The sequence below is a fragment of the Leguminivora glycinivorella genome, chromosome 4 (genome assembly GCF_023078275.1).
Source record: "Leguminivora glycinivorella isolate SPB_JAAS2020 chromosome 4, LegGlyc_1.1, whole genome shotgun sequence".
Taxonomy (NCBI): domain Eukaryota; kingdom Metazoa; phylum Arthropoda; class Insecta; order Lepidoptera; family Tortricidae; genus Leguminivora; species Leguminivora glycinivorella.
Genome location: NC_062974.1, coordinates 20360693 through 20575018, shown reverse-complemented (window position 1 = coordinate 20575018; position 214326 = coordinate 20360693). Strand labels below are relative to the sequence as shown.

Sequence of the window (214326 nt, the reverse complement as noted above, 5' to 3'; positions counted from 1 at the left end):
GAAGGTAAGATTATTGCCAAGATACTGAGAAGAAAGGTCCTGCCCTTGAGACAAGTTTAAGACCGGCTCAGGTATCGCGATAGCGATACCTTAATTTGTGAATCTTGATAAGACGTGGTACTTATTAACTAGACCTATGTAACTCCGTATAGACGGATAAAGTCTAAGAAAAAAACACGTGCCTTAAAGCCCTAGAGAAAAAGGTACGGTGGCCTTAGATAGCGTTACACCGTTGGGAAACGCTCGGCTAGATGGCGCTCAATCGCTAATACAGTGGAAACTGGATAAGTGGAACCTGGGTAAGTAGAAAACCTACCCAGAGTTCTCGGTCCCAGTCCCTCAGGACCGAATTACCTCTATAAGTGGAATCCATTTTTTGTAAATTTCTTATTTTTACCTCTGCAACTGGAAGCAGTCGTCTCCGAAACCTCTATGATGTGGAAAAGCTTGGCGTTATAAATTTTGTTTTTAATAAACCGCCACAAGGAGGGTAACTTATTTCGTTAACATTATGGTTTGTGTTTAAACTATATATTTTGTATGAGATCACACATCGTTCAGTTTAGTTTTAGCTGCGGTGCGGTGCTGCTTATGTGCTGTCAGATAAGCAATGCCTAAGCACACAATCAAGTATTTATCTCTTGGGGATAAATTAAAAAACAATCGGATTTTGTCATTAAAGTACAATCGGTATATTGATTTATTTAACCATACTGGTTTCTCTTGCATAAATAAATATTAGGAGTGATTTTGTATATAAGTTACTTCATAACAAAGGAAAGATATTGTTTTTGTATAACAGTATTGTGGGTTATTTACACTACCTATTGCTTTTGGAAGTCAGGATCACAAACCTATTTTTTGTTAATTTATATCTACATGCATATTAAATAAAAGATACATATTTATTTGACCTCTATAAGCGACATTACTAGCACCGACAACCTCTAAGCGAGAGCCTCTGTAAGTGAGAAAACGTTTTATTTGAACCTGGTTAAGTGGAAAACTGGATAAATGGAAAACCTGGATAAGCGAAACTAAACAGCCGGTCCACTTGCGATTCCTACGACGATCCAGGCAAAGCTCGTATGCCATGTGGAACAGGTATGTTATGTGTAAACAAATAATCTTAATCCATAATAAACTTGTCTAATCTAATGTTAGGAAGTTTCAAGGTTAAGCATGTTAAACCTTAGTGAAATTTATAAACAGACAGTATACAGATAAACAGTATTGTTAAATTAAATTCTTCCATAATTAGATAAGTCTAGCTAAATATTTTCACCACACCAACTGGTAAAGGCATTCTTTGCTATTCGAAAACAGATAGCAAAATTGCATTTTATCCACAAGAGGGCAAAGTAATTTCATGCAAATTTTAACCCGATGTCTTAATATGTCTGCTAGATTTTACCCTATAAATGATGATTTTGAATCAAAAAATATTGAATAAATTGATGAATTTGATTTATTTTGATGTTTTATAGTCAGTATTTTGTTCGTGTTGGTGTGGTGAAAAATTTTGTGTTTCACTCGGTGGCAAAGTTTGTTTAACCTTCGTGCCTTGATACCCTCGCAACGCTCAAGATTCCACTTTTGAACCACTCGCTACGCTCGCGGTTCAATATTGGAATCTTTCGCTTGCTCAGGTATCAATATTGGCACGTGCGGTTAAACAACTACTTTGCCCCCTTGTAAAACAAATAACTATTTCTTTTATTTGACTTAATGTGTATTTTAATCTGACTGAATTGTATAGGGATCTTTCTTTTGCATTATATAGATTATAATTATCAAGAGGTAGGTGATTTTCTCCTAAGAACACATGAACACATCTCACAGCATAAAGCAAAGAAATGTCTGCGGCATCTTTAATACAAAGCCTCAAGGGCCTATTTTAGAAATAACCTGGCTAATAAGTTGTATGTAGCGCTTCGTTTCAACATGTAAATTCTCTGTAAATCAATTTCATGTTCTCCTAATTGTTTCTTTACCAGCGCTAATCTAGCTTTAAATTAGTATAGGAGGCACATCTGTGCTTTCCCCGCTCCCTCCCGAAGTCTCGACAGCAACCACCCGCACGGTATCGGATGTCTTTTGTTTCCCGGCACCACTCAAGCACGCCCGCCGACCGAGCAACCAACCTATCCAAGTAAGCCTCCATTCAAAGGGAAATGGCAATGAATGTAAAGGCTTTAAGACATTAAGTGGCTGTAAGATCAGCACTGTATTGAAAGGCAATTGGAAGCTTATGAGTGCAAAGAAAATGGAAGTATTTTTTGCATTGTGTAATTTTTTAGATTTAATTAGATAGCTGCGTAAATACGGATCGAATTGATTCGTCTAAAGAAGCAAGAAGTTAATAAGAAGTTTGAGAATTCTATTAAGGTTAAGGTTACGTCAAATTCGTGTAACTGACGGTTGTATTGTATAGTTAACGCAGAGCTGAATTTCCCTTACTAACATTCCTGTTTTCTGCAAAGACCTATCAAATATTCACACGTGTACTTATTGCGCAGTAACTTGTCTGTGTGAAGCTACCTATTTAATTATTTCATTCTTTGCTATGACAGTTAACTTTTAATAGTAGCTACATAATGTAGTTGGAAATCCCACAATTTATCGTCGAAATTTAGGCTTCGGGTCGGAGTGTGACAGGCGCAGTGCATTGCGATTATTACAGCCATTCTGTTGCCACAGGGTGCAGCGGCCATCCCTCGAGCACCCTACCCTGTACCCGAAATTGAAAATGGGGTTGTGATTCATTTCTCATGCCCGACGCTTGCAAAGCTCCCAAATTTATTATATTCACGCAGTTTTGAACAAATGGGACAATTCACTTGCATCTGTTCCATGCAAAAAATGGCACCGGCATCGGCATTCAGTCGCTTCAGTCGTGAAATCATGAAACGTGAGTGAGTGTTCATAATTTATATGTTATAAAAGCATGATAGGTATGTTTTTGTTTAGGTAAAAAGAAGTTGGAAATTATAAGTTGCAATGTCCATAACGTCAAAAATCCTTCAGTCCATGAATCTACGTAGACCGACAAAAAGTTTCAGTAAGCTAAAAAATGTTATTTCTAGGTGCTATTTTCTTTTTCAGTTTTCTTCCAAGAAGCATGACGTGGCCTTTTCAAAGTAAATCCCAAAACATTTGGCAACCGATGTTAGTGTCAAATTCAGGAGTGTTCTTCAGCCCGTGTCGACACAAACCACCTGCGCGGGAGGGCACGACTTCCGTGTTTGATGTAATTTTGCGATACAGCTTGTAGGTATGGGAATACATTATACACACGTAGCTGCCGGTGGCTTAGGTAGGTATGTTAGTAGCATTGAGGTGCGATGACTAACGCTCCTAACCGTGCGATATGCGCGCTGTTTCGCTCCACAATCACAATACGAAGCCATTTCTAAATTCAAACTTAACGCTTTCCCACTTGTTGAAAGACCATTTGGAGTTGGGACGTAGAGAATACAAAGTTTACGTTATTTTTTTTTATATTATACTGATTATGTTTTCATTCAGTTGACTGAACGTTCCCGAAGGAACAGAAGCCGCAAAATAAATAAAGGCACTCACAAATCCATATCCCCGACTTTTACTGGTTTGCCGATCTGTGATAACGACAGCCTCCTCGATGTCTCCATAGACCGCGAAGTGTTCCCTCAAGCTCTTGTCCGTGGTGTGGTAGGGCAGCCCCCCGACGAAGAGTTTCGTCCAGGTGGTGTCCTTCTGGCCGGGGAGCGCGCCCAACGCCAGCAGCCCCTCCGGCTCGGCAGGCAGCGCGCCCGCCATGAGCATTCCTTGAACTGCCTCCGTCGCGACGGCCACGGTCACTGGGTGCACTAACACTGCGCGCGGCGCTGGGACTCGGTCTCGGTAACCGGTGGCTGGTAAACTTGCTTGTAAACACTGTGCCGGGCGCGAGCGTGCGTGGTGGAGGTCGGGCGCGGACTGGTGGACGCACGTGGCGCTCGGCACTAATTTTAGCCCCCGCGGCTCCCCTCCCGCCACCAGATGCGCCGGCACCGCGCCACATGCGTGGCGTGCCCTACTGCCTGCTACCCTCCGTAATGCTAATGATATGCCTCGTTATCATTTAGGTATTTTGGATTTTTAACAATATGACAAAAAATAGAACATAAGCCTTCCTAGCTACCTACTTCATTTTAACTAAGATTAGGTACGACATCGACAGATTTTCCTTCGAAGGTGTTCTATAAAAAAGTCAGCGTCTAATGGGACACAATATTTATGGTTAGGGTGATTACTTAATTATTTTCTGATCCCATTTAATTGTCACAGTTTCCACATTTACGGAAAGCACGAAGGCCAGGAAGAGAAATTTCGCTCTACAATTGCTCTACCTCTACATTATTCACGAATTACGACATGTGTAGGTACTTAGTTACGTTTGAAGTTTACCGTACTTCCCGTACATTAGAACTACCCTACAATTAGAAAATTAGAAGAGCGTAGATTGTTAAGCATGTAAGTAGGAAATGAAATTGATACTTAATTATGTACACCTATTTTTACAAGTCCCACTAAAAGTCCGATAAGTCATTAATTTGTGATAAATTGTTCCTCTGTAGACGGTAAAAAACTAGCCTTTCTAGGAACTCATCGCCGCGTGTTGCTACCGAGAGTTCCCTAACTATAAACAAGACTGACCTCCTTCAATGTTTGGTTTGGAATAGAACACCATACCAGACTGGTATCAAAGGGTCTAATTCACTACGATAACGTCGATAACAATTCATGTGAGTAATTTCACTACTTATACCTACGGTTTCATCTGGCACTGTCAACTTTTTTTCCAACTTCAGGGTCGAAGTAGGTATCCCAAGATCCCCCAAACGGTAGTTTTCGTCAAAATGTTACCTAGCAATGTTAATTGTTGACCTTGCAACGTTAAGGCGAATTGTCACTGCGGTGTCACTGCTTATTACAATGCAATAAGGTGAAAAAGTGGATACATCTCTTTGTAGTCGACTGTACCTATTTTATTTTACTGGCTTGTTCGATGTTTAGACCTTGTACTCGTCTATCGTACAAAATATCCATACATTTAAAAACAACAAGAGATTCACAATGATTGTCACAAAAACTCAGTGACAAGATTTTGGTGATATGCATCTACGCTGGGAGCATACCTACATCCTAATAGGTACATCCCTCTACAGTGCCTATGGGTATCTTCTTTTTAACCGTCGCCTCATATCTCTCAAGAAGGACGGTTATCAAGTCGTCTGTATGTTTTTTTTTTTTTTTTTTTTTTTATGTTTGTTCCTCGATATCTCCGTCGTTACTGGACCGATTTTGAAAATTTTTTTTTTGATTGAATGTATATGCATACAGATTGGTCCCATTTTTCTCAGAACCCAGTTCTGATGATGGGATCCTGGAGAAATCGAGGAACTCCTCGAATCTGAAAGGCATACATATGGTGATTTTTGTGTTTTTAAAGGAACAGCATGCATTTAGGTACGGAACAGTGACATTTGGTGCAGTGGAACTGCTGATGATGGCCAGAACGGAACTCTTCAAATCTGAACGGCACGCTTATAGTGACTTTGGTATTTTTATAAGAACAGCATGCACTTTCGTCCAGAACAGTGACATTTGGTGCAGTGGAATTGCTGATGATGGTCAGAACCGAACTCCTCAAATCTGAACGGCACGCTTATAGTGACTTTGGTATTTTTATAAGAACAGCATGCACTTTATAAACAGCATTTGGTGCAGTGGAACTGCTTGATGGCGAACCAAACTCCTCAAATCTGAACAGTGACATTTTTTATAAGAACAGCATACGCTTACGTCTAGAACAGTGACATTTGGTACAGTGGAACTGCTGATGGTCAGAACCGAACTCCTCAAATCTGAACGGCACGCTTATAGTGACTTTGGTATTTTTATAAGAACAGCATGCACTTACGTCCAGAACAGTGACATTTGGTGCAGTGGAACTGCTGATGATAGTCAGAACCGTACTCCTCAAATCTGAACGGCACACTCATAAGTGACTTTGGTATTTTTGTAAGAAAAGCATGCATTTAAGTTCAGAACAGTGACATTTATTTAGTTATGTTTGTTAAGCATATTGAGTTTTCAAGTCAAAGTTTGTCAAGCTTCGATTTCTTATAATATAATCGGATTCATGAGGAATTGAGGAAACTCCTCAAACCTTAACGTTATACGTATATTCATTTGTGTTGCCATCTAATAATTAAAGCATTAAAAGCAGTTTTAAAAAATACCTACACATTTCTACATAATCCAACATTCGCAAGTAGCTTTCACCAGAAACCCAAAGGCGGCGGTTTTTTTAACCGTCGCCTCATATCTCTCAAGAAGGACGGTTATCAAGTCGTCTGTATGTTTTTTTTATGTTTGTTCCTCGATATCTCCGTCGTTACTGGACCGATTTTGAAAATTTTTTTTTGATTGAATGTATATGCATACAGATTGGTCCCATTTTTCTCAGAACCCAGTTCTGATGATGGGATCCTGGAGAAATCGAGGGAACTCCTCGAATCTGAAAGGCATACATATGGTGATTTTTGTGTTTTTAAAGGAACAGCATGCATTTAGGTACGGAACAGTGACATTTGGTGCAGTGGAACTGCTGATGATGGCCAGAACGGAACTCTTCAAATCTGAACGGCACGCTTATAGTGACTTTGGTATTTTTATAAGAACAGCATGCACTTTCGTCCAGAACAGTGACATTTGGTGCAGTGGAATTGCTGATGATGGTCAGAACCGAACTCCTCAAATCTGAACGGCACGCTTATAGTGACTTTGGTATTTTTATAAGAACAGCATGCACTTTCGTCCAGAACAGTGACATTTGGTGCAGTGGAACTGCTGATGATGGCCAGAACGCAACTCCTCAAATCTGAACGGCACGCTTATAGTGACTTTGCCATTTTTATAAGAACAGCATGCGCTTACGTCTAGAACAGTGACATTTGGTACAGTGGAACTGCTGATGATGGTCAGAACCGAACTCCTCAAATCTGAACGGCACGCTTATAGTGACTTTGGTATTTTTATAAGAACAGCATGCACTTACGTCCAGAACAGTGACATTTGGTGCAGTGGAACTGCTGATGATAGTCAGAACCGAACTCCTCAAATCTGAACGGCACACTCATAGTGACTTTGGTATTTTTGTAAGAAAAGCATGCATTTAAGTTCAGAACAGTGACATTTATTTAGTTATGTTTGTTAAGCATATTGAGTTTTCAAGTCAAAGTTTGTCAAGCTTCGATTTCTTATAATATAATCGGATTCATGAGGAATTGAGGAAACTCCTCAAACCTTAACGTTATACGTATATTCATTTGTGTTGCCATCTAATAATTAAAGCATTAAAAGCAGTTTTAAAAAATACTTACACATTTCTACATAATCCAACATTCGCAAGTAACTTTCACCAGAACCCGAAAGGCGACGGTTTTTTTTCTTAAAAATTATCATAAATAATTTTTAAGAAAAATAAACCGCCTTCCTTTGGGGTTTTGGTGATAAATACTTTCAAATGTTGGATTATGTTATCAATTCGTCTGTATATTTTTTAATGTTTGTTATTCGATATCTCCGTCATTTCTGAACCAATTTTGAAATTTGGATGATTCTGAAGTACTTACAGATGATAATGATTATCAAAACGGAACTCTAACCAGGGGCGGCTCACTCTTCATCAGCAGTTCCACTGCACCAAATGTCACTGTTCTGGACGTAAGTGCATGCTGTTCTTATAAAAATACCAAAGTCACTATAAGTGTGCCGTTCAGATTTGAGGAGTTCCGTTCTGACCATCATCAGCAGTTCCACTGCACCAAATGTCACTGTTCTGGACGTAAGTGCATGCTGTTCTTATAAAATACCAAAGTCACTATAAGTGTGCCGTTCAGATTTGAGGAGTTCCATTCTGACCATCATCAGGAGTTCCACTGCACCAAATGTCACTGTTCCGTACGTAAATGCATGCTGTTCCTTTAAAAACATAAAAATCACCATATGTATGCCTTTCAGATTTGAGGAGTTCCCTCGATTTCTCCAGGATCCCATCATCAGAACTGGGTTCTGAGAAAAATGGGACCAATCTGTATGCATATACATTATACATTCAATCAAAAAAAAAAATTTCAAAATCGGTCCAGTAACGACAGAGATATCGAGGAACAAACATTAAAAAAAATAAAAAAAAAAATAAAAACAGACATACAGACGACTTGATAACCCCTTCCTTTGAGATTTGGAAGGCGGTTAAAAATAAAAATAAAAAAACAAAAAAATACAGACGAATTGAGAACCCTTTCCTTTGAGATTTGGAAGGCGGTTAAAAATAGCAACATTGTAGTGACGTCCCTTTCAAATCGATAATGTGTGAGAAAACGAGACGACACTACAATGTTGATATTTTTTAATTTCTACTTTTTTTGCTGTAGTCTGTAATCAATCTAATCAAAGCTTAATATAAATTCCTGAATAACAGAGGCATGCGAAGCTATGCGTTTGGCAGTATCGTTACAGCAATCCCACACTGGTAGTTATAAATATAATATAACATTTATAACAGCCCAGTGTCAAGGCGCACCATAAAGCCGAATGTATCTATTATCAACGTAGTTTTGTTTGAATAACTTTTAGTATCAACTTACCCACCATGTAGACTGAAATGATCACAAGTGCACGTATCTAAGTGTATCGAGTCGGATCGGATGTCGGCACTCGGCAGGAAGCGAGTTGTGGGAAGCATATTGTCTGTGGTATTGTCCTGTGTCGCTTCCTCCGCCGTACGAGAACGCTGACAATCGGTTTCTTCCGCTCGCCTGAAATCGAATAGGAAAACAATAGTACGCACTGCTATAAAAAATAATTTCGTTACTGAGAAAGTCCCTGCAAAACAATTTGGCCCTACCTAGATAAAGCCTAAATAAAGGTACAGTCAAGCGCAAACATATGTATTGCAAAATCGTCTCATAAATATGGTACTCCGCTCTTTCTTACACCGGACCGGACTAAGATGCCATGGGACATATTTTTGAGTACGATATTTCTACACTTGACTGTACTGGAAATAACCTAATGCGCGAAATTAAAAAAATTCTAGTGGAAATCAGATCCTTACATTTATTTCAGTTTGCTGTATTTTTTTACTGACAAGGTATTTTAGCACATGTTTGACTATGAACAAAATCATAATGACCCTTTTCTATGTTCTCAAAATATTTTTAATTAGAAAAAATATATTTCATGAGAAATTAAACAATTTATATAGGGCTCTATTTTCGTCCTAGTTGTATAGATAAGAGATCTTGTTTACGCTATAGTTCAGTCAAAATTTGGATAGGTGTTGACTAAATTACCATTTAGGTAGCAGTAAAAATAAGTGACGATAAATTACATCAGTGAAGTCATCTTTTAAAGCAATATTTTTAGCTCCGTCCACGGATGACCTTACGAAGTCAATACAAATAAAGATACAAAAGCATCAGCTGTTGCTCCCGTTTCCTAAGACGAGCAAACAATCCCTTAGAGTCCTCTCTCACCGGATCAGCTGTTCCTGCCTTTCATACTGGCAGCTGCGGGACTGATCTCCAAAAAAATGTAGTCAATCACACACTCGCGAAGGCAGAGTTCCGTAACAAGCCCTGAAGGAAATAAAATCCGTACACGTATGATAGTAGGTACGTACTTGTACTTCTTTTCGCCATATTGAAATTGTTTGAATCAAAATACACAGTAGGTATACAACTATACAGGGTTACTTCAAATAAGTAATACAAAATACTAGATTTGGGCTCAGTTAATGCCAAATAGCACTTAATATTAACTTCGTTGTGAAAATAACTGTAAGTATCGGAAAATTGAAAGATTTTTTTTATCATTGCACATCACTAGAATCACAAGATAGATTTGGATGTTGACCTGTCAATTATGAAACATTTGTATGTGTAAGTAAACAATTTAAATGTAGTGTATTTATTATTTATTTATCTCAAACAATCAATTATTCCTACAAAAATTGATCAACTTTTACTATGGGACCAACTCTGAAATAAAGATGACTCTCCCATTGAAAATATATTTTCTTTCTTTGATTATAACTCTCCATAAAAAAAAACAACTTGCATACCTAATGAAAGCGCTCTGAGTACTAAGCACCTAAAGCGATTATTATGTCATGCAATATTGCATACAATCATGAGTCGTTTAGCGTTCGACTAACACAGGGCAGATAGGTCTAGAATTATAACCTCAGCCTGAAACCGTTTGTGGTCATCGTGACATGTATACACGACAGTGAAACTGCAGGTTTCTGTTAGCAAGGTAAATAACTATAAGGCAAGGCTACAATAAGGTAAATCCAAAAAGCAAAGATATTATAGAATGCAGATCTATAGTGCACCTGAAATTTTAAGTTCAATCACAGAGTTCAATGTACAAGAACACTACCTTAAAAATATTTAGATTTTGCATTAGTACCTATGCTAGGATACCCTATAAGTATATCTATTGTGACTTGTGACATTAGAGCACAGCCTATCCTCAATTTATTATACTAATTTATAATACAAGGCTAAATCATATATGTAATCATTTATTTCCTAATACGATCCAATGATCCAATGCTTAAAAAACTATTTTGGGACTTGTACTGTGGTGCAATTTGGTTTCAGTGATCTCGAGCTGATTGCTTGAGTTTCAGAAGAAAACATATTTTTTTTTTAGTATCTACGTGATTCGGAAGGACGATAGGCACTGGTCCCACCGCGAGCTAGTAAGCTATGAGCTATCGGCTATTGGCTTCGTGCGAAGTGCATGGAGGGTAAGCAAAGCGATCGCAGTGCTTGCGGTGGTCAAAATCGACACTGATTGTGGTTGTCATCTATCAAAACTAATAAAATATAATACAATGTGTAATGTTTGATATAGGGCATCAATGTTGTTTCGTTGTTAATTGTAAAAATAATGGCATAAATAGTCGTTGCACGTTCTATGCGTTTCTTAGAGCACACTGGATTGGATCAAAGAACTAAATGGATAGCTACGGTGAAAAGAAAACGTAAGTGACATGTCAAAACAAAACATAATAAATTATATTTAAGCTTTGTTTACCCAATATTGTTCAATACGCTGTTAGTATTTTTCCTACCGTAAAAGATTATGCTTAAAGATTCAGGCCTAGCCTGGGAATAAACCCGTGTCGGATATTTCTGCGGCCGCGGACATGACTAGGTACTTACGTTTAGATTTGTTTTATATGGCATTAACGGGACGGAGGTTTAGCGAATACCATATCACTAGCTCGAAGAACTTGTACCATTACTCCTATGTTCTTCAAGATTCCTTATATGCCCTGCCAGCACCAATTTATTGACTCTTTCTGTAGTCTGTGGTTGGAAGTTTATACCGTGAGTAATGCTTTGGAAACTGATTTTGGTATTATATCCATGTCTTTATAATCTATCTACCTAAATTACACTTGAAATAGTAGCTCTTGTTATTCGATTTACTTAAAATTAACGAAAAATCGTTAAAATATAAATAATATAATGTTTGTTTACATGTCATTTTTTGACATTTTCCACTTCAAGTTCACATGGTAGTGGGCGTAATTGTCGTGCACGTAGCCAATAAAAACGAACAAAAGATAAGCACCCCCGTGCAAATAAAAGAGACACGGCGTTGTTTATAGTTACTCGCCCAGTGAGCTATCAAAATCGCCGTGTCTCTTTTATTAGCACGGGGGTGCTATCTTTGTTCGTTTTTATTGGCTACGTGCACGACAATTTTTATAGCCGATAGCTCATAGCTTACTAGCTCGCGATGGGACCAGTGCCTTAGGTTGAATGGGACAAGTCGGAATGGCCATTTTTGGCATGTCAAGGAACATGTTAAGATCACCATCTTCAACCCTGCGATACACTTTATATTGTAAATCCTAATTATAAGGACTTTGCTACACCCCATCGGGGTCCATGTGAAACTTTTTATACATATTGTAACACCCGCGGCTGGCATGCCAATCATGAGCATTGCAGGCCTAAAAGTTAATTTTTGGTGTTTTATGACACCTACGGAACCTCACTAGCCTCCGACCGTACCTGGCCGGGTTCAACGCTCGCGGGCATTGTAGCGCGTGCGCACGCGACAGCTGCGCGCACCCTCCACCCATGCACATGGCAGATTTCATAGCGGACCGTATCGATTCATACCTAGGGTGCGCGGGCCGCGGCACTATCATAGTTCCGCCACTTCCACGAAGAAATAATTATGCTGACTAAACGCAACTATGGGAACAAATCAAATTATTTACTGGTGGTGTCCGTAATTTTTTCTGTAACATATGACATTATTTAGATTTTTAATGATAACTCAGATTTGGTAGATTTTATACCTAAGTAAGGTGCGTATCATTGACGAAGAAATGTGCTGACTGCTGACCAAATTGAAATAATTCACTTGGGTGTTTTTGTTTGTCAATAAAGGTGTAAGAGGCTGGGCTACTCTTAAATCCAATAAGATAATGGGCAAAGTTTGTCATTACGATGATGATGTCGTAATTTAATTGTAGGGCCGATTACAATATCTCTGTTTCTCCCTAATGTTGGCTGATTAAGAATGCCTTATGGCATTAAGTCCCTCGTTTGCATTGCGAGTTTCGAGGTTCTCTTTTGCAGAATACAGGTTACAACATAAATAAATACAATTATCATACGAGTATGATACGAGTACATAATATAATATATTAGGAGTTCACACAGCATGTTGCGTTCATTTATATTCATTACTAGTTACATAGTTAGTTAGAAAACGACAAATTTGTTATATAATGACAAGTCTATTTTATTGTGAAATCGTTATTTGAGAAATCATAAATATATACCTACAATTTAATCGTCCAATATCAATCCCAATGTAGCCTCTACGTCGTAGCGCGTAGCAGTTCGTCACTAACAGGCGTAGCACTGGGTAACCCGTACAAATTGCATACAAAATATCAAACAATAGATGACAACTGAAAATAAATTGTTCGTGAATGAATAAAAATATTTAACATTTATGTAAATTAACGAAAGTATGGAAAAGCGCCATCTATGAAATATTTTAACAATTATTTTAAATTTTATTTTAGCGCTATCTTGTGGAGATTACGAAAACTACTGAGCTACGTAGACAGCGTAGACATCTAACAACCTTAGCTTCAAGTTGCATTAGTAACTTTGTAGTTTTAGGTGTATCACCTAGATGGCGTTGTAATTAAAATGAAATTGGTATGCTACTTTATTCATAGATGGCTCAGTATAACACAAACCAGCTTTGGTCTTAGAAAAGGCGCGATAACTTTTTCTATTGTCGAAAATAGTAGAAAATAAAAAGTTTTTTTTCACATGCTTGCCCTCGTCAATTGGAAATCGAGGGAATTAGACCATTCTCGTGTAAGTAGGACCACGGAATCTCATAGCTGCCCCCGCTATCAAAATACACCCTGTATATTAAAAATGTTCTTATTAAAAGAAAAAAAAAATGTTATTTAAATAATTACGAAGACCATAAGAGTAGGTTAGGGCAAACGACGTCACATCTCAAAATAACGGATGAACCCATCAAATGTGTGTGTGTGTGTGTGTGTTACCTAAGTGTGAACCATTTCATTCTGACCTCATAGTTGAACAAATGTGCCAACGACGACATTATCATGTATAGCCGCCATCAGATATATAGGAGCGCCCGAGATGCTCACAGATATCTGAGCACGCCTCTATTGCCTAGTCCTTATTCTCGTTAGAGGCATGTTCCTTCGGATATTTTTGAGGACCTCGCGTGTTCTTGTGTATCTGATGGCGACTGTACCAACCCTCAAAATACAAGAAAGTAGGTTCTCTCTAAAAAAAACCTCGGCAGGAGCTCATTCAACAGTGCAGGTACATGGGAAAAAATATTCAGAAACTGCATAGAACTTTTGCGAATTAGGTACCTTACCGTGTCTCTTTGTTGAATGACTTTGATGACATGATGACTAAGTAATATGACATTTGGCGTTAACAAAGAGGATCGAGTATTACAGAGAATGACTGTCAAAGTAAAATGTGTAATCACAGTGCATAGACTACCATCTCTCGACACAAGCTTAAAACTTTTGAACCTCAGTTTTGACAATTGGCCCGTGATTGGCCCTATTCTTAGCTTGATATGTTTTAAAATGTCAAATATTAATATGAGCGCCATCTAGCCGAGCGTACCCCAAAGGTGTATCGCCATCTAGCTCACCGTACCTTTTTCTGTATGGTTTTGGGGTACGTTTTTTCTTAGACTTTATCGGTCTTTACGAAGTTATATAGGTCTTTGGCGTTAATCATCCGTGACGTCATTTATTCGTACTTCATCTATTCACCCGTTATTTTGAGAGATGACGCCTTTTGCGTCACCTACCCTACTCTTTACGGTGTTTGTTTTTTATTAGTAAAAATATTGATTATGGTGTGTAATATGTTCAAATACAAACATAGAAATATAGGCCGTGGCACTGCCTTCCGTTATACATATTACCATATACATACATGGTTACGAAATTAGCGAAGCAACACTAGTCTGCTTTGAACTAGATAACTATTCTAGCTAACAACTACCTACTACTACTACCTAGTCATTTCATTTCACGCCTAGGGCTCTGCCAACGTTCTTCTAGACACATTACAGTTACCTATCATTATTTACATCATATCCTAGCCTCCTCAGCCGTATTAAATCTCGTCATCATTACGCATTATCTATCTACCCACGTTTCCTACAGTCAGCATCGTCGTCATCACCACAAGCTTCCACCGGTCTGCTCGTTCATCACCTCCATTCCAGTATATCATGAACTCTAAATCTATAACAGCTACATGTTTCCGGGAGGTCACAGTTCCAGTCCCACCACTATACTGAATTGGTTAGTATCTGATGATGCGATTAGTACGCACTGAATAACAACTACTGTTTATTCACATAGTGACTCATCGCTCATCGTTTATATTTTTTCAAGGCTCAGATTCCACAAAGTAGGTACTGTAAGTAGCTATTATTTTTAGGGTTCCGTAGTCAACTAGGAACCCTTATAGTTTCGCCATGTCTGTCTGTCCGTCCGTCCGTCCGTCCGCGGATAATCTCAGTAACCGTTATCACTAGAAAGCTGAAATTTGGTACCAATATGTATATCAATCACGCCAACAAAGTGCAAAAATAAAAAATGAAAAAAAAATGTTTTATTAGGGTACTCCCCCTACATGTAAAGTGGGGGCTGATATTTTTTTCATTCCAACCCCAACGTGTGATATATTGTTGGATAGGTATTTAAAAATGAATAAGGGTTTACTAAGACCGTTTTTTGATAATATTAATATTTTCGGAAATAATCGCTCCTAAAGGAAAAAAAAGTGCGTCCCCCCCCCCTCTAACTTTTGAACCATATGTGTAAAAAATATGAAAAAAATCACAAAAGTAGAACTTTATAAAGACTTTCTAGGAAAATTGTTTTGAACTTGACAGGTTTAGTAGTTTTTGAGAAAAATACGGAACACGGAACCCTACACTGAGCGTGGCCCGATACGCTCTTGGCCGGTTTTTTAATACTACGTCGATGGTAAACAAACATACGGTCCGCCAGATGGAACAGTCAACGTAGCCAATAAACGCTTTGCAAAGTTGAAACTCCAAATCTTAATACACCCATATAACCATAATCGGTCGCCGTTCCTACGCAAATCCTCCTATTTTGTGTACACACAGGTCTTCGGGTCTCAATGCTTAGTCGCAGTACGGTCGACGTTTAGTCACGGCGACCCAAATGGGGACGATTGGTAACAGGCACAAATGGTCACAGAAGTGACAGAAGTGTGCACTACGCGTGCACACATTGTTACCGTTTGGCGACTACTTTCCCTAAATCATTCGTTCATTTCATTCTTTTCAAATGGCGACTGTCAGAGACGTCAAAGTAAAAAATAAATAAAATCATTTGACATTAAAATGTAATGGCGTAAGAATTTGTTAAAGATAAATATTGTTTGCATTTGTAATATAATGTGGGCTAATTACCATGGCCAATTAAATTGCTCGAGTGATTTCATAAAATAAGTCTAAATTTATCAACGCGCCATCAATTTACCTCAGTTTAACCAGTAATAATATTATTGACTACTCGGTGTTTGCGTATAATGTATATTGATTGGTGAAGTTTTAGTGCTCCGGTGCATATACTATACTGAAATAATAAAAATAATGCCTAGAAAACCAATAAAGTTGTTAAAATATGGATTAAGACGGTAATATTCCATGTAAAAAACAGTCGCCAAACGGTCACCAAACGGTCGACAAATGGTCGCAAAATGGTCGCAGCGTACACGCGTGACCGAAAGCAGTAAATATTTATTATATTTTCAAAATGGCTTCTTGTATTAATTTTTTCCAGGTATCCTCAAACTTTATAAACAATTAAATATGCCGTCGTACTCAGTTGCCCTCACTAAAGAAGATTAAAAAAAAATTGTAACGTGCGTACCGAGCTGCTGGGTTGTAAAGGATCGGGGATCATATTATTATGGTCTTCTATAGAGCAACTAGTATTTTGCGGCATTTCACAATTGACACTTGTTGAAGTAGTCTTCATTAATATTAGGTACTATCAACATTCATTTCAGCGATCTGTACTTCTTTTGTCAAGATTTTTGTATAGATAAGTGTCTACAAATTTGTAATGTTAAAGAGACATAAATAAAACGTAGTAGAGTAAATAATGTGTTTTTTTTGTAACCTAAACAAAATACTTGTAGATACGAGTGCGGAAAAGAGGAAAATCGATACGAGTAGCGATAAATTAATACACGAACGAAGGGAGTGTTTTAAATCGACACGAGTTGTGAATGTCCTTTTCGCACGTGTATCGTACGACGATTTTCAGTACCTAAATCTAAGCTAAGAGTTTCGACCAGACAAGAAATGAATCATTGCTTGATTTGCTCGCACTACTACGTTAAAAAAACCGGCCAAGTGCGAGTCGGGCTCGCGCACAAAGGGTTCCGTAGCAGCAAACCAAAATTACAGTTAAATCAACCTATCTCAAAAACTATAAGAGATACTTTGATCAAACCAAAAATCGTTGAAAGAGTTAATTAGCATGCATCACCTCTATTTTTTTTAGAATTTTATACCCCGTAGTTATAAAAATAGAGGGGGGGGGACATACTTTTTACGACTTTGAGAGCTGATATCTCAAAAACCGTTCACTTTAAGAAAAATGTTTTTTAGAAAACTTTATATCATTTTAAAAGACCTTTCCATTGATACCCCACACGGGTATGTACATCGAAAAAAAAATTTTCATCCCTCAGTTACATGTATGGGGGCCCCACCCCCAATTCTTTTTTTTACTATTTAGTGTCATAATTTTGTAGCGGTTCATACAACACATATTCCCATCAAATTTCATCACTGTAGTACTTATAGTTTCCGAGTAAATCGGCTGTGACAGACGGACAGACGGACAGACGGACAGACGGACAGACGGACAGACGGACATGACGAAACTATAAGGGTTCCGTTTTTGCCATTTTGGCTACGGAACCCTAAAAAGCAGCATCTGTACTGAAAAAAACTATCATTGCGCAATAGAAATTAGATTAATATCACAGTAAACACTCTATTTCATTTGATTCCTACTTTTATTGTGTAAAGCAACACTACACTTCATTTTTAACCCCTGACGCAAAAACGAAGGGGTGTTATAAGTTTGACGTGTCTGTCTGTCTGTCTGTCCGTCTGTCTATCTGTCTGTCTGTCTGTTTGTCTGTCTGTGTGTGTGTCTGTCTATGGCATCGTAGCTCCCGAACGGATGAACCGTTTTTGATTTAGTTTTTTTTGTCTGAAAGCTGAGTTAGTCGGGAGTGTTCTTAGCCATGTTTCATGAAAATCGGTCAACTATGTCGCGGTCGGGGGTTTTTTCAAAATTTTAATTTTTATCAATAAGAATTAAAAATTATATATTTAATATATTAAATAACTATAAAGTGCTTATCTATTTGTATTATCATTTTGCACTTTTCTTAACTTTCCCACATTTCTATAAAATGTCGAAGAGTGCTTAAATGGTCGTCGTCGTTTATTATTATTTAATTCGCTCATATTTAAATGATTCAAAGCAACCAGTCCACAACTTCACAAGACAGTTTGAGAAACCTTCGTATTTCAGATTGCATGCGCAAGTTATAAAACGGAAAATGTAAACACTGCTCTCAAACAGTTACTTACTATAGTTTTATATGTAAAGTATTCTAAGACCTTTTACCTGTTAGAATGCTAGATCTTAATATGTGGTTCTTAAGTGGGATAAAGAAGAAAAGCGACATCGGAATTGCGGCATTTATGACCTAAAATAAATGCTGTCACAAAGAAATCCTGCATTGCAGTGGCGTATCACAGTGGGTGTACTTGTATCGATCGAAAATCCTTTCAGATTTGTATTGTTTTGATTGCTATTAAGTTGGCTAATTACATAGGCCAAGAGGCTGAGGTCGCATCTTCCGTCGCAAATCGTGACTCAGAACTCCAATAAATTAAACCAATGAGCAATTACATACGTGACTAATATTCAGTCTATTTTAGGTACCTACCTACAATATGAAGAATGCAACTTAATATATCCGTGACTTAACACAAATGTTATCTTTTCTTGTCAAGGAAAATAACGCCTCATGACATGACATAGGTAATTAATACGCGGGCAAGATCTAAATAACCAACAACTCAACTCTTAAATATTATGTATATAAGAAAATGCCTACCTAATTACTGGTTCTAAAAATGGTCTTCACTTCTACGAGTGGATAATTATGATGTTTGGTAACTTTAGTAACATTGCCATTTTTCTGAGATGATAATGCAATCCACCCATAACAGGCATACTTTATGAACGTACTAACTATCTAGCTATGTCATACACAATGTGTAACACAATAAGGACATAGGTGGAGCCATCTACCTTGGCCTTGTTAACTGATGAAGGTCAAACATGTTTGCGTCTGTTAAAATAAACATACAATCTATTAATGGCTTAAGCTTTGGTTAGGTATACTTTCCTCTTAATTTTTAATGTACCTAGGTGTGATATGACGTCACTGAGCCAAAGTAGAAGATACTTGACATGAAAATATATGTCGATTTACCTACTTAATTAGGATAAAAACAATTCAACTTTGTCAATGACGAGCTACTTAGTACTTACGAGTTCAATAAAAAAACCGGCTTTAGCTACCAAAGGTAACAAGTTGATCTCGCTATGCATTAAAGAGTGAGCTCAAGGACAGTATGTTTTTACTTTGTTTTTGTTTAACGTGGAGTATGACATCATCTGAAGTTACGTGGACGCCGGCGTCTCGGTCGCGGCTGGACGCCGCTGCGGCCCCGCCAGTCAGTTTTGAAATAGCACTCGCGACGCACCAACGTTCGTGCGTTTCAACTTAAACAGATCAACATGTCTAACATTATGGGTGAGTACTTTTACCAGATGCAACCTTTCATTTAACAATTATATCAAAAGTTTATTTACCATTTTATAATTAGATACCTACTATTTTTTTGTGTCCAAAAAATTGTTGTTTACATAGTGTGACAGATAGTTGTTTAGGTAAATTGACGCCGAATGACATTGTACGATTCTATAGATTCAGCCCGGTAGCATCGCTTGTTTTTCATTAAATTATGATTGAAGCCGGCACCGCAAATATTTAACAACCGGCTTTATTCTGGCGCAAGGCCAGGCTCCGGGCGTGGTTTGCGGCACACTAAATTCGTGGAATCAATACAATTAGATTTGTTACCTAGCCCGATCTAGAATCTAGAAAATCTTTTTTTTCTAGGACATTTATTTATATTAGGTAGTCCAAGGAACCAGATGAGCAATGTTTTGAAATAGCTCCCACACACTTCAAATTTCGATTATCGTTAAAATTAGGAGTTGCTCCCACCAGTGTCTGCTTAAGTATTCCGAAATGATAGATTGTTTGTATTAGTCGGTCGATCCATACGATACGACGTTGTACTTATAATGAATTGTTCATTATACATGCTCAGTATATAATTAAATTGCCGTACAAAAAACCTAGCAAAATGTAAATAGTATTTGCTGGACCGTGTGTGGGACGCTGCACTTCGCAAAGTATTTTCAGTCGTCACGTAAATATTTCGCATTCCGCATGTCAGCTAAAAAAAATACGCTCAATTAGCCGGTTTTTATCCACGCTCCGCAACATTGTTGATACCTATAGACACACTTTACAAGTTGATAGCAAGATGAGATCACCAACGACCTATTCGCTCGTTATTGACGATTGTCGGAGGCTGGGATGACATCGGTTTGCGCCTAGCTCAATTTACCAACGTGGTTGAGGAATTGACTGTAAATAGATCCGCCCCTTTATTTTCTCATGGTTCCTTTAATGCGTCCTGCCGCGGTAGTTACTTGAACCGCGGCTTGTACGATTTATTCACCTACCTACCTGATTGAGACAAAACCGTAGGTACTTATGATGTCACCGATGACACACAGAGAAGTCAGAAAATAATTAAAATCTTTAATTATACATATAATGACGTTCATTCCATCGAACAGTGTTATTTTACATACAACATACAATCACGCCTGTTTCCCATAAAGGGGTAGGCAGAGCACATGAAACTGCTAAAGTTACAGTGCTACTCTTGGCAAATAAGGGGTTGAAAGAAAACGAAACTGTGACATTGCAGTGACAGGTTGCCAGCCTCTCGCCTACGCCACAATTTACCCCACATCCCACAGTCGCCTTCTACGACACCCACGGGAAGAAAGGGGGTGGTGAAATTCTTAACCCGTCACCACACGGGGTGTTATTTTAATACTATTTTTACCGAGTGGGTAGATATTTGCATACCAGTGCAATAATATTAAGACAATAACATTAGCGTTAATAATTTTGTTCCTCTGCTAATGTAGAGGTCAAATATAATTGCTCGTATTAACCATGCATCGCATCAGTAATGTCCTAAGTAGGTACCTAAATATGCCGTCATCTGAACTTTTAAACCAACCCTGTTCTTAAGAAAACTTCTACAAACATTCCAAATTCCAATGGCACCTAGTATATCTAGACCCAGCACCTTCGTTACGCTTATCGATTGCTCCATATTTCGTACAAGCACCCTGATACGACGCCGAGATTTTATTGGATGACATCATCGTCTGACCTCTCACGCGACTAAACGACCACCTAGCCGTTCTCGCTTAAGGAATACTTATTGCCGAATTATTTAAACATAGGTATTTTACATTTATAATTAGTCAGCACGGAAAATCAATAAAACTGTTTACTTATAAAGCTCAAGTTTGAATGCGTATGGAGCCACTCGCCCGCATACCATACTGTATAAACACAGAACTTAATTTAGATAGAAGAAACAAATTCATATTATTTGTATAGGGGCCGAGCGTGTCAAATTTTGTACTGAAGTTGATTCTTGCCTGTAATTTTAAATATGTCTCAGGCTCTTGATTGTTCATAATTTTTGTGTTGTTGCAATTGAATATCACGTAACGAGGCATTTTTTATGTTTTGGTTGACTTCAACTTACAAAAATTGACGCCCGAAAGCTGCAAGCTGCGAGTAAAGACGGACAACTCAGTGGATTTCACTGAGTTCATTTGACACGCTAAGCAGATACGTTTGCTTGATCTATGGTATATATTACATCTGTGTGTATAAATAACTATTAGGTACATGCCCACTTACTAAATTTAGAATTCTGTTGCCGAGCCGATCGGGCCCTGAATGGCAGCGAATAACCAAATAAGAGAGAAAAGTCAGCATGCCTACGCTTCTAGAATATCATTAGCACTATTCGACGTGCGTTGCTTTTATTAGGAATGCATTTTGGTTCGAGATTGCAAGGCACATTCTTGAATGCTTACGGAGTCAGTACTTACCTACCTATATTTCATATTTAACGACGTTGACATAATAGGTGCTAATACCAACATAGTATTTAACTTACTATTAGTACCTCGATCTTAATTTGTTGCAAATGTTGCAATGAGGTTTACAAATAGGTACATTACATACCTAGTCAGTAAGTAGCTAGGTTAGAGTCTCATTTTCAGGCGGTCTAGCACAACTGGCACTCTCGCCCGCGAGTCCATACTTGAAGTTGCGCTTGATGTATGGACTCGCGCACGACAACGCAAGTTGTGCTAAACCGTCTGGTTGGCTGGGCAAATCTTGACACCAGTTCCTTATTATTTGTGTTGTGTTCAGGCCCATTGTCTGGATCCAGTCCAGCAGTATTTTTGTTCTGCTACTGGTATTTATTATTTACGTGATGCGTTTCAGATGTGGCGACGGAGGACAACCTCCAGTACCAGTTCTTCCCGGTGTCGAGCGGCTCCGTGCAGTTCAAAGTGCGCGCGCCCAACGACGCCCACATCGCGCTCACCACCAACCCACAGGAGTCAGACCCTATGTATGAGGTGCGTAATGTATAAGTACTTCCTTCATCACAATAAGTATTATCATTCACAAGTCACGACTACGACTTCCTCGTAATTCTAAACTCCTGGCATTATTCATTGGTAAATCGCATAGATTAAGGGCCTTATCACACTTGCGATTTACAAGCGAGGCGAAAGCGAAGCAAGCGCGCAGCGAGTTCGTCGCGAGGCCGTTACCAATTCGCAGCGAGTGCGTCGCGACTTCGCCGCGAGCGCGCAACGATTTCGTAGCGAGTTCGCCGCGTCTAGATATAAAAATTCATTTCTACCCACTTTAGTTTAATCCTATCATTTGTAGTAGTTTATTATCTACGAGTGTGACGGACAGTAACAATAATGGCGGAACAATCAAACACTGTTGGAATCGATATCGAGGCATTTATAAAATTTAAAAATTTTTTGATTAGTTCACAAAACAGCACATAATAGTCGCTCTCTTGCAGTCGATTACAAAAATGGATCCTCCCAAACACGCCGTTTCTGCTTTAGTTTTCGTTTCTTACTTTTCGAAGCAATAAAGCCGCGTCGTCGGAATCCAAATCTCAAGACGCAGATCACATTCAGCGAATACGCAGCGTATTCGTTACGCGCTTACGACGCACTCGCTGCGAATTAGTCGTCTCGCTAAATTTTTTTTATAATTCGGTATAATGAATTTGTTACCTCGATACACACACACTCTCCGTCGTTATCAAGTCGTCTGTATTTTTTTTTTTTTTTAATGTTTGTTCCTCGATATCTCCGTCGTTACTAGACCGATTTTGAAAAATTTTTTTTTGATTGAATGTATTTTTTTTTTGATTGAATGTATATGCATACAGATTGGTCCCATTTTTCTCAGAACCCAGTTCTGATGATGGGATCCTGGAGAAATCGAGGGAACTCCTCAAATCTGAAAGGCATACATATGGTGATTTTTGTGTTTTTAAAGGAACAGCATGCATTTACGTACGGAACAGTGACATTTGGTGCAGTGGAACTCCTGATGATGGTCAGAATGGAACTCCTCAAATCTGAACGGCACACTTATAGTGACTTTGGTATTTTTATAAGAACAGCATGCACTTACGTCCAGAACAGTGATATTTGGTGCAGTGGAATTGCTGATGATGGTCAGAACGGAACTCCTCAAATCTGAACGGCACACTTATAGTGACTTTGGTATTTTTATAAGAACAGCATGCACTTACGTCCAGAACAGTGACATTTGGTGCAGTGGAACTGCTGATGAAGAGTGAGCCGCCCCTGGTTAGAGTTCCGTTCTGATAATCATTCTCATCTGTAAGTAAGTACAGAATCATCCAGATTTCAAAATTGGTTCAGAAATGACGGAGATATCGAATAACAAACATTAAAAAATATACAGACGAATTGATAACATAATCCAACATTTGAAAGTATTTATCACCAGAACCCCAAAGAAAGGCGGTTTTTTTTCTTAAAAAAATTGCTATTAATCTGTTTAATTGACTTTAAGAAAAAGGTGTGCAACTTGAAGTTCATAAATTTATGTGTCTTTTCAGGTCTTCATCGGAGGATGGGGCAACACAAAGAGCGTGATCAGAAGAAACAGGACCAAACCAGAAAAGGCTGAAGCCGACACACCCGGAATCTTAAACGCGGGTGAATTCCGCGGATTCTGGGTCCGCTGGGACAGCGGCATCATCTCGGCCGGGCGTGAGGGCGAGGCCATCCCCTTCGTGTCGTGGCAGGACCCCGAGCCCTTCGTCATCGGCTTCGTCGGCGTCTGCACCGGCTGGGGCGCCACCGGCACCTGGAAGATCGAAGGTATGACAACACCCACTAGTCCCAGCACAACTGTGGACGAAATGTACCCAACGACTCTAAATTTACTCTTTTATCCGCGCAGAATCGCCAGAATTCGATACTCCGGACCAGTTAGAATATAAATTCGGCCCGGTGGCTTGCGGAAGCTTGGAGTTCGATTACCGCGGGCCCCACAACGCACACATTTGTCTAACCAGCGCGCCGATGGAGGCCGACCCCATGTACGAAATAATGCTCGGCGGTTGGGAGAACACGCAGTCGGTCATTAGGTACTGCAGGCAGAAGCCAGACAAGGTAGCGTAGAACCGGTTGTCGGTCATTGTTTGTTTTCGATGTGGATTTGTGCCACTATACCTAAACGGTAATCGTCCGTAGGTGACCGTCCCGACGCCGGGGTTGATGAATCCTAACGAGTTTAAGAAGTTCTTGATCGAGTGGCGTTGCGGGCGCCTGATGGTGCGCGACGGGCAGACGGGCGGCGTGCTGCTGGAATGGCAGGACCCCTCGCCCTTCCCCATCGTGCACTTCGGCGTGCGCACGGGCTGGGGCGCACGCGGCCAGTGGCGCATCAAGCACTACTCCGCGCCCGGCGGGCAACGTTGAGTCTCCTCTTCCAAATTGACGCTTTGATGTTCAATAGATGCACGATACAAAATTATTAACGCTCGATGGATGTTTAGTTGATTGGCTGACATAATAATGTATCTATTTGTAATCTAACTACTAAATTAAATTATACGTTATAAAGGGACTAGTGACTTTCGTTGTGACATCGGTGCATTGGAGTGATGAATTGATTTGTGTGGTACGTTGGGTACATTTTGACAGTTACTATTTGTAGCTTTCTTCCGGTCTTTTGTTCTTCGCTTTTGAATGTTTTTGTTAACAGCGGATTCTTTCTATCTTGCTCAACTCATTGTGTTAATCAGCATATTAATAGTAAGTAACCCACCCATACAAACACAGAATGCACCAAAAACCAACGTATTCGTCTGTGTCTTAATACGTTCATAGGTCAATGAAATTGAAATTTTACTTGCCTCATGCATGGTTTAGTTATGAAAACATATGTAATTTAACTTTAGAGCCGAATGAAATTAATTTTTTGTCGAATTTTACGGACAAATAATGCAGTAGCCATCGATAATTAGTTGCTAGATTTGATTTGCAGTTCTTTAACCTTTCATACCGTAGTCAAGGTAGAGAAAAGTAGCTAGTAGCTTAACAATAATGAAGTTACTGATTCAATATCTAATTATTAAATTATCATTTTATATTAATAGTCTATCCTTAACCTCATTTTAGAATAACATGTAGGTAGAATCACGAATGTTTGGCAATCTATCACCATTACAATATTCACAAACCACTAACATCTAAACTAAACGTCACATGCAAGCAAATTTGTTTGGTTATAGTAGCTAATATTACTAACAGAATCCCATGTCCGATAAGCTAGTCGTGCGGTAAAGTCAGCTAGTTATACTTTTACTGTCCTTTCAGCAAGACAGTTGATTACCATTTCACGAGTCCCCGTATTAGTCTACTACAGGGTCTTTCCTGATCTTAGACTGCTTTATCAATCGACCCGCTGCTGGCATGTTGATCAGCCTCAGCCTTACAGCACACAAAACTACAACTTTTGAATTTGTGCAGTGCCTCCATCGGCGCCGCAAGCGGCAGCTCTGTACGCGTCCCCACCAGGGTACCCGGGCGGCGCGGGCTACCCGGCCGTGAGCCCGGCGGCGGCGGCGGCGGGCGGGCAGTGGCTGGACGCGGCGGGCGGCCAGGTGCCCCCCGGCGCGGTGGTGGGGGGGCAGGACGTGTCGGGCGAGCCCATGTACGTGGCGCGCGCGCAGCACGAGGGCGCCACGCTGCCCGGCAAGCTGGTGGCCAGCCACGGCCGCGCGTACGTGCCGTGGGGAGGGATTGAGAACGGGAAGGACGAGTACCAGGTTGGTTTTAGTTACTTTTGTATCTTCCTTGATACCTATATAACCTTAAGTTTTTTTTATTATTATTGATAAATGGGCTTACTCTTGGCCACAGACTAGCCAAAGGCAAAGACGTGGCCTACGATGGAGTGAGCTGGCCCAGAAGATGCCTTGTTCACTCTTTTGGTTGAAGGTTGCCGGGTTATATTATGACCTCGGAAACATAGCCGCCGGCAAGGAATTCGATCTTTGGCAGCGCGCATAGGAAAAGAAGAAGCAAAGCGCTTCGTGTGGGAATTCGCGGAATATCTACCAACTCTACCAAGTACTTATAAAAACACACTAGACCGAGGCGAAATATCATACACCTATCGTTGAATAATAAATAAAATAATAAGAAATATGACTGAGAATATATTGACTGAGGCCCACGGTAAGCTCAAGAAGGCTTGTGTTGAGGGTACTCAGACAACGATATATACCTACCTATAATAAAACGGCTGATATTTTTCTACATTATAAGTTATCTATTTTATTTATAGATTATAAGCTCGCTTGGATATTTCTGGCAGCAATATTGCTGACAGCACTGAAATACAGCGACATCTTTACAACTGACACAATATCAAATACATAGTTACTTATCTTCAAAAATTTCCTTCTGGGTCTGTTACACGACATAAATATATCGTTTTAATGTTGCCTTCAGGTGCTAGTGGGCGGTTTCAACAACTGGGTGCCGTCCAGCGGGTCAGCCATCCCGCCCGGCGCGTTCCAAGCTGGTCAGTCTGAAGACGGTGAGCCGCTGTACGTCGGCCGCGTTCGTCACGAGGGCAGCCTGACTATCGGCAAGGTAATATAACCAGTACCTAACTAACAGTTTTGCAGTTATAACAATTCAATACCTCGGGTGTACAGTCGCCGGCATTAATATCGCACAAACAAGGCCGCAAAAATATTTGACACAATCTTTTTTCTACATCCATACTAATATTATAAATAGGAAAGTGTGTGTCTGTTTGTTTGTCAGTCTTTCACGGCAAAACGGAGCGACGATTTGACGTGATTTTTTAAGATGAGATAGGTAGTTGAACGGATGGAGAGTGACATAGGCTACTTTTTGTCTCTTTCTAACCTCCCACTTCCCTGAAATGGGGGTGGAAGCACAGTATAATAAAGAGTACTATCGTACAGTATGGCCACTCCCGCTCCCCGCTGAAAGTGCCACCCACCCCCTCTCGGTTACCTCACAGTTACCGTCTGTCAAAAACGCGAATAGTCGACCTGTCGTATCTCACTCATACAAGCATAGCACGCGTTCACCTACACGAGCTTAGAATGTGTGCTAGGAACGCGCCTCTTTCATATATTTGATCGCCAGTGTCCGAGGTGTGGTGGAAGTTTGTGTGGAGCATTCCGCAATTTTCGAATTTAACGCGAGAGAAGCCGCGCGCAAAAGCTAGTATCGCATAAGAGCGTGTCAGATATTTTGCGGCCTTCTTTTTGTCGATATTATATTGCTGGTGACCGTACTTACGCTTTCTTAAAATCGAAGTATCGTGGCCTCTTTTGAATATCTCACTCGGCAACCAAGTTTTCACTAGAACCCACAGAATTACACTGATGTAGATTGTAGGTATTGTTGTTTAAAATTAACTTCGTACTTTCATATTACTTATTAATATTTTTTTTATAAATTTCATAACATTAATATTCTTACCTCAGGTCCAGCAGTCGCACGGCACCTGCTACATCTCCTTCGCCGGCCAGGAGCTCGGCTTCCCAGACTACGAGATCCTCATGGCTTAAATATTAAGGTCGAAAATAAGTTGAGTGTCTGCCAGCTACACACTATTTTCACAATGAAACGTCCCACTGAACTACAATAAAATTTCGACTTAAAGTGTCTCTAAAATGTCCAAAAACAGAAGACATACTTCCGATATTATAATTCGTAATTTAAAATTTGTGGTCAGAATCCACAGGACGATTCGAAATTCAAAATTTGTGATGCTTGATTTCACGCTGGCGTGTTCTTTGGTGCTCGAGTCAATGAGTTGTAGACAGTTCCACGCTATGACTATGTTTATTGCACTGCATAATATTGTAGTTATTATTGTAATCATGTTTTTACATGTTTAAAATTATATTTTTATTAAATTATTTTAAATTTACACTTCGTTTTCTTTTAACCTAAATTAAATTTAAATAAGTAAAAAGGTACATTTTAAAACATTAAAACCAACTCATTATAAGAATTATGTGACATGATTTTGCTCTACGGAGAAACGAGAGGCAATGCTGCTCGAGCTCTCAATTTGTACCGGGAGCGGAATCCTAACCGGAGGCATCCTGCGAACGGCCGCGTCATTGTGAACGCTGTGAAACGTGTGCGGGACGACCTGCCCATATCCGGCAGAGTGCAGCCGCCACAAGGGCCTGGTGCAGCATTTAACGTCAGACTGGCACTGGAACGACGGATTCTTCAGCACTTCCGTGAACGTCCAACTACCAGCACAAGGAGAGCGGGTCTGTTATTTGGTGTCAATAATAGTATTGTTTACAAAGTTTTAAAAAAGAATAAGAAGCATCCATACAAATTTTTAAAAGTGCAGGCTTTGTTGCAGCGAGATTACTTAGCGCGGCAAGTTTATTGTGAGTGGTTCATGGAACAGTGCCATGGGGACAGACGCGATATAACATTCGCACAAAATGTTATCTGGATCGATGAATCAACGTTTACTAATGGAATCTAGAAAATACCCATTATTGGAGTACGAACAACCCCCGTTTAATGAGACAGACAGCTCACCAATATCGGTTCTCTGTGAAAGTCTGGGCAGCTGTACACGGAAATACGATAATTGGTCCGGTATTCATCGATGGTAATTTAAATACGGTCCGTTTTTTAGACTTGATAAATGGCACTTTGTTACAGTATTACAACAATCTGCCGGAGGAAATAAGAAACGCAACATGGTTCCAACTCGATGGAGCCCCTGCTCATTCCACTGTGGCAATCCGTGAAAAGTTGTCTGAATTATTTGGAGATCGATGGATCGGACGATTCGGACCTAAGCGATGGCCACCGAGGTCGCCGGATTTAACTTGTCTGGACTTCTTTTTATCGGGAGCTATCAAAAACGACGTGTATTCTGCCGAAGTGGATAATGAAGAAATGTTAAAAGATCGAATTATTCAGGCATTTAACACCATACGGCAACGTGATCTAAATGTAGTTCATCGAAATACATTATTAAGGTACGAAGCATGCATACAAGCACATGGCCAGCATATCGAGAACATTTTAAATTAAGTAAGTGGCTAGTAGGCAATTAATTATTAAGGATTCTGACAAGAAGCCATAGAATTTTAGTTATTTTTTGTTTTCTTTAACTATTTCATTATACGTGCATAAAACCAAAAATTATTCAATTATTGCATTTTTATTAAGTGTAAGTAATCGATGTAAATACTCCAACTTCTTTTGACAAGTGCCATTGATTCACAGTCCGAAAGAGAAGTCAATGTGTCGCACTAGTGGCAATCTTGACATTTGAATTACTTTTGAATTCGTCATTACTTGGTTAATGAAAACGAAACACAGCTATTTACTTGACCTCTCTATCGGCCTTAATTTGTGACTAAGGTTCTCCTATACACCTTTGTGGGTTTGACATACCTACCACGCACTCCCGAATGCAAACTTTTTGATTGCAATGAGCGTTTTTAATTTTTGCCATACCATAACCAAAGCCCGTTTTTCATGCTGTAACCTTTTTGGCCTAAATCACAGAACACAGAACTCTTAAGTGCCGTAAATGTTGGAACCTCTTTGGCTTATCTAAGAATAGTGACAAGACGTGACGTTCAACCGTGTTATGATTGAGAATGTCAAGTTATCGAGTCTAAAGTCTGGGCAATATTACAAATTACTATGGTGTGAATTGCGTTTACGTTATTGTACGACAAACCTTAATTACGCTGAAACCAGAGAAAATCAAGTCGAGGGTTACGACAAATAACATACGACGGTTATCATCATCCATCAGCTAGGACCTATTATTGTAAACAATGTGTAACCAATATGCAATGTCCATCATGAATCATTACTTTATGAGAACAACTAAAAGAACACAAACACAGAACACAACAATAAAAATGTAAGCCACGCATAGCTTGGACTCAATAAACATTTTGATTTTTTATTGTGGTTAATTATTTTACCTAGATAGGTAGTTTACGTTTGCAAAGTATTAATAAATGCAATTAGTGAGATCAGGATCATATTGAATTAGTTAAGTACTTACTAAAAACAGGACTAAGATGTAAGCACCTTCAAAATGTCCTTTTCAAACTACGTGAAAGTATTTTACAGCTAGTATAGGACCACTTCATTTTTCAGGATCTTCAAAAGGCACTGAAAATAAATTAAACAGACTGTAGTGGATAATATTGGTATAGAAAATAATAGGGGCTATGTATTTAATTTTAATTGAATTTTGTTAATAAAAATGAAAAAAATGAAAATGAAATATTTATTTTTCAAGTAGGCATATTACAATGCGCATATGAACGTCAAATAAAGCTACGCTGGCTCTAACCCTACGCCTCAGCCTCGAGAAGATTTCAGTTTTAATAAAATTCACACAAAAGTTAACAGTATTGCACCAAAGCACTTAATTTTGCATGAGGCAACTATTGAGTCACTTATGTTGATGTTGATGTTTTATGTGTATGAGAACAGTAAGTGTAGCTATGAAAAAAAAAGATCCAATTCTACTATTTTTTTGGGTTTTGCCAAACTGTAAAAAACCAAATATATTGCTAAGGCAATACAGACTTTGAGAAGTGATTAACAATTTGAATGGCCCTTAAATGTAAAAAGAGCATGAGCATAAAGCTCCCCTTGGTCTTGTCCTAAGGACGTTAAGGACACTCTCACAGATTATTCACACCCTATTAATAATCAGGGCCCGTAATTTTCATGCCGATGACATCAATTTGACGTCACGCTGCATAGAGAATGATTCAATTAGTTTTAACGTAGGTAACTAATAATTAATCATTATTCATTGATCAATTTACAAACAACTTCAAAAGTAAGCTATTCATACGTGGAATAATTAATACCTACTTGATATTACGTGAAACGAAAAGGAAACGTTTTGTTTTTATAATTTATTGAAATATGTTAACAAAACTATTTAATAAAATGTATGTTTAATAATTTTTAAGAAAAAAAAAACCGCCTTCCTTTGGGGTTCTGGTGATAAATACTTTCAAATGTTGGATTATGTTATCAATTCGTCTGTATATTTTTTAATGTTTGTTATTCGATATCTCCGTCATTTCTGAACCAATTTTGAAATCTGGATGATTCTGAAGTACTTACAGATGAGAATGATTATCAGAACGGAACTCTAACCAGGGGCGGCTCACTCTTCATCAGCAGTTCCACTGCACCAAATGTCACTGTTCTGGACGTAAGTGCATGCTGTTCTTATAAAAATACCAAAGTCACTATAAGTGTGCCGTTCAGATTTGAGGAGTTCCGTTCTGACCATCATCAGCAATTCCACTGCACCAAATATCACTGTTCTGGACGTAAGTGCATGCTGTTCTTATAAAAATACCAAAGTCACTATAAGTGTGCCGTTCAGATTTGAGGAGTTCCATTCTGACCATCATCAGGAGTTCCACTGCACCAAATGTCACTGTTCCGTACGTAAATGCATGCTGTTCCTTTAAAAACACAAAAATCACCATATGTATGACTTTCAGATTTGAGGAGTTCCCTCGATTTCTCCAGGATCCCATCATCAGAACTGGGTTCTGAGAAAAATGGGACCAATCTGTATGCATATACATTCAATCAAAAAAAAAAATTTCAAAATCGGTCTAGTAACAACGGAGATATCGAGGAACAAACATTAAAAAAAATAAAAAAAAAACATACAGACGACTTGATAACCCCTTCCTTTGAGATTTGGAAGGCGGTCAAAAAGTAAACAAAATTTAATTTCCGTTTCACGTATCGAGTAGGTATTAATCATTTCACGTATGAATAGATTAGTTTTGAAGTCATGATTAAAATGATTGATGAATAATGATTAATTATTAAATAAAAAACTCTTGATTCTTGAATCATCCTATATGCAGCGTGACGTCAACTTTATGTCATCGGCATGAAAGTTACGGGCCCTGATAATAATACTTAGTGCGCTTTCACATTATCCGATGCGATATCGGATGTAGGACCGATATCCCATATATTTGAGCGGCCATCTTTGATTTTTGCCTTTAAAACCCTTCCTACACCCGATATCGGATAATGTGAAAACGCACTTACGGCTCAGCCACATTGGTCTAAGCGCGACAGCGGTGAGCGGCAGCCATAAGTACGAATGAAAAATCTCATCGCTGTGTCTCGCTCCAATGTATGACCACCGCTCACCGCTGTCGTGATCAGACCAATATCGTGGCTGAGCCGTTAGAGTAAGCAAATAATTAAGACCAACTATACTTCGAAAAACAATGTTTTAAATACTTACACATTCTCCTCGTCAGTTTCGTTAGAGTAATCTGAGTCCGGCACATCATATTCCTCAATATCCGGCTGCACATACGACACTCTGTCTGACAGGAATATTTTGTTAACACATCTGTCATTCTCTTTCGGAGACACCAAAATCTCGAACTTTTTCACGGATATCTCTCTGCCTCCGTACGGTATGTAGCACACTTTGTGTGATGGGGCTACTTTGCCCGGGATCAGGTGTCCTTCATGCACCGCGCGCCCGATATACAGTCTCTCAAGGTTGTCTTCAGAATAGCCGGCAATGAACGCGCCTACTGGTATCTTGTCGTCACAAGTGGGGACCCAGGACCCGTCGAAACCACATAGTAGCTGTAAAAAGATGAATCAGGTATAATAAGACAATTAGAATTTGTAACATTTGGACACCTTAGACAGATCAACCCAGACCCAAACTAAGCAAAGCTATGGGTGGTGGTAGGCGACGATAAGTATGTTAAATTGAACAAAACGCTTTATTCTGTCAAAGAATATAAAGAATAAAATATGTACAATTAATTGTTTTCATTTTAAATAAAATATATGTAACTTTGATTGACATTATATACCTAGGAGGTCCTAGCCGAATATAGTTATACTCGTAGTTATTTGTCACTTTTGATATATGATAGGTATTTTGTTGTATATCTTATATATTTTTTATTTTTTCCTGTATACTTAATTTTACTACTGACATCGAATGATTTAGATTTTAGACCATTATTATTATAATTTGCTTTATTTATTTTGCTTCTTAGGTTAAGCTTTTTATAATATGGATATAAAAGTAAAATACAAAAACACATACAAAACAATATAAAAAATATATAAACACATTATAAAAAACCTAACCTAGGGTGCCGCCAGCAGCAGGGCAGGGCCCAAGCTGCCGGTGGTTAGGGCCGCAGAGAGAGGAACCGTCGGACTATCCGCGCCGTGTCCAAGATCACCGCCTTCTGCATCTGGCCCTTGATCCAGCCACCTAGCGAGAGTCTCTTAAGATGTTGGTCGAGACTCTTCGCTATGAGACCGTTCGCTGAAACGACTATCGAAACAATGATCGTTAATTCAACATCCCACATGGCGGTTATCTCGTGAGCCAAGTCTAGGTACTTACTGGACTTGTCCTTCTCGGCTTTCACGAGATTCTCATCATGGGGGATGGTGATGTCAACGAGCACTGCCCGGCGTTGCAGTCGATCTATTATCACAATGTCAGGCTTATTGGCTACAATAGTCCTGTCAGTGATAATAGATCGATCCCAATAGAGCGTGGCACGACCATTTTCAAGAACTGGCGCAGGTAAGTACTTGTAGTACGGTACTTCGCGGTCCACAAGGCCGTATTGAAGAGCAAGTTGCTGGTGAATAATCCTGGCTACGAAATTATGTCTGTGCAAGTACTCGCCGTTAGCAAGATGAGAACAACCGGAAATGATATGCCTGAGTGACTCTCCGGGACGGCGGCATGCCCGACAAATGTCGACCGTACCGTCCTTCAGGATATATTTCCGGTAGTTGTTCGTCATCATAACTTCGTCCGCAATGGCACAGGCAAAACCCTCGGTTTCTCCGAAGAGGTCCCCGAATCGTAACCAGTTCACCGATGCGAGCAGGCCTTGTAGAACCGCCCGTGTAGCTGCTTGCTCTCCCTTTATTATAATTTATTATTATTTTGACATTGTGTAACGATAACGACGATCTTTTTGTAAATTCATTTTATTTTATTCTGACATGTAAAATTCAATGTACATTTTCAATGAGAAATAAATTAATCTAATCTAATCTAAATACATACATATTGAAAGGGATTTATGAATTTGAGTAATAAATAAAGTGTGCGGGATAGCCATACATTTATCACATACAACAACAATCTTAACTTGAGATAAAGAAGCAAAATTAAATTAGACTTCATCATTGTTACTTCTCATATTTCTTAGAGCCACCTACCATATATTCTGATTATATTAACTCCAGTACCCAAAGGTTGTCTGGAAGAGATCGTTCTTAAGCCTTAAGACTGCCTGTTGTTACCTCTGTTTAATTTGTTTTTGTTTCTTGTGCATTACTTGTAAACTATGTGAGGTGTGCAATAAAGAGTATTGTATTGTATTGTTATGAGATTAACAATGAACAATCATCTATGTAAAAATTACCTCAATATCAGCTTTCTCATGTGCCTGTCCTCCCCAAGGTATATAAGCCTTGCCTATGGACCGCACATACTTGCCAGGGGTCAATGAACCCCTGTGCTTGGCTCGGGCAATGAACATGTTCTCCGTCTCAAACCCACCCACAAGCATATCTTCAGGCAGATCATGTCCTGGCTGATATGAGACCCAGTGAAGCTCACCACCCGTTATGGGTTTGAATTTGGTCTTTTCTAATGATGGTGGTACTGAAACATAAAAAAAAATTGGAAAACAAATCTATAATAATATAAAAACTATTCTTACCCATATGATAGAACAGTCAATAAAAAGGACCTAATATCAGGTAAGATAAAATTAAAAGAAACACATGGGCAAAAAAACACATCACTTCCCTGGGAATCCTGATCCTCCAACTCCTCAGGAGTCTGAATGAACATGCAAAAATATGTGCAATGCATGTGCACAAAAATTACAGGTCCCATTTGTAATTTAAAAAAAAGGTTGGTTGCAATTACTTTGAAACCTCCAGTGCACTGGATTTCTCTGCTCAACAACAGAGAATGTGACATACTTCATGTCCTTCACATCAGTGATACAGGACACAATGGGGTCAGAGAATCCGTCTCTGCCGAGGCGCACAGAGCCGTTGGCCCAGGTCAGCCAGAAACTGTGGTACTCATCACCACTTAGAACGCCAGGTGTGCTTGCTGACTCACAGTGACGACTGCTCATCTTCTTGATGTAACATCGCTGATTTTCCCCCAAAACGATCTGTAGAGATTACAAGGAATTATGGATAAAATTTTTAGAAATTTAAATCCTTAATTGTTATTAAATTATCATCATATCAGGCCAAAGACATCCAATTGGTAATATTGAGAGTATTAGTTAGGTTGACTTGCAGAAATTACATTTGAACAATGTGACATATTGAAAACCCCTGTCTAGCCCTTAATATGTGGATATAGGAAATAATTGTCAATTATAATACCATAGACTTTAACTGGAAACACTGTAATATTAAAAGAATTAAGTGAATAAATAAGACAAGTATAAATGATTATTTTACCCAAAAATCGCAGTTGTTGGCCGGTTTGCGTGACAACCCTAGGGCAGCATTGCCTGTTGCTTTAACTTCAAATGCCAGGGCATTACTTGTGACTTTGTAGAATGCATTAAGATGTTTCGGCCAAGTAGTGATTTCTAAACAATATTGTTTTTATTAGGATAAATAAACAGTAAACACAATTTTAACTAATTATCCTTGTAAAAAATATAACTTACCCACTAAATCACCCATTTATTCAATAAATAAACACGTCAAAGAACAGTATCACTGGTAAAATGAATAAAAGTTTATTAACGTTTACTTTACCGACTTTTAAACACACGGCGCAAATGATTGGGAATATTGTACAAGAACCGACGTTACAAGAAAAAATATTACTCCTTGGGACCTAGAACATTAACAATAAACAAAAAGCAGAAATTCAATTTCAATATATTATTTTACTGATGTGATTTGTATGAAATGAACTCTGTGACTTTTGAGTCTCTGTTTATGTCATGTAGCAGTGACAGTGACAGTGACAACTAGTGAAGTACCTTTTAATAAAACTCTCTTCAGTATCGATATCTGACCCTTTTCCACAACTTACCTTGTCGCGTATGGACTCGCGCGCGACAAGGCAAGATGTGCTAGAGGGGCTGTTGCATGTTCTAATGACGGTAATTGCACACGATGCATGGAACTGATCATTTGTTTATCTTTGTTATCCCTTATGAATCTGTAATAAGTAAGATGTCAGAGTAAGGCTGTCTCTGTCTTGGACGCATGTAGTAACGACAGAGACAAAAAATGTCGCCGTGCAACTGTCGCCTCCGTGTGCGCCCAGGGTGAGTGACGTCCCATTTTCATACTCGTATTCATTTTCATGAGACGACACACACGACAATATTGCCACTTTTGACGTGATAACGTCTAATAACTCGTTACTACGGGCAGCATGCACGAAAAAGATGACGTCATTGTCCCGTTTCCCAAGAGAGCGAAAGCGCCATCTATTGGCGCGCGTAGGAACTAAGCGGCTGATCGATGCGCTCGGTATGGTTGTAGCGTGTGGCCTGAGTAAAGCACCACAGCTGCGACAGATGGCGCGCCCGTGGTCGTTCGGTGTAGTCGCGCTGTGGTGTAACCACTGTACCTACCTACCTCTATTAAATACATGTATATAACATTAAATAATCATCATAATATTTACTTATATACATAACTACTAAATACCATTAATACTATAATATCTATCACACTAAACATAAATAATAAACACAAATACTTATATAAAAACATCCACTTTTAGCACGTTCTTCTTCGTTATCAGACATTATGATTGACTTACGGTTTCCGTAGGTTGTTATGGAAATTCACCAGAAGAAAGCTGCGGTAATTGTCCAAACGTCGGGTCACCAGTGTGGGTGATGTAGCGGGGTTCTTTCTTCAATCAAACCACAAAATGTTCTCTCTAAAAAGTCTATTTGAACAGAAAATGTCACAAGTCAACAACACAGCACAATAGATAATTCAGAACGTGATAAACAATCAATTCGCGTAAGTGTGGATCGGGCGCCGGTGAGGCGCAGAGCAAGCAGCGTGGAGTCGGCGTCGCGGCGGACGAAGGAGATTCAATAGAGTAGCTAGGATAATGTATGAATATTGTAAGTACAGATATGGTTTATGATTTAAGTATTGATATTGATTTTAGTAAGTTTATTTATGTTAATATTGCATGTGAATTTTTAATGTAACGCTCTGTCTTGCGTGAGCGACGGGCGACGCGACGCGACGCGACGCGATGCGACGCGATGCGACGGCGATGGCTCAAGGTCATCGCGTATCCATCGCGCGAAACTTCGGCACTAGCATTTGGTGATTAGAATCACAAGATTCGCCGTCTTTCACAATGTGCAAATGGTCTAGCGGGTTTGACTTCTAGGTGGAATCGTTTGCGCCGTGAGTGTCGTGAGTTCGAATCTCGGCTCAGGCATTCTTTTTGCATTTCTATTTACTTTTTTTCTTTTATGTTCTACTAGCTTTTGCCCGCGGCTTCTCTTGAAAGACGGACAAACAAACAGACACACACACACTTTCCAGTTTAATCAGTATGGATTATTTGATTTTGTTTACCTACTTATTTCTTTCTCTAAGATTCTACTTTCTTATTTTTTTTTAAGAACTCCGGGTTTTATACTAACAAGGAAAGTTTTAAGTAGCACACAATAATACTGCATTTTGTTTTTATTAACATAATGTTTATTTTAATCCATACAAATATTATAAACGGGAAAGTGTGTGTGTGTCTATTTATTTGTCCGTCCTTCACGGTAAAACTGAGCGACGAATTAACGTATACTATTTACTTATAACCAAAGAGGATCGAGTATTAGTTATATAGGTCTTTGCTTATAACGAATGCTATTTACTTAATGTTGAAATGAAAAAATGTCATACAGTGTAACCCAGTATTTTTTAATGCTGCCATCTAGTGTCGACTGGCATAACCACTACACTAAGAGCCCTTATTCCTTAGAGCGTTCATCAATTTCGTGAAATAGCCATTGATAGATGGCGTTGGCGCTCGGTACGCGAGCCACCGGTAACGCAACACACAGGCAAGAATGATCTTGATAGTTTTGAATTTAATTGCTAGTAACAATTCTTTTGGTTTCATGTGTTAACTTTTTTGTAAAGTTTACAAGAGATAAGAATATATTATTATTATATGGTACCTACTAATTGTAAGTAACTTAAAATAAACAGTTTCAAAGAGCTGAGCTGTGTGCAAAAAATTACATGTGTTATTGGCCCGGCTAATGAGATCAAACATGGTCGAGTTACGATAAGTAGAATAGCAGTTCTATTATTCATTTCCTGACTCGATCATGTGACCTTGGACATCATCGAGATCGACGCTGCTCATCAGCCCAAATGTAATAAACCCAAATATAGTGGAGTTATTATGAGTAAAATAGCAGTTTTGTTGACCATATCCTGACTCCAACATGAAAACCAGAACCTCATCCTGGGGGCCGGTTTTTGAATCTCACATATGGGATTTGTCACTAAAATACCGGTTAAAAACAGTGAATTGCTTAGTATTTTCAGTGACAATTTTCTAAATTCGAACGCGTGAGACTCAAAAATCGGTCCCCTGGTCCCGAAATATAATAATAATTCAAACTCTCATCAGATTTCAAGTAAAATTTCTTGGATAAAATTGCATGTGTAAAAATCAGGCGGACCGTATGCCTGTTTGCCACCAACAGGATCAAGATTTGTTTAGTCGCAGTACCTATACAGCACTTCTCAGAACTATCTAGCTGCTTACGCTTACGAGAGCACGGTGCGCCGGACTATCGAACGTAGATCCACTGTCTATGAGCGCTGGGCGCAGACTGAACAGGGTGGCTAGCCGAATGGCACAATCGCTCACGAAACGCTCACGAAACGAAGCGCTAGTAGATATCTATCTCTATCGCGCTTGCGTATTGGCGCGACAGAGCCAGCGGCGTATCGCTTTCGTTTGGCGTCGGAGAAATGCCATTCGGCTACGGGGCCTGAGCAGTGAGCGGGCCCGTGTCAGCAGTGTATTTTATTCGAATTTTATGTGCTTTAAAATAGTACATAAACGATACAAGTGCGTAAAAAGGAAGTTCGAAACGAGTGGCGATAAATTAAAACACGACCGAAGGGAGTGTTTTAAATCGACACGAGTTACGAATTTCCTTTTCGCACGTGTATCGTACGACATTTTTCAGTACAGATGGGCCTCCGAAGTTTCGACCTGGCATATAATGAACCACTTCTCGCACTAGTGCGTAAAAAAACACCATCTGTACTGAAATAGTACATTACGATACAAGTGCGTAAAAAAGGAAGTTCGAAACGAGTGGCGATAAATTAAAACACGACCGAAGGGAGTGTTTTAAATCGACACGAGTTAGGAATTTCCTTTTCGCACGTGTATCGTACGACGTTTTTCAGTACAGATGAGCCTCTGAAGTTTCGACCTGGCATAAAATGAACCACTTCTCGCACTAGTGCGTAAACTGTACTGAAAAATATCTATCGACACAAAGGTACCTATGTCTTATATGTATGTTTTTTTTTTATATGGCAACAAGAAGTTCTGGTTTAGGATAATATTATTATTTAAGAGTTACAATAAATGCAGGAATCGCAGGAATTACAATGAACGCCCCTTAAAGAGTAGTCTAATTATATTTTTTTTGTATGGGTACCTGTCCTTGTTAGTATAAAAGCTGGAGTTATTAAAAATAAAATAAAAAAAATAAGAATGTAGATTCTTACAGAAAGAAAAAAGTAAACAATCAAATAATAGAAAATAAAAGAAACAAAAATAAAACTGCAAAAGCACGCCTCAGCTGAGGTTCGAACTCACACCGCTGGCGCGGCGTCCAGACGTCGAAACCGCTAGGCTACGAGCCCGTTGTAATAACTAGTTAATTTTGTGATCCTATTCACCAAAGTCAAGTGCTAGTACATATATCGTAGAATCGTCCCACGATAAGTTTGCAACGATTTTCACACCCTCGCCAGTGCAGATGTTATTTTAAACGTCAAACTTTGATGAAATTATGACGTTTACTTAACCCTTGCAGAGGCGGGGCTATTAAAATCTATGCAGACTTATCGTGGGACGATTCTAAGGTCATCGCACTAGTGTTTCATATTTTTAGTTCACACTTAAATTTTAATATTTTACGCAGACAATCTCGTATCACCGTGCACATAATCAAAGGCTCTCAATACAAGTTACAAAAGTTGTAATTTCCTTACTTTTTAGGCACATTACTCCTTTGGTCAACTTATGTTAATTTGAATATTTTGAATTTTTATTATAAGAAAATATAAAGAATGAAATGTGAGACTAGTAATCAATCGTTATTTCTCTAGTCCGACCTCTCTACGTATTGAATTTGCTTCTAAAAATCAAATAGCTTGATCGCGCGCCCATCGCCATCGCATCGCGTCGCATCGCCATCGCGGGCCGTCGCGGGCCGTCGCTTACGCAAGACACTCCCATATGAACACAGCGGTTTGATCGCATCGCGTCGCATCGCGTCGCTTAACATTCGCATGTTCATCGCTAGTTCGTCGCGTCGCATCGCCGTCGCGTTCCGTCGCCCACCTAAGACAAGTCCATAGAGATAGAAGGTTTGATTTCGTCGCATCGCATCGCATCGCGTCGCCGTCGCGGGTTCGTCGCTCACGCAAGACGCGGCGTAAAAGTGGATGTTTTTATATAAGTATTTGTGTTTATTATTTATGTTTAGTGTGATAGATATTATAGTATTAATGGTATTTAGTAGTTATGTAGTAGGTATGTATATAAGTAAATATTATGATGATTATTTAATGTTATATACATATATGTATTTAATTATTATACATATATACATGTATTTAATTATTAAGACGCCACGAGTATTTTTTGACTCAATTAAACACCGTTGCATACAATACTTTTTCGGCGGCGCCCCGCGGCCCTCTCTATCTCTTAAAGGCTTCCTAACAATGCTTTAAGAGCTATATCGTATGCGTGGGTGCGCGGGGCGCCGGGCGGGGCCGGGCATCTTTTATGTAGGGGTTTAAAGATTTATGCACGACACTGTAAATCAGGTAAATGGCGAATAACACTACGAGAGTAGAAAAAATAAAAAGAAAATTGAAGCGCGGAGGTGGCGGGGGGCGACATCTATTGGCGCGCGTAGGAACTAAGCGGCTGATCGATGCGCTCGGTATGGTTGTAACGGCGCGGGGTGCGCGCTGCGCGCGAGCGTGTGGCCTGAGTAAAGCACCGCAGCTGCGACAGATGGCGCGCCCGTGGTCGTTCGGTGTTATTCTCGTTACAAAATTAATTATTTTAATTTATACGACTTTTTGACAGAACATATCCCGTCTGAACTCATCATAGATTTAGAATTATTAAACTAGATTGTGTAGTTAGGTCAAAAAGTGTTTCCACGTGTGTTAAGTTCGAAACGAGTGGCGATAAATTAAAACACGACCTACGAATTTCCTTTTCGCACGTGTATCGTACTTCGGAGGGCCATCTGTACTGAAAAACGTCGTTCGATACACGTGCGAAAAGGAAATTCGTAACTCGTGTCGGTTTACCTACATATAGAACACGTTTAAATAAGGATGTTTTGTTATATAAACTTTTTCTTTTCCATTAATATTTACTGAGATATTAGGGTTCTAAGATTAGTAAATGGCACTAGCACTTTAATAAAATTAACGCGTGTCTCGCAAACGGTCTAGGATACAAAATGACAGGTTCGTTAGGTATCTTCAAACGGCCGAAGGCCAAACTGCACAGAATAGGAGCCCCGCGTAAGCGGTGCTCCGTCGATATCGCTTTCTGTCTCTGGTGCCTTAGTAATGCTACGGGAAAATTTTGCAACTTTGCACCACTCTAACTCCTAAATGAGTAAGTTTTTAAAAAAACTTTAATTTATAAAAGATGCTTATTTTAATGCATTCTTTCAAATAAAAATAAAAAAAACGTGAAAAAAGTCCCAGAATCGGGCCCCTTTTGCTATACTCTGACCGCCCCTGTCTATACTACTGTAATGTTTGACGTTATCACGTTAAACTACCGTCCGTAAACCGACTTTACTGACAACCAATTTTTAATTTCTACTCTTTTTTGCCAGACTGTACCTACACCTTTATACAATTTAGGATTATGATTAATATAGGTATAAAGATTTTGAAATTGTGATAACTGTAATAGTACATTACGATACAAGTACGAAAAAAAGGAAGTTCGATACGAGTGGCAATAAAACACGAAAGAATCCCGTATTTTAAATCGACACGAGTTAAGAATTTCCTTTTCGCACGTGTATCGTACGACGTTTTTCAGTACAGATGGCCATCCGAAGTTTCGACCTGAAATATAATGAACCACTTCTCGCACTAGTGAGTAAAAAAAACACCATCTGTACTGAAAGAACGCTTTTCCGCTTCTTCTTCGCTTTCCGGAGTCCGCTGGATGCGGGTGGTGCAGGACAGGTCATTGTGGTAATTTTTAGGCTGATATGATGATGATGATGATGTAAAGCGCTTTTGTAGGAATCCGATTAAAACAAAAATATTTTGATAAGGTAAGTTTTTTTTTTTAAATAAAGTATACACTTTGCGCTTACAAATACTTACAATATATATGATGAAGGTACTTAAGTAGGTACATACCTATGATAAATTTATTAAACTACCTATTTACAATAGGAAATACAGAAACTTTATTCACTTAACACTTGCTTAGCAGTTAGCACCCAGTTAATCGTTAGTCATGAAACTCATAAATGACGCTTAGATCGTCACTAAATTGTTAGTAGCGATAATAAATTCAACCGTATCTTGTTTTGTCCTCCTTAGGCCCACTTGCACCAACCAGTTAACTCAGGGTTAGTGGGCTGTCATCTGTCAAATCAAATTCCATATAAAATGGGCCACTTGCACCAACGAAAATGGAGAGTTAACCCACCATTTTATATGGAATTTGACAATTGACAGCCCACTAACACAGAATTCAGTGGTTGGTGCAAGTGGCCCTAATTATTTTATATTTTATTACTTATCTAATTTAATTGTAAGTAGTTTGAAATTTTACATTAGGTATTAGGTGACTGAGAGGTCCATGTTCAAAGACAAAATAATTGTTTCGGGATCTCACGAGATTCAATCTGTAGGTATAACGTTACTTTACTAATAATTTAGGCTACCACAAGTTGGCTCTAGGAACACTGTGTTAGGTATTGTGCGCCATTTGAGCCATTTTGACGTGATAACGTCTAATAACTCGTTACTACGGGCAGCATGCACGAAAAAGATGACGTCATTGTCCCGTTCCTCAAGACCACCAAGCAAGAGCAAGTGGTTTGTGTATGGACGGTTGGGGTATAAGCAAAAGGGGCCCGATTTTAGAACTTAGAAAATTATTGTTAAAAATTTTCATTTATTATTTTTGAGTGTTTGTAATTTAAAAACATGAAAAATTGCATTAAAATAAGCATCTTTTATAGAATGAAGTTGCTTGAAAAACCTACTTATTTAGGAGTTATAGCAGCGTACGAAGTTGCGAATTTTCCCATAGTATTTACTAAGGCGCCAGAGACAGAAAATTTACGATGATTTTTTTTACCAATATAACCTATGTTAATAGTGATAAATCATATAGAACACGTTTAAATAAGGATGTTTTGTTATATAAACTTTTTCTTTTCCATTAATATTTACTGAGATATTAGGGTTCTAAGATTAGTAAATGGCACTAGCACTTTAATAAAATTAACGCGTGTCTCGCAAACGGTCTAGGATACAAAATGACGACTTTTATATAGGTATAGGTTAGGTTCGTTATATTTTATTCGTTCGTATGCTCCCCTCATCTGTATTCCCGGGCAAATACAATCTGGGTGAATTCAAGTCAAGAGTGAATAGGCTGTTACTGAACCAGTGAGCTACAACCTCGGCCTTGTCGTCACTTTCCATCAGGTGCGACTAAGGTCAATCACTGGCCAGTTTATAATTAAAAAAAAAAAAAAAAAAAAAAAAAAATCTCTCTTGGTCGACGTGACACACAAAGGCCCACTATAGGTTCGTTAGGTATCTTCAAACGGCCGAAGGCCAAACTGCACAGAATAGGAGCCCCGCGTAAGCGTAAGCGGGGCTCCGTCGTCGATATCGCTTTCTGTCTCTGGCGCCTTAGTAATGCTACGGGAAAATTTTGCAACTTTGCACCACTGTAACTCCTAAATCAGTAGGTTTTTAAAAAACTTTAATTTATAAAAGATGCTTATTTTAATGCATTCTTTCAAATAAGAACAAACAAACGTGAAAAAAGTCCCAGAATCGGGCCCCTTTTGCTATACTCTGACCATGTCTATACTACTGTAATGTTTGACGTTATCACGTTAAACTACCGTCCGTAAACCGACTTTACAGACAACCAATTTTTTTTTTTTCAAAGTTGTCCACCCTACTTTTTTAGGATTTGTAATTTTTTATGTGGTACCCATTCTGTTAGATACCATTTTTTCATACATTTTGTATGGCAGTGGGCGGTAACGGAATGGAAGGTTTGAAAAATGTATAGAAATCTTTTGGGACATTTTTTTTCTCCTATCAGGATCGAAAGACCTCGCGATTCTGAGTATGAATCGCGTAAAAAAATACCCATGTTACCAAAAAAGTCGGGTGGACAACTTTGAAAAAAAATGGCCCATTTAGGGTTCTAGTTGCTAAATTAGCAATTCCGTAGTTTAAGTATTGAAAACATATCTACTTCTAGGACCATAAATGGTTCAACAATCGTAGTTCGGGATGGTACTTAGTACTTATAAGTTACATTTTCTCATGCTAATTCATTCTCAAATGGAAAGTATGAGTAGAATGACACATTTAATGTCTTTCCCGTAGATTTCGTTGGCGGCGGCGGAGGCGCCTCCAACGGAACAGCCAGCGCATACCTCTCATCCAGTTACGGCAGAGATAGCGAATCCCACAACCGAACCTACTGAAATATTTACACATTAGGCAAAATCATTGTTGGAACCTCCCTATTAACTATTATTCACATGGTGACATAATCTTTATATACCTACATTCCAGCTATCTGATAGTCCAAATCCAAATACTCTATCGTGGGGCGTCTGGAGGTCATCGTGAGTATGCTTGTATATACTAGGGCTTTCGATATCCGTTCTACAACCCTACCCAAGCGCGTATCCAGCTTCGCGCCCATGGGATGGGGGGGGGGGTCACGTGGTAAAGGCCCGGGGCCCCAGGGGGGGTCACGTGGTCTATTTGTATGGCCAACTTAGGCTCCAGCCAGACCCGCGCATGACCCTACCCGTGTATCCGTGGTGATCTAAGCCCCTGCGGTGGCGCTAGGCGTCCAAAGTGGGTACACAAACCTGTCAAAGCCCGTGGTAGGGTGGTCGGCAAAGATCTGGGTATGTCTCCGACAAAAACTTATGTGTCTTATATCTTTCATTCTTAATGAGACTGATTTAAATTGTTCACTTTATTAAGAAACACGTCCCATCGACAACACGTTTAGCTGTACATTTGTAATCCTTATTACAAGAGCATAAAGTAATAGTGTTACGATCATACCTATACGACGAGAACGGATCGGACCCCGTGTGTTATTAGAATCTGTGGAACTGGACACGCGGGTAACACGAGTACCCGGAATTGTATTACCCGTTCCAAACGGGCCGCAAATTCGGATTAGTGTAACACGAGAACGGGGGACGGAGCCGGGTTTACGAAACCCGGATGAGACTGCGAACCAAAATATCGAAATGTTTTGATAGTAAAATCTCATATAAAGAAAATACGACACTTTAATGATAAATATAACACAACGGTACAAATGAAATAAAATTTAAAGGTATAACAAAAAACAATAACAAAGATGACACTTTATCGAACTGTAGGTAATAAATCTTAAATTTAAGTGTGAATTCTTATAAATCTTATAATATGTAATACTTAATGATTATTTTTACACCTTGGTACCTACAGTGACTTCCTGAGTTTGATACGTATGCAACTTGCAAGCTCTAATTCTAATACACAATCATTAAAATGTATTAGAATATGTAAACTCGGTCTTCGGGTTCAACTCCATCCACGCTAAAAATAGAAAAGCATGACCAAAACTCAAGTAACTTGTAAAAGGTGGTGTTAAGCCCCGTTCACACTGGTGTTTTGATTTAGGAATACATTTTATTGCGGAGTAAAAAAATGAACGAGGGAAAAAGAATTTTTAATTATTGGCGAAAATTAATACCTACCTACAACCACAAAATCCAAATATCACGTGACACGCTTACATAATTTATGTAGGCAATAATGTTTAAAATAAATAAATATTAAATAACATATTCATATATTATAAGTTTATTTCATTATTTCCTATATGTAAATTCTTAATAAATATTTATTTTCCTTACTTTAAATTGTCTCTAAAAGTTCTGAAACAAACTACCAACCTTTATTTGCACCAGTGAAAATAAGGCTTGGTTTGCGTAAAAAGATAAAAGCATGATACAAAATATACTGCGCAATAAAATAGCTGTTGAATTCCATTAAATTGCTCGGGTACAAAACGAACTTGTACAAAAAATGTTTTTTCTTGATGCCTGAATCCCACTAATAAGTGGTCAAAGACTGGCATAATTGAAATTCAACAACTACTTATCAAAATATAAATATCAAATATTTGCACTTACAACGGCTCTTCATCTGTATCATTAGATACATCTGAATCTGCAACATCGTAATCTTCCATATCAGGTTGCCAACATCTGTCTGACACGAAAACTTTATTGACACATCTTTCGTTCTCAGTTGGGACAACTAGAACTTCATATTTCTTGAAGCCCACTTCTCTGCCTTGGTAGGGGACGTAGCACACTCGATGTGAGGGTTGTACTTTCCCTGGGATGAGGTGCCCCTCAAGCTCTACCCTACCGATGTAGAGTCTTTCAAGAGCATCTTCTGAATGGCCTGCGACAAATGCTCCTACGGGTATTTTATCTTCTACAGCTGGTTTCCAAACTCCATCAAAACCGCACAGAACCTGTAAAAGGGTAAGGTCAGTTTCCATTCAAATTAGGAACATGAGGACAGAAAATGGTTGCTAGAGTACCTCAAACTCCTCTTTCTCATTTGCTTGTCCTCCCCAAGATACATATGCTTTTTTAGAAGAGGATACGAACTTCCCGGGTGTCAGGGAGCCCCGGTGCTTGGCCCGGGCAACGTACAGCCTTTCTCTCTCGAAGCCCGCTACAAGAGGCTCTGCAGGGAGCTCCTGCTCCGGTTCGTATGTCACCCAATGAAGGTCACAGCCTGTTATTTCTCGGTTATTCAGTTTCTCTGCTTGTGGTGGTACTAGAATAGGAAAAAGTAATGCTTCTATCAGACTTACAAACATAAATTTTAATTAATGACAGAAACAATTTTTACTTAAACACAAGACTAAACATTCAAACCTAAATATTAGTTAATAATGTTTTCAGCATCATCAGTATGACATAGTATAAAACCAAGTTGCTTCTTGCTGTCTGTCTATCCCTATATATGGTTAGATCCTTCTGTGACTAAAAATACTGTAATAAGAATGCTGGAAAGGTCTACATAAGAGATGCCTTTAGCATGTTACTGAAAGCCTATCACAAACCAAGTTTGATGTGTTGCCCCTCTGGCACACCACACCTGTATATTGCCATATAAGTTTAAGGCATAATATGTATAGTCATGGTCTAGGATGTGTGTCAAGTGCACAGACCAACCCCTATAGACATCTATTACAAGACGACTCGCGGTGGCCAGCCTTCCTAGTATTTGCACTGATATAAGCGCGGGCGCTCGCCGTGCCCGATCAGTATCGACCAAGTAACAGACCCGAAAGCAGCGCGTGTTTTTCGCACAAAAAAATTGGAAAAGGGTATTTTGATGCCTTAAAGATGTCCACCTGTAGTGTGAAATGGTGTGGAAAGGTAACAAGAAGCTCAAATTTAAAAACAGACGGCATTACATTCCACAAATAAGTCATATTTATAATTTATTCAGAGCCGGCATAGGTCAACTTACATTGGCCACTTACGCGTCAGTAGAGGGACAGTCATACTTCTGTCCCTTTTCATCTGGCGCGACTGCCCGCCGTCCTTGAAACGGCCAATCACAGCGCGCTTAACACATTCCCCGCCCGCTCCTCGCACCCCAAACACTGGTGACTCGTATCGCGAACCAAATATACAAGACTGCCACTCTATAGGAGGTTCTCTGTGGTCAAGTGTGATAGAGCTGCACTTTGGTGGCGGATAATTGTAGCAATAATCATAATTAAGAAATAAAATACTGTTTTTAAATTACATTACACTCACTTTCAAACCGCCAGTGCACTGGGTTCCTCTGCTCCACCACTGAGAATGTGACATACTTAATATCATTAATATCATTGGCACAAGTGACTATGGTATCAGAAAAGCCGTCCCTCCCGAGACGCACAGTGCCATTGGCCCAGGTCAACCAGAACTTGCGGTATTCCTCCCCGCTGAGAATTCCAGGGGTGTGTGCTACCTCTCTGCGAGGGCTGTCATGCTTCTTGATCCAGCATTGCTGCCTTTCTCCCATTATAATCTGAAAAATTTAGTTATCATATAGACTTTTATATTTAGGTAGGTCATACTAACTAATTCATATAATTATGTATAGCTAAGACAGTATTATAATAATAATAACCATTTTATTCCTTGTATCATATGTGGTGCCACGGCATACTGAATTACCAACATAAATTTTATAAAGTGAGAATAACAACTCAATCCAACACAAGGAACGGGTTAATATAAAACTAATCAAATTCAATTGAAGCAAATAGATCAACTAATCTGTATTTTTATTATAAATCTGAATAAACATAAAAAACTAAAACATGAATAAATGTTATACTACCCAAAATTCACAGTCATTTGCTGGTTTCCTTGACAGTCCTATTGCAGCGTTCCCATTAGCCATCACTTCAAAGGCGAGGGCATTACTTGTGATCTTGTAAAACGCATTGAGGTGCTTGGGCCATGTTGTTATTTCTAAAACATAATATAAATGCTTATTTAACATAATAATTTTACTATGAAGTCATCATATAATACTATCAATGGTTCCAGGAATAAATGTGGCATGTTAATTTGTTATGCACACATGAAATTGATGTTATTATGTGTATTTTGTCTTGCCTGTGTCCACGAATAAATGTTTATTCTATTCCATTCTTAATACCGAGTATTTTAATAAAACTTACCTATTAAGTCTCCCATGATCGAATGAAATCAAGATAATATCCACGTAAATAAGAACAAGTAAAATCTGTAAATATCAATAGTATGAGTTTCATAAGCCGGTAGTACAAAGTCTCTCGCTGAAATTTGATTTCTTACTTACAATATTATTAACATGAATTATGTACAATAAAAACAATTATACATAGATTTTAATTATTTCAATTTGTTTGGCAATAATATACGTGAATCATTCAAAGAAAATCTGAGTCATATGGGGAAACCAAATAAAAGTCTAAATAACAATATTACAATACGGTATGACACTGACATTGACATTATTGACACATTCATTATTTACTCTGGCAACACACGGAATAAACCATGACGGAATGAAAGAGAAGCAGTCATATGTAAAGCTACCGACTAGAAAGAGATAGATAACAATCGATTACTCGTAATCGGAAATCGCAATGAAATCGAAAACTAAAAGAGTTTAACTGGATAAGAGATAACGCCTTAAAAACGTCAAATATATTTATTTTTATGGGAAATCCGGGAAATCGAAAGTCCATGGAAAGTCCCAAAAACGAAGATAATAAACTACTTGTTTTTGTAAAAGGAAAATATACAAAGTGCAGATAAAGCAATATGAAATAAATGCAGTTCGCTTACTGCAGCCGTCACTGATAAAATATAATCAAGTGTTGGACAGCAGACATGGATTTAGATTGTAAGTACCTGTCTGCTCGTTTGCCTCCTATCCCATAAAAAAAAAAAAAAAAAAAAAAAAAAAAGTTACTAATTAATAAGTATGTTACCAAAACCTTAAACAGATGAATTTGCACCTTCTTGTACCTACTATAGTTTTGTGATACTGAGCTACTTATATGCTTTTGTATGTCAATATTTTTTATTTTGTTATTTCAGCACCTTACATAGAGAATATAGAGATTTGCAAAGCAAATAGTGGAGCAATTAGATTTCAAGTCAAGTCTACTTCAGAACCCGCACACCTTTTTTTATCTGGTATAAATCCTCCGCACCGCAATCATTTTAAAGTAAGATGTAATTTTTAATTATTATGTGAATACCTACAGGATTACTTTGATGTGATTAAACCACATGCAATAATTCTGTCTATGCTGTCTTAGGCCCCAGGCATTGTAGTAAATACTAGCCACAGCTTTCTTAACACCCATCATATAGGTAGATTGCCATATTGCTGCTGCCCAGTGCCTATGTTTTATGGCAAACCTGCTACAAGAGACAGGTGGTACATTTAACTTAATTTTACAGATAACTTTATCTCAAGAATCCAGAATTGGAAACCTGGAACCTGTTAATATGTAGGATCACAGCGGTCAAATACATAGTCCGAATAGCTTTTGATTTGACACTTTGTTGACAGATCGCTGGTTCGCTCTCTTACTCTAATGACACCGTCTTGTAAGCATCTTTCCGATAGTTCCGATATTTAATAAGTGTAATCTGTGTGCATCCGTTACTAATATTGTTGGATCTTGTCGTTATTTAATGAATTAAATAACGTGCATCATCAGAATCTCCATCTGTGTTTATTTTATGATAAACTTCCACCTCGCATACCTATCTGCTCCAATAGGTTATGCCGCCCAGTTAGCACGCCGCCATTTGCATCACAGCTAAGAAGATATTCGAAGCGTGTTTCAGAATATGTCTGATGACGAACGAAGAAGCCCTGCAAGGCGAGATGATGCTCCCGCAGTACCTGTACGGATTGCCACGCCGCCTCCGTCGCAGCCCGGGCCTTCAAGTGGTCACGGGATTTCTGCCACCGGCGGTCATCAAGTTGAAAAGCTTAGTGGTCATGAGAATTTTAACTCGTGGAAATTTGTTATGAGGAATATCCTCATTATTGAGGGACTTTGGAGATGCGTCCTTGGAGAGGACCATGACCCCACGCGTGACGAGCGAGCACTTGCACGTATATGTTTGTCTGTTGCGTCGACCTGCCACCAGTATGTACAGAACGCCAAAACTAGTAAGGAAGCTTGGACTAATCTAGTAAAAGTGTTTGAAGACTCTGGTCTGGCGAGGAAAGTGTTGTTATTAAGGAAGCTGCACCGGATGGAGCTTAGCACCTATAATTCGATGACCGAATACACCCAGGAGACAATGTCACTAGTGCAGCAGCTCGCCGACATAAACAAGATAATAGAAGACTGTGAGGTCGCGGAAATTCTACTCTCCGGGCTACCAAAAGATTATGAAACCTTGGTAACTAATCTCGAAACTGTCAGTATGACGTCCAGTCTCAGTAGCGAGATCGTAAGGACTAGACTTTTGCAGGAAGAGGCTAGAAGAGCCGTTACTAGTCCCAGCAATGGAGCGGCCTTCATGTCTAAGCCGGTTTCCAACTCAAGACGTTGTTCTTACTGCGGCAAGATTGGACATCTTAAGAAGTTCTGTTTTAAGCTGAAGAGGAAGAAGAAAGAAGATCAGGCAGCCTCTAAGGGACTGCTTGCCTCTGCCTTCGCAGCATCTACCAGTGACTTTCTGATTGACTCGGGCTGCAGCCAGACTATGGTGCAAAACAGTGACCTGGTCTCTTCCATGAAGCCGATTAATAGTGATGTCATCATAGCGAACAACTCTAAATTGAAATGTGTTGGATCAGGAAGCCTTGAACTTAAATTTAACAATAACATAGAAGAAACTTTGAAACTTGATAATGTATTGTTGGTTCCGGATCTTTCTGCTAATTTGCTTTCGGTGAGTTGTCTTGTTAACCAGGGGTATAATCTAGTTTTTACAAGGGAGGGTTGTCTGATTTTTAATGCTCTTTCTCTACAAATCTCTGGCAAACCAATTTATAAAGTTAATTGTAAGAATGGAATTTATAGATTGCCCCTAAATATCTCCCCGTGGTGCACTCTTCTTCTCTCTTGCATAGGCAAAAGGCTCAGAGTGCTAAACCGATTGAGGTGTCAGCTGCAGAATGGCACAGGAAATTGGGCCACTTAGGTACGTCTGGAATGTTATCTTTGAGAAATGGGATGACATGCGGTGTATGTTTTCAGGATGCGGGACTGAAGGAGCTGAAGGACTGTGCTACCTGCCTCAAAGGAAAGATGGCGGGCCTGCCATACCCTTCGGCAACTACTCACCGTGCCAGTCAAGCACTGCAGCTCATCCACTCTGATGTTCTGGGACCACTGCCTGTGGAGAGTTGGGGCGGCTCTCGCTATGTCGTCACATTCACTGACGATTGTACGAGAGTGACCCATGCCTACGCTATCAAAAGAAAAAATGAGGTACTTACATCTTTTATAAATTATAAAAATCTTGTTGAAAAACAATATGGTCTGCCAATTAAAACCTTACGTTCAGATGGGGGTGGGGAGTATTGCAGCCATGCTTTTACTGATTTTCTCACAAAACATGGGATTGTTCACCAAACTACTGTTCCATATTCTGCTCCGCAGAATGGCGTTTCTGAACGCTTAAATCGTAGTTTATTAGATAAAGTCAGATGCATGCTTTTTGAATCTGGTCTAGATAACCGTTTCTGGGCTGAGGCACTGATGACAGCAGTCTACCTAAAAAATAGGTCGCCTACATCAGCGCTCTCTGGCCATACACCATTAGAAAAGCTGACTGGAGTTAAACCTAACCTCCGTCATTTGCATACTTTTGGCTGCATTGCATATGCTTTATTACCTAAACATAAAAGGACAAAATTAGATCCTAAATGTAAAATGTATATTTTTGTGGGATACAGTGAAACATCAAAAGGTTACAGGCTTGCAGACCCACTTGACCCCAGAAAGGTTATCATTTGTAGAAATGTAGCATTTATAGAGAGTAAATTTTATACCAAAGACATGAATAATTTAAATTTTATTATTAATGATTTTAATAATCAATTTATACACTATGAAATTTTAAATGATGATAATGAAATTGATGTCAATAATTTTAATTCATCTGACAAATCAATTGAATCTAGTCAAATAAAAAATAATAGTATCAAACCTAGTCAGTCTTTGTGTGAGCAAAATGTAACCGTCACGCCTTTGTTTTCAGGAGATGACGAGCACTACTGCACTGGGAGTGAACATGACACCTCCGGGTCTCCTGACGAGGACTCGCCGCGGCAGCCTTTGATGTCAGCTGACATTGAGTCGCCGCCGCAAAGCGCTACGCCACCGTCGAGGGGGGTGACACATTCAGGGGAAGAGAATGTCTCTATTCCCGTGTCGCCAGTGTCTTCACTACGTCCGGCTCGTAGTACTCGTAATAAGTTACCAACTAGGTATGAAGATTATGATCTTAATTTTTCTCTCCTAACACAAGATGGCGCTGGGTTGCATGCGGATCCTCTAAAATATGAGGAAGCCATCTCTAGCTCTGACTGTCTCCACTGGCAGACAGCTATGAAAAGTGAATATGACTCACTTATTGCAAACAAGGTATGGAAATTAGTTGATCGCCCTAAAAATGAAAATGTAGTCAAATGTAAATGGGTTTTTAAACGTAAATTTGATGCATCTGGTAAATTTGAAAAATATAAAGCTAGATTGGTTGCCAGAGGTTTCACACAAGTTTTGGGGGTCGATTACAATGATACTTTCTCGCCTGTTGTTATGCATAGTACATTAAGAATGTTGTTTTCATTAGCAGCTGAGTTGAATTTAAATATTAATCATGTTGATGTCACTACGGCATTTTTGCATGGTGAGCTGCAAGAAACCATATATATGGAGCAGCCTCCGGGTTTCAATGATGGTAATAAAAATAAAGTTTGTCTATTGTTAAAGGGAATATACGGCCTTAAGCAGGCAAGCAGGATTTGGAATTTAACAGTACATGATTTGTTATGTAAAAATGGTTTTAAGCAAAGTGATTGTGAACCATGTATTTACACCAAAATGTCAGGTAAATCTATGACTATTTTGGCACTTTATGTTGATGATTTCTATATTTTCAGTAACAATGCTAATGATAATCAAGAAATATTATCTTTGCTTGAAACTCATTTCAATATAAAGAACCTGGGGACACTTACCAGCTGTTTAGGCTTGAATATATGTATTAACAGAACTGAGCATTATATAAAGGTTGATCAGGCTGATTATGTAAAGAAATTACTAGTAAAGTTTGGCATGCAAAATTGCAAACCAGCCTCTACGCCTATGGCTACAAATTGTAAATTAAAAAAGGCTGATGAGTGTCTAGATGATAATACTTATAGATATAGAGAGCTATTAGGGTGTCTTATGTATCTAAGTGTGTGTACTAGACCAGACATTGCATTTTCTTGTAGCCAGCTGAGTCAATTTAGTCATGCGTACGATAAGTCTCATTGGCAGGCAGCTAAACGTGTTCTGAGGTACTTGGCAGGGACCATAAATTATAGTCTATATTTTTATAGGTCTGGTAATTTAGATTTGACTGCTTTCTCAGATGCTGACTTTGCTAACAATATTGTCGATCGCAGGTCATACACAGGTTTCGTTGTTAAGCTGGGCAATAATGTCATTTGCTGGCAGGCACGAAAACAGAGATGTATTGCTCTTAGCACGGCCGAGGCTGAATACCTTTCTATTGGAGATGTATGTAAAGAACTTTGTTTCATAAAGAACTTACTTACAGAGCTTTTGAATGTAAATTTTAATATTACTCTATATAACGACAATCAAAGTGCTCATAGAATTGTAGAGTCTAAAGAATTTTGTCATAAGCGTACCAAGCACATTGATTTGCGTTATCACTTTGTCAAAGATTTAGTACAGAAAGGGTTTTTAACTGTTAAATACATGCCAACGGAAGACATGATAGCCGATGTGCTCACAAAGCCTCTAAGTGCTGAGAAACATAGGAAATTTGTAGAAAAATTGTGTTTAAAAATATAAACATGTTTGTATGTGTTTTATTAAACTAGCATGTAGAGATAGAGACTGAATCTGTTTGTATACATTATACTAAGCATGTAGAGCATGTAGAGTTTGCTTTTGTTTCTTGTTTAGCCTGTTATCCTAAGGGGAAGTGTTAATATGTAGGATCACAGCGGTCAAATACATAGTCCGAATAGCTTTTGATTTGACACTTTGTTGACAGATCGCTGGTTCGCTCTCTTACTCTAATGACACCGTCTTGTAAGCATCTTTCCGATAGTTCCGATATTTAATAAGTGTAATCTGTGTGCATCCGTTACTAATATTGTTGGATCTTGTCGTTATTTAATGAATTAAATAACGTGCATCATCAGAATCTCCATCTGTGTTTATTTTATGATAAACTTCCACCTCGCATACCTATCTGCTCCAATAGAACCTGGATATGAGGACACTGCCTCAGCTGAAACTACATTCATTAATTTTATAGACCAGTTCCAAGAGTTCTGGCTGACTTGGTTTAATAGCAACATTTGTTTGGGATTTGGTGACAACCCGGAGCCATTCCTTACATATAAAAATGAAAATGATGAAAAAGAAATGATTGGATATATTAAATTTGTTAAGAGATCTGATTTCACAGAGTGGAGATATGAAAGTATGATTACAAAATATATGTGACAAGAGTTGATGGCTTGCTAAGTTCTAAGACACAAAAGCTTTCATTGCTATTTTGGTTTTGTTTTCAATTTTGGTATTTTTATTTTTTATATTTAGAAAAGGTTATTGTTATATTTTGCACTATTATGACATGTAATTCCTACTAATACCTACTAAATATAAATAGTACACTTACACTGTATTATATTTATCAGCTATAAACCAAAAATGTATAGGTAGCTTTGTTAGGACTTCTTATTTGAATACAATAAATTTCAAATCATACATGTATTTCTTCATTTCAGAATCTCCTATCATATCAAAATCATTACAACCGAAGAAGTTACAGAGTGGAGGATTACGATGGGTGACCCTCATTGACCATGAGTTGCCACCGGATGCTCTAATCGCGGGTTTTGAGAAAGAGCCTCTGTATATAGCATGTGCAATGCATCAGTATTCTATGTGTCCGGGAACGTATGTACCGTCAAAAAGGAAAGCTTTTGTACCATGGGGCGGTAGGGCACATGCAAAGGATGACTTTCAGGTGATCATTTTATACAACAACGAAAAAAAAGTAAAAATTAAAACAGACGATAAGTGACAACATTGTAACAACTCTTTTTCCCTAGTTCCCCCGGACCGGGTGGCACGCGTAAAATCATTTCCCCAAAATAAAAACAGGCTGTAAAAAGGGTATATAAAATAAAGCAGCTATCATATCTTATTAAATTATTATTCCATTCCAGGTACTCTGCGGCTACAATGCTACTTGGATAAAAACTGGATCAAACAAGATACCCCAAAACGCTTTTGTTGGCGGTAGATCCGAAGTCCGACAAGAGCCCCTTTACATCGGAAGGGCTGTGCACGAAGACAACCTTATCAGCGGAAAAATACACGTCATATACAATACCTGCTACATACCCTACAAGGGCAAGGAGATTGAAATATACGACCAATTTGAAGTATTAGTGTTGCCAGACCAAAATTATCGTGGCATCTTGGGGGTCCCCGAATTAGATATGTGAAATATTTTTTTTATACTTTTTGATTGTACTTAAGTATGTTGTATTTTTTACTTTTATATGTATAAATGTTATATACCTTATTTATAATTTTAATGTAATAAAAATATTTTAAGCATAATAAAATGTTTGTCTTTGTTTTTTGTAGTGTTTTAAAAAATATAGCCTGTCAAACAACTTTGTCCGTGAAAAACGGCGCAATTTTTAAATGTTTATCTTCGATAACCTTCCGTGGAGCTTCCGTGCATACATTTTATTGCCGCTTTTTCTATTGAAGAAATCGAATAACAGACTATAACGTCCAAACTTTACTTATCCATTTTCATTTGTTAGTCGTATACCTCGAAATCAAAAAATCCTTGTAGCTTTTCACCTATTCGCGTTTTGCCGCGATCTCAAAATTTCTGAACAATATTTTTTTCTTGTAGTATGATTTTTGGTCGCCAATTACAATCCATCCATACTATATACTATATATACTATTATACTATACTATACTATATACTATATATACTATATATACTATATACTATATATACTATATACTATCCATCCATATCCATCCATCCATCCATACTAATATTATAAATGCGAAAGTAACTCTGTCTGTCTGTCTGTTACGCTTTCCCGCTTAAACCACGCAACCAATTTTGATGAAATTTGGAACAGACAATCTTTAGACCCTGAGACAGAACATAGGCTACTTTTTATTTCGAAAAAAAGGGATGAAGGGGTTGAAAAAGAGGTTGAAAGTTTGTATGGGATTTCTTAATTTTAAATGATAAAACCATGAAACTTTATATTTTAGCACTTGATAAGAAATCATTAAACATATATTTAAAGTCACATACAGGTCGAACGCGATTAATTAACATTATTTTTACCTTTAAAATAAACATGGTGGGAAATAAACATTATCTAAAAGCGGGTAGATTATATTTATTTGTCTACCCCGAACATTTATATAAATTAATATCGGGTAGTTTTGTGTTGTTTACATCTCCGGTGACATTTTTGCTGGGACGTCAGTCTTCCGCGACCACGGCCAGTGCAACCTGGCCGAAACGTTGGGAAAAAAGGTAAAAATAATGTTAATAAAATTAATCGCGTTCGACCTGTATGTGACTTTAAATATGTGTACAAAGCGCGAGAACTTAAAGTGTTATATCATTAAACATCTTGATAAGGGATAGGGATAGGGATAGCGATAGGGATAGCGATAGGGAAAGCGATAGGGACAGCGATAGGGATAGCGATAGGGATAGCGATAAGGATATCGATAGGGATAGCGATAGCGATAGCGTTAGCGATAGCGATACGGGTACGGATACGGATACGGATAATATGGGTATCGTTAGAGGGATACGGATAATCGGTCGGCGGTCTCTTACAATCAATGTGCTCTAAGACGATCGTTGTTTGCTTGCTTGAAGATTACGTTTGCGATAAGGATAAGCAAAATGTAAAAAATTGTAAGGGATAATAGAAAAAAGTACTTTTTACCCACCGATCATAGTGTCGAAATACGGGCTATGTGGGATGTTTATAAAGGTTTCCCCAGCGTATATAGAATTACCTACGCTGTGGTCGATGTGTAATATTTCTACAATCATTGCAAGCAAAAGTATTATGTGCAATCGAAATAATCGCAGATAAATATACCTACAGAGAAACCTACGGTCCCTACGGATCCAAATGAAAATCTTAATGAATACTTTTATTACGCGGGCGAAGCCGCGGGTAAAAGCTAGTTGTGTATAAAATTCATAGTATATTTATTATCCTGCCTTTTTTCACTGTAGTCGCTTTTCACCTCAATAGATATTTGTTTGTAATGCGTTATTAGATATTGTGATATTTCCTTTTTTTTAGCACTTTAGTTTTGTTTTGCAAATGCATTTCGCATTTGTAGGTTTTCTCCTGGTTATATAACCTCGTTGTGCATATCACTGATATTACTAATAAAATATTATATTACTAATGCAAATGTTGATGTTGATATATGACCATTTGACAACGTATTATATCCCAGTGATATAGCCTTTTTTTTAAACCATTAATACAATAGTATGAGACCCAGGTAAAATGCGACTAAAAATATTTGCGGCTAACTGAATAGGCTATTAGTGATAAACGCTACATTAAAATCTGCTACTGTTGTAAAAATCTATTGAAAATATATGCGAGTAACAAAATATACTATCGATATTACACGCTACAACAAAATACGCTATCGCGGCAAAACGCGAATAGGTGAAAAGCTACAAGGATTTTTTGATTTCGAGTTATACGACTAACAAATGTCCATTTTCTAGAGTTAAGTCCAGACGGGAAAATTCTTTTTTAATTTAATTAAATTGTTTGGGTGGTGTCAATTCACCTTTTTCTCTTTTCTGAAACTGTCTGTCTGGAACTCTGGATAGCCCACAACCTGAAAATAATTAGAACACAATGTTAACGTATCGTTACATGACGAAACTATACACTATGAGAGAGGGTTGTCCTCAGGGTTTGTAGTTTAAAAGAAACTAAGATTAACACAAACAGATTGTTTATTCACACGAACATTAGGTTCATACACTGAGTTTTATACTTAATCTTAGAACAGAACAGTAAAACAAGGTACAATCGAGAATGCGAGGTGAGCGTGATGCGCGACAAAACCGAACAGAACTCGCCATCTTGGACGCGAGAGCGGGACGACCGCTCCGCGCTAATCGCTAGAGCGAGACGAAAACTTTTACGCGGCTCCCGGTTATTGTGCATAGCGCGCCGGGAGTATTCCGCGCGAGGCGCGCGCGGGCAATTTAAAAACAGTAACGGTCTCGAAGCTATAGGTATAGGTACAAAACAATTCAACCATTTTTCAGTGTCACATGCAGGAATCTCATTACTACGCGACCGATCGAATTTGTAGCAATTTCGAACTGGGCCATTTTCGACCTTATTACTGCACGGAATACGGTTCATATTGCTGCATGTGTCATTAATATCAGAATAGGCATCTTGTGATCTATTTTTAGACGCGACATTGCACGAATTAAATTCGACACTATAAAAGCTAAGATCACTTGTATCACTGTTGGGACGCACATTTGCACTATTCACCGTGTTATTATTTGATGCGGACTCACCTGAGTTCATAAGCTTACGGCACTGATCTTTGGAGTGTCCGAATCTACGGCAGTACGCACAAACGGGTCGCTGCTTCTTGGCGTTCGCGTCGGCGGTGACTGCTGCGGCGCCGGCCCCTTGCGCAACCGGCGGTCCTGTCGGCGCCGGCGTCGGCGGCGGCGGTTGCGCGGGCGCGACCGATTGCGGCGCCCGGGGCGGCGCGGTCGCGGCCGGCCTGCCGCCGGTGTGAGGCGTACCTGCACGCAGCGAGGCTGAAGCGGGAAGGGGAGTACGTTGGCCCGCGATCGGCACGCGGCCTGAAGACTGCGGCGGCGCCTGCTTTTTCTCCCCCTCGTCAAACGAGTCTTCTACGCTTCGTGCACGGTGGAGCAAATCTTTAAAAGTGGCTATGTCTTCTCTGCGTAGCCTCTTCCTTATTCTGCTATTGAGGAGACCATAGCACATGTCAATCTGTGCTTTCTCGGAAATGTCCCCTTCGGGAAGGCGCGCGAACAGTGCACGGATTCGTGCCACAAATATGTCAGTATTCTCTGTTTTCTGTGGCGATGAAAATATTTCTAGGTATATGCGGTGAGGCGGGCGGCGGTCGCCGTAGGCACTAATGAGATTATCCTGTGCTTGCTTCCATGACGATATTTTGCTCTTTACGCCCTGCCACCACGTTGCTGCCTCCGCTTTAAAAAGGTACGCCAGGCCGCGCAGGATGTTAGCCTCTGATACCTGGGCGCACTCGGTGTAGGCATCTATGGTATGAAAGAGGGTTGTCCTCAGGGTTTGTAGTTTAGAAAGAAACTAAGATTAACACAAACACAGATTGTTTATTCGCACGAACATTAGGTTCATACACTGAGTTTTATACTTAAACTTAGAACAGAACAATAAAACAAGATACAGTCGAGAATACGAGGTGGTATTCGTGTGGCGCATCAGCGCCACAAGACAGAACAGAACTCGCCATTTTGGGCACGAGAGCGGGACGACCGCTCCGCGCTAATCGCTAGAGCGAGACGAAACCTTTTACTCGGCTCCCGGTTATTAAGCATAGCGCGCCGGGAGTATTCCGCACGTGGCGCTCGCGGGCAATTTAAAAACAGTAACGGTCTCGGCTGCGCGGTTTGCTATAACACTATAATAACTTCTCAGACACGTCCAACTTGTTAGTAGAAAAGAGCTCAAAATTTAAATTTGCCGCGTTTTTCCTTCATCATGATCACTGTGTCAGAGTATAATTACCTTTTCAAAAAGGTTTTCATATTCATGTAAGCTGGCTAGAAAAACCATGGCTTCAAAAAATAAGAAAGCAGCATTCTTCTCCAAGTGTCATTCTGAAAAATGCAAGCTGCGGTGTTACCCAACTGTTTTAAGAATAATTAAAGTTACGTTTAAAACGTAACAGGACTGTTTCCAAATTTAGGTAACATTCAAGTTACTGGAGCGTTAATATGGGTTGTAAGTATTTTGTTATTATTTTGTCGATTTAATTAGTAGTTCTCTTTCAATCACATAGACGGACATATTTCAAGTATAGACTTCAGATTTTACAACTGGTTGTGCCCTGGTTTTGATACGACCTTCAGGATAGCGGACTCTGCTACAAGCGAAATGAAGTGAAAGTCATGCGTGGGATTCCCGCTGATAATTAAGTAACATCTTAAGTCGTTTCAGAACTATATCCATTTATTTAACTAGAATTCTCGTTTATCGATGAATCATCTTTTTGAGCCACAAAGTAGTTAAGTAGGTACAATGATGTGTAGGTATAGTCAGTATCGAATATATATATACCTACTGTGTCAGCGCGCCAAATATATCGTAACATACCTTTGTTGCCATATAAAAATATAAACGGGTTCCAGTAGATTATGGCGTTTTTGCTGTGTGGCACAGTAGGTGAGAATGCAACAATCACGTCACACATATCTCATGATTCCTGGTTCATTTCCGTATTGCAGCCAAGTACCCGCCTTACCCGCCCTACAATGTCAGCGCCGCACCGCCCTCGGTGGCCGAGGCAATCGTGGCTGGCCGCAGCATTAGTGTGCAGCACAAATCCGTGGTCCGTCCGCCGGCGCACCCGTTGCCGAAGCCTGCTAAACCAAAGTAAGTTAACTATCACTCTTAATATAGCTCCTTGTGTACGTAATTCATCCCATCCCACCTAGACCGTATTGAACCGAAGTAAACTCGATCTCCGTCGGTAAGGCCAACGTCGCTGGCTGCATCATCAGCGTGCAGCACAAATCCGTGTTCCGTCTGCCAAAACCTGCTAGACCAAAGTAACTACCACTGCTATCACTCCTGTTGTATATCCCATGCATGTAAACTGTATTGAAGTCAAGTACCCTCATCCGTTTTACGATGCCAATAAAGCCCTTGTGCTGGTCCTAACCCGCCTAATAATACAGCAGGTACAATTTATAGTCTGATGATATACCGGGGTATCAGCGTTGACCTCACACCTACTTAGTTACTAGACAAAAATCCGATGTCCTGTCACAAGTTCTCAGCGAACTTACTGTGGTTCCACATGCCGGTCCCAAGTAACACTGTCGGATTTGCGAAATGACTACTTTCCAGCAGAGCCAATCAAAGTTTTGCAAACAGGTTTTTGCTCTATAAAATTGTCAAATTATGATATTAAGTTATAAAATTTAGGAATAGTTACTATTTTTAGATACTCTTAAGATGTGCATAAGTAAAAATAAGAAAATACTTGAGGAAACCTCAGAAATAGTACAACCGACATTCTTGCCAGGAGATTATTAAACGATTTTGTCGGATGTGTCACATACTACTTTTTTGTTTGGACATGGTTCATATAAAATGGTCGTATGTGTCACTAATGCCTTTTTTAGGGTTCCGTACCAAAAAGGTACAAACAGGAACCCTTATGGTGCGACTCTGTCCGTCTGTCTGTCCGTCTGTCACATTCCTAAATATCTCGAGAACTACTAATGCTATCAACTTGAAATTTGGAATAGTTATGAACATTGTAAACCTCTACAAATAGAAAGTATAATTTTTTTTAATTTATGAATTTTAATTGTAGAAAATGGCCAAAATGAATGGGGGGCAAACTGTAAATTTCAAGTTACTAGATCAAGTGGGATATCGTTAGAAAGAGCGCAAATTGAACGTAAATAAACTATTTTTTATCATTTTTTTGTTGTGGAAAAAAAAAAGAATTTTGAAGGAAAATGTAAAAAAAATACCGTTCCCCCCCCCTTATCTCCGAAGTTTACCAACTAAAAATTATGAAAATTTTAGGAAACATTGGTTTTATGCTAAATATTACAGAAAAAATATAATCGTGTTTGTATCTTGGAAACTTTTTTTTTAATTCACAAAAAACTTTTCATATTTTTACTTTCATGTTACCCACCCTTGCGAATGTATATCGTACTTCAAATTAATACGAGATGTTACGTAAACCGTCTTCTTTCCAATAAAGTGAAAACTGTTTAAATCGGTTAACATTATAAAGAATTATCCCTGAAAAACCAACATAGTATACAGGTCGCGCAAATTAGTTAGCGAATTCACGAAAAGATGGCGCTATACACAATAATGCTCATTAGTACCTATACTTTTGTCTTCTAGTCAAGTCATTAGAGTTATATGAAAACGTGAGATTATTTTAACTAGGTAGTTTAAAAGAAAGTTTGTACGGGACCCTCGGTGGGCGAGTCCGACTCGCACTTGGCCGGTTTTTTATTGGACAATAGGTAATAATATGGGTCGCATGTGTCATTTACGACTAAATTACCTGTGTTGTGCATTTTCTTCTATAGTGGTGAAATACGACAGCTAGATGTTGTGGTTTGTGTTTAGAGTGTGTGAGCTCGCGAAGTCGGCGGTTATCCATACAATATTGTGGGTAGTGGCACAAACGACCGCGTCGCCCTACCCGCGCTCCCGCTAACATTGTTACAACGCGACATCCGACATTGTAAACTAGACGCTGTGTAAGATACGACGTTCTTGTGACATATTATTTCGGAAAATAGAGAGAAATGTAAAATTCTGAAAATGTCATATTATAAATTTGGATGTTTTAAGATCATTAATGCAATAAAATGAAAATGACGATTTTTGTAGATCCGACAGTGTTACTTGGGACCGTCGTATTATGATTATAGTTTTAGCAGAAACTTCGCTATGGTACTTTTATTGATGTTTTTCCAACGTTTTAGAGCACCGAAAGTGACCGATGTGAAGATAGCCCGGCGCGCCATGAAGGCGCACGCCCGTTGTCTCCGCCGGCACGGTGCTGTGCTGACAGATCGTCTCGAGAGACTGGCCAAGCCGCGCCGCCGCAACGTCATCTATCTGTGGCGAGAACATGCGGACTTACTGCCGCCAGAGACAGTAAGTTTGAGATGTGGATACGTCTTCAATACGCGATTCATTCACGATGGTTAATCACTCTTACGCGACCAGCATCAATTAGGTACCAGCAAAGCATCCAGTGCCTTCCGGTTTTTCACGTAGAGATATACTACGTTATTGGAGCTTAACATATCGAGAAATCTTGGATCATCTTACGCGAATGATCGGATTGAATATACTTATTAGGTATTTAAATAATGTTAGTGTCTCAAGTCATGAAAATTTTGTTATTACTATTACTTACTAATACAGCTAATACTATTAGTCTCCTCTACAGACAATTTACTCAACCCAACTGCTACCTGTCTCACACTGTTCCATATTACCTATATCTTATTTTATGTAAGAATTTGTGTTACATCCTAACAGATAGAGCGGTTTCGAGCCATGCTCAACGCTGACGAGCCGTTCAAACCCGACCAGGCGTATGAATACTTTGTCAATTGCCGCAAAGCTAAGAAGAAGAATGCGTAAGTAAACACATCAATAGTGTTAGGTTAGGTTAGGTCTTCGTCGTCTACAAAATGTGTGATTCGCAATATAAGATGGATTATTGAGAAACAGTTTACCTATTTACCCTATGTGGTGTTCTTACGTTCTTATAACGTGTAATGTTTTGTACAAAATTGTACGAAGATATTATTACATTACTACAACATATTATAGGTACATTACTTTCGACTGAATCCATTATTTTATTAAGTAGATATGTATTATGAATAATGTAGTTCTTCGTCTAATCTTGTATGCTTGTCGATTAGCAATAAAATGTGTATAATACTTATTTGAACTTAATCAGGTTATTCAAGTAATGTTTTTGATCCGCCAGGGCTCACTGCAGCCTGTTAAAGAAGGACACGCACACTGTGGTAACTGACAAGCGCTTCTTGTGGGCGCGCAATGCGACGGTGGCGTTCGCGCGCGGCATCCAGCAGAGGTTGTCACGGCCCGGGCGGTACACGCTGGCTGACGGGTAAAGTTCAAGTTAATCCTCACAGGCTTCAGACTTGCTAAGAGAGACAGACACGTACACGGACCAATGTGTGCATGTCTCTCCTCTCCTCGCTTTTTCTGGGCGTATAATTCGACGGTGGCGTTCACGCGCGGCATCCAGCGGAGGCTGTCACTGTCACAACCCGGGCGGTGGCGTTCGCGTGTGGCATCCAGAAGAGATTGTCACGGCCCGGGCGATACACACAGGCTGGCAGTGACTGATGGGTAAAGTTGTTCCAGTTGATCCTCAAAGGTTGCAGACTGGCTAAGAGAGACAGACAGACAGAACCAATGTGTGCGTGTCTCTCCTCTCCACGCTTTTGCTGGGCGTGTAATTCGACGGTGGCGTTCACGCGCGGCATCCAGCGGAGGTGCACTGTCACGACCCGGGCGGTACACGCTGGCTGATGGGTACCAAAGGCTGTTAAAGATAAGCACTCCCGTGTACCTAAATAAAAGAGACACGGCGACATTGATAGTTCACCGCTGGGCTAGTAACTATAAAGTTCGCCGTGTCTCTTATTTACACAGGAGTGCTTATCTTTTGTTAGTTTTTATAGCCGATAGCTCATAGCTTGCTAGCTCGCGGTGGGACCAGTGCCTCAGCCTGTTAAAGGGGGGCGACACTCGCATAGAAGATTGTTCTGATTCGAATGGTGTTAACGATTGGTACTTTTTGCTCTTCATGGTAAGACGGATTAGCAATAATAGCAATAACATTCAGTCTTGCAGGTTTTTCCGATAAGAATTTACGTAAAATATAAACAGTCCTATACTTGATTTTAATATAGTTCTCACCTTCAGGATGCTGCGCCTCTCCAATGTGATTTTGGGCGAAACATGTGGGTACATGAAAATCTCGAGGACCCTAAAGCATCTCGATAAGGTAATGAACGATGCATCCATCTATGGATGAGAGGAGATTAACTAAAAAAAGCAAAATTTCGGGGATGATGAAGTACTCGAAAGCGTGTATGAGAAATGTCCGATAATCGGTAATGAACGCTTTTCTGGGAAACAGGCGTTTGTATGTGTACCTATCCATCTTCCTAGTTATAATAAAAATATTACATTCTTACATTGTATATCTGCAGATTGCGGTTTGGATTGATGAGATACTATCAGAATCTGATGATCGAATGTTAATGATGGACTACGATGAGGACGAAGGTTAGTTTAGACAGACAGAACGGAAATTGGTACATATCTGTAATGAGAATATGAAGAAACTGAAGTATGAGTATACATATTACGCATAGTCAAAAATAGTAATGATAATACATATTTAAACTGTAGGTAATTGAGTCTTTCAATGGTGCGTATGCGTATTGTATATGCACAATACTTTTAATCCCATAGATGTAGTGCATGTATCGGGATTCTTAATCTGAAGTCTAAAACCATTGTTGTTACGAGCATAAGAAAAGGTACGTTGTATAGATACTTAAAGTTGAGACAATTGTTCAACAACGTCACGATACATCACAGATATAAGAAAAACTCTGATGATTTGGTCCCAAATTTAATGGTCCGAGAAAAGTGAATTGCAACGTTTTATATATTTTCTGAACAATTGTCTACAATACCTACCTAATATTTCTAAGTACTTGCTTCTACATGCTCTCACTTTTCCCGGACCGGCTGCTAAACTTTGCGGTACGTATAGATAGTTACGTCCAATGTATTTCATTTAAAGAAGTGGAAAGGAGCATGATGATAGGATCTGTGGGCTCCCCGTCGACCTCTGCAGCCGCGTCGGGTTCAGTTGTGGGAGCGGGATCGTCTACCACGATTGCTGAGCCGACCGGCTCTGCGGGGGCGTCGAGTCCACCACCTGCCGCGGCCCCAGGAGCCGCGAGTCCACCCCCGCCTGCCGAGGCCGCAGGGGCCGCAAGCCCACCCTCTGCACCCGCCGGGACTACAACCCCACCACCTACCGTGGACGCAGGGACCGGAAGTCCTCCTCCAGCACCTGCCCCAGGGGCTGCAAGTCCACCACCACCGCCAGCCGGCAGTGCGGAGCAAAAATAAGGTACATTACTTATCCTGGTGGTCCAGCATAGCTTGCGTTCCGCGCGCGAGTCCATACATCTAACGCGACTTGATGCATGGAAACGAGTCCGAGAGCGCAAGTTGTGCTAAACCGCCAGGTAAAGGGGTTACCATTCCCCATAGAAACCACTAGAATGCAACTGCTGTTTCTGTTACTTATTACTAAAAAGTTGATTTGAACCTCGTTACATTTGGTAAATCATTAATGTACTGTTAAAGAATAGTAAAGGTCCTAAAATACTCCCCTGCCGGACTCCGACACTATTAAGTTTAGTGGACGATTAATTTATCAGTATAACTGTTTTGTTAGAAATAATTTGTAGGATCTCGGCTCCCATGAGCCGTGGCAAATGCCGGGATAACGTAAGGAGGATGAATGAATTTGTAGGATCTCCACAAACTCTATCATGTATCTCTATAACTTATCTCTGAGCCAGTAATTAACAGTGATAAATCTCAAAGTAAATGTGAATAATTCAATCAATTACCTACATTTTGAATCGCGCTTCTTCTTGAATACAGTATAGTTATTTGTTATACAAGGGGGCAAAGTTGTATTTTAACGCAGAGTGTAGATTTGAAAAACGAGCAAGTGATAGGATTCTATAGTTGAACCACGAGCGAAGCGAGTGGTTCGAGAATAGAATCCTGAACTTAGCGAGTTTTTCAATGCACGAGAAGTAAAATACATTTTCTCAAACATGGTATGAAATATTGATGTTATGTGCCTTATAATTGGCAGCGAAGTATGACGTTGCAGGTGCGGCTAGGACAATTGATAGATAATGGAATTTCATACAAACCTTGCAGGCCAAGGCCGGCAAAGTCTTCTTTTTAGGGTTCCGTAGCCAAAATGGCAAAAACGGAACCCTTATAGTTTCGTCATGTCCGTCTGTCCGTCTGTCCGTCTGTCCGTCTGTCCGTCTGTCACAGCCGATTTACTCGGAAACTATAAGTACTACAGTGATGAAATTTGATGGGAATATGTGTTGTATGAACCGCTACAAAATTATGACACTAAATAGTAAAAAAAAATTGGGGGTGGGGCCCCCATACATGTAACTGAGGGATGAAAATTTTTTTTTCGATGTACATACCCGTGTGGGGTATCAATGGAAAGGTCTTTTAAAATGATATAAAGTTTTCTAAAAAACATTTTTCTTAAAGTGAACGGTTTTTGAGATATCAGCTCTCAAAGTCGTAAAAAGTATGTCCCCCCCCTCTATTTTTATAACTACGGGGTATAAAATTCTAAAAAAAATAGAGGTGATGCATGCTAATTAACTCTTTCAACGATTTTTGGTTTGATCAAAGTATCTCTTATAGTTTTTGAGATAGGTTGATTTAACTGTAATTTTGGTTAAGTTATTGGTTTATTATATTTGCTGCTACGGAACCCTTTGTGCGCGAGCCCGACTCGCACTTGGCCGGTTTTTTAATTTCCAAACACAGATAATTGTGACATAACATCCAGGTATTTAGCCAATTAAAAAAAAACTATAAGGGGCTTTATAGACGTGCCGACTGCAACTGGTACGGGTCCTAGACAATATTTGATTTTGGGTGCGTTTTCATACAAAAAAAAATTTTTTCGTTTTTTTTTTTAATTTTTTTTTAATTTTTTGTTCTTTTATAGGCGTATACGGGGTACTAAAGGGGAACGAAAATTCGATTATTTTTGCGCTACGACGCACCGTTTAGGAGATAAAGCCATCCAAAGTTACTATTTTCAGTAGACTTTATTTATTTCATACCATGTTTGAGAAAAGCACTATACATACCTCGGCGGGAAATGGGGTTGCCCGCCTCAGACCTATCCGGTCTATATGTCTTCGGCCGGCAACCCCATTTGTCCCGGCCTCTGTAGTAATGTACTATTGCACCCGTGTGTAACACAAAACATTTCCCCTCACTATAGCGAGGAAACTACAACGCAAAAAATGCGTTTCTCACTGCTTCCAGTAGTTACACAGGTGGTAAATCATCTTCATTACTAGATTCACCTACTGTTATCAATTTTAAAGCAGTTAATTTGACTATATTCAAGGTCAAATTACTTTACCCACTAGTGGATAAAATGCGTTTTTACCCGCATGCATTAAAGTATAAAACAAGTGTTTCCGAGCTAGAGAGGGGAAAACATTTATAACTGGTCCACAAGCTCACGTTTTCCGAAATATTAGCTTAAGCTATATTGTCATATAAGCTTAAACTAACTTCAGCTTGGAAGGACAATAATTAACGCGTATTTTTGAGTAGGTACCTTCCCTGTCGCAAGATCGATGTCGATTACAAATAAAACTCACTTGTTTCAGACATTCTGTTCCCGGGCAGATGGTCTTCGGGCGGCGGCGGCGGCGACGATTTTGCTGATGATTTTCTCAACATGATGGGCGAAGTAAGTTTTGTAAAGCTTACTATTTTTTTTTTTGCCATGGGAAGCATGAATAATAGGGAACTTGACTGTACTTAAAATAAAATATTTTATACCATGCACGAAATAAAGTATCAGATCAGATAAATATAAGAAAAACATGGATAGAAGTTAGTTTCAAATTCAATTTCTATTTAATAAGTCAGGTAGAAATATATAAAGTAACTGAGTTTACCGTGACGTCACTAAATTCGATTTCATATTAATTCCATATTAGCAAGACGTTGAAATTCGTTTTGACAGTTCTTAAAAAGAGGCTGATTTGACTAGGAGGCAAGTAGCCTATTCTGATGGTAATAGCAGACCATAATATAAAATGAATAAGATTATATGATCACGATCAGGATTCGCTATGAATACCAAAAGGTGGATATTGGAGACGTACAGACAACTTTCATGAAGCGGACTTAAATACATATAATAATTGGTTCGTTGTGTTAAGAGTTTACGACCATAAAGATCGCTGATTCCGATTGTTATATGCGTGTTTGCGTAATTAAGACACTGTTGCGTGAAGGGTCGTCACAGTCATGATAAAATCAGTTCAAATCCATCAAATTGTCAAATTAGAATCTGCCTCCTCTATGAGCTACGTGGTTATGGTAGTTACGTAGCATATCATCGTAGCTCGTTCGTTCGTTGCACCGATCTTTTTTAGGGTTTCGTACCAAAAAGGTACAAAAGGAACACTTATGGTGCCGCTCTGTCCGTCTGTATGTCTGTCTGTCTGTCCGTCTGTCACATTCCTTCCTAATATCTCGAGAACTACATATGCCATTGATATGAGATTTGGAATAGGTATGATCATTGTTAACCTCTACAAATTGAAAGTATTTTTTTTATTAATATTTATGGGGTATCGTTAGAATCGTGATGAGTGGCGGAAGAAAGGGGAGGCCTTTGCCCAGAAGTGGGACACAATTATAGGCTAGGAAAAAAAAATCGTTAGAAAGAGCTTAAACTGTACATATCAAAACTATTTAATATATTTTTTTGTTGCGAAAAAAAAAATGTGTTTTGCAGGAAAATGTAAAAAAAATACCGCCCCTCCCCCCCTTATCTCCGAAGTTTAACTGAACTATTTTTTTTCACCATGGCTATTATAGTAAATATTGCAGGAAAAATAAAATGATACACGTATCTTTAAAACTTTTTTTTAATTTATAATAAACCTATCAAATTTACATTTTCAATTTAGCCACCCTTGCTTGTGTAGGTACCTTCCTTTTGTACCTTTTTCTACTCGTCGACTGTAATCTGTCAATTAGGATACCACAGACTAAACTATAAGTGCTAACTTTTCAGTGATGGATACTCTATGGCAGTTCCGACTCAACTATAATAATCTCATTATAGTTGACTTTAGTTAACTATAATAATTTCAAAAATAGAACTTCATACAATTTCTATACTAATTTGCGATGCCTGGCAATTTTTTCTGTATCTGAAACACATTTTTTTTTAATCTGTCGCGTTATCGGCCAATCAGAGACGGTTATTACAAACAATTGGTTGCTAGGTAATTCGATGTTGATACAACGGTGAATGACGCTATTAACATTAATTTTAACTTGCATGAATGATGATATTTCTGTCCATTGATGATGAAGATGATGACTCATAGAAAAAGTGTTGTATACAATAGTGATATAATTAAGCTTTTCATTCTCGTACCTTACTATTAGGCCACTCAGCAAGCTTCGTGGCCTAAACATGGTACTCGACTGAAAAGCTTTGTATTATATCACGATTGTATAAAATACTATTTTGGTACGGAACCCTAAAAAAGATCGGTGCAACGAACGAACGAGCTACGATGATATGCTACGTAACTATCATAACTACGTAGCTCGTAGAGGAGGCCGATTCTAATTTGACAATTTAATGGATTTGAACTGATTTTATCATGACTGTGACCCAGAGTCTATTCAACCAGAGTTTTCCCAACCCAAACCAAGTTTTCAGGATATTATATGTCTATGAGTAGATGTAATTTTTAAATACAGATATACATTTAACTGCTTCTAATATATTTCATATTTTAATAGGAAATTTGGCATCATATGTCAACGGAAATGAAAATGTGCGCCAATAACGCTAGCTTAGAAACAGTCCTAAAAATACATGTCAACGACAGACCAGAACCAACCGCTCCTACTTGAAGCAACCATAATTATTATACTTGAATAAATTAGACTACGAAAGGATACATACGTACAACTTCGGCACTGACACTTACTAAAATATTTATTTACGTAAAATAAAAAAAAATAGTAAATGAAACTATGTTTGTTTATTTTTCCAACAAACTCCTGAGTACAAGTGAACACGAAGGTAAATTACTTTGATAAATATTTATTTAAGTAAAGTAAAAATCAATCTTCATTTTCCATTCGGTATAGTCTGCGATATTTACTTGAAATTTAGTAGGATCTTAACGTAACCAGTGGCCGCATCATGGCCGTGTTTTGTCACTTGTCATATCATGCGTCACTTTCGCACTTACATACTGGTCAGAACGTGACAGACATGGTGACAAATGATACACAACAGTCCATCTGGGCCCTGCTGGTGTCTGCTTGGTAAACAAAGCCAGATATTTTAAAATACTATTGTTTCTCATTCGTGTTCATTTGTACGAGAATGGAGAATGAAGAATGACTTTTCTTAATGTCGTGATGTAATGTTATGATAACGTATATACATTATTAATTGCGTTTTTATGTCTTTCAGACCAGTCTTCTAAGAGGACGTAAGTACCTACTAAATAATGAATATTTTTACGAAGATTCTGGTAGTAGAATTATAGAAGTACATTCGTAAATTAATTAGGTACCTAACTAGAAAATATAAATGTAACAAACAGATAATATTTTTTTATGTTTTACAAATTAGTATTTACGTAGGTATATTTTTGCAATATATTAATAATCTCGATTTATATTGTCATTATAATGTTAAATTAAAGATTTTCAGCATTACATAATATTTAGTCATAAGAAATCTAAAATAATACGTTTGTTTACAGCCACACCTGCTTATCTGAAGTTTGAAGGTAATAGAATAAAAATATAATTGCAGTAGCAAAGTTTTTTTATCGATATATTATTTTAATCGTTTATTTATTTTTCTGTAAACAGGCGAAATGCTGGAGGCGTTTAATATTTTAACGGACTCTATGGAAAAGAAAGGAGATAATAAGCTTCTTTCTTATGGGAAATTCAACCAAACTTATGGGGAAGGAGCTGACGAGTAAGAGTATCAATACCTACATAATAATATGTGGATTTTTATCCTTTATTAAAATGAAATAGTTCTTTCTATTCGAAATTCCAATGGAACTTATGAAATTGGACATATTTTGTTTTAAATATTTTTTCTGAATGGTCTCTCAAGTAAAATAATGTGCTGGTACCCTAGCTAGTAATAATGATTACGTTTTTATTATTTTTCGAGCTCTCGCCGATCACGTAACTTCTTAGTACCTAAATTTGAAATTTAATGCATGCAATGCAATATAATGCAAGAAATTATATTATAAATATGATAAATTACGGAAGAGCGGTGCTTCTTAACACAAGTATGTCTATTACTTAAAAAGAGGCATCGGCGCAGATCTGTAAAGTGTTAGTTACGAAATAAATATTTTTCATTTTTAATGCATCATGGCACCGGCTGTATTCTGATTTTTTGCGTGAATACAGCTTATTAAAATGTATATGTATAAATAATTACATACCTATATGCATGTATCACGATTACATTTTTTCAGGTTGAAACAGACTCCCGATTTTACTGCCACAGAATTTAACACCACATTAGCCGGGCAACTGAATAAGGATCTAGCGGCTTGCGCAGCGCCTACCACGCCGCCTAACATCGCCCCCTTCATGACAGGTACACGGCACTACACGATGTCACATGACATGACTAATATGAAGAAACTGAAGAATTTTAACATTACTGAGACACAGAGAAGGAAACAATTTTACAACAGTTGAAACAAACAGATCGTATGATAGTGGCTTATTGTGAAAGTAAATGTTCTACATACCTACTAGTAATCAATATGGTCGTACATTTTGACAGTGTCTCGTGTCATTAAGAATATTCGTTACGTGTCTAGACGTTATTTAATGTTTTTACATTGTTTTTATCTACCTAACTATATTTATTTTTCTTTACAGAAATGGTTGATATTTGCTCTAATTTCTTGGCACAACACGCAGAATTTAACAGTAAGTTAGAATAGTTTATCTATCACTTCGTATTTCATAATTCATTAAAATAAGTTCTATTAGAGTTAAAATACCTCCTCTCTAATACTATGAATATTTCGTAGAGGACAAAGGGCCTGCCTTCAAAATTTTAATACAAGAAATGAAAAAGAAGCCCAAAGATGAGCTTTACAAGAAAGAAAAAATTAACCGCACCTATGGACAAGGGGCTGGAATGTGCGTATGCTTATTTTGTTTATTTAAAGAATATTCTTCCTTCCTGTCATTCAAATCACAGTTGTATAAACTAAGCGGCACTAGCCAACATCTACTTATTTAACCTCCACCAAGCCTTCGAATGATTTGGCTTCCGCGTCAGTTTCTGGGTGACTGATTCGTTCTCCTCTAAAGTGCTCCTCTATTTCCTGAAGCGTCTTACCACTTGTCTCCGGCAGCGTGAACCAAATCACCACCAGAAACATTAACATAATTCCGGAGTGTACAAAATACACTCCATGTAAGCCCACACAGGACTGTAGAGCTGGAAAAGTCTTAAGTACCAGAAATATCGATGCACACACTGATATTAGGCTTACGCTTCCTCCGAGACCTCTGTGCTGTAAAGGAAAGACCTCGCCAGCTACAACTGATGGCAGTGGAGCCGTACCCAGGCCTAGAGCGAGGGCTTGCAGGCTAATAAGTACACCAGGCACCCACAGCGAGTCCCAAGGAAGTAAATCTTTAGTTTTGATAAATACGTACGCCGCCAAACCTAACATGCTTCCGACGGAGATCGCCGCGGTAAAGAACGTCAGTGTCCTTCTTTTAAATCGGTTTGTCACGTAAATAGAAACAACACTGAAGAACAATCTTACTGCATCCATAGCCACCATCCATACATGAGCATTAACACCTGGCCCCAACAATAAATTTAAAACGGTAACCGCATAAGCTCCCATAAGCGTGCCACCTGCGAAGTTCATCATAAAAAACATCGCAAACACGAGGATAATAGGCTTATATAACTCTTTTTTCTTTACAATTGCACAAATTCGGTGAATCCTATTTTGCTTTACTTTTTTGTCTGATAATATCTTACTAGCTTGTATTAAGCCTTCTAGTTCAGGTATTTCGTTCATTCCCCTAAGCCATATGAAAGCCTTTTTACATTCGGAATGTTTGCCTTGCATAGCTAGCCAACTAGGTGATTCTGGAGAATATAACATCATTAAGAGGCTGGCGAGAGGAAAGGCCATTGAGATGACTGCTGTGGTCTTATAGCTGGTGACAGAGCCCACGAGGTGGACAAATAAGATGCCGAATGATTTAGAGAAGCTGATGAGGCTGAGGAAACCGCCGCGGTGACAAGGGCTGGTGTACTCGCCGACAAGAATGGAGCGCAGCGGCATTAGCATACCAAATGCTAAACCTTGTAGAACCTTACCAATAAGCAGTCCCTGAAACAAAATATATGAGTAAACATTGAAAGCACGGCTATAAATTGATATCCCATATGGTATGATTAAGTAACAAAATGTTGTTTTCATCCTATATTCGTGTGTATGTTCATCTGTTAGGAGTTCACCCTGAATGCCACCAAATTTACCCATATCCAAGAGGACAAGTAAAATTAATTTCTAGAAGGTTTCTCAACAAAATAACTGCCTACCTACTAATAGCTTTTCAAAATATCAACTGCGTTTGAGTTACTTTCCTCTTTAATAATATTAAGTAGATGGTCAATACCTCTATATTCTTGGCCAAGGCCATGATGGGCCAGCCTAAGAGCATGACCAGGCTGACGGTATACTGCCCCACCTTGCGCCCGGCGTGCTCCATCACAGGCGATATCATGAAGTTACCGAAGACCATAGATATAGAACTTACTGCGGCTGAAATTAAAGGAACAACTGCAAATTTTCTTTCTCGCTTAATGCACTAATAGGTATATTATGTATTTAAAATTATAAATTTAATTTAATTTAATTTTAGTATTATAAATTGTATTAATGGATTATAATGTAATTATTTTGAGTTTTGGTTTAAATAAAAATTATTTTATTATTGGATAGTTTATAAGTAGGACTTAGTAAACGGGTAGTTTTATAGCTCATTATTAATAAAATTGATGGTTTAAAATTAATAAAACGTAAATACGACAATGTGTTTCTAAAAAAAATGCGATTCGCACGTCTTTCCGATACGATCATACGGGTAACGTGCAGATACAACGCTATGGACGAATTAAAACGTCATCCCGCTCAAACGTCGGATGCGGTGTGCCAAACGTTACGCCGATAGCCTGCGTAGTCATTTAAACTGAAGATTTTGTTTGTGTTTTCACCGCACCAGATATGGGTAAAGATTTCAGAGGTGGATTACGGACTTAACTAACCTATCCAGGATGCCTGGTCCTTGGTAATGATGATCCCGGAATCGGGCTGGAAGAGTTGAGGCAGCAAGACTGCGGGGAAACCAATCAAGCAGCCCTGGCCGATGCAGTTGCTGCACACCGCTGCTGTCACGAAGCACTGAAAATGCACATGAATGGTGTTATGGCCGTATTTATATACTTTTAACCATAGGTATCTCACATTTAGAGTTAATGGAATCTAAAATGAACTTGTTGGTTAATGTTACTAAAATTCGATAGACTGAATACTCTACCATGGGGTAAGAAAACTGACTTATCCCTGATAAAACGGTATCCAATTATATTTCCGACGTATACCCCAACTGGGGCCCCCACAAATAGAGATATGAAGATATCTAAGATGGTTCAAAAACCACACAGATGTGAGCGGCTCAGGGGTATAGAGAGATGTGCGCCACTTTCAATCCAGTGGCTATTAACAGACACGCCTACCTCTTAGGAAAATATTCACTTACAGTCGAGTAGCATATAACTTTCACTTTTCTCTGGACGGCCAGCCAAGGTAAGTGGTAAGAGAATCCTATAACACCCACCCTCCTGTGGGAGATAGTACTCCGAGAAATCGAGTGCATACATCGTCGTCGTCACATTACTGAGCCAGTTACTATTCCTCATTGGCTAAGATTTTTTATAACATGTTTGTAAGACATAAGTACAGTTACTACAAATCATTATAAAAAAAACTACTTATGGCCGCCAACAGGGCCCTTGTTTGGTTGTCAGACCTGCAGAGAGGAACCACCGCGTCCTGTCCGAAACCTTCTACGTCTGACCCTCGATCCCACCACGCACTTATTGACAAACTGTCACAAGACATTGCACCGTATAATCTATATGACATTTATTTCAGCTGCCAAGCTTTTGGAAACTCGTATGTTCTAAAGCTTTGAATACTTAGTGAGGGACTTACTTGTCTGATAAAGGGTGTGCATTTATTCATTATCACGTTCTAGGAATGCATTAATAATATTTATTTTAACAAAACGCTTTTGTTACATTACATCTATTAAAATTAGAACCAGAACGGTTATATTATTTTACACTTCACAGTATGTATGTATACATATCGTAAACGAGAAATGAAAACGGAATTTCATAAACGATTAATTCGATTGATTGCCAAGATGACAATCGCTTGGTTGCGATAGCCAACCACTTCGTGTCTGCCTGTATAGACGTATGTCTTCCAAATTAGTGGGAAAAATTACAGTTGCGTTACGTACTATTGTCACTTTGACTACGCCACGGTATCTTTAAGTCAAGGACGTCATGTGATTAAGTAATTGACATTAAAACTTCACTTGAATAAACACTTTCTCAAACATACATAGTTTCATATGAATAGGCTACGAAGCATGCATTTATACGAGTATTTAGACTGTTTCTTACAACGTTATAAAAGGCGGATACAATTATTGCTCAACACTATTCATCGGACATCGTTAAAAGTACACCCCATAAATAGAATAAAATAGACTTTAACCTTATTTACATAATAGTTACATTTATGATGATCCATCAATAATTTTGTATGTAATGCCAAGAGACATACAAGTAGTACTGATTAAACTATTTCAGGGGCCCATTTCTCGAAGCTACAAGTTACAATTTACAAGTGGTACCTAGTCAATGTTTTTGAGAAATGGGCAACAGGTCGTCGACAGTTGAGGAGTGTCTTTTCAAAAGGGCTTATTTCCATTTTTCCTTTTTTTTTAAACTATGAATGCAGTTTTTCTTAGTATAGAAAATTACGCGTTGTTTTGAGATAAAAGTTCAAAAAGTCTCGCCTTGATCTTTAAAAAAAAAGATTAACATCAAAGTTTAGAACACATTTTGAAAAATGTGTAATGATTATTTATGTGGATAAACTAATGTATGTAGTACAACAAACTTCATATCAACTAATGTTAATACAAAATCCAAAAATAAAATAAAACTATTTTAAAATAATAACATCTACGCTACAAGGCCACAACAAAAGGGCTTAATTCCCAAAAGTTCGCATCAAAAGTGCTTAATTCTAAAAACATATGGTAATTAAAATATTTATTTAGGTACACATGTTACGTTTGATGTAATCATAGCATTAACGTCAACTTACAAATTAAATATTAATTTCAAAATCAATACCGTGTTATTATGTTTTTCTCGATTTCCCAAAAAAAGTTCAAAGTGGAAATAATTTTAAGCCCTTTTGAAAAGACGCTCCTCAGTTGTATTATTTATTTACACATGTCATAATCAAGGATCGTTAACTGCGAGCGAAATCCGTTGAAATGACGTATGACAACCAGTTAGGGATGGCGATGGTTCTAAATTGATGAACTAAAATATTATGTAATAAAATAATACAAATAAATATAACTGAACAGAATCTGAATCTCAGTGTAATGTTATTATTACAGTTAAATGGTAAATTTTTGTATTGTATTTACAATTTTTATCCAAAACTCTCCAAATTTTTCACTTGGGACAGTGAGTAATAATTTTCGCAAATACGATGGCGAAACAACACAAATAATACAATCAGCCTTACAGTTACCTGAAAAAAAAAGACTTACTTAATTGCTTGTAATCCCACAAATCTAAAGTTTTTATGGAGATCGAAAAATATTACTTCGTTTCTGACAAACAAAATAATGAAATTAAATAATACAGTCCTTTTATGCGCAGTAGTTTCTGATTAGCGGCCTATTTTGATGACTGTTATGTTGCATTACGTATTTGCTGTCAATAAATCAGGGCAGGCTACGTAGTTTAGATTACCTTGATGATCAAGGTTGCATTGAAATTTTGTAAACACCGCCATAACTTCATCCAAACAGTCGTCGAATTTAGTGTTTTCAACATCTTTTAGACTTGACTGGGTAGCAACCCTAGTACTTCAATGGATTTCGCTCGCAGTTAACGATCCTTGGTCATAATTAATTCCAGACTTGAGAAGTCTAGAGGAATGGAAACGGACCATGACGATCCCAATCTATCTCAGGAGGTTCATGCGAAGTTGACTGATTTGGTGAAGGCGGCTACTCCTGATGAGCTGAAAACGGATATGGCTGGCAAGTTTCACTGCATTCCTGTTTACTAATGTGCAAGTGGCGGAAACTTTCCGAAAAAAATTAAGTTCTGGAAAATTTAATGAAAGCGTTAAAATTTAAGTACCTATTATCATTATTTATAGTACATAGAAATAAAAAAAAATCATTTACGTTTTCAGAAACATTGGATATTTCTTCCAAATATCTTTCACAGAACGCTGTGGATGAGGGTGAGTCGTTGCTTCATATTATAAAGTTATAAGGCCATTAATTGGGGCCTAACCTAAGGGCTTTCAATACTGAGGTCGCGGGTTCAAATCCTGGTTCGTATCAATGAGTTTTTCGGAACTTATGTACGGAATATAATTTGATATTTACCACTAGCTTTTCGGTGAAGGAAATCATCGTGAGGAAACTTGCATACATCTGCGAAAAAATTCGTAGGTGTATGTGAAGTCCCCAATCCGCATTGGTCTAGCGTTGGGACTATAGCCCGAGCCCTCTCACGCGTGAGAAGAGACCTGTGCCCAGCTGTGGGACGTATATAGTCTTAATTATTTATTTTATTATTATAAAGCCATTGATAAAATATAATTCTCACTTGTTCAACTAAATTGACAGTGGAACGAGGACCTGCATTTGACATATTGATTAAGAAGCTGGAAGCTGAAGGGTCCCAGGAGTTCACACCACAATACGATGTCTTGAAAACCAATTTCATCGCTGCATATGTGTTAGTATCTTTTTAAAATTGCCTATTATTGAATACACGTAAATATGGAAAAACATACTCGATCAGACTGTAATTTCGTGTAAATTTATTGTTATTTATTAAGTCCCATTGTCTGTCTAATCAAATCTTTCAAGTTAAATTTGACCCACTTCCCGGTTTCCAATTGAGCTTCAATTTTGCACACATATGTAAATCACGTGACAATGCAATATTATGGTATCATGGAGCTGATCTGATGATGAAGCAGAAAGGTAATAGGAACTCTGTAATGAAATGTCGTATCCGCATCGAGTAAGGGGTTTTTTAAACGTTTCTGAGAGCTCCAGATGACTGTTGAAAGAAAAGCACCGTCGGTGATAAAAGCTTGTGGCAAAAATTAAATTTTCCGGAAAAACTTATTTCAGACTAAAATCAGCGCCAGGGCTATGCAGCATCACCCCGGATCCCGAAACCGCTCCAGTGTTCGTGAAGGCTTTGCACGCTGTAGCTGACAGCGCTTGCCCTCCTAATTTGAAGCAGGATATGGATGGTACAAAAATACTATAACAATTTGGTATCAATTTTAGTTAGATGGAAAAAAAATATTGTATTATATATTTTTAACTTTGAACGCCAAGAACCACAGTGGTCGAATGCCGTCGTGACCACCATGCCAATAATCTCTAAAATGGCTATGGCGGTCGCTATCAAAACAATACAATTGTCCTGCTGACAGATAAGGTTTATATTCGTCATTTACTAGTAGCGCTATTGGCATGTAGGCCACAGTTTGTCATAGTCATTAGGACTTTATTCATGAACAATAGAGCTTTTGACACGAGAAGCAAAGCGTTAAATAAGGCTAATAATCTGAATTAAGCTAGTTATCAGTATCACGAAAACATTTTTAAACTATCTTTACTAATATCGTCTTCGGTTACCACGATAGTTACTCATGAAATAAAACTATGGAAACGGATTAAATCGCGTATAAATTAATCCGTTTAATCCGTTTCCATAGTTTTATTTCTATCTTTACTAATTCACTTTCAGAGGTCATCGGCCGATGTGCAAACTATTTGTCAGCCTTCATTCGTGACAGAGGTGAGAAAATAATTATTAATTAGCAATATACTCGTATTGGAAACCATCTTATTTTTTACTCGACAAATGTTAACGTAGGTTAACTTAAACACGGTGAAATTTAATCGGTAATCAGGATTATCAGGGTGGCTAGCCGAATGGCACAATCGCTCACGAAACGCTCACGAAACGAAGCGCTAGTAGATATCTATCTCTATCGCGCTTGCGTATTGGCGCGACAGAGCCAGCGGCGTATCGCTTTCGTTTGGAGTCGGAGAAATGCCATTCGGCTACGGGGCCAGGAGTTGGAAAATATTAATTATTAACATAAATAGAATTAAATGCGTGAGGTCTCATGGAATTTACTTCACCATCTAATTAAATAACAGTTAATTATATCATTAAAATCAATATCCACTGGATACATGGACACCCTACATTTATTAAAGGGAATTAGTGTATGTCAAGAGCCAACGCTACATTATATGTATGCATGCAGTTTTATAAAAACTATAGACGACGTCTTTATGCAAGATTGCGACGGTTATGAATCTCATATGTTTTGTTTGTTTCTTAGTTTAAATTAATTTAGTATTCAAGAAGAAGTAAGTTAAAATAAGAAATGTGCTCTTTCAGAAAAGGCTTTACAGATTGTTATAAATGCAATGAAGAAGACTCCAACTAAAGACTTAGCTAAAAGGGGGACTTACACTATGAACTACGGATATGGAGCCATGGAGTAAGTAACATTATAGACAAGAGAATTATAATATTTCTAGAATTTCTAATCTTGGAGCAATTTGAACCATAGGTATAGTGATACAAGGTTTTAGACAAGTTGGTTATTGAATTGCAAGTGGGTTATTGAATGTATATTTCGATACAAGTTCGGAAAAGCGGAAATTCGAAACGAGTGGCGATAAATTAAAACACGACCGCAGTGAGTATTTAAAATTGACACTAGTTAAAAATTACCTCTTCGAACTTGTATCGTACGACGTTTTTCAGTACATACTCGTAATACATAAAATTTAAGGGAAGGTTCTTTAAGTCAAATACTCATATTACTCATACTGATATTAACTATTAAGTTAGAAAAATTATGACTGAACAAGTAAATCGCAACCTTTACTAGGTACTTCGTAGTGTTATTTATTTTGACATGTGCCGTCAACACTAACTTTTATGTTATTATTGAGGTTCTCTCACACCCTTTAATTCATTTATGTTGTATGAAATGGAAAAAATAATGTTAAAAAAGCGATATACCTCATATACGTCCTGTTAGCTTTTGACGACAAGCCTACGTGCGTTTTCACATTATCCGATCCAATATCGGATGTAGGAAGGATTTCAATGGCAAAAATCAAAGATGGCGGCTTAAATATATGGGATACCGGTCCTACACCCGATATCATATCGGATAGTTTGAAAACGTACTAAGTAGCCTAACGAAATTCAAAAAATCACGTTTGTTAGTTTTATCCCCACTATTATAACTTACACACGGACTTATATTCTAATTATAGAACCGAGACTGCGCCCACAATTGTTCCATATCTTCCTATAAAGGATATAGCGGATGAGATGAAAGTAAAGCTACACAAAGAAACGGAAACAGAAACACCTGCAAACTTAAAGGTTGCGGTGAAAAGTAAGTGTAGTAACTGGGATGCAGAGATCGAGAACCTGTTATAGCCCCCGACGGAAAAACGACGGGGTGTTCAAAGTTCGACGTGTCTGTTTGTCTGTCTGTTTGTGTGTCTGTCTGTGGCATCGTAGCTCCCGAACGGATGGACCGGTTTAGATTTAGTTTTTTTTTGTTTGAAAGCTAATTTTTCGAGAGTGTTCTTAGCCATGTTTCATGAAAAGGTTTTTTCAATATTTTAATTTTGTGGTTGGTATTTTATATATTATAATAAACGTGAGAATTTATATAGGTATCAGTCGTCAAAATTGGTCTACTATTTAGCCACCTCTAAGATCTTAATGTTAAAATATCTATATAATTGTTTCACGACCGGTCTGGCTCAGTCGGTAGTGACCCTGTCTGCTAAGCCGCGGTCCTGGGTTCGAATCCCGGTAAGGGCATTTATTTGTGTGATGAGCACAGATATTTGTTCCTGAGTCATGGATGTTATCTATGTATATAAGTATGTATTTATCTATTTAAGTATGTATATCGTCGCTTAGCACCCATAGTACAAGCTTTGCTTAGTTTGGGGCTAAGTTGATCTGTGTAAGGTGTCCCCAATATTTATTTATTTATTAAACATATAGTTTATTCCATTGTAATATCACTCTTGATTTTTTATTGTAATTGATGACATTTGCGCTTACAAATACAAAACACGGATTTTATTTGTATACAGGTGCGGTAGCAGACGTATCTAAGCATCTATCACAGGGTACAGCCATACGAAGTAAGTAAAACGATGTGGTAAGGCGAAATGACCATGCAAGGCTGTAATCACAGAACTTAATTTAGATAGAAGAAACAAATTCATATATTTGTATAGGGGCCGACGTGTCAAATTTTGTACTGAAGTTGATTCTTGCCTGTAATTTTAAATATGTCTCAGGCTCTTGATTGTTCATAATTTTTGTGTTGTTGCAATTGAATATCACGTAACGAGGCATTTTTTATGTTTTGGTTGACTTCAACTTACAAAAATTGACGCCCGAAAGCTGCAAGTTGCGAGTAAAGACGGACAACTCAGTGGATTTCACTGAGTTCATTTGACACGCTAAGTAGATACGTTTGCTTGATCTATGGTATATATGACATCTGTGGCTGTAATGAATAACGTAGAAAGCTGAAAATGCACGATTTAAACCGTTTTCGCATTATCCGATCCGATATCGGATGTCGGAAGGATTTCTATAGAAAAAATCCAAGATGACGCCTGTAATGTATGGGATATCGGTCCGCCATCCGATATCGGATCGGACAATGTGAAAACGCAGTTAGGGTCGGTTGCATCACATCAATCACATCATCCCTTACAGAATTTAGCGTTTGCATTTTTTTTTGTATGGAATTTCAATACATTTCTGCGTGACGTTGAATGTAACCGTGGTTGATGCAACTGATCATTCGTGGTTGATGAACTGATTTTGAAACCTAACTCAGTAGTAATAAATAAAATTGTTTTGAATCGTCTATGGTTTATGTATATTTATGCTTCGAAAAAGCGCAGCGGAACTACATTTCAATAAAGCCTACAAATAAACTAGCGGTAGGTATACAAGCTTCACTTTTTATCTGATCATTGATCAATTATACCTTGATAGACTTATGTCCCCTATAGCTGGCATGTAATTTGTTATATATTTATGTATTTGTATGTTTATGTATTGTATTTAATTTTATGTGTGTAGTATATTGTTTTGCGTAGTATAGTTTGTGCTAGATTTCCTCTTAGTCTACATTTAGTACACCTACTTACAAGGTTGAATTTATTATTCTCCACTACCTAGGTTGTCTGGAAGAGATCGCTCTTTAGCGATAAGACCGCCTCTTGTTTTACCTCTTAAGTTATTGTTTATACTTGCTATGTTGTTTCGTGTATTGAGGTGTGCAATAAAGAGTATTTGTATTGTATTGTATTGTATTGTACTTTTTTTGATAAACTAATCTAAAATTTTATGGACATTAAGCGAAGGTGGGTCTGCTGGAGAGCATTATGTACCTACTTATGTACTTAGGTCGGCGGGGGTGAGCCATTTTCATTCTAATATGATGTCAGACGTCAAATTAGTAAGAAAATAGCTCACCCCAGCCGACTTCTGCTTATGTATCAATGATTACTTATTATAAGTGTTCAAATTCTTGCTTTTGTATGAATATTATTTTATTTGGGCCATTTTTTTCAAAGTTGTCCACCCCACTCTTTTGTAACATGGGTATTTTTTACGCATTCATACTCAGAATCGTGAGGTCTTTCGATCCTGATAAGAGAAAAAAAAATGTCTCAAGATTTCCATACATTTTTCAATCCTTCCATTCCGTTACCGCCATACAAAATGTATGAAAAAATGGTAACGGAATGGGAAAAAACATTGGGACACTTTTTTTCTCCTATTAGGATTGAAAGAGCTCGCGATTCTGAGTGGAAACCACATAAATTTTTCCAAATAAAAAAAAAAGTGGGGTGGACAATTTTGAAAAAAAGTGGCCCATTTACCTAATTCCAGGCCAGGCAGCCGGTCCCAGATACGGGCTCAACCTGCTGTCGGCAGTCATGAAATCAGCCGGGGACAAGAAACTATATAAACAGAAAAATTACACGGAAACCTACGCCGATGGTGGAACAGAGTGCGTTTAAAAAAATAAATATGAATTAATAAGGAAACATTCAAATTTTTTAAACTGAAATATCGTAGTACGTTTCGAAATTCGATTTAGCAAGAAGAACACAACATTACTAACATTACGAGTAGATTTAACTAGTTCCAAGTCCGATTGTCAGGTAGAGAGTGTTTTTACTCCGATGCCGCTATAATATATCGAAGTAAAGCAGAGGAAAGTGATTAACACCGTCTTTACCATTAAAATCGTCTTGTATCAAAACGATAATTATTTATCATTTTACACTCCACAGACTGCAATACGCCGGTAAATTAGAAGCAGATCCAAAAGCTCAGGATTTACAAATCGAAATCGACTCTGAGCTACACAAAGGAGTGCCCGTCAAAATTGCCCCTACTATTGCGGATAGCATGGGAAGTGAGTACCTACTCTGAGTAGTAAAAGTTAGTACTAATGAACAAGTGTCTCTGAAAGCTGTACCTAGTCCACCACTTCGCGTTAGTTTTATAAAATGTAACTCAAGAAAACTGTATAATCCGGTGACAAAATTTCAAGAGAATAGGCTAGTTTCTTATACCTACTTAAAATAAAATATTTTATGCAGTGCACGAAATAAAGCACCACATATTTAGAAGAAATATATGGACAGTAATTATGTTTAAACATAATTTCTATTTAATAAGCAGACATCGGAAAAATTTGCGTCATTGCTCGCAATAATGTGGATATGTCTCCAAAATTAATCAAATAATTATTAATTTACACTACACTGCGCTCCAAAACACGAATAGCTGATGTGGGGGAGAAGACCGCCAGACTAAAGTGGGACTGGGCAGGCCACGTTTGTCGCATGCACCCGGATAGGTGGGCCAGCATAGCCGAGTGGATGCCTCAAATTAAGCGCGGACGTGGAAGGCCCAGACGGAGATGGCGGGACGACTTTGACACCTTCATGACTAATTGGCCAGAAATAGCACACCAACGGGAGCTGTGGAAATTACGGGGAGAGGCCTTTGCCCAGCAGTGGGACACATAAACGGGCTATCTAAAAAAAAAAATTATTAATTTAATTAATGTCTTACTTGACATATAATTTGATTCCTAATAGTCAATAAATACAAAAGTTGATGATGTTGTCGACAATTTACAGTTCATTTCACAACATTTCAAATCCATTTTGGTTGTAATAGAGAATTTACAGTCTTCTTCAAATACTGTCGAATACACTTTAAGTTAAATAAGAAATATATTAAATAATCTGGACAGTATACCCGGAGAAATAGGTAATCGTTTGAAAACTAAAATGAAAGCCGTCCTTGACAGAAATCCCGATTTTGAGGTTATAGCCCACAACTTAGAACAGAAAATAAACTCTGAATTATACTGGAATAATAATATTCCTATAAAACTACTTAAGTTTGCCCCATTAACATCAGTGGATTGCGAGCGGAGTTTTTCAGCGCTTAAGTATGTTTTTGATGTAAAAAGAAATAGACTGACTGCTGAAAACTTGGAAAAAATAATCAATCAATCAATTATTTATTCATGATAATTACAATAAAAATACACAAGCAAATTAAAAAAATTAAAACATACAAGTTACCACGAAATGGTCCCGACTCAGCATAAATGCTAACTCGATAAATACTGATTATTTTCTTTAATAAAACTTTTGTATTTATTGTCAATAGTCAATAGTTTATTGCAAGAACATAGTGAGATGTGACTAGGAATCAAATTATATGTCAAGTAAGAAATAAATTAAATGATTAATTATTTGATTAATTTTGGAGACAGGTCCACATTATTGCGAGCAATGACGCAAATTTTTCCGATCTCTGTTAATAAGTCAAAAAGAAAGATATAAACTAAATGAATTGACCGTGACGTCACTCCTCAGTATTTCATAGTAATTCCATATTAGCAAGTCGTTTTGCCAGTTCTTAAAAAGAAGCTGAGGAAATCGTCCGAACACAAAATAATATGGTCCGAGCAAATCACTGATCTTTACTAAATCTTCGGTAAATAATTATTAATAGTTGATGCAGTAATATTACGAGTAGCATTAAATAATATATAGTTTTTTTTTTCTGCATGCAGCTACAATGGAAGATGCCTCAAAACATCTGGCTAAGTCGGGAATGGAAAAAGGTAAGCAATTTTCGCGCGCTGTGCTATAACCAGAGACTCATTTTGTGTGGCCTATTAGACTACAAGAAAGAGCTCTGAATAAGGCTACAAACCCTTACCACTCGCATCTAATTTCCTGCCTAATTATGTTTTTGTAGCTGAGGCTGTGGAGCACCTGATAAAAGTGATGAAAGAAGAAGGCGATGCCACCTTGGGTACCCTCCAAGGCTACGAACAAAGTTATAAAGATGGTGCTCGAAGGTAAAATGCCGAGACTGGCCACTTCACTAACAATATATACTTATTGTTTTAAGTAAAAATTTGCATGAAATTACGTTGTGCTCTTGTGGATAAAATGCAAGTTCTCATTCATTTACGAAATATGAAGAGAACCTTTACCTGTAGTTTTGCATTCAAGTCAAGTAATTTTCTGCTGTGTAGACTTATTGTGAATGTTTTTTGTTTTAGGATTCAAAACGCAGACTCTTTAGCCAACGACAAAGTAGATAAAGCGGCGTATGAAACTGTACACGGAAAACTTAAAAACCTAGTTGAGAAAAAGCCTGCCGAGGTGGCTGCGAAAGCTATGCCGAGTAAGATGCATTATCATTAAATTATTAATATAAAGTGATACTGCTATCAGATGTAATTTTTATAGGAACATTTATGAAATATATTTTCAAAAATTGACTGTTAGAAAATAACGTGACGAAAGAGATAAGTATTAGAAAAGATAAAAATGGATAAATATTGGAAATTACACAAGGTTTCTTAAAACTGTGAGCTAACGCAAGAGTTTCATTGTGCGGTGTTCGATCAGTCGATCGAATCGGATGTACTATCAGCTGCAAAAGTGCATGGCGAATTTATCAATGAATTCATTCATAATTTCTCCATTCATTTTTGCAGCTGATAGTACACACGATACCTAATCAGTAAAGTAGTAAAAACGCATTCGATTAAGCGCGTCATCTATAGGAGCCCTTATTTTTTTAACTATCTACTAACTAATAGTTTAAAAAAAATGAACACCTCACCATGAGCTTCATTCCTTTCAAGTCATTTGGAGGTTCCTATTTGAGTATAGATACTTGTCGACATTAATTATTTATTTCAACATTTTAGAGGTGGTCGACGAGGCTTCCCAATTTCTAGCAGCACCACTCCCCGAAAGTAAGTTTTAGTACTTAAATGTAATATTATTTAATAATAAATTGTATGGGAAATACATATTTAATCATTTATTTATATTCAGCTGAGGCCGACAAGCGAAAAGTTCTGGGAGACTTGATGGCGAGGAAGGAATCAGACATACTAACGCAGGAGGGAGATTATAAACTGACGTTCACGCAGGGCGGAAAAGAGTATGTTAAAAATTAATATAGTACTTAGTTCAAAAAGAAAAGGAGTAATGGAAATGATAGGATATCGTCACTACTTTAAAAAAATCTCGTATCTCACGTTGTTCCTCAAAGTTGAAACGCAGTAAGTCTATATGCATTCCATACATACTTACTACAATTTTCTTTTCATTGACAGACGATAGATACAAGTTTTTTTAAAAGTAGTGACGATATAACAAATAACATATTTTAACAACGATTGAGGAGTGTCTTTTCAAAAGGACTTATTTCTATAAGTCAACAAGGGTTATTTCTCTAGGAAGACATAGATAAAAATAACCTCTGTTGACTTATAGAAATAAGTCCTTTTGAAAAGACACTCCTCGATTGTTTTACCGTTAGTCGCTGCCAACCTAAACTTACGTAGGTATTTTAATTTGATTACATTTAACACTTTACATAGTTAAAATGTGAACAAAGTTCGTTTTTGATTTATTCATATTTAAAATAGAGCAAGCCGATTGAATTATATTTAAGGACGTTACTTAGTTTCAAAATTATGTGATATTAATTGTAAATAATATATTACTTATATTCCGTGACGATAACGTCTTGGATTTCTTTACTTGTTTTTTTCGTTGAGCGTGTTCGCTATTTAAAGTAACGGACCCAATCATGGACAGTTCAAGATAAAATTTTGCCTATTTTTGATATTGCACTGATCTGATACATGTAAAAATTCTACCGCTAAGCTGGTTAAAACTTGAATGTCTTATCCTTCTTTTACATTTCAAGCGTATTGCAGAATAGATTCTCCTGTTGGTTTCTTCATAGTTAACAAATTAAAACGAGGTGTTTTTTCTCCAATCATGGATGGCAGTTCTCCAGTAATGGATCCCTCATTATGGACAGTAAGCTTAAAATTTTACTTTTAAAGCCAACTGATACTCAATAAGTCAATTTTATACACCGTGTTTCACTTAACACTAAAAACCTGAAAACAGTTTGTTCAGAATCGAGAGTAGAATCGATTGAGCTATATCTTGATGGGGGTAATATTTTTATTTAAATTTGTATTATTAGTTATTTTTTAAGTGCCTATTCTATTGTACTCGTAAGACAACATTGTGTATATCGAATTGCTAGAGGTTGTTTACCTTTTTCAGTATTTAGGGGTATTAATACTGGCTGGTTACTTGAACGATTATTTTTTCCGCTACGAGTTTGACGTTGTTTGTCAGTTTAAACTTAATGTTTATCATAAGTCATAACAAATTGAACTCGTACCTAATTACAACCTTGTCATTTTGAATATTGGGTTTAAATTTGCTTACTGCGATTACCTGTCCAGTTTGAAGTTTACTGTGACAAAGCTTTAAAGTGTTTTAAAATGACATCTTAGCTGTCTATTGGTAAACCTTATGTCGTTGCAGTAACGTACACAAATAAATAGTTTTATGGTTTATGGTGGAAGTTAGCAATTATTTTATTGAGTGTAGAGCTAAAAGTCAAGTAGAGCTGTACAGAAAATTAAAAATTCAATTAAAAAAAAAGTAACCATCAGATTAAAAGATGAATACTCTAGATGAGTTTAAAAAAATAAAAATCAGTTGGGGTGTCTGAGGTTTTGAGTGTTACCGGAAACACGGTGTATACCCCAAAATTAAGAATTTCACCACCCCCTTTCTTCCCGTGGGTGTCGTAGAAGTCGACTGTGGGATATGGGTTAAATTGTGGCGTGGGCAATAGGCTGGCAACCTGTCACTGCAATGTCACAATTTGGATTTCTTTCAACCCCTTTTTGCCAAGAGTGGCACTGAAACTTAGTAGTTCATGTGCTCTGCCTACCCCTTTATGGGATACAGGCGTGATTATATGTATGCATGTATGTACCCCAAATAAGGCACTGGTCCCACCGCGAGCTAGTAAGCTATGAGCTATCGGCTATAAAAACGAACAAAAGATAATCAATCCCGTGTAAATAAAAGAGACACGGCGATGTTTATAGTTACTCGCCCAGCAGTGAGCTATCAAAATCGCCGTGTCTCTTTTATTTACACGGGAGTGCTTATCTTTTGTTCGTTTTTGTAGCCGATAGCTCATAGCTTACTAGCTCGCGATGGGACCAGTGCCTAAAACTAGTTTGAGTTATTTTAACACAGGATTGTTTCTTGTAAATTTTGGTTTCGTTAATTGTTCCTTGTCCATCATAGGATACGCAGTTTTCCGGTTCCAGTTATGAACACTCGCGAAATAACACTATTTCTTTATATCTTTGGAGTAACAAACTATAGTATGTTTTATACCTTATCTCATGGTTGATGCAGTGAGTAAAACTCATTCAAGTTTACACCGAGTATTATTTTTTTTTCTTATTTTATACATGAACTCAACTCTCTTAGAAAAATTACTAAGAATTCGTCCTGATATTTTTTCCGTAATCCGACTTTTATCTTGCCGCCAAATCCTTCAGAAATAACCGAATTAAATGAAACTGCAAAATTAAGCAGCTCTATGACTCTTGTTTATGGTACAATGCCGTCAGTTTTTAGAAACTAATTTTAGATACTTATTTTTAAGGATTTGTTTTTTTTTTCATAATAGATAGTGAGATATTTTCAAGGAAACATCTGTATTCAAACATGTAACCAACATTTTACTGTACTTATTTTTCATGTATGTTTCTGTGTTATCTCCTTGATAAATAAATAAAATAAAATAATGGTATCACCGTCCATTATAGGGTATTTTACATTAATATATGTTTTTCTTAGTACCTAGTAGTTTATACGTACTCAGAAAAAGACCATAGAGGATAGGACGAATAAAAATTTATGGTTTTCAGAATTCAAAAGGCTCCTGTTGGGGTAACTACGGCACAAGACCCAGGAAAGAAAAAGCAAATTGAAGATCAAATCAGTACCGCCATACCCAACAAGGAATTGAAAGATCTTCTTCACAGTACGTAACTATAACTTTGACAAGACGGGCAAATCTAGGTGTTATATTTGCTTCTTAATTTTGAATATCAAAAACTAGGGATGTACCGACTATTGATTTGGCCGACTAGGCCGACTACCGACTAGTCGGCGCTCGGGTGGCCGATAAGTCGGCCAAACCATAATTTTCGGCTAAATTTACATTTTGAATATAATTTTTGGTCCTTCGTTCGCGCTTTTCATGATTTTTTCAGGTTCAAAGGTTCATGACAATATTTACATATATACATTTTCCATTTTCAACAACCTTGACTTAATGCGTAGTTATCCTGCTTATGAAACAATAATCCTAGGTAGGAAATTTATTTCTGTGATGATTACACATATTTATTGTTTTGATAAAGACAGGAATTACGAATAGGTACATAATACAACCATAATTTTCAGCTGATAATTTAGTTTTGTTCTGTTCTTCTATCACTAATGTAGTGCCGACTAATCGGCCTTTTTTGCCGACTAGTCGCCGAATAATCGCCGACTACAAATGTGGCCGGATAGTCGGCTTTCCCGAATAGTCGGTACAAAAAAACCTCTTACTGTTATGACGAGATCACGAGAGGCACGACACGGTGAGACGACGGTAACCATAGCGCTGTTACAAAGCTTCGCGATTTTATCATGGATCGTTATTTCTTATCAGTATGTCAGAGAGGAATAACTGAGGAGTCTTTTCAAAAGGACTTATTTCTGTAAGTCAACAGAGGTTATTTTTATCTATCTTTCTAGAGAAATAAACATTTATTATCGAAATAAATATTTTTCATTTTTCATTTTTTTTTTCATTTTTCATAAACCTTGTTGACTTATAGAAATAAGTCCTTTCGAAAAGACTCTCCTCAACTATAATACGCTAAGTATTTTCCTAACTTTTTAATATGTCTTTTTTTTGAGCACCGTATAAAGTGAGTGCGCGATTTAGGCAATATATATACCTAGGTTAGTTTAGGTTTGAATCGCACGTCTCTCTCGATTTAAAAGAAATATTGTTTTATTTTAATAGTTTTATATTATAACTAAAACTATATAATATTATTAAAATATATTACAGACCCGGCTGAGGAGGGAGCAGCTTACTTGGCCGACGAAGTTAAAGGGATAGGAAAGTATTTATATTACATTTATATTACATTGGTCAGCTTCAATAAAACTGTTGCTTACCATTTTACATATATCCACTCGTAGGTAATCTGTGTTTTCTGAACCTACCTGTTAATTATTGTAATAGGTATACTTGATGATACCCAGCGTTTTTTGCTCGTACGCAATTTTAGTTTATGTTTTAGTAGATCCTTCTCTTGTCGATCAAGGAAAATAAGGATTTATTTTTATAAAAATTTTATCTATTTCTAGGAACATTTCAAGTGAGAATCAGATTTTATGTAATCGATATTATAGTTATTAATTTATCTTATCGACATTACCAATCCAAATTAATTAAAAACTACATTTATATAGGGGAGGCTATGAAACACATCCAAACTGGACTTAATAGTGAAGGAAGCAAGAATTTCTTGAACGTTGGAAAATTTGACAAATCTTATGCTGGTGCTGGAGATATGTAAGTACAGTAATATCATATTCTCGTCACAAAAGTTGATACGACTTCATACAATCCTACCGACTGCGCCATTTAGAGTATGAAGAGTCCTTTAATATACAAACTACAGAAGGAGCAAATGTTCCAATAATAGAATAAGCAGGATGTCGAGAAGTGATATCGATCAAAAGTATCTATCTGTACATAATTATTGCACAGCAATACGGGCAAAAATAATTAATATGTAACATATCCCTTAAAGGGATAAGTTCGCCTTTGTACTGTCTATCCTTGTGTCATATTTGTGTTTAGCACAATAAAGAGTTTATACATACTACATTATAATAATTGATTGTTGTATTTTATATTTCAGTTACACCAAAGAGGATCGAGTATTATAGAGAGTTACTGTCAAAGTAAAATGTGTAATCACAGTGCATAGACTGCCATCTCTCGACACAGGCTTAAAACTTTTGAACCTCAGTTTTGACAATTTGGCCCGTATTCTTAGCTTGATATATTTTAAAATGTCAAATATTAATATAAGCGCCATCTAGCTGAGCGTACCCCAAAGGTGTAATGCCATCTAGGCCACCGTTCCTTTTCCTGTATGGTACTGAGGTACGTTTTTTTCTTAGACTTTATCTGTCTATACGGAGTTATATATAATTATGTCTTTGGTTACACAAACTCTGTTATATTTAAACCTTATTTTCTACTTTTTAGTTCGATTACCTACTATTAAAGCGTGTTTTTTTAGTTTATTTTATTTAAGATGAGTTCCCGCCATTTTTGAAGGTTGGGTAAGGCGCCATCCTTTGGTGGAGAGAACCCCAACGGGATGATTCGCGACGTGGTACACGATAAAATAGACCACCTTGACAAGCAGACTGCGTCGGATTTAGCCAAGAAACATATGAACAGTAAGTAAATCGATATCACTTATCTGATTTTTGAGACCCATTAAATGCCAAGAGCCATTTAATTACAGTATAAAAATTATAATAGGTATAAATGATAACGAATACTTAATATGTATTATGACAACGAATTACAGTCAAGGTATTAAATATAAAATGCAAATAATGTGCCAAAAATATGTATACGTGGCTTTGTTGTGGATACATGACATGTGTCTAATAAAGTGGTATAATTATATTGATTTATTTTATTAGGACTATTAATAGCGAAAGCTGTGTTTCTGTTTATAGAGGCGGTTGACAAAGCATCTGATTACATTTCTGACGTCGCTACCAAGGAATGTAAGTAACACTTTATATTATTGTCATTGACTTTACTTATAAGATAAAGATAAAAATCATTTATTGTATAAACCATACTACATATGGCGCCTTAACCTACGCTACGTTACAAGAAATAACTTACTCTTTAAACATTTCAGGCACTAGATACTGATACGTTACTCAAGCAAAGCGTTAGTGCAGAGTTAGTGGAAGAAAGCACCGTTCTCCTGTATTTTCTAAATATTTATGTCGCACTGTATTAGATCAAGAGCCCAGGCCCGCCAGATTCTCAAGGATGAAACTTTGGGACAATGTAGAGTTCACATCGGCGTTTAATGTGTGCATATTTTCTAGTTCGGCCCATCGGCCAATTTTTTGCTATCAAGTGATGAAGGTGAAAAAAAAAAGTGCTTACTTTCCTTAAATTCTCAAGGCTGATTTTTATATATGTGTTAGAGCACGTTGTTAGAAATTGGTTATCATCAATGCCAGACCGTTTCCGCCGGCCATAACTTTTACCAGACGCGACAAAGTTGGCAAAAAACGACTCTAACTTACCTCATTTTCTCAAGCCTGATTTTGATATATGATACGCAGGGACCTGTAACTAGACCATTTGTAAGCAGCCAGACCAATCGGATGGACCCAACCATCCGCCAGACCGACTTAAAGTTTCGATATGAGCATTAGTAGAATTGAAATATTCCGGGTCTATAAAAGCTAAAAACTTGAATTTTCTACATTAAGCTACGTGTATATTGTATACTTGACGTAATAAGCGACTTTCAAAAATTTTACTTCTAAGGAAATAAAAAATGAAAGTTTATATGTGGTGCAAGATTAATTTTAAGCTATGAATTTTATTTACACTGCGTAAGTACATGTGTATTTTATTATAAATATAACTTTTACCAGACGCGACAAAGTTGGCAAAAAACGACTCTAACTTACCTCATTTTCTCAAGCCTGATTTTGATATATGATACGCAGGGACCTGTAACTAGACCATTTGTAAGCAGCCAGACCAATCGGATGGACCCAACCATCCGCCAGACCGACTTAAAGTTTCGATATGAGCATTAGTAGAATTGAAATATTCCGGGTCTATAAAAGCTAAAAACTTGAATAATGAATTGAATTTTATATTATAAATAACGTAAACAAGGAAAAAACAAATTGGTATAGTGCATTATAAATTAAATATTCAATTCAAAGAAGTAAACAATCAATGTTACAACGGTATATAACTAAACGAATTTCCTTTCTCCTACAAAACATGGTAACATACCTAAGTGACGAACTTTAGAATTACAAGTTTAAGAAGTTTAAACATTTGTACTCAATACGAACATCATCGACCCCGTTATAACCCATGTCGGAGATGCTGAATTTTCAGACACGAATACATTTTTGGCATTCTTCAAATACATGTATGCCGTTATAAAAAGTTTAGAATACTTTACGTGTGTAGACAACATATACACTTATACTTTCCACCTCATTTTAACTGAACTTATATAAATGCTTAAATAACTTTTGTAGTATGCGAGGGATTTGACATTATATGCAACATACACATAGTGCCTTTATACATAGTGTGAGGTCCCTCGCCCACAAATTAAAAAGGATCGATCTTAAAACTAATTTTAAACCACCTTGTTCGACGACCGAAAAAAAAGTTTAATTTACTTTTCTTCTTTAAATTTATAATAAAATACACATGTACTTACGCAGTGTAAATAAAATTCATAGCTTAAAATTAATCTTGCACCACATATAAACTTTCATTTTTTTATTTCCTTAGAAGTAAAATTTTTGAAAGTCGCTTATTACGTCAAGTATACAATATACACGTAGCTTAATGTAGAAAATTCAAGTTTTTAGCTTTTATAGACCCGGAATATTTCAATTCTACTAATGCTCATATCGAAACTTTAAGTCGGTCTGGCGGATGGGCTCGTGGTGATTGTCGCATAAATAAGTAATAAGTTTATTAGAGGTGTATACCATACACATAACATAATATGCGACCTCCAATATTGATATTTCTAATGTATCCTCATTACGCAGGTGGTTTGAATGCATCGGAAATCGCCGCGTGGAAAGCGTCAGGCGCGGGCGCTGGCGCTGGCGCCGCCACGGACGGTAAGCGTTTTCACAAAAAATATCAATCCCTGATGCTTTTGGATCATGGATCACAAGTATTGGTGTTTTTGGGCTTAATTTACTAAAAATAGACATAACCACAAACTGTCCGCCCAACTACGTCACGTTTTAATAAAGTGAAATTTTGCGCTTTTTCACTTGTTTGGGATATTTTGATCAATAATCAGGATTAAATCTGCTAGATCTAATTGTGTCCGAGCACAATATTCCTTATTAACCCCTCATATCCGGCCTACCAATTTTGATCATTGAAATAATGACCTTGACATTTATAACAATAGATTAAAATTCCCATGCACGGATCCGTGTCTAAGCATACGAGGGGTTAATTGTATATTAAATAATTTATACTTAAATAATTTTGTAAATTACTTGCAGGTGCAGACAGAAGGTAAGTACTCGTAAATTTGAATAAATTTCTTTTCTTTTTCTTAATATTAACTACTCTCAAATTTTACATGCCACTGTGGAAGGACGCCATGCCAGTTGTTACACATGAAGATTTTATGTTTTCTTCGTTATATGAAACTTTCCAAAAAAGTCTTGAAAAATTCACGAAACTTTCACGTAAAATAAAGAGAATTTAAATTTATGAAATGGAAGGTTTCCACCCATTTAATTGTCCATACAAAGTATGGAAAGTTTCCGAAGTTTTCCTATGAGAAAATTTCAGAATTTTGGAAACTTTCCGTCGGCACATCAGTACCCCAGGTAAGCGAAAGATTCCAATACTGAACCGCGAGCGTAGCGAGATAGATAGTGAATCGTGCGAGAATGCTAGAGACAATATTCGTTGTCCTATTTTTTTTATATGCAGAATGTATGTGTACTGAATGTGTAACTGGAAGTCACTTTGTAACTTATTTTTCAGGGATAGTGCTGACGACGAGGCAAGGCGCCGTAAGTACCTATACATTTTTATGCAGAGCGCGTTGACAAGTGACCTATCACTCTCATGATAGTGAGCGTTAACGATATAACCGCTTCTCTAAGCGACGAATACCTATAATAAAGCTTAATAAAACATTTTATTGAAGATTATAAAGAACAGGATCGACTAAACCGCTTAACAATGTGCGGGGCGGACATTCAGCCTGTTTTCATTACAATTTATATTGAATTAAATTACAATTTATGATTAATTAGTTTACACTAATGAATAATCACATTTTTTATTATAGGTGCCGCTGAAGCCGCGAGAAGGTAATTAACATTTATTTAATTATATTGTATTCATTTTATTTCTCTTGTACAAATTAATAATCAGGTTTACATATCAACCGTATCACATTTTGAATTAGTGTTACTTTATTTTTAAGCATTTTACCAACGAGTGCATTTACTGTTCTATAGTTTCTTGATTTAAATTTCTACTCTAGCATGGTGTTCATAAGGCATCAAACCAGAGTATTGAATTCGTATTGCAAATAAATATAAAGTATAATACAAGTTATTGATTAATTATTCTCACTATATGTATGTTTTTAGGGCCAAGAAAAAGAGTGCCGGTGATACCGGTAAGTCATTTTATATATTTTTAGTAGGTAGGTAAAAACATTGAGAAAAGACATCAACGCGTTCTTATTCTTTAGATAGTAGCGCATTGATTTTGACCTTTAGTTTATTGAATTTTAATGTTTTAAACTACAGTTTAGTCGCTTAAATCGTGAAAAGTGTTTATGATCGAGTCACTGAACAGACTATGTTACAGCTTTGCGTACAAAGTTATTAAAAGTCAAGGATATAACATTTTAAATGATGAGGGTTTTCTGAAGCGTTTTTTCGCCAAGCGGCGATACTGAGGCGCCAGGGTCTTTCTGACAGCAAACTTCAAAATCCACCATTCAAATAAATGTCAGTTTAATCCTCACGATTCAGATCCTCATTCATATGTACTTTTCATGAAACAGATGCCGACGAAAGGGAGCGACAGGCTGCCATGGACATCCTGCACAAGCAACTACAGAACAAGGGTGGCGAGACGTTCTACAAACATTCTCACTCTGAACTCTCGCACAAGTCTGCTTCGGATTGGTGAGAATGAGAACTCTACCTAACATTTTGCTTTAGGTAACTTTAAAAATTCAGCTTATGAGATCCGGAAATAGTACATAATGCAACATGGTGGCGTAAGTTAAAGTTTGCAATATTCTATCACTCCTCGAGTTACACACAATGTTTTTCAATAAATCCTTTGCAATAAAGCAAAAAGAAGAGCATTATGGAACTAAAAATTTCCTTACTCCCCTAGGGAAAAGTTTTCCATATCTCCCACAACGGCTGTATGCAATTATAATAATTTACATAAGCATTGGAAAAAAAATGGAAGGCATTTCTGCTTCAAAAAACGAGTTCTTTGACGAACAGTTGGCTACAAAAATGCTAAAACACATAGATTTCTAACAGGTTGAAGAGTCCATCTAGCGTGCACCAATCGGTGAAGGAATCTGGAGATACGTCGCGCTTGGCTAACAAGTTCGAGCGAAAGCTAGACTCGCTCGTTAGCACCAGCACTCCGGACCAACTGAAGGATACCATGCAAGGTATACTTTTTATATAGATTTGTCAACCGACTACAACTTCTCATAATGATCCGATGAGTGCAAAATTTCAAATAAATTAAAAAGTTCTTGGAAATTTCATGAGTTTCAGAAAAAATATAGGAAATTTGAATTAATTGAATGAAAAGTTTCAATCTCCATACAAATATGAGGAAAGGTTTGAGGACCGGTCTGGCGCAGTCAGTAGTGACCCTGCCCGCTGCGCCACGGTCACGGGTTCGAATCCCGGTAAGGGCATTTATTTGTGTGATGAGCACAGATATTTGTTCCTTCGTCATGGATGTTTTCTATGTATATAAGTATTTATACACCGTGTTTCACTTAACACTAAAAACCTGAAAACCGTTTGTTCAGAATCGAGAGTAGAATCGATTGAGCTATATCTTGATGGGGGTAATATTTTTATTTAAATTAGTATTATTAGTTATTTTTTACGTGCCTATTCTATTGTGTTCATAATACAACATTGTGTATATCGCATTGCTAGAGGTTGTTTACCTTTTTCAGTATTTAGGGGTATTAATACTGGCTGGTTACTTGGACGATTTTTTTTTCCGCTACGAGTTTGACGTTGTTTGTCAGTTTAATCTTAATGTGATATCATAAGTCATAACAAATTGAACTCGTACCTAATTACAACCTTGTCTTTTTTGAATATTGGGTTTAAATTTGCTTACTGCGATTACCCGTCCAATTTGAAGTTTACTGTGACAAAGCTTTAAAGTATTTACAGTGACATCTTAGCTGTCTATTGGTAAACCTTATGTCGTTGCAGTAACGTACACAAATAAATAGTTTTATGGTTTATGATGGTAGTTAGCAATTATTTTATTGAGTGTAGAGCTAAAAGTCAAGTAGAGCTGTACAGAAAATTAAAAATTCAATTAAAAAAAAAGTAATCATCAGATTAAAAGATGAATACTCTAGATGAGTTTAAAAAAAAATCAGTTGGGGTGTCTGAGGTTATGAGTGATACCGGAAACACGTTGTATATTATATATATCGTTGTCTGAGTACCCGCAACACAAGCCTTCTTGAGCTTACCGTGGGTCTCAGTCAATCTGTGTAAGAATGTCCTATAATATTTATTTATTTATTATTTATTATAAGGTTCAAAATTTCTCCTAAAGATGTTGAAATTTCGCAATTTTGTAAACTTTCCGTCGGCACGTCAATACCGATGAGTATTGATGAGTAGTCTTATGTCTATGTGACTTGTCTTCTACCCTAGTACCTAATTCACAAAGGAGCTATGACCTATCACACTTAGTCTATTCTCTCAGCAAAGCTTCTGCGGAACTTCTTTCTTTAAGAATAATTCACATCTTTTCATTTATTTTTTTTCAGATGTTGTCATTGAAGCTTCTCATGGTCTTGCCGAATTTTTTGTTGCTGAGAGTACGTATTACAATGTGTAATACGAAATATCTAATGTAAACATAAGTATAACCTATAAAACTGTTTAACTTTTGATAGGTTACAAGGCCCTTGTGAAGGATGGACTTATATATGAAATGCAAAAACATGGGAACAATGCATTGATTGACAAGAGAAACATAACTGAGACCAATTTCTTTGCTGCACAGAGGTAAGTAGCCGAAACTAAACCATTTCATTGCAAACGGGAATTAAAAAACCTTCTCCAAGACATCCATTATTGCTTCCTTCAGGTTGAAGAAAATGGAAGGTTCTATACCCACAGCGCCAGACGTGGAGCCATCCCGAACCGTGGCTCACCTCTGCAGGAGACTGGAGGAAACCATCAAATGTCGCGCTATGCCTCGCAAATTAATAGGCACTATGAAACGTAAGTGTATATTACGATACAAGTGCGAAAAAAATGAAGTTCGAAACGATTGGCGATAAAATAAAACACCATCGAAGGGAGTGTTTTAAATCGATACGAGTTACGAATTTCCTTTTCGGACGTGTATCGTACGACGTTTTTCAGTACAGCATTTCGACCTGGCATATAATGAACCATCTCTCGCACTAGTGCGTAAAAAAACACCATCTGTACTGAAATAGTACATTACGATACAAGTGCGTAAAAAGGAAGTTCGAAACGAGTGGCGATAAATTAAAACACGACCGAAGGGAGTGTTTTAAGTCGACACGAGTTACGAATTTCCTTTTCGCACGTGTGTCGTACGACGTTTTTCAGTACAGATGACCCTCCGAAGTTTCGACCTAACATATAATGAACCACTTCTCACACTAGTGCGTAAAAAAACGACCATCTGTACTGAAAAAATATTTTTTAACTTCGGAGGCTCATCTTGTGTTTGGCATGCAGACGTTTTAGAGCCTAGCTTTATCTACCAAAATAAATGCATACATCCATACTAATATTATAAATGCGAAAGTAACTCTGTCTGTCTGTCTGTCTGTCTGTCTGTCTGTCTGTCTGTCTGTCTGTCTGTTACGCTTTCCCGCTTAAACCACGCAACCGATTTTGATGAAATTTGGAACAGACAATCTTTAGACCCTGAGACAGAACATAGGCTACTTTTTATTTCGAAAAAAAGGGATGAAGGGGTTGAAAAAGAGGTTGAAAGTTTGTATGGGATTTCTTAATTTTAAATGATAAAACCATGAAACTTTATATTTTAGCACTTGATAAGAAATCATTAAACATATATTTAAAGTCACATACAGGTCGAACGCGATTAATTAACATTATTTTTACCTTTAAAATAAACATGGTGGGAAATAAACATTAACTAAAAGCGGGTAGATTATATTTATTTGTCTACCCCGAACATTTATATAAATTAATATCGGGTAGTTTTGTGTTGTTTACATCTCCGGTGACATTTTGCTGGGACGTCAGTCTTCCGCGACCACGGCCAGTGCAACCTGGCCGAAACGTTGAGAAAAAAGGTAAAAATAATGTTAATTAATCGCGTTCGACCTGTATGTGACTTTAAATATGTGTAAAAAGCGCGAGAACTTAAAGTGTTATATCATTAAACATCTTGATAAGGGATAGGGATAGGGATAGCGATAGGGATAGCGATAGGGATAGCGATAGGGATGGCGATAGGGATAGCGATAGCGATAGGGATAGCGATAGGGATAGCGATAGGGATAGCGATAGCGATAGCGATAGCGATAGCGATAGCGATAGCGATAGCGATAGCGATAGCGATAGCGATAGCGATAGCGATAGCGATAGCGATACGGATACGGGTAATATGGGTATCGTTAGAGGGATACGGATAATCGGTCGGCGGTCTCTTACAATCAATGTGCTTTAAGACGATCGTTGTTTGCTTGCTTGAAGATTACGCTTGCGATAAGTATAAGCAAAATGTAAAAAATTGTAAGGGATAATAGAAAAAAGTACTTTTTACCCACCGATCATAGTGTCTAAATACGGGCTATGTGGGATGTTTATAAAGGTTTCCCCAGCGTATATAGAATTACCTACGCTGTGGTCGATGTGTAATATTTCTACAATCATTGCAAGCAAAAGTATTATGTGCAATCGAAATAATCGCAGATAAATATACCTACAGAGAAACCTACGGTCCCTACCTCCCTACGGATCCAAATGAAAATCTTAATGAATACTTTTATTACGCGGGCGAAGCCGCGGGTAAAAGCTAGTGTAAAATATACCTGAGATAATAATATATGTGCGTATCTACACATTATGATAGCCCATCATGAAACCTAAGACAATTAGTGCGTTTTCACATTATCCGATCCGATATCGGATGTCGAACCGATATCTCATATATTTACGCCGCCACCTTTAATTTTTTCCTTTGAAATCCTTCCTACTTCCGATATCGGATAGGATAATGTCAGAACGCACTTGAAACCCACTCTGAACTGGCCTGCCAAAGAAGTAAATATATTCGACTATTTGAGATTGTAATGCGTTATTTAACTTCTTTTTTCAGAACATATCCGAAATACTGCTCACTATTTGTCCGATATTGTGGCTACACCAGGTTCGTTGCGTTGCTTTTAATAAGTATTATACACCGTGTTTCACTTAACACTCAAAACCTGAAAACCGTTTGTTCAGAATCGAGAGTAGAATCGATTGAGCTATATCTTGATGGGGGTAATATATTTTTTTTAATTTGTATTATTAGTTATTTTTTACGTGCCCATTCTACAAATTCGTAATACAACAGTGCGCATATCGCATTGCTAGAGGTTGTATACCTTTTTCAGTATTTAGGGGTATTCATACTGGCTGGTTACTTGGACGACTATTTTGTCCGCTACGAGTTTGACGTTGTTTGTCATTTTAATTTTAATGTTTACCTCTAATAAGTCATAACAAATTGAACTCGTACCTAATTACAACCTTGTTATTTTAAATGTTGGGTTTAAATTTGCTTACTGAGATTATCTCTCCAATTTGAAGTTTGATGTGACAAAGCTTTAAAGTGTTTTACAGTGACATTATGGTAAACCTTATGTCGTTGCAGTAACGTACACAAATAAGTAGTTTTAAGGTTTATGATGGTAGCTAGCAACTATTTTTTTGAGTGTAGAGTTAAAAGTCGAGTAGAGCTGCACAGAATATACGTAACATATGTATCAAAAACAAAATGATTCGAAACTCATGGCATTTATTTTTAATTTAGACCCGAGCATTGAGGCCTACGTGGCACTTCTCAAAGAGATGGACACGCAGGGCAGCGCTCTGCTCGTGGAGGGATCTATCCCCAAAACTTACAAAGATTCCGCAGCATAGTAAGTGAAATAAACGTCAGTTTTATTAACCATATCATCTATCTATCTACCTATCTATAGCCGCCTTTAAAGCGCCCGTCTTCGGACATAGGCCTCCTCTCCATTCCTTTTTCCATTCTCTTTATTTAGAAACAAACAGTCATATACAAGAAATAACAGAAAATAAGCAAAAATAAGCAAAAAAAACCAGACCTATAGTTTCCTTAATTGCACATAAGAATTACGAAGCTAATACTTTACATACAAAAGAAATTGTTTTGTAAAGATAACAGTGTTTGTTTTTTATTAAGTATTATTATTATTTTGTACTCAATCAAATGCATTAAGTAATTTTGTCCAACAGAGTATCAATACTATATTGACATGTAAAGAAAAACAAAACGGAAAAAAATTAAAGATGTAAAAATGTGGGCGCCTATACAACATTAAGAAAAGCATGCTTTGAACCATTCAAATAATATATATAGGTGTATGATATATTTGTATATTAATTATTATCTAAATGCTTGCTTAAGTGAAATTGTTGTACAGTTAAATATATCCATGCTCTTTAGCCTATCGTTAGTGTTAAACAGTTTACATGCACGCTTAATAAACTCATTACGAGCATAACAAGTCCGACTGCGGGGAATTGAGAAAAGTTCTTTTTTGCGACATTGGCGCTCTCGTCTGCGCGGAACCCTGAAACTTATTTTGTGAAGCAAGGTAGGGGCATCTAGCATTGAATGAACGATTTTGTAAAGCAAAACCGAGTCCACTGCATCACGACGGTCACTTAGCTTTTGCATTTTGAAATGTGTACATACATCCGTATAATTAGTATAATCGTGCCCAGTCCGAAATGCAAGTGACCTAATAAATTTCTTTTGAACCCTTTCGAGTCTATTAATATGAATGGCGTGAGATGGTTTCCAGACAGAACATGCAAACTCTAGGTGACTTCGGACGAAACTGTTGTACAAAATTTTATAGGTTAATGGATTTTTAAAAGGTTTTCCCACACGTAAAATGAAACCCAGCTGTTTGTACGACTTATTTAAGATATTATCAAGATGTGGAACAAATGTAAGGTTACTGTCCATTAGAATACCAAGATCACGAATTTCCGTAACTCTTTTTAATGTTTTACCTAAAAGATTATAGTTAAATTCAATTTTCTTTTTCTTTTTTGTGAAAGTAATAACGTTACATTTGTCCAAATTTAAAAACAAGTGATTAGCTCTACAATAAGTGACAAGGTTATCCAGATCGTCCTGCAGTTTGACACAGTCATCTTCGTTTTTGATGACCCTAAAGATTTTGGTGTCATCTGCATATAGTAGCAAGTTAGAATGCTTGATGCAACTGGGGATATCGTTCACGTATAGGGAAAACAGTAAAGGACCTAAGTGGGAACCTTGAGGCACGCCAGAGCTAATAGACTTCCACTCTGACTGAAAACCCAGTAAAACTACGGACTGAACTCGATTTTCGATATAGGATTTGATCCAACGAAACAGATCGCCATGAATGCCGAGTCGCCAAAGCTTAGTTAATAAGGTTTAGTGAGAAATTTTGTCGAAAGCTTTAGCAAAATCGGCATAGATAGCATCAACACTAAAACCGTCATCCATTGCGCTGAAAATAACGTCTGTGAATGTTAACAGATTGCTATCGACTGATCGGCCCTTGAAAAAGCCATGCTGATTTGGTATAATGTGCCGACGTACAGCACTAAAAAGTTGATCGGTTACTATTTTTTCTAATAGCTTGGCACATATACATAATTTGGAAATCGGACGGTATTTTTCAATATCGCGGCTGACTGTACCCTTGGGAATAGGTGTCACCCAAGCCTGCTTCCATATTTTAGGGACATACCCGGTTTTGAGGGATTTGGTAAATAGTATGGTGATAGGTTCTGTAAGAGAGGAAATGCAATTTTTAATTAAGAGGGGTGTAATTCATCAGGACCGGCTCCTTTATGAATATTAACTGACCTTAAATATTTTTCTACAATCTGTGAGTTGATTTCTATGGAATTTAAATCAATCAAAGGATCAGGGTATTCGTTTGTAAAAATATCTTCATAATCGATATTACTTGGGGGCTCAAAAACCGAATGAAAATGAGTATTAAAAAGATTACAGATTTGTTCTCCATCCGAACTTGTGATTCCTTTGTAAGTAATTGTTTGAGGAAGTTTATTTTTAGAAAAAATTGATTTAACGTAAGTCCAGAAAAAATTGGGGTGGGTTTTTATTTTATGTTCTGAATAGGAAATGTAGCTATTGTAACATTTAGATTCTAATTTGTTGGCTCGTTTACGTAAGATACTAAAACTTTGATAATCTAAAGGATTGCCGTATAACTTCCAAAGCTTATGGTATTTACGCTTCTCTTTTAACATTTTTTGTAGTGGTTTGGTGTACCAGACAGGGACAGAAGACGAAGATTGTCGGACATGACGAAGCGGGGCATACTTTTTTATTAGATTATGTATTAAGTTATTAAATTTAAATATGCAGTCATCTAAATCCAAGTTATTGAAAAAATCAGTCCAGTTAATAGCTGCGAGATCCATGTTAATTTTATCAAAGTTAGCTAAATGAATATTATACGTAAAACGCGCTGCAGGCGCAAGATAAGATACAAGGTCCAGTTTTAAATCGATGCAAAGTGATTTATGATGTGGGTCTTCACGTGAAAGCGGAGAATTGCAAACGGTCACATAACAATTATCGTTATAAAATATTAAATCTAAAATGCGCCCATTTGCATTAATAATAGAATTATATTGCTTAGTTCCGCTGTATGACAGGAATTCTTGAATCAAACGTGTACCAAAAGTATTACATGTTGCCAAATGCATATCGGAAGTTGGACTACGATTCCAGACAGCCTCCGGTATGTTAAAATCCCCCGTAATTAAAAACAAGTCCTCCGGTCTGTCAATGATAAGTTGGCCAGCAAGGTCAGTAAAATCAGTCAGCGCGTCACGATGATTAGGACCGTTAGGTATATAAACACAACAAATGTTTAAAAAGCGACAACGGTCATTGCGCGAAGTCGACGGGATTGTGTTATCCGTACTATTTTTATTAGATAACAGAGGCAAGGAAACTCATATACAATCACAAAAGGCTCTCGACGGGACGGGCCAGTCGCGGAGGAGGGGGCGGAGCTCCCCGCGCAGCGCCACGGCCACTCCGCCGCCGCGCGATGCACCGCTGTCCGCGGCTGACCGATCACAACGATAAACATTATAGTTACTATTAAAATATTCCCGATCTAAGAAATCTGACGTTAGCCAAGTCTCAGTTAAGCAAATGAAATCATAATTAGACTGAGTTACTTGCGAAAGGAATTCATGTGATTTTGTGCGTAGGCCCCTAACATTTTGATAATAACCGTAGTTCGTAGAGCGTTGACTCTTTCTTGCTTATGTGGCGTTAATTGTCTCTTTCCAAAGACCGATGTGCAGTTGTGCACCCTTTATTGCCGTTTACTGTAGGTACCTACTCAATTGACTGGCGAGGTTACATATGTATAAAGTTATCATCTCAACAGCCGAAAGACGTCTAGACGTAGGGCCACTAAAGATAATAGCTATTGACTGATTAGCACATTCTATCAGCTATTCGCAGATTAGCAAAGGAATATTTTTAAACTCAGAAACGAACTCAGTATCAGTTAATCGAAAAATGCAAACTGCGCCCTCTAATGCTCTTGCATAGACAAGTAATAAAGCAATAGAGAAGACAGATAGAGAAAAAAAACGTAATAAAAATAGGTATCTAATTTATTGTCTTATTTCACAGCCTTCGATTATTGACATCGTGTCAAGATCAGATCAATCTCCCTAACTCGGGTTTGGAGGGCACTATCTCAAGCAACCTCACCAGAATCATGAATAACGTGCCTGAAAGAGGGTACACCAAAACTGACTTAGACGGTATGTTTACAAAACAGCCTCTGCCTTATGTTCACACATGGACTTATGGATTAAAAAACTCGGCTAAATTGTATGCATCGTAACTAATCGTACTGACATATACTAAGGACAACTATAAGTGTTATGACCTTATGATGTACGCTGTCATATAAACGTTCACAGTTTCAAGTAGGATTTAAATTGGTTCGCTAGCGCTTGTGGACATGGCGTGTAAGTGACGTTTTTGTTTTTAAAGTAAAGCGTTTAAAGAGTTAATGCAGATGTGAGTAATGTGACGGTGTTCAACCCTTTAACCCCTGGAACGCCGTTGTCAAATATCTCCTACTGAAATACTAACTTTCAATATCTTAATTGCAGTTTGAATTGCCTGGGACAGATCTGGAACAAGGCGCTTGAGGGGTTAACCACCATAGTCCGATAGACAGATAAATAAGACAAATCTTCGTACGTAACCGTACCGGCGGCGAAAAGAGCACGCTCGATAAAAAATCTAAGCGGGTAAAGGGTTCTAGGATTTCAAATGTTTTGACAATTACCTATATTTAATTTTATTTGCGCGCCAGTAAGGGCTAGGTAGCCCATAGTCGCAATAGCACAATACGATAGGATGTCTACCTAGGGATAGCGTATCTGTTTGCATATAATAATGTGCTAAAATTATATTTGCAGCTGTAATTCGTGCACAATCGAAGTTACTGGCGTCATACATTATGCTGCAAGGTAAATCAAGAGTCGTTATTTTTTTTAGATTTAACCTACTTAGACAAATAGACGTAGGTATGCCGAAGTTAATGGAGAATGAAACCTCCATATACATTAAATATAAATGCTATTCTGGCAGAAAAAAGAACGGCTCTGTTGAAGCAAGTGGTAGACCGGCTTGCCTCGGCGCCCGAGGGTCTGCTGCTGCGTCACGGCACCATCCGCCAGTCCAACGGCGACGGAGCTCGCATGCAAGTTTCCCACTAATTTCGTTTATAATATAATAACTGGCTGAATTCGTGTGTTATCAGTTTATGGGTTATATATTCATGAGTCCATGAATCCGTGTACCTATACTAGTGGTGTAGGAATTTCGTTAGACGTTACAGAGTCTGGTTACACGTTCCAAATTCGGATCTGTGTAACGCGAAAACGGGCCTTCGGTGACTGATTCTTGATATCCTAAGTACTTGTTATAAACGCGAATCCTAATGTTTATTTTGAGCGACAGCCCCATAATCATTGAATATTGTAAATACTTACACTAACCGTAAATAGATAATACCTACCATATTTTTTTATTCAGTTTCGTGGTCCTATATTCCAAAATTGCTATTCGATTTCAGATTAAATGGAAAGAATACCGATCAACTAACTGTGACCGGTGCTGACCCCGTAGTGGAACGTAAAGTTCAAATCAAGATTGTTACGTTGATGGAAGGATTGGTGCCAGATAACCAACAAAAAGAACTCATGGATGGTGAGAAAGTCATAATAATAACTAAATTGTCGAAAATTCCATCTTAAAAGATCTCCTACGTCTCTGATCGATCTACTTGATATAAGAACCAAATATCAATCACCCGGGTAATGGAGTAAAACTGATTGAGACTACTTACCTACCTTTTTCATACAAAAATAATATCATGTGTTTGTAATGTAAAATCCTTCATGATTTCTAACGGCGACATAATTATCGCCATGTTAACTGATATTAAAGTTCATTGTCATATTCCAGGTGTAATTGCTGACGCTACTCGATACCTTGCTGTTCATCTCTTGCAACCACGTGAGTATATCAACGCATTTTTCTCCTCATTATAATCTTTATCCTGACCTTTTATCGGCCACCGTCGTGATTGCGCTACTGAATATTTAGGAACCTACTTACATCGTTACCAGATTTCGAGAGTATAACCACACCTCGGACAATGGCGATGATATATATGAAAGAGGCGCGTTCCTACGGACACACCGACACAGTCTAAGCTCGTGTAGATAAACGCGTACCATGCTTCTACGAGTGAGATATGACAGGTCGGGTCGCATTTTCGTAAGGCAGTATCTAGCCGAGAGCGGGTGGGTGGCACTTTCAGCGGGGAGAGGGCGAGTGACCATACTGTACTATAGTACTCTTTATTATATTGTGGTATAACAAACCAGGGTGTTGGTTGGGATTTCAGATGTGATCCAAGTGTGTAAGTGCATGAAGAGCGTATTCGTGCAGTGCGAGCTGTGGTGTGACGAAATCTTCAGACGCATGTCGCGTCCCTGCTGCACATGCTCACGGCAGCTGGTGGTGGGTATACACACACGTAGCGTTCACTGCTGAGGAGTAACAAATACACCACAACGAACGTCTCAGAGATACTAAGCAATTTCCAACATGAAACATCACTGCATTTACTCACGCTGTTCACATATATACCCAGCATATTACTGCTTACCATCTACGGCCGTACGCCTGTTTGCCATTGCTGCAGTACTGTATAAACATGTCTAAGTTTTCTTTTAACCTTCCTTAGATGGATGCACTGTCAGAGCTAGCACCCGGCGAGCGACTCCAATCGACTTCGGGAGATCACGCTTTCGCGCCCGGCGTCGACATCAGCGTCAGGTATTGTTTTGTTTTCTGTCGGACCTCGAGCTAGAGAAAGTATTTGTTTTACAAGGGGCAAAGTAGTTGTTTAACCGCACGTGCCAATATTGATATTGGCATGTGCCGTTAAAGGTTGCGACGGTATCAAGGCACGAAGGTTTCAACAAACTTTGCCACCGAGTGAAACACAAGATTTTTCACCACACCAACACGAACAAAATATATATTGACTATAAAACATCAAAATAAATGAAATCCATCAATTTATTCAATATTTATGATTCAAAATCATCATTTATAGGTAAAATCTAGCAGCCAGATTAAGACATCGAGTTAAAATTAATTGCCCCCTTGTGGATGAAATAAAATTTTGCTATCTATTTTCGAATAGAAAAGAAAGCCTTTACCAGTTGGTGTGGTGAAAAAAATATTACATTATCATAAATTATCTGGATATTACACAGGAATATTTAAACTGATCAGTAAATTGAATGTTTAGGCCGTGCTCACGTACCTGCACCCGCAGTTCAATCTGCCCCGCACCCGCCCCCACCGAGGGCTGCCAGACCTCCTACATGCTCTACTCCACCGAGTACAACCGCCAGCACCAGTTCCTCGACTCTCCTACCAAGCTGTCACGCTCGCCTGAAATCAAATCCGTCCAGCCTTCTAGCACCGCCATCAGCTGCTTGTCACTTGATGTGTCAAATCAATACTCTTCGTCTCCGTCTTCCGGAGAACGGATATTTGAAATAAAACCATCGAGCTCATGCTTAATACGCCAACCGACCCCGAACAAGAGCGAACTCGGAATGTCTAATTCCTTATCTTATCATACACCCACAAATCCTTCTATCGACAAATCTGGCGGTTATAGCCCACCTGTTTCGTTACGTTTGCAGACAACTCTGTCAGTTGCAACACCAATATCGGAGGCATTTAGACCGTCTGGCAGCAGAAGTCCGGATTCTAATGGTAGGTAAATTGCTTTAAATATTTCATGGTTGAGGACATCGTCCACAGTCTTAATTCAAGCAAGGAGTGAATGTCAGTTTCAGGCATACCTGTGATCTCAACGGATCAAATGGGCGACTGGCACGCTATGATGGTGAGCCTGACGTGGAACGTTCAAGCCTGGCGCAAGTGGATTCAGGAGACCGTGGACCGCGCGCTGTCGTATCAGGACAGCTGTTTGGCAGGTAATATTAGATACTACCAATGAGCGACTTGGGCGCTTTTTATTATATACTAGCTTCTGCTCGCAGCTTCGTTCGCGTTAAAAAGAGACAAAAAGTAGCCTATGCCACTCTCCATTCCTTCAACTATCTCCACTTAAAAAAATGTCAGTTCGTCGCTCCGTTTTGCCGTGAAAGACGGACAAACAAACAGACACACACACTTTCCCATTTATAATATTATATTATACACGGTGCTCGTGAGCATTGCGAGAGATTTTAACCACGCATTTCTGAGGCTAAAAGAAATATTTTTTTTAATTCACATGAGGAAATTTTGGCAAAAAAATATTTTTTTTTTAATTTTTTACTGTTTTCGAATTTATTTTTACATAAAAAGTAAATGTTATTCATAAAAATAGCACTTCAAATGAATTTTGACGTTTTTTTTCTGAAAAACACATTTTTGAAAACTTTTATTTCGTACTTTTGGACATCCTATCAATGAGAATAGTGAGACTAATTCTCCATAATGGCATCAACATCGTTAAAAAAGCCTTTTGTACTGAGTAACAATAAGAAAATATGTTTTTTTTCAATTGGTCATAACTCTGAAACTAGGCGAAATCTAGAAAAGTGTATATGACATTTCAGTCTTAAAATGGGATCAGGAATATGCTCTTAAAGTCTCTCGCAATGCTCACGAGCACCGTGTATATTATACACCGTGTTTCACTTAACACTAAAAACCTGAAAACCGTTTGTTCAGATTCGAGAGTAGAATCGATTGAGCTATATCTTGATGGGGGTAATATTTTTATTTAAATTAGTATTATTAGTTATTTTTTACGTGCCTATTCTATTGTGTTCGTAATACAACATTGTGTATATCGCATTGCTAGAGGTTGTTTACCTTTTTCAGTATTTAGGGGTATTAATACTGGCTGGTTACTTGGACGATTTTTTTTTCCGCTACGAGTGTGACGTTGTTTGTCAGTTTAATCTTAATGTTTATCATAATTCATAACAAATTGAACTCGTACCTAATTACAACCTTGTCATTTTGAATATTGGGTTTAAATTTGCTTACTGTGATTACCTGTCCAATTTGAAGTTTACTGTGACAAAGCTTTAAAGTATTTACAGTGACATCTAGCTGTCTATTGGTAAACCTTATGTCGTTGCAGTAACGTACACAAATAAATAGTTTTATGGTTTATGATGGTAGTTAGCAATTATTTTATTGAGTGTAGAGCTAAAAGTCAAGTATAGCTGTACAGAAAATTAAAAATTCAATTAAAAAAAAAGTAATCATCAGATTAAAAGATGAATACTCTAGATGAGTTTAAAAAAATAAAAATCAGTTGGGGTGTCTGAGGTTTTGAGTGATACCGGAAACACGTTGTATATTATAATATTATATTAGTATCGGATGGATTGATGCAAGCTTTACGCAACACACACTGCTTTGTCATACAATTCACGTCCTTGCTCACCAATTACATGTAACAAAATGTTTATTTACACTTTTGCGTCCTTTTTTTCTAAGTAACTCACACGCGTGACGCGACCGAATAAATTTAAAATGATTTTTTCCATTTCTCCCAGGCCTTGGAAATATTCCCAAATGTAACATTCTGTTCATTGTTCAAAATATTAAATGGCGGCGGTGGAGGCAACAACGATTCCTTATACATTTTATTTTTATAAATCCTACCGACTGCGCCATGTGCGCTATGCGAGTATGGGACACGTAAGTCAAACACGAGTAAGAGACAAAGACTCCTTTATTCAAATCCGAGCATACCCACATTTACCAATTCCTAATATACCCGCAGTGTGCACCCACCACAGCTTCTACGGCAGTTGCGCTTTACTAAATCGATAAAATAGTTATTTCGTTCATATTGGTTCAGTTCAACCAATAGAAACGTTTTACCAGATTGGTGTTGTAAACTAAAGAATTTAATACTCGCAGACACAGCAGAGTCGTGGAATGCGTTTCGAAGAAAAATAGCTACGGAGGCCCTGCAATGGCGCCAGTACAATATTTTTAGTAGGCAGTTGATTCTACGGCTGGCTCTTCGATACCAGGATAAAAAGGTGATATATATTTTGATACTCACGTTCAGCCACATTTAATGTTTTTCTCAAGATTTTGAGATGATTTCGTGGGTCCATTCAATTACGTTATAATGATAAGTACTTATCTTCTTTTAGATTGTCTCTCCGACCAGAGGGACTGTAAAGAATAAAATTTACATGGACTGTCAAAACGAAATGTTGCAAGTTATCGATATGTTCAGCAAATGGACGCACTTTATATCTGTTATAGTAAGATTCCTAATGATTTATTTAAGTAGGTAACTTGTGTTGATATGCTTTTTTCAGACTAATACTAACTTGTATATTTTATTTGTTTACCCACATGAGTGACACGATATTTTTTCGTGAACTGAGTACAGATTTACCTAGTACCTACTTAGTTGCTCGTGAATACACACCTACTTTATTTTGGTTTATATATTATGTTGATTTGTATAAGTAACAATATTTTGTATTAAAAATAGGTAAAGGAGACTGATTCATTACGGCCATCGTCTTCTACTACAGACTCAGAGCGACAGGATTTGTAAGTGAAGTTGTTTCTAAACAAATATTTTACATACGTCTTAATAATATATTTCACGGATTTGTTTACTACCCTAGGCGATGGAATTACTTTAAAAGTAAAGTGGAGGAATGTGCAGAAGATTGGAAAAATTACAATACGCAAATCATTCAATTAAATTGGGAAAATCAATTCATGGGACTCATTCCAGGTGAATTAGCCTGTACTTTTTTATTCGTTATTCATTTTTGCACATGTATAGGCGTATAGTGCATTAGGTTCGAACCTGATGTTGTTTCGAAGTTTTGCGCCAGCCGTCCCGTTCAAATTTCGGAACTAGGACAAGCGAAACTGATGCGCCTTAACCACAAGATATTGAAAATCGATCACAGACGGTTTGATACTGGCCTTAAAGAATTATCCTATCTTTTTATGATAAAGGTATAAGGGGAAGGCTGGTGGAAATATTCCCCAGATGGCGCCATCTCTCATGGTTAATGCCTTGATCTTTGGGCTACCCCTGGACTGTGTTAAATTGTAGTAGGTGTTCCCGTAATATTGTCCTGAGTTCCAGTATCTAAATTTACAACGGAGCCAAGCTATGAGAGTGCCATACTGTACGCAAACCTCAATTCCAGAATGGATATCCCTGTGGAAATCGGGCGGGCCGGTGTGGGTGGTGAGCGCGTGCGGCGCCGTGCCGAGCGGCGCGGTGGCGGCGGGCGCGGCGGGCGAGGCCACGTGGGTGGCGCGCACCACGCACCGCGGCCGCGTGCTGCCCGCCGCGCTGCGCCCCTCCAAGCACTGCTGCGTGCTGTACGCGCAGGGCGCCGTGCACCACTACACCAAGTACCAGGTGCTGCCTCTAGCTATACGAGAGTTGTGCGAGACACGTGGGTGGCGCGCACCACGCACCGCGGCCGCGTGCTGCCCGCCGCGCTGCGCCCCTCCAAGCACTGCTGCGTGCTGTACGCGCAGGGCGCCGTGCACCACTACACCAAGTACCAGGTACTATACTATTTTTCACCATAGATGAGTTCGGTGGCGCTTCCAGAAATTCTGAATTACGCACAGGTACAGATGGCCGAAGGGTTTAGTTTTTCGACGGTTCCGGGGCAACCTGCCGAATTCTACGCCCGGACAGACGACGCAACGAAGCCTCGACGTTACGTTGTCACATAAATCTAGATAATTTGTGATGTGTTGATTTTTTCTTACTTTGATGTGTTTATTTGTCATGCTTTTATGGTTTTTAGTTACTCAGTGATTTGGTTTTTACTGTCATACTGTGTAACGTATTTGAAATAAAAATAAATAAATAAATAAATGTAGTGCGAAAAGATTTGCCTTCGAATTGTTACGGAAACGTACGAACGTGTCATGCTATTGCACTGACATTGACTGAACTAGCATGCCAAATACTAAAAGTGCTTTATTGTTCGTTAGTCAGGAGCAAGCTGGAGTATGCCTCTCAGATATGGAACCCACGCTATGCTACCTACATCCAAAGGCTTGAACGTATTCAGCGTAAATTCGTTAAATTCCTATGCTTCAAAATAAAATCCCCCTATAGCTCCTCTAATTATCTAGCTACTTGTAAAAAACATCACTTATTACCACTTCAAAAGCGTCGGGAAATAGCTGACATTAGTTATTTACTCAGTATCACTACTGGTTTAGTAGATAGTCCTGAATTACTCTCCGACATCTCATTTAATACCCCCACACGTTGTAAAAGGTACTATCCTCCTATTTCAGTTAAGTTTTCATCGTCCAAATACAGACAGAACAGTTTCTTGTCGCGTGCGAGTAGAGCGTTAAACAACCTTGCAAACGACCTAGATATAGATGTATTTAATTGTAAAATCCCTGTTATTAAGCACTATATGATTCTTAAATGTTTCGTGTGAGCAAGTCTAAGAGATTTGTCATTTATATTTAATTATGTTATTCTTATAATTGTCATTACCATCCACTATTGAAATACCACGTTTGGTCTGAATTCTTACGTCAATGTGTTTGTGTCCGTGCGTTGATGCTTTTCGTTTGAGTAATATGTACTCAAATGTATTAATATGTATTGTTTCTATAAGTGTGATCCTGTAATTGGCTTTCTATCTTTTATTCAGTAGTGTTATATTGTAATAGTAGCTGTTGGATCTCCATAAACTAAAATAAATAAAATAAAATAAAAATAAATACGAAGGTTTCCAAAGGAAACCCCTTTCGCACTACATCTGTACTATGTTCGCTAAATATTCTTGCGAACTAAATTATATTTTTGCGTAAAATAAAGAAAAATAGAAAGAAACTGTACTTTTTTTAATATATTGCATTACCATTGTATTAACTAAGTTCCATAAAAATGAGAGAAAAATAAGGTCATTTTTAAATAACGCAATGCATAAAACGGAAAATAGATACTAGGGGCGGATGTTCCTTTTCATACATTGTTTATTTAAAAATAACATTATTTTCCTCTCGTATTTGAAGGAATCCATTTAATAAGCACTGATAATGAATATTCAAAAAGTGTAGTTTTTAAATATTTTTCTTATTTTTTTGTCATAGTACAAATCAATTTTTTTTAAATATTTTGCGAACATGTATACGTAATTCAGAATTTCTGGAAGTGTCACCGAACTCATCTAAGATGAAAAATAGTATAGGTTTCATTTCCACTCGATACCTCCACGCGTTCCTGACAGCCTTGACAGAAGACTCGCTGATTGGCCACAATAACTCCATTCATACTTAACCAACGTGATCTTTTTCAGGTACTATGCAACGCGGACGTGGAATGGATCCCGTGGCGCGCGGGCGCCACGGTCCCGACACGCGCGGTGGTAGTGGCACCGCGGGTGCTAGTGGGCCGCGTGCGCTACCGCGGGACCTTCCTCCTGGGCGCGGTCCCGGCGCCCGCCTACCGCTGCCACATCGTCATACTAGGCCGGCCCTTCGCCGTCAACACCTACGAACTGCTAGTCTTGACCGACCCCGATACGTAATGCATCAAACTGGGGTCTCAGAAATTTTAAGTGAGATTTGAAATTTTAAAGTTAGTCGCAGGCGACGTGCGAAATTGGGATTGGCGTTTAAAAGATCGGAAATTGGAAAATCGGAGTACTTGGAACATTTAGATCGAACGATTAGAAAAGATGCGATTTATTTATTCATACAGAATAATTGCTATTAGAAGTGACCAATATGAAAAAAGTGAAATTTATTGTGAACGTTTTGTGATTGTTTTTGGTTTACTACGAGATTTTTTCAGTGTGTATTTTATAAATAATTTTGCTCACAGCGAAATTAGTTGTGAATGTCCAGTGAGCGTTTTGTGATTTGATTTTTATAATTATTTTCGAAATATATACAATTTTATACGAATAATTAGTATATTCGTTCCATTCTGCCACATCCTCGGCCGTCCCTTCGCCGTCAACACCTACGATAGTAGGTACAGAAGTAGTGCGAACAGCTTTTTCTTCGTAGTTTTACGGAAACGTTCGTATTTGTCATGCTAGTTCAGAGTGTTAGTACGTCTTGTACTGAAACTGGCTGAAATAGCATGACTCGTTCCTACATTTCCATAAAAATACGAAGGGAATTATTTTCGCACTACTTACATCTGTATTCTTTATTATACTGTGCCTAAGAGCTACTAGTACTGACCCCAAAACCGAAGTGTCTCAGAAATTTTAAGTGAGGTTTGAAATAATTTTGTAAGCAGCGCAATTTAGCCGTCAATTCCAATCAAGTCTAGTGAGCGTTTTGTGATTTGTTTAATTTATTATGGGAAGTTTGGAAATTTGTATATTCATTTATAAAATCCATGATTAAAAAAAATTACAATATGTTATCACAAATTAACTTTAATAATATAAACTTTCAGCATCAAAAGTAACTTATCATAATAGCTAATAAATACATCACAAAATAAAATCTCACCAATAAAATTACACGATATCGAACCATCTAAAATTAATCTGTTGGTATACAATATATTATTTCTAAGAGTCCGAAAATTGATACAGTCACCGGCATAAATAAGTGATGATTTCTGTACCTTGTCGCTTTAAATTGTTTTACAATTTCGCATGACATTTCAAACAAGATGTTAATGAGACAAGGTATAGAAATCATCACATATTTATGCCGGTGACTGTACATGACCCTGTCCTATTAGGGTTTCCCCAAACTTATCGACGCGGAATCGACTCTAGCGACCAATAATCGCGTCGTCGTCGCTGGACGCATGCGTATACTGACGAGCGATTTTTGGTCGGCGAGACCAGATTCCGCGTATAGGTTTGGGGAGACACTTTCTGTTTTTTATTTTTTATTATTTATCACTTGGTATAACAGTAAAACATTATAGGTAACTTTGCAATGAACACTGTATAGTATTGTACAATTATCAGTTCACAATTAGTTAATAAATCACATGATAAAATCTCTTATTTCTAATTACAAAACAATCCGATGGTAAACATTACAAAAAGTTAACTTTTATGTCCAGGATATGCCTTTTTGCTGCAACAATATCAATCACATTCTAGGAACCCGTTGAAAAATCTGATATACAAGAATATTAATCGTAAAGACGATGAAGCCCAATGGACTTTAACAAATCCATATTTTAATTATCATCGGCAAGGCAAAGGCAGAGCATTCAGAGCAAGAAACTCTTCTGTTGCACGATTCGCAGTAGGCTTCATCAACTTCGTAGATTATGTTTAGCGAATAGAATTGTATTGATTCTGACGAATTGTGGCACGAATTCTGTTATCTTTAAAATAATTCCCTGTAAAATGCCTCCACCTCATGGGTATAAAACGGAGGCGCCGTTTTGTTTAGGAAGACAAGCAAGTGTCGCCCGTGCGAAACATGTCCATCACGTTAGCCGTGTCCACATCCGCTATGATGACAATGACTAGGTACAGTACAGTCACTAAGTCACAGCAGTCATACCTAGGCCACACAGCACTCAGGCGCTGTTCTGTTTAGCCACGGTGACGCGTTCTAGCCCGCCGTGTGTGACAGGTACCACATCTCCCGTGCGGAACATGTCCGTTAGCTGCGCCCACTATGACTATGATTAAGTCGACTCACGACACTTGAGCACTATTTTCTTTAGCCACGGTGACACGTTCTAACACGCCGTGTGTGCCCGACAGGCGCACCATGTCTCCGGTGCAGAACATATCTGTTGCGTTGGCTGCGCCCACTATGCATGGAAGGCCGTATTCTCGTGCTATCACCGCACCTGTGAAAAGTCACCATTATTACTATAAAGGCTGCCAATGTGTCGGTAGGTCTTATTAAAAAGCCATAAGGTTACAATTCAGAGCGGGACAGCCGACCTATTAAACCGTTTAAATGGGGCATTGTATAAATACTAACCATGTGAAATAAGTCCCCCGAGCTCCGTGACGATGCCAGTCAAGAGCGGGAAATACGGAGACCAACCGATGTCAGTCGAGTGCGTTATTAGAACGTCGCCCTGTTGTAGCTGCCCGATCTGGAAACGACACGTCATATTACTAGAAATGCTAAAGGACTGAAGATTATTGTTACACTACACAAAATCAGTTGTCATATCATAAGTAAAGTCACATACTTTAGTAGAACTGGCAGGCAATCGTGGTCGCGTGATAAATGATGAAACATCAAGTCGTCCTTTTCGCACTATTAGTAAGGCCGATAGTCCACTATCATATGTTTATCATATAAATATGATCATAGGCAACATGCCGTCCTTTTTTGGAGAAAAAGGGAGGCATACATACCTATGATCATATTTCTATGATAAACATGCGATAGTGTACTTTCGGAATTCGGCCTCAGTGCGATAGGGATGAACCGATGCGATAAAGTTTATCCAACTAGTGTGCTACGCCCGCTGATCAGAGTGAGTTTCGCTCTCGCCGCTGCACACAGACCCTCGAGCCTCCACCTACGGCCTCACCGCGGGTAGAGGCGACAGTCAGCCCGAGTTCAGCTCAAAAAACCGCAGGTCACATAATTGCGGCCTCACTGCGGGCAGTGGCGACAACCGGAGATCAACTCTGCGAACCGCAAGCTATGAGTATATACAATAGTAGCACCGAGTAGAGTGAGTGTACCTCCGAGAGGTCCTTGACGACGCAGGCGCGCGCTATAGTCTCTCCGCCGCACACGGACGTGGCCTCGAGCCGCGCGTCGCCGGCCTTCACTTGAGGCCTCACCGCCGGCAGAGGTGATAGCCAGCCTGAGTTCAGCTCGGAAAATCGCAGTTTTGACCAAGCGGCGAAATGCTGGTGGCGTTGCATGGCCCTAAAAAAGTTTTAAAAATCATTTGAGAAAAAACATTTAAAAGAATATCTGTTTATACATATTCTGTAAAGTATTAATTTTGTTGAATCATTCCAAATCAGTGAACGTAGACGTAGTGGACCAGGTCGGCCTCGGGAAGGAACCACCGCTACTAAAATATCTGGCCTAATCATTGGAGAGCTAGTTGTATCTCATACGAGTTTATAGGTCATTAACTATGCTAAGGTGAGCTCTTGCGCTGTTGGTACATGTAGGTATACTCACTTCTTCAGCAAGTCTGGGTTCCTAGTCTCGATATACTCGAGCAGCTGGTAAACTCGGAAGTAGTAGACCAGGTCAGCATCGGGCAGGAACCACCGTTGGACCAATAGCTGCCCTAATCTTTGAACTGCTATCCGTATCTTGTGGTTGGCGAGGATGAGGTGTGCTTTCGTTCCTTCGCGGTTCTACGATAATATAAGCCCTTAGCTCTAGCTGTGCGTATACTCACTTCTTCAGCAAGTCTGGGTTCCTAGTCTCGATATATTCCAGCAGCTCGTGAACGCGGAAGTAGTAGACCAGGTCAGTATCGGGTAGGAACCATCGTTGGACCAATAGCTGCCCTAGTCGTTGAACGGCTAGCCGTATCTTGTGTATGGCGAGGATGAGGTGCGCTTTCGTGCCTTCGCGGTGCCGCACGGTGCGCCGGCAGAGGGGTAGAAGCCAGCTGAGGACTTTCCTGCAGTAGGCAACACACAAATACAACAATACAACAAATACATAATACATTAGCAGTTCTTATCGTGGTGATAGGAGGACCAGAAGGATTTTTTAATGGAACCACAAATCTTACGGATAAAAATGAGGCGTATACGAAAGCCGTGACTTCATTCATACAGAGACATTATCACATATTACTTACCTTGTGATTGATTTTTTTGGTGTTTTGAGTGCTGCAATTATCTCGGCGTCAGTCTTGGCGTGCGATTTGACGGGTTCTTTGGGAGGCCGCATGTTCTGTAAGACTTCCATCAGGTCGTCCGGTACCAGAGCCCAGGGTTTGGATACCAAGTCAAACTGATGACCAAAAATAGTCAAGTAAAAGATGTCCGTTTGAGCATAGAAACAAGGAAGGTATAATGATTAAAATTAAAATGATGAAACTTCAATTTGAGTTGCAAAATTCACTAAATTACGCTAGTATATACCATACTAATATTATAGATGTGAAAGTGTGTGTGTCTGTTTATTTGTCCGTCTTTCACGACAAAACGGAGCTTTTTTTAAGTGGAGATAGTTGAAGGGATGGAGAGTGACATAGGCTATTTTTTGTCTCTTTCTAACGCGAGTGAAGCCGTAATTAACGTACCTCCATAATGCACCTGTGGCCATGTTTTTTCAAGAACTCCATGACTTCCTTGTGTATATCCGGCAGGTTGCCCTCTAGCCATCCGAGCGCGTCCTTAGGCTTCTGCGCGCGGAACTCTTCCACCTTCCCTGAGGCTCCTAGTTTGCGCGCCAGGCGGTCCAGGATGTGCGGTACTTCGGCTGATAGCACGTCGCCTGAGCTGAGGATTACGCTTATCTCGTTGCATTGTTCGGAGGTGAAATCTGAAAGTAATGGATTGCATCAAACCATTTGTCATCAATTAGGTAGTGTTCAGAAAGAGAAGAGTCGTGGAATGTATTGATCCCATACATACAGAAGGTCTATTACCTTCTGTCGCCGTTAAAGCGTTTCAATTTTATTGTATGGGAAGTTCCATAGACGTCTGCTGCGTGACGATGATGTATCTGTCAAATGTGGTTGATGCAACTGGCCCTAAAAGTAGTCGATAGCGGTACCTACCCTGTCCTCCTTCCAATAGCACTGTCATGGCAATAAACTGACTCGCGGCGCTAGTGCTCATGTGGTTGAACGAGAACCGACAGATGTCTTTGTCTAGATCGTGTAACGCTGCTAGATATTCTTCGAACCGATCTGACTCGAACAAATCTATGATCAATGATCATGTTACTTACCCTGCCCTTCCAATAGTACTGTCATTACAATAAACTGGCTAGCGGAACTCGCGGCGCCAGTGCTCATATGGTTGAACGCGAACCGCCGAATATCTTAGTCCAGATCCAGCAACGCTGCTAGGTAATCTTCGGGTCAGTCAGACTAGAATGTTCAGATGATCATGTTACTTACCCTGCCCTCCTTCCAACAACACTGTCATAGCAATAAACTGGCTAGCGGTACTAGCAGCGCTAGTGCTCATGTGATTGAACGAGAACCGCCGGATATCTTGGTCTAGATCCAGCAACGCTGCTAGATAGTCTTCGGGCTGATCGGACTTGAATGAGTCTATGGTCATTTGGTCCACTTTCTTGATCGTATCGTTCATATGCCACTTGGTGAAGAATAGGTCCTGGAAGATAAGTCACGGTAAAGCAAATTCAATAACGTATGTCACACAGGGGGAACGCCGAAATCACAATCTTCGCTATCATTTCGTTACGTCTACCATTTTCAAAAACTATACGCTGTGGCGGCGAACAACTTTTTCATGACACGTTAGCCGTTTCATACGACACATACGCCTCTCGTGTCATCAGCACAGAAATGATTAAATCTATTGTAACGCCGAAGATATGGTCATAGGCGTCTTTGTCATACCAAACTGAACATTACTGTATTGGCAACGTGCGTGACAGAGTGGCGCTGATTGTCATAAATACACGTCATCTTGCTTATGGGCATATCCAACATTAATACAATTTAATATGGTTAAGCCGACAAAATGAGGGCCGCACCAGTCCTGCACGTAACAAATAGACGATAAGGTAATTTACCCGAGTCATGGTTAAGATCATGACAGGCTTGTCAGTCCACTGCGGTTTCCGGCGATGCAAGGCTACGCTGAAGATATGGTCGTCGGCCACCTTGTGCCCGTGGACGGCCATCTCCATCATACGGATCCCCACGTCGATTTCTGAGGACACCCGTTTGTATACCGACTGAAACAACAAACATCATTATCCTTGCGTTATTCCGGCATTCGCCACGGCTTATGGGAGCCTGGGGTCCACTTTAACAACTACTAACATAGGAGTACGTTATTATGTTTTATTAGGAAGCACATTCAACGAGGCAAACTGTGAGCCTTTACGCGTATGGCTTGGTTTAACTAGTAAAAAACACAACAATTGAATGATGAATGAACACTAATTACGATAGCTACAATCGGAGGTCCGAAAAAAAACCAAAAACTTTTATTACTAATTTAATTAAAATCAAAGATACAAAAATTATAGCCTAAGTGCGATGACAATTGTTCGAAGTCTGAATCAAGAGTGCGTGCTAATAGAATTGCATTAGTTAGGTAAAGTCGTGTTATGCTGATCTTGCGCCTCGTGCGGCAGGTCGGTGAACGTACGCAGCTGACTCGGTGGTTCTCCTTATGGTGCAATATGTAATTCCTCCATCCACAGATCGGCGATTATTTTCCCACGTTTAGTGAAAATATCGACGGGAGTTTATCCTGGGTTCGGTGTGTCTCTAAGTTTTCTGAGGCTCCGTCGTTGAGTGTTCTGCTACTTGGCTCTGGTTTTGGTGAGATTTCAGTTGAACGGTGCCTGTAGAATTTTCTTAAGATTGCGAACGTAAGTGCGCCTGCACCTAGTATTAGGGTGACGTACAGCGGTATAGTTGTGTGGTATAACGTGTTTGACGGACTCGCATCCAACTGGAGAGGAGTCTCGAATATGAGGTTACTCTCGGCGTCGTGTAGTCCTTTGAGGTCCATGGATTTCAGACTGATGTGAGGGCGTACCGTATTAGCTTGATCGTTAGCTTCGCGGGGGATGTCGGCTAGTTTTATAGGATGTCCTTTTATTACATCCTTGTCGTTGGTGATTGTAAACTCCGCTGTTCGTAGATAACATTTCAGTGGGATAGTAACTAGATAGCTTCCTTGTAGTGTAGTGAAATCTTCTCTGTTGCAGGATAATTGTATTTTCGTTGGTCGCGAAAGTGAGATGATATAATGTTGACCATCCAGTTCCTCCATGGCTGGTCTTGACAGGGATACTGTAGCGGGATGGCAGGATCCTTCCGTGTCTTCATTCTTGATCAATCTGTTGATGCAGTCTGGTGATGTCCGAAGTTGAAGGCTAGCTCCTTTCTCGCAGACATAGTGGTGGTTAAACTTCGGGCATTCTGCCTCCATGTACATGAATGAATCCTCATGTGTTGCTAGGAAGGGATATGGTGGGATGAGGACTTCTTGGTTTCGATTGGGTACAATGGACAGTCTAAATAGGTCGAAAACCTCCGACGCTATTATAGGAAATTGAAATGTAATTACTATTTCGCTATCGGTGTAATAGGATCCCGGGCGTATTATGTCATAATATTCTGGCAACTCTAAGTCTAGGACTCTATCGCTACCGTATAATAATTTTAACTTGTCTAACATGCTTCTTAGAACGCTAATCTCTATCATAGAATGATGAGCACTAGAACTACGGATAAATGCTAAACTATTTTCTATTCTTAAAAGCTCCTGGCTCAAATCTTCCACGTTTTCGCTTAAAATTATTAAAAGTTGGGCAAATTTTGCATATTTAATTAAACTATTTTCTCTGTAAGCATTACTATCTAAAATTACCTCTAAGGTGGCGTTAATTTTCTTTTGATTTTCCACCAGGGTGTCTAATATACTGCCTTGGCGACTTGCCCAATCCTTGCTTAGGCTCACGTGACTATTTAACTCTGAAACTATTTTATTCTGGTTCAGTTGTAAGTTTATTATAGTTAATGGCATCCGACTGGTCTAGGTTTCCGCTGATGCTTTTAATTACTGTCCCCAGTCCATTCACGAGACCTCTCTTAACTCGTGCCGGTTCTAAGGTTTCAAGCTGACTTGCCACTTTCTGTAATTTATTTACTAGATATATTATTTGATTTTCATATAAAAGGTACGTGTCGTTAACTAGTCTAGCTTTGCATATCTGTAGCTGTCCAAAGGTTAAACTAATTTTATCTTTTATTTCGTCAAGTTGTATATATTGCAGGTAGGTATGGTAATGAGTCGTAAGTCGCATGGGTCCAAGTTTGTAGGGCAGAACTCCGGGTCCATCATCTAGGCTCTCAAGTTTTATCTCCGAGCCCTGCATCAGGGGAATTGTCAGCAGCAAAAGAACTCTGTAACAAGGGATGATCTCCTTTAGGGACGCGTTTTATGCGTGATTTAGCTACGGGTCCTCGTTTTTAACACGCTTTTATTAGGTCGTCGTGTATGTAACTAACTATGTAATGGAATCTGCGGAGGCTAATTTAACCATCTTCCAGGAGTCGTAGCGTAATGAAAATTGGCAGCTATATGTAGTTCCGATGACAATACAATAATATGGTACTGTTGAGCTGATCTGATGATGGAGTCGGAAGATATGAACTGGAACTACATGATGGAACATCGTATCATAGCCGTTTTTGGGTTTCTTAGAAAAGTCTTGTAATGAACTTTGACTACAATTAGGTTTCAAGGTCTGATGATGAAGCCGAAAGATATGAACTGGAACTACATGATGGAACATCGTATCATAGCTGTTTTTGGGTTTCTTAGAAAAGTCTTGTAATGAACTTTGACTACGATTAGGTTTCAAGGTCTGATGATGGAGCCGGAAGATATGAACTGGAACTACGTGATGGAACATCGTATCATAGCTGTTTTTGGGCTTCTTAGGAAAGTCTTGTAATGAACTTTGACTACAATTAGGTTTCAGGGTCTGATGATGGAGCCGGAAGATATGAACTGGAACTACATGATGGAACATCGTATCATAGCTGTTTTTGGGCTTCTTAGAAAAGTCTTGTAATGAACTTTGACTACGATTAGGTTTCAAGGTCTGATGATGGAGCCGGAATATATGAACTGGAACTACATGATGGAACATAGTATCATAGCTGTTTTTGGGCTTCTTAGAAAAGTCTTGTAATGAACTTTGACTACGATTAGGTTTCAAGGTCTGATGATGGAGCCGGAAGATATGAACTGGAACTACATGATGGAACATCGTATCATAGCTGTTTTTGGGCTTCTTAGAAAAGCCTTGTAATGAACTATGACTACGATTAGGTTTCAAGGCCTGATGATGGTGCCGGAAGATATGAACAGAAAAAAAGGGGGGGGGGCTCGAGGGGGAAGCATGAAAGAAAGATCAACGTAGTATTTAAAATAAGTTGGGTTAGCGTTTTCTTGTGACCTTTCAGAGCAAACAAAGGGGAGCTCGGGGGCGAAGCCCCCGCATAAAAGAAAGATCAACGTTGTATTTAAAATAAGTTGGGTTAAGGTTTTCTTGTGATCCTTAAGAGCAAAGAAAAGGGGGCTCGGGGGCGAAGCCCCCCGCATGAAAGAAAGATCAACGTAGTATTTAGAATAAGTTGGGTTAGCGTTTTCTTGTGACCTTTCAGAGCAAACAAAGGGGGGCTCGGGGGGCGAAGCCCCCCGCATGAAAGAAAGATCAACGTAGTATTTAAGATAAGTTGGGTTAGCGTTTTCTTGTGACCTTTAAGAGCAAACAAAGGGGGGCTCGGGGGGCGAAGCCCTCCGCATAAAAGAAAGATAAACGTTGTATTTAAAATAAGTTGGGTTAGGGTTTTCTTGTTACCCTTAAGAGTAACGAAAAGGGGGCTCGGGGGCGAAGCCCCCGCATAAAAGAAAGATTAACGTAGTATTTAAAATAAGTTGGGTTAGCGTTTTCTTGTGATCCTTAAGAGCAAAGAAAAGGGGGGCTCGGGGGGCGAAGCCCCCCGCATGAAAGAAAGATCAACGTAGTATTTAGAATAAGTTGGGTTAGCGTTTTCTTGTGACCTTTCAGAGCAAACAAAGGGGGCTCGGGGGCGAAGCCCCCGCATGAAAGAAAGATCAACGTAGTATTTAAGATAAGTTGGGTTAGCGTTTTCTTGTGACCTTTAAGAGCAAACAAAGGGGGGCTCGGGGGGCGAAGCCCTCCGCATAAAAGAAAGATAAACGTTGTATTTAAAATAAGTTGGGTTAGGGTTTTCTTGTTACCCTTAAGAGTAACGAAAAGGGGGGCTCGGGGGGCGAAGCCCCCCGCATAAAAGAAAGATTAACGTAGTATTTAAAATAAGTTGGGTTAGCGTTTTCTTGTGACCTTTCAGAGCAAACAAAGTGGGGCTCGGGGGGCGAAGCCCCCCGCATGAAAGAAAGATCAACGTAGTATTTAGAATAAGTTGCGTTAGCGTTTTCTTGTGACCTTTAAGAGCAAACAAAGGGGGGCTCGGGGGGCGAAGTCCCCCGCATGAAAGAAAGATCAACGTAGTATTTAAGATAAGTTGGGTTAGCGTTTTCTTGTGACCTTTAAGAGCAAACAAAGGGGGGCTCGGGGGCGAAGCCCCCGCATAAAAGAAAGATAAACGTTGTATTTAAAATAAGTTGGGTTGGGGTTTTCCTGTTACCCTTAAGAGTAACGAAAAGAGGGGCTCGGGGGGCGAAGCCCCCCGCATAAAAGAAAGATTAACGTAGTATTTAAAATAAGTTGGGTTAGCGTTTTCTTGTGACCTTTCAGAGCAAACAAAGGGGGGCTAGGGGGCGAAGCCCCCGCATGAAAGAAAGAACAACGTAGTATTTAGAATAAGTTGGGTTAAGGTTTTCTTGTGATCCTTAAGGGTAAAGAAAAGGGAGGCTCGGGGGGCGAAGCCCCCCGCATAAAAGAAAGATAAACGTTGTATTTAAAATAAGTTGGGTTAGGGTTTCCTTGTTACCCTTAAGAGTAACGAAAAGGGGGCTCGGGGGCGAAGCCCCCCGCATAAAAGAAAGATTAACGTAGTATTTAAAATAAGTTGGGTTAGCGTTTTCTTGTGACCTTTCAGAGCAAACAAAGGGGGGCTCGGGGGGCGAAGCCTCCCGCATGAAAGAAAGAACAACGTAGTATTTAGAATAGGTTGGGTTAAGGTTTTCTTGTGATCCTTAAGAGTAAAGAAAAGGGGGGCTCGGGGGGCGAAGCCCCCCGCATGAAAGAAAGATCAACGTAGTATTTAAGATAAGTTGGGTTAGCGTTTTCTTGTGACCTTTAAGAGCAAACAAAGGGGGGCTCGGGGGGCGAAGTCCCCCGCATGAAAAAAAGATCAACGTAGTATTTAAGATAAGTTGGGTTAGCGTTTTCTTGTGACCTTTAAGAGCAAACAAAGGGGGGCTCGGGGGCGAAGCCGGGCATAAAAGAAAGATAAACGTTGTATTTAAAATAAGTTGGGTTAGGGTTTTCCTGTTACCCTTAAGAGTAACGAAAAGGGGGGCTCGGGGGGCGAAGCCCCCGCATAAAAGAAAGATCAACGTTGTATTTAAAATAAGTTGGGTTAGCGTTGTCTTGTGACCTTTAAGAGCAAACAAAGGGGGGCTCGGGGGGCGAAGCCCCCCGCATGAAAGAAAGATCAACGTTGTATTTAAAATAAGTTGGTTCAGGGTTTTCTTGTGACCTTTCAGAGCAAACAAAGGGGGGCTCGGGGGGCCAAGCCCCCCGCATGAAAGAAAGATCAACGTAGTATTTAAGATAAGTTGGGTTAGCGTTTTCTTGTGACCTTTAAGAGCAAACAAAGGGGGGTTCGGGGGGCGAAGTCCCCCGCATGAAATAAAGATCAACGTAGTATTTTAGATAAGTTGGGTTAGCGTTTTCTTGTGACCTTTAAGAGCAAACAAAGGGGGGCTCGGGGGGCGAAGCCCCCGCATAAAAGAAAGATAAACGTTGTATTTAAAATAAGTTGGGGTAGGGTTTTCTTGTTACCCTTAAGAGTAACGAAAAGGGGGAATCGGGGGGCGAAGCCCCCCGCATAAAAGAAAGATTAACGTAGTTTTTAAAATAAGTTGGGTTAGCGTTTTCTTGTGACCTTTAAGAGCAAACAAAGGGGGGCTCGGGGGGCGAAGCCCCCGCATGAAAGAAAGATCAACGTTGTATTTAAAATAAGTTGGTTTAGGGTTTTCTTGTGACCTTTCAGAGCAAACAAAGGGGGGCTCGGGGGGTCAAGCCACCCGCATGAAAGAAAGATCAACGTAGTATTTAAGATAAGTTGGGTTAGCGTTTTCTTGTGACCTTTAAGAGCAAACAAAGGGGGGCTCGGGGGGCGAAGCCCCCCGCATAAAAGAAAGATAAACGTTGTATTTAAAATAAGTTGGGTTAGGGTTTTCCAGTTACCCTTAAGAGTAACGAAAAGGGGGGCTCGGGGGGCGAAGCCCCCCGCATGAAAGAAAGAACAACGTAGTATTTAGAATAAGTTGGGTTAAGGTTTTCTTGTGATCCTTAAGGGTAAAGAAAAGGGGGGCTCGGGGGGTGAAGCCCCCCGCATAAAAGAAAGATAAACGTTGTATTTAAAATAAGTTGGGTTAGGGTTTTCTTGTTACCCTTAAGAGTAACGAAAAGGGGGGCATAAAAGAAAGATTAACGTAGTTTTTAAAATAAGTTGGGTTAGCGTTTTCTTGTGACCTTTAAGAGCAAACAAAGGGGGGCTCGGGGGGCAAAGCCCCCCGCATAAAAGAAAGATCAACGTTGTATTTAAAATAAGCTGGGTTAGCGTTTTCTTGTGACCTTTCAGAGCAAACAAAGGGGGGCTCGGGGGGTCAAGCCACCCGCATGAAAGAAAGATCAACGTAGTATTTAAGATAAGTTGGGTTAGCGTTTTCTTGTGACCTTTAAGAGCAAACAAAGGGGGGCTCGGGGGGCGAAGCCCCCCGCATAAAAGAAAGATAAACGTTGTATTTAAAATAAGTTGGGTTAGGGTTTTCCAGTTACCCTTAAGAGTAACGAAAAGGGGGCTCGGGGGCGAAGCCCCCGCATGAAAGAAAGATTAACGTAGTATTTAAAATAAGTTGGGTTAGCGTTTTCTTGTGACCTTTCAGAGCAAACAAAGGGGGGCTCGGGGGCGAAGCCCCCGCATGAAAGAAAGAACAACGTAGTATTTAGAATAAGTTGGGTTAAGGTTTTCTTGTGATCCTTAAGGGTAAAGAAAAGGGGGCTCGGGGGTGAAGCCCCCGCATAAAAGAAAGATAAACGTTGTATTTAAAATAAGTTGGGTTAGGGTTTTCTTGTTACCCTTAAGAGTAACGAAAAGGGGGCATAAAAGAAAGATTAACGTAGTTTTTAAAATAAGTTGGGTTAGCGTTTTCTTGTGACCTTTAAGAGCAAACAAAGGGGGGCTCGGGGGGCAAAGCCCCCCGCATAAAAGAAAGATCAACGTTGTATTTAAAATAAGCTGGGTTAGCGTTTTCTTGTGACCTTTAAGAGCAAACAAAGGGGGGCTCGGGGGGCGAAGCCCCCGCATGAAAGAAAGATCAACGTTGTATTTAAAATAAGTTGGTTTAGGGTTTTCTTGTGACCTTTCAGAGCAAACAAAGGGGGGCTCGGGGGGTCAAGCCCCCCGCATGAAAGAAAGATCAACGTAGTATTTAGAATAAGTTGGGTTAGCGTTTTCTTGTGACCTTTAAGAGCAAACAAAGGGGGGCTCGGGGGGCGAAGCCCCCGCATGAAAGAAAGATCAACGTAGTATTTAAGGTAAGTTGGGTTAGCGTTTTCTTGTGACCTTTAAGAGCAAACAAAGGGGGGCTCGGGGGGCGAAGCCTCCCGCATGAAAGAAAGAACAACGTAGTATTTAGAATAGGTTGGGTTAAGGTTTTCTTGTGATCCTTAAGAGTAAAGAAAAGGGGGCTCGGGGGCGAAGCCCCCGCATGAAAGAAAGATCAACGTAGTATTTAGAATAAGTTGGGTTAGCGTTTTCTTGTGACCTTTAAGAGCAAACAAAGGGGGGCTCGGGGGGCGAAGTCCCCCGCATGAAAGAAAGATCAACGTAGTATTTAAGATAAGTTGGGTTAGCGTTTTCTTGTGACCTTTAAGAGCAAACAAAGGGGTCTCGGGGCGAAGCCCCCGCATGAAAGAAAGATCAACGTAGTATTTAAGATTAGTTGGGTTAGCGTTTTCTTGTGACCTTTAAGAGCAAACAAAGGGGGCTCGGGGGCGAAGCCGGGCATAAAAGAAAGATAAACGTTGTATTTAAAATAAGTTGGGTTAGGGTTTTCCTGTTACCCTTAAGAGTAACGAAAAGGGGGGCTCGGGGGGCGAAGCCCCCCGCATAAAAGAAAGATTAACGTAGTTTTTAAAATAAGTTGGGTTAGCGTTTTCTTGTGACCTTTAAGAGCAAACAAAGGGGGCTCGGGGGGCGAAGCCCCCGCATAAAGGAAAAACAATGTAGTATTTAGAATAAGTTGGGTTAAGGTTTTCTTGTGATCCTTAAGGGTAAAGAAAAGGGGGGCTCGGGGGCGAAGCCCCCCGCATGAAAGAAAGATCAACGTAGTATTTAGAATAAGTTGGGTTAGCGTTTTCTTGTGACCTTTCAGAGCAAACAAAGGGGGGGCTCGGGGGCGAAGCCCCCACACGAAAGAAAGAACAACGTAGTATTTAGAATAAGTTGGGTTAGCGTTTTCTTGTGACCTTTAAGAGCAAACAAAGGGGGCTCGGGGGCGAAGCCCCCGCTTGAAAGAAAGATCAACGTAGTATTTAAGATAAGTTGGGTTAGCGTTTTCTTGTGATCCTTAAGAACAAACAAAGGGGGGCTCGGGGGGCGAAGCCCCCCGCATAAAAGAAATATCAACGTTGTATTTAAAATAAGTTGGGTTAGCGTTTTCTTGTGATCTTTAAGAGCAAACAAAGGGGGGCTCGGGGGGCGAAGCCCCCGCATGAAAGAAAGATCAACGTAGTATTTAAGATAAGTTGGGTTAGCGTTTTCTTGTGACCTTTAAGAGCAAACAAAGGGGGCTCGGGGGGCGAAGCCTCCGCATAAAAGAAAGATCAACGTTGTATTTAAAATAAGTTGGGTAATGGTTTTCCTGTGACCCTTAAGAGCAAATAAAGGGGGCTCGGCAAAAAGAAATACTTAAATTTTGTTTGAATTAGTTGAAATGTGACAATATTTTCTAATCGAGTCAAACAAAATCCCACTAGCTGAGAGCTTCAAAACAATGTATGGCGAAAGTATGTCTCTCTAATGTCTTCAAAAAGTCCGCGATGGCACATGTCTATATTGTCTATCTTTTACGGATAACTTACTAGGTATAAACATTTTTACGATAATACCGTAATAAGAAGGTAGCCGCTAGTTATTATTAAGTAGCAATTAGCAATAAGTACACGTTAAGCCACAAATGGCATGTAAAATCCGCCTACTTGAAATAAATTTATGTATAAGTGTTAAAAGTTTTTCATTATTGATGACTAAAAAGTATAAAATAAATTAATAGTTTAAAAAACACTATAAAACACGCTTTTATAAATGCACGTAATAGCCAAAAATAAATTATGGATCGTTCAAGTTGTCTCTATTTGTGAGCTGAAGTTTAAAAACTATGTGCTTTTAATTATAATATTTGATTGTAAAAGCGTGGGGCGCTGGAACAGGAAAGACTTTCTTGTAAACAAATACTAATCCGAACTTCCTGGCGAATGAAGTTGCATAAGAACATAACGTTTACATATGCCGCCTAAGGGTTACCAAAGAGAACCAAAGATATCTCGTCCAGGAACAAGAACTCTGCATCCTGTCACTGTAGACACTTTCCCCTTTTGTACTTTGATTACCGGAAAAAAGCGGCGTTCTAAGTGTCGGTGACTGTCGACTCTCCTTGCTACTAGCGCATATTTTGTCTGAGTTCGACAAACTGGTACCTACTTTGAACACTGACTTTTAATTGATTTGACTGTTTAATGTAGAACCTACTAGTGATGCTGCAACTCCAGTTAGCGCGTCAATCTGTGTAACCTCCTTCCCGTAACATAGCATAATTTGATTTATCAGCAAGTTATACAAAAAGTCTTTCCTGTTCCAGCGCCCCACGCTTTTACAATCAAATATTATAATTAAAAGCACATAGTTTTTAAACTTCAGCTCACAAATAGAGACAACTTGAACGATCCATAATTTATTTTTGGCTATTACGTGCATTTATAAAAGCGTGTTTTATAGTGTTTTTTAAACTATTAATTTATTTTTGAGGTATAAATGTGTATTGGGAGATCGGCTAGTACTGTATCTTGGGTATAACGAGGGGCGGTTTTCTGTCGGCTTGCTAGGGGGTTTTTTATAAATACTTGTTGCTGCGGGGTATATTCTGGTTCGGGTTCGCGGCTTTTATTTCTACTCTCTATTAGGGAGGTTCGATTTGAAAGGGATGTATCATTAATTATATCATAAACTTGTTTCATTTGCATCTTATGGTTTTGGACGTACTGTTGCAAGAGTCGTTCGGTTATGTCAGTGTCGAGAGGGTTTCTGGGGTCGAAATGACCTGTCAATAAGTCGAATGGTCTGCACTTAGTGAAGCTGTGAATAGAGCTATTATAGGCTATGACAGCATAGGGCATAAGGTTGATAATAGGTTCATCTTTCTGTTTTAATTTTAGTATGCGGAGATGTTCGAGGAGCGTAGAATGGTAACGTTCTATGATGCCGTTGTCATTTGGGGAATGAGCCAAAATTTTATGGTGATTTATCTTGTGGAACCTGACAAATTCGTCAAAGAGCTGGTTAGTGAACTCAGTTCCGTTGTCAGTAATTATAGTGATGGGAACTCCATGATGCGTGCAATATTTCAAAAGGGCTTGAAGAATACTAACTGCGGTTCCGTCTCGTAAATGATATGCTTGACCATACTTGGTGAAAACATCCATGAAAGTTACGTATTTTTCATTGTGAACTGTAAATAGGTCCATATGAACTGTCTCAAAAGGCTTAGTCGAGGGGGGTACGATATTGAATTTAGGTCTTACCGGATTTCGGTCATATTTAGCCTGACCGCAAGTAGTGCATTCGTTAATGAATTTCGTGATTTGATCTTTCATTTTAGGCCAATAGAATTTTCGGGAGGGTGCTAGGTAGCATTCGGCAATGCCACAGTGATTGGTTTTCCCATCGTGGTAGTTATTAATGATTTCCTGTTGTCTAAGATAATCCTTTACATTTTCCAATTCTACTTTGGAAAGCACAATATTCATAGCGGAGCTTTTGAAACTGCTCTGGATGATGGGGATGATTTTATACATGGCGAGTGGGGGCTGTATAAGCAGGGCGGTTTTGGCCTTCGGGTTGACGTACTCTTTGATAGCGTTAACAACATCTATCTCTAAATTGAAATTTGATACTTGAACGGATGCGCGGGTGTGAGTGTCGAAAGGTTTAGTCACGGTCGGTTTCCTTTTTACATCATCTACGACTGTAAGCACGATCTGTCTGTGAAACTTGTTGAGTGGCTCATCGGTAATTGGTACTTCCAATATGGGGCTCTCTTCGCTGGTATGCACAGTTTCTGTGGAAGAATTGCCTAACGTCTCCGGTATTTCTGTAGGGTTGGGTAGTATTGAGCAAAGCTCGTCGGCTACGATGGATTCGATTTCCTCATTGTGGATTTCCACTCTGGATAGGGCATCGGCGTTTGTGTTGGATTTACCTTTTTTATATACGACTGTGTAATCATATTCACTTAGCCGCAGTCTCCATCTGGTGAGACGTGAGTTTGGTTCCTTTATATTCATGATTCACTGCAAGGGCTTGTGATCAGTTAGAATTTTGAATTTACGTCCAAAAAGGTAGGGTCGGAAGTACTTTGTGGCCCAAACTATAGCGAGTAATTCCTTTTCAATCGTACTATAGTTAAGCTCACTCTCGTTAAGGGTTCGGGAAGCATAACATACTGGTCTATCAGACCCTATTGGGCCTTGGGATAAGACAGCGCCCAAAGCGACATTAGAAGCGTCTGTTGTCAGGATAAATTCTCTGGTAAAATCGGGGTATTGTAGCACAGGATCATTTGTAAGGAGAGTTTTGCATTTTTCAAAACAGCTAACATAGTCAGAGTTAAGAGCAATCTTGTTTCCTTTCTTTAGGCAAATAGTAAGGGGCTTAGTAGTATGGGCAAGGAGGCCTAAAAACTGCTTAATTTCCTTTGGTGTCTTAGGTATCGGGTAGTTTTGTATCGCAGAGATTTTCTCAGGGTTCGGCTTTTTATGCCGTCCTTGCTTATTATATGTCCAAGGTAAGGTGTTTCAAGTTTCAGGAATTCAGACTTATCCATCTGGATCTTAAAATTTGATTCTCTTAACCTCTGGAAAACCTTTTCAAGATTGGTCATATGTTCCTGTAGCGATGTACTGAAAACAATTATGTCGTCGAGATACACGAGGCAAATTTCGTTTTGGAGGCCTCTCAGCACGTTGTCCATGACCCTCTGGAAAGTGCTGGGCGAATTACGGAGGCCCATTGGCATCCTGAGATACTCAAAATGACCTTGCTCTACGTTGAAAGCTGTCTTTGGTATGTCCTGGGGGTCCATTTCAACTTGATAAAACCCGCTGGCTAGATCCAGTGTGGTAAAATTTGTCCATAAATACATGGAATTTTACACAAAACGAGGAGATATACCCTCCTCACACCCATCTAGACATAACTCACGGTTAATGGCACCACCCTCTCGATTAAAACTACACTCGTCTGGCCCTTTAAAAATGTCAATAAAACTGTACAATAAATTACCTGAAGATATTAAAAAAGAAGTAAAATTTAATATATTTGTAAATAAATTAAAAAAACTACTAGTAACTAAAACATACTACTCTGTGAAAGAATACTTAAATGATCAACTATAATAGATAATAATAAGCGTATAAATGGATACCGATAACTTTTCGTATAAACTGGTATCTCGTCGGTAGTCCTAATTCGGTGTTTAATTTTATTGGTAAATGTAAGGGCTTCTCCCTCAATATAGAAAACGTCGGCATATTGGGAACAAAGTAATTTTAAATTACTCGCCTCTTCCTCGTTCAAATGTTCCGTGCGCAGGCGCGACGTCCTCTGCGCGTGTACTAGGGCACAGTTCGGTGCGCATGCACTCGATACTATGGAGGTCAGCTTGAGCTGGCTGGTCGAGCGAGAAAATGACGTCATTCGGGGATTGGTTTTCAACCTCTATATATCCACGGCTGTTTTTAACCACTGTAAAACAGGCATGAATCATGCAATTGCTAATTATCTGGTCTCTTACTAAGACCTCACCGTCTGCGGTGTTAATCGGGGCTTTTATTATTTTCGACGTGCCTGCCGGGATTATTTTCTCGAAGTAATTATTTGCTTGGCTCGAGTGATATACTCGTATCGGATTGCTTGAAGTTCGGGTGAATAAAATGTGTGTTTTAAAGTCAACATTAGCTTCCCAACTCGTTAATAAATTATATCCTATCAGACCATCAAAATAGTCGTGAAAACGATATATAAATAGTTTCAGAAAGGAAAGCAGCTTCGATAACATCAACGATGCACTATCTAGCATAACAGACTGGTTTACGGCGAATAACTTACTTCTAAACGCCAAGAAAACCAAGTGCATCAGATTTGCGCTTCCGAACGTTAAGCAGGTAAATAACAGTAAGATCCAAATGAAAGGTGAAACGCTGGAATTTGAAGATCGAACAGTTTTCCTTGGAGTCACTTTGGATTCAAAACTGCAATGGCATGCACATATAGCCACTTTAGCTGGCAAACTTAGTTCTGCAGCTTACGCAGTAAGGCGAATCAGACAACTAACAAACGTAGAGACGGCCAGGCTGGTATACTTTAGCTACTTCCACAGTGTTATGTCATATGGGATCCTGTTATGGGGAAAAGCTGCAGACATTCAGGCTATTTTTGTGCTGCAAAAACGAGCAGTCCGTTCAATCTACGGATTGGGCGGTCGAGCATCTTTAAGAGAAAAATTCAAAGAGGTGAACATTCTTACCGTTGCCTCTCAATACATATACGAAAATATTATGTATGTTCGGAAAAATATCCACGAATTCAAGCTTAACAGTGACATCCATAACTATAACACAAGGAACAAACATAAACTTGCTGTGACCGCCCACCGTCTCCGTAAGGTTGGTACGTCTTTCGTCGGGAACTGTACACGTTTTTATAACAAAGTACCAACCGATATAGTGGATTTGCCATTTGACAAATTTAAGGCACGCATTAAGCGTTTGTTGTTATGTAAGGCGTACTACACTGTGAAGGATTTTATAGATGATAGGGATGCCTTTAAGGTGGTTGCTTGTCAATAGATGAATGAAGTCGTATATATTTTTTCATTTTCTCTGCATTGTGTAATTAAGCATACTAGTGTTCAATTGACGTATGAGAACATATTCTCGTCTGATTATATTGTTTTTATTTAAGTTTAGTTGTGGACACTTGGAGACCTTATACATCTCCAAGATTATGTGTTTAATGTTTAATGTTTATCTTACTTTAATTTTATTGTATAAATCTATATTTCCTTCCTTTGTAACATACGAGCACAGAATATAGTGTCTTACAGCTATGTTTTATTCTTTGAATATTTAATTTAGCCTGGCAGCTTGAACATGTCATGCACACTTAAAAGTCTTTGCTGCGGTGGCGTCGTTGATCGGGTCGCCACCTTCCCGAATAAAGGTTGAGGGAGGCGATGGCTGAGATACGCGTCATACTCGTGAACGGGTGCCGTCTGTGAAGACCGGTCTGTTTAAGCTTACTGGGGCTGTTATAACTTAGTAACTTTAATTCTAATTTTTATTAAATTAGGACACTTTGTTCGGTTGTCGTTTGTTTCCTTTCTTTTAGTGAATATTTTAAATATATGATTTTGACTCATGGAGACCATATACATCTCTAAGGAGAATTAGATTAAGTAGATATACATTTTATTTTTAGTTGTGACATTTAGAGTCATTTGCACCTCTAAAGTAATTTTAGACTTTTTTTTTTTGTATTTGTACTTTTTATATTAAAATTTAGTGTAGTTCTTGGTTGTAATTCGACATTTAGAGACCTTCTACATCTCTAATTAATTGTATAGAGTTAACTTTAGTTAGAACTTAGAATTAGTATATAATAGTATCAATTGTAATTTCAACTCAATTTTAAATATTTTTTTTAAATACCTATGTACATGTGACGTGTAAAAGTGCCCCTGTGGCCTATTTGCTGAATAAATTATTTTGATTTTGATTTTGATTTTGATTTATATCACCAGTGTCACTAAGATCCGGGAAACAGGGTATCGTTAGCGAATAATCATTTCGGCTCACGGCGTGAACGTTGGTGACCTCGAAAGGGTCGTACTTAAGGGGAAAATTTGGGAAATAGCGTTGTACTGCCTCGGGGCTGATAAAGGACTCGTTAGCGCCAGTGTCTATTAAAAGTTTGAGTGGTGGGTCGCTGATCTGAATATAAGGCAGTTTCCTTTGAGACTGTAGATTTATCTCTATTTTGGCTCTCGTGAGCTGCTGTCCCTTTGAAAATTTGGCTGTTCACTAGTGCTGGCGGCAGGTAAAGTCTCGTTGCTGTACTGATAATCATAATACTCTGCTTCGACGTCGGGACCAACGGCGGGATCAGATTCCGTATAATCATCATATGTCACTGTGGTATCGTAATTATATTCCGGTTGCATGGAATAGTTATCATAGTATGAACCACCGGCATTGTATGAACATTCGTTCATGTGAATTTCGCGTGGTTTAAAAGAGGGCTGATTTGACATGGGCAATACCTTTGGAGAATAAGCCTGAACTCCATTCATAGGCTTAGGATTCGATCCGTACTGGGGGTTATTCCTAGGGGGTAGTCGAAAAACGTTACTTTGAGGGTTGTAATTAGGGGGACGGGCGCCGAACATCTGTTGCGTCCTAGTGGGCATACGGTTTTGAGGGTACGCTTGCGTTGGGTTAAATTTAGGTGGTTGCGTAGCTTGTTGCGTCGGGCGCTGACCAAAAGGCAGTGACCAATTCGGTAAATGGGGCGAATGGAATGGACGTGGTGGCGTAAACCCTGCGGCTGGCGGGGGCAAAGCTACCCTATTAGGTTGATGCGCTTTAGCAGTATCTCCTCGCTGTTGCACATACATTACATTGAGTTCTTCCTGCACGAATTCTAGGGCCTTCTCAATCGTTTCTGGTCGCATGCACCTAATGCGTGATCCCAAGGGTTCCTTCAGGCCGCGTACAAAAGCTTGCATAGCTATCTTTTTATAAAGAGTCCGTTTAGCTTCTATAGTAGTGCCTAAAGTTTCGTGTAACGTAACATACGTCATCATTGTGCTCAAAAGTGTCTGGCAATGATCGTAAAACTCTTGGGGTGTCCTATTACCCTGGCTGGATATTGAGAGGTCATTGTATAACGCTGTCTCGTCACGTTGGTCAGAGAAATTGTTAACAAGGGCTGTCCTAATGCCTAACCAGTTATCAGGAATGCCATTACTATTAATAATGCTTGCAGCAGTACCAGTTATTTTATTTAGTATTCCGTTAACAACGCATAGATTGAGCAATTCTCTTCCGGCTTCATTACGTACATAAGCGTCGACTACTTGATCACATATTTGAATGAATCGCGTAAGGATATTAGGATTGCCGTCAAATTCTGGGACTAGACGCAAGGTCTTGTAAACATCCTCTGGGGTCGCGGACATTACTGTATCGTACTCAAGTAAGGTTACTGAACTATCTAAGGGACTTCCTAACTCTAAGTTGTCTATATTCCTACGTAAATCTAGTGTTGCCCGTCGAACCTGACCCGGTGCAGGTTCCCGAGATCCCGATTTTTTGGGATGAAAAATTATGGAAAATAAGGATACACAGTATAGGGAAGCAAGCACACAAGAACAATTCAGGGGTACTCACATATGCTTCATTCTTGGTCCTTCACGGGAATCGATAGCTGGATTCGCCTCCGGTTTGCAGCTCGTAGATTCTGGATACTCGGCAGCGGTGCTTGATAGCCAACCCGAGTGGCTCGCGAACGCGCGGTCTCGATTTTTAGAGAACCCGAAATATTCGCGAATTCGACCCGCGAGTATCCTACCGACAGCGCCAATTACGATAGCTACAATCGGAGGTCCGAAAAAAAACCAAAAACTTTTATTACTAATTTAATTAAAATCAAAGATACAAAAATTATAGCCTAAGTGCGATGACAATTGTTCGAAGTCTGAATCAAGAGTGCGTGCTAATAGAATTGCATTAGTTAGGTAAAGTCGTGTTATGCTGATCTTGCGCCTCGTGCGGCAGGTCGGTGAACGTGCGCAGCTGACTCGGTGGTTGTCCTTATGGTGCAATATGTAATTCACTTTTGATATTTTGAATTCTTTCGTGGTGAATTCAAGGATCGTGATCTCGAATGTCCAAAATATATTATGAAATCATAAAGAACGTACGATATCACATAGAGGGTCCGGGCGAAACTTATAGCTCAGGGAAAAAAATCACGATCTAACAATGCATATGACGCTCTTCTAGAGATCCTTATAGTAATCACTATTTAAAAGTAAAGGACTCACACTATAGAGAGCCATAGCGCAGCGGCTGTGGGTAACGACGATGCTCTGGTCGAACCCTTCTTGGTTGCTCCCGTTCATGCGGTCAATAGTTCTTTGCAGCGGTCGCAACATCACGTCGTAACTCATCGGCGACAACGCTTTGGGTAGCACCTGTTAACAAAAATATTCAATGTAGTGTATGTACCTAGTATGACTTTCAATTTTTGAACGGTTTGTCATAAATCATAATAAAACAAACATCGCTCAAACGCCAAGACCCGACGCGCAAGGGGCTAGTGTAGACATTCACGACATATTTAGGTGTTGTGTACGTTAAAATAATGAAATGTTTATATCGTATAAATTAAAAAAATCAGAGTGCAGAACTTGTAGATAGAAGAGTTTGACAGAAGTTACAATTTACAAGCGGTAGTCAATGTCTATTATGACAAGTTGGAAAGAGACTTCCGCTTGTAACTTGTAACTCTTAGTTTTGAGAAAGGGCCCCGGGGCATCAGATATTGACAACCAATTGTAACTTGTAGCTTCGAGAAATGGGCCCCAGGGGGCAAAACTGAAAGTCACAAGTTACAAGCGGAAGTCTCTTTCTAACTTGTCATATAAGACATTGACTACCACTTGTAAATTGTAACTTGTAGCTTCGAGAAATGGGCCCTTGGTCCTAATTTTTTTATAAATTTTTCACAAGGACCATTTTAAACGTACCTCGCCAGTGTTAGCGAAAGTGATGAGCTCGTCGTCCGACATGATTGGGTAGTCCATCTCGTGAAGTAGTTCCTCTTCCGTCCACCGTTCCAGAGATGTGATGGGTCTTGCTTGAAGTAGGTAGATACCATCCTGCACAAAAATGAAGAAAAATGTATTTCGGGAACACAATGCACACTGATCTGATGAAAAGATCCAACACGCCGCTGTATGACAGAAATTTCTTTACAACAAAACATTCCTGCTCAAATATGAAGGCCGATTATATGTAATACGTCTTCGCTTCGCTTGCTAATAAGCTCATCAGCGTCGATAGCTTTCTCTCAGGCATGTCAATCCTCGCTCGGTCTACTAAACTGTTTGCAAATTGCAACTTCACACCACTGCCGGTGGAAGTTTTTAAGCTGAATAATCAATTGATAACTTACTTTACACACAGTCCGCTCTATATCCCTGCCGGCGCCCCACAGCTCCTCCAGTCTCACACCCAGCCACGCCAACTTTAACCCTTCACTCTCCGCAAGGCACGGCACGCTTCGGTCCTGATACAGCTTGCATCTCCACGCCACCAACAGCGACACACGGGACGTCTTCGAACCGAGTAATAAATAGAAAAATTACCTTACAAACAGCCCACTCTATATCCCTGCCAGCGCCCCACAGCTCCTCCTGTCTCACACCCAACCTCGCAAGCTTCAACAACTCGCTCTCCCCAAGGCACGGCACGCTTCGATCCGCCTCTGATACAGCCTGCATTTCTACGCCACTTCCAATGGCTGATACACGGGACATCTTCGATCCGAGCACGATGCTGGATATCGTGAGGTCGCCGTCTGGGCCACGAGTGACGGTTATCGTGTCGGGCTCCACTGCGCCAGATACTACGCTCTAAAAAACAATAGAAGAGGTTAGCATTACGTGCCTCCAATTTGGATCGGTCTGACCTTTACTGTGATTAACTTATGAGCCGTTACGAAGCTCCAAATATACGCCCACGTAAATTTTTTGAAGTCAACTTTTAATTTTAACCTGGATCGGACGCGATAAACCTGGAACTGGGTACTGACCTCGCCAAGGCCGTAGTTGGCAGTGATAAGAAGTCTTGAAGGGTCCCCGGCTGCGGGGTGCCTCGTGAACATTACTCCGGCCGCGCGGGGGGCCACCAATGCTTGAACTACCACGCCTCCACCGCACAGGCATTGCTGGCCGTTTTGTCTGAAACAAAAAGCACCAATAGAATCCTCTTCTTCTTCATTCCCTCAATGCTGAGGATCGGGACCACAAGTAGATGTCTCCACTGAATGCGGTCATAAGCCACAGCTGCCGCCAGTTAGACCATCTATTACGTGCCCCACCCCAAGCGAACTATCTTTTCTCATGGCCGAACTGCAAACAGGAATTCTGGCCCCCATGTTTTCGTCGTCTGAATTTTCCTTCAAACGCTTATGTAATTTTCCTGCAAACGCTTCAGCTATCGAATGAGCGACTTGGCGTAATTTTTTTGAGGGGAGAAGGAAGTTCTTACTCCCTAGTATTTGGTTCAGAGGGAGAGTTAGTTAACGAACTGTAACATATTACCTACCTCCGATAGTACGCGCTAGTGAACGCGAACATAGATCCCCAGCACTTCTACACTCTACGCAGCACATCCTCCTTGGTACATCCAAGGACAGTCTCATTCTGACCAGCCGCAGACAGAGATTCACTGTCTTCTCCCACGGCTGAAGACTTGACTGCAAAGCGGAGTTCTGGCCCCAAGCCTGCTCAAACAACCTACGCTATGTATTACAATACCTGCGATAGTAAGCGCTAGTGAACGCGAACATAGATCCCCAGCATTTCTGCACCCCACGAATAATATCTTCCTCAGTACATCCAAGCACGGTTTCATTCTGACCAGCCGCAGACAGAGATTCACTGTCTTCACCCACAGCTGAAGACCTAACGGCGAAGCGGAGTTCTGGCCCCAAGCCCGCTTTTAAAGCTTTCTCCTTTAAGTTTTTTAACTCTTTGAGAATTTCTTCTTTAATTTCTCCTGTTATTTCAGTTTTCGCTATTAGTTCTGCTGCCCTGTAAAAGTTTATATCATGAACGTCGTGTATCATGTCAAAATGAATCTATATGACAACGACGTAAGCATACGAAACATGATTAAGTATCATTTTTCGATCTTATGTCTAGATGCATAATTTTTTTGAATTAATGTGACTTATTTAAAAATATTTTAAGCGGGTTACACACGTATTAAGTCGATACAACGCTCGACATGTTTCGCTCCGTTTTCGAAGAGCTTTTTCAAGAGGAACGACCCCGCCTCTACACGACTTAATACAATCAAGTGTAAAAATATGGGTGTACACATCTTACTCAAAAATATGTCCTATAGCATCTTAGTCCGGTGTAATAAGAGCGTAGTACCATATTTATGAGACGATTATTTCGATACGTATTTTTGCACTTGACTGTACGTGAGTTACCCGCTTAATATATTAGGGTTCCGTAGTCAACTAGGAACCCTTATAGTTTCGCCATGTCTGTCTGTCCGTCCGTCCGTCCGTCCGTCCGTCCGTCCGTCCGCGGATAATCTCAGTAACCGTTAGCACTAGAAAGCTGAAATTTGGTACCAATATGTACATCAATCACGCCAACAAAGTGCAAAAATAAAAAATGGAAAAAAATGTTTTATTAGGGTACCCCCCCTACATGTAAAGTGGGGGCTGATATTTTTTTTCATTCCAACCCCAACGTGTGATATATTGTTGGATAGGTATTTAAAAATGAATAAGGGTTTACTAAGATAGTTTTTTGATAATATTAATATTTTCGGAAATAATTGCTCCTAAAGGAAAAAAAAGTGCGTCCCCCCCCCTCTAACTTTTGAACCAAATGTTTAAAAAATATGAAAAAAATCACAAAAGTAGTACTTTATACATACTTTCTAGGAAAATTGTTTTGAACTTGATAGGTTCAGTAGTTTTTGAGAAAAATACGGAAAACTACGGAACCCTACACTGAGCGTGGCCCGACACGCTCTTGGCCGGTTTTTTTTTAAATATGTCTGAGTCTTACGGGAGTTTTACAGTTAAAATTAATGTGACTTTATAACTGACTAACAATGTTATACTTACCTAGTGCATGTTTGTTTGAAGTGTGCCTCTTCGTAATTACCGCCAGCCTTTTCAATATCTAGTATAGACTCTTTTAATTTCGGGTTACTTTCTAGGTGCTTTTCCAGCGCTTTAATAGTCAGACAGAAGCCAGGGGGAACTTTGTAACCCTGCAAAAAAACTCTAAATTAACATAATCTCTTCAACTAAATTGTAGGATCCTGTATAGATATTTAGAAATTTATAGAAAACTGATAGCAATTGACAACGTTTCAAAATTTTCAGTGTCCCTAAATCGAAAACCATTTCGAGATATACGCTTGTAGATCACATAAATCATTTTTTTTATTTTTTTTTCCGCATTTTTAGTATAAAAAATCTTAAAAATAGTTTAAAGGGGAAGTGACGTCAAATAGCTGATTTAGAGTTGCCACTATATCAAAAAAATCTTCCAGTTGGGATGTCACTTGAGTTTGACAGTGAAACTTATCACAGTTCGTAGCAAAGATATTAAAAAAATCATGGCTTAGTCTATGATTCGTAGTCATTCACTAGTGGTTGACAGTGACACTTGACAGTCAGACATACCGGACTGTTTAAGCTGACTGTTAAAACTTTTTTTTAGGAATTATTTTGTCGTTTTCTTAGGTGTATGAAACAACACATGTGACGTCACGAAGCTGTGTCTTGACGTTTGTAACTTACGCTCTTTCTGCTCGAAGCAGTAATAAAAAGAGAATTTCTCATTAAAATAGCAGTTTTTGGAAAAATAAAAAAATACGTGTATCTTTTAGTATTGAGTTCTTTCAAACCAAACAATAAAAAGTAGTACTCAAAAATATGAAATGTTGTCAATTCATCAGATTTTCCTCATCCTCCAAAATTCGTAAGTCACAAGACTGACAAGGGACACCAGTAATCTGTTCCAAAATGTTTCAAACATTTTACGTTAATGCTCAATACATATTTATTGTAACATAGCAGATTATTTAAATGGATTTAAATTAATGTTTTTAAGCGCCCTTGATAGTCACTATAGCGCAGTACCGACACCGAAGTAACTTCACTCGCTGCGAGCCATTTGAGATCGCACGCTAGAACGTAGCAAATTTCATGGAGCGACGCAAAGGCAAACAGCACCACTACAAATACAACAAATGAATGAAAATACTAATGATATCTCACCTCTTCTTCCTGTTTTGAGACCAACAGCGATAGCGAAGCACCCTTGCCGCCGATATACTCCGGGCAGGAAGCCACTTTAGACTCGAAAGAAGCGCAGTACGACACCGGGCCAACTTCGCTTGCTGTAAGCCATTTGAGGGCGCGCGCTGGAGCTAGGCGAATATCTGGTTCTCTAATATCTGAAATAAATTTGTTTAATGAAATTTTTCCTACATTCGATATCGGATCGGATAATGTGAAAATGATCTTAATACTAACCTGTCGGTTGGTAGCCCAATTCTAGGATCCCCGTCCCGGGTTCTCCATTTATTTGCACCTCCAGCGTGCGATACACAATTTCTTGCTGATACGGCACGCCATTGAACAACTGTCCTCCCTCGGAGTTGATCCGAATGACTACTTTCAAGTCCCTGTCTTTTGCTGAAAAAAAAATTGTGAAAAGAAATTGTGAGAAGTATTTCATTTTAACGTTTTTCGTACCTACAATAAATTGAAATAGACGCGTATATTAAAGAAAAAGTGGTGCCAGTCTTTTTTCCTGGTAAAGGCTGGATTCGAACCGGTATCCATAGCAATCCGGACTAACGCCTTCAGTCACCATGCTACGACGGAAAACTAATTTCGAAAACATCTCAATTTCTCAACTACATTATATGCCACTGATCATTAATGACGGTATAAAAGGTTTGACCATGGCATGATCAATCAAACTACATTTTGTACACTTGTCTTGCTTAACTTCAAACTTATGTGGATAGTTGAAGGGATGGAGAGTGACATAGGCTACTTTTCGTCTCTTTCTAACGCAAGCGAAGCTGCGGGCAAAAGCTAGTATTATGATAAATGAAACTTACTGCTCACGTTGATCGTGTAATACTTGGGCACGCTGACGGGAAGTTCGCAAAAGTCCGACATGACGAAATCAGTGGCCGTAATGCTGTGCACTTGGAAATCCGGGAATCGGACACATCCTGAATAGCATCTGTAAAGAACAGTTTTCATTTTATATCTACTGTATTTTCCTCCAAAGTTCATAAAATTGTCAACACAGAATATGAGAGCATCTTTATTTTTGCCATTATTTTGATTTTTTTAGGGAATGGAAATTTAAAGGTCAAGAATCACGAGTACTTTCAATCTCACTGGGAGACAAAAAGTGTCCCAGAATTTCCATACATTTTTGTTACCCCACACAACATGTACGGAAAATGGTAAAAAAATAAGAAAAAAATCGTATGGGACAATTTTTTAACTACTAGGATTGAAAAAGCTAGTGATTCTGAGTAGAAATTGCATTTTTTTTTTCAAAAATATCACATTTCATAAAAGTGTCAAAAAAAAGAAACGCTCATGAATGGGTGGACGTCGACAAGCTTCTGTATTATCTAGTAATATAGATTGAGATTAGGTCTATTTAGCCATCAAAATCGATGCCTCTTGGACATTGCATCATAAATCGTCTGAAATAGACGCTAAGGCCAGTAGTAGTATTAGTAGATTGAGATTGAATCTTTTAATGATAAAAAAATATTTTGCATGATCGAAGTTCTACAACGTTTCAATTTTCGAGGTTTCAAGGTTTTTTTCTTTTCAAAAGGAAACCTAATTCAATAAATCCAGCTTTAACGACTTATTTTGGAGACAAATGTTCTCAAAGTGTAAATTAATTTAAACCTTTGGGACTGTCAAAGACGTTAATGTTAACATTTTGTTGGCGCGTTTACTAGTCAATATAAATGGGATTATGAGACTACAGGGGGGGGGGGGATTTTTGAATCTCGCATACGGGATTTTGTCACTAAAATACTGGTTGAAAACGGTGAATTCGGACGCGTGAGACTCAAAAATCGGCCCGCTGGGCTGGAAAAAGTCAGCCTTTTTCATGCCTTCTCCGAACTGTGAATAATGCCTAAATAAATAAATTAAATAACTCACTGCGTCAAAACATTCTTGTAAGCCACGGCTTTGAGCTGCACGGCGGTGCCATCTTTGGCGGCCACCGTTATGCCCACCGTCCTCCTCAGGCCTCGGTAGCCGTGCGGTGCCCAGCTGCGCTCCTTCACTCCTCGAACCTGCGCGTACAATACCGGTCATGTTTTAATTTATCGCCACTCGTTTCGAACTTCCTTTTTTACGCACTTGTATCGTAATGTACTATTACGTAATTGGATGAAGGTTCCCTCAATAATTTCAGTATACTCGTATCGTCAGGTGACAAGAAAATAACTAGTTTATAAATATGTAGACACTAGTTTTGCTCACGGCTCCGCTCGCGTTAAATTCGAAAGTTGCGATATGCTCCATACAGACTTCCACCCCCCATTTTAAGGAAGTTAGGGGTTAGAAAGAGACAAAAAAATAGCCTATGTCACTCTAGATCCCTTCAACTATCTCCACTAATAAAAATCACATCAATTCGTTGCTCCTTTTTGCTGTGAAAGACGGACAAACAAACAGACACACACATTGGTGGTGATGGTGTATGGTCGCCTGCAACTCAAGGGGTGTCACATGCGCGTTGCCAACCCATTAGAAACTTGTAGATACACTCCCCTTTGATGTGTTAAGTACACAGCAAAAAGGAGTACAATTGATTGAGTAACTTCTTATCATTGGACATATCTAACGTAACGTATTACGTATACGTGTAACGTATTTGAAATAAATAAATAAGTCTATCTTATTACATTTTGCTTATATTTACCCAAGGTTTGAATATGTCACAGTTGCATTTATCAGTTTTCCCCTCACTAGCTCGGAAACACGTGTTTTGTCCTTTAATACCAGCGGGTAAAAACGCATTTTATCCACTAGTGGGTAAAGTAATTTGACCTTGAATAAAGTCAAATTAACTGCTTTAAAATTGATAAAAGTAGGTGAATCTAGTAATAAAGATGATTTACCACCTGTGGAACTACTGGAAGCAGTGATAAACGCATTTTTTTGCGTTGTAGTTTCCTCGCTATAGTGAGGGGAAAAGTTTTGTGTTACACTCGGGTGCAAATGTATTTTACTTCTCGTGTGTTAAAAAACTCGTTTTTCAATTCCACACTCGGCGTTAAAATACAACTTTGCCCCCTTGTATAACAAATAACTATTATAGTTTAGCGACATAATTTATAAATGCGATTGCTAAAAGTCTATTTGTTATTAACCGTCGCCTCATATCTCTCAAGAAGGACGGTTATCAAATCGTCTGTATGTTTTTTTTTTATTTTATTTTTTAATGTTTGTTCCTCGATATCTCCGTCGTTACTGGACCGATTTTGAAAATTTTTTTTTTGATTGAATATATATGCATACAGATTGGTCCCATTTTTCTCAGAACCCAGTTCTGATGATGGGATCCTGGAGAAATCGAGGGAACTCCTCGAATCTGAAAGGCATACATATGGTGATTTTTGTGTTTTTAAAGGAACAGCATGCATTTAGGTACGGAACAGTGACATTTGGTGCAGTGGAACTGCTGATGATGGCCAGAACGGAACTCTTCAAATCTGAACGGCACGCTTATAGTGACTTTGGTATTTTTATAAGAACAGCATGCACTTTCGTCCAGAACAGTGACATTTGGTGCAGTGGAATTGCTGATGATGGTCAGAACCGAACTCCTCAAATCTGAACGGCACGCTTAGTGACTTTGGTATTTTTATAAGAACAGCATGCACTTTCGTCCAGAACAGTGACATTTGGTGCAGTGGAACTGCTGATGATGGCCAGAACCAAACTCCTCAAATCTGAACGTCACGCTTATAGTGACTTTGCCATTTTTATAAGAACAGCATGCGCTTACGTCTAGAACAGTGACATTTGGTACAGTGGAACTGCTGATGATGGTCAGAATCGAACTCCTCAAATCAGAACGGCACGCTTATAGTGACTTTGGTATTTTTGTAAGAAAAGCATGCATTTAAGTTCAGAACAGTGACATTTATTTAGTTATGTTTGTTAAGCATATTGAGTTTTCAAGTCAAAGTTTGTCAAGCTTCGATTTCTTATAATATAATCGGATTCATGAGGAATTGAGGAAACTCCTCAAACCTTAACGTTATACGTATATTCATTTGTGTTGCCATCTAATAATTAAAGCATTAAAAGCAGTTTTAAAAAATACCTACACATTTCTACATAATCCAACATTCGCAAGTAACTTTCACCAGAACCCGAAAGGCGACGGTTTTTTTTTCTTAAAAATTATATTACATTGACTTGTTGGGTCAACAAAGTACGGCAAAGAAGAACACGTGAGACGTGTTTGATCGTCAGTCTTCGACGAAAACACTAAACATATCCTTTTTTATCTAGCCTATAATTATGTCCCACTGCTGGGCAAAGGCCTCCCTTCCTTCCCTTCCGCCACCCATCACGATTTGCCGCCTGCTCCGGCCAGTCGCTGCAAAATGCTTCGAGGTCATCCCGCCATTTTTTCTTTGGCCTACAACTGCTCCGGCTAAAACATTAGAAAAAATACAAAATATCCTAATATTAGAAAATGTTCGTTACCTGTAAGTACTCGCTCGTAGTCGCCTCGTCCTGTTTGAAGACCTGGAACCGGCCTTGCACCACGCCCCATTGCACCCAGCTGCCGTCTTCCCATGTGTCTCTGAAATAACTCTGGGTGTTACCATGGTTTACCTATTATACGTACCTATATGTATAAAATCGGTAACAAAATTACTTGAACAAGTAAAAAAATCTTCAACCTGACAACAGGCTACTTGACCCCTTTTTAAAGTCTGTCTTATATGATTGATTAAGTACTGTCCGATTAACCGAAATAAATAATGACCATATTTTATTATGACCTTTATGATATAAAAAAATATTTTCAAAGTTATATTATATATGTCGGAGAATGACTAAAATGTGGTTTGAGACACGTTTTATGACGCTATATTTGACAAATAGAGCAAACAAGGGTTTACAACTTTGTACAACCTGGCTGGTATTCGACTGAGTTCTGCCAAAACGCCAGAGAGGACGCTATTGTCTAAAAGAACAGAATCGAAAAACAGATGATGAACAGATGATTGGAGGCTGCCGATCGAGCTGCAGGCAAAAATGGTTGAGGAGTGCTGGCGTTGTTGGAGGTTCTTCGGTCTAATCCGGCAGTTTGCTCGAAATAATAGGCGGGATGTAATCTATAACGTGTTTTAATGTGTAATCGATTTTGTGAAGTAAATTCTGTGGTATGGACATGGTATTTCATTGAAAAGCTCTCATAAACAACTACAACGGGTCCTGACAACGGTTCTGGTATGATACGCCCACGATCCGACATCAGAAGCTGGGCCGAACAACTGGAATTCGCTACGGAATTCCTCCTAGTAGCCAGGATTTGGCAAATACCTAACGATGGTCTGAAAGCGGAAAGAAAGCTGGTATTCCTAAAGTCAAGTCAAGAGTTTTTATGCTGAAGATAATGAAGAAATCCCATGATTATGCTGGTGAAAAATACGGAAACGTTATGATGAAAAATACCCACTTGACATATGACAGTTGACGTGAAAATTTTATGAATTGTGATTTGTGATTTATTTCTGTTGTGTTAATTTATTTGATGTTGTGTAATGCTAATTACTAATTAATATTGTTGTAAAATCTGTATCTAGAGAACGTAAACAAAAAAATTTATAGGTACCGCACCATGACCTATGAAGATAGAGTTGCTGAGATGGGAGCTAATGTTGCTCAAACGATGGTTGGTTCCATACATTCATTACAGAAACCGTCAAGATCCCGCTGGTTGCCATATTGCTACTGTAAGCTTCTGCCAGACTGCTAAATGATACCGTGAGTTGTTTCTATTCTATTATGATCTGTTACTGTATTGGTTCAATTGGTTGAATGTGCCTCACAAGGCTAACGACACGGGATTTACGTAGGAGAGTATGTGAACTGATGTTTAAAATGTTAGTACAGAAGTTTCGATACGTAGACGTACTGAAGAGTTGGTTTAGCCATCTTAGCTCAGTGCCGTGTGCATTTAACGTGGTTTACTTGTGGAAAATGCAATTTGAAATAGAGTATTCTTACGCAGCGTTCATTATAGTACCTGTATACCAACAATTATCGGGTGAAGCTATTACAGTGAGAAATAATTTTGATTAGTACCATTTTGTTTAGATTGATTTACCTATGTCTGTTTAGTGTGTGTGCTATCTTAGTACCGCAACGTTAACGTTAGCTATTGGTAGTTAAGATTTGGTTTACGATTATGAGTAATTAAAAACGAGCTTACAAAGTCAGGCGAGTTCTTAAATTTGATGTGACGCGGCTGGCTGGAGCGCCTGCTGGCATCCGGATGTTTTAACCTGAGTCCTGAGAGGACTGTTTATTGATCTGATTGAATTAAGATAAAATCGAACGAAAGTGCGATAGTTTTAGGTGAACGCGTGTTTTTATTTAGAGTTAACTAAATGACTGGGCTTACAAACTGTACCAGCGGCTTGATTTCAAAAACGTAGCTGCGTAGGTGTCAAGGGTTAGAAGTTGTGCGATTATAATTGAACAATAAAGTTAGAGCTTTCCATGCCATAGCCAGAAGTTTTTAAAGTTTGAAATAGTAATCCAAAAAAAATGTGCCTATATTAGGATTTCAATTTTCAGTTTTCAATAAAAGTAACTTCATGTTTCAGTGATATTTTGTTGGATGTTTGTATCTCTAAAAAGTTTATTCAATGTTGATAGTTACATTCAATTAATAATGAAAAATAAGTTGACTAATTTTTGATTCTAATTGTCATTAAAATGAGGTACCTACTTAACGAATGACTATATTTTCCATGAAACACAAATGACAATAACTAGGTTAGCATGTTATGATTTGAGAAGGATATTAAAATTTGTTGCTCAGTTCATACAATACATTAAGAATTTTACCAGTAATAGGACAAAACAAATTTCTTCGCGCATATCCCTTTTATTATGTCGTTGGTATAAAAGATAACGCGTTAAGGCTACAACCATCTCAAAGTAATAGTAACGTTAACATTTGATAAAGGTAGGTGAGTTATTTTAAAAAATGATTTGGCAGTCGCTACCGGAACCTGAATTCTTCAGAGGGCGTTTGAGGGCTGGTTGCTGGAGGGCACAGACTCAATCGTAACTGGAACTTAAGGTTGGTAGCTGCACGCGGAGCCTTGGTTGTTCAGAGGGCGTTTGAGAACTGGATGCTGGAGAGCACAGTGTCATTCGTAACTGCAACTTAAGGGGTTCAGACCGGGCGAAGAGGTTAGCGATGTGATGTCTGTTACGAAGTCTGTTATTTGGCACTTGGTGTTGATTTTATAGGCATTGGCACGTGTGACCCATGTGAAAATATATTGGTTACTAAAATAAAATAAAATTGCTTTTAAAGTTTTCCGTTTACTATGAGCAAAATGTGTTTTCTTTTTGAGTTTTCACTTGATACCAAAGGTTGTAAACATATCATACGAGTTCCACTATTAAAAATGAAACGGTCCGTTCGGTTTAATGGTTACGAATTTACAGATGTTATTGTTGAAGTACATATTTAGTTATCCCAGTTTCAAGAATGAAGATACATTATGATATTCCTGTTTGAAAATAAATACGCAAAATTGTTAGTGGGTACCGTTACTTGGAGATTTTAATTCGTCTGGTATAGAGTCAACTACGGGGAAGTGACACCCTGTGTTATGATCTGAGTTTATATTCAAGTGATTTATAAGCGAATAGTCGTTATTTTTGACTGTTTCTGACTTTAATGTGGTTTGAAACATATCTAGGTAACGCGAAACCAATTAATTATGCACAGTATTTTTTTTTCTGTTAATGTATTGTGTTCTGTACAAACACCTATCTTTGAAAATATTCTATTACTAAGTCTAGCAACGCCAAGTTCATTATATTCGCATTCGTTTAAAAAAAAAATGAGCTGTGAATTCTTTATCTTTTAATGTTTTCAATGCATGTTTATCCTTTTTGGACATGTCCTAAAGCTGTTTGATTTTGAAGTAATGATACTAATGACTGTGTCAGTCAGATAATGTCATGTTAGTATGTAAATTTCTAATTACATTTTATCATGTTTTCTTGTTCAATTGTGGAAGTGGTTTAATGATAATACTGGAATGAAGTACCAATCTGTAATATTTCATGTTTTGATAATTTGTGCTTATGGAGAATAACGGGAACTCGGCTAGGACAGTAAACTAAACGGAACTACATATTTTGGTACGTGTTATGGCAATCAAACAAGTAAGCTGTAGGTTCTATTCTAAAACTTAAATACCTTGGTACCTATTTATTGGTAACTAAAATTTGATTGTGTTTAAAAATCAGCATGTAAACATTCAACCAAAATATTTGAGTTATGTCGAAAAGCTGCTTTTAAGGGGCTCCACACGGTTTTTATCGGTTTTTGACAAGTTTTGAATTAAATAAAAATAATTTGCACATAGATAGAACTGCTTTTGGTAGCTATAGTTATACTTGATAATAGAGTTAATTGAAAATTATAGAGCAATTGAGTGGCTAATACAAACGACCATCGGGCCTTCAATCTTTTATCTTTATTCGTAAGAGCCATATTTTGAAAAAGAAATGGATACTTACTTTTGATTGTGATTTTGTTAAACATGGTCCTTTTTGAAATTTGATTTTAGTGAAGGGTCTTACATACATAAAATCGTCATGTTCCGATTTGCCTTTAATTTTTCTAAAAATTCAAGAGAAATTTTAATCTTAAACTAATTTGTCAATGTGATAATAGCCTTTAGAAATTATCATAATATCAATGGATCCAAATCGAATGTCTAATGACATTATGTATGCATCTAATGCGCAGGGGCGATGAAAGCCATGTCCACTAAACATTTTATCCATCTAAACAGACGATATTAAAGCCTCTCGGTTAGAAATCGTTGAGCGTTCTCTGGAATCGCAACTAAATTTTTGGAATAATGCTTTATTAATAAGATAACAATTGAACAAAATGTTTAAAAAAAAACCCTACCATGAGTTAGGTCATCGTCGTCGAGATAATCAAATGTACCTAGTGAGTAAGAAGTAGTAAAAAAGTAAACTATGGGAAATTAGTGAAGGATTTAATTGAAATGAGAGTTCTACGGCAAGGTTCTTGCAAAGGCTGTTTTGCATATTGTTCGGAACATTATTTTCACGCTGTTTTCTTTGGAAATTTTGGAATGTACCCCTTGTGCGGCGAAAATTAGCCTAACTGTATGTTACTGCTTAAATGTTTTATTTGATGCTAAATAATGATCTTGTGATTGTTAGTGCAGTATTAAATGTTTGGGTTTTAACTATTTGCTTGGCAATAAAAAAAAGAATGAGAATGTTCTTCAGGTCAGGGAGGCCGAGCGATGAGCTTTGATACCTCAGATTGTTGTATTCTGTTCACAGATGTACGTCGCAGTGACGTACACGATGTTAGAGGATGCTGATGCTGTGTCGGAGAAGTAGAAGTTACCTGAAAATCGTCGACGCCAGACGCCGACAGAAATGCGGTCTGGCTGAGAGCGATAGACAGCGAGAGAGATAGATAGCTACGATACAGATATTGTTGTGAGCGTTTGTGCATTTGGCTAACCTGTTAATCTTTTTGCAACTGATGGAGTCCACATGCGAAAACTACAAAGAACTTTCTTCAGGGAGATTGTATTCGCAAGGGACGCGAATATGTCAGGTTGGCCGTGTCGGAGAATGACTAAAATGTGGTTTGAGACACGTTTTATGACGCTATATTTGACAAATAGAGCAAACAAGGGTTTACAACTTTGTACAACCTGGCTGGTATTCGACTGAGTTCTGCCAAAACGCCAGAGAGGACGCTATTGTCTAAAAGAACAGAATCGAAAAACAGATGATGAACAGATGATTGGAGGCTGCCGATCGAGCTGCAGGCAAAAATGGTTGAGGAGTGCTGGCGTTGTTGGAGGTTCTTCGGTCTAATCCGGCAGTTTGCTCGAAATAATAGGCGGGATGTAATCTATAACGTGTTTTAATGTGTAATCGATTTTGTGAAGTAAATTCTGTGGTATGGACATGGTATTTCATTGAAAAGCTCTCATAAACAACTACAACGGGTCCTGACAACGGTTCTGGTATGATACGCCCACGATCCGACATATATAACTATTAGTGGTGTTAGTTATATTATAGTTATATTTTTACGTAATAAGGCGAAAACAACACAGTCATGTTAATCTATAGATTATCAGTGCATCAGGTCATTCTATTCGAAAACAACATTTTCTGACTTTTGAGTATGAGTCACAAAGTTCATTATGTCAGTGATTGTTTTGACATGAAGTAAGTTCTAATTCGATGACGTCTATTGACACTACATCGCTGACAGCGTTTTCGGTGGCAAAAAAAAAAACATTTTTAATAGAAAATAGGTACGTAGTCATCATACACTTTTAATAAGGTACAGCGGGCCAAATCTCGACTGGGGGGCAAATGTAACTGGTCCATTTTTCCATGTTTTACAATGTTTGCATTATTAAATAGAATTTCCATCGGTTATATTATATGGTAGGCGTGTTCAGTAGATACATGTACAACTCAAAATCAAAGTGTAGGTAATAATGGAAAAAATGGATTAGTTTCAATTGCCCCCGGTCGAGATTTGCCCCGCTGTACCTTACCCAAATTCTATAAATATTGTTTTTTATGTCAAATACTACAGAAGACAATCATAATTATATTGTGCCAAATTCAATATGAGTCTAGTAAATAAATAAAAAAAATAATATTATAAGACATTATTACACAGATTGACTGAGTCTCACGGTAAGCTCAAGAAGGCTTGCGTTGCGGGTACTCAGACAACCCGAACCCAGGACCGCGGCTTAGCAGGCAGCTATAGTCACACCTCGGACACTGGCGATCAAATATATTGAAAGAGGCGCATTCCTATAGCACACAGTCTTAGCTCGTGTAGGTGAACGCGTACTATGCTTGTATGAGTGAAGTATGTTTGTGTTTTTGACAGGCGGTAACTGTGAGGTAACCGAGAGGGGGTGGGCGGCACTTTCAGTGGGGAGCGGGAGTGGCCATACTGTACGATAGTACTCTTTATTATACTGTGCTATAGTAGCGCGTATAGCGCGGCATAGTAGGCTTATTAGGGGTAGGGTAGGGTTCCTTTTAAAACTGATATAACTGTTTTAAAAGGAAACTTGAGCCGCTTACGACTATCGTCTTTATCGTAGAAATAATCCTCCTCTGTTTTTGAACAAGGATCTATAAAGTCCCACTGTAAACGATATAATATTTGCTCTTCCACTTTTCCAAAGCAAATGCAGTAAATTAGTATTACAATTCTAATCAAATCTAAACGTGACTGCGGCATTTCTCATTATATTATTGCTCGTTAATAAATTTAATAATTATGAAATTATGATGTTCGGCACTCGCAGTCTAATGTGGCGCCTCAAAGATTCCTCAACAATCAGATATAAAAACCACATAACAGTTATTATTGTCTTTATCTTATAATATAATATTAATTTATGATACTTATTTGATGATGTCATCAAACTGATAAAACCCTTCACAGGTACCTAAGACATAAGTGGCATACGTAGATAGGTTCTTAACCTAATTCCTAAGGATTTATCAATACTTCCTTAAATACGTTATGTGCGTAAAATGGTGCGTAATAGTGTAATCGTACAAATGTGTCGCTTAATTTCAAACTCGGGTAAATCCATTCTGCTATAAGGTTGATTATCTTTCAGATCAATATAATTTTTTTAATATATTCAACCTTAAGGCGATATATTTCCGTAGACACTGCGCGCACTCGTTTTTTGAAGCCGTTAAAAACATAGGAAAACGCAATGGAAAAATCTGAAACCGATATATGTTAAATTTCAGGATCTGGTGAGTATGTTATGGAGTTGAACAACATGAATGTTATAACTTCGCTCGATAGAAAATCACTCCAAAGTTACCTCTTCTTTTAACAATAAATCGTTCCCATAGCTAGGATAAAAACTTTTTTGACTTGTTTTTTACTTCAATATATAAGTAATAAGATTATCTAGACGAATCTGATGAGTTTGTGCCGGTAGCGTCATTAAAATAATATAACATTTACCAAATACTACCAAATCCGCAAAGGAAAGATGGAACAACTATGAACCCAATTTTAAGACCTCTTACTAATCCTGTTTGTGCAAAAAAAAATTTTTTTTGAAAAAACTTGAAATTGAAAACATTTTCGATGGCACTTATGGCCTCTTCAGTCGCGCGGCGGCGCTCTCAGAGGACGGACCTGTGTCAGTTTTCTCCGCGTGGTCACGTGTCATTGAAACGATGGGGAACAAAGCTTTGAGGAGGCAGAAAAAATAATTGCGCGCTAGAAAACAAATAAATAAAGAAAATTCTAATCAAAGACTGTGAAAAGGGAGGAAAATGATAATTTATATATACTCGTAAGTATTTCATTTTCATATGATGTTATCAAGTGACATTTACGATATCTAAACATCATAGATTTTAGAAACCCCTAGATGACGCGTCTGTGACGTCATTACAGCACAATTTTTCCATTTGGAAAATATATGACTGATGTCCAGCTAGTGATCAAACTTACGTATAATTTTCATATAAATATTGAGTTGTTCGAAAGAAAAGGCGGCGGTAGGTACAGTACTGATTGAAGATCAGGTAGGGTAGGTATTTCTGTCTTTCAAAATTTGGTATAAGGTTAATTAGATCGTGCTACCCTCCGTCTATATTTTTTCTGTATCTATGCCAAACATGTGGCCAGACTGACATAAATTTTGTTGGACAACTGTCGCCATTTTTCCACAATAGTTAAAAGATTTCAGTATTTTAACTTCTCAATAAATTTTGATGAAAGTTCATAATCATACATTGATAAAGCTGGACAATTTTTATTTTTATTTTTATTTAGTGGGTATGATTACGGTACTTTATATTTACAGATAATTGTCTAATTTGCAAGATCACATGAATCCTTCAACAAGCTGTCTGACTCCTTTGACAACAGTTGGTACTTGATATGAATATACTTGAGAAATCAAGGTAGGCATAGAATGGTATTGATACTTTATCTTGTGCTGGGTTGTATTTTATTTGGAGGTACGGTAGTGGCGGTAGTGCCCCCGCCAACACGAGTCAAGCGAAGATAAAAGCTGTTTTCTTGAAGCATTTTGTCGTTCTTCTGAATCCTCGAATTTTGGGTCTGGTTTAAACGATAAATATAATTGTCAGGATATGATATCAATAGCAACTTTATTAAATAAATAAAGTTTCAATTGCATAGTTTTCATACTCTAGATTTTATTCATATATTAAAATATAAATATCATAGATTTCATCAGTGACTGGATGTGATTTCATCATGTTTGAATGATGATCAAATTGATGATTAAAATACACAAGTAACCGGCTATTAGTAGGTTCATATAAAACAAGAATAAAATTCGAAACTTTGGCATGTATAAAGCTTAAAAGCTTTCAATATGAAAATGAAAAAGCGTTATTTATTCACGACTGACAAATTTAATGTGTATTTTTAAACAACAGTGACATGAAATAATAATCTTTTTACATAAAGTCTATGGTCAAAGAAGCTGACGGTTACTGTGTTCTGTTAACAATATGTTTATAAGAAAAAACTTCTACATGAAGTAGAAAACTCGCCGAGATGTGAATCTTTCCCCTGCTGCCTTCAGTTTTTCATATATTCATTTTCAGTTTTTTTATTTATTTTTGAAAACCGTTAGGCCGCTTTCACATTATCCGATCCGATATTGGATGTCGGACCGACATCCTACATCCGATAAACGCTTCCGATAGTGTCGGATGTCGGTCCGATAAAACGCATTGTTCCAAATCAATGAAGTATGATTTGGTATCAAAAAATATTTAAAAAATGGTTTATATTTAATAATTATAAGCACTATATCCTAAATATTATATTGTAAAATTAAGATAACGAGCATAAAAAATACTCAGAGTGTCAGGCAAAATAATTTTACATTCAACTATATCTACTAAAAGATGAAAAAACTAGTATCCGCAATTCGGACCGATGCATTACAACCTTTTTTTTTTTCAATGGGAATTTTCAACTAATTTGAATTTCGATCATTAGCAGCTGTTTAATAGACGCCATTTTTGTCACGCACACACGTACTACAAACGTATATATAGGTACATTATATACGCACACAAACAAATTATCGGCCGACAACTGGCGGGGGGTCCGGCATGCCAAAAAATGTCGGAAGCGTCCTGCCGATATCGCCAGTTCCATGGTGCCTCGGACAAAAACTAGGAGGAGAGTGACATCGGCATTAAATCCGCAATTTTTGCGTTTTATATCGATTTTTAGTAATAATGATCTATTAAATACATAAATAAAGACCTGAAAGCGCATAAATCTTACATTTTACATCCTTCCTACATCCGATATCGGATCGGATAATGTGAAAACGGCCTTACTTATACAAATGATGAAAAAGATAATAAAGGCAGTGATCGTTTACCATCAGGCGATACAGCTGCTCATTTGCCTCCTATTTCATGAAAAAACTAAGAAAGCCCAGTTAAAATACGGCAATCATTATACTGCGATCCGTCTGTGCCATGCTGCCGCGCGAATTTGAGTTCCCGCGTGCGACAAGCGGACAGAGCCGCGCGGGCGGGGCTGCCCGGACGCCGCGCACCTCACCCCCTTGGATTGGTTAGTTTGACAGATCATCTCGCCTTAAAGCAGAATGGATTTACCCAAGTTTGAAACTAAGCGACACAAATATTGTTTACTTTACTAATGTTTTGGCAAAATAATGACAAGCGATTACCTAGTTTATATACGGATGTTTATACGTAAATCGCTTTGTTAACACACCGCGCGATTATGTTTATTTACAGAGCAATAAATAAGGTCACCAGGTTAGTGCGTTTTCACATTATCCGATCCGATATCGGATATCGGACCGATATCCCATACATTACAGGCGCCATCTTGGATTTTTTCTATTGAAATCCTTCCGACATCCGATATCGGATCGGATGTGAAAACGGTCTTACGATAATGATTTTGGTACTACCTACTCTTTTTATTTTAAATCTATGCCCACACTACACAATATCTCGATGAATGATTATTAAACATGTACATGTACCATCTTATGTAAACTGTGTAAACATACAATTGATACAATTTACGGCAAATAAATGAAATGAATTAAATGACTTCTTCTACTACTACCCACTTCGCGTTAAGAAGCCTTAGCTACGGCATTTTCCGTCTTCTAGTGTGAGTCCGTTTACCCGCATATGGAGCATTCCATGAAATAGTCTACCGTTGTATGTATATATGTATCTATACTAATATTATAAATGAGAAAGTGTGTGTGTCTGTTTTTTTTGTCCGTCTTTCACGGCAAACTGGAGCGACTAATTGACATGATTTTTTAAGTGGAGCTAGTTGAAGGGATGGAGATTGGAGAGTGACATAGGCTACTTTTTGTCTCTTTCTAACGCGAGAGAAGCCGCGGGCAAAAGCTACTTAGTAATCACCTAGTACCTAATCCATAACTATTCGTTCATGTAGAAAAAGCGACATCGTTTTTATACATAAGGTCAACGCGTTCAGTTCAGGCAGGCAATTATGGTCGCGCGTTAAATGATAAAACATCTGGCCGTCCCTATCACACTTAATAATAGTGCGATAGGGACGGCCTCGTCTATCGCGCGACCATGCTACCAGATCATCATTTGTTTAATGATAATACGTTCAGTATTAATCTAATCAAATAGGTACCTATCCTATCAAAGAGGATCGAGTATTATAGAGAGTTACTGTCGAAGTAAAATGTGTAATCACAGTGCATAGACTACCATCGTTTTTTCTTAGACTTCATCCGTCTATACGGAGTTATATATGTCTTTGATCCTATGTACATACATATATGTCGGAATTAATATAGATGTTGAAAACACAATTGCCCAGTGGAGAGAAAAACATGCACATTTTACGATACCTAATTCTATTTTTATTACGGAACTACACACGGATATTATATTCTTGATAAACCAAAATATGTAATCTAGACAAATTAGATTGATTGAATCAATAACGTGTAATCGTGTAATAAACGAAACACCTGGGTTTCATTCTTCTGACAATTATATTTAAGGTAAAGATTGCCCCGAACCGTTTTATAACTTCATGTACCTAATGGTAAACCGGATTACACCGGATACCAGAGTTCTAATTAACTACGTTTTGAAGTATTAAACATGTAAAATCGAGTAACTCACGTAAAATTGTCGAAGGTCGCTCGACATGTTTCGCTCCGTAACGAGGAGCATTTTCATTGAGCACGCGTGATGCCGTTGGTATCCCGACGCAGACTGCGGGCCGCAGCTCGCTGCGACCGTTGGCTCGGTGCAGAGGAAAATGCTCCTCGTTACGGAGCGAAACATGTCGAGCGACCTTCGACAATTTTACGTGAGTTACCCGATTTTACATGTTTAATATGTCAGTGTCTCACGGTAGTTTTATTATTAAAATTACGTTTTGAAGACCTAATTAATTTTTATCTCATTAGATTTTTTTAAGTGAGCACTTGCTTCGGATCAGTAGGTTGTAGGTACTCAAAATTATAAATATGTCTACAAAATTATGCACCTATCAGTATAGTCAATTATTCATAATCATAACATTTGACGTAAACATTCTAGCATTCTACATTAGATATTATAATTGTTTCTTATGAAGCCAAATCTATTGGCAGTCGATCAAAAGTAGTCCTCAGTTACCTACTGATGCACATTGGACATATTAGATAAACGTTACGTCGCGTTATCAATCTAAGCTGATACCTCTGATTGTAGTCAAGTCCAGTCACTGTTCAATAAATCACTAGGTTAATTTAACAAAATCTGGTAGATAGAAATATGTTTATAAGATCAGAAGTAGATAGAAATATGTATGTATACTCACAAAATATTGGGCCAGTTCCCATCCCGCCACGGCTCAAGCGCGAGAGCCTCGGCCGCTAGCTCGTTGCTCCAGTCTTCGGGGTACCGCACCGGATTCGACGCCGCTATCCATCTGTCACAAAACAGAAAAAATATTGCTCACCGTGCAATTGCGACAAGAGGCAAATTATCAGAAAGTCGCTTGATGGTAAGCGAACACTACCACCCATGGATACCCGATACACCACAAGGGTTTGAGGTGCGTGTTGCCGGCCTTTAACATGGGTGTACGCTCTTTTCTTGAAGGTTGTATCGGTCCGGAAATACCTCAGGCGACTGTTACGGAATGTTAAAGACGAAATTTGTTTTCATCTTACGACTTGCAATACTCGCACTGCAAATGTGCAATTGTAAGCACGCGAAACGAGAGTTTTAGATAAATCGATCTCCCGAGGGAGTTTTGTAATTTCTAGTATTAAATTTTTATTACATATTTTATTTATTTTTATTTATTTATTTAAGAAAGAAACAAACGGTCTTTTACAAAAATATTAGTACATAGTATTTCTAAAATCTAAACCTGGAGTTTCATTTATGTTTTAAATATAATGCAGTGCAAAACAGTGAGCAACACATTTTACCTTATAAATTTACACTAAGATAACAATAACTTTAGTGATGCTTATCCAATTCATTTACTTGTCTAAAATAAATGTGCTTTAAAGGAAATCAGTAGCATAAAGGAATATCATATAAGTCAATTATTTTTTATAACATTATCTGAAAGCACGTTTAAGGGAGACAACATTACAATTGAATATATCAATTTCTTGAAGTTTTACATTATCATTAAATAGTCTACACGCGCGTCTTATAAAAACATTTCGTGCGTAACAGGTGCGGCTTTTTGATATTGAGAACAAAACTTTTTTCTACATTGGCGCTGACGAGTTCGAGGGATTTTAATTTGAATTTGATGGAGCAGTGAGGGAACGTCTATTAAGCTATGTAAGACTTTAAATAACATGACAGAGTCTGCACAATCGCGGCGGCTACTGAGCGTTTGGAGCTTATGATAATTAAGTGAGTCTTGGTAGCTAGTGTAAGTATGACCAGTTCGAAAATCAAGAGCTTTGATAAACTTTTTTTGTATGCGTTCTATCCTTTCAATGTGAACGGCGTGGTAAGGTTTCCAGACAGAAGAGGCAAACTCAAGATGGCTGCGAACAAAACTGTTATATAGAATTTTATAGGTGAGATTATTTTTAAAAAGTTTTCCTACGCGCAGTATAAAACCGAGTTGTTTATATGCCTTTTTTATAATAAACTCCAAATGAGGCCTGAACGATAGCTCGGAGTCCATAACAACACCCAGATCACGTATTTGTGTCACTCTATTCAGAGGATGGTTCAGTAAAGTAAAGTTGTAGTCGATATTGTGTTTTTTCTTTGAGTAATTGATAATAAAGCATTTTTTTAGGTTCAATGATAATTTGTTATCATTACAAAATCTTTCAAAATTAACTAGGTCTTCTTGTAACATGCGACAATCTTCAACAGAATGGATAACTTTATAAATTTTAGTGTCATCTGCATAGAGTGACACACTCGAGTGCATTTTGTATAATTATTATAAGTATGATGAAAATGTTGTAACTCGGGAGTTAAGAATATTACATACAAACATAGAATATTTAAATCGCTCCAGCATGCGGTCGCGGTTTTACTCTTGCTAACAATATTTAACTTTTGCCGCACGTTGCAGAATGTACCATTTCCAAGCACTTGTATCTTGAGCCTCTAGTGTGCCATGTGCCATCGGCCTCTTAAGCTACTGCTGTACCTAGGTGATCTGTAATATTACTTACAGGGCATTGAACTTAGCGCGATGAGTAGTGTTGTCTCTAACTTTCGTGACGAGGTCGTTGAAGATGATCCTCATACGAATATATTTCTCTAAGGGCCAGTTGCACCAACCACATTTGACAGACACATCATCGTCACGCAGCAGACGTCTATGGTACTTCCCATACAATAAAATTTAACGAACGCTTCAACGGTGACAGATGGTTTGATGCAACCGGACCTAACACTTGAATCTTCAGGCCTCCAGTGTGCCACGTCATGCCAATCTACTGCAGTACCTATTAGGTGATATCACTTACAGGGCATTGAACTTAGCGTGATGAGTAGTGTTGTCTCCAACTTTAGTGACGAGGCCGTTGAAGATGATCCTCATACGAAAATGTTTCTCCAGTACTTGTATCTTGAGGCCTCCTGCGTGCCATGTTCCCTCGGCGGCCTCCCAGACTCCTACTGCCGTGTCTGGGTGTTCTGTAAAAAATAGTCGATTATTTACATTTTATCTGACCCCGATCCTCCGATATAACAAATTTGTAGTCGAAGAAATTGATTTTGAACCCCTTTTATACGAAATACCCACGAAACAAGTCGGATATTGAATTCTTTAACTATATAAAACTATTTCTTAGCACTCGTATAGTGACCAGTTCCGGTCTGCCGTAGGATTACTTCGTTGTCGTGAATGACAAAAAACGTGTACCGTACCTAATAACCATAACCCGTTATTAGCTATGACTTTTGTACAGCTTTATTATTATCGAGAAATAGTAGTTCTCCAGCAGGTAGCAAAACTCAGCGTTTAAAGACCTTTCAATCAATCAATCAAAATATTCTTTATTCAAATAGGCTTACAATAAGCACTTTTAAATTGTCAACAGTGTACAATATTCATCTTATTCTAAATATCAGAGCAATTTATTGGTGCAATAAACAATATTGTTTTAAAACTACATTGATTTAATAAAATAAAATGATATCAATCTAAATTGTATAAAAAAATACTAGTATAAAAACTTCTAGAATAAATTCTAAATATTATTAAATTAAAACGGGACTTAATTGCGTAAAACTTACGTTTTATATTTAACCCGACGTTTGAGTTTTACGCGATTAAGTCCCGTTTTAATTTAATAATATGAGTGAAGATCGTGTTAGTTTAAATCAATATATAAATTCTAAATGTCAAAAAAATTGTATAAAAATACATTGAATTATCAATATCATCATTAATAAGCTATTTATAATCAATGGTTTTCAGCAATACTTGTATCCCACGGTGTTTCATCATTCATGTAGTCTTGTGTGCTATAGTAGGCTTTAGAGATCAGTATACGCTTTACATAATGTTTAAATCGATTAAAAGACAGTTCAGTGATGGCGTTAGGAAGTTTGTTATAAAATCTTACACAATTACCCATGAATGATTTTTTTAATTTTATGGAGCCGAGTGAAGGGCACTGCAAGCTTATTATGCTTATTTCTAGTGTTTATATTATGTACATCACAGTTTTTCTTAAATTTACAAATGTTTTAATAGTGGATACAATATAATAGTGGATAAATCTAATCAATGAATGTCGCAACTTCCCTGGTTAAGTACTAAACCTTGACTGCAATTGACCTCGGCACGTTACCGAAAACAATGTTGTGGGTAGGTGTACCCGACGGACACTTTCGACTGTGCCGATATTGCTGTCCAAAACGTTATTTTTCGCATGGCTAGCTGCAATTTTATTTGGCAACAATGGCAACTGATTGGTCCCATGCATCGACATTGAAGTTTCCCACTAAAGTATAAAGAGGAGTCTTTATTTTATTTATCCGCTCTCGATACCAACGATACTCGATACTACTCAATACAAATAGAATCTGTTTAGTACTTAAATCTTGTACCTAATCCAGTTGATAGACAACTCAATATGGTCAACGAACGTGATGTCACGTACGATACGACTTAAGATACCTAGGCTAGGTAAATGCGCAGTTTAGTCTGTAGGGTACGAAGCTATAATTATAATCATTACATCTAGATGTAAGTACAGTACAGTACCTATGAGGTAACTAAGTAGGCAGTGGCGTAGCGAGGGGGGGGGCCGGGGGGGCCATGGCCCCGGGCGGCACATGACAGGGGGCGGCAAAATCGGCAATTAAAAATTATAACATACATAGAGACAGAGTCGCACCATAAGTGTTCCTTTATACCTTTTTGTTACAGAACCTAATAAATAAAATTGTTAATTATGAGACCAACATTTTTCAAATCGCGCTGAGAAACGCGCCAATTCTCTGTTTTGTGCTGGCGCCGAATGCACCACGGCGGCTGCGAGGGACGCGGGGCGGGGCGCGAGCGGCCGCAGGCTGCCGAGCAGCCGCCGAGCTTCCACGAACTATAGGCGAATGTTCGAAAAACTATGGCGAAAGAGCTTAAGCGGCACCTTATCGTCATACTGTTAAGCCTTACTTTGTAATGAATGGAGTTTTACATTTTTGTACTTACGACAGATGAATACTTGAGTTGAGCAAACAAAATTCGTCATTTTGTTCCGAAGTTTCGATTTTAAAAACTGCAATTACTTCTTAGTGGTAAGTTTAATTATAATAGGAAAATATTACATTTGATTTGTGGATTGATATTCAATTCACTTATTGTCCAATTGGGTAAGTGTCTATTTTAAGTATTTTTGAATTTGAATTGAATGTTGAATAGTTTTGTTCCAAGTTTGAAATATTTCTCGTATGTTATGTGCGTAAGTAAACAATAATACTTTAGCTTTGTGCTAAGGCCACCGAGTAATATTAGACGGTCAACCAAATTTTAGCACTAAAAAAACCGGCCAAGTGCGAGTCGGACTCGCCCACCGAGGGTTCCGTACAAACTTTCAAAAGTTGAATCATCAAATGTTATTCATATAACTCTACAAACTTGACTAAATCCCTCAAGACTCAATTCCCACATAAGTAATATTTGAATATACAATTTTATTGTTAGACAACGTCCAAAGAAAATCACAACTCGACTTCAATAGTTTACGACATGTAAGGACGCTCCTGAAGCGACCTCATTATATCAGGATAAATGCGATGTAGGAAATGAGCGTTCAACGTACAGCGATATCTTTCGGCAAATTAAGTACTTAACACGTTCGCTGCGGCAAGCCAAAACCTTAACCCAAAATCAAGTGCGTTACGAGGCCCAAACCGCCCCGTAATAGTTTACATCGTAGTGCGTTACGGGTATAAAAGTGCCCCGTACGCTGAAGTCTGTTAAAAGTGCTGTAAGTTCCTGAAATATTGGATTTTCAAATATTTTTTTCGGCTAACTGTAAGAGTATGAAATTTCCTACGTCTCATTATCCCCGCACGTGGATACGATAAAAACTCACAAAATTATATAGAAAAGAAAATACGGGGTTATTTTATCCCCGTATCGCACTAAAATTGAAAAAATACGGGGCTTAATACACCCCGTAACGCATGTAATGTATTAAGGTCGATAAATTAGTAGTGATGGGAATAAAAAAATCGATGTATGTGCTATATTAATAAAAACATTACACATCAAAAATATGATATTTCGCACGCTTGTATTTTTGTGAAAGTAGTTAATATAATTACTTAAACAAAGATAAATAAAATAAGATAAACCATCACCGTTTTTACGTATTAAAAACATAAATATTTAATTACCTGCCTGCAATTAGATGTCAATTTGTGGTGATTTAGACGTTTACTGTGTGGGATAACCTTTATTTTTGGAATATAGTAGTTCTAACGTGTGGTTCGAGCGCTTCATTTTTAATTTGCCGATAACAAGTATTTCAGTAAGCACTGCACTAGCGATACTGTGCCCACAACCCCGTACGGGCCAGCAAATTCTTTTACGGGGTTCACGGAGACCCGTATCGCACTAGAAGGTAATTTTTGTCCCTGGTCGGTACGGGGTTCCTGAGACCCCGTATATAATTAATATATCAATAAATAATACTTTTGTCCAAATGTATATTTGTCATTTTCGTAGTTGTAAAAATGACCAAAATACAGCTTACGCACCAGCGGAGTGTACACGATTTTTCTCACCCGCACTGAGTGATGACAGCGTACGGGGTTCAAAAACCCCCGTAACGCAGTGAACGTGTTACTAATGTGTGCGAGCTAGTATGGAGGATGATTTTTATGGGATAATTGTTTATTGTGTGAACCGATTTTAACCATTTTTCCTCTCTTTGAAAGCAAAAAATTTCATTTTTATTCTGTAAAAAATACAGGTACAATAAACACCCGCAAGAGTGTTCAAATTGAAAATGTAAATCTGAAAGGATTTTTTATAAAGTAAAAAAAAGTTAATTATTTTTCAAAAACATTTTTTTTTTTTCACAACAAAAAAAATATGAAAAAAAATAGTTTTGATATGTATAATTTGAGTTTTTTCTAACGATACCCCACTTGCCCGAGTAAATTTGAAATTTATAGTTTTCCCCCCTTTTATTTTGGCCATTTTCTGTAATTAATAACTATTAATACATTTAAAAAAATATACTTTCAATTTGTAGAGATTAACGATGTTCATACTTGTAAGTAAGTATTGCATATTTCAAAGCGATAGCATAATTAGTTCTATTGTACTATTATATATTCTGTGGTTCTAGTGTGACAGACAGACGGACAGAGTCGCACCATATAAGGGCCTTTTATTTGTACCTTTTTGGTAAGGAACCCTAGAAAGGCGCGAAATTTAAATTTTCTATGAGAATTTAACCTTCGCCCCTATATTTTCAATATTTTTTTGAAGTGTTAGAATATGGTTCGTCGATGATTCCGCCAACGCCAAGGTTTAGGAAGGCACGCGTTTCAAGAAATTAACTAGCCGCTGAGCCTTCTATTTTTAAATTTGCCGTTTTTTTAGTACCAAGATTTGGTTGACCGTCTTCTTTAGTAGGAACAAAAGACAAAAGCTATTGGTTTGGATTACCTCAAAAAGGAAAACCGGCCAATAGCGTGTCGGGTCACGCTCAGTGTAGGGTTCCGTAGTTTTCCGTATTTTTCTCAAAAACTACTGAACCTATCAAGTTCAAAACAATTTTCCTAGAAAGTCCTTATAAAGTTCTACTTTCGTGATTTTTTTCATATTTTTTAAACATATGGTTCAAAAGTTAGAGGTCCCCCCTAGAAAGTCCTTATAAAGTTCTACTTTTGTGATTTTTTTCATATTTTTTAAACATATGGTTCAAAAGTTAGAGGGACGCACTTTTTTTTTCTTTAGAAGCGATTATTTCCGAAAATATTAATATTATCAAAAAACGATCTTAGTAAACCCTTATTATTTTTTAAATACCTATCCAACAATATATCACACGTTGGGGTTGGAATGAAAAAAAATATCAGCCCCCAATTTACATGTAGGGGGGGGTACCCTAATAAAACATTTTTTTCCATTTTTTATTTTTGCACTTTGTTGGCGTGATTGATATACATATTGGTACCAAATTTCAGCTTTCTAGTGCTAACGGATACTAAGATTATCCGCGGACGGACGGACGGACAGACGGACATGGCGAAACTACATATAAGGGTTCCTAGTTGACTACGGAACCCTAAAAACGGATCCCTATAGGATCACTCGTGCGTCTATCTGTCCGTCTGTCACAGCCAATTTTCTCCAAAACTACTGAACCGATTAACTTGAAATTTGGCACACATATGATGTCCTGTGACCCAAAGACGGACAAGCAATTTAAATTAAGAAAATTTAATTGTAGGGGTCACTTTTGGTTGGTAAAAATGAAAATTAAAAATTAAAGTTTTTTAAACTCTATTGTGTTACATATCAAATGAAAGAGCTTTTTATAAGTATTTTAAAAATATTTTCTCAAATAATTATAAGTCAAGTAATTTAAGAAAATAGGTAAAAAATTCACAGAAAAAATACACGAAATAAGCCTTCAATCTATGGATTACACAGGAAAGCCTATTATAAATCTACAGTCAAGCGTAAGTCGGATTAAAAGAAAGAAAACTCAAATTTCACTCTCTGCCGCTGAAAGGAGTTACCAAATCTCTTGAAATCTACCTAAATTAATTTCTGTTTCATTTTTTTTAGAAATTGTTCAGAATATCGATTATTCTCAAAAATGATTTAAGTGCCTTCAAAAAACGAGGCGCTTAAGCCCTTCTTGTGGTGTACGGAGCCCTTACAACGGTAGCACAACTCGCACTTATAATGACCAAATAATCTAGATATGTTGATCATAAGAGGGGCGGCATATCGGCAAAATTGGTGATCGGCCCCGGGCGGCAATCACAGACGCTACGCGGCTGTAAGTAGGTAGTTAACAGGAAAAAGAATAAACTAAACCAATGAAAGGGATGGTAAATGTTGACCCATGAGATACCTAATTCGTTTTCAATGACGTGACGTGATATATTTTACCGATGACCTACCTATTTAGACTTTTTTTTTAATTAGTATCTAAGAGGTAGGAGTAGGGAATATGTTTTTCTTCTCTTGTTTCTACTATTTAGGTACCTATAGGGACCTCTTTATAGCATCACTGTTTTTTTATTTTTTCCGTGACTTATGTATTAGGTGAAATATCTTTATCTTTAGAAGTAAAGTAAAAGAAGAACATCTAAATAGTCATAGACAAATTCAAATACCTAATGGGTTTGACTAATTCACCAAATTGTCCAGAATGTGATTGTATAGATGTTGAACATGTGCTAATGGAATGTGTCCGCAACGAGACCGAGCGACGCGGGTTGACTAGTTTAATTTCAAGGAATGTAGGTAGTTGTAACAGCGTTTTGGCGTCGCCGCTGTGCGATGACACCAGGGCACTGTGCAAACTTTATTTAAAAATATAGTTATTATTTAGCATAAGGTAGATTTAAACGGGGGTGACATAATCACTGCGTGATAAAACCCCTTTCAAATTAAATAAAGATTTAAAAAAAAAAAGTCATAAATCAATTTTCTGCTTGAATATCAGGTACCCAGGAGCTTTACCTTGCCAGGCGATTATGAGCCATTTTTTTTTAGTTTTTCGTAAACAACTCGTAAATGGTAGCCTATAGCAAAACTTGATCTAGTGCATAAGTAATATACCTACATTAAATTTCTCATAAGGGTTATATAACGGGGATCGGAGAGGCCCCGTGAGCTTATGTTAGTTTACCAAAACTTACAGGGCTTCTCCAGCAAAGAGTTAGAGGTGGTTCTTTTCTTAGAATCACAAGAATCAATATATGTAAGAAGTGCCGCTCTAATAAGCAGTATCAATATTTACCCACTCGATAATTAACAAGGAATCTGAGAAAACAAACGATAAATATTGTTACGTAACAAGAACGATTGTTTTGATTGTAGTACATAGATGTCCAGTTTATAGAAGTCAAGGTTATAGTTATAGATATGGAAGCGCATTAATTTATCCGTGACACAGTACTCGTAGATATCAAGGTCGACTTACGTAGTAATTTGTAAGCGCTCCCATCCGCTAGCTTCACGTGGAGAGTGATTTCTGCTAACGGTTTTTTTCCTGACAGCTTGCGCATGCCGAGTAGTACGGTGGGTCCCTGTGGCGAGGACGCCCTGATGCTGATGCTGTCCAGGCCTTCGGGCGAGATGGTGGGGAGTGGCGCGTCTTCTGTGAGAGATGCAGCCGACCTTCGGGACTTCCATCTTCTGACAGCCCACCACGCGCCGATCAGTTTTAGGGGATAATTCCATCCTGTGTACCACAAGGGATAAAATTGCTTAAAATAGATACTATAATGTTCAATAGCTAGTAGATATACTTAAGTAAGCAAAAAAGCAACTGTACCTATTCGAAATAAAATTTGGTAAGTATGGTCAAGATTCTATAGATTACTTATTCAACTTCCTTTATTTTTTGTACAATATTCAGATAATTAGTGCACGATTCTTATGTTCTTATGGCAAATTAGGGTGTAAACAACGCGTAAATATCCAACTACCCTTAACAATTATCGCAACTACCTACATCAATAGAAAATCAGATATCTAGATTTTTCTGAAAAATAAGCATTAAGCTCATAACTTTATAGACTACAAACTGACCTGGTGATCTGTAGGGTCCTTTTCTCGCGGGTGCTTTCCTAAACAATAACAAATAAATGACCAACCTCGTCGTCGTTAAACCCATTGATAATAAAAGATCAAAGAAATACATGTTCACTAATTTCTCGCTTAATATTTTAAATATCTAACCCGCTATACAATCATAGATTTAATCGCGTGATAAGCTGTCGAGTATCGGGAGCGCGTTTTTGTGGACGACCGTGCAGCCGGCCGCAGCGATCGGATTGAAATGTTGGCGCCGGACGATCGACGAGCCGCAACAAACAGTATTGGGCTGAGGTTGACGGATTAACGGTCGCGTTGTGTAGGGAGACTCTAAATTGTAAACCCATTGTAAACCTTATGACTTTGTAACAAGACTTGCCGTGAGAACACTGGACAGCGAACGTCTTAATAATTGTAGGTAAACAAAGTTTCGATTTGCATATTTATTACAATTATCTTTGGGTAATTCTCCTATGTGTGAAGTTGAAAAAGAAAAAGTCCGTCGTCTTTGGCAGCTGAGTACGATCTCATGTGTTATGCGGTGAGCATCTAACGCCGTGTCTTGCGTGGGCGACGGTCGCGCGATCGTCGCGCGACCGTCGCCGTCGCGTCTCATACTTCCATATCGATAAGGTTTGATTTCGTATGCGTCGCATCGCCGTCGCGCGACCATCGCAAGCCACGGCGTAAAACATCGTTATATCAAAAGTTGATACATCATAGTCTCATATGACAAATGTGGAGGCACAATATTCTTTCTTGAGTAAAACCTAAGTATTTACAACCAATATCTTAGTCACTGGTGTAGGTTTATCAAGCTAACCTACAGGTGTAATTAAGCTGCACAGCTTAATTATTTGCGTTTTTTTTTGCAAAATAATAAATAACAACGTGGGTACTTTCTTAAGTGACTTAGTTATCGTATAAAGTAAAGGTAGCTATATAAGGATATATTGTACCGTCTACTGCGTTTTAGCTCCTAAAAAGAATGTGTAATTTTTGGAGAGTATCAACGATAATTTATATTTTTGAATATTTTTTCACGAAAAATTCGTATCTATTTGATGACCAAGGCTTTGAAGTAAAACTGCATTGTATATAATATTCCAGCATTTTTTACAAAATCATAGACAATTTAATGTATTTTCGTTAATATAAAATAAATATAATTTCCAGTAATATAAGAGGATCTCTAACAAATTAACAATGTAACATCAATGTAACAAAGCAAGTTTCTCGTTTCGTTAAAAATAGAAATTAAAAAGTAGGATCACTGTAGGTGTAGTAGAGCTGTCCCTTTTATATAAAAAAAAAACCGTCATAACAATGTTACCACTTTTTAATTTCTCTCTCTTCTTTCTTTTATGCGTTTATTACGTCTAGTCTAAGTTCTGTGGATAGGTACTATCAACTAATGTTATATTTTATATAACCGTATACGATAACTGTGTGTGGATTTTTCTCCGCCGGGCACAGAATGCGAATGTGTCTAGTCAGTGTGTGGAAAGTTAAGTAGTACCACTTTTTCGCATGCCATACGGACGAGATTTGTTTATTATATTTATACGAATAATCTATCAAAACGTCCTTATGCCAATCGACAAAATGGGAGTTTTTGCTATGACATAGAGTATTCATGACATGAGGATGGGTAGTGTATCTCGCGGCGACCATGCTCTCGCGGTAATCATGTGCTAACCCTGCAGATAGTAGCATTCATTATTTACAAAACATCATCTGAATCATTTAATAAGGTAATCATTTAACCATTTATTAATTGGTTTTATAAGGTGCGTTTTCGAATTCGGCATCTATAAAACTCGACAATCAGTAATCATATCAAAGGTGTTTTGGCACCTAAAGGCTCAAAATATTCAAAATTTTGGGACGTTTTCTTCTGAAAAAAGGAAATTCTTTTGCTTGTGGATAAATTACATGTAAAAATCTTGGTTTTGTAAACATGTTCACAAGAAACCAAAACTTTAACAGACTTCATAATTGTGACATTCCATCACAAAAAGCTACTTACGCATAAATTCGCCTTTATTGCAATTGAAGCGTATGAACCCTTTAGACGTGGAACGACACAATATTTTGTAATAAATGTTATAATTTATATTCTTACTTGTAAAATACATAGTAATATAACATTAACGTTACTAAACAACTCCTACATCAGCTTCTAAACTGTGTCATGAAATTGGACGAGACTATAATAATTTAATATATTTAAATATAGGTACGTAGGTGTTCGTATTTTTTACACTCAGTTCAGCCTTACTTGTCCAATCATGTCAACAAACACTGCTGAAAAACATTATCTCACTTTTCTCTGGAATTACACATTAACCATCACTTAAAATGTTATTACACTTAAATAAACTCACAAAGTATTGAAGACAATCAAAAATCCACTGAATAATAATCATTTATAAAACGATTTTCATCAATTTTTGTAATTACGAAAGGATGACATAAAAAACTACTGACATTACGAAGTCTAGATTGTCTATGAGTCGTAACGTTGGGATGACAACTTATCGTTATGAACGATCGATATTAACGTTTGAGTTTGTATAGCTTGGAAAAAATGCGTTGATATTAACTACAACAATTTATGAGACTTATTAACCGACTTTTTTACGTTTTATTTCCTACCGCTTTACAATAAATATTTTACTATCAGTATATTTTTTGTTGTATTAATGTTAAGTACTAAGTATAAAATGAAAACTGTACCTACTAGCATTTTCCATAGGATTGTTGCAAATGCGACGAAACCTAATTAAATTTTGGTTTTTATATAGATATTGTGTGACGTAAAATCGAAAATCCACAGATGACGTTAGCAGCGTTTATTTACAAATTATCGTTAATAGGTACATCATTTTATCGACATTTAATTCCAATCACTAGTAATTGTCTTTGTTCATATTTGACGTTTCGTTTGTTTACTATATTGGACAAGTAAGGTTGAACTGACTTTAGGTGTTCGTATTTTAAGGACTATGGAACATATGAATGACAAAACATTACAACCATTAAAAACATTAAAAAATACATTATAATAAAATTGTATCTTCACTATATCATTAGAATAATAAAGAATATATTTGGGATGACTGATAGATAAAAGTTACGAGGATATTTCCATAAATTGGTTTCGAATGGCGTTTTCTATAAACAATTGTATTTTTCGATAGTTTTAGGTAGGCTGTGCGTTTCTGTCAGTTATACATAACGTTGCGCTATTCGCTAATAATATACCTACAGTAGACATTCAATACTTTTATTTTACCACATATAACATAGTTTAGGAATTTAGTTTTAAGTTTTTACCTCAATCAGACACTAGTTAAATTATTGCTCAAAAATATTTCTAGGGCTTATCTACAATTATGTTTACAGGATTTTAGCGAATATACAAGTATAATATATGCGTAAATATTAAACAAATAGTAATGGCGCAAATCGTTTAGCACGTAGGACAGCCTCAGTCACAGTTCATTTGAAAAGTAAAGCTTATTAAATCATAACCTAAATTAATAATTTCATTTTTCTTCAATTCGTTTTTAGTTCATTGCACCAAATCAAAATATTACATTTTCTATAACACATTGAAATGTACAGTCGGCAACACAAGTTGTTACACGAAATACTCGAGATTTGGGCAGACTACACTGTCTAAAAATCATTCGTTCATAAAAATAAATCAGCCACTACTTTCTAACAAACAACGACAATGTGGCCTACAGAGACTAACTGGATATTTTAAATTCGCATATAACTTGTGCTATCGAGCAAGTTATTTTGTGTAGGTAATAATTATGGCTGCCGACCGAACATGTCACGCTTATAAATAAATTCTATACAAAATAACAATAAACAAATACAGTTTAGCTTATTCGTATAACCAAGCAGTCGTCTCAAATATTATAGACATAACCGAATAACTAGCTTCTCTAGAAATGTAAGTCCCCATCGACAACATTCTTTTTTTACAACGAAGAGATATAACATGAGTTACAAACGAAATAATATTACCAAAGTTGACGGAGTTATTTGACAATAAGTAAGCCCTGCTGCAAAGATTTTTAAGTAACTACCATGAGTTTATTATATGTTTCTCGATATCGTATCGAGAACGTCTCGGAAAAGCCCGAAGTCGGCGGACCTAAGCTGCGCCTTGGGCGCCCTCACACTTAAAAGAGTCGAGCGGTGCCGGACGTACGCTGTACTAAGCCAGGCGCTTTCGGCGCCCTCATACTACTCACGCAGCCCAGAGCAACACTTTCTCCCCGGGATGTCCCTCCGGGATATGGCGGCGTCCGATTTGCGGATAAAATAGAGGTTCCCTCTAAATTCCCAATCTTTCAACAAAAAAAAAAAAAAAGAGCAACATTTTATGGAGAATGTAAACAGCGCCTCCAAATAGTTGCTTACTAGACTGAATAGTGCGTGGAGTCCCTTTGCAAGGAAGCAGTGACACTTCGTAATGTGAAAATGAAAATAGGAAGGGGTATATCAAAATTCGAGTTGGTAACACTGAGAGTTAAAAAAGTTTAACGTTGTCATCATCATCATCGTCCTCCTTGCGTTATCCCGGCATTTGCCACGGCTCATTCCCATGAGCCTGGGGTCCGCTTTGACAACTAATCCCAAGATTTGGGAAGTTTAACATTGTCAATGAGCGTTATTTTCATTTCAAAATTTTAATTTCATTTCAAAAACTACGTACCCTTTCCGTGACGTGCAGAATATCGAGTATTACAAAACAAATGGTAGCCACAAAGGTTCTGACACGGCAGTCAATACTTCGGATATTTGAACATCTCAAGGACTACTGGGACTAATAAACCTTATTCAGCTTTTTGCTTCTGGGGCTCCAACTCTTCAGGATTCTCATCCATGCTGACGGCCGAGTCTGTTCGCGACTTGTCCACCGGGTATAACCTAAAAATAAAACGCGGTGTTAAGTAAAACTTGACTACATTACTGCCAAACCTAAGAACGAGTTTACAAGATTTTTTTTAGGAAGTTGTCTCTTAATAGCCTAGGAACCATCCGGTCTTGCTACTACTGGGAAAATAACTTAATTCTATAACAGTACTTTTTATGTCACCAAAAATTAAGTTTGGTAATTTGAAATAGTTTTTTTAGTTAAGCTACCAAAATTTGTGACAAAAAACGTATAATAGAATAAAAAAAATATTATTTTAATTCACTAAAAATCAGGCGAAAATGGAATCAGGACTTTTGTTTTAAATTCGACTACTTTAATTTATGACCTTTATAACACATTAAGAAACCACCTATTTTTGTGAATGATACTTCGTAGTAGCAAAAAGCGGACTAATTAAATCAGTTATGCACAAGCAATAAAAGGACAAGTGAAGTTATGGTTGTTTTGTATATACACTATGTGTTGAAACACTATGAAAACTGAAACCACCCCAAAAACAAGACGGATGTTCAATATTTTACTAGCTCGGAATAACATTCACGGCAAAAATTACATAAGCAAAAAAATTGGAACAGACTTTTCGTTAGGATCATAATAAAGAAGAATAAAAATTAATCCACCTTTAAATGCTCGCCAAGAAGCGCTAAAACCACATACGTACGTACTGAAATAAGTATTTTCATATTCTTCTTACCTACAAACTCTCTACCATTGACGATGTAATTTCCTGCATTATTTCAAAAGTGACTCATGTGTTCAACCGCATTTTCATTACATCATGGTATAATAATATATTTCGTCGCCACTACTATCGCTTAAATAGCTCAGGTTGTACTAGTACGTAAGATGACGGACGGTCCTGATGTCGTGGGTTCTATCCCCGGCAGTCGAAATAAACTTTTTTTGGTTTTTATTTTTATTTTATTTTTCTTTTACCGCCTTTTTACCCCCTTTATTTAAAATATTGTTTTTTTTTGTTGTATATAACATTTTATTTAATGCTGTGAGTAATTTAGGTACAGCCAAGATATTTAATTCCCTAGCCATTTTAAAATGTTATTAGACACATGTAATGCAATAAGGTCGAAAACTGTATTTCAGTATTAGTATTGATTGAAGGTAACCTAAGGTTCAATATCGTACAGCAAACTGTCATCATAAGAGCTAGCTTGATTACGACGTTGCTTTGAAATATTCGCGAACTGTATAATTTTCTGTTTTAGCATGATAAACTGAAAGATATTCACAGCCAAACCTGCCACTAAATAAAAAACACGTTTTAATATTTCTTATAACATTCTAATATTTTTTCCATACTGGGTAAATTGAACCTTATCACCGGCCTAGAAAGGCGTCCGTATCAGACTACGAAAAACGGTCCACACGAGAAAGCAAAGTTGGAGCTGGTGTCTCACTCGCACATGTGGCCAGTCTAGTTTAATTTATAAATCTCTTATGATGACAGTTTTCTGTACAATATTGAACCTTAGGTGGTTGGGAAATAAAGTTCCTTGATTGTACCTTCACTTATTTTTTAGTCTTCTTTTCTACATGAATCCGATAAAGGTTATTAAGGTCCCAATCAGATTGTGTACAGTCACAAGCTCTAATTAAGGACCCACGCAAGGTTGAATATCGTGTAGTGTACAAACACTCATTTTAACGCTGTCAATGTCATAATGTTTACCATACATCAATACCATCAACAATCTTACGTTTCGTTCTTCATAATAAACTATTTCTTGACTGACACGCACTGACATGAAATATGTCGAAAAACGTAATGATAGTTTTTTCCAAAGAGGTTATTATTTAATGGATCGATTATAATATATGACATTTTGAGGTAGCCTAGCGGTAAGTACGTGCGACTTTCGTTCCGGAGGTCGCGGGTTCGAACCCCGGCTCGCACCAATGAGTTTTTCGGAATTTATGTGCGAAATGTCATTTGATATTTGCCAGTCGCTTTTCGGTGAAGGAAAACATCGTGAAGAAATTGGACAAATTCCAATAAGATCTAGTTTACCCTTCGGGTTGGAAGGTCAGATGGCAGTCGCTTTCGAAAACACTAGTGCCTTCGCCAAATCTTGGGATTCGTTTTCAAAGCGGACCCCAGGCTCCCATGAGCCGTGACAGATAGGCCTCCATTAGAACCTTATAGTTTGTAAGAAATCTGACATTTTAAAATCACCGAAATTATGTATGGGCACTGTAATCAATTGGCACCACCGAATTCAATTTTTTACACATTATTCCACATTTTCATCTTTATGTATAACTTACGAGGGGCGTTCAATAAGTAATGATAATGAGTATTAAAACAAAAGAATGTAAGTATTCTTATATTTTTATAATTAAAAGTAACTCTTTTGTGATTTATTTACATATTCAATTTTTTCAATTATTATTTTTTTGCCCCCTTTAAAAATTAAAATCTTAACGATAGTCTAAATACCATGTCAGTAAGCACTTCACTTCATTATACTTCAGAGTAGCGATTATTTTACAATTTTATTTAAAGGTCGGGTATAAAATATTAATGATCCTTATATTACCTTCAATATTAGGTATGTCACTTGTAGCTTTAAATACACTAACTTGAGCAGCACCCTTGGCAATTTGCGGGTTCGGCCCTGTCGACTGTCATTTTGAAGGCCAAAAACATTATTATTTGTTTGTTTAAAATGTTCTTATTGTAACTAATCGTTTTTTTAATATTAAAATGATTGTATGTTCTTCTTTAATACTAACGTAATTTTGTTTCCAACCTATATTCTCAATTTTCGTGATAATATGTAAAAATCGTGAACATGACCCAAAACGGCACCTAGAGTTTTTTTGGATACCATACCGTTGTTACTAACAAAGGATAAACCCAGCTTTAATTTAAAGTATGATTATTTTTGATATTCATGTCAGAAATGAACTCACGACATGTCAAATATTCATGAAAACATGCTCTTATTTTACTGAAAATTTTCATTCCCCACCTTGTATCAATTATTTACATATCAAAGAAAAACAAATGAAAGTAGTAAAAATTTGAATTATGCAATTTCACTTTAAAGAGTACTGCTACATGGACAAGTTAAGAAAAATTAAATCAAGATACAGGAACATATCCATTCTCATTACTTTTTGAACGTCCCTCGTATTATTCAATTTATTGATATTTTTCATTTTAATTCGATGACAGGTGATGTACAAAGGCTCATAATCGCGCAATTTTACTAATTTTGACATGTTAATAGACTAGTCATTATAGACGACCGGTCTGGCGCAGTTGGTAGTGACCCTGCCTGCTGCGCCGCGGTCCCGGGTTCGAATCCCGGTAAGGGCATTTATTTGTGTGATGAGCACAGATATTTGTTCCTCAGTCATGGATGTTTTATATGTATTTAAGTATTTATATATTATATATATCGTTGTCTGGAGTACCCACAACACAAGCCTTCTTGAGCTTACCGTGGGACTCAGTCAATCTGTGTAAGAATGTCCTATAATATTTATTTATTTATAATATTTATTATGTCCTATAATATTTATTATCGAGTAGTGAATTTTGTACCCATAGTATGGCTTAATTTGCTTACAAACATAGTTTTATGTTTTTACAAAGTATATCCTACTATTTAAGTATTAAATGTTAGAAAATAATGCACAATAAACTAGTTTACAACGTGGCAATCGAAGTCGGTGGTCACTTTTTTTGATATCGGTGGTCAAAAAATCCACCGAAACCACGAAAATCAACTCCACTGATATCAAATTTTATCGCTTTTTTGGAGATAACTGCAATAGCATGCATGATACAGAGGAGATGTCATAATGACGTAATAACATACGTTCAAGGATTTATTAGTACCTTACATAACGACAAATGCACTAAAACTGTGGGAGTAAATTGAACCACCGAATCTTAAAAAACATGGGACCAAACCCACCGAATGACTGCGAGAAACCTTTAAAAAGTCCCCTTTATAAAACGGTACTGCATCTCCTCTACATTGAATGGTTAAAACATAGTTAAAACTTACTATATTTGTGCCACTATGTCCCTGATCTACTAATTTGTAAGAGTACTGTCTTGTTTAGCAAATGACACCGAAATCAATCACTAGCCCGATCGAGACACATCGTAAATTTGTCTTTACTCGATGAGTTTAGCTAACATATTATTTTTATATAAAAAATATGATAGGTAAACTAATACTTTATGCGTGAATATCTATAACAACTGCGATCAACAACTCCATCTTGAGTTATGATTTTTTGTTTTGCAAATTCTGGGTGCGGGACACGTCCACCGAAGGTAATTTTTCGCATTTAATATTTTATTACTTATATTATACAAATAATAAATAAATAATTTGATAGTGTACCAAACAGAACAGAGGCTAAAGATTATGCCTGAATTAATTCAGATTTTTAGAACAGTCCGTTCTGCCGTTTTTTGCCCCGGACACGTAAAAACGCGCCTCCTGAGAACTGCCCAGGTGTCAGGGTTTTGAATCCCGGCCAGAAATGAGGTTTTTGTTTCTTGCCTTTTTTGTTGTTTTTGTATTTATAAGAGTTTTTTTTTATCTATGCGAGCGAGCGAAGCTCGGTCGCCTAGATATTTAAATATTAATTTCAAAATCAATACCGTGGAATTATGTTTTCTCGATTTCCCAAAAAAGTGGAAATAATTTTGAGCCCTTTTGAAAAGACGCTCCTCAGTTGTATTATTTATTTACACATGTCATAATTTTTATTTAAATTTTATTCAATTAATTAAAAGTTCAAACAATAAATCCTTAATTACTAACAATTACACAAAATTCTACCAACTAAATAAATTAAAAATTACAAATAATACTAGGAATAACCTAACCTACTTACTAACTAAATCCACTCCGAGTCCCTCCCGACGCAAAGGAGCCCAACACGATCGCCGCGTTGCCACGTTGAACCGCGATGGACAACCTTTGCAACAGGAACGACCCGGAGCGAGGGTCGTGACCACGCTCGCACAGCCTCCCGCCCAATTCCCCAATAAAAGCTTTGGCCTCTGCGTACCAGCAGCCAGTGGTCTCCACGGCAAGAGGGACAAACACATAGTTAGAGAGGACCGCGTACTTTTCCCGCTTTCGAGCCGCCGCCGCTTCAGCATGTCATAATTAATTCCAGACTTGAGAAGTCTAGAGGAATGGAAACGGACCATGACGATCCCCATCTATCTCAGGAGGTTCATGCGAAGTTGACTGATTTGGTGAAGGCGGCTACTCCTGATGAGCTGAAAACGGATATGGCTGGCAAGTTTCACTGCATTCCTGTTTACTAATGTGCAAGTGGCGGAAACTTTCCGAAAAAAATTAAGTTCTGGAAAATTTAATGAAAGCGTTAAAATTTGAGTACCTATTATAATTATTTATAGCACATAGAAATAAAAAAAATCATTTACGTTTTCAGAAACATTGGATATTTCTTCCAAATATCTTTCACAGAACGCTGTGGATGAGGGTGAGTCGTTGCTTCATATTATAAAGTTATAAGGCCATTAATTGGGGCCTAACCTAAGGGCTTTCAATACGGAGGTCGCGGGTTCAAATCCTGGTTCGTATCAATGAGTTTTTCGGAACTTATGTACGGAATATAATTTGATATTTACTACACTAGCTTTTCGGTGAAGGAAATCATCTTGAGGAAACTTGCAACATCTGCGAAAAAATTCGTAGGTGTATGTAAAGTCCCCAATCCGCATTGGTCTAGCGTTGGGACTATAGCCCGAGCCCTCTCACGCGTGAGAAGAGGCCTGTGCCCAGCAGTGGGACGTATATAGTCTTAATTATTTATTTTATTATTATAAAGCCATTGATAAAATATAATTCTCACTTGTTCAACTAAATTGACAGTGGAACGAGGACCTGCATTTGACATATTGATTAAGAAGCTGGAAGCTGAAGGGTCTCAGGAGTTCACACCACAATACGATGTCTTAAAAACCAATTTCATCGCTGCATATGTGTTAGTATCTTTTTAAAATCGCCGATTATTGATTACACATAAATATGGAAAAACATACTCGATCAGACTGTAATTTCGTGTAAATTTATTGTTATTAATTAAGTACCATTGTCTGTCTAATCAAATCTTTCAAGTTAAATTTGACCCACTTCCCGGTTTCCAATTGAGCTGATCTGATGATGAAGCAGAAAGGTAATAGGAACTCTGTAATGAAATGTCGTATCCGCATCGAGTAAGGGTTTTTTTAAACGTTTCTGAGAGCTGTAGATGACTGTTGAAAGAAAAGCACCGTCGGTGATAAAATCTTGTGGCAAAAATGAAATTTTCCGGAAAAACTTAATTCAGACTAAAATCAGCGCCAGGGCTATGCAGCATCACCCCGGATCCCGAAGCCGCTCCAGTGTTCGTGAAGGCTTTGCACGCTGTAGCTGACAGCGCTTGCCCTCCTAATTTGAAGCAGGATATGGATGGTACAAAAATACGATAACAATTTGGTATCGATTTTAGTTAGATGGAAAAAAAAATTGTATCATATATTTTTAACTTTGAACGCCAAGAACCACAGTGGTCGTATGCCGTCGTGACCACCATGCCACAGTATAATAAAGAGTACTATCGTACAGTATGGCCACTCCCGCTCCCCGCTGAAATCGCCGCCCACCCCCTCTCGGTTACCTGACAGTTACCGCCTGTCAAAAACGCGATCAGTCGACCTGTCATATGTCACTCATACAAGCATGGTACGCGTTCACCTACACGAGCTTAGACTGTGTGCTAGGAACGCGCCTCTTTCATATATTTGATCGCCAGTGTCCGAGGTGTGACCATGCCAATAATCTCTAAAATGGCTATGGCGGTCGCTATCAAAACAATACAATTGTCCTGCTGACAGATAAGGTTTATATTCGTCATTTACTAGTAGCGCTATTGGCATGTAGGCCACAGTTTGTCATAGTCATTAGGACTTTATTCATGAACAATAGAGCTTTTGACACGAGAAGCTAAGCGTTAAATAAGGCTAATAATCTGAATTAAGCTGGTTATCAGTATCACGAAAACATTTTTAAACTATCTTTACTAATATCGTCTTCGGTTACCGCGATAGTTACTCATGAAATAAAACTATGGAAACGAATTAAATCGCGTATTTTTTTTTTTTTTTTTTTTATGAAATAGGCAGCAAACGAGCAGACGAGCCGCCTGATGGTAAGCAGTCATCGCCGCCCATGGACATAAGCAACATCATGGGAGCCACTTATGCGTTTCCGACCTTTGAGAACCCTAAATACCTGCTTCTTGAAGAACCCCATGTCATAGCGCAAGGGAAACACCTCAGAAGGTAGCTCATTCCACAACTTGCACGTTCTAGGCAAAAACGAGCGGGAGGCCCGTTTGTTCTTGGTTTGCCACGTGTCGAGAAAGTGAGGATGAACTTTGTTTCTTTGGCGGGAGGTGCGGTGATAAAAGCGCGACGGTGGCACCAAGTCAAAGAGTTCATCAGAACATTCCCCGTTGTACAGACGGTAGAACAAGCACAGAGAGCCAACATCTCTCCGAAGGCTAAGAGGATCTAAACCGGCTGTGAGATCGGGATCGCCAACAATACGAATTGCCCGACGTTGGATAGAGTCAAGTGGAAGAAGTTGGTATTTCGGTGCTCCTGACCAGAGATGAGAACAGTACTCCATATGCGGTCGAACCTGTGCTTTGTATAGCAAAAGCCGGTGACCCGATGTGAAGCACTGTTTCGCTCTGTTGAGCACCCCGAGCTTCTTAGAGGCCAGTTTGGCCTTGAGTTCCAAATGACCCCGAAACTGGACCTCCTTTGTAATGTCGACACCGAGTATCCCGATACTCTTAGAGATAGTAAGGGGAATGTCCTGGAATTTAGGCGCTATGTCGAATGGGGTTTTCTTTGCGGAAAACGCGCAAACTTGTGTCTTACTGGGGTTAAACTCAACGAGGTTACGTTTACCCCACTCGGATACCTGCTGAAGAGAGGCCTCGATTTCAGACACAAGTTGCATTCTACATTCCGAAACCTGCTCACGAGAGGCATTTGCACGACCTGTGTATTGGCTATCACCAGTGCTGTCATCCGCATAACAATGGATATTGCTAGCTAGTAGCATATCATTGATATGAAGGATGAACAGGGTCGGCGATAGGACAGATCCTTGGGGTACACCAGCGTTAATGGGCCGGAGATCCGAGCATTGACCGTCGATGACAACTGAAATGCTCCGCCCAGATAAAAAGCTAGCGACCCACGTGCAAAGCCCTTCTGGAAGCCCGTACGAGGGAAGCTTGGAAAGAAGCGCCTTATGCCAAACTCTATCAAAAGCCTTAGCGATATCTAGGCTAACTGCCAGAGCTTCTCCCTTGCTTTCAATGGCGGTGGCCCAACGATGAGTCAAGTATACCAGAAGATCACCAGCGCCTCGGCCATGGCGGAAGCCGTATTGCCGGTCACTTATAAGCTGGTGGTCTTCAAGGTACGCTAAGAGCTGGCTGTTAACCACGCGCTCCATTACCTTGGAGAGAAGGGAGGTTATTGCAATAGGCCGATAGTTGGATGGGTTTGTGCGATCACCCTTCTTTGGGATTGGATGGACCCAAGCAGTTTTCCAGGATGACGGGCATTTGCCTGAGCTGTAGGAAAGAGAGAAAAGGCGCGTTAAAACCGGAGTTAGCTCTGGAGCGCACGTTCTCAGCACAATAGCCGGTATACCGTCAGGCCCATTGGACTTATTGACATCGAGGGCAAGAAGTGCTCGCCTAACTACACCTTGAGTGAAGCGAACCTCGGGCATGGATGCCTCACACCGCGGGATGCTGGGTGGTGTGCTACCCCCGTCGTCAAGCGTAGAGTTTGACGCAAAAAGAGAACACATAAGATCCGCTTTCTCTTTTGTGGAATGTGCCAATGAGTCGTCGGGTTTGTGAAGAGAAGGTAGCGAGACCTTACAAAAGTTCCCCTGAACAGCTTTGGCGAGAGACCAGAAATACGAGTCCCAGCGGGCTGACTAACCAGTCTCTCGCCAATTCTGCAGGTGTGTTGGAACTTAGCTGCAGCAATACGCTTCTTGCAGGACCTGGAAGCAGCGTTGTAACGCTTCTTCATTTCGGAGGTATTCGGATCGTTGACTCTACTGGCGTCTACCCAGGCCCGGTAGGCTTCGCACTTAGATTTACGGACTTCGGCGCAAGACCTACCGAACCAAGGCTGAGATCGACCACCGACACGAACTGAGGAGCTCGGAATGAAGCATTCCATGCCCTGTAAAATCGTGTCAGCTACGAGTTCAGCACAATTGTCAGGATCATCCGAAGAGAAGCAAAGTTGCTTCCAAGGGTATGATGCGTAAAACTCCCGCAACCCATCCCAGTCTGCTGTCCTATAATGCCACACACGTCTGGACCCAAGGGGTCGGCTTTGCCCAGTCTGCTCCGCGGTTGCGGTACAGCGAACCAGGCAATGATCTGACGAACCCAAGGGTGCGAGGCGAGACACCTGGAGATGTTCAGGATGCGATGATAACACTAAGTCCAATAAGGCGGGAGTATGGCCCTCGATGTCCGGAATTCTAGTAGGACCATCGACTAGCTGGGAAAGGTCGTATGCTGCAGCAAGGTCAAGAACAGCTCTCCCGGCATAGTCCGTGCGTGTAGATCCCAACCACTCAGTGTGGTGGGCGTTAAAATCGCCTAGAATTGTGAACTCTGCCGAGGGAAGCCGTTCGAGAATTTCGTTAAGCCCCTCCTGTACGCGCTCCAAGAGACGGTCGGTCTCGGAGTCTCCGCTGTGAGACCTGTATAGGCATACGTAGATATGGGTGTGGCCACCATAGTCTACACGCGCCCAAATTAGCGACAGGTCTCTGTCTTCAAGGTGGCCAAGACGGCGGCAGCAAATATCATCCCGGATAAACATACACACTCCGGCCTTAGACACGAACTTGTGTTCGAGGCTGTAACCGGGATACGTGAGGTAAGAAATGTCAGCCGGGGTAGATATTTGCGTCTCCGTCAAGAATAACAAGGCCGGCCTGTCCATCTCAAGGTGGTGGTGGACGGAGTTCAAGTTGGAGTGGAGGCCCCTAATGTTGCAAACGTCCACTGAAAATGTGGAACGTGGAGCCGCTGTAAATCGTTTATTCTTTTTGTGTACAGGCATGATTATTGAGAAGCAGGTAATATAGAGATACTGATCAACATAGTAACGACAGCAACGAGGTCACAGGCGTGGCCAAATCTCGCCAAGATACGACAGGTGGAGTGGTTCCCTGGCACGGGGGACGGAAGGGCCCCCGGTCCGACCCGAGGTTAGGCGCTGCGTTCCACTAAACGTATAAATTAATCCGTTTAATCCATTTCCATAGTTTTATTTCTATCTTTACTAATTCACTTTCAGAGGTCATCGGCCGATGTGCAAACTATTTGTCAGCCTTCATTCGTGACAGAGGTGAGAAAATAATTATTAATTAGCAATATACTCGTATTGGAAACCATCTTATTTTTTACTCGACAAATGTTAACGTAGGTTAACTTAAACACGGTGTGTTCCGTACGAGACTCATAACGCCATCTCTTGTCCAAGCGATGTAACCACACATGTCGCGTGATACCTATCGCAGCCAATACGGAGCGCGATATGCGCCGACGTCATCCTACGTCACGATATATTGTCCCCTGCTACCCATCTATCCTCGATATATGTACACGTAGATTAAGATTAAGCATTTAACATTATAAGAAAAAGCACGTAATTTTGGAATTTTATTTCACCATCCAAGAAAGTTGACCTTCTCACCTATACGCAATGCCTAATCAAGAACATTTGGTCCTTCGAACCGGATATATCAACGATTTCTTCGCCAATCGTCGAGTACGAGATGAGAGGTCGTTGAGAACCAGCACCCTTGGAAGAGAAAGCGCACATCAACTTTCTTCCTGGACAGAAGGCGCGTATGCAGCAGGAAGACCCCAAGGACACACAATTTGGGAAACTGCGGATACCTATAGGACGAGACCTGGACATCCGACGATTTTAAACGCACATATTTCGGTACGGACATCCAGCCACCCTATACCTACTCCCTTTGTCTTCAGTTGCTAAATACCGTGCTTAATCAATTTCAGTGAACCTGTGTCGAGTATTCATTCCGCGACCCGTAACAAGGACCAGTTTTCGCCGCCACGCAGAGCGAAGTTGCATCGGAGACCAAAGGTTCAATCGTGAGTACTCCAGCTTTCCATACTAAATTTAACCAAAATGGCACTTGATGATGTAGGGCCAAGCAAATCACGCGATAAATCGCCAGCTAGGGCGATCTGTGACGCCGCGATTGAACCCCATGTTCGAGATTTAGTAAAAAAACGTGGCGTCATTAAGGCTAGACTCACAAAGTTCGCAACCCACATTCAAAGTTGTAGCGATGATTTAAACGCTTTAACTGAGCCTTGTAGAATAAATTTAAAGTTACGCATGCAAGGAGCAGAGAGCCTGTACACCGATTTAATTGTCTTCAGACTGAAATCGAAGCAAGTGTGTTCGAATCGAACCTTGACGAGCAGTTAACGCAACGAGAACAGTTTGAGGATAGTTATTTCACTGCACAGGCGCTCGCCGAGTCTATACTCAGTCAATTTATTACTACCGATAATAAAAGTCTCGCTGTACTGCAAAATTCGACAATGAAAGCAATTAAACTGCCCGTTTTATCACTTCCTTCATTTGACGGCACGTATGAAAACTGGCTCGCTTTTAGGGATATTTACCTATCACTAGTTCACAATTCTAAGGATCTCTGTGACATCCAAAGGTTCCACTACCTAAAATCTTCGCTAACAGGTAGTGCTCTGTTAGTTATAGAAGCACTAGAACTAACTGCTAGTAACTACGCGGTGGCATGGGAGCACCTTCTTAATCGCTACAATAACAATAGGTTATTAATCCACAATCACGTCAAAGCACTATTTTCGCTTCAGTCACTACCTAAAGAATCGCACATTCTTATCAGAAAGTTAGTTGACACAACATTAAAAAATTTACGCGCTTTAAAAGTCCTCGTCCTGGGATACTTTAATTATCTATATCTTAGTGTCGAAGCTCGATAAAACCACAGAACGCGAGTGGGAACAACATAAAAGTAGCATCACGAGCGGCGACACTCAGATGAAGATTAAACTGGATGATTTATTGCAATTTTTACGTAATCGTGCAGATATGCTAGAAACATTGCAGGCATCACATTCACAAAGTACGAGCACACGCGATAAGCCAGAAGTGAACAAAAAATATGTCACTCCGAACTCCATTCACAATTATAATAACAACAAAGTGCACTGTAATGTTTCTACCAACAGCAAACCGCAAAAATCACAAGTATCACAACACAAATCTAAATTCGCCTGTCCTATGTGTCAAATGAATCATCCACTTTATTCCTGTGTCAAATTTCTAGATAGTAACTATCAAACTAAACTCAAATTCGTAACTGACAACAAGTTATGCACTTATTGCCTACGCGCAGGTCATGCCGTGGAGTCATGCGTATTCGGCCCGTGTCGCAAGTGCAATAATAAACACAATTCGATTATCCATCCTCCCAGTGATGAGTGCGCCCGCGTCCCCGCTCCCGCTGACCTCACGGCCCCCGCGGCCGCCTCCTCTTCGGCCGCAGCTGTGTCGGTCAATGCGCACTGTCAGCGCATTCCTTCATTTCCTTCTCAGCCCCCGACTCTCATGCCGGTCTTGTTGTCAACTGCGGTTATCGACGTGATTGATAAAAATAATAAACCGCATACCGTCGTTGCGCTTCTTGACGATGGCGCGCAACGATGTTTCATTAAAGAATCGTTACGCAACTTATTAGATATACCATTTTTACAGTCCACTCACGAAATTAGCGGTGTAGGTCGTACTATAACGCAGTGCAGGCAAACCTGCAATGTACAAGTAAAATCGCGCATAAATACCTACACAACAAACTTACATTGTTTTGTTTTATCGGAAATAAACACATCAATGCCAGTTGTATATGAACATTGCGAAAAGTTTGATATTCCAGATAACATACAACTGGCAGATCCGCAATTTCTAGATTACAAAGATTTCGATAAGTATCTTAATAGGTGGTGATAAGTTTTGGGATTTGTTTACTATGGAGAAAATTAAATTACGTAACGGCCCTTACTTATTAAACACTGAATTTGGATGGGTAGTAGCAGGTCCTATCAATTTAAACGCACGCATTGAAGGCCGCAACCGCATCCAATGTAACTTTACGCAAGTATCAGATTCGCTACTACGGCGATTCTGGGAGATTGAGGAGGTACCTACCACTCGGGACGCATTGTCTGACGAGGAGAAGGCATGCGAGGAGCACTTCGTTCGCACCACTACGCGCGACGGCGAAGGAAGGTTCTGCGTCAGCATGCCACTCAAGCAGCCACCCGAAGTGCTAGGAGAATCGTATCCTCAAGCTGAACGTCGTTTGCTCGCGCTAGAAAAACGATTACAACGTTCAGATACGCACAAAAAATTGTACACGGACTTTATGCATGAATACCTCGATTTAGGGCATATGAGTAAAGTTTCGTCGTATAACTCACCGCATTTCTTCTTGCCCCACCACTCAGTATTTCGTGAAAGCACCACTACGCGATTGCGAGCTGTTTTTGACGCTAGTGCGGCATCTAGTAGTGGTACATCCTTGAATGACCTACTAATGATTGGTCCCGCGATCCAAGGTGACCTTCTGTCAATTCTTCTTCGCTTTAGGCAACATCGTTATGTAGCATGCGCAGACGTCGCTAAAATGTATCGCCAGGTACTCGTGGCAGAAGATCAACGCGACCTTCAATTAATACTTTGGCGCGATAGCCCCGATCAGCCGATTCAAATTTATCGTTTAAATCGCGTCACTTACGGTACGGCGTCGGCGGCTTTTCTAAGTGTCCGTTGTTTAAAACAGTTAGCCACTGACTGCACAGATCCCGACGTTAAAAGAATAATTAACGATGATTTTTATGTAGACGATATGATAACTGGGTCACAGGATAAACTTGAATTGTTACGACTATGCAATGAAACCGCGCGCACATTGCAATTAGGTTGTTTTCCGTTACGGAAGTGGGTATTCAACTTTAGCGATCCGTCGTTAGAGTCTAACTTCGCACTGTTGACTGACGCGCAAAGTCAACTAACGTTCGATAAAGACTGCAATTCAAAGACATTGGGCATAGGTTGGAATAATTATTACGATCAATTTTATTTCAATTCAAAACTTGATTTAACAAAAAACAATGATAAAATAACTAAGCGTATTATTTTATCACACATTTCGCAAATTTATGACCCATTGGGTTTATTATGTCGCCGTTAGAAATCATGAAGGATTTTATATTACAAACACATGATATTATTTTTGTATGAAAAAGGTAGGTAAGTAGTCTCAATCAGTTTTACTCCATTACCCGGGTGATTGATATTTGGTTCCTCTAAATTATATCAAGTAGATCGATCAGAGACGTAGAAGATCTTTTAAGATGGAATTTTCGACAATTTAGTTATTATTATGACTTTTTATTTATTTATTTATTTAAACTTTATTGCACGACATAAAATTGTACAAATGGCGGACTTAATGCCTTAAGGCATTCTCTACCAGTCAACCATTGGATCAAACAGAAACTTTAGTTAGTGCAGGATTGTCAATATAGAGATGTGACAAGAAACACAAATCAAATTACCTATGTATCCAATAAAAGAAAATGTATATATGAGTGAAAACCAATAAAGTTGTTAAAATATGGATTAAGACTGGGTAATATTGTATGTAAAAACAGTCGACAAATGGTCACCAAACGGTCAACAAACGGTCGCAAAATGGTCGTAGCGTACACGCGTGACCGAAAGCAGTGAATATTTATTGGATTTACAAAATGGCTTCTTGTATTCATTTTTTCCAGGTATCCTCAAACTTTATAAACAATTAAATATGCCGTCGTACTCAGTTGTCCTCACTGAAGAGGATTAAAAAAAATTGTAACGTGCGTACCGAGCTGCTGGGTTGTAAAGGATCGGGGATCATATTTTTATGGTCTTCTATAGAGCAACTAGTATTTTGCGGCATTTCACAATTGACACTTGTTGAAGTAGTCGTCATTAATATTACTATCAACATTAATTTCAGCGATCTGAACTTCTTTTGTCAAGATTTTTGTAGAGATAAGTGTCCACAAATTTGTAATGTTAAAGAGACATAAATAAAACGTAGTAGAGTAAATAATTTGTTTTTTTTTTTGTAACCCAAACAAAATACTTGTAGATACAAGTGCGGAAAAGAGGAAAATCGATACGAGTAGCGATAAATTAATACACGAACGAAGGGAGTGTTTTAAATCGACACGAGTTGCGAATGTCCTTTTCGCACGTGTATCGTACGACGATTTTCAGTACCTAAATCTAAGCTAAGAGTTTCGACCAGACAAGAAATGAATCATTGCTCGCACTACTGCGTTAAAAAAAAGCAGCATCTGTATTGAAAAAAACTATTATTGTGCAACAGAAGAACCCAATACATAAAGAAAACTGCGTCACAAATACTAAGTAGTAACCGCCAGCATTCATAACAATATAATATACGTCGAATTTCATTAATATTATTATCAACATTAATTTCAGCGATCTGAACTTCTGTGTCATTTCTGCCTAAACGTTATGTACATACATCGGGGTTTTGGGAGCGGGAATGAATTCGTGTATTTGTAAGTTTGTTTATAGTAATTTGAATTACTGAAATATGGATTTAACTATGTAACTGGCTCCAAATGTTAAAGTAATGTTTATCTTTTGTCGTTTTCACCATTTTTGGGCTAGTGTAAATCATTCCCGCATCCAAAACCCCGATGTATGGTTATGTATAGGAATTTACTCTAGTATGCACTTCACAAGACATCTATTAATATCACAGTAAATACTCTATTTCATTTGATACCTACTTTTATTGTGTAAAGCAATACTACACATCTTTTTTATCAATAAAAATTAAAAATTATATATCTAATACATTAAGTAACTATAAAGGGCTTATCTATTTGTATTATCGTTCTGTACTTTTCTTAACTTTCCCACATTTCTATAAGATGTCGAAGAGTGCTTAAATGGTCGTCGTTGTTTATTATTATTTAATTCGCTCATATTTAAATGATTCAAAGCAACCAGTCCACAACTTCACAAGACAGTTTGAGAAACCTTCGTATTTCAGATTGTCATTTGCGGATACAGTGGTTTAGGAGCAGTTCGGTAATCAGACCTACACATGTGTGTACAAGTTCTGTCAATGTCACTGTCAGAAACCGTTCTGACAGTGACAATGACAGCCACAAATTCGTCCACATGTTGTTACCGTTATGTGTGCATACGTCGACTAATAAAGTGTCGTTAAAAATCGTTCTGACAGTGACATTGACAGCCACAGATTCGTACACATTTTGTTACCGTAACAAGTGCACACGCCGACTACATTTTGTTATTGTATCAATACGGTCGCATTGTTTGCACGACATTACCACGCGTTATGTCACATTTGACAGTTAGTTACTGATTTGAAGATTTTGTGACCGAAATGGTTGTATGGGTGACCCATCCTGCTAGGCTAGGGATTCTTCGTCTGCTGAGTTATGTATTCTGTAACAGTTAGCCTAACAGCCTTGATGCGATTGAATTTGACACCTACATTAAGTGCTTCTAAATGCTTTACACCTCCAAATATCTGGAACCTTTTACATTTACGGGAACTTACAAAACAAATGTTTGTATTTTGGATGTGCTTCTCAGCCCCGACCAGAGAACTTAATGCTAGGGGCATCAACCCTCAGTCAGCGAGTGACAACTCCAACAAACGATCAAATAATATGGATCAAAAGACATCGCCCACAAAATTAGAAATTTAGTTCTAGTAGATAAAGCTCAATCTTGATAGTGACGAACGACATTATGTTCTGTGCAACCTTACTGTAGTAAACGCTTTATACCCAAGTTATTTTAGATTTGTTCCACAGAGCCTTAGAATCGCTTGAATAAATATTTCATTTTCATTTTTCATTTTCATTTTTTCATTTAATTAAGTCAAAAGACGAAATCATAACATATATCCTCATAAACAATGAATTAAATACTCAATTGGTACATCGAGAAATAATGGACTCAAGTTTACCTAATTAATTTTTTGTGAGAACCCTATTTCCATAGAAATCAGAGAAAAACTTAGAAACGCGATTTCTCCGAGTTCCTGCAAGATATATTAATAGAATTTTCACAGTTTTTAGGTACATATATTTAGTTAATTTTGCGAGTAAAAAAACGTGCGACCCTTTTATAGTTTATTATTTATTTCAACTTTCTTGAAAATTAGAATTTTATTAATATTCTTTTTTTTAAGCCGTCAGAGTGCTGAAACTTTAACAACGTATCTATTTTAAACTGACAATCATTATGTATTTCATTTGAAGCGGTAGTGTTTTATATTTTAGAAGATTTCAATAGAAATAGGTTTTACAAAGGTCATTGACCTTTCAGAAAAAAAAATATAACTACGAAATTAAGTCAAATATTGCAACGGGAGTTTCGTACTAGGCTTTATTACAATAAAACACGTCATAATAGAAAATAAACTGGAGATGTCTGCAACTAAGGCAATTTCACACACTGTGTGTGGCTGTCGCTCAAAATAAACATTAGGATTCGCGTTAATAACAAGTACTTAGGATATCAAGAATCCGTCACCGAAGGCCCGTTTTCGCGTTACACAGATCCGAATTTGGAACGTGTAACCAGACTCTGTAACGTCTAACGAAATTCCTACACCACTAGTATAGGTACACGGATTCATGGACTCATGAATGTATAACCCATAAACTGACAACACACGAATTCAGCCAGTTATTATATTATAAACGAAATTAGTGGGAAACTTGCATGCGAGCTCCGTCGCCGTTGGACTGGCGGATGGTGCCGTGACGCAGCAGCAGACCCTCGGGCGCCGAGGCAAGCCGGTCTACCACTTGCTTCAACAGAGCCGTTCTTTTTTCTGCCAGAATAGCATTTATATTTAATGTATATGGAGGTTTCATTCTCCATTAACTTCGGGATACCTACGTCTAATTGTCTAAGTAGGTTAAATCTAAAAAAAATAACGACTTTTGATTTACCTTGCAGCATAATGTATGACGCCAGTAACTTCGATTGTGCGCGAATTACAGCTGCAAATATAATTTTAGCACATTATTATATGCAAACAGATACGCTATCCCTAGGTAGACATCCTATCGTATTGTGCTATTGCGACTATGGGCTACCTAGCCCTTACTGGCGTGCAAATAAAATTAAATATAATTGTCAAAACATTTGGAAACCTAGAACCCTTTACCCGCTTAGATTTTTTATCGAGCGTGCTCTTTTCGCCGCCGGTACGGTTACGTACGAAGATTTGTCTTATTTATCTGTCTATCGGACTATGGTGGTTAACCCCTCAAGCGCCTTGTTCCAGATCTGTCCCAGGCAATTCAAACTGCAATTAAGAGATTGAAAGTTAGTATTTCAGTAGGAGATATTTGACAACGGCGTTCCAGGGGTTGAAGGGTTGAACACCGTCACATTACTCACATGACTCACATCTGCATTAACTTTTTAAACGCTTTACTTTAAAAACAAAAACGTCACTTACACGCCATGTCCACAAGCGCTAGCGAACCAATTTAAATCCTACTTGAAACTGTGAACGTTTATATGACAGCGTACATCATAAGGTCATAACACTTATAGTTGTCCTTAGTATATGTCAGTACGACTAGTTACGATGCATACAATTTAGGCGAGTTTTTTAATCCATAAGTCCATGTGTGAACATAAGTCAGAGGCTGTTTTGTAAACATACCGTCTAAGTCAGTTTTGGTGTACCCTCTTTCAGGCACGTTATTCATGATTCTGGTGAGGTTGCTTGAGATAGTGCCCTCCAAACCCGAGTTAGGGAGATTGATCTGATCTTGACACGATGTCAATAATCGAAGGCTGTGAAATAATACAATAGATTAGATACCTATTTTTATTACGTTTTTTTTTCTCTATCTGTCTTCTCTATTGCTTTATTACTTGTCTATGCAAGAGCATTAGAGGGCGCAGTTTGCATTTTTCGATTAACTGATACTGAGTTCGTTTCTGAGTTTAAAAATATTCCTTTGCTAATCTGCGAATAGCTGATAGAATGTGCTAATCAGTCAATAGCTATTATCTTTAGTGGCCCTACGTCTAGACGTCTTTCTATTAGATACTACCAATATTATATACTACCAATATTAGATACTACCAATGAGCGACTTGGGCGCTTTTTATTATATACTAGCTTCTGCTCGCAGCTTCGTTCGCGTTAAAAAGAGACAAAAAGTAGCCTATGCCACTCTCCATTCCTTCAACTATCTCCACTTAAAAAAATGTCAGTTCGTCGCTCCGTTTTGCCGTGAAAGACGGACAAACAAACAGACACACACACTTTCCCATTTATAATATTATATTATACACGGTGCTCGTGAGCATTGCGAGAGATTTTAACCACGCATTTCTGAGGCTAAAAGAAATATTTTTTTTAATTCACATGAGGAAATTTTGGCAAAAAAATATTTTTTTTTTAATTTTTTACTGTTTTCGAATTTATTTTTACATAAAAAGTAAATGTTATTCATAAAAATAGCACTTCAAATGAATTTTGACGTTTTTTTTCTGAAAAACACATTTTTGAAAACTTTTATTTCGTACTTTTGGACATCCTATCAATGAGAATAGTGAGACTAATTCTCCATAATGGCATCAACATCGTTAAAAAAGCCTTTTGTACTGAGTAACAATAAGAAAATATGTTTTCCCCTCACTAGCTCGGAAACATGTGTTTTGTCCTTTAATTCCAGCGGGTAAAAACACATTTTATCCACTAGTGGGTAAAGTAATTTGACCTTGAATAAAGCCAAATTAACTGCTTTAAAATTGATAAAAGTAGGTGAATCTAGTAATAAAGATGATTTACCACCTGTTGAACTACTGGAAGCAGTGATAAACGCATTTTTTGCGTTGTAGTTTCCTCGCTATAGTGAGGGGAAAAGTTTTGTGTTACACTCGGGTGCAAATGTATTTTACTTCTCGTGTGTTAAAAATCTCGCAAGTTCAGGATTCTATTCTCGAACCACTCGCTTCGCTCGTGGTTCAACTATAGAATCCTTTCACTTGCTCGTTTTTCAATTCCACACTCGGCGTTAAAATACAATTTTGCCCCCTTGTATAACAAATAACTATTTTTTTCAATTGGTCATAACTCTGAAACTAGGCGAAATCTAGAAAAGTGTATATGACATTTCAGTCTTAAAATGGGATCAGGAATATGCTTTTAAAGTCTCTCGCAATGCTCACGAGCACCGTGTATATTATACACCGTGTTTCACTTAACACTAAAAACCTGAAAACCGTTTGTTCAGATTCGAGAGTAGAATCGATTGAGCTATATCTTGATGGGGGTAATATTTTTATTTAAATTAGTATTATTAGTTATTTTTTACGTGCCTATTCTATTGTGTTCGTAATACAACATTGTGTATATCGCATTGCTAGAGGTTGTTTACCTTTTTCAGTATTTAGGGGTATTAATACTGGCTGGTTACTTGGACGATTTTTTTTTCCGCTACGAGTGTGACGTTGTTTGTCAGTTTAATCTTAATGTTTATCATAATTCATAACAAATTGAACTCGTACCTAATTACAACCTTGTCATTTTGAATATTGGGTTTAAATTTGCTTACTGTGATTACCTGTCCAATTTGAAGTTTACTGTGACAAAGCTTTAAAGTATTTACAGTGACATCTAGCTGTCTATTGGTAAACCTTATGTCGTTGCAGTAACGTACACAAATAAATAGTTTTATGGTTTATGATGGTAGTTAGCAATTATTTTATTGAGTGTAGAGCTAAAAGTCAAGTATAGCTGTACAGAAAATTAAAAATTCAATTAAAAAAAAAGTAATCATCAGATTAAAAGATGAATACTCTAGGAGTTTAAAAAAATAAAAATCAGTTGGGGTGTCTGAGGTTTTGAGTGATACCGGAAACACGTTGTATATTATAATATTATATTAGTATCGGATGGATTGATGCAAGCTTTACGCAACACACACTGCTTTATACAATTCACGTCCTTGCTCACCAATTACATGTAACAAAATGTTTATTTACACTTTTGCGTCCTTTTTTTCTAAGTAACTCACACGCGTGACGCGACCGAATAAATTTAAAATGATTTTTTCCATTTCTCCCAGGCCTTGGAAATATTCCCAAATGTAACATTCTGTTCATTTTTCAAAATATTAAATGGCGGCGGTGGAGGCAACAACGATTCCTTATACATTTTATTTTTATAAATCCTACCGACTGCGCCATGTGCGCTATGCGAGTATGGGACACGTAAGTCAAACACGAGTAAGAGACAAAGACTCCTTTATTCAAATCCGAGCATACCCACATTTACCAATTCCTAATATACCCGCAGTGTGCACCCACCACAGCTTCTACGGCAGTTGCGCTTTACTAACTCGATAAAATAGTTATTTCGTTCATATTGGTTCAGTTCAACCAATAGAAACGTTTTACCAGATTGGTGTTGTAAACTAAAGAATTTAATACTCGCAGACACAGCAGAGTCGTGGAATGCGTTTCGAAGAAAAATAGCTACGGAGGCCCTGCAATGGCGCCAGTACAATATTTTTAGTAGGCAGTTGATTCTACGGCTGGCTCTTCGATACCAGGATAAAAAGGTGATATATATTTTGATACTCACGTTCAGCCACATTTAATGTTTTTCTCAAGATTTTGAGATGATTTCGTGGGTCCATTCAATTACGTTATAATATATGATCAAACGAGCTTCGCAAGCGAAGTTCGATCGATATTATATGACTCGCTTCATTGGAAGATATAATTATTAAGTTTACATTATTGTAGTTTATTTAATCTACTGGCAACATATTGCACGCTTATTTTAGAGATTTATAAAAAATAAGTATTTCAATTGCCTCTAAACCCCACCCTCAGGTCGGTGTCAACCGGCGGTGGCAACCTCATTATTTTCAGAGATTATTCCAAGCAAAACTTTGGAATCTGGGTGTATCGGGAGGGAGGGTAATTATATCTTCCAATGAAGCGAGTCATATAATATCGATCGAACTTCGCTTGCGAAGCTCGTTTGATCATATATTATATTTCCTCGCTTCATTGTTCGATATAATTATTAAGTTTACATTATTGTAGTTGTTTAGAGACAAAGTTTTGCGTATGGCAATTGTGAAAACAAAATTAAATATTTATCATTCAATTTTGTTGCATAATTATTACTAAACAACTAGCAATTACATAGTTATGTAATTTATACACAAGATCAGTCTTATTCAGTAACACAGTTCATAATTAATTATAGCAAACTGATCTTGCAAATAGGTCAACTATTTGACGATGGCAGAATTTAGGAAATATTTGCGAGGTTGAGGTCCAACTGTAACGACCCGATGTCCTCGCCTCTTACAAATCTATGTATATAATTATTTGAATAATCTGACTTTGTTTCTTTTAGACAATTGTCTATGTTAATGTTGTGTTGTATGATTTCATAATAAGTAATATTCTAATCAAATAGTTACACTATTTGAATACAGTATTTGTAAAATTAAATATGCTTAGAAACAAAAATTCCAGGAAATTGAAAATAACAATTCTCGGAATTTGGGCACTGTCACTGTTGCTACCCGCAGCACAAGGCCACGCTGGGGAGATCACACGATAGAAAAATAATAATTATTCCCGGAATTCAAACGTACATAATTTACAAAGATCAACATTTCTAAAACTGTTGCCAAAAGCGTTATTATCGAGGAAAGCAGTAAATCGGGATAAAAATATGAAAGTTAGCGTAATTTACAAAATCAAACATTCCTTACACTATTGCCGTAAGCGTTGTTATGGAGGAAAGCGGAACTTTGGACGAAAAACTTCAACCAATGAGACGCTAGAGAATCGCGTCCCGGTCGTTTGGGGACGTCACCAAGAACAGCGCATGCGTCATATTCGGGGAATAAAACTCTGAGCGCAGCGTCAGATGGGGTCTTTAGGTTCGGGAACGTTGAAGACATAACATTAAAAGAAAAGGTAATTTGATTCGAGAAGCTTGAAGAAGTACTTTGTGACTACGGAGGAGGCTGGAGCTAAGGTTTGCATAGTTCGGAATAAGGAGGTTTAGTGAGTAAGCCAATAGAACAGTTATGAAGAATGAAGGAGCTAGCCATCGAAGGTGACATAAAGAAGACCTTCTGACATTAAGAAAACAGGTATTAATTATTCTTTAATAATTTTAGTGCGCAAGTGAACTACATAATTAATTACGTGACGGTTTTCATTGGCATTTTTATGTGTGTTATTTAAATAATACTATATAGTTCGTGTGGCATAAACTAAAGAACCCCGCTTTAAGTACGTAATTGCAATAAAACTATTTTAGCTACATACCTTTTTACATTTACAATCCATCGGGACACTAGCTTGCTTTTATAGTGTAAATATTTCACTAACCAATTCACTAAGACACAAACACAGTTTATAACACAATGCTTATTGCTTTCTATTATTTTTCACATACACAAAAAGTTAATAAAGTGTTGATAATTTAAAGGTTTAACTCTACATCCCGGCTCTGTGACAAGTCTACAAAGTACGTAAGATTAGATCTTCGCGGTTATAATTTTAGTTCATTATTACACTGTTATTGCAAGTATACTTTCACCACGTAGTTTTAAGTATTTGCCTATCGTTATGTATCAATTACAAACAATTTAGATTAAAAAGGCATCGCGTTAAACCGAGCGAAAATGACATGCGAATTATTCCCGTGACGTAACGTTACTGATTCGGTATATACTAGCCACGCCGCGGACCGGCGAGTGTTGGGATTTGACCTACAAGTTTCAAAATGGCGGATTGTTGCGACTCGCGATGACGCGACACTTAGTCGCGAATTCTGTACCTTCGATATTCTATTTAACGTACTAATATATATTCTGTGAATTAATCCAATATCCTGTTTCAATGCGATCTAGTAGTTGTTTTAATATTTACTATGTATATGAATAGTGATTTCTTAGTGTATTCCTAAAAGTTGAAAATAATTTGGATTGCACGTTCGACGCGACGCGAGGCGGACGGCCATTTTAAATTACACTGTGTTTAGTAGTGGATAACTGTGCGCGTCGGGTTCAACTTATACTGGGCGTGTTGTTGCTGTGTTTATTTGAATTTAAAAGTTATTTTGAATGATATGTACGTTAAGTAAGTAATTAAGTGTCATTCAATTATACGTATTTTTTATACTACGTCGGTGGCAAACAGGCATACGGCCCGCCTGATGTAAAGCGGTTGTTAAAAGAGAACGCTTATATCCCAACGCATTAGCGTTGGTAATTAGGTAAAGTATTTAATTTGATTTGATTTACAATAAAGCAGTTTTACTTTTGATTATGAATTATAGCAAGACTGAGCAATCTTGATACTGTAGTATAAATTTAAAGATGATAAATAAATAAATATTATTGGACATTCTTACACAAATTGACTGAGTGTAAAGTATAGAAGAGAGTGATATTTTTTTGTTTAGTGTTCTGAATTACGGTTTGATAAAAGAAGTGACTTTACGATGTTTTCCTAAGGAAATAACTATATCATAATAACATGTGATTAGATGATTATTTTGCTTATTATGTATTTTGATTACTATTTGAGTATAAATAATATATTTAATGTGTACAAATGTTACTCGTCAATATAAACAACAAATACGATGAGTTAACACAGACTTATTGCATTACTCAAATACAATGAATATGGGGAATTATGTCCCAAATGATATATTTAATGTGTACAAATGTTACTCGTCAATATAAAACAACAAATACGATGAGTTAACACAGACTTATTGCATTACTCAAATATAATGAATATGGGGAATTATGTCCCAAATGATATATTTAATGTGTACAAATGTTACTCGTCAATATAAACAACAAATACGATGAGTTAACACAGACTTATTGCATTACTGAAATATAATGAATATGGGGAATTATGTCACAAATATATATATATAATGTGTACAAATGTTACTCGTCAATATAAACAACAAATACGATGAGTTAACACAGACTTATTGCATTACTGAAATATAATGAATATGGGGAATTATGTCACAAATATTATATATAACATGTACAAATGTTACTCGTCAATATAAACAACAAATACGATGAGTTAACATAGACTTATTGCATTACTCAAATATATTGAATATAGGGAATTATGTCCCAAATAATATATTTAATGTGTACAAATGTTACTCGTCAATATTAACAACAAATTAGATGAGTTAACACAGACTTATTGCATTACTCAAATATAATGAATATGGGGAATTATGTCCCAAATGATATATTTAATGTGTACAAATGTTACTCGTCAATATAAACAACAAATACGATGAGTTAACATAGACTTATTGCATTACTGAAATATATTGAATATAGGGAATTATGTCACAAATAATATATTTAATGTGTACAAATGTTACTCGTCAATATTAACAACAAATTAGATGAGTTAACATAGACTTATTGCATTACTGAAATATGATGAATACACTATGCAACATATTACTAAAAGTTCTTTATGGGGAATTAAGTCCCAAATAATATATTTAATGTGAACAAATGTTACTCATCAATATTAACGAGAAGTTAGATGAGTTAACATAGAATTATTGCATTACTGAAATATAATGAATACATTATGCACCATATTCCTAAAAAGTCCATATGTGGACAATCCTCTCTCACGTATGTTGAATAACATCATTGGTATAATTTTATCATCTATATTATTTTCTTTTCTATATTATTATTAGCTGTTTCTACTTAGAAGATTTTGAATATTTGATTGAAATTAATTTTGATAATGTTTTTTAACATTTATGAAATATCAGTTCATTTTGATGGCACGAAGTAAGATCTTTATTATTTCTTCACTGCTGTTTGATATGAAATATCAGTTCATTTTGATGGCACGAAGTAAGATCTATGTTATTTCTTCGCTGCTGTTTGACATAATGTTCAGGTGGACATTTTATGGTTTAAGTGCACTAACCGAGCGGAACGCAGAGTTAGGAGTCGTACTGTATAATAGAAACAGTCGATTCGCGCAACTTATACCTAATGAATTGTATTCCTGACTAAGGTCATATTAAGGCTAAGGCCTATTACAATTATTACCTAAGGGTAAAAATGATCTACGGATCTGCCATCAAAGCTTACAGTCTGACTAAGGTCATATTAAGGCTAAGGCCTATTACAATTATTACCTAAGGGTAAAAATGATCTACGGATCTGCCATCAAAGCTTACAGTCTGACTAAGGTCATATTAAGGCTAAGGCCTATTACAATTATTACCTAAGGGTAAAAATGATCTACGGATCTGCCATCAAGGCTTACAGTTTGACTAAGGTCATGTTAAGGCTAAGGCCTATTGCATTTATTACCTAAGGGTATAAATTGATCTACGGTTCTGCCATCAAAGCTTACAGCTTTTGGGAATGGGTTATGGGATTAGCTTAGAGTGAAATGAAGTAGGTAGGGGTTTCTGGTGAATACTTGACGTTTCAATCATTGGAATACCATTAGGAATTGTGAAACGTTTTCTAGCCATTCGCTGAGTCTTATACTCCTAGGAATAGGGAGGTAGGGATTAGGAAGCCCAATCAAGGGACTTTCCCACAGTGATTGGTTTAGGGAGACTCCATACCCCACCTAGTATAGGAAGCGTTAGTTTTAGCATTCAGATTTTATTAGATTAAATTCCATAACTTTAGAGTCACTTCGGCTTATCCGACGCTTCTCGTGCGACAGGAGTCACAAGTAGGAGTTGGGGATTTTTACCAAAAACCTTTTTTTATGTTTATGTATTTATTATTTACATCGTTACACCTGGAAGGACTACAAGGACCACTGTTTCTACTCCAGCTGAGCTACTGCTATTGTCAACCAACTCCAACGACTGACGAGAGTTCCAGTATCCAGATTCTGCAGTATAGTACAATTACATGGATGATTACTTAACTAAATTATTATTGTGTTTGTTATATTACATTGATTAAAACATGTTCTTTGTTACTTTGCTTTTGTTATTTATCTACTTCTCATAATAACCTAACTTTAATATAATCTAACTTTCTAAGATCTAAAACTTTATAGTAAATTACCTTTAATTAATTATCTAGTTTCATTAAATTCCAGTTTTGTAAGGTATGCCACTCTCCTCCTTGTTAAAGAACCAGGGGTTACTACGCACAACTACGGGGTCCTACCACTTACTAGACGATCACATCACTTTTATGGCCAAACGTTTAAATGCAAGACAGAGACAGATAGTTAAAGTAGATTTGCTTTTAGGGTTCCTTGAGTTTTAGATTAGTTATTGGGTCAGTGGGTCTTTGGGTTTAAGGTAACGTTTAGGTGGGGCGAGGGGGCTTTTACACAACCCGCAGTTTTTTTGATAATGTCAAACATTGACCCCTGCCGAAACGGCAGTAGACGTGGTAGCATGGCGAGTGCCTGTGTGCACTAAATGTTGCCACGTCCATCCCGATCTCCGCTAGTACTTGTTTTATCCACCTGCTTATTGACTGTGCCATCGCGTCCCTGTGAGGGCGCATCGCAGTTAATAAGAGGTGTTCTGAGTTCGGAGGCCCTTTTATCGCTTGTTAGAGTAAGATACTCGCGAAGGACCGAAGTCGCGTGACACGTTTCTTTAAGGTACGAAAGGAACAGTATAAGTATGTCGGGGCAGATGGTTATATCTGACACGATAATTTTTACCCCATTTGGGTAGTGTATATTCACTCATTTAATCAGTAAGAATGTTGGCACGCGATGGGCAGTGCATAATGCCAATAATACGACAAGCTTTTTAGTACCTAGGTAATCTGCTCTATAGTCGTATTTGGATACCATTCATCAATGTAATCCAATACTATTTTTGGATCCCAAGAGTAATTATATTTTGGAAAAATAGGTCTCATTTTAAATGTGCGTTTTAACAAACGTTTAACATGTTCTTTTTTTTTTTTTTTTTTTTTTTTTTTTGTCCTGAGAAACAGGGATAATGCTGACCTTATGATTGTTTATGGATCCATAATATGACGATCCTGCGTTAAACTGGTCCGTTAAAAATCTTAGAATCAACTTAATCGAACTACTAAAAAGGTTTTGATCGAGTTGTGATCAAAATGTCCACCATAGTTTAAACCACGTTTAAACGAAACGTTATATTGCTGAATGGTATTTTTAGAAATAGATGCGATCACATGAAGTTTCCTCAGATAACCTTTACCGGAGAGCACCGCTGCACCCAGGAGAAGGCGCTTGTGGAACGGATTCCTGGTGCTGTGATCAGAACAGACCTTATGTTCTTCGGGGCTCATGTAAATAATATCGGATTTTACTAGTGACATTAACAAAGGAAACTACGCTTGGGATTGCCAGACGGGGAAGCTAAACTTCCTGTTACTTTATCATAAATTATCTTTTTTAAAGATTTTAAAATGATCGGCAATGGAGGAAAACTGTAAAAGTCTAGTGTAAAAGCATCTACAGCTGATGCATCTGGGTCTTTCCACCATGATAAGTAAGTGTACATTTGGCATTGGAGCGAGAAGAGAAAAGATCAATATCAGGCTCACCAGCAGTATACATTATGCGTAGCAGTATAAACGCTTCATGAGATAGTTCCCATTCAGTATCGAGATTCACATTTCGTGATACCCGGTCTACTTCTATATTGTTTTTGGTATATTTAATATTTATATACGATGCAAAAAAACCAAAGGTTTAGCTTCTTCGCACCACTGCCAAATCCGTCTGAAAGGGTCGGTCAAATTTCGAAATTGAACGTTGCCCATGCGATTTTCATCGCTTATATCAGTTATAGCTTTCGTATTGTCTATACGAATTAATATAAAACAGTCACAACGACGGTCATTAAAGAAATATTAAGAGGTAAACATACTGCTAACATTTCCAATTGGTTTATGTGGAAAGCTTTTTCCTCGGATCTCGACGCTCCGTGTGCAAGAGAATATAATATTCATCCCCCAGTTCGGATCATTTAATATTAGTTTCGGTAATTTAATTTTCTTACTATAGTTTGGGTCGCGTTGCAAGGCTAGAAATTTTTGGCGTTCTAGAATTTTAGTATATAGCCACCCAAATTTAGCTGCAGGGCATGCGTCAATAAGTACTCCGATCAGTTGAGATAATTCTCTAACGGAACAAGAGTGTAGTGACAGAGATTTTCTAACCATCACGTCGATTTTTCTCTCATTTTTCCCGTAGGTAAAAAAATCGACTGAGTTGAACATAAAACCTAAGTCTCGACAAACCTGTCGCGGTTTTAATGTCCTATTAGTATAGTTTATGACAAAGCACAAGCATTCTAGTAGGTTAACGTTTACGTTTCGTAAACACTCTACATAAGAGTACCCGACACATAAAATACCGCGCTAAAAAAGACCATAAGACAAAGCCGTAAATTCATTTAAGTTAATAAACTAGGGTTTTCATCTTCAAAATGGACGCTCAGATATTTGCGGCACTGTCTCGCAATAAGAATCAGTGGGTAAGCTTCCTTCAAATCAACTGTAGCCATGAAGCTACCTGTTAGTAAGTATAAGCTTAACAGTTGGTCTGTGGTTTTCCATTTTGAAATGTTCTCTAGGAATAAATATGTTCAGCTTTTCGAGATTTGGAATAAAACGTTTGGTGTCATTACATTTTTGTGACAAAAACGTTCTCGAAATAAACTGGTCATGCTGTGGGATGCAAGGGACAACTGCATCCAGCTGAATTAAATTTTGGACGTACCTCCATAACGGCTTTTTCACTACTTGCCCAATTTATTTGGGGTACAACGTCTTGAAAAACCGGACGTTCAAAAGTTACCGAGCAACCGTTTTTAAGCGAATCTAAAATAACTTCATTTGATGTTATTTTTGACCAGCAATCATAAAAAATATTTTATTTTACCAGCGTGAGGTAACTGACTCATTGTTGAGGAGTGGCACGGGGCTTGCCCTGGCCTGCTGGTCTGGCTGGAGGGTTCGGGGTTGGTTGACTGCTGTCCTTCTCTGGGCTCCCCCCCCGCCGTTTTCGACTGGTAACGAGGAAGGCCTGACCCGTTTCCCTGAAACTGGTATTGGTTGCGCGCCGACGTTGTTGTCGAAGTTGATGGAGCCGTGTTGCTCTTTCCCGCATATACACTTATACAGACTTTTTTATCTGTAGCCGTTGTTTCTCAATTACTTTTGAGGCTTTTATTTTTTCCGGGAGTTTACTTCCATAGAGTAAATCGCCCGCATCTTGAATTATGGTCAAGAAGGGTTTTTATAACCTGGGTGTGACAAGCCTTGTACGTGCTTGGGTTTTGCAATAATGCAAGTCTGATAAGATGCGACAACTGTCGCTTAACAGCTTGGTAGCAGTGATCTTATATATCATCAGACGTCAATAGAACAGTAATAGCTCGGTTTATGGCTGTAATGCCTACACCCAACTGGCAGCTGCCACAAACAGCATGGCTGTAATGGCCGCAGAAATTTCTGCATGAAGCATCTAAATGCTTAAAAAAACGTACAATTTTCGGAGATAAGGTATTCTTTTAATATCTTATCCTTCAAATCTTTGGTAAACCCTTGCGGACTAATGATAACCAAGGGGAGGCTAAGTTACCGTGAATTTTTCCCCAAATATGGGTGTATGGTCGGTATATAGCCTCACCTAAACGCGGTAACCAGGTCTGGGTCCAAATCAGGTACTTTTGGAGCTGAATTTTCAGGAGTTGAGCCTGGCGCCGTACCCGCAGGGTGTTGCGTCTTCAGGTAAGATCTCCGGAACATTCTCGATGTATGGAGAATTCGAGTCCTGGTAATCGAGTTGGTTGTCCGGAATGTACCATTTCGGTCTCCGTGACTTCTTGTTCGAGAAAGCAACGGTGCTTTCTGAACAGAACAAAAACCAAGCCATAATTTAGTTTTATAAAAACTAAAATAAAAATAGTACCAAAATTGTGGGTACACTGAGAGAAAATACAACCAGTTTCATGTTCGTTCAACAAATTTTTTGGTTAAAATAGCACCTACGTGCTCTTTGGTTCAGACAACAAGCTACTTGTCATTTGAATCGGCAATATATTTGAATCAACAAGTCGATTTTATAAAAACAACTTGACACATATTGTTTTAAACATACGTTTGGCTGATTCAAACGGATAAACCGCAACAAGTCGAACTTGTTGAATTCACAATGCAAATTTCTCTCGGTGTAGATTTCACCCATATGCGCGAATGCGCGTCTTACTTAGTGTTATCTCGCGGATAACATTCAGTAACTAATGTTCATATCAACATGTGTTCGTAATAGAATCACCATGTCTTACATGAGTTATGCCTTCGTGTTGACTCACGGTCAACCCCCAGGCTCGCGTCTTGTTAAAAGTACGCGTTGTGTGATCATCCGTAGATGATGATAAAAATACTAGTCCACTGTTTTTCTTGGTCAGTGCGTTTTACGCTTTGGCATTGCCAACGACCAAGATAAACTTAGTATCAAAAGATAGTGCAGTGGACGCGTGCGTCTGTTGCCGTGCACGAAAAAATAATGAGGTTGCCACCGCCGGTTGACACCGACCTGAGGGTGGGGTTTAGAGGCAATTGAAATACTTATTTTTTATAAATCTCTAAAATAAGCGTGCAATATGTTGCCAGTAGATCAAATAAACTACAATAATGTAAACTTAATAATTATATCGAACAATGAAGCGAGGAAATATAATGATAAGTACTTATCTTCTTTTAGATTGTCTCTCCGACCAGAGGGACTGTAAAGAATAAGATTTACATGGACTGTCAAAATGAAATGTTGCAAGTTATCGATATGTTCAGCAAATGGACGCACTTTATATCTGTTATAGTAAGATTCCTAATGATTTATTTAAGTAGGTAACTTGTGTTGATATGCTTTTTTCAGACTAATACTAACTTGTATATTTTATTTGTTTACCCACATGAGTGACACGATATTTTTTCGTGAACTGAGTACAGATTTACCTAGTACCTACTTAGTTGCTCGTGAATACACACCTACTTTATTTTGGTTTATGTATTATGTTGATTTGTATAAGTAACAATATTTTGTATTAAAAATAGGTAAAGGAGACTGATTCATTACGGCCATCGTCTTCTACTACAGACTCAGAGCGACAGGATTTGTAAGTGAAGTTGTTTCTAAACATTTTACATACGTCTTAATAATATATTTCACGGATTTGTTTACTACCCTAGGCGATGGAATTACTTTAAAAGTAAAGTGGAGGAATGTGCAGAAGATTGGAAAAATTACAATACGCAAATCATTCAATTAAATTGGGAAAATCAATTCATGGGACTCATTCCAGGTGAATTAGCCTGTACTTTTTTATTCGTTATTCATTTTTGCACATGTATAGGCGTATAGTGCATTAGGTTCGAACCTGATGTTGTTTCGAAGTTTTGCGCCAGCCGTCCCGTTCAAATTTCGGAACTAGGACAAGCGAAACTGATGCGCCTTAACCACAAGATATTGAAAATCGATCACAGACGGTTTGATACTGGCCTTAAAGAATTATCCTATCTTTTTATGATAAAGGGATAAGGGGAAGGCTGGTGGAAATATTCCCCAGATGGCGCCATCTCTCATGGTTAATGCCTTGATATTCGGGCTACCCCTGGACTGTGTTAAATTGTAGTAGGTGTTCCCGTAATATTGTCCTGAGTTCCAGTATCTAAATTTACTGTGTAACGTATTTGAAATAAAAATAAATAAATAAATAAATAAATGTAGTGCGAAAAGATTTGCCTTCGAATTGTTACGGAAACGTACGAACGTGTCATGCTATTTCAGTAAGTGTCAATACAAGATGTACTGACATTGACTGAACTAGCATGCCAAATACTAAAAGTGCTTTATTGTTCGTTAGTCAGGAGCAAGCTGGAGTATGCCTCTCAGATATGGAACCCACGCTATGCTACCTACATCCAAAGGCTTGAACGTATTCAGCGTAAATTCGTTAAATTCCTATGCTTCAAAATAAAATCCCCCTATAGCTCCTCTAATTATCTAGCTACTTGTAAAAAACATCACTTATTACCACTTCAAAAGCGTCGGGAAATAGCTGACATTAGTTATTTACTCAGTATCACTACTGGTTTAGTAGATAGTAGTAGTCCTGAATTACTCTCCGACATCTCATTTAATACCCCCACACGTTGTAAAAGGTACTATCCTCCTATTTCAGTTAAGTTTTCATCGTCCAAATACAGACAGAACAGTTTCTTGTCGCGTGCGAGTAGAGCGTTAAACAACCTTGCAAACGACCTAGATATAGATGTATTTAATTGTAAAATCCCTGTTATTAAGCACTATATGATTCTTAAATGTTTCGTGTGAGCAAGTCTAAGAGATTTGTCATTTATATTTAATTATGTTATTCTTATAATTGTCATTACCATCCACTATTGAAATACCACGTTTGGTCTGAATTCTTACGTCAATGTGTTTGTGTCCGTGCGTTGATGCTTTTCGTTTGAGTAATATGTACTCAAATGTATTAATATGTATTGTTTCTATAAGTGTGATCCTGTAATTGGCTTTCTATCTTTTATTCAGTAGTGTTATATTGTAATAGTAGCTGTTGGATCTCCATAAACTAAAATAAATAAAATAAAATAAAAATAAATACGAAGGTTTCCAAAGGAAACCCCTTTCGCACTACATCTGTACTATGTTCGCTAAATATTCTTGCGAACTAAATTATATTTTTGCGTAAAATAAAGAAAAATAGAAAGAAACTGTACTTTTTTTTAATATATTGCATTAAGTACCATTGTATTAACTAAGTTCCATAAAAATGAGAGAAAAATAGGGTCATTTTTAAATAACGCAATGCATAAAACGGAAAATAGATACTAGGGGCGGATGTTCCTTTTCATACATTGTTTATTTAAAAATAACATTATTTTCCTCTCGTATTTGAAGGAATCCATTTAATAAGCACTGATAATGAATATTCAAAAAGTGTAGTTTTTAAATATTTTTCTTATTTTTTTGTCATAGATATAGCTGCAACCCCACTGATTTCTAATGTATATGTTTTATTTGGAAACGGCTGGGAGAGGGTTAAAAGTGAAGTATGATATGAATAGAGGGTCGAAAATGTAGGTCCAGAAAAATATGGATTTTCGTCTCCGACTCTTGGGTCAAAAAATGTTGGACGGCCTGGCCAAACGGTGGGGGTTAGGTGGGGGGTGCCCGACCAAATGTCATAGAGGACCCTGGGCAGTTTTGGAGGCCGCCATTTTTTTTTTCAAAATGGCCGACTTTTTTTTTGACCAAATTTCAAATTCATCCTAGAGATTTGAAATTTTGGTCAAAGAATCTCTGGGGGGCCCTGATTTGAAAAATAAAAAAAAATTTTGAAAAATGCTACAAATGCGAAAAATTTGGCCACTTTTTTTTTGTATGGCAACTCCTAAACCGTAAGAGATAGCTATAGGGTGCTCGACCAAATGTCATACAGGAGCCCGAGTAGAAAAAGTTGCATCAAAAAAAATTCAAAATGGCCGACTTTTTTTTTTTTTTTCAAGTTGGTCCGAGCGCGCTCAAATTTGGCATGCGGAGAGGTATGGGCCCCCAGATTACAAATGTCAAAAAAATTTTTCGAAAATCCAAGATGGCCGCCGTTATGGCAAAATCAATTTTTCAAGTAATTTCGCGAGCCCGAAGGGCGAGCTTCAGGGTGGGAGGCCGAAGGCCGACCCCGCGAGGGCCGCAGGCCCGGAGCTCGACTTTAGGCTCCCACCCGGGCCAAATCCAAGTAATTTCAGGCGAGGCCGAAGGCCTCGCCGCGGGCAGAAAGTGCTCCCATACAATTTCCTTACAAAAGTGTCTAAACAAGCGTAGCCGGCGGGCCGAAGGCCCGACGGAAATCAATTTTTTTTAAATATTTTGCGAACATGTATACGTAATTCAGAATTTCTGGAAGTGTCACCGAACTCATCTAAGATGAAAAATAGTATAGGTTTCATTTCCACTCGATACCTGAGGACGCGTTCCTGACAGCCTTGACAGAAGACTCGCTGATTGGCCACAATAACTCCATTCATACTTAACCAACGTGATCTTTTTCAGGTACTATGCAACGCGGACGTGGAATGGATCCCGTGGCGCGCGGGCGCCACGGTCCCGACACGCGCGGTGGTAGTGGCA

The 214326-nt window shown here is 38.3% G+C and overlaps 9 protein-coding genes and 1 long non-coding RNA gene across 24 annotated transcripts in view; 6 read left to right on the top strand and 4 right to left on the bottom strand.

Moving 5' to 3' along the window:
• The window catches only part of LOC125225835 (C3 and PZP-like alpha-2-macroglobulin domain-containing protein 8), a 30612-nt gene extending 2137 nt beyond the window's left edge, over positions 1-28475 (top strand). The window contains exons 1-8 of one of the 3 annotated variants that reach the window (XM_048129692.1): positions 19397-19550; positions 22422-22558; positions 24103-24367; positions 24450-24661; positions 24743-24965; positions 26024-26322; positions 27011-27154; positions 28027-28475. In XM_048129692.1, coding sequence (XP_047985649.1) covers positions 19535-19550; positions 22422-22558; positions 24103-24367; positions 24450-24661; positions 24743-24965; positions 26024-26322; positions 27011-27154; positions 28027-28110 — 1380 coding nt within the window. In that variant the 5' untranslated portion in view covers positions 19397-19534 and the 3' untranslated portion in view covers positions 28111-28475. Of the gene's footprint in view, positions 1-19396; positions 19551-22421; positions 22559-24102; positions 24368-24449; positions 24662-24742; positions 24966-26023; positions 26323-27010; positions 27155-28026 lie in introns of those variants that run through there. The other 2 variants (XM_048129693.1, XM_048129694.1) reach the window with 2 other exon arrangements.
• A 93-nt stretch (positions 28476-28568) lies between these two features.
• LOC125225246 lies at positions 28569-29421 on the top strand. The gene is made up of 2 exons (XM_048128856.1): positions 28569-28830; positions 29240-29421. Exons 1-2 carry the CDS (start codon positions 28569-28571, stop codon positions 29326-29328), a joined length of 351 nt encoding a protein of 116 aa, XP_047984813.1. The 3' UTR covers positions 29329-29421.
• A 1140-nt stretch (positions 29422-30561) lies between these two features.
• On the bottom strand, positions 30562-37533 carry LOC125225836. Of its 2 annotated transcripts, none has more exons than XM_048129696.1 (6): positions 37434-37533; positions 36104-36237; positions 35550-35805; positions 35038-35279; positions 32856-33211; positions 30562-30721 (listed from the first exon to the last, which is right to left on the bottom strand). In XM_048129696.1, exons 3-6 carry the CDS (start codon positions 35764-35766, stop codon positions 30712-30714), a joined length of 825 nt encoding a protein of 274 aa, XP_047985653.1. In that variant the 5' UTR covers positions 35767-35805; positions 36104-36237; positions 37434-37533; the 3' UTR covers positions 30562-30711. The 2 variants fall into 2 exon arrangements, with proteins under 2 accessions (XP_047985653.1, XP_047985652.1); XM_048129695.1 differs by lacking the exon at positions 37434-37533 and adding an exon at positions 36319-36554.
• A 7701-nt stretch (positions 37534-45234) lies between these two features.
• Positions 45235-50237, bottom strand: LOC125225370. Of its 3 annotated transcripts, none has more exons than XM_048129048.1 (7): positions 50081-50237; positions 49941-50005; positions 49595-49728; positions 49024-49279; positions 47787-48028; positions 47368-47717; positions 45235-45641 (listed from the first exon to the last, which is right to left on the bottom strand). In XM_048129048.1, exons 2-7 carry the CDS (start codon positions 49954-49956, stop codon positions 45527-45529), a joined length of 1113 nt encoding a protein of 370 aa, XP_047985005.1. In that variant the 5' UTR covers positions 49957-50005; positions 50081-50237; the 3' UTR covers positions 45235-45526. The 3 variants fall into 3 exon arrangements, with proteins under 3 accessions (XP_047985005.1, XP_047985007.1, XP_047985008.1); XM_048129051.1 differs by lacking the exon at positions 45235-45641 and adding an exon at positions 45653-46768 and having other exon boundaries at positions 50081-50236; XM_048129050.1 differs by lacking the exon at positions 50081-50237 and having other exon boundaries at positions 49941-50076.
• A 113-nt stretch (positions 50238-50350) lies between these two features.
• LOC125225371 lies at positions 50351-57543 on the top strand. Of its 3 annotated transcripts, none has more exons than XM_048129054.1 (3): positions 50351-50650; positions 50848-50978; positions 51217-51485. In XM_048129054.1, the coding sequence occupies exons 1-3, from the start codon at positions 50638-50640 to the stop codon at positions 51268-51270; spliced, it is 198 nt and encodes a 65-aa protein (XP_047985011.1). In that variant the 5' UTR covers positions 50351-50637; the 3' UTR covers positions 51271-51485. The 3 variants fall into 3 exon arrangements, with proteins under 3 accessions (XP_047985011.1, XP_047985010.1, XP_047985009.1); XM_048129053.1 differs by lacking the exons at positions 50848-50978; positions 51217-51485 and adding exons at positions 56762-57003; positions 57206-57543 and having other exon boundaries at positions 50411-50650; XM_048129052.1 differs by lacking the exons at positions 50351-50650; positions 51217-51485 and adding exons at positions 56762-57003; positions 57206-57543.
• A 4439-nt stretch (positions 57544-61982) lies between these two features.
• LOC125225243 lies at positions 61983-68321 on the top strand. The gene is made up of 9 exons (XM_048128850.1): positions 61983-62068; positions 62572-62719; positions 64813-64987; positions 65378-65478; positions 65838-65981; positions 66806-66887; positions 67096-67171; positions 67802-68033; positions 68273-68321. The coding sequence occupies exons 1-9, from the start codon at positions 62062-62064 to the stop codon at positions 68319-68321; spliced, it is 1014 nt and encodes a 337-aa protein (XP_047984807.1). The 5' UTR covers positions 61983-62061.
• Positions 67094-118724, top strand: LOC125225496. Of its 8 annotated transcripts, XM_048129238.1 has the most exons (56): positions 67094-67171; positions 67698-68033; positions 70369-70451; positions 73221-73239; positions 73516-73542; positions 73628-73739; positions 74260-74384; positions 74675-74725; positions 74830-74941; positions 80073-80197; positions 80356-80406; positions 80798-80909; positions 81314-81438; positions 81942-81992; positions 82608-82710; positions 83501-83625; positions 84344-84394; positions 86169-86289; positions 86576-86700; positions 88384-88434; positions 88572-88674; positions 88882-89006; positions 89539-89586; positions 89669-89777; positions 92602-92717; positions 93804-93854; positions 94211-94313; positions 95091-95215; positions 95504-95554; positions 97607-97681; positions 98081-98093; positions 98574-98602; positions 98884-98905; positions 99191-99219; positions 99613-99736; positions 100109-100245; positions 101611-101661; positions 101740-101851; positions 101934-102070; positions 104175-104225; positions 104874-104982; positions 108783-108916; positions 109586-109636; positions 109758-109869; positions 110245-110378; positions 110637-110687; positions 111082-111197; positions 111424-111515; positions 111997-112472; positions 112550-112696; positions 114651-114775; positions 114893-115006; positions 115243-115304; positions 115382-115494; positions 115922-116139; positions 118061-118724. In XM_048129238.1, exons 3-56 carry the CDS (start codon positions 70440-70442, stop codon positions 118289-118291), a joined length of 5394 nt encoding a protein of 1797 aa, XP_047985195.1. In that variant the 5' UTR covers positions 67094-67171; positions 67698-68033; positions 70369-70439; the 3' UTR covers positions 118292-118724. The 8 variants fall into 8 exon arrangements, 7 of the variants coding, with proteins under 7 accessions (XP_047985195.1, XP_047985196.1, XP_047985197.1 ...); XM_048129239.1 differs by lacking the exon at positions 115382-115494; XM_048129240.1 differs by lacking the exons at positions 114893-115006; positions 115382-115494.
• On the bottom strand, positions 74941-78209 carry LOC125225498 (facilitated trehalose transporter Tret1-2 homolog). The gene is made up of 4 exons (XM_048129246.1): positions 78049-78209; positions 77100-77235; positions 76451-76596; positions 74941-76161 (listed from the first exon to the last, which is right to left on the bottom strand). The coding sequence occupies exons 1-4, from the start codon at positions 78076-78078 to the stop codon at positions 75037-75039; spliced, it is 1437 nt and encodes a 478-aa protein (XP_047985203.1). The 5' UTR covers positions 78079-78209; the 3' UTR covers positions 74941-75036.
• A 413-nt stretch (positions 118725-119137) lies between the features above and the next one.
• LOC125225242 (putative phosphoenolpyruvate synthase) lies at positions 119138-174090 on the bottom strand. The gene is made up of 23 exons (XM_048128849.1): positions 173867-174090; positions 173256-173516; positions 166092-166260; positions 163949-164059; positions 151474-151573; positions 148906-149042; positions 147825-147952; positions 147229-147390; positions 146971-147149; positions 145807-145955; positions 144473-144748; positions 143746-143893; positions 143300-143566; positions 142679-142810; positions 141974-142123; positions 124416-124580; positions 123772-123991; positions 122947-123188; positions 122500-122654; positions 122089-122316; positions 121409-121598; positions 120687-120804; positions 119138-120549 (listed from the first exon to the last, which is right to left on the bottom strand). Exons 1-23 carry the CDS (start codon positions 173976-173978, stop codon positions 120392-120394), a joined length of 3957 nt encoding a protein of 1318 aa, XP_047984806.1. The 5' UTR covers positions 173979-174090; the 3' UTR covers positions 119138-120391.
• A 10195-nt stretch (positions 174091-184285) lies between these two features.
• LOC125225612 lies at positions 184286-185342 on the top strand. Its single transcript, XR_007176999.1, has 3 exons — positions 184286-184337; positions 184730-184841; positions 185187-185342. It is a non-coding gene; the product is annotated as an uncharacterized LOC125225612 (long non-coding RNA).
• The last annotated feature ends 28984 nt before the right edge of the window (positions 185343-214326 follow it).

Excerpts from the sequence above, each read along its gene's own strand:
- LOC125225246 (XM_048128856.1), top strand. The coding sequence starts at position 28,569 with ATGATTTTGCTCTACGGAGAAACGAGAGGCAATGCTGCTCGAGCTCTC. Across the intron at positions 28,831-29,239 it reads TACCAGCACAAGGAGAGCGG|TATTACAACAATCTGCCGGA; the intron begins GTCTGTTATTTG and ends ACTTTGTTACAG.
- LOC125225836 (XM_048129695.1), bottom strand. Across the intron at positions 35,806-36,103 it reads CCAACAACTGCGATTTTTGG|ATCGTTTTGGGGGAAAATCA; the intron begins GTAAAATAATCA and ends TAATCTCTACAG. Across the intron at positions 33,212-35,037 it reads ATGAGAAAGCTGATATTGAG|CTACTATGTGGTTTCGACGG; the intron begins GTAATTTTTACA and ends ATCTTTTTACAG.
- LOC125225370 (XM_048129048.1), bottom strand. Across the intron at positions 49,280-49,594 it reads CAAATGACTGTGAATTTTGG|ATTATAATGGGAGAAAGGCA; the intron begins GTAGTATAACAT and ends TAAATTTTTCAG. Across the intron at positions 47,718-47,786 it reads ATGAGAAAGAGGAGTTTGAG|GTTCTGTGCGGTTTTGATGG; the intron begins GTACTCTAGCAA and ends ACCCTTTTACAG.
- LOC125225371 (XM_048129053.1), top strand. The coding sequence starts at position 56,905 with ATGCATCAGTATTCTATGTGTCCGGGAACGTATGTACCGTCAAAAAGG. Across the intron at positions 57,004-57,205 it reads ATGCAAAGGATGACTTTCAG|GTACTCTGCGGCTACAATGC; the intron begins GTGATCATTTTA and ends ATTCCATTCCAG.
- LOC125225243 (XM_048128850.1), top strand. Across the intron at positions 64,988-65,377 it reads ACTTACTGCCGCCAGAGACA|ATAGAGCGGTTTCGAGCCAT; the intron begins GTAAGTTTGAGA and ends ACATCCTAACAG. Across the intron at positions 66,888-67,095 it reads CCCTAAAGCATCTCGATAAG|ATTGCGGTTTGGATTGATGA; the intron begins GTAATGAACGAT and ends GTATATCTGCAG.
- LOC125225496 (XM_048129238.1), top strand. Across the intron at positions 73,543-73,627 it reads TGCTTATCTGAAGTTTGAAG|GCGAAATGCTGGAGGCGTTT; the intron begins GTAATAGAATAA and ends TTCTGTAAACAG. Across the intron at positions 95,216-95,503 it reads AGCCAAGAAACATATGAACA|AGGCGGTTGACAAAGCATCT; the intron begins GTAAGTAAATCG and ends TTCTGTTTATAG.
- LOC125225498 (XM_048129246.1), bottom strand. The coding sequence starts at position 78,078 with ATGAATAAATGCACACCCTTTATCAGACAA. Across the intron at positions 76,597-77,099 it reads GGACCAGGCATCCTGGATAG|CCGCAGTAAGTTCTATATCT; the intron begins GTTAGTTAAGTC and ends CTTTAATTTCAG. Across the intron at positions 76,162-76,450 it reads CCTTGGCCAAGAATATAGAG|GGACTGCTTATTGGTAAGGT; the intron begins GTATTGACCATC and ends ATTTTGTTTCAG.
- LOC125225242 (XM_048128849.1), bottom strand. The coding sequence starts at position 173,978 with ATGTATTTCTTTGATCTTTTATTATCAATGGGTTTAACGACGACGAGG. Across the intron at positions 147,953-148,905 it reads TACAAGAATGTTTTGACGCA|ATGCTATTCAGGATGTGTCC; the intron begins GTGAGTTATTTA and ends TGTTCTTTACAG. Across the intron at positions 121,599-122,088 it reads AACCCAGACTTGCTGAAGAA|GGCCATGCAACGCCACCAGC; the intron begins GTGAGTATACGC and ends AAACTTTTTTAG.